This window comes from Phascolarctos cinereus, unplaced genomic scaffold, assembly GCF_003287225.1.
Source record: "Phascolarctos cinereus isolate Bilbo 61053 unplaced genomic scaffold, phaCin_HiC Scaffold_4;HRSCAF=312, whole genome shotgun sequence".
NCBI classification, from domain to species: Eukaryota; Metazoa; Chordata; class Mammalia; order Diprotodontia; family Phascolarctidae; genus Phascolarctos; species Phascolarctos cinereus.
This window is the reverse complement of record NW_027555847.1, coordinates 65,601,211-65,889,568: the sequence shown is the minus strand read 5'-3', so window position 1 is coordinate 65,889,568 and position 288,358 is coordinate 65,601,211. Positions and strand designations below refer to the sequence as shown.

The window sequence follows — 288,358 nt, the reverse complement described above, 5'->3', positions numbered from 1 at the left end:
CTTGAGTTTGAAATGTTCAGTAGGCAATTGATTCTGGACCAAAGTAGATACCGAGACTGAATATCTAGATTTGAGAATCACCTGCATAGATATAACAGTTAAACCCACGGAAGCTGGTTAAGGTTACCCATCCAGAGAGTGTGGAGCAACGATTATTAACCTTTTTAGTATCATGGGCCCCTCTGGCACCTTGGACCTTTTCTCAGAATATTTTCAAATGCAGAAAACAAAATACTAAGTATTTCAAGGGAAATCAACTATACTAAATTAGTTATCCAAATATTATTTTTAGAAGTTCACAAACTCCAGATTAAGATCTGCTGATGTAGAAGGAGGAGAGAAAAGAGCCTAAGGCAGAACCTTGGGGAATTTTAGGGGGGAAGATATGAAGAGCCAGAAAGGGGAGTATGAGAAGATGCAGTCAGACAGGAAGTCATCGGGGAGGGAAACCCTGGGAGAATGAGGAGGCAACGGTGGTCTGGTAAATGTTTAACAACTGGCTTTCTAGGTCAGCTAGGTGGTGCAGTGGATAGAGCACAGGCCCTAGATTCAAATCCGGCCTCAGCCACATAACACTAGCTGTGTGGCCCTGGGCAAGTCACTTATCCCCATTGCCTAGCCAAAAAAAAAAAAAACAACAAAGAACTGGCTTTCTGGGGAGGAGAGATGGGATGTACCCATGACCCACTTTTAAGTTAAAGCTGCCTTACTAAGATTTTCTCCATCACTTTTTGAAGTCTAGGCAATCAAAAACGATAAATCAAGTTCTAATCTGCAGCGGTTGGATTTCCCAGGTGTAAATGCTCACACTGAAAATTTAACAATCAGTTAAAATCCGGCCTCAGGCACATGACACTAACTGTGTGATTCTGGGCAAGTCACATAACCCCAATCGCCTCACACAAAAAAAAGAAAAAGAAAATATAACAATCCTCCATGATTCTGGTACAGCCCTGCCAGAAGCTGGTCAACACTGTCAAGTGATGCGGACAGGTCCAGTAGGACCAGACTGAGAAAAGGCCAGATTAGAGATTCAAAAACCACTGATTACTTGAGACAGCAGTTTCAGTTTAGGGACGAAGTTGTAAGGTAGGCTGCAAAAGGCGGGAGAAGAAATGGAGGCAGCTAATATACACAGCCTTTTCAAGGAATTTGGCTAAGAGAAGAGATATTTCGGATAGATAGAGGTGCCAGCGGGGTCACGTGAAGGTTTGTGCTCAGTACTTTCTAAAACTAAAAACCGTCTCCAGAGAGCAAAGGGCCAGCTTGGCCGACTGCGTAGCTTTCCGATCCCCGATTTCCCTCTACCAGGGCAAGCACAGACAGTGCCTACGCCGATCCTCTCCACCTTCCAGGATATGGAGTCATGGCTCGGCGCTGCCCACGATCGGCAGCGTCGGCGGCTTTCAGCGCAGGCTGCTGGGGTGCGGAGCCACACCCACTTTTGGTTTTCTTTTAGGAAATCCCCGACCGGGATCCCGGGCTCAAGTGTGTGTTTGTGTGTGTGTGCGCGTGTGTGTGTGCTGGGGGGTGGGAGGTGAGGGCGTGACGACAGCCAGAAAGCCCCTCACTCTGCAAAGGGGGGGGCGGGGGAGAAAGAAGGGACGGCGGGGGAAACCTCAGGCCGGAGGAGAGCAAGAAGGGAAAGGCTTTAGGAGGAATCAGTAATTAATGAAGCACCTATCACGTGCAGGGCAGGAAACAGCCCAAACAGAGGTAGAGCCCGGGGGAGGGAGAGGAGCAGAGGAGGCGGCTTCGACCGGAGCCCGCCGCGGTCGCTCCTCCTTCGCCCGGGCCTTCCAACGCAGGCTGCCGGGAGAGGAGGAAGCCGTGCCCCGTCTCGCAGTGCGCGGCCCGCTCCCACACACGCAAGCCCACGCAGAAGGACGCACATTCACTGCCACTCGGTCCCTCGCGGGCGGGCGCGACTCCGAGGCCCCGCCCAGGACGTGATCCCTCCCCTCCCGCCCCCGGCCCCCGAGCTGACGGAGGCCGCCTGCGCCGGGCTGGTGACGTCAGTGATGGAAGGGGCGGCGCAGGCCGTGGCTGCCCGGCCCTGGAGGGTCTGCGCTAGAGGAAAGAGGCCGCCGCCGAGAGCTCCCTCCTCGAACTGACATTTGTCCGATTCCCAGTTTCCTGATGGGAAGAATTAGTCTCCGCCCCTGTCCGAATTCCACGATTCCTGTGACGTCGAGTCTCCCCGGGGCCATGTTGGGGTCCCCCGCCCCGGCCCCGGCCCCGGCCCATCCAGCCAGGAGCTAGAAGTATCTCGACTCTGCCGCATCTCTCCAGTCCCCGGGTCCAGGCCTCCCTTCTCGGATCAATCCTTCCCACCGCGGCCGACGCGACTCCCCCTGCCCCCCATTAGCGTCGTTCTGACCGGTCACTGCCTCGATCCAGCGGCTCCCCGCTGGCCCTAGGATCAAGCGCAAGCTCCTGTCCGCCACATAAAACCCCTGCACACCCTATTTCCACCTGCCCTTCCACGTTTGGGGTAGATCTTCCCCTTTTATGCGTGTCTTGGTCCGGTCAGACCGGCCTTCTGGCTAACTCCGTGCTGAAGAAACAGGGTAAATCATGCTAGTTATAGCCCGACTAAGGAAAAGCTGTTGGGGGCGGGGGAGATCCTCAATATCTTAAGAGTGAAAAGGGTCCTGAGACCAAACACGTTGAGACCCATTATAAGGCCCTTTCTAGCTCTAACTCGCCGTGCCCGAGGAGCACCGGGAGGGCATTCTCTGTTCTCCCCTTCTCTCAACCGACCGCCCCAGCCTGGACCCGGCGCCACTGCCCTGGACCAACCCTTAGGTCCTCATCCCAAGTTCTTCAAGACTCTCTTCTTTGCGCCCCACACCCCCAAAGGATCATAGAGTCTCAAGGTTGGGGGGCTCCTTACGTGTCACCGAGTCCAACATCTTGACCTATGCAGCTTCGGACAAGTGGTCGTCCGTCCATGAATGAACATGTCCAATGATGTTATTTACCCATCAGTTCACAGGGCAACCGTTTACATGGTTAGACTACTTTAACTATTATTTGGCTGGTACCCCCCCCCCCCACCTCCCCAGGCCTCCTGAACCTTGCTGCTAAAGTTTCCCAGCATGGCCTAGATGTGTACCTGCAAATACTCAGAACCAAACTAACAAACCCCCATTAATATGTTTTGTTGTTGCTGTTTATACCATATCAGAGTACGTGTTGGTTTATAGGAGAATACATTGGTTAAATAGCATGTTAAGTGGCCAAAAAAAAAAGAAAGTTTCCCCCTACACACGATGGTAAATTTTCCCCCAAGTTACCACTCCTGTAATTGGAGAAGGGACAAATGAAAGAAACATTGATGTTTAGAAAGGATGCCTGTTGGGCCACATTTTTCTTTTAAAATACCTTCCTATTGATATTATCTGTTTCTTATATCTTCATAGTATCCCATGTATCCCTTCCCCTTCCTTTCCCTGATAGCCATCCCATATAACAAATGTTATTTTTTAGAGAGGGGAAAAAAAGTCAGTACAACTGATCCACACATTGAAGAAGTCCAAAAATGAGCAACATGTAACTGCTGTGGACCTTCCACTTCCACAAATGGGTAGGTTAGAGATGTTCTCTCATATCTATTTAAGTTCTATTTTATCTTAATAATTTTGTTTCATTTACTTTTGATTTATTCGTGTGGTGTTCTTTCCATTTACATTGTTGTAATTGCTGTGTATAGTTTTTTTTACTCTGCTTATTTCATTCTGCATCAATTCAATAATCTTTATATGCTTCTCTGTATTTATTACACACATCATTTATTACAATATAGTAGTATTCCATTACATTTATGTACTACAATTTGTTTTGCCATTCCCCAATTGATCACAATCTATTTTGTTTCCAATTCTTAGCTATCACAAAAAAAATGCTGCTACATTAGAGTATATGGGGACCTTTTTCCTTATTGATGACTTTCTTGGGGCTGAAGCACAGTAATGAAGTCTCTGGTTCGGAGAGTGTGGACTTTTTAGTTACTTTACCTACATCATTACAAATTGCTTTCCAAAATGGTTACATCACTTCACAGCTCCACCAACAATGTATTAGTGTACCTGTCTTCCCACAACCCCTTCAACCTTGACTGTTGCCATTATTTTGACATTTTTGTCAATTTGCAGGGAGTGAGGTAAAACCTCAGAGTGTTTTGATTAGCACTTCTTTTATTTTTAGTGATTTGGAATATTTTTTCATGTGGTTGTAAATACTTTGCAATTCTTTTGAGAAATGTTTGTTCATATTCTTTGACAATTGGGGAGTGGTTATGTGTGTGCATCTATACACACATATTACATGTGTACATATATATAATTTATATATCTTGGATACCAAACCCTCATCAGGGAAATACAAAGATTGGTGCCCCTTCAATTACTTCCCTTATTATCCTAGAGATGCGTTAATATGTTTTAGGTAGAGCTTTTCAGTTTCAAGTAATCAAAGTTGTTTATTTCATCTTTTGTAATTGTCTTTATCTCTTGTTTGGCCAAGACTACATCTCTTACTCATAGCTGTGAAAGATACACGATCTGCTTCTCTTCTAATTTTTTTGCAACATGATTTTTATTAGTAAGGTCACATATCCATTTAGAATGTATTATAAAATGTGGTATAAGGTGTAGGTCTATTCCTAATTTGGGCTAGTCTGCTTTCCAGTTTTCCCAGAAGTTTTTTATCAAATAGGGATTTTTTCCTTAGGTGACTTATGTTTTCCACTTTATCAAACACTGGTTTATTGAGGTTTATTATTTCTGAATCTCCCTTGTCTAGTCTGTTCCGTTGATCCATCTCTCTATTCTTTAACCAATACCAGATGGTTTTGAGGACTTCCGCTTTATAAATGTAGTTTGAGTGTTATTCTTCCTTTGTCCATCCTTCTTTCCATAATTTCCCTTGATTTTCTAGATCTTTTGTTTTTCCAAATGAATTTTTGTTATTACTTTGTCAAGCTCTTTAAAGTATCCCCTTGTTAATTTAACAAACACTTAATTTCATCAACAACGCTCTGTAAGCACTAAATATTCCTTCCGCTATTTAGGCTGTACTTTATTTCTTTAAGCAATACTTTGTAATTGAATCTATAAAAGTCCTTTGTGTGTTTCAGGAAGTTGAGCCCCAGATATTTTGTAGTTATTTAGAATGGGATTTCACTTTCTATTATTGTTTCTTATGTTTTGTTATTATGATATTGAAATATTATTGATTTTTGAGGATTTATTTTGTAGCCTGAAAATTTGCCAAAGCTAATAGTCTCAATTTATATCTGCTGATTCCTCAAAGTGTTCCAAGTAAACTGTCATATCATCAGCAAATAGGGATACTTTTATTTCCTCATCACTTATATTTATGCCTTTAATTCCTTTCTCTTATCTTATTCCTATTGCTAGCATTTCCAGAACTATATCAAATAATAGTGGGGAGAGTGGGCATTCTTGCTTCATTCCTTTATTTATTGGAAAAGATTCTAGAGTACCTCTGCATATGATGTTTGCTTTTTTGTTTTAGATACATGCTTTTTATGATATTAAAAAAATGCCTATACTTTGTAAGGTTGGTTTTTTAAAAGCATAATAAAAGTGTTGTACTTTGCCTTTTCTGCATCTATTGAGGCAATCATATGATTTTGGAGATTTTAGTTTTTAATATGATTAATTATGTTGATTGATTGCCTAATGTTAAACTATGCTTGCATCCCTGGTGTAAATCTCACTTGACCATAATGAATATTTCTTGGACAGATCTCTGTAGTCTGTTTGATGGGACTTTGTTTAAAATGTTTGAGTCAATGTTCATTAATAATATTGGCCTATAGTTTCCTTTCTGTGTTTTGTCTTTCCCTGGGCTAGGTATTTGAACTGTATTTGTCTCATAAAAGGATTCTGGTAGGGTGCTTTCATTTAAATTCTCTGAGAATCATTTGTTAAGTAGGGATAATAATTGATCTTTAGAAGTTTGATAGGGCTCTCCTGTCCAAGAGTTTGGGTTTTTTTCACAGGTAAATCTATTTCCTTTTCCATGATTGGATTATTTAGGATCTCTATCTGGCCTCCTGATAGTTTGGCTATTTTGTATTTTTGAAGGCATTTTTCTATTTCTTTTGTGTTTTCAGTTTTATTAGCATGTAACTGGGCAATAGCTTCTGATTATTCTTTTTATTTCTTCTGGTTTTACTGTGATTTCACTTAGCTCATTTGCTGTTTTATTGATTTGATTTTCTACTTTCTTTAATCAGATAAGCTAAGGGTTTATCAATTTGATGAGTCTTTTCAAAGAATCTGCTTTTAGTTTGATTTATCATTTCTATGTTTTTTATTTCCAATCTATTTCCCTCTAATTTTAATATCTCTTGTTTTGTGTCCATTTTAGGTTTGCCTATTGATTTTCTAATTTTTTAAAGCCACATTCAGTTCACTGATCTTTTATTTTTTTTTTGATATGTATGATTGTAAAGGTATGATTTCCCCCCTGAGAACCACTTTAGTTGCATCTCAGAAATTTTGGTATATTGTTTCATGATTATCTTTTCTTTTACATAATTATTGTTTCTATGATTTGTTCTTTGACCCACCCATTATTTCATTATTATATCTGTATTTGGGTCTGTATCTTTTGTTCATGTTCGTTGAGCCAATTTTTATTCTTCTCACATTATGGTCTGTAATCAATCAATCTATCAGTAAATATTTATTAAGCACCTACTATGTGCCAGGTACTATGCTAAGTACTAGAGTTACAAAAGGAGGCAAGAGATAGTCCCTATCCTCAGGGAGCTTACAATCTAATGTAAATGACATATTGGCTATTTCTGCCTTTTTCCATTTGTTGGCAATATCTCCCTGTCCCAAGTTCCATGTGGTGCAGAGAAATATGTATATTCTTTTGCTGTCTCATTTGGAAAACACCATAGGTCTTCTTCACTCTAGGTTCTCTAGAAAATTTCTTCAATTTTGTATTTTCCCATTTGCTTATATTTCTTTTAGACTTACCCAGAGCTCATAGAGTAATATTGAAGTCCCTGTCATTATTGAAGTTCAGATAATGTTTTCTTTATGAATTTGGACGCTAAAGCATTTGGAGCATATATATTTATTACTGATACTGATTTTTAATCTGGTTCTTTTCAGCATCACAGTTTCCTTGTTTATCCCTTTTTATTTTTGAATGTTTGTTTTTGCTTTGTCTGATAGCATGATGACAACTCCTGCTTTTTTGAATTTACTTGATGAATAGCAAATTTTTTCCATCCCCTCAGTTTTATTTGGGGAAAGTCTTTGTTTTTTTAAAATGTGTTGTAAGCAACAGATTGTAGGGTGTTGTTTTTTCATCCATTCTGTCACTCTTTTTCATTTTATGGGATTGTTTAATCCATTCAGATTTAAATTTATAAAATTTAGGTTTTTATTTTCTTCCATCTGTCTCTAAAATTGTTTTTTCCCCCAAGTAATGATTTCCCCCCTTCTGCAATAAACACAGTTTTATGTTCCTTCAAAACCCCTGATCCCTTCTTCTCGTTTGTAACAGCTTTAAGGTTTTTTTAAAAAAAATTAGTTCCAACTAAAAGCCTACCTTTTACAGGAAGCCTTCCTAGCCCTCCTGATTCCGGTGCAAATTGCTCATTAATTTATGGAAATATTAAATGGGGGCAAGCACTCCTGGTTCTTTGCTTACTTACCAAGAAAGGCCACAGTGATAGTGGGGAGTAATGCTTCAATAACACTTTAATAAGGCACAGAGGGTACAGGGGCAAATGGCACAGAAAGTACAGAGACAAACTGTGTATGTGGGAGGGTATATGGTACAGAGGCAGATGGCGTGAGGACAGGGAGGGGTTGAGGAAGGAAGGGAGGCAGCAAGGGAGAGAGAATGGGGAGGAAGAGAAGCTCATTTGCATGATCATGGTTTGGAGTTGGGAACACTTGGCAGCACGTACCCAGACGGAGATGGAAAAGTCCTCAGGAGGCAGGAGTTTGGGGTATCATTTTTATAGAGTTTTTGTGGGGGACAGACTATTCTCTATCCTGCCTTTCATTAACATAGTCGCATCATCTCAAAGTTGTCAGCAACATTTGGTATTCTGCTGGTCTTCCTGCAGATGTCTGGAGCTTATCTGAGGCTTGTGGGCAGTTAGCAGAACCAAAGGGCCTTTTACAGCAAAGCCTAGCTGGATCCCCTAATTTAGTGTATAGTCTGGGGATATGATTTTTAGTTAATTTATGATACAGATTGCAACAGTAACTGTTATACTCCTTTGATCTATGGGACAGTCTGAGTTACTTCTAGGTCCCCACTTTGCAATCTTACTTCCTGCTATTGTTACTTTATATCGACTACTTATAAACTTACTTTCTATACTAATTGGAAGAGGGAAGGATAGTCAGGGGGAACAGAACAAGATATAATTGTGACCTACAAGTGTTTTCCCTCTGTTAATTATTTCCTTTTTATCCTGTCTGCAGCTTGTTTTGTATATACTTGTTTGCATGTTATCTCTCTCGTTAGATTGTAAGGTCCTTGAAGGTAGGTGTCTGTTGCCTTTTTTTTTGTATGGGTAGAGCTTAACATAGTGCCTGGAACATAGTAGGTGCTTAATAAATGTTTATTGACAGTTGCTTATTATTTTTGCTGCATAGGACATAAAATTCTGCTCTCGTAATTCTCATCTCTCTTTTAAATCACTCAGAAACAGTGTGTTGTGGTTCCACGTTCTCTTCAAATAGCACAAAGTCCTCTATCTTGAATGGTGGATCATTTTCATTCATTTTGCAGTATATATTCATAGATGCCTGAATTCATTTACTGGATCTGGAGGCCATATTTCCTTCTATCGTTTCTGGTTTTCCCATCAATTTATCTGTTTACATTCAAGGTCTTTGAGATTTCTTCTTCCTAAAATCTTTGGTACTTTCCCCTTTTTATTTCCCTTATTACTCACTTCTTCACTCTCTCCCTGATGATTCTGGTTTCCTTGGGGGTTAGATCGCAAAACATCTCACCCTTCCCCCATTCTGGGTTATTCATGGTCCATCAGCTTAGGTGTCTGCCCCAAATGACTTTTAGATGTTCAGAAACTGGCCTCAGTTAAATGATATGCTCTTTCCTGCATGCTTGGTGGAATGCTGTATAGTTCCCCCAAACACAGTGTCCTGTCCTGGTGATCTATCCCACTCCCTCTGTTCCTTAGTTCTCTGGGCCTGGTACCAGCAGTTCAGAACCTATTTTCCCCAGCACCAGCAGTTCTGAACTTTGCAGCACTAGTGCTTCTGGGTTATAGCCCTTGGCAGGTTTTTGCTCCTCGAGGGTGTGGCCAAGCAGGCTGGTGAAGCCTGAGAGACCTTCTACAGCCTGGAGCCAGGGTCTCTATTGCGCTAGAAAAGGTGGAGGGCAGGAATAGGGTGCAGGGATAGGTGTTAATGTAAACCTACACCATGTCCTTGGGTCTCCTAGTGTGTCCTTGCTGCTAGTAATGTGGAAAGTGAGACAGTGGTGCTGAGTGAGCTCAGTGTCAGTTTCTGGGGTTTTTTTTAAACCTTCTTTTGGATTCTGAGTGTTTTAGACTATGGAAATAGCTGAAGTTGTTTTATCTTTTGTACATAATTTCTCTTTTGTAGAGGTTTGAGAGGTTGTAGTGATAAGAAAAAAAATCTAGTCCATCATTCTGTTGCTCACATGACCCAGAAGTTTCTATTGGGGCTCATTTGGAGCCACCATTGCCTCCCGTGCCGATGAGTAATGTCCTGTCGTGATATCGTTGGTTAAGATGCCTTCTCCACTGAATTAGGGTCCTTCGCTGCTTGTTCTCTCTGACACACTGCTCTCAGATGGATATCTCTGCTTCTGTGGTCATGGTTTTCTGCTACCAGCTTCTGGTTTTCTACTCTGCAACTTCTTTCTATAAAGTATTAGGAGAAGCCTCCCAGATCTTCAGTTTGAGAGCTTCAGGGGAATATTTAGCTCTTTTGTTATGTAGATCCCAGCTAGCTACACCTAGACAGTTAGCATAGATACTTTTAGGCAGCTTTAAGTCTGTCTTTTAAATTCCTCCGGTTACTCGGTGTACCTCAGATTATGTTCTTATCTGAGCTATAGTCTAATGATTCTTTTAATTCTAACCACATCATTGGATCATGAGCCTGGGTCCCCTTCAAATCACACAAAGGACTCCATTTAGTAAAACTACAAAGGAACTGCCTGGGTGTATGGTGAAGGGACTCCTTTCAACCCCATTGTGCCTCTAGTTGCCATGTAAATCAACTTGATAGCAAGACTGAAATGACTTGGTAAACTTTGCCCTTTATTCCTACCATCAACAAAATACTAGGTCGCCCTGCATTAAAGTTATCCCTTAACCATTAAGTATCATTGCTAGTTACTAATGTGATCTTTTTCACCAACTGACCGGCATTTTACCATACTGAGTGGGAGAGCTACAGATGCTTTCTGTGATTCTCAAGAAGAAAACCTATTCCCAAGATTTGCCTTTCCATGAGACTATAAGCTCCATGAGTGCAGAGACAACGTCTTATTTAAACATTGTGCCTTGCACAGTGCTTCACAAATAGTAGGTGCTTAATAAATGTATGTTGTAAAACACCCACAGAATTGTATATTTGGAAGGGACTTCAGTAGCCATTTAGTTTTTTAAAAAGAATCTAGTCTACAACACACCCAATTAGTGATCATCCAGCCTTTGCTTGAATTCCTCTGTTGAAGGGCAACTCACTTTTATGTTGTGTTTGGAGAGTATTCAGCAGGCCACAGAGAGCCAGAAAAGGTTTTAAACAGGGAAGTGACATGATATAAAGTGTTTTAGGAAAAGTAAACTAGCTATATGTGCAGGATGGCTTGGAAGGGCTAGGGCAGGTGCAGCAGGAAAGAGGTAGGAAGGAAACTGGAGGAAGAGAGATCAGTTAGAAAAATACTGTAGTAGTTGAGGAAGAGATGTGAACTAGGATGGTGAGAGTTGAAGTGAAAAAGGTAAAGGTGGGGGGCAGTTAGGGGCAGCACTGGCCCTGGATTCAGGAGGACCTGAGTTCAAATCTGGCCTCAGACACATAATACTCATTAGCTGTGTGACTCTAGGCAAGTCACTTAACCCCAATTGCCTCACCAAAAAAAAAAAAAGTGAATGTGGATAAAAGTGATGAAGAACATTCAGGACTAGGACATGTTGATGTGGAGACGGGGTGGATTAGGGCAGAGGAAACAGTGAGGTGATTCTGAAGTTTCCAGCTTGAAAAAGCATATGTGCATATATGAGAACAATTTTTATGCCAACTCATTGTATTTTGACCACTCTAAGACTGTAAAAATGCAGTATTTCCTTTACACAGGTGCTACTTACCTATTATTCTGTGCACCATTTTACCATGGTAGAATGTAAGCTCCTTGAGGGCAAGGACTATATTTTTCCCTTTCTTTGTATTCCGGTGCTTAACACAGAGCCTAGTACACTTTGAACACTTAATCAGTACTAGTTGACTGGCAGACAGGTAATAAAGACAAATAGGGAAGTCATGAGGATGAATGAGTGTGGAGGGTGGAAGAGGAAAAAATGACAAGTTAAGTTTTAGACATGTTGAGTTTGAAGTGCAGGGAGGACATCCAGGTGTAAATGTTCAACAGACAGATGGAGATACAGGAGTGGAGTTATGGGAATAAGAGAGTTGAAGCAGTTAGGCTCTCATACAGACCCTCGGGCTGCCTTTAACTGTCTTTGGCTTTCAGTGGCTTCAAAAGGGAGGCAAAGTGAGACAAGCCTTGCTGTTGAGATTTTGTTGAGCCTTGGTTCCCATCTGGCTGCTGATCCACTGATATTCAGGCCTGTGCCTAGATTCTGATCCATCCTTGTCCTTTCTTAGTGCTGCTTTTCACCCTACTTGAAAAACATTGGTTGTTGCCTTGACTTTAGATAGAATATTCTTGAAAATTTTGCTTAACCTGTCTGGTTCCTTGTTACTTACCTTGCCCATCTCTAGAGCTCTAGTTCCTGCTTACTAACCAGCACATATCATTCTGTATTCTGTCTTTGGGTTGTCCTCTGGTTTAGACTAATTGCCCTAAAACATACACCACACCACCATTCTACTCCTGTCAAACTGGTACTACTACAACCCCTGCCACCAACTATCCCCACACCCCATACCACCCCCCCCAACAAGGATTTACATGTTTGAATGTTCTACACTTGTCCCTACCTCTGGGCTGCACCCTCCCCCAGCACTTGCCCACCTAAACCTCATGTTTACTCTTAATGGCTCAGAATCGACAGACAGCACATGAGTCCTGGGGAGAGAGGTGCAGAAACTGAAGGTAAGAGGAGTAAAATGAATAGGTCAAAATCAGAAAAGGAAGGCAGAGCCAAGACAGTCAAGTGTTTAAGGAAGACAAGGAAGGAGAGAATATGGAGGAAGGGTCAGTCGCTAAGGATGCTGCAGAGAAATTGAGAGTAATGAGGTCTGAGAAGAGGCTACTGAATTTAGTGAGTTGGGGCTTAGCTCACACCCTATGAGTGCTAATTGTCTAAAATCCATTGTTACAGGCCTCCTGGCATCAAGCTTTGTGTGGTTCTCACTGGAGTCAGGTGACAGCTGACTGGCTAGGGGAGGGTGCTGCCTCATTCGTTTTACATCCATCACTTTAGACAGTGATTGGGTATGAAACCAACAAAGCAGTTCTCTGCCCTTTCCCCTTTCTCCCCCAATAGTTCCTTCTACCACCAGCTGTAACAGCTCATGAAATTCTATCATTAAGGAATGATTCTTAGGGCTGTCTTTTCCTTTCCAAGTACCCCCTTTCAAATAGAAAAAAACAAACAAGCCTGGTTCCAAAGGGTAACACAATCAGCTGTTTGCACCTTAGTGTGAATGAATTTATGAGGCTGGGTAGGACTGGACTGGTGAGCTTTAAAGGGCAAAGAAGAAGGTAAAAGTTTGGCCAAACTTTCTAGATAGTAAACAACTGGAAAAAAAGTGGAGGCCTATCCATTGGAGAATGGCTGAACAACCTGTGGCATGTGAATGTAATGGAATATTATTGTACCTTAAATATGATGAATATGAAGAATTCATATAAGCATGAGAAGAATTTTAAGAACTGATGCAGATTGAAATAAGTGGAACCAAGAAAACAAATTACACAATGACTAAAAACAAAGGAAAACAATATTGTAGGACCTTAAAAGTCTGATCAATATAGTGGCCACTGCAGTCTTCCGAAGACTAATGGTGAAACATGCCTGTATTTAGGAAGAAAGCTGGCAAACTAGAGGTGTGGAATGAGGTATACATTTTCAGACATGTCCAATGTGTTGATTTGATTACATATATTTGTTAAAAGGAAGGATTCTATTGGGGGACAGGGAGTGAATGGGAAGTCAGAGTGATGTTGAAGAAAAAAGCTTAAATGAAATATTTTTTAAAAGTCTGGTTTAAGGGCTAGGGAGATTATTAGTTTGGGTAGGTGCTGCAGTAGGAGGTTCTAGGCAGATGGGAGGAGGAAGATGATGCTGCTGAAAATAGGAGAGGAAGAGGGCATTGAAGGATGAACTGGAAGGAGAAGGGCAAGAAAGAAATTAAAAACATTTGCAAGAATGTTAATAACAAGCTTTTTACCACCGAGGATAGTGGTATCATCATGTTTGGACTTCATCATCATAGTCCTAGATGTTCTGTTTAAGGAAAAGGAAATGGCACTAAAGAAAACAAAGATAGGAAAAACAGTTAGACTAGATCAAGTATACACAGAGGAGAACTGTGCTGGAAGCAACTCAGTTTTGAGGGAGTTGAGGGACTGATTCTTAAGTTGCCTGGACATGGGAAAGATACCAAAGTGCAAAAATCTAGACCCTTATTATTACCCCCAGAAAGTAATTAAGAAAATGTCAATAACTACCAAACAATTAAAACATTTTATAAATGCATTAGGGGCAAATAGGTGTTGCAGTGGATAGAGTGCTGGACCTGGAGTCAGGAAGACTCATCTTTCTGAGTTCAAATCTGGCCTCAGACACTTACTAGCTATGTGACCCTGGGCAACTCCCTTACCCTGTTTGCCTCAATTCCTCATCTGTAAAATGAGCTGGATAAGGAAATGGCAAACCACTCCACTATCCCAAATGGAATCACAAAGAGTTAGACACAACTGAAAATGACTAGACAAGGATACATGCGTCTACACACGCATCAAGGGCATGCTAAGTGAAGGTAAAGAAGGGAAGAGAAAGGGAATAAGCATTTATTAAGCACCTCCTTTGTGCTAGGCACTATGCTAAGTGCTTTACAACTATTCCGTCCTTTGCGAAGGGAGCAGGCAGACTTTGACAGCCACGCTGTTAACTGAAAGGTGTAAAGAATATGAGATCCCATTGAGTTTATTGTTTGATGAGCACAGAAAAGTATTTGATTTGGTAAAATAAAACATTGCCTTCAAGCTTCTCCTCCACCATGTCTCCCATGCATGTGTCAAAATCACGAGATTCCTTGATATATGGAACAAGAGAGATGACTTTATTTGATGTCCTTCTGATTATTGATATCAAATGAGACACACAACAGGAAAATGCACACTGGCCCGAGGTGTTTACTATCGTCATAGACGATGACTAATGCAGAGTCCAGGTCCTCTAAATACTTCTGTTTGTAGATGTGATAGGCTAATTGCAACAAGCCCTGGAGCTCTGCAGAACTATCCTCTTAAATGAGATCCATAATTATTCAAAATATTTGGACTCAGTATCGAAACAGGAGAAGCCAAGTGGATGAAGAATACTTATTGTTTAACTATGATATGCAATTGGATGAACAACCCATAGAATTTGTTCATCGGTATGTTTCCTGAAGCCCAGGGGACTCTAATAAGGTCAGGGATTCTGTTCTGGACTCATTTAGATCTATATTCATCCTGTGAAAACCTGATCCTCCTGGGGAAGGGGCAGTGAGGATGTGGCACTATTTATCTCTCTAGCTCATCCCAGAAGTATAAATACCAGGGAAACCTTAGGCTTGTTTAAGTATAGCTCATGTCTAACATTTCCTGAAATATGGGGAATGAGATCCCTTCTGGGAAAACTACTCAGTGTGCAATATGGATATCAGGAATAGGACAGCTATGTATTTTCTTTACCACAAAAAATTTATAGGATGCAAAGACTCACATACATTATCCCAAATAGCTCATTATAGTCATCCTTAAAGGTGAATGTATGTAGTAAGACTGTAAGGAAGATAATTCACATTCCCCTCAGACTTCTCTTATCTCAACAGCTTAGGAGATCTAGATCTCTAGGCCAGTCAGAGCATAGCTTTGGATTTTTTTAGTTCTGCAGGATGATGTGGGCAATGAGCATCTTATCCTCTGAGGCCTGAATCCCAAACATTAGAACTCTTGACTCATGAAAGAGTCATCAAGGCTGGACATGTCCATTTCTCACCAGTCACTGACCTGTGCTCAGAAAAGGAAATAGAAGACAAAAGAAGGACAGAGAGACAGACCTAGCAAACTTATGTTCTCACAGCTATGATCTTGGGCTCCAAGCTGCAGCTGCTGCTGCTGCTGCTGCTGCTGAGCAGAGGAGGTGAGAAAACTACTCTCCCACCCTCTGCCCCACTTTCTGGAAGGCCAAAGTAAAGAAAGTTCTGCAAAGAGTCCCAAAATAGAAAGAGTCCTCAAATGGTGAAACTATTTCCCATCTCATTTCATAGCAATTCCTGACTCTTAGTTGCTGGTCGTCTTTGATGCCACACCCCAGTTTCAAGGCCCAATCAGGAGCTGCTGTGTCATCTCAGCAAAGTGCATGTCCCTAAGCCAAAGGCCAAGTGCAAATGCCCAGATGCCTTGGAGGTGCCTTAGGCTGGCAAATCAGTGGTTCTCTTATCATTGTATTACAAGTACATACATCCCAGACCCTGCAAATGGACAATTAGGTGGGCCTATGAATTGAAAAAAGAGGAGGAAAAGGGTCTGGATCATCTTTGGGAAATTTCCCACTTATTTCAATGACTCTGAAGCTTTCTCCTGAAATCAAAGTCCATTTTGTAAAATTTCTTTTTTCAGCCTGCACCTGTGATCTCATTGGTCTAGGAAACTATTAATGAGGAAGCACCCAGACCAGTGATGATAAGTAACTATTCCATAACTTAAAGTCTTAGAGCATTGCTGGGACACTCATAGGTTAAGTGACTTGCCTAGGGGTAGATAGCTAATTTGTGTCACATGTGGAACTTGAATCCAGGTCTTCCTGATTCTAAAATTGGCTCTTTATCTATTATTCCATATTACTTTTCATCATTCTGCTGGTACTCTTGCACAGCGGCAAATCATTGAAATCTCTGATATACTTCTGAAAAACAGAAGTTGAGGCAGATAGGGAGTACAGTGGATAGAATACTGAACCTGAAGGCAGGAAGACCTGAGTTCAAATCCAGCTTCTAGTACTAGCTGTTTGATCTCTGTCTGCCTTAGTTTCCTCATGTTAAATGGAGATAGTAACAGCATCTACCTCCCAGGGTTGTTGTAAGGATGAAATGAGATATTATTTGTAAAGTACTTTGCAAACCGTAGCTATCATCATCATCTTCATTAACACCCAAAGGGTAATGAAGAGAAACATAGTAAATGTAAGCAGACTGCAACACAATATAAAATGAGGAATTGCACAGAAATGTGTCATCATAGAAATGTATGACTGGAAAAAAAAAGACAAGCCGGTCATGTAGCCAGAGGAAAAGATAGACAATGAATAGCTCAAATGCTCCACTGGCATTTCTGAAATGTCCAGAGAATTAGATCAAGGCCACCCAACATGTCCCAATATCCTCTTGTAGTAGATTTATTAAAGGAAAAATACAAGAGTCACACAGCATGAATAGGTTTGGATGGGTTGTGATTCCATCATCGGAAAGTTCATTCAGGTGAACAAAATCACAAATGCATTTTAGTATTGGAACATTAATTGTCTCAATTTCTTCACTTACTATCTTGGGTTTTCTAAGTAAACCATACTTGTCTGCAAATAAGGATACTTTCCTATCTTTTTTGCTAAATCTTTTAATTACTTTCTTTTGTATTATTGCTATGGCTAGCACTTCTAGTATTCTAGAAAATAATAGATAACTTACCCTTGTACTTTCTGGGAAAAATTCCAGTATTTCTCCACTGCAATGAATACTAGCTCTTGGTTTTAGATATGTGCCTGTGATTATATTAAAGAAAGGCCCTTCCATGCCTATAATTTTTAACATAAATAAGTTCTGTGTTTTATCAAAGACTTTTTCTGGATCTGTTGATCCAGGGTTTTTATTATTTTATAAATGATGCTAATTGTTTGTCTCATATTGGAAAATCTTTGCATCTCTGATATAAATTCAATATGGTCATAATAAATTTGTTTTTAGACATATTACTATAGTCCATTTTCTAAAATTTTTATTTTAAAAGCATACCAATATTTATCTCTAATATTGGTTTACAACTCTCTTTCTCTGCTTTATCAATCCTTCACTTGCGTATCAGCATAATAGTTGCCTTATAAAAGGCATTTGGTAGAGTGCTTCTTTTCTCTAATTATTGAGAACTTTTTTGTGGCATGGTTATTAATTGCTCTTTAAACATTTCATAGAATAATTCCCTTGTAAATCCACTAGATCATGTTATTTTTTTCCATTTGGTAGTTAATTTATGTTTTTGAATTTTCTCTTTCTGACATTACTTTGTAAATTTGAATATTATACATTTTTGTTAATAATTAATTGCTTTTAAATTCCCAATTTTGATGCCATAAAAAGATATATATTTGTTTTTGGTAATTCTCTTTATTTCCTCTCATTTGGTGTTAATGCAACTTGTGCATTTTTTTAAAAAATTAGACTTGTTTAACTTTAGAAACATGAAATAATGATGTCATGGTTTAATCTCACTTGCTTCTTTGTTAACCTTTCTTATGTACTTGTTTACCTTTCTTAAATGTCTTTTGTTTGATCACTTTGTATACCAAATGCACTACTATACACATCTAGTTTCTTTCTTGGAATAACCCCAAAACTTCCTTTTTTCTGAAAGTCTATTTTTTTTTTATTGATAATTAAGTTTAACTTAATAAGATATGTTATTTTGGTGAGCAAACTAATCCCCAATGCTTTTTTTTTTCAATATCTTATTCCAAATGTTCTTTTGATTTCTCATAAAGAATTAGTCTTGAGTTACTTGAAGCAAGTTTACATGCCATAGGCATGGCATATAAAATACTTTCTCATAGATAGCTGCAATATTTGTTATTTGATGTTGGAGCTCTGAAGATTGACTACAACATTCCATAGTGAATTAAACTTTGGGTTAATTTATAGCATTCTGTTATGTTTTTAATATCTTTTTTGAGAGTTCTAATTTCTCCTCTTTCATCTTTGTTCTCAGTGCTTCTTTTAATTGCTCTTCTGAAACATTTTGTAAATTCTTGTGATTGTTTGATTATAATTTTGGAGAGTATCCCACTAATTCTGTGGTTCTTTACTTTGTGTGTGTGTGTGTGATGAATCCCTCTGGCATTTTAGTGAAGTTTATGGACCTTTTCTCAGAATAATATTTTAAAGTGAATAAAATGAAACACAGTTTTACAAAGGAAGCCAATTATATTGAAAGAAAGATGTAATTTTCCCCCCATCTAAGTTTATGGATCCCTTGAAATCAATGCCAGCTTAAGAACCTTTGTGTTAGTTGCTTTATTGCTTTCCCTTGTTAGGAGTTTTGCAGTCAATTTCTTTCATTCTATAGTAATTTCATTCATTGTGTTAGATCCTTTTTGATTGTTCATTTTTCTTTTGTTGTCAGGTTTTTTTTTGCTATTTTAAATGCAAGGTTTTTCTTATAGTAGCTCTTTCCAATCTTCTCTTTGTATCTTACTCCACTTGGTGAATTCTTGGCTCGGAGAAGGCAGAGGAGGTTTGATGTTTAACTGTGACTTCTCTCTTACACCGTCATCTTGCTGGAAATTCCTCAGTCTTGTCTCTCTTTCCTGCTGCCTACAAACATTACCAGTTGTCTCTCATCCTTAAAGAGTCATTGCTGGACATTGTCTTTCAAGCCATCATAGGCTCTCTATCTTTCCTTTCTTTCATAGACTAACCCCCCAAAAATCCATCTGCACTGAATGTTTCTACTAGTTCATTGCTCATTTACTCAGTTATCAACCCCTTGCAATCTGGCTTCCAATCACATGACTCATCCAAAACTTTACTCTCCAAGATTGCCAATGATCTCTTAATTATTAAATCTGATGCCCTTTTTTGGGTCTGCATCCTTCTTTTTTTTTTTTTTACTAATCCCTCTGCATAATTTGACACAGTTAACCAGTCTTTTTGTTGGATACCCTCTTCTTTGACAGAGCGTGGAACAGTGAATATTGGACTTAGAGTCAGGAACACATGGGTTCAAATCCTTCCGCAACACTTACTAGTTGTGTGATCCTGGGCAAGTCACCTGATATCTCCATGACTCAGTTCCCTCATCTATAAAATGATGAGGTTATAATCTATGGCCTCTATGGTCCTTTCCAGCTCCAAACCTTGGATCCTGTGATCATTCTCTGACTTAAACGTCCCTGTTCCCTACTGATTCTCTTATATGTTTGACTATTCTTTCTCAGGTTATTTCTTTTTTATTATTATTATTTTATTGCGAATTTAACAATCACCAACAAACATAATCATTTCAGTATGCCAATAAGAACAAGAAGACATATGTTCTCAGACACGACCAATGGGTTGATTTGTTTTTCCTTCTTGCATCATGATCCATTTCAGTATTTAGAATTTTTACTTAGAATAAAATCAAAAGACAAAAGAAAGACTCTATTAAGTAGAAAGTTATCCTAGGAGAGACAAATTAAGGAGTTTGTCTAGATCTCATAAATATTTTCATAAAGAACAGAGCTGAAAGGTGGCAAGGAAGGAAATATCACAAAAATGAAACAGCGATTTTAACAGACAGAAATCACTGGCTCCTGAAGGCATTTCTGAATCCGTTTTCTCTGTACAGTTAGCAGAGCCATATCTAGGAATTCTTGCACCTGGGCAAATTCATTTGCAGGGTAGGAAGATTGGGGGATCACACTGAGGGGCAGGTTTTCAGCCCATTGCTCACCTGGGGCTATATGGGGGTCTCATTACCCTTCTCCCTAGAGTGAATATGATGTGCAGAAGAACCATACATCTCGCCATAGCCTGATGCTTGGCCTCTGAAGGACTAGGCCCTTGAAGTTTTCCTTTGTCCTGAGGATTGGCGGTACTAAGTAAGGAGTGGGGCTGCCCAGAAAGAACTTCTGTGCCTAGGGAAGCACTTTCCTTACTCCAGAGCAGCCCTGTCCCTTCTTTTGAGGACTAGGACCTTTGAAGTACCCTCTCTCTGTGTCCATAGAATTATATTCCTTCCTCAGGGAAGCAAGTCTCCTGAAGGGCCCTGTATCTATGGGCTGAAATTATCTGAATTAGCAGAATCCCACCTTCCAATTTCCTTCTCATTCCTGGTCTATCAGGAGGCTCTGCTGTCTCTTTGCTCTAGGACATATGTAGTTTGAAAGAGCAGTATATTTTCAGCAAATTCTATTCATGTCTGCTCCTAATCCCAGGACTGACCTGCTGGGAATATGGATTATCCTTTCCCTCTGCTACCCTGGGCAAAGGGCAGTATCAGGGAGCAAGTAGGCCCCCTGGAATGGCAGTTCCGGGAGCAAAGCCTTAATGGCCTTGCCCTAGTTATGGCTCTGGTAGTCAGTCATTAGGGCTAAAGTCAAAACCAATATAAAAGTAGAAGAAAAGATAAAGATGAGAATAAGATGCATTATAACACTTCCAGCCTTCCCTTTTTAAACAAGCTGTAGATGAGGGACTTTTTTTAGGTCTTGTCCAAAAATTTTTTAACATTTTTATTTAAAGTTTTGAGTCCCTCCCTCCCTCCTTCCCTATGTGCCACCCCTCCAAGACAGTAAGCAGAGACGTTATACACATGCAATTATGTAAAACATTTCCATATTAGTCATTTTATACAAGAAGACTCAAATAGAAGAAAAAAAATGAAAGAAAGTGAAAAACAGCATGCTTCAGCCTGTATCCAAACAATATCAGTTCTTTCTCTGGGGGTGGACAGTATGCTTCATAATTAGTCCTTGGGATTGTCTTAGATCGTTGTATTGCTGAGAAGAACTAAGTCATTCATAGTTCATGAAACAATATTGCTGTTACTGTGTACAAAGTTTTCCTGGTTCTGTTCACTTCACTATGCATCAGTTCATGTAAGTCTTTCCAGGTTTTTCTGAAATCATCCTGCTTGTCATTTCTTGTAGCACAATGATATTCCATTACAATAATATACCACAACTTGTTTAGCCATATCCCAATTGATAGACATCCCTTTGATGTCCAATTCTTAGGCACCACAAAAAAAGCTGCTATAAATATTTTTGTACAAATAGGTCCATTTCAGGAGCAGTTAGATGGTGTAGTGGATAGAGCCTCAGCCCTGGAGTCAGGAGGAACTGAGTTCAAATCTGGCCTCCGACACTTACTAGCTGTGTGACCCTGGGCAAGTCACTTAACTCCAAATGCCTAAAACAAACAAACAAATAGGTCCTTTTTTTGAATGTCTTTGGGATATACACCTAGCAGTAGTATTGCTGAATCAAAGCGTATGCACAGTTTTATAGTGGGCATACTTCCAAATTGCTTTCCAGAATGGTTGGATCAGTTCACAACTCCATCAACAATGCCTTAGTGTCCCAGTTTTCCCACATCCCCTCCAATATCCAACATTTTCCTTTTTTGTCATATTAGCCAATCTAATAAGTGTGAAGTAGTACCTCAGAGTTGTTTTAATTTGCATTTTCCTAATCAATAGTGATTTAGAGAATGTTTTCATATGACTATAGGCAGCTTTAATTTCTTTGTCTGAAAACTGCCTGTTTATATCTTTTGACCACTTATCATTTGGGGAATGACTTGTATTTTTATAAATTAGACTCAATTCTTTATATATTTGAGAAACGAGGCCTTTATCAGAGATGCTTGTTGCAAAAAATTGTCCCCTGTTTTCTGCTTTCCTTATAATTTTAGTTGCCTTGGTTTTGTTTGTGCAAAAACTTTTTAATTTTATCTAATCAAAATTATCTGTTTTACATTTTGTAATGTTTTTTATCTCTTGTTGGATCCTAAATTCTTCCCTTATCCATAGATCTGACAGACAAACTATTCCATTCTCTCTTAATTTGCTTATGGTATCACCCTTTATATGTAAATCATGTACCCATTTTGACTTTATCTTGGTATACACTGTGAGATGTTGGTCTATACCTAGTTTCTGCCATACTGTTTTCCAGTTTCCTGGCAGTTTTTGTCAAATAATGAGTTTTAGTTCCAAAAGCTTGGATCTTTGGGTTTATCATAAAATAGATTACTGTGGTCATTTACTATAATGTAATTTGTATCTAATCTATTCCACTGATCCACCACTTTATTTCTTTTTTTAAGTTTTTAGGTAATTGGGGTTAAGTGACTTGCCCAGAATCACACAGCTAGTGAGTGTTATGGGTCTGAGGCTAGATTTGAACTCAGGTCCTCCTGACTCCAGGGCCAGTGCTCTATCCACTGTACTACCTAAGTGCCCCTATCACTGTGTTGATCTGAGTTCTTAAATCTTTCAGAATTGTTCATAATTGCAGTGTTGATATCATGCTATAAATTATTCTCCTAATTCTGTAGAGCAGGGATTCTTAATCTGGGGTTTATTTATTTACATTATTTATGTATGTACATATATTGTATATATATAATATGTACAATATTTATACATTTAGTCGAAGAAGTATTGCTATCTGCATTTGTAAAGAGAGTTCCCACACTGTGAGAATTCTGTACCGTGATGAAATATTATCTCTTTTGCATAGTTGAGTTTTGTTCCCCCAGAAAGTGAAATGGATGAAAAAAAAAAGATATTGATTCTAGTCATCACCATTTTTTATTTTTGGTGAGGCAGTAGGGGTTAAGTGACTTGCACAGGATCACACAGCTAGTAAGTATCAAGTGTCTGAGGCCAGATTTGAACTCAGGTCCTCCCAATTCCAAGGCCAGAGCTCTATCCACTGTGCCACCTAGCTGCCCCCATCACCATTTTCTACAAAATGTTATATAAAACTTATTTAAGTTATAAGAAAAAGATCCCAAAAGTCAATTCTTCCCCCCCCCCCAGCCATAAAAGACAACTGTTAGCTGGCAAATACTAAATCTCTCAAATAGCATGACATGCCAGCCAAAAGCAACAGCACTGATTTAGAATATGAAACTAATTTGTAAAACACTAAAGAGCAAGATTGTGGGAAAATATGAGCCATATCACTTAATGAAACATCAAAGACCAATAGATGGGAAAGTGAGTCTGTCAGAAGCTTGGCCAGTTAAACCAAAGAGCTCATCCTGAGAACATTTTTAGATGGAACCAATAGGGAGACAACAAAGAAACAAAAAATGGAACGAATCTGTCAGCCTTTCTATAACAAACTTTTCATCATTAACAAGACTAAAACCTTCACATTTGTATTCTAATACCTCAGCCCCATGATGTGCTAGGTGAGGATAGAAACAGCATTAAAGACCATGAGGACAGGAAAAGCAGCTAGAATAGACCCGATAGGAACAGAGAAAAACTATGCTGGAGATGGCATAATTTTGAAAGCAGTGGGAGATTGGTATTTGAAGGTGGAAGAAGATATCAAGACATCAAAAAATTGGAATTGTGGATAATATCATTACCACGTTTACTCCCTTTCCCTCCCCTAAAGCAAACATGAGGCTATCCTAGTGATTTATCTGTATTCCTACTTTTTCCGTCGCTTTGAAATATTTATGAGAATGCTCTACACATGTATTGAAGGAATATTTGTTTGAAGTATAACTGAAATGGACTTTAGCAAATAATTTTTTAAAATCTTTTTTCTCAAATTTTCTTTTATATTATGAATTTGATGAGCATTGACAAACAGGAATATTTCTGTATAAAAAGGACAAAAAAGACAGATGTGTATGAAGCTGTGAACCTCTATTATTAATCCTTATTATTTCTTTGTGAAGCATATATTAAATTTAACATGTTAGTACTGTTTAACATGTTTGTCTGTGTCCCCTTCTGAACTTCTCTCTTCTGTGAATTCTAAAAAATATTTCCCTGACACTTTTCTTTCTTTTCTTTCATCTCTTTCACTCACCCCTTTCAATTCTCTCCTATAATTTCCTCCATTATCCAAAATAAAAGCCCTCCCTTGTAGCAAAATATGTATGATTTGGCAAAACAAATTCACACATTGATCAACCCTAAAAATATATGCTTCACTCTATATCTCTAGTACATCACTTCTCTATCAAGAGGTGAGAAACATGCTTAACCATTAGTATTCTGGAGTTGTGATTGGTTATTGCATTAGTCACGGTTTTAAACTATTCAAAGTTATTTGTTTTCCTTTATGATGTTGTTGTAATTGTATAAAATTGTTCTGGTTTCTGCTCACTTCACTCTGCATCAGTTCATAAAAATTTTCCCAGGTTTCTCTGAATCCATTTGATTCATCATTTCTTATGGCACAATAATCTTCAATTAAATTCGTAAACCATATTTTATTCAGTTGTTCTCCAATTGATAAATACCCAGTTTGTTTCCAGTTCTTTGTTACAACAAAAAATGTCAAATGATTTTCTGTAGCAGACCATATCTTCACTGTCATAAAATTGATTAAAAGGTATAGAGCAGTAGCAAAAAACTCCAGTAGAAACTATTCCTAAGGATTCCTGAAGGCCACATATTGCCTTAGAAAACAGCTTGTTAACATTATATTCTATTACATTTTAATTTATTCTGTCAAGTATTTCCTACCTACATTGACATCTGATTTTGCCCTCACTCCAGAGTGTTGAGGCCACTATGTAATTGACACTTCTGTGTAGAGCATACAGGACCCCACAGTGTTTATTATTTGTTAATAATTTTAAAAGCATATGACTTAGTAGAGCAAAGAACACATAAAATCTATCCTCCAATGAGCTGTCTTCCGTATGTATGCTAAAATCATATACACTTCCATGAAAGGTGCAAGAAGAGAGAAAACTTTGTTCAGTGGTCTTCTATCAATATCAGGTAAGATATACAGGAGAGTGATGTGTGTTCCCCAAAGGTGTTTACCTTTGTCATGGAGAATAACACTGTGCAAGTTTAAAGGGAAGAGGGATGCTAGAGTCCTCCAGATGTTCTTGTTGGAATGACGTTTTATTGATTGCGCCATCACCTTCAATGAGATTCATGCCTGAGTGGTGAATAGGCTAACAATACTGGGTCTGGTCACATAAGCCCATAGATGGGAATGTGCTGGAGTCCTCTCATACCAGCTCATGAGAACTGATGGTTCACTTTTCAGTGTAATCATTTACACCTTGGAAATTGGCAAGTGTTATAAATCAGGCCTTGATTTATTGTTTTATTGTCTAGAGAGGCTTTAGAAAGTGCTGGAGGAAATGTTAATAATGCAGATTAAACTTAGAAGTGTGTCATGTGTACATTTTCTTTTGGAGACCTGGTGGTTAAACACTTACCAACATACCCCTGATCATAGACTTTGCTGTTTGAGAGGCTGAGGCTGAAGGATATCTTGAGTCCAGGACTCATCAGCTTCAATATGCCATGCAAACAGGGTATCTATACTAAATTTGGGATCAATATGGTGAACCACTGTTGAATGGGAGAACACCAGATTGCTTAAGAAGGGATGAACTGTCTCAGGTTGGAAACAGAACAGGCCAAAACTCCCGTGCAAGTCAGAAGTGGGATTCTGCCTGTGAATGGTCACTGTACTCCTGGCCTGGGCAAAATAGTGACATGGGGTTGAGAAGGGAGGTGCCTATATTTTTTAGTAACCGTGTGATGTAGTGGGAAGACCACTGGATTTGAAGTCAAGAAGACCTGGTTTCAAATGTGATTTTACATATTTAACCAACTGTGTGACCTTGGACAAGATGCATGTTTCCTCATGTGTAGAATGAAGGAAGTGGGATTTGTTAGTTTTTAAGGTCCCTTCCAGTTCTAAACCTAAGATCTTAGGATTCTATGAAAGAACTGCAGGACAAACCAAATGGCAGAAGAATGCCCACCTCCCATATTACGATATGAAGTTGAATGAGCAGCCCACTGAGTTCCTGTGAAAGTACTTTTATCTTGGATAGGTCTTTCATATGTACAATATGGTAGGTCCAGAACTGAATAGAAGGAAGAGTTAAGCCTAGATTTTATATGGGAAATTGTACAGTGCTTTCATTCATCCCATGCTGTGCCCTGAATAACAAAAAAAAACACACCATTTTTAAAGCCTCAATCTTCTTTTGATTATGCTATATGACTAAGAATCCTAGAACACTTTAGTCTGCAAAGAATCAAAATTGCAAAAGATCCAAAGGGTAGCAAAGAGATTCAAGGTAGGTGTAAGTAGTTTGTAACTTTTTTTTTTTAGCCAGAAATGTGAGCTAATGCTCACAAAAAATAGAGTAAAAGATATCTTAAAGGAAATGTATGTTTGGAAAAAAGCACATAGACTTATGATGTAATAAGAGCCAGGAAAAAGCCATCCTGAGTACTGTCCTGGTACACAGAGAATGCAAAAAGATCTAAAGACTAGCTGATTGGGATAGATGATTTTTGGAAGATTATGGAAGATATGGACAAGGATGTGAAAGAATGAATGGGTTTGCATCTGAAGTGGTGTATAAGTATAAACCAATTGTTGGATAAATTAAATATAGTTATTATCAGCATAAATTTATCTCACATTTTATGGCTTGCAAAGCTGGGTCAAGTTCATTATCTCATTTTTTTCTTACAACAGCTCTGTAGTGAGGTGGTTAGTATAACTGAAGGCTGAAGAAGCTGATGACAAAAATGTGCTTTCTTATGCGAGCCTATTTCCTGTTCTTTTTTGTGTTTATTACAATTATTTGCATTGTTGATTAAGTTTACAGTAAAAAAAGAAAGAAAGAAAAAAAATTTAGCAGAAAAAATAGTGACTTGTCAGTGTCCAATTCCCAGGCTGGGTCTATTGATACTCCAAGGCAGGACTTTTTCATGTGTATATACGTAAAATAATCTCATTTATATTACACTTTCTGGCCTAGACTTGAACCTGCATCTCCTGAATCCTGGTGTGTTTTTTACCTTGCTGCCTGTTTTTATTCTTCCTATAAAATAATTGCATCGTGAGTCTTTGAACCCCTAGTTTTGGCTTTTGTGTCTCCTTTTGGGTTTTCCTAGGTCTACTTCAGGGTTGGATCACATCCTATTTTCTTTCTTTCTTTTTCTCTTTCTTTCACTATGCATTCTTCACTTTTTTCCAGTCTCTTCCCTTTCTCTCTCTCATTCTCCTTTTCACTAACTCAGTCCTTCCCCCCTCCTCTTCTCCTGAGTTCCCATTACCTTTCACATCATTTTCCTCCATTTTGTTTATCTTTCCCAGGCCTTGGGATTTGCAGCCAGATGGTCTGGAAATAGCCTTGACCTAGGAATCAGGGGATTGGATTTTAGTCCCAGCTCTTTCACTAAATCACTTTGTGACTTTGGTTAACTCATGTCTTCTTTCTGAGCCTCACTTTCTTCCCTTGTAAAATGAGGGTATTGGACCAGAGCAGAGGTTTTTAAGGTCTTCGTATAAATTTCTAGGGATCCACAAATGTAGATGGGGAAAAAAATTACAGCTATTTTCACTAACGTGAGTTTTAATTTATATTTTATTTTATATATTTAAGGACATTATTTTGAAAAGTGGTCCATAAGTTTCACCAGACTGTTCATTACCCTGTGCAACAACAACAAAATTTAAGGTAGGAAGCAAAGGGGAATAGATGATTTTTAATGTTTTTCATTACTCTATGCTGTGTGATTACTTGATTTGGGGTGGCATTATTCCCCTACCCCTCCCAAATACTTGCAGATCCACTGGCTAATTAATATGTGAAACTCCTCTCTAATAACTTCACTCATTATTTTATAATGTTTTTATTTCTTTTTAAAATTTTTAAAAAATGTTTTTATTTCTTGAAAAATGAAAATTAGAGTAACATTTTAATCTGTTATCAGCTACCTCATACTTTAGCGTGTAGGAGATTGAGGACCTTTTCTTTTTTTTTTAATATAAATTTATTTATTTTTAGTTTTCAACATTCCCTTCCACAAGTTTTTGAGTTCCAAATTTTCACCCCATCTCCCCCTTGCCCCCCACCCCAAGATGTCATGCATTCTGAATATCCCTTCCCCTACTCTGTCCTCTCTTCTATCTCTCTCCCCTTCTCTTATCCCCTTCCCCTTCTAATTTCCTGTAGGGCAGGATAGACTTCTATACCCCATTTCCTATATTTATTTCCCAGTAGCATGTGAAAACATTTCTTTTAAACATATGTTTTTAAAACTTTAGGTTTAAAATTTTCTCTTTTCCTCCCTCCCCACCCACCCTCATTGAAAAGGCAAGCAACTCAATATAAGTTGTACATGTGCAGTTATGCAAAACACATCCATAGTAGACATGTTGTGAAAAACTAACTCTATTTCCCTTAATCCTATCCTGCCCTCCCATTTATTCTATTCTTTCTTTTGACCCTGTCCCTCCTCAGAAGTATTTACTTCTGATTAACCCCTTTCCCAATCTGCCCTCCTCTCTATCATCCCCCTGCTCTCTTGTCCCCTTCTCCCCCTATTTTCCTGTAGGGTAAGACAGATTTCCATACCCAATTGACTGTGTATGTTATTCCCTCCTTAAGCCAAATCCTATGAGAATAAGATTCACTCATTCCCTCTCACCTTCCCCTGTAAGAGACTTTTCTGTTGTTTTTTTTTTGTGAGATAATTTACCCCATTCTACCTCTCCCTTTCTTCTTCTCCGAATATAATCCTCTCTCATCCCTTAATTTTATTCTCCAGATATGACCCCTTAATCTTCAGCTCACCCTGTGCCCTCTATCTATCTATCTACATATACATACATATAATTTTTTTCCTCCAACTACCCTGATACTGACAAAGGTCTCATGAGTTATAAATATCATCTTTCCATGCAGGAATGTAAACAGTTCAATCTTAATAAGTCTCTTATGATTTCTCTTTCCTGTTTACCTCTTCATGTTCCACTTGAGTCCTGTATTTGAAAGTCAAATTTTCTATTCAGCTCTGGTCTTTTCATCAAATGCTTGAAAGTCCTCTATTTCACTGAATGACCATTTTTCCCTGAAGGATTATACTCAGTTTTGCTGGGTAGGTGATTCTTGGTTGTAATCCTATCTCCTTTGCCCTCCGGAATATTATATTCCATGCCCTGGTCCTTTAATGTAGAAGCTGCTAAATCTTGTGTTATCCTGATTGTGTTCCCACAGTACTTGAACTGTTTCCTTCTGGCAGCTTGTAATATTTTCTCCTTGACCTGGGAACTCTGGAATTTGGCTACAATATTCCTAGGAGTTTTCCTTTGGGGATCTCTTTCAGGAGGAGATCTGTGGATTCTTTCAATTTCTATTTTGCCCTCTGGTTCTACTATATCAGGGCAGTTTTCCTTGATAATTTCTTGAAAGATGATGTCTAGGCTCTTTTTTTGATCATGGCTTTCAGATAGTCCAATAATTTTTAAATTCTCTCTCCTGGATCTATTTTCCAGGTCAGTTGTTTTTCCAATGAGATATTTCACACTGTTTTCTAATTTTTCATTCTTTTGGATTTGTTCTACTGTGTCGTGATTTCTCATAAAGTCACTATCTTCCAATTGCTCTATTCTAATTTTTAAGGAAGTATTTTCTTCAGTAAGCTTTTGGACTTCCTTTTCCATCTGGCCAATTTTGCTTTTTAGGGCATTTTTCTCCTCATTGGCTTTTTGGACCTCTTTTGCCATTTGGGTTAGGCTATTTTTTAAGGTGTTATTTTCTTCAGTATTTTTTTGGGTCTCCTTTAGCATCACTCTCAGTTTTTCCTCTACTTCTCTAACTTGCTTCTCAAAATCGTTTTTGGCCTGGGACCAATTCATATTTTTCTTGGAGGCTTTGGATGTAGGGGCTTTGACTTTGTTGTCTTCTTCTGGTTGTATATTTTGGTCTTCTTTTTCACCAAAGTAAGATAATATAGTCTGACTCTTTTTGCCCTGCTTGCTCATGATCCCGGCCAATTACTTGAGTTTTAAACTCTTTGTTAAGGTACGAATCTGCTTCCAATGTGGAGAATGTACTGTCCCAAGCTTCGGGGGTTTGTACAGCTGTTTTCAGAGATACTTGTAGGGACCTGTAAATTTTCAGTTCTTCCAAGGTGGTATGATAAGGGGCAAGGTGTTTACTCCTTTCCTGGCCTGCCACTACAAGTACTCCTTTCTGTCCTGTAACTGTGAGGAGGGGCTCCTCTCCACAATCACTACAAGCTCCACCAAGCCAGCGCTCCTCCTCCCCCCAGCACCGCTGCCCAGAACTGTGGCCCAGAATCAAACACGGGCAAAGGAAGAGATTCCTGCCTCAGCACTGGCAAAGAGATCCCTGCAATCCCTCTCTGATCAGCCACTGGATTCCCCCTCAGTCTGTGGGCCGGAAGCTCGGGAAGCAGCTGCCCCCCACAGGGCCAGGCTCTTGGGGAATGGAGCTGAAACCCCGCCTTCCTTTCTCAGGCACCGACAGAAACAGACTTTTCCCACTGATCTTCTAATTTGTCTTTGGCATTGTGGATTGAGGAATCTGGAAACCTCCACAGCTGCCCAATATTCAGTCCTCTGAGGCCTGCTCCAGGTTTGCTGCAGCCTGTGCGCCCACGCTGCGGTGCGCTCCCAGCCCTGAGCCACACACCTTTCTGATCAATCATCCACCTTGTCTTGGGCTGGAAATTTGTTTCACTCTGTCTTTTGTGGGTTCTGCTGCTTCAGAATTTGTTTAGAGCCATTTTTATGAGTATTTGGAGGGGTTTGGAGGACAGCTCAAGCAAGTCACTGCTTTCACTCCGCCATCTTGGCTCCGCCCCCCTTGAGGACCTTTTCTAAAAAGTCAGGGTCATTCCTTCTTTATTGCATCTGGGTTACTTACTATGACAAAGGTGCACTAAGTTGTGCTATAAACTTAAATCTAAATAATTGCCTTGATTTTATTAACTCGTCAAGTAGCTCTGATCTAATATGTATAAATTTAAAATTGTTAATATAGTTGAGAATTTCTGTAAAAGTCTCCACCCTTAAAAAGTTTATTTTAGCTTATCACCAAACAACTGTAAAAAGCTAGTAGAAGTATGCACTTGATTCTGACAGAATATTCCTGTGGGCCCACAATTTTTGATCTTCTAAGATAATGCTTATATCACAGAACAGTCCATGGTCTCTTTGCTCCTTCCAGGAATTTGATAGATTATTAAAGTACTAAGTATTGATGGCAGAAATCAGTTTCCTGCTCTCTTTAGGCTTTGAGAGAAGGATTAGAAGGTCCTTGGAGACCCAGGGTGGAATGGGGGCTATCACTGAGGAAAGAAAAAGAAAGAGTCTGGAGGTTAGATAGAGAAAAGATAAGACTGGTTGATTTCATCATTTTTATCTCCCTGTGCTTCCCTTTCTCTCCTCTGATACTGCCACTACAACAGTGTAAGGCCCTCATCACCTCATGCCAGTCCCCTTTCCAGTATATCCTATAGCAATCAGTGACCTTCCTAAAGCACAGGTTTGACCATGTTATTCCTCTATTAAATAAATTACAGTAGCTCCCTAGTATTTCCAAGATCAATGATAAAATCCTTGGTTTCTCTCTGGAAGTATTTCAGAACTGGACACAGTCCTCTTACTTCCTACCTACCCCGTCTTCTTACACCTTACTTCCCCTCATGTGCTTTGCAATCTACTGACACTGACCGTTTTGCTGTTTCTTTCCATCTCTCCACCCTGCTCATTTGCATTGGCTTCCCTGTGTCTGGAATAATCTCTCTCCTCATCCCTGCCTCCTGACTTCCCTGACTTGTTTCAGGTCTCTACTAAAGTCCCATCTTTTGCAAGAGGTCTGTGTTCGTGCCTCTTTCTGAGGTGACTTACAAGTTCTCATGTACTCATCTTGTTTGTACATAGTAGTGCACGTGCTGTTTCCCCCATTAAACTGAGCTCTTTGAAGACTTGAGATGCATTGAGACAAGACAATTGAGACTCACACATTTATAAGAATACAAGTCATTCCACAATTGATAAATAGTCAAAGGATATGAACAAGCAGTTTTCAGATGAAGAAATTAAAGCTATCTATAATCATATAAAAATGTTCTAAATCACTATTGATTAGAGAAATGCAAATTAAAACAACTCTGAGGTACCACATCACACCTATCAGATTGTCTAATATGACAAAAAAGGAAAATGATAAATGTTGGAGATGTGGGAAAATTGGGACACTAATACACTGTTGGTGGAGTTGTGAACTGACCTAATTTGGAACTATGAGCAATTTGGAAGTGTGCCCAAAGGGCAATCAAACTGTGTATCCCTCTGATTCAGTGATACTACTACTAGGTCTGTGTCCTAAAGATATCATAAAAAAGGGAAAAGGGCCTACATGTACAAAAATATTTATAGCAGCTCTTTTTATGGTCACAAAGAATTGGAAATTTAGAGAATGCCCATCTATTGGTAAATGGCTGAAAAAGTTGTGATATATGAATGTAATGGAATACTATTGTGCTTTAAGAAATGACGAGCAGGCAGATTTCAGAAGAACATGGAAATATAAACTGATGCTGAGTGAAGTGAGAAGAACCAGGAGAACATTGTATACAGTAACAGCAACATTGTGCGATGATCAACTATGATAGACTTAGCTCTTCTCAGCAATGCAAGGATCCAAGACAATTCCAAAAGATTCATGGCAGAAAATACTAACCACATCCAGAGAAAAGTTCAGAGTCTGAATGCAGATCGAAGCATACTATTTTCACTTTCTTTTCCTTGGTTTTTCCCTTTTGTTCTATTTCTCTTACAACATGACTACTGCGGAAATATGTTGAACATGATTGCACATGTATAACCTATATCAGATTGCTTGTTGTCTTAGGGAGAGGGGAGGGGAGGGAAAGAGGGAGAAAAAATTGGAACTCAAAATCTTAAAAAAATGAAATTTGAAAACTATCTTTATACGTAAATGGAAAAAATAAAGTACTATTTGCAAAAAAAGAAAAAAAAAGAAAAGAAAAATCTGAGACTCAATTTTCTTTGTATCTCAAGTGCTTAGCACAGAGTCTGATATATAGCAAGCACTTAATAAATGCTTGTTAACTTGACTTGCTAAGGTCCGGATAGCACTCCACCACTTCATTGGCATATTGCTATGAAGATTACAATGGAGTTACATTGTTGGAAGTTCTACAGACTTTTGGGCCTAGGCAAGGTCTGAAATAAATTAGGCCATGAACAGTGTGTATCAATAATAACAATAATGGCTTATTTTAATAAAAAATAATTTTGTACTGATACATCTTGTTTTTATATCACCTACATTTGTCTGTCTCTCTTTTTCTTTCCATTCTTGTCCCAGAAAGCTATCCCATATAGCAAAAAATTAAAAAGAGGAAAAATATCCAATTCAGAAAAACTAACCAATATATAGAAAAGGCTGATGTTATATGCAGCTTTCCATACCCATGGTCCTCTACTTCTTCAAAGAGGGGACAAGAAATATATCTCATGTTTCTTTTTCAATCAGTTAGCAAGTTGTGTTACACACATACATACACACACATACATGTGTGTGTTTATATGTATCTATATGTGTATATGGAGGGGCTACGTTGATTATATCATCTACTTAAAAGTAATTACCTTTGTTAGATAAGAATATTTTTTTACATTTAATTTTTATTTTCTTTTTTCTCAATTACAGGTGAATAAAAATTTTAAACTCTTTTTAAAATTTTGAGTTCCAAATTCTCTCTCTCCCTCCCTCCCTCCCTTTCCCTTTAAGGCAAGCAATTTGATATAGATTATACATGTGCAGTCATGCAAAATATTTCCACATTAGTCATGTTGCAAAAGAAAACACAGACCAAAAAAACCAAAACAATTCAAGAATAATAAAGTAAAAAAAAAGTATGCTTCAATCTGCATTTAGTTTTTTCTCTGATGGTGAATAGTATTTTTCATCATAAGTCCTTTGGAATTTTCTTGGATCATTGTATTGCTGAGAATAGGTAAGTCATTTGTAGTTGATCATCATACAATATTGCACTGTGTACAATGTTCTGGTTCTGTTTATTTCACTTTAAAAAATTTTCCCCCTCAATTACATGTAAACATAAATTTTTAACATGTGTTTAAAAAAATTTTCAATTTCAAATTCTTTCTCCCTTCCTCCTCCCCTCCTTGAGAAGGCAAGCAATTTGATGTATAGATTGTACATGTGCAGTCATGCAAATCATGGCAAAAAGAAAATGCAGACCAAAAAAACCCAAGAATAATAAAGAAAAAAAAGAATGCTTCAATCTGCATTCAGACTCCATCAGTTCTTTCTCTGAAGGTCAATATCGTTTTTCTTTTCTTTTGTTATTTATTTATTTTTAGTTTTTGACGTTCACTTTTATAAGGTTTTGAGTTCCAAAATTTTTTCCCTTCCTTTCCCAAACCCTCCCCAATATGGCATGCAATCTGATAAAGGCTATACATATACAGTCATATTAAACCTATTTCCACATTACTCATATTGTGAAAGAAGAATCAGAACAAAAGGGAAAAGCCATGAGAAAGAAAAGCAAAAGAAAGAAAATAATATGCTTTGATCTGCATTCAGACTCCATAGTTCTTTCTTTGGATGTGGATAGGATTTTCTATCATGAGTCTTGGAAATTGTCTTAGATGATGGTATTGCTGAGAAGAGCTAAGTCTGTCAAAGTTGGTCATCACACAGTGTTGCTGTTACTGTGTACAACATTCTCCTGATTCCACTCATTTCACTTTGCATCAGTTCATAGTCTTTCTAGGTTTTTCTGAAACCATCTCCCTCATTATTTCTTATATCAGAAGAGTATTCCATCACAATCATATACCACAGTTTGTTCAGTCATTCCCCAACTGATGGGCATCGCCTCAATTTCCAATTCTTTGCCACCACAAAAAGAGCTGCTGTTAATATTTTTCTTCATATAAGTCTTTCCCCCTTTTCTTTGATCTCTTTGGGGTACAGACCTGGTAGTGGTATTACTGGATCAAAGGGTATGCATAGTTTTATAGCCCTTTGGGCATAGTTCTAAATTATTTTCCAGAATGGTTGGATTAGTTCATAACTCCACCAACAGTGTGTTTGTGTCCCTATTTTTTCCACATCACTTGCAAATATTGTCATTTTCCTTTTCTGTCATCCTAGCCAATCTGATAGGTGTGAGGTGGTACTTCAGAGTTGTTTTAATTTTCATTTCTCTAATGAATAGTTATTTAGAACACTTTTTTCATATGGCTATAGTTACTTTTGATTTCTTTTTCTGAAAACTGCCTGTTTATATCCTTTGAACACTCATCAATTGGGGAATGACTCATATTCTTGTAAATTTGACTTAGTTCTCTGTATATATGGAGATATGAGACTTGCTATAAAAATTTTTTCCCTAGTTTTCTGCTTTCTGATAAGAATACTTTTTGATGAAGTTGAACAACTAGAACAGTATGAATAAGGCCTGTGTACCTCTTAGAATCAATCAAAACCATTGTATGACTAGGCCAAACCATAAGGCAAAGGTTCCCAAACTCACTTGGCCTACTGCCCCCTTTAAAAAAAAAAAGAATTACTCAGTGTCGCCCTGGAAATCTACTACTTTCTTTAACCCTTTAACAGTTTTTTAAAAATTTGTGTAATTTAAAAAATATATAATTTTTTTAAAAAATTACACATCTTCAATTTAATAATTTATTGTAATATGTGGGGTTTTTTCCTGTGTTGAAATTTTGATGATACAATATTGTCATCCGTATAGTATCATATTGTAAACAAGTCATTACACACACATATTCCTGCCAATGCATGCTGGACTTCCCAACAATGTGCAGCACACTCACCTGCCAGCACTTGCTTGTTAAGACCTGTCAGTGGATTTGACCACTGTTAGGTCGTAACTTGCATTTTGTGTGTTTATTTGGAAAATAATATAATCACTCTGACTTTAACTCTGTTGCACAACAAATGAAACATGTATGAATGATTTTTCAAAATTTTCTCATCTTCTTTCCTTATGCTTCCACCATCCCCTTATTTTTATTAAATGCCCCATAATTGCACCCTAATCTACTACTGCCCCCACCCTGGAGCTGTCCAGCACTCCCCAGGGGGTGGTATTGCCCACTTTGGGAACCTATGCCGTAAGGAATAAAAAAATTTCTTTCTCATTTTTCTTTTCTTTCACTGACCTGTCCCAACAAAAATGCATACTGCAGCAAAACAAATTATGTCACTGGTCACATCCAAAAACATGAGTTTCATTGTGTTTATCACCTCTTAGAAGGTGGGTAGCATTCTTCATCATCAGTTCTCTGGAATTGTAGCTGGTAATTGCACTGATCAGTGTTCTTAAGTTTCAAAGTTGTCTTTACCATCTTGGTTTTATTGTATAAATTGCTTTCCTGGTTCTACTCACTTCACTCTGTCTCAGCCCAGAGAGGTACTCCCAGACTTCTCCCAAATTTCGTCTTCATTTCTTACAGAACAATAAATAGTATCCTATTGCACTTAGATAACATAATTGGTTCAGCCATTCCCCAACGGATGGAACTTCCCCTTCGTTTCCAGTTCTTTTCCACAATAAAAAAAATACTGCTATAAATATTTTTGTGTATTTAGAAACTTTCCCTCTTGCTTGTTTCTCTTTGGGTGTGTAGGGCCCGGAAGGTGATGTTGCTAGGACAAAGGGTATGCACACTGTATTATCTTTTGGGGTATGGTTCCAGATTATATTCCAGATTGACTGAACTAGTACAGCTTCAAATGCATTAATGTGTCTGTTTTCCCATAATCCTTTCAACAATTGTTATTTTCCATATTTGTCAATCTGATGGGTATGAGATGAACCTCACAGTTGCTTTAATTTGCACTTTTCCTAATTATTAGTTATTTGGAACATTTTTAAAAAATGAATTACTTCCCCTGAGAATTGCCTGTTCACATCCTTAGACCACTTATCAATTAGAGAATGCTTCTTATTCTTATACATTTGAATCAATTTCTTATATATCTTGGAAATGAGACCTTTTTCAGTGAAACTGGCTTCAAATTCCCCCTTCTCCAGTTAACTGTTTCCCCTTTTAATCTGAGCTACATTGGATTGTTCATGCAAAAACTTTTTTTTGTTAATTAATTATTTTTAGTTTTCAACATTCACTTCCACAAGCTTATGAGTTTTAAATTTTCTTCCCCTCCCTTCTCACACCACTCCCCAACATGGCATGCAATCTGATATAGGCTCTACATATACATTCCTATTAAACATATTTTCACATTAGTCATGTTGTAAAGAAGAATTAGAACCAATAGGAGGAAGCACAAGAAAGAAGAATCAAAACAAAACAGAATAAAAAGAGAGCAAATAGCATACTTTGATCTGCATTCAAACTCCATCATGAAACATTCATGTGAAAACGTTTAAATTTAATTTTATTTATTTATTTAATCAGAATTGTCCATTATCTCTTTCATGAGCATTCAGTCTCTTATTTTGTCATGAACTCTTCCCCTATCTATAGATTTGAAGTGGATTTTTTTTTGTTCTTCTAACTTGTTTATGATGTAACTTTTTACTTCTAGGTCATCTATTCATTTGGAATTTATTTTGGTGTTTGGTGTGATGTGTTGGTCTAAACCTAATTTCTGCCAGAATCTTATACAATTTTCCCAATTTTTTTTTTGTTAAAGAGAGTCATAGGGCCTTTGGGTTTATCAAACATGAGGTTACTGTATTTGTTTGCTTCTATAGATTGTGTACCTCTTTGTTCTAATGATTAATCTCTCTATTTTTAAACCAGATCTAATTTTTTTTATGATACTGATTTGTCGTATAGTTTGAGATTTGTTACTGCTAGATCTCCTATCTTCCCACTTTTTTCCTTTGAGATCTATGACATTTTATTCCTCCAAATATATTTCATTATTTTTTTTCTAGTTCTACAAAGTAATCTTTTGGTAGTTTGATAGGGATAACACTAAATAAGTAAATTAATTTAGGTAGTATTGTAATTTTTACTTATATTGGCTCTGCCTACCGATGAACAATTACAATTTCTCCATTCATTTAGGTCTGTCTTTATTTCTGTAAAGAATGTTTCATAGTTGTTGTCATATATTTCATATGTGTATCTTGATAAATAGACTGCCAAGTATTTTATACTATCTATTGTTATTTTAAATGGAATTTATCTGTCTATATCTTCCTTTTAGGCTTTGGGATAGTGTACAGATATCCTGATAATTAACAAAGATTGATTTTATATCTTGCAACTTTGCTGAAGTTATTTTAATTGCATTTTAGTTGACTAGCATGCTCTAAGTAGTCATCATATCACCTATAAAAAGTTATGCTTTTGTTTCTTCTTTACCTATGTTTATTCCCTCAATTTATTTTTCTTATCTTATGGCTGTAGATAGCACTATATCAAATAGTCATCAATGGTCATCATTACTTTACCTCTTATGTTATTAAAAAGGACTCTAGTTTATTCCTGTTATATATAAAGCTAACTCTTGGTTTTAGATACATCTTCAGCATATTAAGAAAAGATCCAGTTATTCCTATTTTTTCTAGTGAAGATTATATATTTTATTATTTATTTATTTTTATTTTGTATCTTTTATTTTTCATCACCAAAATGTCTCCTAATATCCTTTCCCCTCTCCATTTTAGAGAGCTATCTCATGGAACAAATAATATTTTTAAAGAAAAAAAAACAGAAAAAGGAGAAAAAAGTCAACCAAACAGATCAATTGATAGAAAATACATGTAATGTACCATTCTCATGGACTTCCCATCTCTTCTAAGAAACAGGATGGGGATGTCTTCTCATATCTCTTCTTTGGAATCATCCTTCCTTTTTGTAATTTTTACAACATTCTCTTTTGACTGTTTTGTGTATGTTTGTTCCATTTATATTATTATAATACTTGTGTATGATATTTTCTTGGCTCTGGTTACTTCAGTCTGCATTAAATTGTGTAAATCTTTCTCTGTATTAATAATATGTATCACTTCTTACAGCACAATAGCATTCCATTACATTTATATAACCACATTTTGTTGAGCTCTTACCCAGTCAATGGGCATCTGTTTTGTTTCTAAGACTTTGCTATCACAATAAGTGCTGCTATAAATATTTTGTTATACAAGGGGACTTTCTTCTTAAAAATGACCTCCTTGAAATATAAGCCTAGTATTGGAATCCCTGGATCAAAATGTAGAGATGTTTTAGTCACTTAATTTTCTTAATTCCAAATTGCTTTCCAGAATGGTTATATTGATTCTCAACAACATGAATGAAGTATCAGTGTGGTTATCTTCCCACAACCCCTCCCATATTGACTATTTCCATCTTTTGTAATCTTGGCCAATTTCTAGTTTCTTAGTTTTTTTTTTTAACGAGTGTTGTGTTTTGTCAAAAGTCTTTTCTGTATCTATTGTTATAATCATGTTTTCTTTATTCTTGTTATTGACATGCCTCAATCAAACTGAGACCTGTTAAAGACATTAGCATAAAAAGGCCAAGGCCTCCCTCTACATCCAGGGCCATCTCCAGTCGTCTTGATCTATATCTTGCCACTGGACTCAGCCCTGCCTCTCTTGCATGTCATGGCATCACCTCCCTGATGTCATGGTCCTCTTTGAGAATGAAGGCCAAGCAATAATAACAACAACAATATTAACATGGTTACATTAATTGTTCCTCTAATACTGAACCAATTCTGTATTTCTGGCATAAAACCAATGTGGACGCAGTGTATAATCTTTGTTGTACATTACTGTAGCCTTTTTTATTTTATCAAAAATGTTTGTATCAGTGTTTATTAGGCATTTCAGTTCATGGTTTTCTTTTTTTTTTTGATCCTTCTTGGTTTAGATATCAAGACCATATTTATATCATGGAAGGAATTTGGTAGGACCCCCCTTTTGCTAATTTTGCAAACAGGCCATTTACTTATTTATTTATTTAGGCAGTTGGGGTTAAGTGACTTGCCCAGGGTCACACAGCTAGTAAGTGTCAAGTGTTTGGTCTGAGGCCAGATTTGAACTCAGGTCCTCCTGATGTCAGGGCCCGCGCTTTATCCACTGCACCACCTACCTGCCCCCAAACAGTTTGTATAATGTTGAAATTGTTATTTGAATATTTGACAGAATTCACTTCTGAATTTGCCTGGTCCCCAGATTTTGTTCTTTGGTATTTCATCCATGACTTATTAAATGTCTTTTCCTGAGATAGAATCATTTAAATTCTCCATTTATTGTTTTGTTGATCTGCATATTTTATATCTTTGTGAATATTAATCTATTTCATTTAAGCTATTATTTTTATTGGTATATATATCTGGACCAAAATAGGTTCTAACAATATCCTTTATTTCTTTTTCATTTTTTCACGCATCATTAAAATTTTTTTTAACATTGCCAGTTTGGTTTTCTTCTCTCTTTTTCTATCAAATTATCTAGTGGTTTGTCTATTTTTTAAAAAGCTTCTATTCTTCTTTATTATTTCAAAAAATTTTAAACTTTCAATTTTATTATTTTCCTCTGCAATTTTCAAGAATTTTATATTGGCATTCAAATGATTTTTTACATTAAAAATTTTTTTTCTAGGTTTTTTTGGTTGAATGTGCAATTCATGGATTTGTTCTTTCTGTTTTTGTTAATGAAAATGTTTAGCAATACAAGTTTTCCCCTAAATATTTTTGTTGTATCATTATTGTTACTATGATTAATAAAATTACCTATATAATTTATTCTTTGATCCACAAATGATTTAAGATTGTTATTTAGCTTCCAGATGACTAATCATTTCTTTGATAGCCCTTTATTGAATTTTTCTTATTTCATAAAGGATGTGGGGTTTTATTTTGTTTGTTTGTTTGTTTAGGCAATGGAGTTAAGTGACTTGCCCAGGGTCATGCCCCTAGTAAGTGTTATATGTCTGAGGTTGGATTTGAACTCAGGTTCTCCTGAATCCAGGGGTGGTACTCTATCCACTGCGCCACCTAGCTGCCCCAAGATGTGTTTAATATTTCTCCTTTTCTACATTCATTTGTGATGTTTTTATGCCCTAAAATATGGTCAGTTATTACAAAGGTGCCATAATTGGATGACAACTATGTGTACTCCTTTGTATTCCCATTTAATAATTGCCTGGGATCTAGCATATCTAAGTTTTCTAAAATTCTGTTTAGGTACCAAGTCCTTTATGTTGTTTGGGGATTTTTCTAAGTTTGGAAGAGTGTACATTGAGAGTACCTGACTATTTTTATCTATTTCTCACTGTAGTTCATTTAGCTTTTCCTTTAAGTATTTAGATGCTATGCCATTGGGTTCATATGTGTAAACTATTGAAATTAATTAATTACTATGTTACCCTTTAGCAAAATATTGTTTCCCTCATTATCTCTTTTAATCAAGTCTTTCTCTTTCCTTTTTCTTTTTCTTTTTTTTGATGTTGCCTTGTCTGAGGTCTTGATTGCTACCCTTGCTTTATTGAGTTCAACTGAAGTATAGTAGATTTTGCTTCAGTCTGTTATTTTAACTTTGTGTGAGTATGTTTCAAATATGTTTCTTGAAAACAACAAATGATTGGAATCTGCTTTCTAATTCATTCTGCTAGGCTCTTCCTTTTTATGGATGAATTCATCACATTTACAGCTATGATTGTTAATTGCTTATTTCCCTCCATCCTATTCTATTATGCTTTTTTTTTTTGCCTCTTTGCCCCCTGCCCCCTCTTTACAAAGAAGAACAGTGTCATGGAATAAGAGTATGTTCACTACCTATACTCTATGCTTTACGGAATCATCTTCTGCTCCCTCGACCCTTTTCTGTTCCCTTCACCCAGGCCCCAGTCATAGGTTCTTATCCTGTCTTTCTCTCCTTTTAGACCTTTCTTAATGATTCTCCTCTCCACTCCATTCTGAACTTAGGGCTTATTTCATGACAATTCCTCCCCAAATCTACTTTCTCTCTTCTTGACCCTTTTCCTTCTTCCCGTTCCCTCTTGTTTCCCTGTTGAGTTGAATGTATATCCATACCAAACTCTTTATATGTTTGTGTTACCTTCTTTTGACCACTTCAGATGAAAATGAGGTTCTAATAATACCTGCTCCACCCATCCTTCCTTATCTGTACAGACTTCTACCTTCATACCTTGATTATGTGATATGCTCGCCTTTCCTCAACTGCAAAGCGAGGATAATAATAGCACTGACCCCAGGGTTGTTGTGTGGATCAAATGAGACGCTATTTGTAGAGCATTTAGTACAGGGCCCGGCACACAGTAGGTGCTATATAAAGGCTAGCTAGTATTGTTACTGTACATACACGTATCTGTAGATTAAAGTGCTCTGTGTATATGTATACGCATCAAGATTTATAAGCACTTTCCCCACAATAAACCTGTGGGCTAGGTGGTTCAACTCTCTTTATCCCTTTACCTCTTTTCTTGGAAGATCACTTCCTAATGAACTCTGCACCCTGAATTCCGTGGCTCCGATAGGTAGGTCAGCTTTTGCTTATCTTGGAGGGTCAAGGCCTCCTGGGCTTTTTCAGGCCTGCTCCAGGCCAGTGCTGTGAGCTTATTAGCTACTCCTGTGGCTGTGCCTCCCCTCCCTGCTCCTCTTGCTTTCTTTTCTTGTGTTTTTTTTTTATCTCCAGCACTTAACTCAGTGCTAGGCACATAGTCATAATTATAATAGCTAACAGTTTTATAGCACTTTCAGTACTGTACCTAGGCTATCTCATTTGATCTTCAAAACAACCTCATGAGGTAGGGGCTATGATTATGACCATTTTACAGATGAGGAAACTGAGACTGAGGAGGTAACTAGCCCTAGGTCACACAGCTAGTAAGAATCTGAGACAGGATTTGCTTTTTTTTTTGGCTAGGCAGTGGCGTTAAGTGACTTGCCCGGGGTCACACAGCTAGTAAGTAGCAAGTGTCTGAGGCTGGATTTGAACTCAGGTCCTCCTGACTCCATGATACAAATTTCTTTTGACTCCTAATCTGGTACTATTTCCACTTAACTAAACAAAACACTACAGTAGAGCAAGCATAATATAACCTAACAAGCAGTTAACAAGCAGCTACTAAAAGTCCCTAGGGAAGATTAAACAGTAAATATACAGGGCCATCTAGGTGTCTGCAGTGGATAGAGCTCTGGCCTTGGAGTCAGGAGGTCTTGAGTTCAAATCTGGCCTCAGACACTTGACATTTAATAGCTGTGTGACTCTGGGCAAGTCACTTAACCCCCATTGCTTCACCAAAAAGCAAAAAAAAAAAAAGACATATATACTCAAGGAGTTTCCAATTTAGTTAACTCTATACCCACCTATGTGGCTAGGAATATACACCAGTTATGTTCTTTTTTTTCTTTTGCTGCTAAGTGGGTTAAGTGACTTGCCCAGGGTCACCCAGCTAGTGTCAAGTGTGAGGCTGGATTTGAACTCAGGACCTCCTGACTCCAGGGCCAGAGCTCTATCCACTATGCCACCTAGCTGCCCCTCCAGTGATCTCTTAATCACCAAATCTATTGGCCTCTTCTTTTCATTTATTTATTTATTTATTTATTCATTTATTTATTTACTTATTCATTCATTCATTCATTCATTTATTTATTCATTCATTCATTTATTTATTTATTTATTCATTTATTTATTTATTTTTGCTTGTTGGTGAGGCAATCGGGATTAAGTGACTTGCCCAAGGTCACACAGCTAAGTAAGTGTCAGTTGTCTGAGGCCAAATTTGAATTCAGGTTCTCATGACTCCAAGGCCTGAGCTCTATCTACTACTCCACCTAGCTGCCCTTGTTGGCCTCTTTTTAATCCTCCTCTTGTACTCTCTGCAGCCTGTGACTCTGCCAATTACCTTCTCCTGAATGCTCTCTCCTCTCTAGGTTTTTTCGGTACTGCTCCCTCCTGGTTCTGTTCCCTCTGGCTCTTTTACTCTGTGGTTCAGCCACACTGGCCTACTTCTGCACAGCTCTCCAGCTCTTGTTTCTTTGCCTCTGCCCGTGCCTGTGGTGCTTTTCCTCTTTCCCTGTGACTCTTAGAATCCCTGGTTGCCTTCAAGTCTCATAACAAATGCTTATTTCTTCCAAAGGACTTTCCTCTAGGGCTATCTTGTATCTCTATTTGTATGTACCTTGTATATACCTTTATACATTTCTGTCTTCCCCTTATAGAATGTAAGCTCCATTAGGACAGAGACTTTTTTGGGGGGAGGGTGTCTTCAGAGCCTAGCACAGTGACTGGCACCTAGTACACACTTAGTAAATATATGTTAATTAATTGAGTGGGTAAAATACAAATTCTTTTGCTTGACATTTAAAGTCTGTCACTATCAGGCTCCAACTTATATTTCTTTTAAAATTTTATTTACTTAAATTTTTTTTTTCTAAATTACATGCAAAAACAATGGTGGTTTTTTTTTGGGGGGGGAGGTTAGGCAATGGGGTTAAGTGACTTGCCCAGGGTCACACATCTAGTAAGTGTTATGTATCTGAGGCCGAATTTGAACTCCGGTCCTCTTGAATCCAGGGCTGGTGCTCTATCCACTGTGCTACCTAGCTGCCCCCATGTAAAAACAATGTTAAGAGTTTTTTAAAAATTTGAGTTCCATATTCTCTTCCTCCCTGTCCCCTGCTTGAGAAGGCAAGCAATTTGATATAGATTATACATATTCAGTCATGCAAAACATTTCCATATTAACCATATTACAAATGGGCAGCTAGATAGTACAGTGGATAGAGTAGCAGGCCTAGAGTCAGGAAGACTCATCTTCCTGAGTTCAAATGTGGCCTCAGATACTTACTAGCTGTGTGACCTCAGACAAGTCACTTAACTTTGTTTGCCTTTAGTTCTTCATTTGTAAAATCATCTAGAAAAGGAAGTGGCAAACCACTACAATATCTTTGCCAAGAAAACCCCAAATGGGGTTACAAAGAATTGAACGTGACTCAACAACATCAATAATAAACAACACATTACAAAACAAAACAAAAACCCAAAACACAGATCCCCCCCCCCAAAAAAAAATCCCAACAAAAATAAAGTTAAAAAAAAAGAAGTATGCTTCAGTCTGCATTCAGAATCCATCACTTCTTTCTCTGGAGGCTATTAATGTTTTTCATCATAAATACTTCAGATTGTCTTAGATAGCTAAGTCATTCACAGTTGATCATTGTACAGTATTGCTGTTCCTGTGAACAAATGTTTTCCTGCACATTTCACTTTGCATCAATTCATGCAAGTCTTTCCAGGTTTTTTTGAAACTATCCCTCCTCATCATTTCTTATAGCACAATAGTATTCTATAACAATTACATACCACAACTTTGTTCAGCTATTTCCCAATTGATGGGCATTGCCTTAATTTCCAATTCTTTGCCACCAAAAAGAGTTGCTATAAATATATATATTTTTACATATAGGTCCTCTCCCCTTTTCTTTTATCTCCTTGGAATACAGACCTAATAGTTCCCTAGTAGGGTATGCTCAGTTTTATAGCTCTTTGGGCATAGCTCTAAATTGTTCTCCAGAATGGTTGGATGAGTTCACAGCTGCAACTTTTGTGTCCCAGTTTTCCCACACCCCCTCCAACATTTGTCATTTTCCTTTTCTGTCATATTAGCCCATCTGATAAATGTGAGGTGGTAACTCAGATCCAATTTATATTTCTTGGCTAATTACCCATTACTTCTCTTTATTCACACTCTAAGCTGGCCCACCAGCACCTTATTCTGTTTCCTATGCCTTTGGGCATACTACTCCCCTGCATGGCATACTTTTCCTTCTTATTTGGATCTGTTAGAGCCCTTAGTTCAGGGGTGGGGAACCTGTAACCTTGAGGCCACAGGTTCCCCACCCCTGCCTTAGTTCCCTTCAAAGCTCAACTCAATTATCACTCCTCTTTCCAGATTACCCCAATTATAAATGCTTTCCCTTCTCAAATTACTTGGTGTTTGTTTTACTTGTGTTCCCTTCCCATCCCCCATAATAGAATGTAAGATGCTTGAAGGCAGGAGATAGTTTACTTTTGTCTTGTACTACTTTGTCTTGTACTGTATTAGGCAGTCAGTAAACACACTTAAGAAATACTTATTGAGCTTAATGTAATCAAAAATCATCCCCCAGTAAATTTCAAGTCCCAAACAAAGGTTTCCTACCCTGTGAGCTAATTAATTCCTAATCCGGGCATTGTGGTTTAAGGCACAGTTATTCTCAGAGAACATTTCTATACTGGGGCCCTATCAATGGCCTGCCCCTAGACAGTGAATAATGTAGAGATTTTAGTGGAAGTGACATTTTAGGGAGCAAGGGAAAAGTTTACTGCATTCCTCCCTCTCTCCTCAATCCTAGAAAAAAAAGGGAAACTTGAATCTGAATTTACCAAAGTTAGGCTGGTGATTCTGTGGGAACTTTAGATAAAGATCACAGGATCATAGGATATAGAGCTGAAAGAGAATTTAGAGAGCATCGAGTCCAGGGGTGGCCACATGTGGCCTCCAGGCTGAAGGTTCCCCATCCCTGATCTTGTCTATTTCCCTGTTGCAAAACCTGAGGACCAGAGAAACCAAATGATTTGCCCGAGGTGGCTAGGTGGTACAGTGAATAGAGCTCTTCCCCTTGGAGCCAGGAAGTTCTGAGTTCAAACCCAGCCTCAGAGACTTACTCCTTGTATTACCTTAGGCAAGGTACGAAATTTCTCTGCCTCAGTTTCCTCATCTGTAAAATGGTGATAAAAATAGTACCTCTTTCCCAGGGTTGTTATGAAGATGTTAGATAATACGTGAAACCTTCAGGTGCTATTATTATTAAGATCACAAGTACACTAAGAGATTCAAACCTGGATTTCCTGCCTCCAAATTTTATGCTCTTCTGGGAGCTGCTCCCTGCACTTCAAGCATGGAATGTCCATTCTTGTCCATCTACCCGGCTCTCTTCTCAGTCCAACCAGCATTCAGTTCCTCACCATATTTTTCCTGTTGGGCCTCCATTTTGGTAAGACTGGGATTTGAAGGCAACCATTGAAGTGCTTCTCAGAGCCATTCAAATCGGTTTGTTGCAGGGGTGGGTTGCTGCCCACATCTCTTAATAGTTCCAGAGAGTCTCCTACCCTGAGGGTTTCAGAGAACAGATCAGCTTTCACTGAACTTGATAATCACTGGTCCTGGAGCATCTGGGAGAGAGTGCTGAGCCTGGACTCAGGCCCAACTCATCTTCCCAAGTTCTGGCTTCAGACATTGACTAGCTGTGTGACCCTGGGTAAGTCATTTAACCATTTGCTTCAGTATCCTCACCTGTAAAAATGAGCTGGAGAAGGAAATAGCATCTCTGCCAAGAAAAACCCAATGAGAATGACCAGAAAGGTCAGCTTCTCAACTGATGACACTGTGAACTAGTTACAGGCCTAGGACTGAAACCCTCCTGACTCCCCTTTCCACATTCTGGCTACTGTTTAGCAACCTTATAGGAGGCAAATGTAGTGTTGTGGAAAAGGGGTTAGTTTTGGAGTCAGGGACCTCTGTTCAAATGCTAGTTTTGCCACTTACCAGTTTTGTGACCTTTGGCAAATGACTTCTTTTCTGTAAACCTCAGTTTGGAAACTGAGGTTTTTGGAGTTAATGATCTTCCACCTTCCATCTTCCAGTCTGTGATTCACTGCTTTCCCCCCCCCCCCGGGGCAATTAGGGTTAAGTGACTTGCCCAGGATCACACAGCTAGTAAGTGTCAAGACGGATTTGAACTCATGACTTCAGGGCCAGTGCTCTCCCCACTGTGCCACCTAGCTGCCCCGATTCACCGATCTTCTAAAGGAAAACCAGTAGCATGAAGATTTCCAGACACTGAGAGTTATGGTTACAGAATCAGAGCTGGAAGGAATCATAGAGATCATGTATTCTTGCCTACTTCCCACTTTACAGGGGAGGAAACTGAGGCTCAGAAAAGAGAAGCAATATGCCCAGGGTCAAAGGTTTACTAAGAAGCAGTTCTTCAATTGGAACTTACCTTTTCTTTGCCTCCAAACTGTGCTCAGCCCCACCCACAGCCTCCAGCAATAACCAAATCAATTGAAACAATGCCTTCAGATGATTTCTTTTCTGCCGCCTTTATTTACATGATAAGTTTAGGTTGTGTTTGTTTTTCACGGGGGTGGGGTGGGGGTGGGGGGGATTTGGTATAGTGGGAAGATTTCTGGACTTGAAGTCAGAAGCTCTGGGTTTATTTACTGTGTCACCTTGGACAAGTCAGTCATTGCATTAATTTTGAGTCATTCTGAACCTCTTTCCTTATCTGTAAAATGGGGAGAGTAGTTTCAAAAGATCTGTTGTGACAAGTGAGCTACTGTGAAAGCAAAAATAAATTATTATTATTATTAGTAGTAGTAGTACTTAGAGAAAGAAATGTGATCCAAGCTAATGGGCTAAAAGCTGCGTAGGATTATAGATAAACACATGGAAGGGAACTTGGAGGCCTTCTATGGTTCAACCCCCCCAGTTTGATTGATGAGGAAACTAAGGCTCAGAGAGCTTAAATGATTTAACCAGGGTCACCTAATTAATAAATATCCATGGTAAATCTTTATGGTTCTGCTCTATCCACCTTCACTTCATAGATTCATAGATTCAGAGCTGGCAGGGACCTTAGAAATTCCAATCTCCTAATTTTTCAGATGAGAAAACTGATGCTCAGAGAGGTGATGAGATTTTCTCAAAGTTACAAAGGCAAAAAGTAGCAAAGGTAGGATTCCAACCACAGGTATTCCAACTTGAAATCCTTTGGTCTTTCCCAGGTACCATGGAACCTCCCTCAGATTACAGAGAATCTTTTGTTGTGATTTTACTTATATTTTAAAAATACAATTTATTGATTTATATTTTTTTAAAAAACATCAACCACATTTCTCATTGTATTCCTTCCTCACTTCCTCCCAGAAAGCCATTTTATAATAAAGAAAAAGAGAAAAAAAATTGTTCAGCAAAAAATAATTAACACACGGAAAAAGTATCGGCAGTGTTCCCCACCCATAGTCTTTCACCTCTGCAAATAAGAGAAAAAAGTGAGAATCTTTTTAAGATAGAGGTACAAGGATGCAGAAAGATGCAGTTAGGTTACAGTGGCCTTTGAGGGTTTTATTTATTGTTCCCTATTTAATAGCCTGAGGTTCAGGGTTGATAGCTGCTTGTCTGAAGCTCTTCTGGTCCAGCTCTTTTTAGGTAGGTTGAATTGAAAAGAATAATGAATGTTGAATTGAATAGATAGTGAGTTCCCCTAAGGAAGGGATCAGGTCTTAGTTATGTCATCTTTCACAGATAATGATCCCCATAGTAGCTACATATTCAATGGGTTTGGGATAAACTGATCATACAGCAAACAAGGCCTGCTAAATAGAAGGCACAGGGCTAGGTCTTTGGTGATACAGTGATAACTAATATGATCCCTCCTATGAGGGAGGCTGTATTCTAGACTTAACCAGATAAGTAAATAAAAAGTAACTGGACAGGGAAGGGAACTCTCTGGAATAAGGATGAGGGGAAATCAAGGAAGGCTTGGTAGAAGAGGTAGCATCTGATTTGAGCCTGGAAGTCTAGGATTCTGAGAGATAATGAGGGTCCTAGGCAGATAGAAACTGGGTCTCTGAGTAGACCCCAGCTTATAGAGCAGTAGACTGTTAAAGACTTAGGCGGGGCCTTTGAGGTGATTTAGTTCAACTTCCTTCATTTGTGAATGAGGAAACTGAAGCCCAGAGTAGTTAGGTGACTTCTCCATCACACAATTAGTAAGTAGTGGCGTTGATTCTGGGTCATCCCATTCGGAATCTATTTCGTAATGTATGTTGTCTTCCGTTAATCTGTGAGCTTCTCGAGGGCAGAGACTGTTCTGCTCAACCTTGGTATCCTGAGCGTCTAGCATGGTGCCTGGCACATAGTAAGCACTTGATAGATACTTGCTGATCCATTGAAATCCAGGAGAGAGTCTGGTCTCATGAAGCTAAGATGCCAGCGGCATCCAGGATCATGCTCTCTGGGGCCCATGTGTATAGGTTGTGCCGGGGCACTCCTTCCAGGTCCTTTAAGAATAGCTTTTTCTCATCCCCATCTATTAGGTTGCGATGGGGGGCTCTGTTATGTTAGGGTTTCTCGGGAATAGGGAGTAGAGCTAGAAGGAAAGAAAGTTTTACGAGAATCTAAAAGAAAAAAACAATCTTTTCTAGGGGAGGAGGTGGGGAAGAAGGGGGGGGAGGAGAAGGCCAGGCTGTGGGTGAAGAGGAGGAATTTCCCTAACTCTGCCCACTCTCCGCTGCCTGGTAGGAAAGCCAGCCCATTTAAAAAAAAAAGTTGGGACGAAGTACTTTTCTGTCTTCCGAAGAACGGACTCTCTTCCTTCGGTTCGAGGGTCTGTCTCTCTTCTCTCCCGCGTTATTCCGGGGCTGCTGCCCGCCTAGGTTTCTTAGCTTCCCGCCACTCACTCGCTCCCTCCCTTCTTCCCTCTTTTCCTCTCTCTCCCTTTCTCACTCCCTCCCCCACTCCCCTTTTGGTAGGGAGAGGAGCAGCTTCAGTTCCGAAAACAGAGAGGTGGGGAAGGAAGGAGAGGAGGGCTGACAGATACAACCAGAGATAGCCAAAGGCAGTCGTGCCGCCGGACCTGACCCTTGCCGGGCCCTCCCAAGGGCTTTGCGTGGGGCTGTAGAAGGGGTCGCCCCGTGGGAGTTTCCATCTGCCTGCCCCCCCCTCCAGGACCCGGCGCGTCCAGCCTCTACAGAGGAAACGCTACAATGTTGCAAGCTGACGTAAGGAACTGAGCGGCGGCGGCCGAAGGGGGCTCCCTTCGGTGGGGTTGGGAGACGAGGGCTCCAGGCTCCGCTCCTTCCTTTCCTTGCTCCTCTGCCCGCCAGCCCGCCAGCTCAGTCTCGGCGTGACAGCAGCGCTCCGCGGAACCCGAGCGGACAGACCGCAGGCGCCGGCCCTGCACCGCGCCGCGTCGCCGGGGCCCCTGTCTGCTCCCCGAGCCCCGGCACCCCGGCCGGGAAAACTTTGCAGTCTAGCCGCCCACCTCTGCCCGCGCGCTGCAGATCCATTTTTCCTTTTGTGTACCCATACGCCGCCAGCCCTCCTGCAGCCCGGACCCCACGCTCCCCCCCACCCCCACCCCCCTGGTGCCCGCGCGGGCTCGGGGGGAGGGCTCCAGCCGCGGCAATTTGACAAAATCTGGGCATGGACTCCTCGCGGAAGCCGCCGCACGGATCGATTCCCTCGGATCCTCCTCGCATTGTATAGACACAGCCCCCTCCACTGCCGCCGGGGGCTGGCGTGTGCACGGGAGGGGGGAGCCTGTTTGTGGATTTTTTCCCTTTGCCCTCCCCCCTTTCAGAGGCGAAGAGGAGGAGGAGTAGGAGGAGAAGGAGGAGTAGGAGAAGGAGGAGGTGGAGAAGGAGGAGGAGGAGAAGCGGCGGCGGCGGCGGCGGCGGCAGGAGCAGCCGGCCTGACCGGCGGCAGCGGCGGCTGCAGCAGCGGGGGCAGCCCCGGCCCCGGCCCCTGGCCCGCCGCTGCCTGGACACTGGGGCTGTGGTTTTTGCCAACGGGAGCCGGCGCGGGAGGTGGAGGAGAAGAAGAAGGCGGAGGAGAAGGAGGAGGAGAAGGAGGAGGAGGAGAAGAAGAAGAAGGGGGACTAGCGGCGGCGGCTGTCGGAGGAGCGAGGAGCGGCGGCGGCTGCAGGAACAGCGGCAGCTAACATGGCGACGGTGCCTGTCTATTGCATCTGCCGGCTGCCCTACGACGTTACCCGCTTCATGATCGAGTGCGATGCCTGTAAGGACTGGTTCCACGGCAGGTAAGCGCGCCCGGCGGGGTCGGGCCTCGGAAAGGCTGGGGACAGCGGGCCGAGGCTGCGGGGTCGGCGCGGGCGCAGGGACGCGGGGCGCGCAGTGAGGGGCGCCCACCCTCCTTCTCCTCCCAGCCTGAGGTTCCCCTCGCCTCCCCTCGCCTCGGCTCCGCTCCCCCGAGCCGCGACGGGGGATGACGGATTTTCCAGCTACATGTATTGTCTGTCCCCGGGCTGTCTCCCTTCCCTCCCCGCTCCATAGCCCCGGATCCTGCCCGAGCCCGGGCCCCCTGCTCCCGCCGCCCCCGTGCCCAGGATAAAAATAAATAAATCCGGAATTCGCCTGGTGTGGCGCTCGCTCCGAAGCAGTGTTTTCCCCCTTTCCTCCGTGGCCGCCACAGGCCCTTCCTTCCCGGGGAGAGAGGAGGAGTTAGTCGCCAGGCTGTCCCCAGACTCCGGCCTCGGGCCCCTGCGCCTAGGCTAGTGTATTTTTGGCCGCGGAGAGGACCAGAGGGTCGGCGGCAGTTCCTACCCACGCTGGGGGCCCCCGGGCGGGGCTCCCCTTTGTGCCAGGGCCGGGGGGTGAGGGCGGCTGGGAGGCTGGCTGTCCTCGGCCCTGCCCGCCCGCCGCGCTCCCGGCGAGCCGCCCTGGCCGGGAGACAGCTGCCGGGCTGGCTCCCGGGAGGAAGAGAGAGGGAGGGCAGGCCGCGCACAAAGCCTGGGGAAGCAGCGGGCGGGCAGGCGGGTAGCAGCAGCGGCCGCGGCGGCGGAAACAGCGCGGCTGCCCTGCTCCGTGCTGGGCACTGAGGTCCAGTCTGGCCCGGTCCGGCCCGATCCGGCCGACTGCTCCCCGGCAACCGCGCAGCTCGCCTGCCCTAGCACAGCCCGGTCGCGGTTTGGGCTGCAGGCGGAGCCTCCTGGCAGGACCCTGCTCGCCGGGCGCCCCGTGGGGAAAGTTCGGTGGGTTTGCTGGGCCTGGAACTCGCGCCCCTTCTTCTCCCTCCTCCCCCAACCTGAGTCTGGGGCGAGCCTGATCCTCGTGCAACTGACAGCTAGGGATGGGGGATTGCCCCCTGGAGGCCAGGGCCTGGGCCAGGGAGGGAGCTGGGGCTAGGAAGGTGGCAAGGAGAGAGGCCCAGGGCCTGAGCTTCCTTCCCGCTTTCCCTCCGGTCTCCTCCCCCTATGAAGTTGCCTTAACTTTCCCCGCGCGGGACAGTGATCACGCCAGGGTTGGGGGCCCAACCGGGCTGGGGGCTTGGGAGAGGCGGGAGCTGAGTCTGGCCCAGGGCAGAGTCCCCAGGGAGGACAGAGTGGCGGGCTCCCAGCGCTGGCGAGGATAGGGCGGGGAGAGTAGGGAGGGAGGGAGGGAAGGTGGGGGAGGGACAGACAGGGGGGCAGACCCGTGTGTGGAGTGGAGAGGAGAGGGGCGAGTAGGGCTTAAAGTGGGAGCCCACGTAGTGTGCCCCTACTGGGAATGAGCCGCGTTCTCCACTCCTCTCCTCCCTCCTCCTTCTACCCTTGTACCGCACCATTCGGGCCCACTCTACTCACGACAGAAAGAATCAACAACACAAACCCTTTCCCCCACCTCTCTCTTCGCTTTCCTTAATGGAGGTGAGGCGTTCGCGTGAACCCCTGTCTGTGTCTGTGTTTGCCCAGGGCTATGATTTACTTAGGTTTTGAGGGGAATATTGCGGATGGGGTGGGGGTGGGGGGTGGACAGGGACTTGCCGGGTGCTGGAGGCTAAGTAGGCTTCTTTCGGTTTGTAAGGTTGTGTTGTCATTCGACTTACTTCCCCCACCCTGCTGCTCTGCCAGGCAAGGAGTGGTGCTTTGGTTTTGAAGTTGCCTTTGGGCTTTCTAGGTTGGTATGGAGGTGTAAGCAGGGCTCCCGGGGCTCCTGTCCTGGGAATTTGGCAAGCTTAAGTAACTAGCCTAACCCAAGTCTAGCCTGGCCATGCAGGTGTGCTGTTTCTCACCCTACCTGCTTCGGCCCCTCCACTTTGTGCCCCCTTTGCCAAATTCTGGCCTCCTTCTCAGGAGAGGAGCGAGTGTCAGTAATAGGAGGAGGGGGAGGAGGTGACAGCCTCAATGCCCAAACCGCCCCAACTGGTTCTGGTTGCATCTCATTTTGCCAGTGGGAAGTGCTGGGAGTGGGGGTGAAGGGGAGGAGGGGAAAGGAGAGGAAAGCTGGCGGGCTGGCTTCCTGCCCAAGGACCTAAACTCATCCTCAGCACGGGGGTGTTCTGAAGGAGGTGGCAGTTTCAGGAGGATGGAGCGCCCTTCTATCTCTCCCCTCCCCCAACCTTGAACCTCTGCCTGGGAGCTAGTGTTTGTCAAGAAACAGGGACTGTTCTCTAAAACTTATGGGAACAATTTCAACTTCTTGTTTTGGGGATATTTTCAACTTCTTTCTTATTCCCTCCAAATTCTCCTGTTGTCTTACAGACCCAGCTGGGAGAATTGCATCCAAGGATAGACTTTCGTGCAGCTCAGAAAAAAATCACCTCTTCACCTAGGGGGATATAGATTGACAGAGATGAAAGGGACGTTAGAAATTATCTAGTTCAATCCTCTCATTTTACAGGCAGGGAAAGTGAGGCCCAGAAAAGTCACAAGTTATGTAAGACCTCACCACAAATCAAGTACTTTGGGTAAAGCCAGCATTAGAACCCATCCCCCCCGACTACCCAGGGCAGGCCTCTCTTCTTTACAAGATGCCTGCCTGGCATCTTTACTATGTGAAATAATGTTTCATTGCATATTGAAAGATTCTAGTTACTCTGGTACATTTAGGAATGCCAAGGCTCCCTGTTTGCCACCCAGGGCTAGATTGAAAAACTGGAGATGGTCATGTTGTGCCCTGAATTACATTGGGATATCCCAATTCAGCAAACTGAAGTGACTACTGTGGACAGGCCCCATGCTAGATAGAAAGATTAAAAAAAAAAAGACAGTTTCTTCCCTAAAAGAGCTTAGAAATGAATGGTAGGGGTGAGAATGAGATCTGTTCATGTATCAGTAGCACCCAAGTTAGAATATGGTAAGTACTAAGGAGAAAGGAAACAGTGACCCAACTGACCCTGTTCAGTCCAGCCCTGTCACTGTACAAGAATCTCATCTACATCTACAAAAAGTGATTGTCCAGTTTTTACTTAAAGATCTACTGTGCTCAGGATTCCTTCTACTCTCTCCCAAGGGAGCCTATTCACTATGGGATGCTCCTGATGGTAAGGAAGTTTTTCCTGACAGCCAGCCTCCAGGTGCCTCTTGATAACTTCCCATCTCTCCTGGTTCTGCTGTCTGGGGCTTAGCAGAGAATTCGAATCGCTTTTCCACACGAAAGCTTTTCAGATATTCCTAAGATATTCTTCAGATATTCCTAGAGCCTTCCTACATTGGCCCTTATTGCTTCTTGTTTTTTTAAAATATTTATTTGTGTATGGGTCATATATGTTATGAGTAGAAATGTTAGCTTCTTGAGGGTAGAGACTACTTTTTTTTCTTTGTATCTTCAGCAGCTGGCTATAAGCACATAGTAGGTATTAATACTTTTTTTGGGGAGGGGTGGTGGTGAATTGAATTAGAGGGGACACTGAAGCCGGGTTACTAGGGAGCCTTTGTGGAGAAGGTGGTCCTTGAGCTGCGCTTTGAAGAAGGAAATCATTTAAGTAGGTTTGGATGGGGGTGGGGGATAGGGTTTACTGTGTTTATAGACAAATTGGGGAAGAGATGGTGAACTCTACAAGAAAAATGGACCAGAGAGATTTTGCTTTTCTCTTTTCTATAACTTTAGATCTTTGCCTGGTTATAGAAAGGGGTTATCCCTCCCCCCTATCTCCTCCAACTAGAGGTTGATCAGATGTAGGTTCAGAAATTTGTGGGGCCAAAGTGGATAGAACACTGGCCCTGGAGTCAGGAGGACCTGAGTTCAAATCCAGCCTCAGACACATAACATTCACTAACTGTGTGGCTCTGGGCAAGTAACTTTTTTTTAAAAATTAATTTATTTTGATTTGTCAACAATTACTTCCATAAGCTTTTGAGTTTTAAATTTTTCTCCCCCTACCTCTCCACCTCCTTCCCCAAGACAGCTTGCAGTGGGCAAGTCACTTAACCCCAATTGCCTCACAAAAAAAAATAGTAGAGTACAAAGAAATTTGTGGGGTACTAGTTACCATTAAGGGGCATTTTTTTCCCTTATTTTGGGCCAAGCCTCAATATTCTAGGAACATATATGTTAAATATTTAATCTATATTTATTTCTTGAAATTCATTCTGAAGATAGAGCCAGATATTCTGCCCTGTTCTTGCATTCAAAGGATATGGATTATACCTCCCCATGTACTGGTCCTTCCAGGGGCCTAATGTTTGGCTTGCCCCCCTCCCCATTCTTGTTGTGGGCTCAACTAGGGCAGTGTCCCAGGTGAGGGTTACTTCTTGACTAGAGGTTCCAAGGCCTCTGTCCTGAGGCAGTGGAGCCCAAAACTCATACTTTTTCACTTGCTGTAAAGGAGAGGGAGAAAAACCTTGTGGAAAGGGGGAAGGAGTCAGAAGACCTTCCTTACTGTGTTTGGAGAAGTGTGGTATGGTAGAAAAGAGCACTAGATTTGTCTTGGGCAAGTAACTTAACTTCTCTGGGCCTCAATTTCCTCATCTGCAAAAAGGAATTGAACTAGGTCTCTGTGGTCCTTCTGTGCTCTGATCACCAGCCAGATCCTATATGGTCTTGAGGTAGAGGTGGATTGGGTCATGAGGTAAACTGGGAATGGTGGTTTTCCATGGGGTTAGGGCTGTACTAGATACTCACAGGTGGCTTAGGCTCCATATGAAGGTGTATTATAATAGCTCATCAGCTGCATCACCGCTGAGCTGTCATGGCATTCCAATAAAACCATTATGAGCTTGGCCATTCATTATATTGCTGCCGGAGGAACAGAGACCATTACCATTCCAGACTGACCTTTGAGTGACATGAGCTATAAGGTAATTAATTGACTTTGGAAAACCAGTATTTTGCATAAACAAGTTTTCTTTCTTTTCTTCCTTCCTTCCTTCCTTCCTTCCTTCCTTCCTTCCTTCCTTCCTTCCTTCCTTCCTTCCTTCCTTCCTTCCTTCCTTCCCAAGGCCTTCAAGGAGGAAACCAGTAGTTCTTCTTTTCTTCTTGCTCACAGTAGTAGAACACTTTATCCACAACAATTCTTTGAGACTGGTGGTTCAAGTATTATTATTCACATTTTACAAGTGAGGAAACCCGAGGCTTTCAGAGAGCTTAAGTCACTTGGATCATGTCAGCTATTGTGTTAGAGTCAGGACTTGAACCCAGATCATTGTGCCACCCAAGTCTGGGATTTTTCCTCTATGCCACACTGCCTCCCTTGGTGTTGAAGAGGTCCTTCTGATGGGTGAGTTACATCTAGAGCTGCTGATTTCCTATGCATTTTTAAAAACCTAACTGATATGAGTGAAACTTCCTCTAACACTCTCTTGGTAGGACTCCTCAGACCTCACATAGTTCTTATTTTTTAATAAAAAAAACCCCTTTTCTAATATGGTCATCATGTAATATTGTATATTAAAGCTGTCGTTATTGTTCAGTCATTTTAGTCATGTCCAACTTCTCATGACCCCATTTGGGGTTCTCTTGGCAAAGATGCTAGAGTGGTTTCCTCCTTCTACAGCTCATTTGACAGATGAGGAAACTGAGGCAGACAGGATTATGTTATATAGCTAGTCAGTGTTTGAGGCCAGATTTGAACTCAGGAAGATGAGTCTGACTTTGGCACACTATCCCTTTTACCACCTAGCTGCCCACATAGCTCTCTGAAGCTCCCGCTTATCCACATACTAGATGATAAACTTTTGATTGGGTTATTGCAGTGGCCTCCTAATTGGCGTCCTCCTCACTTCTCTCCCCACCTAATACATCTTCCAAACAGCTACCAAAGGGATTTTCCTAAACTCCTGGCCTGACTATGTCTCCCCAGTACTGGGTAAACCCTGGTGGTTCCTTCTTGCCTCCAGGATCAAATGTAAACAAGCCTTTGGCATTCACTTGGTCCCTTCCTGCCTCTCCAGCCCGATTGGCCTCTATGCTCTCCTTCCTCGCACAGAACATTCCGTGGCCTGTCTCAGTGCCTTACACGGACAGTTCTCCATGCCCCAAATGCCCTTCCTTCTCACCTCTTCCTCTCTGAATCCCTGTTTCCTTCCAAGCTTACATCAAGCACCTTGTCCTTGTTGAGGCTTTTCCAGTTCTCCCCAGCTGCTAGTTAAGTTAATTGTGTGTCTGCTTGGTGTGCTTTGTAGAGTACTTGTTACCTCTCCTGTTAGATTGTAAGCTCAGGAGGGCAGGACTGTTTGGCTTTTGTCTTTGCCTCTCCATTGTCTGCGCTTTGCTCGGCATCTAGTTGGTGCCTAATAAATGCTTGTTGACTGACTGAAGGGACTGTGTGCTTTATCTAAACTTTGTTTCTCTACCTCTGTGCTCAGCCTATTGTCCTCCTTTAGGTAACTGCTAAGTGTTGTTCAAGGTGAGGGCTCCGAATAGGTTTGTCATTTATATTCCAATACCCTCAGGTCCCAAATCCCAGTGACTTCTCCTGCCTTGTTTCTTAACCTCAAGATGGCTACCTACCTTTCTGCCTCTACTTTTTAGGAGGTTCTAATGATTAGTTTGGCTCTGGGAGTTAAAGCAATAACTTGAGACTCTCACTTTATATTCAGTTCAATTAAAAAAAAAAATTAAGCACCTGAGGCACTGTGCTAGGCCTAGGATACAGAGGCCAAAAAAAACCCCAAAATGAACAACAAACCCCCGACAACAACAACAAAACATGCCCTGCCTTCAAGGCGCTGATATTCTAGTGTGAGGCTATACAAAGCCACACAAAATAACTTCTGGAGGCCCAGAGTACAAACCTGGGGTGGGGGATCAGAAGAGGTCTTGTGGAGTCGGGGGTCCTGGGAGGAGGCAAGGCAGAGATGGAGAATGCATTCCTACAGTTAAGGGGCTAACAGGGGTGGGCAATCTGCAGCCTTGAGGCAACATGTGGCCCTCTAGGTCCTCAAGTGAGGCCCTTTGACTGAATCCAAACTTCACAGAACAAATCCCCCTAATAAAAGGATTCATTCTGTAAAACTTGGTCTCAGTCAAAAGGCTGCACCCAAGGATCTAGAAGGCCACATGTGGCCTTAAGGCTGCAGGTTTCCTACTCCTACTAGCCTGTATGGAAGGCAGGAGGTGGGAGAAGTCAGTCAAGAAGCAATTATTAACTACTACTTTATGCCAGGTGTCGTTCTGGGGCTGGGGATACAACTAGGAGTGAATAGATTCCTACTTACAAAAAGCTTACATTCTAATGAAGGAGGCAAGGAGATATATACCTATAAGCAGAAAAGAGAATAAAAACAAATATTTTATTTTATTTTTTGGTTAGGCAATAGGGTTAAGTGACTTGCCCAGGGTCACACAGTTATTATGTGTTATGTGTCTGGGGCCGAATTTGAACTCGGGTCCTCCTGAATCCAAGGCCAATACTTTATCCACTGTGCCACCTAGCTGTCCCAATAAATACAAATAAGTACAAAATAGTAGTATGAGATCTGAGAAGGAGGCTGCTACAAGTTGAGGGGATCAGGGAAGGCTTCATATGGATGGTTATATAAGTACATCTTAAAGACTGGGATGTGTTCCTACTATATGCCAGGTATTGCACTTTACAAATGTTACCTCATCCTAGTACTCCTGTGAAGTACATTGTGTTATTATCTCCATTGTACCGTTGAGGAAACTGAGGCAGACAGAACTTAAGTGACTTGCCCAGGGTCCCATAGGTAATAAGTGTGAGAGGTTGGATTTGAACTCAGGTTCCTCTGACTGGAGACCCAGTACTCTACCCACTGTACCACCTAGCATGGAGTGGGGGTGGTGATGGGGGAAAGCATCAGCATTAGTGTTTTTGCTTTTGTTGTCTCTGTGAAGTAATGATAATAAAGTTGGGCATCCAAAGCCCAAATGCCACTGCTTTCTAGCCTGCACCCCTGCTATTGCTCTTGCTGGCCCAACTTTATTTGGTGGAGTAATCAATATTTGATGGTGGAGTATCAAAACATATTTAGTGGAGTAATCACTAAAATCATAAAATATTCGAAAATGGGAAGATGCTGGGCAAAAGATGATGATGTGCTGTGAATTCCTAAGAGTCAAGTGCAGTACTGTTCCCATCTTCAACCCTAGGAATGTCTTTCCTCTTCCTGTTCACGTCCTCCATCATGTAAGGCTCAGCTCAAGTCCTCACCCCCTGTAGGAAGCCTTCTCACATGACTTCAGGCTGGACTGTTTCCCTCTGCTGAATTCAGTTTGCACTTGATAGCACCACTTCATCTCTCCATCTAATTATGCCTTGCCTTTTAGTTGGGTCTCTCTAGCTGGCTTTCCTGTTTCTTTGGTTAAGGAACAGTGTCTTTTGCTGGCTTCTTTGTTTCTCCCACAGTGATGCTGGGCACATTTTATGGGTTGGTACCTTCAGAGGGCTTCCCTTTGCCTAAATTATTAAACACACACATATAAAATACTCCTTGGCCTAGTATTTAAGACTCCCCCACAGAAAGGTGTGACCCTTTTTTCCATCCTTTCTTCCTCATGCTACTCCCTTTCAGCTTCAGTTGGTTGTGGGCAGCTGTTCCCAGGCTCACCATGCCATCTTCTGCCTCCATGCATTTTCAAAGATTGTCCTCAACATCTAGACTGAGTTCCTTCTCCACAGGTGCCGTCCACATAGGAAGCTTTAGCCCAGAAAAGAAATGCTTTAGTTCCTGCAGGGATCATTTGAGGTGGCACTTTCTCTGCAAGGATGATGCACCTCAAGATGAAAAACTATCTCCCTGCTCACATTCCTTTTGACCGCTTTGTAGATCTCCTTGACCTCTATTACACTTCACCTTGTATCGTACTTTTCTGTATGCCTGACATATTCCCACCCTCTCAGACCTTAGGAGAATATAACCTCCCTGTGGACAGGTAATACTTCATTTTTTCTTCCAATCTCCAACAACAATGACTTGTATATTGCAAAAGAATAATAAATGTTTGTGGAATTCAAGTCGTATCCACTAATACATAATTATGTTTAGATTGACAGTGTCATAGAACCAAACTAGAACCAACCACACTAATGTGTGTTTAAAATGGGATGGGGAGGTGGGGTGGGTGGGCAATTAATTAGGAATCACTGAGGGAAAAATTTTGAAAATTGAAATCTGTGGGACCAAACCTGACTATTCTAAAAGACCTTATAAAATTCATAGAACCTCAAACTCCTGAACAACTGAAATAAGATCAAAGATGCTTAGCAATCTAGAATAGTGGTGAACTGAAGTGTGGGGATTGATTAGGACTCAGATACAACCTCTTTAAAATGAAGAATTGTAACCAGACCTTTAGGAAAGTATAAACTGAGTTTTGATGATTAGAAGATCCAGTAGGAAGCAGGGGAAACTTGCAAATCAGTAGCCAAAATGACAGAACAGTCTTCAACTATATATCCATTCCAAATGACAATTTCTGTCTTTCTTCCTTCCTTCCTTTTTCCTTCCTTTCCTTCCTTTTTCCTCTCTCTCTCTCTCTCTCTCTCCCTCCTTCTTTTGTTCCTTCCTTCCTCTTCCCTTCCTTTCTCCCTTCCTTCCTTCCTTCCTTCCTTCCTTCCTTCCTTCCTTCCTTCCTTCCTTCCTTCCTTCCTTCCTTCCTCTCCCCTCTCTCCCTTCCTCCCTTCCTCCCTTCCTTCTTTTCTTCTTCCTTCCCTCCCTCCTGGTAAAACTATTTGATTGGGTGCATATCTTCACAGCTGAAATATTTGTTTCAATTGAAAATGTTTCTTTCACCAGAGATTGTCCAGTGTGGAAATATTTGTAACCTTTCAGTTGTAGCAAACATTTGTTTTGTGGCTGTTTAGGGCAGCACATTGCTGAAAAAATGTTTCCACTTCCAAGTAGGAAATGCATAAAAAAGACTTGTGTAATTAGCATGGCCTGGATAGTGCCGTTTTTGAGAAGGCATATACATTCCAGACTTGGGATCCCTTTTAGGAAGTAATTGAAATCATTTAAAAAAAATTTATGGATGTTTTTTATTTGGGTGGGCTTAAGCAAACACTTCAAACTAGTAATAAAAATGTCATTTATTAGTTTTTTGGAGTTAATGATGTTGAAAGACTAGAGCAAGAGTGGGGAACCTATCATCCATGGGCCAGTTTTAGCTCATGGCTTAACTGCTTCCAGTCTGTGGGACAGGTATGAAGACACAACACCCCAATTTGTGCCTACAGTTGTGAAAACAGAACGTAGTTTAAAAAAATTGTTAGCATCAGTCCCCTAATAGGCCTAATGTAATAAAGTGTTCTGGATCTGGAATTAGATGAACTAGGTTCAAATCCTGGCTCTGTTGTTTATACTAGCTTGGTGACTGTGGATTAGTCACTTACCCTCTCTGGTCTTCATTTTCCACTTCTGTAAAATGAAAGGGCTGGACTTGGGATGGCCTCCAATGACCCTTCCTAAAGCTGTGATCCTAAAAGGCTCAAGATGAGCATCTATCACCCTGAAGGTCTAGTTTCTTTCTAAATATGTATACAGTCTGTTCTACTAGAACACTTGTTTTTAAAATGTGAGTTTGTTCTCATGCAATTGATATATTAGGGAACAATTTGAATGTAACATTAATTTAGTATTTGCTTATGTATGAGTTTGCTCAATAGAAACACAGAAAACGGTATCACTTTACAGGAACTCACAAGCTGTGGCCCTTCTAACGCCCACTTCCAGAAGCAAACTGCAGGCTTGTTCAGGATGATGGGCCATATTTGTTATGCAGCTTCAGTCGCAGACTGAGCAGCAATCTGAGGTCAGGATGCTGCCACTATGTACTGTAGCTTTTATGGATTTCTTAACCATTTAAAATGTACAAAACTGTGCCATTTTTATTAGGTTCCTTTCCTTTTTCTTATGTGTCACAGAAGTTTTTGAGTGTTGTACCCTTAACCCCATTTCCCCTGTAATAAGGCTTTTATTGCATGATTTTGCATATAAGGAGAATTTCTGTATGCCTGTCTACATCTTTGCCTTTCTGTATGCGGTATACTTTGGGCCAAAAGTATCTTGAGTTTGTCTAGATGGTGTGTTTACTTTTTATATAAGGCACTTTCACATTCATTTTTTCATTTGATCCTCACAAAACCCCCCAATGTAAGAAGTATAAAGAAGTATTATCATCCTCAGGTTATACTTAAGGAGAACTGAAGTGACTCACTTTGCTGGGTCACATAGCAAATAAGTGGTGTTAGAGTCGAATCCAGGTCTTGAGACTTTAAGGACAGTGCTCTTTCCATGGCATCACCTTATCGTCTTTTTGTAGTTGTTTTTTCAAATGATTCTTTTTCTTTTTTCTGTGTATATGGTAGCCTCTGCATGGCTCATTTTGTCTTTGTATATAGTTCTTGTGTTCTCTGTCCTGCTTTCTTTCTCTCTCTCTCCATTTCCCCATCTTTCAGGCTTTCTGAATCCTTCCTCTGTCTTCATTCTTATACTTTCCCTATCCTCTCTTTGCCTCATTTACCTGGCCATAATGTAGAACTGGGCAGCTAGGTGGCTCAGTGGATAGATCTTCCCGAGCTGTGTGACCCTGGGCAAGTCACTGAACCCTGTTTGCCTCTGTTTCCTCACCTGTAAAATGAGCTGGAGAAGGAAATGACAAACCACTCCAGTATCTCTGCCAATAAAACCCCAAATGGGGTCATGGAGAGTTGGATACAGACTGAATGACTGAACAACAACAAATGTAGAACTGAAGTCTGTTTTAATTATTTCTTGTATTTACTGAATAGACTTTTATGTTCTCTATCTCACTTAATTTAAAAAACAGATGAGTGAAACATTTTCTCTTTTTCCCCCCTCTAAATCAAACATAAGACCTTGAACTGTTGCTTTTTCACTTATAAGACTTGATAGATTTTTGCCCTCTCCTTCCCCAACTCCTCTCAGTGATCCTTAAGTGAACTAAGATTCTCTACCTCTGTCAGAAAGGTTGACCCATCTTGTCAGATATTTTGGGAAGAAGGATAAGAGTGGTTTGGGAGCCTCTGCCTGTGGGATGGCCTTTTGGAGGGAAATGGCTCTTCTGTGATTTCCAGATTGCCGAGTGTCCTTGGGCTCAGTGCCTGAGCAGAGCACACAGCTGGTGGCCTAAGCAGGGACCAAACCAAACTGAACCCTGGAAACACCATGTTTTTCCATGGAGAAAGACATTCCTAATCCTATTCAGTGATTGGATTTGACCTGGGAGCATGAGAATGAAATATCTTTATCCAAAGAAATGGAGAAACCAGCTTTTTTTAATCTGGAAAAAAGATTTTACCTCTTAAGTGATGGAGCAGAGAATTCCTAAAACAACACACACACAGCACACACACCCACAGAGCATGGATATATAAATATATTTACACCATGGAGTCAGAGATTCTTAAAAAAAAACAACTTTACATGAGATTTAGTGACTATTTTAAAGTTCTTGGGAATACAGAAGATATTGCTGTATTTAGCTGGCAAGTTCTTGGACTTTTTTTAGACTGTTCATTACTAATCTGGAGTCTATGGAAAACCACCCCAGACTTGGAAAGATGATGATAGTAATTCACAGTTGATAGTGTCTTCTGGCAGTGTGTTAGTAGTGACTCAAGAGCTGTCCCAAGAGCCAGGGAGATCTGCATTCAAGTCCTATTCCTGACACATACTGGATGTGTGACCTTGGGCAAGTCACTTAAACTCTTAGTGCTCTAAGCCAGTGATGTTAGATTCAGAACTGTATGTTGTTTTAGAAAAGCACAAACTAACATTATCTATGTAATATTATATTTTTGTTTCTTTTCTTAAACATTTCCCAACTATATTTTAATCTGATTCAGCCTGAGTTTGCTCATCTGAATCCCAAGTTCAGTTACAACCCTAGCGGGCTTAAGAAGCACTTTCTAGTGAGATAGGCTGTATATCCTCATTTTACAGATGAAGAAATTCAGGCTTCTTTGCAGTGGTAGGATTCAAACCCAGGACTTGTTAAAAAAAATCAAGTGCTTTTCTCACTGTAGCAAAATAAAAGCAGGTACTGGTTAGCATCTGTTCTCTGCATGGGTAGAGAGTATGCCCACTCTGGATTGATTCCCTGGTTGACTCACTTGACTAAGGCAACGAGTTGAGTCCTCATCACTTCACATCCCATGGTGCTAGGCTTCACCTTCTTGGTCTGGGTGCCCTTGCATCCTCTGAATGAAGCCGTGAAACCATCAAGTAACTTTTTGATTTCCCACCAATATGAGGCCCTAGGAAACAGGGACCATCTGTCAGGGTCCCTGTGATCAGAACTGCTCCTCAGAGCAGTGATGAGTGTCCCATCTGTTGAAGAGAGCTTTCTCTACCAGAAAATGACTGATAGTATGGTAGCCTGGTTCCTTTGAATACTGGGGAATTAGCCAGGTGGGACAGAACTGAGCAAGAAGGCCTGAGCTGCTCTAAAAGGCAGCAAAGTCCCTGGAGCAGCTGTTTGACCAACTTTAGCCATGGCATTTCTGCTATGACCATTTGTTCCTCAGATTCAGAATTGTAGTCCTTTCCTATTTGCCCCTTACCTGGCTCCATGATGAAAGGCTGAGTCTGTCTGATTATAATCTTCCCCTGCCCTATGATCTTAACTCCTTATGACGTGGGCCAAGAATGTGACAATGGCAGGTATTATCATTGCCCAGCCTGCTCAGGCACAGTGACGTGCCTCTTCCTTAAGGGTCAGTGAGTCTACGGCAGGGCAGACCAAACAGGATAGAGCACTCCAAACATTTCTACCCTCCTACTTTCAGACTCAGTTTTGGAGCGATGGCCAAAGTAGTTTTTCATCTGTCGGTGGGAATCATTTATATTTCACTTTTAGTGCAAATTTTTGTGTTCACTCAGTAAACATTTGTCTCTACTGTGTGCATGGCACTCTGCTAGGATTTAGGGGAACCAATAAAGGTTCCTAACTAAGAGAGGAACCAAAAACCAAAAAGAAAAGAAATCATTAAAAACCTAAACCAAACCGTTTAGATCATAGATCACAGGCTCATGGCTGGAAAGGACCTTGCAGGCCATCTAGGCCATTTCCCTTTATTTCATAATGTTTTTTCCTCCAGTCATGATTTAAAATTTTTAAAAATTTAATTAAAAAATTAACATTTCTTTTTTCTCTTTTTTCTCTTATAACTCCCCATTGGGGGAAAAAAATAAAAAGAAAAACAACATCCTTGTAACATATAATGCATAGTCAAGCAAGAGACATTCCTGCATTGGCCATATCCAAGAAATATATGTCTCAGTGTACACCCTGAGCCCATCACCAGTTTGTCAGGAGGTGGGTAGACATATACTTCGTCATCAGTCCTCTGGAATTGGATGTCAACCCTTTTATTTTATTGCTGAGGTAACTGAGAGGCCCAAGGGGGTTAAGTGATTTGCTCAAGATCCCACAGTTAGTAAGCATCAGAGGTAGATTTTGAACCTTGGACCTCTAGAACCAGAGTTCTTTTAATTGTATTGTGCTCTCTCCCCGAGAGAATGTGTTCTATGGTCTCATGCAATTTCTAGTCCAGAAGGGGAATAAAACACAGAAACACATGATTGTAACATATGTTCTGATGAATGCTTTGTTGTTTGCCCTTGTGACATCTTGACTTGTGTATGAGCTGGATTTAAGTAGAGGCTTTGTGAGGTAGAGTTGCACAAAGTTGTAGCCTCATTTTCTTTTCCATAGTCATCGAAGTCCAATGGGAAGACAAAAGTCAAGATGACTGGGAATGGCCCAGGATGACCTTGGTATCTTCAATGTCTGACCAAGTTCTAAGTACTCCACAGCCTCTGCTTTAGATGCCTTCATGGCTATTGAAACAAATTGTTCTCATCAGCCCATTTCACCAGGGGAAATCTTTTACATGCTTGGGGCAGACATCCCCCTAACTCACCAATAGGTTTGAGGCTCATCAGTTACCCTCAGCCTGGTTTAGCCTGTCTGCCAAGATGGTTTTGTTAGGGTGTGGTTGCTGGACATGCTACAGCTTCTTGGAGCCACAGGTAAGAGTTGAGTGACAGGTGGACACTGAAGCAAAGTGACAGGTTGATGAGCAGCCCTGAAAACGACTTGGTGAGCCCTCACACCAGAGGTGCTAGTCCTCTTGGAACACCCTGTGAGGTAGAAAAGAAAGGGCTTTGTGAGTTTTGATGAAGAATCAAAGAAGAGGTGACGTTCAGCAGTTGAAAGGGGTTGGGAAGGACATTGCACATCTAGCAAAGATGCATTGTCCAATGTAACAGGATGCTTCTTAAAAATTCCCTGAAGTTCTAAGCAGGCAAACTGTATGGTTCACATTTTGGGGGAGCTCTCTCTGTGCCTAGTGGACATAAGTGGGGGAACGGGAGCCAGGACTCTACATTTTTTGCTTTTGATTGAGAGCTGTAGTCAACTGTGAGAAAAGTCAGGGTCAGGCACAGAACTGACATAAGGCATTTGTGCATCTTAGGCAAGGTTTGAAATTTTTGTCTCTGTAGTGTTACTGTCTATGATATATATCACTTGATTTATCACAAAATGACTATCTTGGCTCCTCATAGGCTGAATGTTGGGAGCACTAAAATATGTACATTTTAATAAAAAGTTAAATTTTGAAAGCCCCTCATTGTGCTACTTTGTGTCTACTTTGCCTAATCCTCACCAGCGGACAGGAGAAGGAATTAAGATTCAGGGACTAAGAGGGAACTGGAAGGAGAGTCTTTCTCCTGGTGTGTGAGATGTGCAGAGACCATGTGGGAGAACTATAATTTTTGCTAATTCTATGGGCAGTGTCATTTTTAGGAATAGAAAAGTCAAGAGAAGGTCATTTTGAGGATAAAACATGGAAGAAGAAGGTGTTTGATTTTGGACATATTGTTTTTGAGATGCTAGTGTGTTATCCTGGTGATGACTAATAGTGGGACATTAGGTCAGACAAGAGTTTGGGTTGGAGATATGTATTTGGGGGGCATATGAGTAATTGATGAAGCTAAGAAATTAACTGAAATTGCCTACAGAGAGTACAGAGAGATTGGAGAGGAGAGGGGCAAGAACAGAATGCTTATATGTTAGCATTTAGATGGAAGGGGGAAGAAAAGGAGGAGGGAGAAGGAGGAAATAATCATTTATATAGTGCCTACTATGTGTCAAACAATGTGGTAAATGGTTTTTTAAAAATATTATCTCATTTTATCTTTACAACAAACCTGAGCCATAGGTATTTTCCCATTTTACAGTTGAGTAAATGGAGGCTTACTATTTGTCCTTCATTCTCAAAAAGGACCATGACATCAGGAGGATGCCATGACATGCAAGTGAATTGGATTTAAGTGAGGGAGGGCTGTGCAAAGTCACCAGCCTCACATTCTCCTTCAGGGCCATTTAGGTTCAGGGTCACATAGCTAGTAAGTATCTGAGGTTGGATTTGAACTTGGACTTCCTGACTCCAGGCCTAGTTCTCTATCCACTCTGCCACCATCTACTGCAAAAAGGAAATTTCAAAGGTGATAGAGTAGTCTGAGGGATAAGAACGTGGTGTCTTTAAAGCCCTTAGAAGAGAGAATATCAAGGAGGATAGGCTGGTCAGTAGTGACCATCCAAAGAGGATGATGGCTGAAAAGGGGGCACAGGATATGATGATTAGGAAGCCCACGGTCAACTTGTGTAGAGCAGTGGAGAACAAGCCAGGGAAAGGAAGAGAATAAGCATTTATTATGTATCTACTCTGTGCCAGATGCTATACCAAGCTCTTTATATGTACATTTTGTTTGATTTGAATAAATGAATTGTAAGGAAATAGGGGACCTGAATATACATTTTATGTCAATTTTTTAAAAAGTATGGACTGAACAAACTTCAAGCATGAATATGTAGAGTTCTCTTAAGATCTAGGTAGTGGAGAAACAAAATGATGATTACTCCCTTAACTGTGGAGATGCTTAAGAGACCTAAGGTCCAGGTGGCAGAAAACAGTAGGATCTACCCTGATCCTGAATGCACAAGGCAGTTTTCTTTTCTTGAATCAAGGCGAAAATAGACAGAGTTAATAATGGGATTTCTTGAGTGCAGGAACCAGAGGGGAATCAATCTCATGAGTGGCAGAGGCACCAACTTTCGTGGAAATCACCTTGGGGCCCAAATAGAAAATTCTTCTACTAGTTCTGATAACCAGACTGTGACCCAGGAGGGTAGAGAGACTAGGAGTGTAGTGTGTCCTGAACGAAAAAGGCAAAATCAAGGGCTCCCAAGCATTGCAGCCTCTCTGAGATGGAAGGCTCTTGGGAGGCCTTCTAGACCAGATCAGCATTCAGCCAGGAGTAGCTTCTACCACTCTCTGACAAACCATTTGAAGATCTGTGCGGTAGAACCCACTATCTCCTGGGGTGGAGACTTTCAGTTTTGAATAGCTTTAATTATTAGGATGTTCTTTTTTTCTTCCATTAAAGCTAACCTTTCCTCTCTATGTCTTCTACCCTTTGGGGCCAGGGGAAACAGGTTGGATTCCTTTTGCACACAGGAGCTCTGTAGACACTCCAAGAGAACTGCCATATGCTATCTGAGTTTTCTCTTCTCTGGGTTAGATAGGCCCAGATTTTTTCAACAAACCCTCATGTGGTAGGATCTTAAAACCCTTCACCATCCCACTTGTCCTTCTCTGGACTCCTCTTACTTGTCAATGTCATTGTTAACCTATGGGGAGCAGAGGGGAATACAGCTCTCTAGGTGGGGTCTGTCCAGGGCGGTGTAGCAAGACTAACTGTCCTAAGCACCAGTCCTCCTCTTAAAGCAGTCTAAGGTCGTATTAGGTTTTTTTCTTTTTCATTCTGCTCTGTCATGCTGTTGACTCGGCTTACACTTGTAGTCCGTGAAAGCTCCCGGATCTTTTCCTGACAAAGTTGCTATCTATCCAGGCCTACCCCCAATTTGTATTTGTGAAACTGAGTTTTTGAGCCCAATTCAAAGGATAAGACCTCTCTCATGAGAGCCAGAACTTAGAGAAATTAACACTGTCAGGGTCTAGGTGGAAAATAATAGCTCATACCTTTCTGTTCCTAATGATTTACAAAGCAGATTCTTTACTTCCATGCTGTGAGATAGGTATTGTAATGATTTCTCTTCCCATTTTACAGATGAGACAGAGACGCAGAAAGGGCTAGTGATTTTCCCAGGACCAAACAGCTAGGAAGTGGTAGAGTTTGGACTTGCATTGCAGCCTTCTTACCACGGTGGTGTCAAACTCAAATAGAAATGGGGCCACTAATCTGGACATAAGGATCCCTGTGGGCCACATTTTGACTTAGCTTTAAAATGTAATATTATCTGTGTTTTGCTAATTGCTTCCCAAGTACAGTTGTGCTGTGGCCTGCAGGCCGCCTCTGCGTGTTTGACACCTCTTTCTCCAGGACCAACACTCTTTTCATTAGATCATTTTGATCTCTCCCCCCCCCCCGAGGTGCCCTCTGGATCCAGGTTTCAAACCCCAGTGATGGGGGCGAGGAGGGGAGGAGACTGCTGTTTCATTCCTATAGCAATAGGACCTGCCATAGAAAAGACCAGATAGACATTCACACACCACTTTTAGATAATCAGGTACAGGATTTAGTACTACTTGTAACTAGGAGATAGTAAACTCTGATACTTTTAAGATCTTTGTAACTATAACTTTGCCCCTTGAATTCCAGTCCTGTTCCCTAAGTCAGTAATAACTGTTTCTAGACCTCCTCCCATCCTATTCCACCTCCTTTTTCTAAGGGCTAATTTGGAGTGGCAGAAATAAGATTAGGGGCTCTGGAGCCAAGCAATAGGGAACTGGGCAATTTCTTGCTGGGGTACTTAGCAAGGTACAAGAACCCAGAGGGAATGAGTAAATTCAGGCACAACATGGACATTAGTACCTCTGCCCTGTCCAGGGCTCAGTTCTCAGAGCCCTGAAGGTAAAGAACCCCTTTGCTCAAGAATTTCTAGGTCCACAGACATGTTTTTGGGTGTGTATCTTTGTGTGTCTCGAGGTGAGTGAGGATGGGGCATGTCTGTTTTCCAGTGGAGAGACTGGAATCCCAGAGCCATTGTAGCAAATCAAATGTTTTTTGTTTTTTTGGGGGTGAGGCAATTGGGGTTAAGTGACTTGCCCAGGGTCACACAGTTAGTCAGTGTTGTGTGTCTGAGGCTGGATTTGAACTCAGGTCCTCTTGACTCCAAGGCCAAAGCTCTATCCACTACACCACTTGGCTGCCCCAAATGTTTTTCTTAGTGCTTTGAAATAGCATGCTACTGTGTAGCAGCAGATAGAAGGCTGAACTGAGAGTCACAGGAAATGAATTTAAGTCCTACTTGTACTGCTTTCTACCTTTAAAACCTGAGGCAGATTGTCTTGCCTCTTTAGGCCTCAGTTTCCTTAAGTGCAAAATAAGGGAATTGAAATAGATGCCCTCTAAAATACCTTCCAGCTGTAGATGTGTGGCTCTCCTCCTCATCCTCCTCTTTTTCCTCCATTCCATGCCCACTTGGTACCAAGTATCAGAAAGGTCCCAGAATTAGCGTAAGGGAAAGAGAACCCTTTGGACTTGGCTCTCAGAGCAGAGCTAGCAAATGATATGAAGGCTGGAAACAGAGAGCAGACTTAGTCTTTATAAAAGATTGGTCATCCTTTCCTCTACACTTTCCCCTCCATCAGACTTCCTCACTTTTGTTGTTGGTGCTGCCAGCCTCTTGGTTACAGGTCTAGAACCCTGGAATTACTCTATGTTCATTCTCTATCTCATTCTTCTGTCTCATCCCTCATTCAGACAATGGTTAAATCTGGTCATTATGCCTCCACAGTATTGGGGAAGGGAATAAACATTTATATAGTACGTACTATGTGCCTGGCACTGCGCCAAGCATCCCCCCCAAATATTATCTCATTTGATTCTCACAACAATCGTGCCAGTTAAGTTCTATTGTTACCGCCATTTTACAGGTGAAGAAACAGAGGCAAACAGGGTAAGTAACTTGCCCAGGGTCACATACCTAGTAAGGGTCTATGCCTAGTGGCACTGTACCCAGCACTGTGCCTCCAGCTGCCTCTCCATTATTTCTGACATCAGTCTGTGCTCTCCATTCGGGGGGCATTGAGAGGTTAAGTGACTTGCTCATGGACACATTGCAGCTCTAAAATAGTACTTCTTCCAAGTCCATCATTATTTCTCCAAGGTTACACTGCCTTTAGGCCTAAGGTATGGACTTTGTTACTGGGATTCTCTTAACTGTAATCTACTGGAACATCTTGGAATGAAAAGGCGGGTTCATGGGGTCAGTCTAGAAGCACAGTGTACTGGAAAGAGCAATGAATTTGTAGTCAGCTGACACCTGGGTTCAAGTTTTGGCTCCAAGACTTGTTAGCTGCATAACACTGGGCAAAGCATTTAACTTCTCTGTATCAGTTTCCCCCTCTGTAAAACAGGAACGATAATACTTGCACAACCTACCATGTAGGGTTGTTACGAGGAAAGTGCTTTGTAAGCTTGAAGTTGTCATTGAAATGTGACTTATCAGCTTTATGAATAAACGTACATTGCTTTTCCTAAGGTACTGCACCCTTTCTGGGACATTAGTTACCTTGATACCTAGGGCTAGAAAATGAGAGTGTTCTTGTGCACAGTGTCTGGGTCTTTGTTTTGGAGGACCAGGTCTGAAGGTGCTGCTGAGCCCTAGATGGCGTCTTTGCCAAGGCCAGTGGGCAATAGTGGTATCTCCGATGAGCTCCCACATGAGGAGTCTAAGGCCTAAAGGGTTCAGAGGCTTATCAGAACTCACACAGTGGCTGAACTGGGTAAAGAATCTGACTCCTGGCTCTAGGCACTTACTCTTAGATGATGATGACCTGACCAGGGGATGTAATGATTATTAAATATTGTACCTGTCCTCCTTCTCAGAGTTTTTACCCTCCACTGGAAGGTTTCCAGTTACCTGGAGTGACTGAGCTAAACAAACATAGACTGGTATGGGGGAGCTTTGACTCTTTTCCAAAGGACTTGGATTAACACCTGCCTGTTTGCTTTTTATTCTTTGGTTCAAAGATAGACTTGTAGAGTATGTTTTGAGGTCCTAGTTTGGGGGAACATTCTGACATCCTCTCTGAGCCTCGGTCAGTCAATCAGCAAACATTTATTAAGGGCCTACTATGTGTCAATGCGTCAGGCACCATGTTAGATTCTGAGGATACAAATGTAATGATTAAAACTGCCCCTTCTTCCAAGTACCTTCCATTCTAACCTCAGCCAAGGGTTCCAAACACATCTCTTTTAACAAGCTTTTAAGTTAGAATCACAGAATCACAGAACATTGGAGCAAAAGGAGACCTTAGTGGTCAACTAGTTCTTTCCCTCATTTTACAGTGGAGGAAATTAAGGCTCAGAGAAATTAATATTTTCCTTCTACTTTTTAGAAAATAGATTCTATTTCTATCTTTTGTTTTCATATAACCTAGATTTCCCCATTTACACCTTCCTTCTTCTTCCCAGAGATTTATCTCTTAAAATGAATTTAAAAAATAAAAATAAGAAGAGGGAGGAGAGAAAAAAAATCAGCAAAACTGACCAATACTCTATTTAGCTCTACACAAGAGTGGAGGAGAGGAGGAATGTTTCCTCTCTTACCTCTTGTTGGAAGCTAAACTTGTTCTTTGGGGTTTTTCAAAATTCATTCTGTAATGTTTTGTGGTGGTGGTGTTTTCCATTTACACTGAAACAGTCATTATGGATATTGTTTCTAGTCTTTCTTTACTTCGCTTTACATCAGTTCATGTAAATCCATGCTTTTTTGTATTTATCATATTCATCATTGCTTAGAGCACAGTAGTATTCCATTACATTCATGCATTCTGATTTCTTTAGCCATTCCCCAATTGCTGAGCATCTACTTTGTTTCTAGTTCTTTGCCACCACGAGAAGTGCCATTATAAATATTTGGGTGTATATGAAGCCTAACAGTGGAATCCCTTGATCAGAGGGTATGAACATCTTAGCTATTCCATTTGCATGGTTCTGAATTTATTTCCAGCATGGTTGTACTAATTCACAGCTTCACTCACAATGGATTAGGGTGCCTGGCTTTCTGTAGCCCCTCTAACATTCACTATTCCCCATATTTTGTCATCTTTCCACTCTGCTTGCTTTGAGGTAAAACCTCAGGGTTATTTATTTACATTCTTACTCCAAAGGACACATTGACCTTTCAAACAGTACTTATATTTTTTTGAAATGTGGAATATTTAACCTGGTTCTTTTTTCCCTTGAGCCATAATGTATAATACAGTTTATTAAGCACCTCTTGTTTGCAGAGTTCTATGCTAGATCCTGGGGAGATAGGGTTTAGATAAAACAAGTTTAGATAAAACATGGTCCTTACTCTCTAGGGGCAGTGGACCTAGTAGAAGGATAAAACATCAATGCAGATAGCTTTAATATAGAATATTCCCTGATGAATGTATTGAAGTGTGTAAAAGTGGAGGGGGAAGGTTATTACCCACTTGGGGTTAGGTGGTATAGGGAAGACTTCCTGGAGGAGGTGTCCTTTTTGAGTTGGGCTTTAGTGGCAGGGAGTTGGACCTTTCCTCTTTGTGGAACAAGAAAGGCTTTCCTTGCTGAGTTTTCATTTCTAGCTAGTGATCTCCTGAATCACTTCCCAGTGAAATGTTCACAATGCCTTTAAGAGGTAATGTATAAACAAAGCACTACATAAAAATGCAAGAGAAAAAGAATGACCTCAGTGCTCTCATAAATCAGAAGAAATTTAAGAAATAAAATAAGTTGGCAACATCTCACTGGAAAGGGTCAAGAATAACCAAACTTCCATTTTTTCCTACTGGTCTGCTTTGTGGGTGGCCAGAACACCCATGGTGAATCCCAGCAAATGTCACTGGAGTGGTGGTAGCTACCTTTGTGGCTCTGGACCCTTGAGTTTGGCAAACAAATTAGGATTGATTGCTGTTGCCCTCCACCTTTACCAAAATGTTTATTTTTCAGAATTCAGGTTTTTTTTCCCCTCACCCTTATTGCCTTTTGGAAATACACAGACAAACATTATTTCTTAAGTGATTTTTAGGGCAGAGATGTGTTGGTTCCATAAAATAATGTCTATAAAGAATCACAGAATCCAAGAAACGAAAAGGACCACTGAGGTTATTTGATCTGGTTTTTTCCCCTATGGCATTGTCTCAGATCGTTGTCCAGTCTCTCTGCTTGAAGACTTCCAGGGACAGGGAACTCATCACTGCTCAAAGCATTCCATTCCATTGGTGGGAAAGCTCTGATTATTAATATAGAATATGCAGGTATACTCATTATTTGATATAACATTTAAAAAGTGAAAATTAGTGGTTTAACTGAATTACATCTTCTTGTTTTAAAACTGAAATTAGTCAAACCAGTTTGTGTGTGAATTCAGTTAACCTCACAGCAAGGAACAAAACATAAGGCTCTTTTGTGCTGTTGTTTAAATGTTATTTTAATCTCGAACAAAAGTAAAGTCAAGAAATTAAAATTCTATAGCGTAGCCTTCCCTAATGGAGGGACCATCGAGTGCTGAGTTCCCCACTAACCTTCCTCTCCTGGGAAATGTGTCCTGCAAATTCTCTTAATGGGGATGGAGCCACTTTCTGAGTTCTGACAAACAATCCAGCTGGCCTCCCCAAAAAGACCTCTTTATGCCCAGGACTGGAAAGATTGATGGTGTGAAACGGCACCTTGGGCCAGTGTTCTCACCGTAGACATGGCTAATTCTTGACCAGATGTAACAATGATATTGCACAGACTTTTCAGGAATAGTTTTTGGCTAAAGACCTTCTATTGCAAAAACACAGAAAGCATCACAAGATTATTCATTTCCAGCTCGTTTCAAGCATCACAAAACCATTTTGAAAGTCCAGGCAATATTGGTTTCTTTTTGGAAAGAGAGACTCTTGTATTAAGGTTTTGTGGAATAACATGGTGAAGGAGTATACTACTAGTGCTACTGATGCTGCTACTACTACTGGTATTACTACTACTGCTACCACCACCACCACCACCACCACCACCACTACTGCTATTGCTGCTGTTGCTACTACTGCTATTACTACTACTACTGCCACCAGTAGCACTACTCCTGCTCTTACTACCTCTACTACTACTGCTTGTGATAGTGCTACTACAATTGCTATTACTTCTAACAAAATGGACAAAGAAGCATTAAAGCTGAGATTTGTTTGTGGAGTTAGAGGAGTCTGTAATAGCAATTCAAGGCTAAGTTAATACCATCAGCAATTGAAGAAAGGTTTTCCTTAAAGAGAGGGGATTTAGTGATCAATGTAGATTATGTAGGGGAAATGGCAGAAACTGTGCAATGCATCATTGCAGGCTGCAAAAATTTAGGATGTATCACACACCTAGCCAGACATGACCTGGTGGTTAGAATTTTATACATGAGAAGCTTGATGTCTCCCTTGGACTGACAGATGACAAATCCTCATACCACAAATACAGAACTCAAAATATCTGAGAGAACGCAATCAGTAAACTCCACTGGATGACTTTTTCACATTTGCCTACAAATGCCTGGACATCACAATAAGCCAAAAAGTCCTAACGGTAATTTTCAAAATAGAATAATCTCCATGCTACATGGAACAAAGATCTTTCAAAACACAGAGCTCTATCAGAGGAGATCAATATTATACATGGATAGAAAGAAGTGCCAATCATCCCTGTAGCCTCATCCAATATGGAATTGTACTTAGGATGCTTCCAATGAGCCTCACTGAATAAACTTACATCCAAGTACCTTTATTTAACTAGAAGAGCAGTGATTTTATCCACCTGTGCAACAGCCTGTAGTACATTAAAAATAAAAGAATAATAGCAGGATAGGAACTTGTTCCAAGACCATTTCTATCTGGACTCCATAAAAAAAAAAAAGGTGAAAAAAATGAGATAATGTTAACAGCGACTGCTTTCTGTATGTGCTCCGCAGGGTTGAATTCAGTCCATGTAATTCCAGACCTTGAGGACCTGAGCTATGATTTACAGAATCATGGATTTATACACATTTTTTATGAATATGGGCTTACACATTCTGTCTCTCACCCAACACACACATACACCCTCACTCTTGGTACATGTAGGTATGTACATTTTTATTGTTGAGAACATATTTATCCATTGCATAGCCAAAGATATTTGGCTTTATCAGTTGTGAATTTGAATTTCCCATGATAGTTAGTGAAAAGAGTGATGGACTTGGATTGAAGAAGATCTAGGTTCATATCCCAGCTCTGATGTTTTAACAGCTTTAATAGTAAGTATGAAAGAAAAGGATAGATAAATTAATAGCTCTTTCTTGATATTGTAAATCAGTGGTGAATGGCCATTTTAGTTAGTGGAAGGATTCATATAGTTGATTCCTCAAAGAGAGTCTATCACACCAATTGATTGAGTCCATTGAGTGGTGGTGGCCTAAAGTCTTAAAGGGATATGGCATTCAGCCATTGGAGATTGAACAATAATGAGTCTGAGATGTCTTTAGATATCTAAGACATACATGCTACACTTACCAACCCAGAATCCCATTGTGTGGGACATAAGTTGGCATTGTTTATATCTCTGTGCTTTGTATGTAGTGCCTAGTACATAATCTTTCTGAGCCTGGTTTTTTTCCTTAAATCTCTAAAATTGGGAGAGTAAAAGCTATAGCAGCTCCTTCAGAGGCGTTTTGTGAGATGCAAATGAAATAGTGTAGATAAAGTACTTTGCAGATTTTTAAGGCTATATTAATGCCAGTTGTTATTTTAAAAAAATCAACTTCCTTTTATTAACCCCATTTCAGAAGTTCATTTACATGATTAACAGGGGGGCCATATTTTGGCTCCTGGCTCTAGGTAGACCTAGCTCTTGTCTGATGAGATCATTGTTACATTGGGTGTGCCTGTAGCCATATTCTGGGGCATCCTAGTCATTGAGAAGCTGCCAATGAAAGGGGAAGAGAGTGCTCTCAAGTGTTTATTACAGAATCACTTGAAAAGGAAAAGGTAGCATCATTACATTGATGTGTATTTTACTTCTCAGGTCCTCTCTCATAATCCAAGCAAAGGACGTTATGAAGGAAAAACTCAGTTGCATTTAGCGTTCTGGTGAAGGCCTAGCTTTTTTTTTCTTTTTAAAAGCTAATATCTTCTTGGGTAACCTCATTGGGGTTCATTATAAGCATCTGCTTCTTAGAGAAATAGTTCTTTTGTGGAGAATTCTGAAATGGAATCCTGTAAGATTTTTACTTGGGTACTTTTCACCTGACAGCTGGATTCACCCCCAGCTTGGATGAATCCAGATGCCTTGTTCTATGTAGTCTGCCAGGGTCTGAGTAGAGAAAGCTTTGGGGGCATCCTGGCCACTTGGCAGCATTTCCAGAAGCTTTAAGCTCCTTGAATCTCCCTTTTTGCTTTGGGAGAGCTGTAAAAAGAGTAGGCTGTCCTTGGGTGCACTGGGGAAGAGGAGGCTGCCTCGATGCTTCTCCAAAGGCAGAGGGCTAAGCAGGCCGTGCAGTCATGGCCAAGCGTTCCTGGACTCGTGAAGCCTGTTCTTTCTCTTGTCCTTTCCTTGTACGCATATGTAATCTTGTAGGGAGGAAAGTAATAATAATCCAAGGAATAATGGAGACTTACATAGTCTCTATAGAGAGTTATGTATGTATGTATGTATGTATGTATGTATATACAGTCTCTCAGGACCCCCATAACAACCCCATAAAAGAGGCAGAGCAAATACTGCTCTTCACTTCATATTCATTCTTCTTAATTTAGTAGAGGAAAAAAATTGAATCTCAGAGAAGTTAAGGGATTTGCCCATGATCACCTAACTAGCAGGTGACTAGAACCTGGTGCGTTTGACTCAAAATCCAGAATCCGTTACAAATGAGATAGTGGGGAGCTGCTCTTCCCAGTGGAATTTGGACTTTGGATGAGCGGGGCATGTGGTATGGGTGGAGGGTTTCTCTAGAAAAGAGGTTTCTTACCTTTTTTTTTTTTTAAGTCGTGGTTCCCTTTGGTGAAACCTATGTACCCTTTCTCAGAATCATATTGTTAAATGTGTAAAATAAAATGCATCAAATTACAAACTTAACCATTTAAGTTGTTAAAATAATTTTTTTAAAAACCAAATTCATGGACTCCAGGCTAAGAACTCCTGCCTTAGAAAGATGAGTTATTTCTCTGTTTCTCAGGGAAGGCTGATGCTTAGGGATATCCGCTGAAGTGGAGCCTTAGGAGCTGGTGGATAAAGTGAAAGGTTATATGGCCCCTGTTCACCATTCCCCTAATAGTAAATCTCTGGCCAGAATGATGCTTCATCAGGTGGAGTATGGGTGAGTGGAAGGTTTGCTTTCACTTATTTCTGACATTGTGTCTTTTGTTGCTGTGTGGAACTGCTTATCAGGACTGGCCTTCCACTGCCTGGGCAACATGAAAGACAACCATTTGTTTTATAATCTATTTGCATAAGTTTTAAATTGCTCTTGCTGCTGATAATCAGCATTTTGTATATTTGCACGTGTGAAATCATTGTCCTTTTATGTGGTTAGGTTTGCAGAGTAAGTCCTCTAGAGGTTGATTATGGTCACATGGATACCTGGTCTCCATGAAGACCTGGGGCTTGAACAAAGTGCTAAGTGCTCCGAGGCTTCTGAGCTCCTGTGGCCTGCTTCTAGCCGGTCAGCAGCAGGAATGGAGCCTGAGAGAGGGATTAGCTGTTCCATGAAAAACAACTGCAGTGACAAAATGGAATTTATTAAAAGAGCTAAGCATAAAGCTAACGAGCAGAATACAAAGTTCCATAGGATTTGTCTTAAAGAATATAGAACCATAGCATTTAGTGCCTTTCTCATTAGGCCTTGACTTTTTTTATTCTTGGTAGTTTTCCATTGTCACCTACTTGTCAAAGGGATAAAGTTCTTGTTTCTCTCACTTGATTGACTTGTCTCCTTGGAGTTCAGAATTTCCCTTAGAGCTGCTGCCTGTGTTTCCCAGCAAATATTTTGATTATTTTGTATAAGTGATCAGTGCTCATCACTTTCAAGAGTTAACTTTCTATTCTTTTTCTATCCCAATTAGCAAAAGAAGAAAAAGATTAACTTGTCTCCTTAGCAGCCAGCTGTGATCTTTCCTGTCACTCCATCCACAGAAAAGAAACAAAGATAAATTAAAGTCACATCATATTTGTCTATGTGAAACCCCGTAACTGTCTTTTGCAGGCAGAGAGAAGTTTCTTAGTCATTTTATTTCTTCTGAAGTCTTCATGACTGTTCCCTTCCATCAAGAGGGACCATTGAATGATCCCTTGAGCCACCAGCAACTTTAACTATATGTCTCTGACACAGAGCTTAGAGTTACAGAAATCTCGGTTTATAATGAAAAAGGTCAATATTTCTTGTAGAACAAATCATTTTGAAAGTTTTATTGATGTTTTTTGTTTTTAACACCAGGCATTTCCCACTAAATCTGCGTGCCACTCCTCACCCGTGCCACTCCTCACCCGCCTGACCATGGACCTCTCCTTTATAACAAAATAAAACTGTGAATCAAAAGTAACAGAGTAACTATCTCGTAGCATCTGTAGCTTGAACATAATCTATTCATGCACCATGGTCTCTCACCTCTTTTCCGAGAAGAAGAAAATATGTCATCTTCTAGAAAAAAATTTAAGTAAAATTTAAATAGCAAATTAAACAAGCTTTTAAAGATATTTATCAAGTTTCTTTCACATCCCTGTAGTATTGGAATCTGAGATTGGAATAGCCCACTTGTAGTCAGTAGGGTCAAGAGCTAGGGGGTGAGCAGGGAAGCTTGGAGAGGTTGGTTGCTTTTCTCCCTTCTAGGGTGAATGCAGGTTTGATTTTAATAACCCTCTTTAGACTTGTGTTGAAATGAAAAGCGAACATTAAATAAATATAAGAGCGAAAGGCAGCTTCTTTGCCTGTTTCTTGAAAAGAGTTCTTGGGAGGCAATGGTATGTATCCTCTACCAAAACGTGAAGCTTATTTCATACGTGTATATAAGTGGTTGATTTCTATGGAGTTCAACCATGATGTCTTTGACTTCCAGCAGTCTCTTGTCTGCTCCATACAGCCAACACGGAAATATCTGGGTAATTCAGATTCTCTGCTTTCCAGATTTTCTTTTCTCCACTACTGTTACACACACACACACACACACACACACACACACACGCACGTGAGCGCATTTTTGCCTGAAGTAAATGAACAGTAGACAAATGCTGTAGAACCAGTTCCTGACCAGAGTCCTTCTGGACATCCTGAAATCTCCAAAGCCATCTGGGTTGCTACACTCCCTTGTAGGGGAGAAAAAAGAAATAGAGCCAAAATCTGAGGTCACCTCTCTATCGAGAATGAACCCCACCTAACTTGTTCCTTATTGTCCATTTCTCTGAAGGCTTAAACCAGATTATCTTTCTAATAGATCATTTAATATCCTCCCCCTCATGACGATGTTGGTTGCTATGCTTGACTGAATTGAAATTAAATAAGACTTCGTTCCTGCAGGGCAAGGCTTCTCCGCTCTCGAGTCAGAGACATGACCGATTAGACTTCTCTTATCTCCCCCACAGCAGAGGCTAGTGCTGGGCTGGACAGGCTGACATGGATATTTGAGAGGCACTCAGGAGAGAATGGATTGATTCACTGAATGATTGATTGACAATGTCTGGACTCTTATGGCAGAGAATCTTTTAGGTAGACATCAGATTTCCATTTCTCTTCTGTTGAAAAGTGTGGCACTTTTAGCCAGTGCTGGTAATAATAGTTGTAGCAATAGTAAGAAAAGCTTACATTTATGTAGCACTTTAGGGTTGCAGTGCATTTCAAAATTCATTATCTCATGAGTACAAGTTTAAAAAGTCAGGGAACGTGGGAATGATGTGGGGGCCTTTATCTTCTTTTTTTTTTCTCGGGAGTGTGACAATAGGGACTTCCTTTCTGCTTATTGGCTAAGGACTTGAGAAAGAGGGCAGAGAATGTTTCTGCTTTTTCTTTGTATCAATAGTGCCTAGAACACTACTTGGCACAGACTAGGTGCTTAATAAATGCTTGTTGATTGTTAAATTCCCGCTTCTTTCCTATTTTCTTTAGACTCAGTGAGGGAGAGTTTGTGGGGGGGTGGGGTGTGTGATGTGGGGCTGGTGATGATTCTCACAAATTTTCTACCCTCAAGGAACTTACATTTAGATGGGGAAAAACACAGTGAAGGTGTGGTGGTCAGTGGCTGGTGGCCAGGGAAGGACAGAACAGAGAATAGAAATTTTGTAGAAGGGACTCAGGCTTCAGGTAAGAATTTGGAGGAGTGAGTAGATGTGGTTGGCTTGGAATCAAGACCAGAATTAATATCCTACTCAGACTTACTTCTGACTCCTGGTCTTTTCCCATTTTGCCATCTTATTGCTGATTAGGTGGAAGATCCTCACTAGGTGCTGATCAAGGAGGGTGGAGCTTGCCCATGGTGATTTCAATTTGAAATGAACCACCCACCGAGATCAGTTCAGTGGCCCAGCTTGGGGTGCACTGGACTGTGAGGGACTTCCCCATGCCTTATCACAGAGATTGCATTTCATTCATGAGCAAATGAACCTTGGCACTCCAGAGGCCAAGGCCCAGTCATCCCAGGCCTGGCAAACTTCCCAGCAAACTCTGAAATAAGCCACTTCATGATCGTTCTGGGTGTGTGAGGTTTGCCATCCTACTTGGTAAAAGCTAACCAGTGGAATCCGCTTTGCAGATGGCTGAATTGCTTTAAAGAAGAGGAAGAAAAAAGGGGATGAAAGTCCTGGGTACTATAGCATACTGTGTGCCTCGTTTGTTTATTTTGAGAAGAGCAATTTAGTTTTAATGTTTAATTATGATAATGTTTAATATCAATCTGTAAATGTGCCTAAGTGTATTTTGCAAGAGCAATAAAACTTTCATAAAACATGCTACTATCAGACTTTGGTCCTCCCCAAAGAGGACAAGTGAGTGGAAAGGGACAGTTGTGGTACTTGGGAAGAGCTTTGCAAGTTGCAGATTATCGTCTGACTGCATTTGAACTTCTGGATGTTGGGGTAAAACATACAAACAAACAAAAACAACAACAGTAGCAAAAAGCCTTAAACAAATCCCAATTAACCATGGCTGCAGCCTTGATTTTGTGAGGCACAGTGGTTGCCATGACGAGCTGGTGCCTCTTGTTGTCCAAGAAATACCATTACCTCTTTGGGGACTGACGTCGTTGGCATTTGATGACCTGTCTGTCCTAAAGGTTCCTGTCTGCACAGACATCTTCCAGTCTTAAGCAGCAATAGCTAGCATCTATATTTCACTTGAAGGTTTGCAAAACATTTTACAAATATTATCTCCTTTTATCCTCACAGCAACCTTGAGAGCTAGGTTCTATTATTATTATTTCTATTTCACATGTGAGGAGACTGAGCAGAGGTTGAGTCTTGGCTGGGGTCACACAGTGTATGTGTGTGAGAGTCTCTCTATATCCCTCCTCCTTCCTCCCCCTGCCCCACCCTTAGTCAAGATATGCATCTTCATTGGGCCTCTTCTGACATTGTCAAGCCTCAAAGATGGCAGAGGAAATTCCTAGGTTGGAGAAGAATAATACTACAACTGCAGGGATTTTCTGGGAGATAGAACCCATTGACAGGTGAAATCACCTGCACGTTGAGGATTTCTGGAGAGAATCACGTGCCTGCCAACGCTCATCTGCCTATGCTAGAAGAGATACTCCAGAGCAAGGCTGTGGGTGGGCATTGAGCCCCTATCCTGGGATCACTATTTGAATCTCAGTAGTGCCGTAGTGTGGAGATTATGAGAGGCAGTTTCCCGCTTCCTTGTCCCAGCTACCAGTTCTCTCTCTTATGCCCTGCTTGATCCCACTGCTTTGATCTGGGCTGGAACATTTGGATTTCACATCTTTCCAGCTTTGACCCCCAGCCCACTCACTCATTCATAGTTTATAACTTGCCGGCATCCCCTGGTTCGGTTGCACACTCTAGACTCTGTCTAACCTTGGCTTACTTCACAGTAATCACCTGCTCCCTGTCTGTAAGAGATATTCTTTCAGTTGCAATCCTCAGATGCTCAGTTTGCTCATCCAGCCTTGCTTTCAATGCTACCACTTCCTGCCCAAGCTCTTCATGGTGGCCCATGGCCTGACTGACCCACTTTCTAAGCTCTCATTATGAACCATCTCTTTTTCTTCAGATGCTTGTCTCCACTGATTTCTGAGAACCGAAGGTGTTCTTGGGTTGAGATACGTTCCACTGCCCAGACTAATAAACACATGAGGTCATTCGTTCATTTGGTGGGAGGATTTGGAACACAGAAAGATCTTTTTTTCACATGAAGAAAAAACACAGCAGTGAGGTCAGTGAGGGAACATTGAAGTCGCTGAGGAGTCAGAAATCAGGCCTCACTGCTGTGTTGCGGGAGAGATCTGCTTGGCAGAATCCCAGACCACAATCTTGGACCCAGCACCTGAAAATTTTCAGTGTTATACAACATTTGAAATTTCTTTTCCAACATCAGGTATGTTGCTTGTTTTGTGATCTGGTCCAATGTAGTAACAATGTTATGCTTTTTTTTTTCTGCCTTCGACTTCCAGTTCTAAAACATTTCCGACCAACAGATTAGAACTGGAGAGGACCTTAGAAATCATTGAGGCCAGCCTTGTCATTTTACAAATGAGGAAAATTGAGGCACAGAGAGGGTAAGTGACTTGCTTAGGGTCACACAGCAAATCTGAAGTAGGACAATATTACTCCTGATCTTCTTTGTTTGGATTCAGACTACATGCAGATGGAGAGGAGAACTACAATTTTGACCTAGGAAAGAAAAAATCAAGAGAGGTTGTTGGTAAAAGGGGGCTTGAGGCTACCTCTCCCCTTTCAGACGGGAAGGCTGATGAATTTCAGGAGGAAATTCTCATGCTAGGCATTGGTGTGAGGAAACTGTCAACTCTTTGCTATCCAGACTGTTAAGTCATTTGATGGGAGGATATTGACAGGCCCAGGGGCTTCTTGGTACTTGAAAGCTCTACAGATTAGAGAAAGATTGTGGAGAGGCAGATTTTGCCTTGAGGTAATGCCCTGATAGGTAGAGCTGATCCAAAATGGACCCAGCTGTCACAGGAGGTGGGGAGTTTCTGGTGAGCGGAGGTTCTCAAGTGGGAGCTGAACGGACACCTGTCAGTGATGCCACAAAAGAGATTCTTCTTGGCCACCACCAGCCTCATTGTAAAGTGAGCAAGGGGCTAATCTTATATCTAAATTTTTTAAAATTTATTTCATTGTTGTTCTATTTCATGTCTTGATTAAAGCTCCAAATAGAGGCTGTCATTTAAAATGGGCCAGAATCTTACTGAAGAATCAAGAACCCCTCCTCCCCCACTCCCAGGGCTAGCTGAAGACCTGAAGAGCTTAAATTTGACACCATTTGAAGTCTTTCCAAAAGGCAAAAAACTAACAAAACCTCTCCAGAAAACTTTCTATTTTTTAATTACAACTCCTGTGAGATTTTACACTTTTCTGAGTTTCTCCAGATGTACCGTAGACTTAAATTTAACTGCCATTTTGGCGGAAAAGTGAGAAACCAAATTACAACAATAGGGGCTTCCTCCTGCTGGAATTGGAGTCTGGAGGCCAACTGGATGACGGAGGTGTACCACAATTCCTTAGAATCTCTGTTTCCTTCTCCTGTAAGATGACATTTACAAACTTTAAAAGGCTATAGAAATGCTAGTTATTATCATCATCCTCATCATTATTTTTATTATCTGTAAAATGTACTGGTACTACTGATCTCAGTGTTGTTGTGAAAAACACCTTTGTCAATTTAAAAGTGCTACAGGGGGCAGCAAGGTGGCGCTGTGGATAGAGTTCCTGCCTTGGAGTCAGTTCAAATCCAGCCCCAGACACTTACTAGTTGTGTGACCCTGGGCAAGTCACTTAACCCCGATTGCCAAAGCAAAAAAAAAAAAAAAAATAAAAAAATTAAAGTGCTAGAGAAATATGAGTTGTTTGAATTGGTCCCATGAGCCTGTGTATCTTTCATGGCGATGGACTGACGACTATTTTCTGAGCCCTAAGTGTTTGCCAGAGTGTGTATTAGGGCTCTGTTGGTGAGATTGAGATCCCTTGGGTTGGTGCTACTTCACTGGTGTCTAAAAGATGATTCCCTTTCTCATATGATGGGATTTGTTTGCTTAAGGGAAGAGCTGTCTCCTTTTTCCTCTGTGACGCTTCTGTCCGGGTTCCAAGATGAACTTAAGAGCAGAAAAATCTTAGAAAAAGGCAGGGGAAATGTATTGAAAAGGGTACATAGACTTCGATAAATTAGAAGCCACAGGGATGCTGTAGGATAAAATCAGACTTTTTTTTTGCATATCTAGAGGTCATAGATTTAGAGATAGAAGTGAGTTTAAAGCTCGTTTGATTCTGCAGAGGAGGAAACTGAGACCCAGAGAGATTAAATGACTTTCTCTCAACGGCCTGCAGGTAGCAAGAGGCAGTATTTGAATCCAAGTCTTCTGACCTCAAATCCATTGTTTTTACCCCTCCACCAGACTTACTTGTTTTGGCCTTATATGATTTTATGTAAGAGGTTCTGTGTAAAGACCAAGGATTGTTACCACATTGTACGTCCTGAGATTGCAACAGAAAGAAGAGAGGAAGGATTACAAGGCACATGCACAGCCTTAGATGGGCTTTTTGTGCTTGTCAATACTGCAGCGGTCTGGATCGGATTCCCATTGCTCAGGGACAGACCCGCCAGTAATTCTTTACATCTTTGTGGCCTTGGACAAGGCGCTGAGAAGCTATCTCAGGTCTGGCATCTCAGGAGATGCAATGAGTGTCTGACTTTAGCAGGCAGAGACTTTGCATTCTATGGGAAAGTCTCTGGCATTCCCTTATTCGGTGTGTTTCTCCAAAATGACGTCCCTAATTTCAGTGGCTGTTAGCTGTTCAGGCATTCTTGGGTGTATTCATATGGGAGCTTACCTGAATCCTGAAAAGCCACCACACTCTAGGTAGGTGGGCCTCTGTGGGGCTTTTCTTTGGGGAAGAGGGAACTCTGCATTGAGAAACAGAGCCCAACCCAACTGCCCGGACGAAGAGGTGGAACCCATAACCTCAGCCGGCTTACAGGAAGTATTTTGTTAAGAAGTTGAGACCAGTGATTGATTTGCTGTTTCTGGTTACATATTCTTGTTGGCAGTCCTAGTCCTAAACCCTTTTATGAAAGGTGGTGCAGGGCTTTGAGATGAAAGTTCTAACAGAGCTGTCAATCTTCTTGATATATAGTGAAATTTGCCAGATCAAAGCAAGAGGGTTTGGAGTTTCAGTAGATGTTTCTGTGGGCTGAGTGTTTTGATTATGAAGCTTTATTTAAGGCAACTTGTGGAACATCTGGGCTTGTGGGGTGAGGAAAATAATTTCCGGAATGGAAGAGATGGAGTGAAGATACGTCGTGTATTGAAGAATGACTTTGTAGTGGAGAGAGCACAGGCTCTACTTGCTGTGGACCTGTGTGACCCCCTGGCAAATGGCTCTCTTTCCTCTTCTGTAAAAGGAGAAAGTTGGATTCAATGATCTCAAACATCCCTTCCAGCTCAAAATCTCTGATCCCATGGGGTCGTAGCCCCAGGAAGTTGATATGATGTGTTTACCTGAGATGTACAGGAGGAAAATGACTGAATGCTTTGACAGAGAGAGCATATGACTTAATAAAAGGCAGATGCCTCTGGGTGTTAATAACCTCAGGGTGGTAGATGGTGAAACCCAAAGGGATTTTCTGTCTTTGGTTCTTGGTTCTCTCTTTGGTACAAAGAGGTTGTATGCATTATTACCCCATAGAAAATCCTTTCTTCATATGCCTCAATAGAACGTAAGACTCTTGAGAACAGAGACCATTCAGTTTTTGTCCTTGTGTCCAGAGTGGATAGTACAGTGATTTTCATGTTATAAATATATAGAAGTACACAAGCACACACACACATCTCCAACAGATTTATTTTTAAAAGAGGAATGGGGTGGTTTTTTTTGGTAGGGGAGGGAAGAAAGATGGAGTATGTAATAGAAAATAAATACAGATGTAAGCTGTTTTGCTAATTGTTTTATAACTACAGCAAACTAGTACATAGAATGAACAAAAACAAACTAACAAAGGCTTAATGTTCCTATGGCAAGAGTAAAGAAGGCAGGTTTGTAGTATTTGGAATTTCGGCTGTGTCCTTGTTTTTCGGATGTATGGCTGAATCATTAGCATGCTTGAACAGAAGAATGTCAACCTGGACCTGGTGGAAGGGGAGGAAGCGCTGACGAAGAGCCTGACTTCTGACGTTCTCCACCACACAGCATCAGGTTTGATTGTGCTTCTTGTCAGACTGCTTGGCTCAGGCTGCTCTGTGCTTCTCTATGTTGTCCAACGTTTCCTGGGCCTCAGTGGCAGATTCACGGAATCCTGCTTCATCTCCTCTAACATGCCCCACTTTCCATCCTGCACGGCGATGGGTAGCAGTTGTGGGCTGTGGGGCTAGTGTGTGAGTTGCTGCAGGGGTTGTGCGGATCGGGGAAAAGGAGCTGCAGTACTGGACACTCCACCCATGCATTGCAGAGCTCGCTGTACATCTAACATTAATGTTTCATAGATTCTTGGTGAGTTTAATTAAATCGCATTGTTCCACAAGGCCATCCTGAAGATAGACCGATGTACATCTGCCATATCTCATTTGTTGGCCCCTCTACCAGAATGTCTGCGTTGTACATCTATTCTACTTTCTTTTGAGAGGCGAGGAAGGGAGTTGACTGTGATGTGGGAGAGATGTGAGAAGAACAGGGCAGTTCCTGACCTCGGAGAACTTCCCCTAAATTGTGATGCCTTATGTGAAATAAGTAATAACGCAAGACACTAAATGTAATCCTCCTGTGATGCCTCTTCTTGGCATGTAGTTGACTTGGCCTCTTGAAGAATATGTCAGAGGAGGACACACTGTACTGTGCCTGTTGCTGTCAGGACAAACCAAGTGAGATTCATAAAAGCCCATCACTAATCTGGGTGGAAGGTTGTGGCATTTTTGTCCGAAGTAGCTTTCAGAGATCCCCTGCTAAGTCAGAGAGAGATGACTGCAGTATCTATGTTGATGAAATGACAGATCCTTGAAGTGAATAGCAGATAACCTGTAATCAAGTGCCCTGTGATGTGTTACTGACTTTTAGCACTGAACGATTCAGAGAAGAGACAGATGAGTGTGACAGTGAAGTGGTGAGGGGAAGGTCTTCTGAAGGGGAGCTGACTTTGAAGGGTGGGTAGGACATGCGCAGGTAAGAAAACAGGGAAGTGGGCATGCCAGGTAGAGCAGACGCTAAGAATTAGGCCTGTGAGCTGTAAAACCTTGGTCTTGGTGTGCTAAAGTACCCTAGTATCTTCCCTTTGCTCTACATTCTCTTCTGTTGGGCTTTGAAAGGGATTTGAGGGGTCATCTTGTCCAACCCTCTCGCTGTATGGATGAGGGAATTGAGGTCTGGAGAATTGAAGTGGCTTGCCCACCATCACCCAGGTGACGGCAGCAGTCGGGACCCAAACCCAGTTCCTCTGTACTGACTGCACCGTGCACGTCTTTCCCCTTAGAGCAGGGTCCATGTTTCATCTTTGTGCTCCCATCACCAGGGATGGCGTCTCGCACACAGCAGATGCTTAGTGAATATTTGTTAAACAAATGAGTGAAGTCGATGGGGTCATTTTGTCTCAGATCTTTTGTAAGATGGAGAAATCAGGAAACAATTCAGTCTCTTGCCATCTAAGTCTGGTAATAATCATTGAAATGATTCTTACCTGAATTGAGAGAGGGGCTTAGAAAAAGCAAATTCAAATTCTCATCCCCAGATGCTGCCTTTAGTTTCATTTTTGTGTTGGAGGGGCCACAACATCTGGCCAGAGGGAGTCCATGGAATGTGTGTGGATTTTAACTACTTATGCACCAGTAAAAGTCCAGTGCTTTTCTTTCCCTGTTCCCGTAGCTTGAGAGGTAAAGCCAGACTGGATATTTGAAATTTCTTGTTTTGTACCATTTAAAAGTATTATGCTGCTTTCTTGTGTGTTCCAGCTTAGTATTAGATATGTGCTTCTTGTAATCCTTTCTAGGTATTTTTTATTATTCATTAAAATTTTTAAAGCTATCTCCTGTTTTTGTATCACCTTCACATCCCAAAATGCCCCCATCCCTGCCACCCAAAGAGCCATTCCTTATAACAAAGAATAAAGAAGAAGGGGGTAAAAGCTTTTAGCAAAATTAATATACCAGTCAAATCTAATAGTATATGCAATTTTCCACATCCATAGCCCCCCACCTCTGCAAAGAAGAGAGGGAGGGGAATCTCTTCATGGTGGGCAAGCTTGGCCATTCAGTTCTATTTTTGTTGCTATTCTTTCTGTTTGCGTTGTTGTAGCTGTCGATGTTGTTTTCCAAGCTTCCCTTCCTAGCTTCCTAGCTCTGTGAAGTTCTACTTCCCCAATATTCTTAATACGGCTGTTTTAGCTGCCTTTCATCCTTTGGAGCCCGTTCAGTCTGTCACACCACCTTTTTGAGCTGAGGATTGGGAAGCAAGTTGGTTACATATGACATATGTAGCTGACTCAAGTCCCTTGAGTTAAGTCCATTGGAAAATACAGTATGTGTGCTTGGGAATGTATGCGAGATTAGGGCAGGATCTCGAATTCATTGAATGCAGGTGGATGGCTGTGTTTGCTCAAAAAAACAACTAGACTGGAGCTTTTTTGATGTAGCTGTACAGTTCTTTGCATGAGACAAAATTAACTTTTAATTCTATATTCCAAGATTTATGAGAATGTATGAAAAGTGGCCAGAGAGATATGACAATTTATAGCTTCCCCTGTGATAACTTCATAACTTTGTAAATGTGGTGTCCTTGTTGAAAGAGCCTTCTTCCTGTGATTTTTGTTAATTGGAGCAAGTAACTTTGCCCTCTATCTAAGCAATCGTAGTTTTAAAGATAGAAGTGTGATGACCTTATATTGAAAACAAACAAATAATAACAACAAAAACCCCTCCATATCTGTATTATGATGGAGAGCATACTAACATTACCATCAACAGAAATAATCAGGAGTGTATGTTTTTGCAATTTGAGTGAGATTCTAGGCTTTGAAGGATTGGAATCATGCGATGCATTTATTATGACATTTAATCACTATTTCAGAATGTAGCATGATTCTGTTTTTGTGACAATTTTGCAAGTGGAAATCTTCCCCATAAGGTAATGGTAGTGAGGGTCCATATGCAGACATATGAATCAGTGAGAGCAATAGCATGTTAACACCAAGGGGACCAACATTCTTACTGTGGGGAATTGCACAGACACATGATTCAGTTGCCTGTGATTCCACATGACAATTGTCGTGATGTTGTCTGTCTTAGTACTTGAAAATATTTCTCTGGAAGTTGAAACACCTTCTCTTTTGGAAATATTTAGGTCTTTGTGTTCTTGCTTGAGGGAAAAGGAGTTCAGGGACCCAGCAAAGGCAATAAAAAATCCCCAGTGGCATTAACAATATTTCAAAGTAGGTTAAGATTTGTGGACTGAATGTAGACTCTAAATAGTGAACAAATTTGGTTTTCTTTGCAGTGTTTGGATTAGGCATGGAAAAAAGGGAGAAATAAATGTGCCAGGAGTTTAGAAGGTCAATGTTGTTTTAATTAACCCTAATAAACAAATAAACATTCATCCCCTCCACCCCAATTTTCCAAGAAGATTTTTATTTCAAATCCATGGCTTGTAGAAGACCTGTCCCTTGGGATATTAGATATGCATTTTTGGAGTTGGAAGAGGTAATTAATTAGCTAATTAATTAAATGCCTAATTCTAACATTTATTGAGTACCTACTACATGCAGAACACTGCACTAGGTTCAGGGGAAATATAAATGAAAAATAATTAAGACAGTAATCTTTTCTCAATGAGTTTATACTCAATCCAATTCAAACCACGAGGCATTTATTCAATAAACATTGGGCCAGGCAGGGTATACAAAGACAAATCAGAAAATCAGTTCTTGACTTCAGTGAGTTTTCATTTTACTCAAATTATCTAATACTGCCAGCTAACCAGATGTCCTGGAGGTGGGTGAATTGTCCTATTCCTATTTCACAGAGGATTTGGCCATACGGGAATGTTTCTCATTTACTCTAGGAGTGCATAGTTAATGATGAGAGGTTAGAGTCCTCATTTTCTGGCTTGAAGTGATATGCTGATATTATGAGATTTCATTACCTACCCCTTGAGCCATTTATAATTTAAGGCAATGCAGTTCAATCCTGTGTGAAACCCAATGGAAACTAGGCATTTAAGAGTGTTTCTCCTATGATCATCAGTACTTCATTTTGTGTTCCTTTAGCACCTGTAACCTATAAACCAGGGATTTCTTAATCTAAGGTTGATGGGTAGATTTCAAGGGCCATGAACCTAGATGAGAAAAAAATACATCTTTATTTTCACTGTCCTCTAACTGAAATTTAGTATTTCCTTCAATCATGAAATAAAAGAAAAACACACTATTCTTAGAAGGGTTCCATAGGGTTCACTAGGCTGCGAAAGGGGTCCTTGACATAGAAAAGGTCAAGAACCCTGCTTTAAACCATTTTACTCCTGCATGTATGATAGATTAGAGGTCAGGCTGGTCTGAGTTCAAGTTCCATTACAAATGTTATGTATCAGGCAGTTAGGTGATGCAGTTGATAGAGCTCTGGATCTCCACTCAGGAAGACGAGTTCAAATCTGGCTCCAGACACTTATTAGCAGTATGGCCTTGGGCAAGTTATATAACTTCTGTTTGCCTCAGTTTCCTCAACTATAAAATAGAGATAATAATAGCACCTTCCTCTCAGGATTGTTGTACCAAATTAGTTAATATTTGAAAAGTATAATACAGTACCCAGCATATAGTAGGTGCTATGTAAATGTTGTTACTACTACTACTACAACCACCACTGCTATTAAGTATATAGCCCAGTGCCATTTACTTAATCTTTTAGGGCTCTAGACAACTATCCTAAGAGTATGAATTACTAAGGAAATGCTGATCTGCATTGATGGAGGGAGTTTTTACACCAGGAGTCCCCCACCCCATTTTATGTCTGGACAAAAAAAATGAAAAAATGTTATGGGGAGAGGGCAGAGGAACTTAGAGCTGAAAGGAAATTCAAACATCTTCTATTCTTATCCCCCTAATTTATACATGGGAAACAAAGGTTCAGAATGTTAAAAGAGCCTTGCCTGAGGTCAGAAGTAAGTGAGTGACCCATTTAGCAGGAGAACATATATATTACAATACTCTTTCGTTGAACTATACAAGGCCAGGTGCCTTGCCTTGGATTTGCCTTTTGAGGCTGCATATTGTAGTGGAAAGAACATACTTTAAGTCACAGAGTCTGCATTCAAATCCCACATCTCTCACATATAACCTGTATAACCTTGGGCAAATCATTTAAGCACCGTGAGGCCTCAGTTTCTTCATCTGCAAAATGAGGGAGTTGGGCTAGCTAGTGTCTAAGATCTTTCCAATTCTACATCTATGACCCTGTGATTCTCCCCCCCACCCCAATCAAACCTTAATTTATTCTGTGTCTTCTACCCTCAGGAGCCTGCTGTAACCACCAGAGCTAACCCAATCACATAATCTGTGCCTCATTATTAATGGTCAATGATAATATGATATCTAATGTATCATTTCTTCGAGGTGATGAATTTGGAACATAATTAGGTCCTTCAATGCCTCAATCAAAGAAACAATTGACTGAAATGGTGGAAGTCCCTTCATCAGGCCTGTGGAAGAAAGCTCTCTTGACAGCTGGGGAGACTTCCATGGCCTCTCAAATCTCCACTCAAACATGACAAATGGTTTCTATAATGTATAAGGCATACTTTTTGCACTGGTTTCTGTTCCTTGGCCACTGGTAGACAAGCTGCCTCTTGGAGGAGACGAGCTGTGGGTTCCTACAGAATAAAACAGTAGAAACAATAGAATAAAAAGTTAGAGGCTTCAAGGAAAGTAACCAGAGCTTATAGAGGGGACAGAAAGTACATTTTTTAATATAATTTCATAATTTGGCAGAGAACTCAGCTGATATCTAGTCCAACCCACACTGCAGAGTTATTCAGCTAGCATTTATTGAGCGTCCACTATGTTCTAGGCAATGTGCTGAGTAATGGAGATACAAAGAGAGGTAAAAAGCAGGTCCTGGCCTCAATGAGCTCACAGTCTAACGAGGAGACAACATGTAAACAACTATGTATGAACAAGACATAGACGGGTTAATTTGGGGGTGAAGATGGGTCTCCGAGGGAAGGCAGGAAGATTTAGGAGCATTGGGATCACCAGCATAACTACCCAATTAGTGGTTGGGCAGTGTCTGCTTGGAGCTCTCCAGGAAGATGATCTCACCACTCTAGAGGAGGCCCATTGCACTTTTGGACAGCTCTAAGTTGAGCAAGTTTTTCTTGACACCAAACCTGAATTGTCTCTTTGCCACTTTCATTGCTCTCTCTCATTCTTCCCTTTGAGGCCAAATAGAATAAATCTAATCCTTGCTCTATATGACAGCCCTTCAAATACTTGAAGGTCACTCTTATGGCCTCTTTTGAGTCTTCCCTTCTCTAGGCACACTTTTAACCAATCTTCTTATGACTTGGACTTAGGGCCCTTCACCATCCTGGCTGCCCTTTTCAATATACTTTACAGCTTGTGAATGTTCTTCTTTTTAACAATTTTTTGTTTCATTTTCAAAGAACCACCTTTTCCCCACTCCCCCACCTCCCATCACCCATATCGAGAGATCAAGGAAAACAAAACCCCCATTACAAAGATGTATAGTCAAGCAAAACAAATTCTGATATTGGCCACGTCCAAAATAAAATTCTCAATCTACACTCTGAGTCCTTACCTCTCAGTCAGAAAGTGGGCAGACTGTTTCAGCATGTATCTTCTGGACTCATGGATAGTCATTGTATTGGTCAGAATGCCCAAACCTTTCCAAGTTGTTTGTCTTCACAATGTGGCAGTTGTTGTATAACTTGTTCTTCTTTGGTTTATCTTACCTTAGTTTGTACAAGTGGTCTCAGGTTTTTTGAAATTGTCCTTTTCATCATTTGTTACAGCATGACAGTTACTATCCATGAGGGTCTCTCTTAAACTGTGGCACCCAGAATGGAACACAGCACCTTAACTGAGGTCTCAAGAAGGCAGAGTCCACTTCCCCATATCTCTACCTATAGTATTTGCTGGAAAATGGAGAGAGAGAGAGAGAGAGAGAGAGAGAGAGAGAGAGAGAGAGAGAGAGAGAGAGAGAAAGAAAGAGAGAGAAGAGAGAATTGAACAGACCCAGGCTGTCAGTGTCCTGTACCTAGGCTCAGTCTGTTTACCCATTTCTGAAGTAGGGCAATAAGTCTAGGTTTTTGCTCATTGGAATATACAGGTAACTCAAGCTCAATCTGGATTCCCACTGCTGCTGGTCAGCTTCTCAATTTTGGTTTAAAGGTAACATTATGTAGTGTTTTATGGTTTATAAAACTTTTCTTATCATAACCCCATGAGGTGTTGGTGCAAATTTTATTATCCTTATTTTTCAGATGAAGGCAACTGAGGTTTAGAGAAGTTATGTAACTTTCCTAAGGTCATACAGCCCAGACCTGAACTTCAAAACCAGAGGTTTTTCCATTACTTACCTCTTTCTCTACTACAATATCACATCCATTATGGAGCCAGCCTGCCTGCCTGCTCCTTGCCGTGCCCACCAGGGATTGGAAACTTGCAAGTTTTAAAAATACAGCTGCTATTTACATGTCTTGAAGACAAATTTTCTCTTTCCTATTACTGAGATACTTGGCCTATTCACTAGTTGCTCCTAATTCTGAGCTCCCTATTGTCAAAGCCTGGGATGCTACTGGCTGTGCAGAAATTATGGAGGTTGGGGCAGCTAGGTGGCGTAGTGGATAGAGCTCTGGCCTTGGAGTCAGGAGGACCTGAGTTCAAATCCATTCTCAGACACATGACGACTTACTAGCTTTGTGACCCTGGGCAAGTCACTTAACCCTGATTACCTCATCAAAAAGAAAAAAAAAAGAAACAGTAGAGGTTATAATGGATCATCTGGAGATCCTGGGAGAGTAGGACCAGTGGACTCTCATAGACTTGCAGAATTTGTAACTGCAGCAATTGTACCTTAGTGGGTGGTTTTCCCTAAGGATTTGGTAAAGACCTCCGAAGTACCAAGCATTGCGTAAGGTACTGGGAATGCAAAGCCAAAACCAGAATGCCCTCTTTCCTCCAGGAGGTTCATTCCACCAGGAGATACAAAGTACACACGCTAAGTAGATACAAAGAAATTTCATGGGGCAGAGAACATGAAACCCCTGTAGGAACAAGGAAAGGCCTGATTGGGATAGACCAGACCAAGCACGACGGGGATCCAGAATTCAGGTATTCTCTCAAGGGTGATGGCAGAGGCTGAGTGTCAGACATGGGGAGCAAGGCCAGAGGACGGACTGCTGTCTGAAAAATGGCAGGCATTTGAATGTAAATCGGAAATTGGCAGAGAAGTCAAGGAATGGGAAATAGGCGTGGAGCTTGAGTGCTACTCACTACTGCGCAGTCTGAGTCCAGGATCCAAAGGTCTTTCCACCTGTGAAGAGGGCAGGTGATCAGGAGAGGTCCAAGTGGAGGGCAGCCTCGAGACCAGCAGGCTTTCCGTGTTAAAGAGGTCTGCTATCAGGTGCTGTGGGAAATGAGGGCTCAGGCAGCAAATCTGATGACTGAATCATGCTGGCATTACGGAATTTCAGGCTCCACAGCCTGAGCCGTACTTGCCTGAGAATCCCTTTGGTAGAACTGCTCTAATAAGTGGCCTGGAAGACCCCCAGTAAAGGAGCACTTCCCCTACAGAGTGAGCCCACTGCAGTTTTACATCATTCTCATTCTTAGGAAGTTTTCCCTTCCGTTGAGCCTAAATCTGTCTCTCAGCAGCTTTTACCCTTAGCTCCTAGTACTGCCCTCGGGCTCAAGCAGAACCAACCTAATGCCTCTTTCACATGACAGATCTTCCCATGCTTGAAGACTGTTCTCTTCTCTTTTCAGGCTGAACATCTCCAGTTCAGTCAGCCTGCCCTTGTGTGGGATGATCTCTAGCAAGGCCTTTCGCCATCCTGTTTGTCAGCAAGTGTGTAGTAAGCCCTCGTTATTTGCCAGGCGTTGGCTGTCCTGAGGAGTCTTAGCATGGTCCTTTTACAATGTGGTGTCTAGGATTGAACATGGTACTCCTGCTGTGGTCTGACCAGGGCGGGGGGGGGCGAGGGACCATCACCTCCCACCTCCTCTCTTCCTCTCTTAGTACAGCCTAAGATGGCATTATGTTTTTGAGTGCAATATCACCAAGATCATTGACTCAGTGGGCTGGCATTCCCCTAAAACCCCCAGGTCTTGTGCTGTGGGCCTGTTCCTTTAGCCCCCACCTCCCACATCTGCTAGTTGATTTTTTTGAACCCGGCGTAAGACTTAGGAAATGGTATGTTAGGAGATTTGACTCAGGAGCCCAACTCTGATATCCTGTGTGCTCATCATCCCTGCTAGCTTGGTGCCAATTGATTAAACAAATCCTGAGCACCTTCCAGGTCCTGCTTGACTCTGGGGGATGGGAGGTCACCTGCACACTCAGACCTATGTTTCTATCAGTCAGTCACCAGGCATTTACTTCCTCTGTGCCAGAGACTGTGCTGGGCACTGAGATTCAAAGGCCAAAATGAAATATTCCCTGCTTTCAAATTGCTGACCTTCTATACCAACAAGGTGATTGGAGAAGAGGATCGGCATTGACGACTAGCAGGGTCAGGAAGAGTTTGGTGATACCTGGGCTGAACCTTGGAGGAAAGTGTGTGAGATGTGAGATGTCATCCTCACATGTCCTAAGCTTGCCATCTACGCCGATATCAAGTTGTTGATACAAATGTTCAACAGCACAGGGCCAAGGACAGATCCTTGGGACATTACAGGGATAGGAGAACAGGGCAGGAACCTGGTTACTAAGAAACTGCAATACCAAGGTCAGAGAAATATCAGCAGAAGAACACAGTGCTGAGCAGGGAAGATGCTGGCATGCTTCCCTGGCCCCAGACGTGAAATTGGTTCCAGGGCTGGAGGGAGGATGGAACCTACAGTGTTTTGTGTGTGTGTGTGTGTGTGTGTGTGTGTGTGTGTGTCGGGGGGGCAGGGGAGGGGAGGGTTTCCCTGGGCCCATCTTGGATGTTTAGAAGGATGCAGATGTAGGGAGCCCAGAAGAACGATGTGTTTGGGAGGGAGGACTGAATTGTTATGTATGACGCCAGCCTATATAAAGTCTGTGTGCAAATCCTAGTCCTGTGCCCAGGGACTGACTCTATCTTTCAAACTAGAAATTAGGACACGTGGCCAATCAGTTTTGCTTTGTTACTCTGATCGTGTGGGCTTTCATGTTAGCACACAGCAAAGCATCGGCAGATTTGAGAAATGATGGGTTTCAGTTGATGCCTGTGCCTGGCCACTGGCTCTGGGCAGACTTGCACTGCATTTGCTGTGTCCTGCATACATAGTCATGGACAGCCACAATGTAGACCTGCACACACAAGGTATTTGGAGTTTTTGAGTAATCATGATGTTTTTTCATCCTGTGATTCTCTACCTTTTGTGCCTTTCAGTCTTTTGTGATAGATATGTTTTTGTAAATGATGCCTCCCCCCATAAGTGGTACCATATTTTTTAATGCTGTGATGTGCTTATCATATGATAGTGATTTAGGTGGAGAGAACTAGAGAGATAGGCAGGTAGGGGGCTGAGGGAATGGAATGCTAAACTTGGAGTCAGTAGGCCCTGAGTTTGAATCCTGCTCCTGACTCTTTCTTCCTTTGTGATGTGGGAAATGGCTTGGAATGGTGGAGAGTGCCCCAGCTCTGGAATGAGAGGATCTGGGTTCAGATACTTCCTCTGACATTTACTACTTGGGTGACCTTGGGCAAGTCATTGACTTTCTTAGGCCTTATTTTCTTCCTGTCCGAAGTGAGAGGGCTGTTCTAGATGGCTTCTGAGGTCTCCTCCCAGCTCTCGATATATGATCATATGATCTTAAATCACCTCTCTGAATCTCAGTTTCCTCATCTGTAAAATGAAGCTTAGAATACCCATAGCCCTGACCTTGCTGGAGGTCACTGAGGTTCAGATGAGATAATATAAAGAACTTTGCAAACTTCACAGTGTTATAATATACCTGTCATAAAAAGAAAAAAAAGACACTAGCGCGTAAGCTTCAAGGGAGCTGAGACTGATTGCTGTCTAAACTTTGCATTTCCCTTAGCACCTGGCTTGGCATTCTACACACATTAGGTACCTACTGATGTTGGTTGAATGTTTTTTACAATAAGGGTTGCTGACTTAATTTGCCCAAAAGATTGGAATTTCCAGGACATGTGGATAATTTATGAGGACAGTGGGACAGCTGTCTCATGTGGTTGTCTACTCACTCTGCCATCTAGTCAGCTGTATTGCCATCAGGATTCCCCTGCCAGGCTGGGGGGGCAGCAGTGGTCTTTAGACACAGGTTTGGATTTGCCAGTTGGCTAGATTCCTTCATTCATTCCATCTGGTTTTGTGGGGGGGGGCAGGGAACAAACCCACGGCATATTAAGATCCAGGTTCCATTCTTCCAGGGTTTTCCAAGATGGATGGATGAAGATCAGAAATTGAGAACTAGAAGATCAGAGGTCACCTAGGGTCCATCTTCCAGATGGGGCCACTGCTATTTGGGGTGGTATCGCCACAGCCCATGCTGCATCTTGTGCGGGTTTTACTTTTCATATAGGTTAGTGTTCCAAGTGTTTGCAAAAGCATCATCAGCGGGAATGGGAGAAGTTTTCTATTTGGAGTCTGTGGTCTTGCTTGAGCCACTTACTAACTGCATGAACCATTAGGCACTGACTGTGGGTAAGGCACTATGTTCAACTTTGGTGAGCCTCACTTTCCTCATCTGTAAGATGGACCATAAGCCCTGCCTTACCTCCCTGAACATGCACTGGCTCTGACTATGAAGGGCTTGGCTTCAGATCTCTCCTCTTGGAATTTATGAACTTTGTGACCTTGGTCAAGTCAGTTAATCTTTTTGGGCCTCAGTTCCCCTTTGCAAAATGAAGAATTGGGAATAGCTGGCCTCTGGGGCCCCTACTAGCTGTAGATCTCTGAGCCTTATAAAATCTCATGAGAGGGAGCGCAGTGGTTAGAGTGCTTCCCCTGGAGTCAGGAAGACCTGAGTTCAAATTTGGGTTCACTGTGTGTTTTTGTTATTTGGTCATTTCAGTTGTGGCTGACTCTCGGTGACCTCATTTGGAGTTTTCTTGGCAAAGATATTGGAGTGCTTTGTTATTTCCTTCTCCAGCTCAGTCTTTTTTTTTTTTAACAGATGAAGAAACTGTGGCAAACAGGGTTAAGTGACTTGCCCAGGGTCACACCGCTAGTAAGTTCCTGAGGCCAGATTTGGACTCAGGAAGATAAGTCTTCCTGACTCCGGGCCTGGTGCTCTTTGCACTATGGCCACCAGCTGCCTTTCATTAGCCGTGTAGCCCTGGGTAAATCACTTAACCCTCCTCTGCCTTAGTTTCCACAGTCATAAAGTCAGGATAATAATAGCATCTACTTCACAGGGTTGTTGGAGGATCAAGTGAAATATTTGTGAAGGGCTTAGCATATTATTGTGCTAAGTACTGTGGTAAATGCTTGTTTTCTTCCTTCCCTTCAATTCTTTCCTTGCCACCTCAAAAAGAGAGCTGTAAATATTTTTGGACATGCTTAAGACTTTCCCTTAATCTGCCCTTTGTCTAATTCTTCCTGTTTCCTTGTTGACTGCAATGTGTTTCTCTACGTGTGTGTGTGTGTGTGTGTGTGTGTGTGTGTGTGTGTGTGTGTTTCTTTTCCCTCTTTTAACCAGTTCAGATGCTAGGGAGGTTCTAGCTTCTTCCTTGTTTTTGACTAAGAGTGTTGCTGGCATGTCTGTCACCTCAAAATCCTATAAAAGTGTGTCCAAACCCTATGCGGGAAATCTAGTCATGGCAGCAACAGCAAAAAGCAGAAGGGACTTTCCCATGGAAGAGCAGCTCGCTGGCGTGCAGCACTGACTGCTGTATCTGGAAGTGGAGCTGGGCAGCTGACCTGCCTAAGGCTATTTTTGGTGATTATTGTCTTCTCATACCCTGAATAAGAGATGCTGAGGCACCAGGCTCGAGTGAATGGTCACTACTTTCACTTGTGGCCATAGGTCAGTTGGCCTGTCTCCCTTCATCCACGTTGGATTGCAAAGCCACTTTTACCCTCCACTCCTTTGCTCTTAGATAGGCCATAACAACCCTCCTACCCTCTCTAAAAATGAGTAGAGCTCCCTTAGACTTTCTGAGTTGGCTTCTTAGAGCCTAGTGTCCTGATCTGGGGGAACAAGCAGGTTATGCTTTAAGAAAACCTGCTCTTCCGAAATCCAGCTTTGAGGAGGTAGGAGAAAACATTTGTCTTACTGGTGAATTCTTTACATTCAAAAAAGGATTAGTTAGAGGGTTCTTTGAAATGTGGGATGCTTCTTGCACAGTCCATTGCTTATTGGAGGGAGAAAGGACACATTTGATTCTTTTGTGTGATTGGAATTAGTAAGGAATGAAGATACAACATCCCCCCAAAACATAGAAGTTAAATAGGAAAATAGGATCTGATGTACACACACCTTGTGACCTCCTTGTATTATTGAAGAGTCCTCACTTGGTATTCAATTCATTCATTCATTTGACAAGCTTGTCATTTATTAAGGGGGGGGCAGGGATGGAGGCAGGGGAGACAGACAAAATTAAATAGTTCTTTCCCTCAAAGGGCTTACTTGGGGGAAAGCTGAGCAGAGGTAGAAAACCCAACCCATACGTAGAATAGAATTTCAGGGGTAGGAATTAGAAAAGGCCTCAGCATAGGAGGTACTGCTTGAGCCGAACTTTGAAGGAAGCTCCCAGGCCCTTGGAATCAGAACCAGAAAATACCTTGACAATCACCCAGTTTAATCCATGTATTTTACAGAGGAGGAGCCCAAGACCTGGGGAGGAGACATTCCTCAGGTCTGACGGGTGGAAAGCTGCCAAGTCAGGGCTGAGATTCACACCTTCCTATTCCAAATCTGGTTTGGTTATTCTGTGGATTAGAGGTAACCAGGACACCAGACACTCCTAATTCTCGGTGAATTGGGGGCTGTTGCTTGCAGATAGATGTAATTGTGCTCTCCACCAGGCCCTTATGTTGGCTGATCCCAGAGGGAACCAATATTGTGACTAGGTGCCCGGGACCCCATCATTCTGTCCTGGGCTCTGATAAAATCTTCTGTGTACTTAGGCAGCCTCTTCTCATCTTCTTTTTCTTTTTAGCGTCAAGGACTGGATCAGAGGTTATTAACCTGGGGTTCACAAACCATGAGGGTCTGTGGATTGTGTGTGTGTATGTGTTTATGTGGGATATTTTCCTAAAATTGGTTTGTATTGTAATCCTATGTACTTTTATGCACTTAAAAATATACTGAAAAGGGGTCTATAGACTTCCCTAGACTCCCAGAGGGGTTCGTGACACAAAAAAGGTTAAGGGTTCCTGTATGTGTTGATCTCTAACATTGCTTCCAATTTTAAATTTTATGATCAAAAAATCCTAGCCGGTTCCCTGGGGCCCAAGGGCGCTTGCTCCACTGACAGTCCCTTCATGCTGCTCTGGCCCCAGTTATGTCTTGGTTGTCTTAAGCTGGCAGAGTAGTTTATATTTGTGCCTTCTTTTATTTTACTTCTGGTTCCAATGTCCTGGTGGACTTGTCCCAGATATTATTGGCATTACTGTTCCAAACCTAGACCATATCAAATCTATTAAAAAAAATACCCAAACTACTACATGTTAACATAAATAGCATATTTTAATGGAAATAACTATATTTTCCAAAACAAAAAATTTCCTGCATCATTTTACATATTTTATTGGAAATATGAGGTCTATGTAAATAGGTAGGAAAAACTGGGGTTCCAGAGAAGATGCGTGTGAGCTCACCAGCTGCCATCCACTGTATTTTTTCCCCTCTTCAGAATCATCATATATCCTTTTACATTCCCATTTTCAACTTTGAGATCTCAGTATTCCATTCTCTCCAGGCTTAGGTTCTACATCAGGAATTGGTCAGTCAGCCATTGACCAGCTAGCACTTAGTATCTTTTCTGTGCCAGAGACTGTGATAGGTACTAGAAATTTAAAGAACAAAGTAGAAATGTGTCTGCCTTTGAAGAGCTTATAGCCCAGCTGGGAGAGAATACGTGAGCCTATACAGCTATGTACAAAATAGACACAAGATAATTAGGGGGCGGGTGGAGGGAGGCTTCTTGTAGAAGGTGGTGTGTATGCTTAGAACTGAAGAGAGCCAGACATTCTTAGAGGAGGAAGGAGTACATTCCAGGCGTTGGGGATGGCCAGTGCAAAGATTGGGAGATGGGAGATTGAATGCATCTATGACACTAAGCTGGTCAGTTTGGCTGAACCATAATATATATGAAGGGGAGGAATATGTGATAAGACCAGAGGGGTAGGACAAGGGAGGTTGTGGGTGGTGAGCTCTAAGTACTAAACAGAAGAATTCATATTTTTATCCTAAGCTGTAGGGAGCCATTGAAGTCTTTCAGACCCGTGTTTTAGGGAAATCACCTCGGCAGTTGTGTGGAAGACGATTGGAGTTGGGAGAGATTTGAGGCAGGTAGACCCATTAGGAGGCTATTGCAGTAGTCTAGGCAAAAGATGATGAAATCCTGGTGGTTGTGTGAATGCAGAGAAGGGGAAAAATAGGAGAGATATTGATACAAAAAAGACAAGATTTGGCAACTGAGTAGATAATGTGGGGTGAATGAGAGGGAGGCCTTGACACCATGGCTTAAACCCAGAAGACTTGAAGGATGGTTGTGCTTTTTATAGATATATGGAAGTTTAGAAGAGGGTTGGGTTTTTGGAGAAAGAGAATGATTTCTGCTTTGTACATGTAGAGTTGGAAATGCTTCTAGGATATCTAGTTTAGAATAGTCAGGTTTATGATGTGTGATTGGAGCTCAGGAGAAAAACTAGGGCTGGATATGTGAAGCTGGGAGGGATCAGCATAGAGATGATAACTGAATCCATGGGAGTTGATGAGGTCACAGAGAGAGAAAGGTTAGAGAGGAAAGAGCCTTGAGGTATGCACAATTAGGGGCATATGTGGAAGATGAACCAGCAAAGGAGACTGAAAAGGAATTGTCAGCATATAGGAGGAGAGAAGGATACACAGAAAGAGAAAAACATATAATTGGCAGTTGTGTGGAAGGACAGATACACACACATGTGTACACACACACACACACACACACACACACACACACACACACACACCCCTCTCTGTCCTAGTCCAAACCCTGTATTTCTGAGGTCCCAACACAAAGAATAACTGTAGATTTGTTCATTCAGTAGTCTTTCATCTACTATGGGACCTGTGATTTCATCACCATAAGGAATTCACAGGTGAGGAGGCTCCATTTACCAATACAGGGTAAGCACATGTTCTGCAACTTAATGTGTTATGCTTCCTGTCTTATGACTAATAATTCCCTTTAAGACTGAAAAATTTACAAGTTTAAGCAAAGTAGCAGAGTAATGATGGAAACCTAAGTAGGTGAGAATGGGTACTTGAGTTTCCTGGAATCTCAGAGTTAGAAGAGATCATGTAAGTTCCTCATATACCCCAGGGTATGCTGGAGCCAGTTCTAACCAGCTTGCAATTGTTAAATTGTCATTTTGAGCATGCACATCGCAGAAATACAGTGCTACAGATCAAGGCTTGATGTATTGTTTTGTTGATTATCTAGGTTTAATAAAGTGTTACTAATTCAGATTACACTGAAGTATGTGTTCATCCATCTTTTTCCCCTCAGCTCCCCCCTCCCCCCACCCCATTGTTAAACGTTTACCAGCATACTACCTGAATAAGTCTTCTCTTAGACTGTATCTGACAAGTGGTCAACCAATCCCTGAGTTAAGACTTCCACTTCCAGCAGGAGAACCCAGTACATTTGGAGGCAGCCCATTTTATTTTGGGAGCAAGACTAATCATTAAGGTTATGGTATTTCTGGCCATTTCAATGGCTCAGTGGAGGGACTAGGAGAAGGGAGAGAATTTGTAACTGAAAATAAAATAAAACAAAGACTAATCATTGAAATTTTTTCTTACATCACGTCTACTTCTGCCTCTCTGCCACTTTTGCCCATCATTCCTGTCTTGACCTTGGGGCAGGAGGGATGGACACTAAGTCTGTTCCCTCTTCCACAAGACGTTGCTTCAAATACTTGAAAGCTGCTATCTTATCTCCCTCCCCTCTTTATCCTTACTCTTTTTTTTTCTAGGCCAGTCGTTCTTTTTCTTTCTTTCTTTCTTTTTTTTTGCTTTTTGACTAGGCAATGGGTTTACTTATGACTTGCCCAAGTCACACAGCTAGTAAGTATCAAGTATCTGAGGTCACATTTGAACTCAGGTCCTCCTGATTCCAAGGCTGGGGTTCTATCCACTGTGCCACCTAGCTGCCCCCATTGTTTTTCTTGTCTAGACCTCTTTACAGTCTTAAAAGGGACCCCAAGAGCTTTGGTTTATGTGGGTTACTGACATTGACCATATTTGAGATTAGAACTAATAAAATTTAAAAATATTAATTCATTGAAAAATAATGTGAACGATCTACATGTTAACATAAATGGTATGTTTTTATGAAAATAACTATATTTTCTAAAGCAAAAATAATTTCCTGATACGTGGAATCATTTTACATATTTTTTTTCCAAATCCTCTTTAATTCCTTTTGATAGACGACAGCTTAATCGTCATCTGATTTTTCATTCACTCTCTTGTGACAATGTTGTTTTGGTTAACTATAGGAAGAAAGTCTGGCCTCAGACAGACAGGTAGCTGGAAAAGGGAGGAGTATTTTTAATAAGCTTATAACACCTAAATTTCCTTGTAAAAGCATTTTTGATCTTGGGAACTCTCTAAAAGGATCTCAAATGTGGTGGACCACATTTTGAGAACCAGTGCTGTAGGCAGACCATCTTCAAGTCTTTTATCTGAGCCTTACGTGTAGGAGTGTGCTTGAATTTTAGAGGTCTTATGTTTCACAGAATTAGTCAACTTTTCACATACTGACACTTGCAATGAAGACACAAAGTCTTACTTTAGCTAAAAAATAGTGAACTTTCACAATAGAGCTATAAACAGAACCTTGAGTCATGGATTTGCTTCATTGTTGCTGTTGTCAGTACAATTTAATCTTTAGCTACAAACTAGTTATTCTTGGCTTACTAGCCAGGAGACCTTGATCAAGTCACTTAACTCTCCTTATCTGGGGATAATAATTTAAAAAAATAAAAGATAAGAATGAGATAATACTGTAAATGGAAATAACAATAATAGTTAATATCTGCCTTGCTTACCTCATAGGTTAAATCTCAAATAAGGTGGGCTATATGATGAAATCACCTTGTAACCATAAAATATTACATAAATGAAAGCTCTTAGTTTTATTATAATTATACACTATATTAATCTTCAGAGCTGATGCTGCCAATGGGGCATCTTCCATGAAACGGAATTCTTTGTGTGGGAGGTATCCTAAGCTATTCTGACTGACAGGCCTTTATCTTTCCCTCCTCCTCATTCTGCATGACCCAGGGAGTCTGGCTGGTGCTGACAGTTTTAGGGCTAATCCTGACTCAAGGAAGGGCATTCTTATGGTCTCAATGTAACAGGTCAGATTATTCTTTGTCCACCATAGACACTACTGACACAATAGACACTCAGCTGCTTGCAGGGATCCTTGCAAACAAATATGGACACTTACCAGCCCACTACACAACCCTACCCAATGTATCAAGCAAATGAAATAAATGGTTCTTAGACTTCTCCTTTGTCTCCTGTGCAGTAAGTAGGAAGTGGTGATTGGCTAGGCTGTTTGTAGGGTAAGCTCATTGGCTCCCACACAAAGTATTTCAAGGAGCTTCCCTGTGCAGATAATAACTGATATTTCTAGTTAAATACTTAAATGGATCTTTCATCTCATAGATATGGGCATTCCCCCCAATGATGGGCATTGCAACCCATCTAACATGGCTCTTATCCATGCCCTCCCATAGATTTGCCATCCAAAGTATTGGGGGCTATCTCTGTAATATTTTGCAAAGTGATTGGCAAATCTTAAAGCATTAATATTAATGGGAGGGTACCCAAATGACACTTATGTGTGCTTTAAAATTTGCAAGGCACTTTATATATACAAGATTTCATGTGAGCCTCACAATAACATTGTGAGAGAGGTAGTTATAGATATCATCTCCCATTTTATAGATGAAGAGACTAAGGCTCAGAGATGTTAAATCACTTGCTCATGTCTCACAGCCAATAAGTATCAGAGGTAACATTTGAACCTAGGTCTTCCTGGCTCTAAGTTCAGCACTTTCTCCACTTTACCCTGCCTCTTCGGTATCAATCACTTGGCCTGCCTGGCCTCATCCAGTCATTACGATCATGTCACTTTTCTTGGGTTCTATCCGGTGGAACTTGAACCTAGTTCTTCCTGACTCTGAGGCCTGCTTCTCTACCCACTATTCTAGGATGCCTCTGATTGAAATGACAGTCCTTTTGTATCATGATAGCGACAACAGTTGGCAGTTCAACACAATATAACAAAGTTATTAAATATATAGTATGTGAAGAACACAGTGCTAGGCACTGGGGATACAAAAATAAAACCATCCCCTGCCTTCTAGGAGCTTATAATTTAGTAGGGGAGGTGAGATATACTATACATTATATCAATGACTACAATTTGAGTGAGAAAAATTAATATGGGGGAGAGGTTCATACAACATGCCCTGAAAGATTTTGAAGAGGGAGAGATTACTTTTAGTTGGAGGGAAATCAGAGAAGATTTCATGTTGAAGTTGAAATGAGTTTAGTCTTGAAAGAAGGGGAAAGGATTTCAATGAATGGAAATGGGAGTGTCATGAATGGAGAGTTCACTTTAAACATGGGGGATGGCACAGAGATCAAAGGGGGCACTACAACAAAGAATAAATAAAATAAAAGATGGTCCAGTTTGACTGGAATAGAATGTGCATGTAGGGGACTAGTGTGACACAAGGCTGGAAAGGTAGATAAGAATTGGGTTATGTAGGGCTTTCAAAGAGAAGTTAAGGAGTTTGCATACTTTGGTAGGAAAGAAGCCAGAGCATTGCTTCCCTTCGCATTTAGTGATGGGAGACATTTAGGAAAGCTTGTTTGCTACCCAAGGAATTGCTGGAGCTTTCTAGGGTCTTCAGATGAGTCCTGGACACTTAACCCTGGCTTGGGATGATAGATTTAGAGCCGGAAAGGCCCTTAGAGGCCACATAATTCAAGTACCTCATTTTACAGGGGTACAAACTGAAGCTCGGAGAGGTTAAGTGATTTGCCCAGTGCACCTGGCGTAGAGTAGCTCGGAGCAGGGCTGGGATCTGAATTGAGATTTCCTGACTGTGAAGTAATAGGAGGAATTTAAATAAAGCTAGTCTTTGCTTTCCATATTGTTTGCCTTAACTTAACATTTTTAGAATTTTACATCAGTACAGTGTGAGAGAATACCGAATAGTCACTGTTAGTGATGTTGTAGGGCAGTGTTTCCCAGGTTTATTCACCTCTTCTGGTTTTCAAATAATTTTCCTTCCCTTAGGCCCATTGGGGGAGGGTCCTCCTCTCCTGGGAGATGGGGAAATGGGAAGCCAACCCTGAAAACATTGGAGAAGCAAAGGCTCATCATGGAAATACCCGCATGTGTCAGTGAAAAGGACACTGCATCTCCAGTCAGAGGTGCTGGGCTTGAAGTCCAACTGGGCCATTCACCTCCGACATATTGGAAAAATCACTTCATTCCTCCTGGTCTGTTTCCTCATCCATAAAAAATGAGAGGATTGGACTAGATGACCTCAAACGTTCCTTCCAGTGTGGATCCTACAGACCCTGGGCCCCCGCCATCACAGTCTCTGGGGACAGGCCAGCTTTGGGGGTATGACTGGTCCTCAACCAGGTTAATCAAAGGAGAGAGACTTCAGCCTGCTTCAGGCCACTAGGGCAGCAGGCTTTGTTTATTTGCACAAGAAACTCCCCTCCTCAAACTCCTTTTTCCTTTCCCCCTTCCATTTAATTCTGCCTTCTGGAGTTTTCTAGCTCTTTGAGAGTAGAGATCGTTTCATTTCTCATATTTGTGCTTTATATTGAATTTCTTGTAGCATAGTACACTGCCTGGCATACAGCAGGCCCTTAATAAATGCTCTTCCTCTGCCAGGTGAGGGGCTCAGAACTCTGGAAAGGAGATTGCCTTTTCACCTTTGCCCAGATGATTACTGTTAGCTGCCGAGGTCTGAGAGCCTGGTCATTTACCAGGAAGCAAGCATCCTTATTAAGAAGAGGGGTGTGTGCTTGAGGAGGGGAGGGTAAGTCTGAGGAAGATCTAATCAATAGTGACCTTGGTGAGCCCTGCCTTGCTTGTTAATCAGCCTCTTGGTGCTAAAAGTCCTCTGGATCTCCCTCTGGGCTGTGGGTGGGTCTGGGGGGAAAAAAAGGTCAAGCTCAAAAAAGCCTTTTTGACTGCAGATAAAATGAGCTTCTATTTTTGTGGGCTTTAGTCAGGGACATGTCGCCCCTACTTCAGGTATAAATAACTAGCCTAAAGATATCCCGAAAGGGATGGGGAAGCATTTGTTACAATATGATCTACAAGTCTACAGGCACTTAAGACACACTGCTTCCTCCAGAAACATCTGATAATGGCCTTCACAAAGGAAGTGAGTGGTCATCTCTTCTTCCTTCACTGAGAACCCAGGGAGCCATTAGCCCATTAGGGGGCTTTTCTTAAAAAAAAGAAAACTTTTAAGGATTTGAGGTTGGAGTTGAAACTGGCGTGGGGAATGAGTCCAGATCTCTGCCCTGACCCCACACATGACATAATGGTTTTGTTGCCTTCTGCACACTCTTCTCCCAGCCCAAGGCTTGTCCTTCCCCCACCCTCACTCTCACTTTTTAATTGCTTTTTGTTGATCTACCTTTCAACCGAGACTGAATAGTGTAGAGAATAGAAGACTGACTAAAATTTACTGGCTCAGTGACCTTGGGCAGCTTACTTAACCACTCACAGCCTCAGTTTCCTTGTTTATAAAATGGGTCTCATAGAATTCCAGAGGTGGAGGGGACCTTAGCAGGCTCTCTAGTCCAGTGTGTACCACGAGAGAATTGCCTCCATGACATAACCTGGACTCTGCTTGAAGACATCAGTGTAGGGGAGCTCACTCCCTCTAGGGAAGCTTGTTCCACTTTTGCCTATTTCTGATTTTGAGGATAATGATGTCAATACTACTTACCTCACCAGGTTGTTGTATAAAACACACACACACACACACACACACACACACACACACACACCACCCATCCCAAAATGAACCATGTGTAGACCTCTAAATGTAAGTTATTGATGGGCTCAAATCCCATCTTCTCCTTAAAGCCCTCCTAGATTACTGGAGCCCACTAGAGATGAATAGATGAATGAAAAAACCTTCATTGAGCACTTAGTATGTGCCAAGTACCATGCTGCCTGCTGGGTATACAAGAAGTCTAGCCAGTCCCTGCCCTCCAGAAGCTTATGTTCTAATGGGTGAGACTACACCCACAGGGGAGGGGTAGCCAAGGAGGGGCTTTGGTTCTTCTGGTTTCCTGTAGCACTAATTGCATTATTGCAGAAAATTCTTCCTCGGTGCTTTCTGTTCTCATTGCTATCTCTCTCATTCAGGCCCCTATTTTGTCTCACCCAGCCTTTTCTGATAGCCTCCTAGCTGGTGATTAGCTCCTTGCTCTACTCTTACTTCTTTCTGACAAAGTAATTAAATTCCTTAATGCTCAGATCTGATTTGCTTACTCCTTTTCTTAAAAACATTCTACTCACTCCCTGTTGTTTACAAATTCATTACCTGGCAATCAAGGCTGTACTACTTAAATTGTAACCTATCTTTCCAGCCTTACCTCACCCCACTGATCTTTCCCCTACTCTTTGTCCTAGGGCAGCTAGACTGCTTACTAGACATGCCTACTTACTCTGTGCTCCATGCTTGGAATGGTTTTCCTCCACGTTTCATTCTAGTGAAATCTTTCCCTCCCTTCACTACCAACCTGTGTAGTCCATGGAGTCTTCTCTGATTCCCTATTTCCTCGCATTCCTTCCTTGACTTGGGACTAGTTTAAGAGTGTTTTTGGTGTATATATTATTTGATTGCAAGCTCCCTGGAGGCGGTGGTGGAAGCCTTGTTTATTTCTCTTCCCAGCACCTAGAACAATGGCTAGCATATCTTTGTTAAATTGACTTATTTTATCTGATTTTATTAGGTAATTAATATCACATCAAATTTTGATTAATGTTAAAGTAATTTGGACAACACCAAGATTTTTTATTCTGTTTTATTTTCTTTTTGATCAAGACCTTAGATTTCATTGGCATAAGAAAGTCGTAGTAAGTAGGCTACTCCTACCAACACAGCTGTTGTGTACTTTGTGGTCTTAGAGAGCTGCCTGGGGGCCGGAGACAAGGGTTAAAGGCTGTGTCAGAGGTGGGATGTGAACCCAGCCTGACTCAGAGACCAGACAGATCTGGCTGTATCCTTTGGGGCACCTCCGCACCTCTGTCCACTTGTGCTGGGAAGCCAGTGGAGCTGCAGGGGTCAGAATGTAGGAATGTCAGCCAAGAAAATCCAAGTTCAAATGCAGCTTCAGATGCTTCCTTACCCCAGCTGAGGCAGTCATACTCTTTGTGCCTTGATTTCTCATCTGTAAAATGGGAGTAATAATAATAGTACCTATCTCACAGGGTTATTGTGATCATCAGACAAGATGACATGTCTGCACTTTGCAAAATATTAACCTTTTTTTTAGTGATTGAAGTAGTGTAAAAATTATCTTTTTTTAGATCTCATGTGTCTTAATAATTAAGTTTTCCCACCCTATATCTGTTTTGTTGCCCAAAAGTATAGTGTAGTGGAAAGAGGGTTGGATTTGTAGCTGGAAGACCTGGCTTTGAACCCTTGTGCTGCCTCTTTCCACCTCTTGAAGCTTGGCCAGGTTCTTTTGCCTGCCTGGGTCTCAATTTCTTCACCTGTGAAATGAGTGTGAGGCTTTTCTTGCTCTAAAGTCAGAGGAGGAATTGTTTCCCATGTTTTATCTATTGACATAATTAAAAGGCCAAGGTCAGTCTGAGGGTAGAATTCTGGATGCCAGATCAGGATTCCTTGCACATGGACCTCTGGGCAGCCACTGATGGGGAAAAAACAAGGAATGTAGCACGCTGGGAGACACACACAGGTTTGAATCTGAGGTCTTCTACTCACCACCTGGGTGATATGGCATTTGTCATTTCACCTCTTTAAAAAAGCCTCAGTTTCCTCATTTACCTTTGGTTTCCAAGGTTTGGTTGTATATATGTATGTATACATTTACATATATATATATGTGTGTATTAATGTCTGTATCTATATGACAGACTCTATATACCTGTTTTATCTTTATAACAGGCTCTATATATGTATATGTGTGTATATATGTGGATCTATATATCTATATCTGTGTGACAGACTCTCTCTTTCTATATATATGTGTGTGTATATATGTCTCTCTCTTTCTCTCTCTCTCTGACAGACTCTTGGAAACCTAATGAGAAAAGGACATTCTGTGCCTGAGAAGTCCAGCAGGGTCTCTTCTGGCCTCCAAGGGTTCATAGAGTCTCCCCAAAAGAATTTAGATGTCATCCATTCCAGTTCACTCTTTCCTCAGCAGTTTGTAGATGAGGAAACTGAGGTCAAAAGAAGTGAAATATGTGTGTATATATCTATATCTTTATATCTGTGGAGGATGGGTAGTCAGTGACTGATGACAGAGTATTTTTAATAGCACCAGACAAGTTTTCCATTGTCTACATTTCATTATTTCAATGGTAATTTAAAAAAATTACTATTGGGTAAGACAAGTAAAAGCTTGTGGTCTAAGGTTCGTTGGAACAGAACTACATTTACAAAACAACATTATGGATTGAACTGAAGTCTCTGTTTTAACATTGGGCATTTCCTGTTTGTTGATTTCATGATAACCTTTGAACTCACTGAATGATTTCATTGAGGCTTAAGATGCCATTAACGGCTAGTTAAGTTAGACAGTAAATGGTTAATACACATTTGTTGATATTTGCTGGTCAGTGTATCATTTTGATGCAAAATGTCAAGTGAAAAGGTTTTAGTTTAGGACTGTGGAGACACAAGGTAGATCTGGAAGGGCCCTTAGGGATACTCTAATCTAACCTATTCCACAGAAGAAGAAACAGAGGCCCAAAGTGGAATGATTTCCCCAAAGTAACATGGAGAATTGGTGACTGAGCTGGGATTAGAATGGAGGTCTTAGATTTTTCCAGTGCAGTGGGCTGCATTTCAGTGAAATTGGGTAGGTGGGAAGAGGCCTCGCAGTGAGGTACTTTAGGAGGAAATTCAGTGGTGCAATTTGTCATGGATAAAGAAATGATCTTCCCTGAGGAGATTGAGCTGGAAGGAACCCTAGAGGTCATCTAGTCCAACCCCTGGATTTTAGATGAAGGAAGTGAGCAGACCCAGAGGGATTAAGTGACTGTGGTTCTACATGTAGTAAGTGGCTCATAGTTGGGAGTCTCCTATACCATGTTGCCTTGCAGAAGTTTTGTTCTTGGGAAGGAAGATCTGTCCCTAGCCAACAGAGAGTTGAGTTGAATGATGTGACTGTATGCTAGGGCTGGGGGTGGGGCTGTAGTTCTCTGACTCTTGTATGGGGGGAACCTTAGAGATCATTTCACCCAACCATCTTATTTTATAAATGAGGAAACCCAGGATCCAGAGGAGGGGAGATGACTTGCCCCAGACCACATGGTGTCTGTGGCATCTTTTGGTCTTCAAGTCAAGACTAGAACCCAGTCCTGGGCTCTTAGAGCTACACCCCACTGCTCTGGGTTGTTAGTAACAAGGGAGGAGGAGAAATGTGGGAGATTAGACAATAGAGCTGGCAGAATCCCAGGAGGCTGATCATCCTCTCAGTTGCTAGAAGGGTGGCAAGATGTCTTAAAATAACCAACCTGACCCCACCCTGACTCAGTCATTTTTAGGGCAACAGAAGGAGCAGTGGGCAAATTTGAGAGCTCACAGATGTAAGGCCATTTCATCCATCCTGCCCAAATCACAGAGGACATAAGTAGCAGAGCTGAGATCTGAGGTTTCTAAATCCAGCCCTCTTTCCACTAAATCTTGCTGTTTCCCTCTGCCTTTAGTGACTTTTATACATAGACTGGTTCAATTAAGTTCAACAAAGATCTGTTAAAGCACACCTACATATCCTGCTCCAGTCTCTCTGCTGACTTCCAATCTTGTTTTTCTGACATCTCTAAGTGGATGCCCAGTAGACATCCTAAACTCAATACGTCCAAAACAGAACTCACTATCTTTCCCCCTTGTCTCCCCCACCCTTACCCCTTTCTCCATTACTACTATTCTCTCAGACTCCCAGGCTTGCAACTTAGAAGCCATCCTGGACTCCTCACTATCTCTCAACTCCCTTCCCCTGCAAATATCCAAGCTCTTGGTAAGGTCTGTTTCACCTTTGCAGCATCTTTTCAATTCACCCCCCTTCTCTTCTTTGATACTGCCTGGACCCTGGTGCAGGCCCATATCACCCCATGCCTGTATTACTGCAATAGCTGCTGGTGGGTCTGCCTGCCTCAAGTCTCTCCCCATCCTAATCCATCCTAAAGTGATTTTCTTAAAGCACAGGTTTGATCATAACATCCCCTTACTCAAGAAACTCCAATGGCTCCCTATTGCCTCCAGGAACAAATACAGAATGCTGTGTTTGTCATTCAAAGCCCCTCATAACCTAGCCCCCTCCTACCTTTCCAGCCTTTTGACAACTTACTCACTGACATATATTCTTCGATTCAGTGACACTGGCCTCCTGACTGTTCCATGAACAGTTCATATCAAATGTTCAACATCTCAGTTCTCCCTAGCTATCCCCTCATGCCTGGAATGCTCCCCCTTCTCTGCTCCAACTACTGATCTCCTTGGCTTCCTTAAGTCCCAACTAAAATCTTACCTCTTATAGGAAGCCTTCCCTAACCTCTTAATTCCAGTGCCTTCCCTCTGTTTAATTATTTCCTATTTATGCTATCTGTAGCTTGCTTTGTATATATTTTTCTGCATTTCCAATATCTTTTCCAAGAAAACACCAGATGGGGTCATGAAGAGTCAGACATGGCTGAAAATGATCGAACAATAACAACCCCTAGATATTACAGTTTAGAAAGGACAGTGGTTATCTGGAGAATGTACAGAGGAAAAAGCTCAGAATGGCAAAGGGACCTCAGTATGATGAGGATTGGCAGAAGGTCCCAGGGATTGGGACCCACCCCATTAGAATGTAAGCCCCAACTCTAAGATGTGGGGATCAACACAGGAATCCGGGTGACCCAGGGCAAGACCAAGTTGGGATAAGCACCCAACCTAGGAACTTGGAAGGAGAACAAATAACTTAGACCTTGGTCCACAACCAAGAGTAACTTACTGTGCAGAGCTGAATATGATCTTGGAGGGGATAAGGGGAGATGAACCTTTCATGGAATAGAGGACTCTCAAGTTTTTCTAATGAAAAGACTAGAGCTGAGTAAGATCTTTGAGATGCAAACACAGGGGTCCAGAGAAACTGTTGGAAGGGGCTGAGGGCAGGGACTATTTTTTGCCTCTTTTTGTATACCCAATGCTTAGTACAGTGCCTGGCACACAGTAGGTTTTTAATAATTTTTTATTGATTAATTGGCATTGATATTGACACTAATCCTGCTATCCAAAGAGTTTACATTATAAAAGGGGCTAAGACAAATGTTCAAATAAACATGATTTAAGGTGGTGTGAGGGGAGATGAGTACTTAAAGTACTATTGGAAATTTTGGGAGGAAAGAGATCTCTTTTACTCCAGGTGGCTGGCAGAGTTGTTTTTCTTTGCAATGTTTTTGTCCTTGTATAAATTGTTTCTCCTGGTCATGTTGACTTCACTCTGCATCAGTTCATATTAGCCAGTATTCTTTGAAATCGTCTTTTGTCTTTTTTTTTTTTATGGTGCAGTAATATTCCATTACATTCATATATGTATGAATAGTTTGTCTAGCCATTCCCAAAGTGATGGGCACCCATAGTCCTTTGCTTTTCTTTCTTTTGCTTTCAATCATTTCTTCAGGATCAGGATGTTTGGTTTGCTCATGAAAACTCGCTTTCTGGTATTATTCTTATTCTTAAATCTGTCCCTCTATACCCATTTCTTTTCATGCTGAGTTTAAACTACTCATAAACCAAACTCTCTCTCTCTCTCTCTCTCTCTCTCTCTCTCTCTCTCTCTCTCTCTCTCTCTCTCTCTCTCTCTCTCTCTCTCTGTAGTATGCATTCAGCTCTCCTTTATCTTTTCTGGGCAAGAGTGTTTCATCTGATGCCCGCACTTCCGCCTCCGTTTCCATGTTTATATACTCTCCTTTTGATGCACCCTGATTATGGGAAATAGCAAGTCCCACTATCTTTTTTTCTCTTTCCTACATGAATCTTTTCCTCTTTTTCTCCTTCCTTCTCTTACTTTTTTTTAGAACCCACAGAAGAGAACCATTCCACCCCCAGGTTCTTGATTTTTCTCATCTCACCATTTGAAGACATTAAAGTTCTGAAGGGACACTCGTCTTTTCTCCTTAATTAAAATGTTAGAATTACATCATCCTATGGCTCCTCCCGATAGTTTCTCTGGACCCCCGTGTTTGCATTTCAGAGGTCTTACTCAGCTCTAGTCTTTTCATCAGAAAAACTTGCAAGTCCTCTGTTCCATGAAAGGTTCATCTCCTCCTGTCCCCTCCAAGATCACATTCAGCTCTGCACAGTAAGTTACTCTTGGTTGTGGACCAAGGTCTAAGTTATTTGTTCTCCTTCTGAGGTTCTAGGTTGGGTGCTTATCCCAACTTGGTCTTGCCCTGGGTCGCCTGGATTCCTGTGTTGATCTCCACATCTTAGAATTGGGCCCTTCTTGGATGTTTGAGGTTCAGAGTGCTAGATTTTTAGAACCCTTTACATCATCTCAGGACAGAGTACTAGGGACCTCGATGCTGCTGGGCTCCTCTGCCCTTGCACTATCCTAGAGATGAGTATTGCATAGGTAGTTACTCTCTGGGGCTTCTGAAGTCCCTGCTATAGATTCCAAACAACTCTGGGGATTTCTGCCCACTCTGGGCCTTTTATCTCTGAAGGCTACATATGTCTTTGACCTCTCTCTGACTGTACTGAGAGGCTGCCTGCTTATTTTATTTTTTAAAATAAAGCAGGACCTTGGCCTTGCTGGAGGGGCCCTTTCCTCTTCTGTGTGGGGCTTCTGTATGACTTTTGGTATAGTTCTAGGGTGAAAGAAGTTATAAACTATATTTTTTCATTGGATTTCTTAATCATTACTTGTCTGGTATGAATTAAATCATTTTGGTAGGAAGTCTTCTATTTGTACTTTACATGGCCAGATGCCTGGCAGAGTTGAGATTTGGTTGAAGGAAGACAATTCCTAACTTCACTTTGTTGCATTTTCAGAGATTTTCGTTTATTTTATTTTACCCATATTCTATCTTGTTCTCAATTTTTTTCTACCTTATTTCCATTATCCGGCATTTAGTTATCTTATCTATGTTGTATGAATTTGATAAACATGCCACCTATAGCTTATCTATAATTGATACCCGACATTGATACAATGTTCGAAAGCCCAAACTAAAAACTTGGTCCGCACCAACCATTAATGAATCTTTGGGTATCATGCAGCCAGTTCCAAATCCACCTAACTCTGCTGTCATGTAGATTGCATCTTTCCATTTTATCCACAAGGCTAGCACAGAGAGACTTTGCCAGCTGGTTTGCTGAAATTTAGGTAATGTATGTGTACAGCATCCCCCTATCTATTAACCTGGTGAAAAAAAGGAATGGGGTTAGTGTGGTATGCCTTACTCTTGTTTAAACCGTGCTAGTTCTTAGTGACCACTGCTTTTGTTTTTAAATACTCACAAAACACTGAATATTTCAATAATTCATTCTAGAGTTTTTCCAAGAATAGAAGTCAAGTTCACTGGCCTATAGTTCGCAGGTTTTACCCTTCTTTTCCTTTGGAAAATCGTGACATTTTCCATCCTCTGCTCTTATGAAACCTTTTTCATTCTCCATAGTTTTTCAGAGAATACTGACAGTGTTCTTTCAAAGAGTACCGACAGCAATCATAACCACTATTTTTTTCCAGGATGCTTTCAAGCCTGGTGACATGAACTCATTGAGGGCAGCTAGGCATTCTCTTATTTCCTCACTTTGTGTCTCAACTCCCTTGTTAACCATTTCTTCCTAGTCTGAATATTATCTTCCTTGTTAGAGAGAATAATAGCAAAAAAAGAGTTAGGTGTTTCTGCTTTCTTTCCATCTGTCTGCTGTTATCATTCTGTCCATCCTTAGTTGCATTGCTGTCATTCCTTTGATCTTCTGCTGGCATCCAGCAATGAAAAGATCTCTTTTCATTGTTCTTAGCATTCATCCCCAGATGAAGTAATACCTGACCCTGCTATCACCCAGTGGGGCTACCTGTTCTCTTGTTTTGCTAGCTTCCTGGCTCCAGGGTGGGCTTGGGGACAGAATTTATACATTGAGTCCTTTAGAGCTATTGAAAGCCAATGTCATTGTGGATGTTCAGAGTTATTTCTTCTATCTCCACAGGCAGGAATTGGGGGGATGTGGGTCTTTATAGCCTGGGGTGTTTTCATATGGAAAAGTGAAAAGTACCAAATAAAGTTCTCTGAACATAAGAACAATACAGCGCCAGACTCTTTCTAGTTCACATATGGTTCCTACTCTCTGTGCATGAGATGGAGGTGGGTTGAGGAGCACATGTGCGTGCTTAGTGCTTATCCTGGCAGAGTGGTGTGGTGGTGAAGTATGGCTTACTTGTTCTGCCCCTTTCCCTATGTATCTCTGTTGACATTCTCTTGTGTTGAACATGTCCCTGGGGAAGTGTTGTATGCTTGGCCAGAGTGCTGAGCTGTCCAAGGTTTTGGACACAGAGAATGGCCAGAGGTTGTTGCTGTGATAAATTTGTGTCCCAGGGGCCAAGAGGGCTGGGAGCCATTCATTTCTGAGCCATTTGCCACTTATCCATGAATTTGTCAGTTTGGGGACAGCCTGCAGGTATTGGGCTGGTTCTTCTGAAAGGACTTGTTCTTGGGGTGTATCACTTGCACTCATGGCATTCCTAGGGGGTGTAAAGCTTCTGTGTCCCTGGGCTCAGATCTTGTGGCCGCATCTGTCTTCTCTCTCTCTATGTGGGCTTTGAGGTTTCCCTTCTGTCCTTTGAGAAACATGGTGTGCATCAGCAGGGCCCCAAGGTGAAGGTCTGTGCCTCATGACCCAGCCTTGGGCTCCAGGGACCAATGCTGCCCTGGCTCCTTCAGCAGAATTTTGCCATGGGAAGCATGCACCAGAAATGTAGGTTCTTGTTAACAGAGGGACTGTCTCATACATGAGAATGCCTTCACTCTAAGTCACAGCTGGCTTTTGTGATTTCATTTTGGCATTCATACCTGCAGAAATTCTCTCTTGTGGGCACAGTGATTACTGATCCAAATGGCATTCCATGCTGCAGAAAAATCCATTGCCCCTAGGAACCAGATGATGGATGGTGCCCAGCAATGGCATTGTATCACCAGGGTGAGCGAATTAGCTCACAGAGCTTGCTTCCATGGAGCTTATCAATCTAATGGGTGGAGAGACGTACACAAAGGGTAATGAGATACAGAAAAATAAGTTAATTCAAAGGGGAAGGGAAGATCCCAGTAAGTGCCAGGAGAAACATGAAGAGGAGGAAATCATTTTTGCTTGGGGGGGAGGGGGCCCTAAAAGATAAAAGACCTTGAACTAGCAAGCCATAGTATTAGGTGGCTAAAGGAGAGATTTGATGTGATACCCGATTTTTAATAACTGAGAAACTAATAATGAGACCTTCTAGCAGGAATAGAAGAGGAGGAGGAGGAGGAGGAGGAGGAAGAGAGAGAGAGAGAGAGGGAGAGAGGGAGAGAGAGAGATTTTTGGTTAAGAGCCTTCCATCATATAGCATGTTCCTTGATGATGGGAAGGATTTTTTATTCATGTAGGAGATGGCCTCAGAGAGCTTTTCCAATGGGTGCCATGTTATGTGAGTCTGGCAAGGTTTCAAGCCAATGAACATTATGGCATAGGTGCTATGAAGCTATTGGCATACTGCATACAGTTAGGGGTTAGAAGTCCCAAATTCAAGTTCCGGGTCCCCACTTGTTGGACATCAGGCAAGTCACCTAACTTCCCTGAAACTCAGTTTCCTTTTCTGTAAAAAGGTGCTTATATCTACTCTGACAGTTTCACTGGACCTTGTAATGAACTTATAGGTTAAGGTGATTATATATACATGTCAGCAATTTTTATCACAGCCATTTCCACATTATCTTCACTCTTAAAATACTGAAGAGGGGGAATTAAGCAGGAATACATTGTTCGAGTCACTCTCTGGCAGTGTCTATAGTGTCCCTAGTCCTCCATCTTAAATAACTGTTTCTAAATAAAGGCCTAGGGAGTGAGTGGTAGGTACTCCTCTTTCTACCCACTCCCACTTTTTTCAAAGGAAAGGGAAAAAGGAAAACTACTATAATGGGAATTAGAAGCCCTAGGGCTTACTTTGCCACTGACTTGTCATGTGACCCTGGGCAAATCACTCCTCTGATCTCTGCCTCAGTTTCTTTTTCTGTAAAGTGAGAAGGAAAGACTAGATAGTAATTAAGGACCATTCTAGCATGGCATTGATTCTGAGAGGGGGGAAAATCTTTCCAGGAAGCACTCACTTTTTACTGAAAGTGTATATTGGATCTTTATGTTCTCTGGAATTTTTTTTCTTCTTTAAATTTCTCTCTTTCATCCCTTCTTCCCCTCAACTTTTTTGGTCAGTGTCTGGAATCCTATTAACATTCTACATACAACACACAAAGGTGTGTGCTGTTGTTTTGGTTTGATTAGATTTTGCATCCTGGATGGTTATTTGCAGGTGATTCATAAAACATATGCTACTTTGAGTTTGCATGTAGACTCAAATGGCACAGATTACACTTAAATTGAGCCAGTGGACAACTTTTTGCTGCTCTCCCTGAATCCTGAGCAGTTAGAAGGTAGTTTGGACTTTGTGGAAGGATCCCACTACCATTGCAAATCATGTGGGGAAACTAAGTTATAAAATGCACCCCTAACATATAACCTTCAACTCACCCATTCACCCACTGCCTCTTTAGTGACATTATTGGTTGGCAGTAATCCTAGTACTTGCTGGGACCTCCCCATCCCCCTTGAATTACCTTACTTTTCTGCATATCATACTCGTTTGTGTATAGGTCTACTCACACATTAGATTTAGAAGCTCCATGAAAGCAAGGTCTGAATTTTTTCTTCAAGGTGAACCACCCCCATTCTTTCACCTGATCCTTGAAGGTAAGGATGGTGAGTTCTCTCACTAGCTTCCTTGACCTCCTTTGGACATACACTGGCTCATACACTTTTCCCTTGCAGTATAATGCCCAGAACCGAACAGAGCCCTCCAGATGTGGTCTGAGCAGGACAACACACAGTGTTGTGGACTGTGGACACACAGGGACTTCCATTTCCTTCATTGCAGGGCACCCCTGCCAGTGTTCAACATGCCAATGTTTTGGGCCACTAATAGTGAAAATGTGAAGAGATGCATGTTTGTATACACACATATGTGCACGCGCACACACACACACACGCACCACTCCCTACATCCCTCTCCCTCCCATCTGTCCTCTTTAATTTGAGTTCTGTAGTTTGAGGAGATTATGAATATGTGACAGGAAGGACGAAAGTCTGAGGCAGGAGCAGCAGGGCGGGTTTTAGCTGTAATACCAGGGGGCTGGATGCAGCCATTTATTCAGAAGGAAAATGCTAAACTTTTTACTCAATTATCTGTGTCTTAGAAGTTTTGGGAAAAAATGCCATATCCTTCTTGGTTTCTATTGTCCACTCTTGAAAGGAAGGGGAAAAAAAACCCATTTCTGTAGCACTCACTGTGTGCCAGGCTGTGCTAAATACTTTACAAATATTACCTCAGTTAATCTTCACAGCAGCTCCGAGAGGTAAGGGATCTTATTATCCCCACTTTATAACAGGGTTAAGTGACTTACCTAGGGTCACACAGCCCATGTGTAGATTTGAACTCAGGTCTTCCCGACTCCAGGCCCAGCACTCTATCCAGTGAACCACTGAGCTGCTCTAAATGTCCTCACATAGAGTCTGCTTGTATTAGTCAATCAGTAAGTGGCTGTTATGTGCCAGGCACTATGTTCAGTGCCACAGATACAAAAACAAAAGCAAAACATCCCTGGCCTCAAGGAGCTTACATTCTATTGGGAAGAAAATAGCTACACGATAAATATATATAGAAAAAGTACAAAGTAACTATGAACAGAAGCTACTGACCTGACCTTTTTCTTCACCAAAAGTAGAAAAATATCGGGGCAGCTAGGTGGCGCAGTGGTTAGAGCAACGGCCCTGGAGTAAGGAGCACCTGAGTTCAAATCTGGCCTCAGACCAAGCACTTGTCACTTACTAGCTGTGTGACCCTGGGCAAGCCATTTAGCCCCAATTGCCTAAAAAAAAATTTTTTTAAAGTAGAAAAATATCTAGAGGAACATATTTATGTGGGTTGGGGGTGAGAGAAGGAGAAGAAATTGAAAAAGGAGCAATTATCTTGATTGCATGAGAAGAGAAGAGGCCTGGACTCACGGCAGCTGCCCTGGCATTTGGAGTCGGGGTGGAGCCAGTTAGTAGGGTTGGGGAGGATGATAACGTGAAAGTGGACAAGACCCCACAGATGGGCTCCTGTCATACCCATGTTCTCTCCTCCTGCCTGACTCCCCAGAAGGGCTGTCAGGGCCAGACAGGATCACATGATACATTTCCCATTAACTTCTGTCCTGGCCCCTGTGCCCTCTCCCGTTGTCTTCTGCATCTCCCGTTGTCAGCTCTAAACATCTCCTGGCTTCAATTTCGAGCAGGCAGGAAGATGAGGCCTTTTCTTCACGTGCAGTGATGTTGGCTAATTGCCAGGGGGAACAGTTTGTATTGATGCAGAGTTTTAAGTGGTGATGGTTCCCATGGTCCCATTTGATTGTGGTGGTATGTGCGCTGCTGTGTTACTTCTCCCGGTGGCTCTTCATGGTAGGGTCTGGGGTCTTGGTGGCCTGGCCTTGACTAACAGCCTAGGGTGCTTGTGGGATATAAAACAGCTTGGCATAGCGGATAGAGTGCTATACCTGGAGTCAGAAATGCCTGAGTTCGAGTCCTGTCTTTGACACCTGATTGCTGTGTGATTCTCACTTAGCTTGTCTGAAAGGCTGGGATGATTCCATAGGACCAAGGATGAAGGATGCTCCCACCTTGCCCCAGAGAGGTGACGCACTCTTAATGTAGAATGATGCACGCATCTTTTGGACATGGCTAGTGTGGGAACTTGTTTGCTTGGCTATGCATATTTATTAAAAGGACTTTTTCTTTTCCTTTTAATAAGGGGATGGGTGATGGTACGGAGATAAAATAGATTTTTGTTAATTGAAGTAATAAATTCTTCTAAAAAATTAAATAGGGATAATGATAGCTGTAGTAACTGCTCAAGCAAGATAACGTGTGAAACCCTTTGCGAACCTTATAGTGCTATATAAACATGAGTTGTTATTGTCTGAGCCACACACGGCTTTCCCTGCCCTTTGCCCGTCTGACCGTCACACAGTGCTTGCTTCTTTAGGTGCCAATACTGGCTTTGCAGTTAGCGACTGACTTAGAGGATAAAATACTATGAAAATGGAAAAAGAAAGGAAGCTAATTCACCTTAAAAGCTCCATTCAGTGAGCAGATTGGCCCCAGTTGCTCAGTCTTAAAAGGAGCCAGGATGTCAGGATTCATTTTCCTGGCAGTGAGAGACACCTCCTTTGCCTGGGTGGCACCAGCAGTCACCAGGTAACCTTGTTTTTCTCTGCATGAATGCACCACTGGCTGCTTCCTGCACCTGGATGGCTTCTCGCTTAGGCTGGGTTTTCTCTGAATGGAAAAAAGAAAGAAATAACTGTGGCTGTACACACGTGCACACAAAAACACCAACCCTAGTCACGGCCCAGTGCTTTGTGCGTTCAGACTGCCAGCTGTGGGATGTGATGAGAGGCTTTGGAGCCAAGCAAGCCCCCTGGGAAAAGTGGGACATGAAGGGGCCGGGGTCGTGAATGCAGAACTAGAAGGGACCTTAGAGACCCTCAAATCTAACTCCCTCGTTTTAAAAGAAATCTCATTTTTGTTGATACCTTTCATTTCTGAACTTTACAAGCCATCTCTTGTAACACATATTTAAAAAGAAAGATGGGGAAAACCAGTTCAATAAATCCAACCAAAATCACTAGCTATGTATGACAACACATGTAACATTTTATGCCCACAATCCCCTGTCTCTTCACTGTGAGGAAGGAGTGAATTTTCTCAACTCTTCTGCAGAGTCAAGATTCTTGGTCTGTCTGTCTTTCTTTCTTTCTTTCTTTCTTTCTTTCTTTCTTTCTTTCTTTCTTTCTTTCTTTCTTTCTTTCTTTCTTTCTTTCTTTCTTTCTTTCTTTCTTTCTTTCTTTCTTTCTTTCTTTCTTTCTCTCTCTCTCCTTCTCCCTCTCTTTCTTTTTCTCTCTCCTTGCCCTCTCCTTTCCCTCTTCCCATTTATATTGAAGTGGTCACAGTGTCTATTTTCTTAGTTCTATTTGCTTCACTTCGCATCAGTTCATAGAAGTCTTCCCATGCTTCTCAACTTTTCACAGTCATTATTTCTTCTAGTGCAGTAATGTGGCATTACATTAACGTACTACAATTCAACCCCCTCATTTTATAGATAAGGAAACTGAGGCCCAGAGGCAATGCCATTGGCTTTTTCTTAATTGCCAAAATTATATGAAATATCACAGTGACTTTTTTGGTATGTGTGGTAAAGTTTTAAATCAGTAGACTTCTGACAGAAGCTGTTATTCAAATGCAGTGATTATTGAGGAAATTCATTCTTTGGATCATAGGTCTAAGCTGGAAGGGACCTTAGAAGTCTTCTTGCACCAATTCTTTATTTCACAGTTGAGGAGAGTGAATCTCGGAGAAGCGTCTCCTCCAAGAGCTTGCTGGCAGCAAGGAGCATCTCTAGAATTTGAACCCAGGTCCTCTTACTCTAAGTCCAATGGCTTTTCATTCATTCAACAAACATGCCTACTGTACTTAACTTTTCAGAGCACCATGTTAAGCACTGAGGAAAATGCAAAATTGAAATATGACATGCTGTCATACTTCTTTTATTTTAGAAGGGGGGTGATTGAAAGACACATTGATAAAATACGCAACTTGATGGCATAAGTGACACTCAGAAGTTAGCTTTAGCATCTTCAATGCAGTTGAACCCAGAAGATAGCCTAATCAAAGAAAATGTTTAAAAACTTTAATGTTCTCAGGTATATCTTTTCCAGATTTAAAAAAAAGGTTTTTAGACATTTCAGAATACCTCTAATTTTCTGCACTCTCTCTCTCTCTCTCTCTCTCTCTCTCTCTCCTCTCCCCACCCCCCTAGGTAAGCAAAACCAACAGACAAAGTGACCACATCTGATAGGATAGACAACATTTGACACCTGTCATCTTCCACTGCTCTACTCAGAAGAGGAATATGCTTCTTTTAAAAATCTTTTTATGTCACCCTTATTTCTGAATATATACCTCTCCTACTCTAGCAAGTCATCTCCTATAACAAAAATCTGGGAGGAGGGGGGAGAGAAGAGGAAAACAGCTGTCAGCAAAATCAATCAACACATTTGCTGTGTCTGATAGTATATACAATATTCCACACTTATAATTTCCGGAGCCTTGGGTACCTCTTATATGAAGAGCTTATTATTATGATCACTTTTACTAATCTCTCACAGAGCATTGCCTTTCCCTTTTTAAATTTTGTACAGGGTTCCGATGCTATCACTTTCTCCTTTCCATTCTTTTCTTCCTTCTTCCCTCCATCGTAAGTAGCTTCTTCATGTCTTCTAACATCTCTTGCTTGTCAGTGGATATTCTGGAGGCCATCCAACCTTCTGAGGTCACTGAGAAGCAAGCATAGGCCATGCATTGCTGATCCTATTGCAGCACTGTGTGGCTGTCCAGCAGTCAAGAGCTCCTCTGGTACTTAGATTGTCAACAAACAGACGATTCACCACTCCCTGTCTTCTGTGGGACTGCACCTGTTTGCAGTTTATGCGCTCTACTGTGTGTCTATTCTCTCCTACTTCAGTGCCTTTGTAAAATAAAGGGTTGAAGTGTTGTGATCCCAAAGTCTATGATTCCCTCTGCTTACCCATTTCTCCACCCACCTGTAAGTCTAGGAAGAGCCAGAGCTTCTTACTTCTTCCTTGCACGCTTTCAATTACCCATTCATAGTCTGCCTCTAAAAGTAGCTTTGCTGGGCAAATAGTATGGTGCTCACAACCTCCCTGCCTAAGAGTATCTTTTAGACAATGACAGAATGGGTCTAGAAGAATGGATTGTCTTCATAAGAGCTTGGTTGAATTTTTCATAATCATCAGGTTGTTTGCAAGGCGAGCCAATGAAGGCCCTAGCACCCCCATTGATTATGGCATGAGACTGTCTGTGGATGTTGGTTGGGAGCCTTTTATAACAACAGCAGCAGCAGCAGCAGCGGCAGCAGAAGGACGGCTTCTGAATGAGGACTCCCAGAAAGAGCTGCTTGTGTTCTTGTCTTTATGGTTCTCCTTAAAGACACCTCGATGTTTGCAGGACCCTTCTTTCATTCATTGATGGAGAAAGTTGACTTTATAATTTTTTCAGAGTATGTTACTGTGTAGAAATGCCTTCATATCCTAAGAAATATAATTCAATAAACATGTATTAATATTTGGTACGTGCAAGGCGTACTGCCAAACATTAGGGGTATGAAGATGGATTAAGACATAATCCCCTGTTCTCAAGGAACTAATAGGTAAAATAAGATGAGTGAACAATCCTGATATAGACCACTATAGACCACTTTGCCTCAGTTTTCTCATCTGTAAAATTTGGGCATTGAACTATATGATCCTCAAGCAACAAACATTTATTAAGCACCTACTATGTGCCAAAGCACTATGTTACTGTGAAAACAAAGATGAAATGAAATTATTCCTGCCCTAAGGAGTTTATCTTCTAGTTAATGGGAAGATGAGTGCAAAGGATAGGCTCAAACTGCTATCAGAAATTTGAGGTGGGGGGGGAGAGATCAATTTCAGCTGGAGGAATTAGGGAAGGCACTGAGATTCACAATGATTAAATGACTTGCTCAGCTTCACATAGCTAGATAATAATGGAGTTTAGCCTAGAACCCAGGCTAGCCCTGTTCTCTTTTCATTATGTCAAATCATCTTCCCCTCTGATGTTATAATCTTAATGACCCTAAGCTTCTCCTTGAAATAAAAACCTCATTAATCAGTAACATCAATTTTCTGCCACCAATGCTATGTGGCTGTGAATCATGGAATAATATAATACCCAAAGAGCCAAAATTATGGGCCACCCAAAGGATGGGGAGATGTATGGTGAGTTTAAACCGGTTGTAGACTGTAACTATTGATGAATTGCATGTAAAAAGCCATAAAATAGATACCATCAAAGAGATATATGACTAGAAAAAGGGGAAGGTTGATCATATACTTAGAGAGATGGATAACAGATGGATGTCCCAGGGATTTATAGAAGGACATAGACAAGAAGATAGGAAGACATGGATGGTTTGCGACCTGCCCCATTGCAATGAGTGCCCACATGAATAAGATCACACACCTGTTGAAGGTTTGAAGTATCAACTTAGTGAACAAGTTATCTGACTAGATGTAGATGATAATTAAAATGATGATGATGATGATGATGATGTGAGGTAGCTTCATGTTGTGGATAGAAGATCATTCTTGGGGTCAGGAATACCTGGGTTCAAGTTCTGTCTCTGGGACCCACTTGAGTGCGTGCACACGTGTGTGTGTACACACACACACACACACACACACACACACACACAAACACACTAGCTGTGTGATCACAGACAAGTCACTGACCCTCTCAGTGCCCTAGCCAGTTGTCTTTTACTGTGAGTTATGAGTTGCTGACCTTCATGAAGGAGGGAGTTTCCCACACCACTGAGTCACAGGTCTAGAAATAATAAAGACAATAAAAACTTTAATGACAAAAATAGAATCACAGAGTCATCAAATCATAGAGTTAGATAGAGACTTTCAAGGACATCTAGTTCAATCCAAAACTCTACGCAATGGAGGAATCTCCTCTGACATCCTTATCAATGACATTTGGTGCCTCCTTAAACACCTTGAGTTTTAGCATCCCACATCGTGGGTCCTCCAAAGCACAGATGATTAAAAGCAATCAGGAAGGGCAGCCCTGAATCTAGCTTTTCTATAGCTATAGCTCATGGGTCCAATGGATTTCTAATTATCCTTGCTTTCCCATTTCATTCAAATATTTGGTAATAACAAGGGGAGGTGCTGTTATAAAGGAATTATTCCCTTCTTTTTTGTAAGTAAACTATTTAGATGTAATAATTAAATCAGATGTCTTAGTTATAGCTGACCATACTAGGTGCTCTGTGATATTGTTTGATTCTCACAACCCTGTGAAGTTGGCAGTGCAAGCAGTATGAAACATTTTATAGGTAAAGAAACTGGGGTTCATAGAGGTGACTGGACTTCCCTAAGGTCATAGGAGTAGTGAGTAGAGGAATGGGATCTTCCAGACTAGGCCTTCTAACTCTATAACTGATGCTTTTTCCATTCCATCACAAAGAACTGCCCTCATGCCAAATGACTGAAGGTTGCATTTGCAGCACCTGCTGTTAGATAAGGAGCCCCTCCTGTGTGCTTTATCTAGCTACTCAGGATTTCCCCTAATAATCATCACCAGCCATCTTTAGATGGGGAAGGATTCCCATCGAGGTAGGATCCTTGCTTAGAATCCGGTGTTTCTGGTAGAAATGGAGTCCCTTGAATCTTTCTGGAATCTTCCTGCTGGCCCCCATTGAATGAGTGGTCCAGGAAAGGCTGAGACTTGAAATAACACTGGTTGATGAAAGGAGAAAACTTTAACCTGATTTGCAGTACAGTTGGTTTTTCCCTGGGGCAGCACTCTCTTACTCTGCCTAGCCTCATTCAGCCAGACCAGGTGGTAATGATTTACCATGGGCGAGGGTGAAAGGAAGCAGGTTCTGAGATGGTGGGGAGAGTTTGTTGTGCTTAAAGTGAAAGTTGTTAAATCACCGTTTCCCCCAGAGCTTTTTCTGAGGGAGCTTTGTCAGCTTCCAATAACTTCCTGATGGGCAGCCTCCAGGAAGCTCCGAGCCTAGAGGACTGGAAGGGGCCTTAGAATCATCTAGCTCCACTCCCACCATTCTGTAGATGAAAAAAAGTAAGGACCAGAGGTGGGAGATGACGTGCCCAAGGTCACCCAAGTAGTATTTGAACCCAGGGCCCCTGATGCCAAACGCCTGGATTGGAGCTGGCCTCTTGACTGGAACCTCCATGCTCATAAGGCACTTAGAGAAACTGTTGCCTGAACACCACAAAGTGTCCATTGTTATTCTCAGCTTCTATTTGCCTCCACAGCCTTCCCAGTTCTGTGGTGAGAACTGCCTCTTGGTGGTGTTGGTAGGAAAAATCTGGCCTTCTCTGAAAGTTTCTATTCAGGTGCTTGGATGGTGCTTTTCTGCTCTTATCTCAAGGCAACAAAGGTTGGAGAGGGGCTGGGGATGAGCAGGGAGGAATTTGGAAGAAAATGAGACCGATTCTGCTAAGAATTACTCCTTACAGATTTCTGCCAAGGACATGACTTCTAGGGGGCTACAGTAGTTGGGTTGAATTTTCTGCTAAAGACTCCTTTTGCCGTAATTCTAAAGGATCTTTATAGGAAAGGGCTTAGACCACAGCCTGGTGTCTCTGGTTCAAAGCAAGAAGTATCAGCAATTCTTCCAATCCTTGCCTCGTTTTCCTGTTTCCCAAGGGGAGGGATGTTTGCTTTCCATTGTACATGATCACAGGGAGCCTCTTGATTTGATCATGAATTTTTCCACCTTCTGCCATCCCGAATGGATCCTTTGTCTATGGCTATCCCAGGAGAGAAGCTGAATCCTGTAGTTATCTCTAATCTGAACCAAAATGGTGGCACAGTTAACAGGCTGTTGTTTCTACTAAAACGTTGGTGGATTATAGAGTTTTCAGCGCTGAGCTGGCATTCTCGGGTTTGACTTGTTCCTGGGAAGGCCGTTTGTGAACCCAGAGTTACCCTAGTTCTAAGTATTACTCTGTACTCTAGAGTCAGCAGATGTTTTTAATGGTAGAATAACTTGTCACTTGGTATGATTCGGGCAGCTTAAATTTCAGGTGGCTAAGGACAGATTTTCAGGTTATTTCCCTTATGAAACAACTATACTCTTGTTTGAAGTGAAGAAAGGAAAAATATTTGCAGCAGTTTCTCATACTGGCTAACTGGTGAGTCAGATCATTATAATATGATGACCTTCAGACCTTGGTTGCTCTCTCTTGAGTTACCTAGACTAGAGCATATTTAGGGAGTAAGGGGAAGCAATTTTAATGTTTTTGAATTCGAATTTTGCCACTAGATTGGTCTCTGAATTTAGCTGGGGACCCTGGGCTGCTAGGGATATCACGAGGCCACTTGCCCAAGGCAAATGGCTCACTTTGCAGCTTTGCCTCAGGGGGGCTTTGGCTGTGGGGCTTAGTGAGCTGCCTAGTCCATGCCCTTTCTTTTGTTCTTGGTGTTTCTCTTCTATTCTGGAGGACCTGGATGTCGGAGAGTCATGCCTTGCAAGTGAATTGGATTCAAGTGAGGAAGGGCCGTGCAAAGTCACCAGCCTCCCTTTTCTGCTATGGAACCATCTGGGTCCAGTGGCAAGATATAGATCAGGACAACTTTTATAGAAAAGGAGAAAGGTTCAGAAAGTCTTATAACTTGACCCAGGTTACACAGCCCAGGTTTTTCTGACTTCAGGTTGGTTATGTCATATAGCATCCCTTCTCACCCCCAACCCCCACCCCTCACTATCTAATTGAACTTTGGCTTGTTGGCACTGATCCTGTACACATTTTATTCAATATAAGTCCAGCACAGTTTCTTTCTATTCTGGATTTGATAAAATGCCGCTTCTTCCCTCCAGGGAAACTTTCCTTGGTCTTCCTGGTGGGCTATGATATTCTCTCTCTGTCCTTGTGTAGAACCTTATGTTGTAGCTCCCTACTTATTGGGTGGCAGCTTGACGTGGTAGATAACAGAGCCAATCACCTGGAGTCAGGATGTCCTGGATTCAAGTCCTCTCTCTGACATACTGACAGTGTGACCCTGGAGACATTACTTCTCAGTGTCTCTCGTAAGACTCTTAAGTTGCAGAGCTTATGCTGAATTGCATTGGTAGAAGGAATTTCCTCACTGGGGATTCCCTGCCTAGATGAAATCATGGCTCTGGACAAAAAAAAAGAATGGATTTACTGTGTCACTTGTTTTGTGGGTACCTGAATTGGTATCTTAGCCTCTCCCTGATCATCCTTGCTGCAATGTAGACCATTAGCTTCTTGATGACAGGGGGCATGTCATAACAAGAAGAAGCAGCATTTATAAAGTACACCAGGCAGAGACAGCTAGATGGCTCAGTGGATAGAGCTGGGCCTGGAGTCAGGAAGTTGAGTTAAAATTCAGCCTCAGACACTCACTAGCCGTGTGACCTTGGGCAAGTCACTTAACTTCTTTGCTTTAATGCACTGGAGAAGGAGAGGGCTAACCACACTAGCATCTTTGCCAAGAAAACCCATACAAGGTCATGAAGAGTCAGACGTGACTGAATGACTCAACAACAGATGTGCCAGGCACTTTTCTAAGAGAATATTAAGGAGGACAAAAACAGAGCCTTTGCCCTCTGGGAGCTCACATTCTAATGAAGGAGAATGTGTGAATAGCTATGTACATACAAGGTACAAATGGAAAGTAACCTCTGAGATGAAGCCTTAGCTGTGGGTAGGATGGGAAGGACTAGGAAGGAGTAGGATTTGAACTGAGTCCAGAAGGAAGCCAAGGAAGTAGGCATGCATCTTGGTATCTGTCTCTTCCTGTGCCTAACTCAGTGCTTTGCATATAGTAAGTGCTTAATAAGTGTTGACAGGTTGAGTGACTGCTCAACCCCTCTTTAATTCCATTGCCTTCCCTCTTTTAAGTATTTCCTAGTCTTCGTGTACATTGCGTTTGCATGTATTTGTTTGCTTCTTGTCTTTTGCCTCATTTTGTGCCCCCAGCACTTAACGCAGAGTGGCTGGCACACAGTGGGGACCTAATCGATGTTGGCTGAGTGCTGTGTTCCGTAGGGATCCCTGTTCTGATACATGCATGTTGGATGACCTCTGGGGACTCTTCCAACTCTGATTCTCGGAGAGTCGAACAATTGTTGGCAGGATAGTTCAGCCTGCAGTGGGGCTCGGGCCTGTGCAAGCTGGCAGGGCCTGTTGTTATGTTGTGTGTGGAGAGGTCTCAGTGAAGTATAGATTGGAGTGAGAACAGATGTAGAAGGAACGGAGGAGAGAAGACATACTTGGAGAGACAAGGAAAGGACAGAGGGTGTGGGCTCACCGCTGGGACTGGCTTGGGAACCTCCAGAACTGAGGGGCTACCGAGGTAGACTCACTTTTTAGAAGCTGGATTCTGCAACTGCTCAGCGTACCAGGCTTGCTTACCTGTATATGATTTCTATTTTAGAAACCCCCACCCCTGCAGCACTTCAATGGCCAGCCTGAGTGTGTTGCTGCTGAATACTACTTAATCATTTAATTACCCCTAATGCTCACAGGATTTAGAGCTGAAAAGAACCTGAAGTCATCTAATCTAAACTTCTCATTTTACAAATGAGGAAACTGAGGCCCAAAGTGTTCAGTGATTTGTCCAAGGTCATGCAGTTAATGAGCGGATGAACTGTGAATGCCATATTTTTTCTGCCGTAACCCATTTGTCTGGTGCTTTATGTTTTTTGAAGTGCTTTCCTGTCCTGTTCTGTCATATGATGGATGTCTGATCAGGACTGGCAGAAAATCACTCACCTTCATTCTCAGTTCTGACTGGTGACATGAACAGGGAGCTTAGGCTTCATCCATCACAAGAGCAGCTTGCTTTTGGCACTTTGTCACTTGTTAAATGAGCTCCATGTATACATGATTGAAAGTGGTTTAAAGGATTAATCATTTTAAAGTAAAGACTCTTTCCATGTCAGGATACCACTAGAAACACAGTCAAAGGAATACATTTCTAATGATGGAATTTTAGTTTAAAGGGCTGATGGAGAAGACTTTGGGACTGGCATGGGGGGTATTTTCCTGGTGCCAGTTTAATCAGACCATTTAATAGCTACCTGTTTTGATTATGCCTACAGCTGACTGACATTTGATATGACATTTTTCTTAAGCCAAAAAATTCAACTTACTTTAAAGGAAACTGAAACTGTGAGAGGTTTGGGGTTAAGTGACTTGCCCAGAGTCATACATCTAGTGAGTTAGTGAGTGGTATGTGTCTGAGGCCGGACATGAACTTAGATCCTTGTAACTCCAGGGCTGGTGCTCTATCCACTGCACCACCTAGCTGCCCTGAGAGATTTTAATGTCATCTCTATTGTTTGTAAGCAAGTAATGCTTAATCTTCAGTTGTTTTGTTTGTAATTTTTTTAAGGGAAAAGAAAATTTGTACTTGTTAATTGATATAAAAATTACATTTTAGCCTTTTGGAAGGTTTAATATTTCTGTTAATTTCATTTCTGTTGGTTTTAGTGACCACGTGAGCCTCCTTTTTTGAAGGGAGGGCCTCAAAGAATTCTACATTTCCAGAATCACTTCTTCATTCACTACTTTTAGAAAAATGGTCTATTTACTAGGAAATTTTGACTTGCTTTGCTCTGTCTATTCTAGGGTCTTACTGAAATTGAAGGCAAGATTTGCTTTTGCTGCAGCTATTTCTTAGATCTCATGAAACCCAGAGAAAGGGGAAGAGTGGGGAAGGGAACCATTAGAGGGTTTGGGGATATTCCACCATCAAAGCTATTGAACTTTCCTTGAAGATTAGGTCTGATCTATTTGTCATTGTGATGGAGTCGTTTTTTGGCCATAAGCAAATCACCTATCTTCAGGGTCTCTCTGTTTCACTAAAATGGTGTTTGTAGTATCTCCCTAACTGCTCTTGTGGAAAAATCTCTTTGTCAACCATAAAGAACTACGTCAGTGTAAGCTAGTAATGTTAATATTACATGAACATCCTCAACTATATGTGCTGTCTTCAAGGTCAGCACTGATGCTGCCCCTCCGGGTCTGAGGATGAAGACATCATCCTATGTAATACTTGCCAACCCTTAGTTAGAGACTCTCCCCCTCCCACACACCTGCTTTCTGTCTGGTGGCAAACTACTTCAGAGAATGGAGCTTATGAGCAAAGCCATGTGCGAGAGAAAATGCAGTCAGGTGGCCAGAGTTCTCCCTTTGAAGTATGTGGGCCATTGTTTGAGTCCCTCGCTCCATCATGTATTAGGTGTGGGACCTTGAGCACCGTTAATCTCCCTGTGCCCTGTTGACAAGTGGGGGACTTAGAATAGGTAAGCTGTGTAACTCTCTGAGGGTATTGTAAGATCAAAAGAGGAAGCCCTTTGAAAAGGCAGGAAATGTGTGCCTGCCCCATGGATGTGTCTGATACAGGGAGTCACTTAATGATGCCTCCCACTAGTCTATGCTCCTGCTTAGAATACTTCTATTTCTCTTGGTGAATAAAGCAGGGGAGTGACAGCCCAAGTATGATTAGACTCATCTGGGAGTACGCGGTAGATTCCAGGCTCCTTTCTCCTGTTTGTGAAGAATGGAATTTTCTGGTACTTAGATTATCTAGCTTCTTGGCTTCTCCTCTTTCTCCTTCCTTCGCCTTCTTGATGGCTGTTTCTCAGCCTGTTAGCTCCATCCCACCTTGGAGAGGGATGAGTGAAGGCCAAGAGAGGGTAGGAAACCTGCATGTTTGGCGAGGCACCCTATCAGCAGGCCAGGGAGTGAGTGAGTCAGTTTCACCCCTGCTACTCAGCATGCTAGGAAGGATCCAGAGCCAGCCGCTTCATTTTCCCGAGGAGCCTCTGCTTTGTCCTGCTGCAGCAGAGGGAGAGCTGCCTCCTATTTCTGGTGTGTATCAGAGGTGGTGGTTTTTTGTTTTTTTTGGGGGGGGAAGGGGTAGTTGATCTATTTTTTCTTACTGGCTTCCTGTAGTGCTTGGCACCCCCGCTGTAGCTGCCTTGCTGTATTCAGTTGGAGAGGAAAAGAAAAGTACAGGCTAGTGGGGGATATCTCTATTGACTCCCAGGCTCTGATGGGCCTCAATATTGGCATCAATGAAGCCTTGAATCTGGTTGCTAACTCTCTAGGGTATGAGTTTCTCTGGCTCCCTGAATGGTGACTGAGAGACGTAACTTTTGAGAAGAGAATGTTTGGGCCCCACTCTGGGGCCCATGATGAAGCTTGCAAATCTGGTGGCCTCCAGGTGCCTTCCACCTGCAGACCAGCAGAGTCAACGGGTTGGTTTTTGTTGAAGAAGGTCATCTTCATCATTACAGATGGGCCATTATAATCATGTTGGTGACATCTGGGCCCCGGACCAAAGAGAGGGAGGAATGTGTAGAAACAGGGCCTCCTTTATGTAGCCAAGTGCTGCTGGGCCTCCTGGCAGTCTCGGGCTGCTCGCCCGAACGGGGCGCATTCCAGCTCTCCGCACATTGCTGAGCACAGTGTGTCTTAACGTGCAGCTTCTCTCCTGCCTTTGTTTAGTCAGTTAGCCAGCTTGTTAGTTTTTGTAGCCTAGGAAACATGTCAGCGGCTCCAATTCGAACAGTTAGAAACAAGATGGAATGGCCAATTCAGTTGTCCTTCGGGGGCATGGGTGACATGGGGCAGGAGGGGCCAGCTCTAAGAAGAATCCAGCTGACTGGGAGGTACTTTGGGTCTGGGCAGGCAGGAGGTAAAGGAAGGCTGGGGCGGGGGGTCAGCAAGATGTTGCTGAGAGGCAGGTAGGTGGCGCCATGGATAGAACACTGGTGCTGGAGTCACGAGGAACTGAGTTCAAATGTGGCCTCAGACACTTGACACTTTGTGACCCTGGGCAAGTCACACCTAACCCCGATTACCTTGCCAAAAAAAAAAAAAAGAAAAAGAAAAAAAAATAAAAAAGAAAGATGTTGCTGAGCCAGGTTGGTGGGCTCATGTCCTAGGATAGAGGCTGTTCCACCATGTTTTATACCTTTGCTGGAAGTAGGCAACCTTTCCCCCTCTTCCCACCACATTTCTTCTTTCTTTCTCTTTTCCTTCTACTTTTGTTTTTAGATCACCTACATTTCACAATAAGTCTCATTCCTTTTCCCTTTTAACAAAGAGAAAAAAAAGAAAAGAAAAACAACTCACCCAAACTAACCAAGATGTCAGCTGTGTTCCATATCCGTAGTGCCCCCAACTTGTGCAAGGAAGGGGGAGCATTCTCCTGGAGCTTCTCTGGGGCTCTGTCCCTATAATTATGTAGCGTTCAGTTGTGATGGTTTCATTGCTGTTCTTTCCATTTGGATTATTTTGTTCTTTTTCTGGTCCTGCTCGCTGTACTTTGCATCAGTTCATGCATCTTCTTACATTTGTCACATTCATTTTTTGTTTTAATGCAGTGTCATGGAATTTGTGAGTTGGAAGGCACCTCCGGGGCCAGGTAACCCGACTCATGCTGAAAGGGAATCCTCACTCTAACATGTACCGCACGTCCTCAGCCTCTGCTTGAAGACTTTTCCAAAGGGTGAAGCCAGGACCTTTGCAGGCCACCTGTCTGGCTTTTGAATAGCTCTAGTCATCAGGCAGTAATAATCCATTATGTTAATGCAGCACAAAATGCTGAGCTACTATCCAACTGATGGGTAGCTTTTTTTTGTGTCAAGTTCTTTGCTGCTACTAAGAATGCTTCTATAAATGCTTTGGTGTACAGGGGATTTTTCTTTTTAGTAATAACCTCCTTGGTTGTATTAGCTCCCCAATGACTTAATAATGACTCCTTAAAATATGTGCCTAGGAGTGGGCACAACATCTCACGATAACCTTGTGAGAAAGCTGCTAATATCACCTCCTTTTTGCAGATGAAGAAACTGTCATAAAGAGGTGAAATGACTTCCCCAGGGTCAAGTGGTGAGTAAGTGTCTGAGGCCAGATTTGAATTGGGGTATTTCTGCTTCCAGACCCAGCGCTCTATTCACTTTGACAGCAGAAGAGCAGTTGGGAGACAGGATTAGGAAAGGTCTCTTGTAGAAAGTGATGCTTGAGCTAAGCCTTGAAGAGAGCTAAGTGAGGAGGGAAATTCTTCTTGCACATGAGCTGATCTGGGAAGCAAGTCATGTTGAGGAGGGGGCAGCTAACATCCTCAGTAACGGAGCCAGGATCCCAAAAGATGCCAATGGGCTAAAAAACCCAACAACCCCAAAACCAAAAAACAGGCAGATGAAGCCGATAAGGTGATATTTCATAGGAATACACCCAAGTCTTGCACTTTGGTTCCAGAAATCCACTCTCCAAATGTAAGATGGAGGAAGCATTCATCTGAAAGACATGTAGAACTTTTAGTAGACTGTATGCTCTATTTCAAGACGGACACGGGAGCTAAAGAAAACTCATCTTAGGCTGCATGAGTGCCTGCCACGATAGGGAGGCAGCCACCCTTCTGTACTACACCCTAGTTAGATTGCATCTGGAGAATGGGGTTCAGCATCACCTTGATAAGATGAAGGCCTTCAGAAAAATGACTAACCAGGGTGATGAAGGGTCTCAAGAGAATAGTGATGTAGTTGAAATCATGGATCCTTTAGGTATTGAAATAAGGAATCGAATTGGTCCGGATGTGAGGGAGTATTCCAGGCATAGGGAACAGGGTAAGCAAATACAGGGAAAGGGAAAAGCCCAGAGTGGTTTCTGTTGTTGTTTGTTTTCACTTTTTAGTAGTCCAGTTTGACTGCTGCATGGGGTGTGTGGGCAGGAGGTGTATGGCATAGAGGAATAGAAAGATAGTGTGATGCCAGATTGTGGAGGGGGCTAAATACCAGGCAAGTTTCTTGACCTCATTACAGCATTAGAAAGGGTAAACCTTTGGCAGAAAATGCAGACTCCTTTATCTCCAGTTTACATCATATCCAGAAGGTAATTGGCTGGGGGCAGCTTCAGACTGAAGCTTCCTGGAATTTCTATTAACAATTCCATATCTCTTAGCGAGAATATTCAAACACCACAATTTTCGCTAATAGTGTTATTCGGAATGTGAACTATTATTATGGAAGAGTCATCATGAGAAAGTTGATCCATCATGCAGGCACTCTACAGGACTTTCAGCCTCATTATAGCATTAGAGATGCATTTTGTAATGTTGCCTGTGCCTGGCATTCTGTTCAGTGTCAACCATTATGGGGAGCTTGGGGAACAGATGTGGTCTGGTACGGTTTTCTGAAAGTTTTCCCAATGGTAGTGGTGCTGGTGGAGGAGGAGTTTGTAGACTTTGGAGAAGGGCTCAAGTAAAATTCTTGAAATGGGGTGGGAGAGTTCTCTACAACCCCAAAGCAAACTAGCCAGAAGAGTGATTTGAGTGAATTTGACCATGTAGATTTTGTTAGTAATACGGAAGTAATAGTGTTTCAAATCTCGTGGTTAAGACAGAGGACCCTGATCATGGCAGTGAAGATTTTCCAGAGGACATGAAAAGGCTGCTTTGATCTTTTTTTCAATAATTAATTTTGCAAAGAGACAGCTCTCTTTCATGACTAGTCAGGGTGGTTATTCTGTCACAATTTCAATTAGAAAGATGGCTGAGCCTCTGCCTGCCCCCACTCCATAATAATAACAAAATTCCCTAAACTTTTCTGGGCCCATAGAATGGAAGCATAAGAAGGGGTTTTAGAGCCTTAATTCAGCTCCCTTGATTTACAGGTGAAGAAAATGAAGTCAAGAAGTGAAGGGACTGTTCACATCCCTCTAACTAGTTAGTTGCAGAATGAGGCCTCGAACCCGTGTCCTTTGAGAGATCAGCACTCCTTCCTTTGGATCAGACTAAAGCAATTCCCCTTTCAGAAACAGCTGCACTCCCTGAAGCCCCCCCTGAACAACAGCAGTAGCCCCATCTACAGCCACAACAACAGAACATTCAAGGCGTGAAGCCAAGGCTCTTTCCCGCTCTTCATAATTATGCACACTCACTCCCTGTAAAGCCCCTTCCAGCCCCACAGCTGTGATCTGTAAGACTCGCCTGACCTGCTTGTTAAGCTGTGTGATCATTGGCAAGTTACTGCCCCTCAGTGTCCTCATCTGTAAAGTGGGCTGTTGAGAGCCAAGTGCTTTATGAACCTTAGGGTCATGAAGAAATGTGAGTTCTTAGTCTGAGAGCCCTACATCTGGTGGGAGCATGACTCCAGAGCTGGGAGGCCGTGTCACCTAGCCCGATTTACACTTGAGGAAATGGACGCCCAGGGAGATGGACTTGCCCAAAAGTAACACAGAGACAGTAAATGGACCAGGTAGGATTTGAATCCAGGTCTTCTGCCTCCACATGCAGCAGCCTCCCCTTCTTATTAATTTGACCATGTGAAGCTCCACATATTAAGGAATCCCCATATGGTCCTGTCAAGAGTCATCCTGTCATAGAAATTTAGATCTGGGAGTGGGTGCTAGAGTTAGACATGCCCCTCCCATCTTCCCACCTGCCAATGCCATCTCTCTGTGTCTTGTGTCTGAGGATGCAGGTTTTTCTGCCAGTGTTCTTCTAAAAGTGTAGTAGGCTTGTTTGGTCCCTCTTGACATCTCTCAGGACCTTAGTGGCCATCTGGTCCAACCTTCTCATTTTACAGATGGCGAAACTGAGACCCAGAGCAGGTAAGTGACTCGCTTGAGCTCACCCAGCAAATAAATAGCAGTGATTTGGGGCATTCTTACACCAAATCCAGGATTCCTGACATTCATTGCACCTACTGTCCCCCTTCCCCAATCTAGCTGTAACTAGCCCTGCGTACTCATGCTATTCCAGAAACTGAACCTGATGTGATTGATTCCACTTCTCTGCCATGCTTCTGACTATTGTACCATCTTAACCCCGTGTAAAAAAGAAGAGGGACAAGTTTGAGAGTAGACAACTCGTAATCATCAGATCTTACATCATTTAAGGTCAGTTTGTGCCTTGGTCGAGGCTGGCTGACTTGGGCTAATGTGGAACTGGGAACGTTTGGCTCTGAGTTTGGCGTGTGGGAGCCTCCTGTCCTCAGGCGCTGTTCAGGTGCCTACCTCTGCATCTCAGATGTAGATTAAAGGTAGGGAGGAGGAGAGGGAAGAGCAGAAAGAGGAAGGGACTGGAAGAGCCTGGCCACCTTGGAGGCCACTGAAAGGTTTTTCCAAAGAACTGCTTCCTGTGAGTTATGGGAACGTTGTTCAAAACAAAGTTGGTTAACCATCTTCCTCATTCACAACCATACGGCAGGGTGGTTCCCATGAGCTGCCAAGGCAAGAAGTCAGGTGGACCTCAACTGCTTTGTGGTGGAAGGTGTCACACAGTCTACATGGATCTATCAAATTTGCTTCCTGAACCAGATCGAAATGTAATGGGAAGAGTTTAACAAAATAAATAAAAATACAGTCTAACATAGATAATGCTAATTTGTAGTTTTCTAAGTCAATATGTGACAGGCAGGGATCTGTTTCTCTGAATTTACTACACTGGCCTGTAGGCTCATGGCCTTTACTTAGAAACCTGGTTCCAAACAGAAAGTGGAAGCGGTCTTTCTTTGATTCTTATGTAGTCCTGTGAAGTAGGAAATTCAGATGTTATCCCCACTTTACAGATGTAGGAAAATGTAACTCCAGCATTATATCCCCATTTTATAGCTGAGCAAACTGATTAAGGAATCACCTTCCTAGCAATTAGAGCTGTCCCTAAGTAAAATGAGTCCTCGGGTAGCAGGTTTCTTTTCAGAGGCTTTCAGGCAAATGCTGGATGACCACTCATTGGATGTTATGCAGAGAGAATTCTTCTTTTTAGGTATGCATTGGACTAGATGACCTCTGAGTTTCCTTCCAAATCCAAAATCCTATGAGCCTCAGAACTGTGACTTTGCTGGGTTCAGGATCACATCATTCTTAACAGTTGGAAACAGAAGCCTAATTAGAAGTTGAGAATTATAGACTCAGGATTTTAGAGCTGCTAGGGATGTTAGGAATCATCTAGGGCTAATCCCCTTACTTTAGAGATAAGGAAACTGACTCAGCAAGGGGATTTGATTTGGCCAGGGTCATCAGTTGGGAAAGTCGCTTCACTCGGACCTCAGATTTCTCATGGGTAAAACGAGGGAATTGGACTACATGTATTCCTCCCAGTTCTAAATTCCTGTGATCTTCTGATCTGTTTGGGACTTACAACCCCCTAGGGATTTGGTGACCTCTAGACATGGTGAATAAAAGGAGAGTCGAGTATGACTTTGAGGCTACTATCCTTTGAGTCTGTAAGAACAGTGATGGCACTACCTGACACCAGACAGTTGGATAGTGAAGTCAGGTTTTGGGAAATGTGAATCAGTTCAGTTTTGAGTATGTTGAGTCTGAGAGGATAGTGGGACATCCTAGTGTATGTGTTCTGGAGAATGGAAATAAAGGACTGGAGCTTGGGGGAGAAGTAAAGGCTTATTGTACGAACTGACCACAGCAGCCACCTGGTTCAACCTCTGAAACATCTGTCCAAAACACACCCAGCTAGTCCAGCCTTGACTTGAAGGGGAAACCCACTATTGCAGGAAGCAGTTCTGTGTTGATAGGGCTCTATAGATAGCTTAAATTGTCTGGGAATTTCTTTCTTTTTTAGAAGCCTTAATTTGCTTCTTGGCAATTTCTTCCCACTGTCCCTAGTTCTAACCCTCTGGGGCCAAGCCAAACAAACAAACAAAAAATGCTATAAATATGATAGTGAAAATTCTCTAAGGGAATTAGTAAAGATGAGAGGAGAGATTGAGTCTATAATCCTGAAATTTATCACTAGGGTGAACATATTAATAACAACTGACATTTTTAGAGTTTGTAAAGCACTGTACATGCATTAACTCATTTGAGCTTTACAACAACCCCCTGAATTAGGCACTCTGGTTATTATGCCCATTTTACAGATGAGGGAGCCGAGGCTTGAAATAAGGAGTTGCCCATAGTCACACAGCCAGGAAGTATTAGAGGCAGTATTTAATTGAGGCCTTCTCGATGCCATGTCCAGAATATGAACCATGCCATCACACTGCCTCTCATGTGGCATAAACTTGTTGACATTTTGGTACTTCAGCGAGCTGTGGTTTTGTGGGACTGGCAGAGATGATAGCAGAGGGTCTTGGAGAGTTGCTATTGCTAAAAAATTCATCACTTTCTGGGCATCCAGATGATGAGTTCCTCTTGACTTTGGTTGTCTGTTAGGTTTGGGTCACAAACAAAATTCTGGAATCTCATACATAGTCAAGAGACCTGAATGGCTGTCTAGTGCGACCCATGCCTGACCAAAGATCTCCTTTACGCTTTCCCTAAGAATAAATCAACTAATACTCACTTGACTTCTAGTAAGAGGGAACTTGTGAATCAGTCAGTCAGAAAGCAATTATTCATTAAGCACCTCAGTATGCTAGGAACAAGGCTAAGTGAAGGGGATACAGAGAGGCAAAAACATGTCCTCTACCCTAAAGGATCTCAAATTCTTTCTTTCTTTTCCTTTTTTTAGGCCACTGGGGTTAAGTGACTTGTCCAGAGTCACACAGCTAATAAGTGTCAAGTGTTTGGTCTGAGGCCAGATTTGAACTCAGGTCCTCCTGACTTCAGGGCCAGTGCTTTATCCACTGCACCACCTAGCTGCCCCGTGGATCTTGAATTCTAATGAGAGACAAAAATGAAAATCACTAGGTACATTCTATATATTTGCAGACTAGATGAAAAGTCACCTGAGAGAGGGAGAGACCAGCATCTCAGGAGACCATGAGAGGCAGGCCTTGAGCTGAGTCTGGAAGGAAGTTCTGACCTTCCAGAACAGTCCATTCCACTTTGGAATGCTTCCAATTCTTAGGCAGTTCTTCTTTAGCTTGGGCCCAAGTCTTCCTCTGTAACTTCTGCCCACATCTTCTCATTATGTACCGTGGGGCCAAACTCAACGAGTCAAATTCCTGTCTGACACTGGGCCCATGCTCCGAGTTTCTACAGCTTGGTAGGCCTTGCTGGAGCTGTGCTTGCTGGCAAAGAACCTGAGGTCTTTTCTGTATCGTGATGAGTCAGCAGAGCAGGATAGTAGAGGGGAGACTTGATTATAATAGCTGATACTTAGGTAATACTTGATAAAAATTCTCATTTGATCTCCAGTACAATCTTATGAAGGGGAAAGGAAATAAACAATTCTATAGAACCCACTACATGCCAGGTACCTTCTTTACCAATATTATCTCATTTAATCCTTACAACAACTTTGAGAGGTAGATGCTATTACCACTGCTACTTTATAGTTGAAGCAACTGAGGCAGAAAGAGGTTAAACAACTGGCCCAGGGTCCCATGGCTAGGAAGTGTTTGAATGAAGTTCTTCCTGACACCAGGCCCGGTGCTCTATCCACTGCCCCACCAGCTGCCTCTGAGACAGGTTGTATTTGAGTTAGCATTATCCTTTATTTTATAGATCTGGAAATAGGAAGTGACTTAATCAAGGTTATGTAGAAAGAGCAGTAGCAGGGCTGGGAGCTTTTCCTGAGGCCCCCCTTCTCTTAAAGTCCAGGGCTTTTCCTATTGCATGGCTCTGGTGCTGGTGAGCCCCTGGGGACCTTGTTCACTGCTGGGCACCCAGGAACAGAGAGCATTCCCAGAATGTTAGCAGAAAATACTTGAGGGGGTGTGCTGGTCTGAGTGTGTATATATCATGTGTTCCTGTGCATGTGTGTATGTATGAACTTGTCTGTATGTGTATGTGTGCATTTTGTGGGAGTAGATGTACATATATGTGTATGAGTGCATGTGTGTATGTGTGCATGGGCTGAGTGTATGTCAGTATATGTGTGTATGTGTGTGTGTGTGTGTGTGTGAGAGAGAGAGAGAGAGAGAGAGAGAGAGAGAGAGAGAGAGAGAGAGAGAGAGAGAGAGAGAGAGAAGGAGGGAGGGAAAGAGAAAGACAGAGAGACAAAGTGTTAGGAGATTAATCAGCAATAGAAAAGCTCTCCAAATGCATGGCATTGGAGATGGGATTGTGCAGAACTGCTGCCCTGGAGTCAGCCAGGCCAGTTCAGCCTACAGAATCCAACACTTGGGAGGCTTTCAGGGAGATGTGGGAGAGGAGGGGAAGGTATGAAGAAAACAGGTCAGTTCAAATTTCTTCTCATCTCCATCAAGCCCAGTCACTTGACTGATGGTAGGGGTGGAGGGATTCTGATGGGCACAGAAAATTTTAGTCCAAATTCCTTCCAATGAACCTGTTATATGAACTTGCCTTGTGATTTCTAGCAGAAGCAGGTCATCTACTCTCTTTTCCCTCCCTCTCTCTTGCCTTTTCCAGCTCTTCCTCTCCTCCCCTTCCCCCTCCTCCTCTCCCTCCCCTTCTTCTCTCTTCCTTTCCCTTTCCCTTTCCTTTTCTTTCTTCCTCTCCCTCTCTTTCTCCTTTCTTTCCTCATGTATAAAATAAGGGGGTTGGCCTGGATGTTTTCTAAGATCCTACTATATTATGTTCTAAGGTTCCTTCCAGCTCTAGGATTCACTGAGTTTTTGATCTTCCTGTACATTTAAACGAGGATCTGCATCTCATCTTACCTCCTAGTCAGACCCTAGCCCTCCCCTCTGAGCTCTGATCTTCAGTTTCAGGTCTTCCCCCCCCCTTAAGGGAAATGGGCCCCTTTCCTTGGTTCAAGATAGAGTCGTTTTCATGAATTGGAACCAGATGCCCAACTAGTACCTGAGAAACATAAGATTTTAGGCTTTAAAGATGTAATAAGGGATCTTTGAGATTGCCTAGTGCTCATTTTACAGGCAAGGCAATAGAAGTGAAGTGACCGTCTTGAGGTCGCAGAGGTAGAGTAAATAGAAGAGTCAGTTTGAACCCAGGTCTTCTGAACTCTAACCCAGTGCTGTATCCCTGTGTGGTTGATTCCACAGGACAGCTACCCCCAGTGCAAAAAATCTTCGCCCTGCAGAGGCCACAACCAGTAGTTCCCCAAGATTCCCCACCTCCCAAGATTCTTTCTATCTGATTGCAAAGGGAAGAAAAGAGGGAGGGGGGAGGGGGAAGAGAGAGAGAGACAGACAGACTGACTGACTGACTGACTGACTGACTGACTGGGGTCATCAGAGTTTGAAAGAAAAAGACCAGGTTTCTTTCTCTGTTACTTTCAGAGCAGGTAGGTAAGATCCTTTCCGGCAAAAGCTTCTATGGTGATTCCACAAAACGCCCCCCAGCTACCCTCTCCTGTCCCCTCTCTTCCCCCTTTTCCGTTGTCTCTGTATATAGATACTACCAGAGAACAAGATCTGAAGCATAACCCATATGGTGTCCCCAGCACCAAACTCAGAAATAACCAGTAGCTGAGCCACTAAATCCTGCCTTAGGCAGCCTCTCCCCAGTCAAAAATAAACTTATTGTAAACTCAGAACATGAAGAGAGGACGAAGAGGAAGAAATTATTGTCAAACTAATCTGCTTTCATAAAATCCCAGAGATGGGAAGGACCTCAGAGGCTGTTTAATCCAACCTTCTCTAGGTGGGGGATTCCCCTCAGCAGCTGCCCGGAATGATGTTTAAGCACTTGAATAGTAAGTACTGACTACATCCCGAGGCGTTGTTGGACAGCTCCGCACTTAGAAATTTCTCTCCTCAATTGAGGCTTATTATCTGTTTCCCTGTAACTTCTACCCCGTAGGCTTAGGTCCTGGCTCTACAATCCACCCAGAAAAAAACTGTCTTCCTCTGCCTTTCATGGTAGCTCTTCCAGTACTGGCAGACCAAGATGGGCGCAACATCCCCATTCTCTCATATCCTTTTACAAAATGGCTTTTAGAACTTCATTGTTCTGGTTCCTCCTTAGAACGTTCTTTTGTTTGTTGTTCTTCATAAAGTGGGGCACAGACCCCCTTCCCCCCATTATGCTTTAGATCACCCTCTGAGTGGTTTGGAGTATGGTCCTTTGGTCATCTCTCTCAGTCTGAGCTCAGTCCTTCTGTTGCTACAACCCGTGTTCATGAGCTTTAAAAAAACAGTAGTAGCTGTATTACACCATGGGGTCCTGGTCCATGGAACGTCAAGAGTGGGAAAGGACCTTGGAGAACACTTAGTTTGATCCCCTTATCTTTAGATGAGAAAAACTGAAACTCAGAAAGGTTCATTGAGTTGCCCAAGGCTACATAGGTGAGTTTTAGAGGATAATTACCAGAAACATCCATATGCAGAAAATTAGATACCAAATATACAATTGGAAGCAGGCCATATATTATCAACTTACAGAACAATGCTGGTATCCTTTGCTATGGAGCTGATCAGTCAGTAAGCATTTATTAAACACCTTCTATATGCCAGGCACTGTGTTAAGCATTGGAGATGCCAAGAAAGGCAGCAGATAGTCCCTGTCCCTAAGGAGTTTACAGTCTTGTGGGGAGGGCAACAAGTAAACAAATATATACAAACAAGCCATATTCAAGATTAAATGGGAAATAATAGGAAGGCAGTAGATTTAAGAGGGAGTGGAAAAGGCTTCCTGCAGAAGGAAGGATTTTAGCTAATACTTGAAGGAAGCCAGGAAAGCCAGGAGGCAGAAATGAGAAGGGAGAGCATTCTAGGTATGAGGGACAGATAGTGAAAATGCCCAGAGCCAAGAAGTGGAGTGTCTTGTATGTAGAACAGCAAGAACAGCAATGTCACTGGATTGGAAAGTACAGTGGGGGAGGGGAGTGTAAGGTATAAGAAGACTAGAAAGATGGGTGGGAGGCAGGTTATGAAGGGCTTTGAATGCTAAACAGAGGGCTTTGTTCTTGATCCTGGAGGCAATAGGGAACATCTGGAATTTATTGAGCAGGTGATGACATGGTTGCACCTATGCTTCAGGAAAATCTTTGATAGCTGATTGGAGAATGGAGGGGAGTAGTGGGAGACTTGAGGCAAGCGAATGAACCAGCAGTCTGCTGCAATGGTCCAAATGTGAGGTGATGAGGGCCTGCACCAGAGAGGTGGCAGCATCAGTGGAGAGAAGGGAGCCTATTTGAGAGATCTGGCAAAGGTGAAATTGGTAGGCTTCGGCAACAGACTGGATGTAGGAAGTGAGAGAGACTGAGAAGTTGAGGATGACCCCTAGGTTGCAAGCCTAGGGGACCAGGAGGATGGTGCAAATTCTCAGCAGGTAGAATTCCAGAACATAAGGGTTGGGAGGCATCAGAAGATGTCTAGTCCAATCGCTACCTTAATTGGAATATCCTTTACAGCATTCCAGATCAGTGACCACCCAGCCTTTGCTTTTCTTGGTCTTCCTGACACAGCACATTCTGCCTTTGGATGACTGTTATTAGAAGTTTTTCCTTACATGGAGTTTAAGTCTACCTTGAAACTTTTGCTCATTTGTCCCCGTTTTTCCCTCTGGTGCTAAACATTGGCCAAGCAGCTTGTGGAATTGATCAAGGAAGGGACAATACTAATTGCTTCTATTTAAATAGCATTTCAAGCGTGCCAGGTGCTTTCCTCAACTGTGAGCCAGGGAATGTAGGGAACATTCTTCTCCTTTTAAAAAGGAGGCCAGAGAAGCAAAATGAATTGCCCACATTGTCACAGCTAGTTAGTGGCAGAGCTGAGAACAAATTTGGTCTCCATTCTACAAAGATTACAACTTGAGAATATCTTCAAGATGCAGCCTTTCCTGTTCTTCCCCCTTCCCCAATTATTAGTGACTTCTCTTTCAAACAGCTTCATATTTAACTGTTTTGTATTTGTTCTCTATCTATGCTGTATATACCTATGTAAGGTTGCAATTAGGGATTGTTTCTTTCTTTGGATTTTCTTCCATAACTCCTAACATAGTGCTCGGCACATAGTAGGTACTTGATAACTACTTCTTTTGATTCAAGTCTTGTGATAGTTTCTTTCTTTCTTTTTTTTTGGTTAGGCAATGGGGTTAAGTGACTTGCTCAGGGTCACACAGCTAGTAAGTGTCAAGTGTCTGAGGCCGGATTTGAACTCAGGTCCTCCTGACTCCAGGGGTCGGTGCTCTATCCACTGCTCCACCTAGCTGCTCCTGTGATAGTTTCTAAGGGACATAATGATGTGCTAGAACACCTGATTCTTTAGGAGTCAAGAGACCCCAGCTCTGCTGCTCATCAGCTGAATGACCTTCTAAGAGTCTACCACCTTCACTTGCGGGTGGGCCAGGGAGTGGACCCCAACCTCCTCATGTGTAAAATGTGGAAGTTGAACGAGGTGAGCTACAAGGTCCCTTCTGTTATGATAGTTATGATAGTTGGTGATTAATACCACCAGCATGCGATTCAGGATCCCTAAACAGCTGTTCCCTCAGCCTCATTTGGTCAGTCCTGCCCTGGCTAAAAATAGACTTTGATAGGCTTTGGTCATATCCCCTCACAGTCCTTACTCTCCTGAGTCCTCTCAGAGTTATGGTGCAGTTTGTGTTGGGTCAGGGAAGAGCACAGTTTCTGAAAGGCTTGTCCTTTGGATTTGGGGGCAGGGCAGAGGGTAATGGGCTGCCATGGTCCATGAAGGTATAGTCCTGAAGTGATTCTCCAGGGCTGGTCTCACCATTCTTGCCTCCCTCTTGGGCTGAGAGAAACAATATAGGGCCAAACCCCGTGTCCATATGTTTGGGGTAATGATATTTGCCTTTGAGTCAGTCCATGACAGCTGCTGTGAGGGGATGGTCAAGCCATGAGAGCTTCAGCTGCTCCTCACCATGTGGTTTGATTGTGGGTCATATGGCAGCCCCATGGAGGAGGTAGATCCTGTATTCAAACAGTTTTAAAGATTCTTGCTCTCACCCTAACATTTCTGGAAAGTCAGTGGGGTGTAGCTCAAAGCAGCCAGAGACTTACCTTTGGCTCCCAACTCAGACACACTTACATGCAATTCACTTTACTGTGAGCTCTAGTTTCCTCAGTTGTAAAATGGGGCAATCATTTTTGCATGACTTAATTCACAGGGTTGTGAAGAAAGTGACTTGTCAACTTAATGTGATACAGCGATGTGAGCTATTGGTCCTTTTAATTGATCTATAAAGGTCTGTACTGTGTTCTGTGTTCTTTGACATAGTCCCTGACCTCAGGGACCTTACCTTAGGCTCTGGGAATACTACATATACCCAAATGAGTAGATGCAAACTCCATACAATATACAGCAGGATGATTGAGGGGAAGCAGAGAGGAATATGGAAGGTCTACTTAAAGTTGGTGACATTTGAGCTGAGCCTTGAATGAAACTAGGGTCCAAGAGGCATAGATAAGGAGGAAGAGGGCACTCCAGCCATAGGAGAAAACCTATACAGAGTTGTGGAGGGGGGCAGTGGATTGTTACAAGTAGGTCACGAGAGTGGGAGGAGGAATCATGTACAGCTTCTTTTAAATGCTGTTGAAGCTTAAAATTGCCCTAAAACTTTGGGGACACCATGGATAATCAACCTGGAAAGGCATGTTGGAGCCATATTGTGAAGAACTTTAAATACTAAACAGGAGATCCGTGTCTTCCTTTAGAGTTAATTGGGAACCAACAAAGCTTCTTAAATAAGAAAATAACCCGTGTGTCAGGTATATCATCTTGGCAGATATGTGGAGCATAGATTGGGGGAGGGGGATTGGGCAGTGGGGCAGAGGCTTGGATAAGCATTTACTGAGCAATTACTGACAAGTAACCGGTAAACAATGAAGGCCCTTGTGAGTTGCATGGAAGGGAATACAAAGTTGAATGATACAGAGTTCCTGTCCTTATAGAATTGAGAGTTTGGTGGAGGAGATGACATATCAGGACATAAGAGTGACTACAGCTCAAAGAAAATGTGGTCAGGTCCAAGGGAGAAACACAATGCAGTGGAGTTCAGAGGGTGGTGTTGAGGTGTGAATCCTTCTGAGCAGATGGGTGGGAAGGCTATCTCCTGCAGTTGCAGGATCCTCTGGGTGTAGCCTGGCTTCCTACCTCTGTCAGATTCAGGAAGAGCATGTTTCTCTGATCTGCTGTACGATCTGGGAAGCTTGGACTGAAGGAGGAGGAGGAGGAGGAGGAGCAGAAAGTGAAGAACCATTTGGCAAGCCCGATGGGTTGGTGGTTGTGACTGGAAGAAACTGACATGGTGTGAAACAGACAAGATCAGTTTGGGTGGCAAGTCTGATTTGTTGTCTTGGTGCCATGTGGGGAGGATCTGGATTTCCACAGAGCTCTCTCTATAAGGAGGAAGGATTCAGACTGCTGCTGTGTTTGGCTGGTAAGATTCTGCTCTTTCCTTCCACCAGCCTACTAAACGGGTCTGAAGCCTTCCTCAGGGCGGTTCTCTAAAGAACAATCTTGGTCCGGGGAAGAGATCTGAGAAGATACCTCCCCTTCCCCATTCCTTTGCAGATGTGAGCCACAAGTGTTGAATAGGGCATATAAGGCCAGATTTTTCAATGTATTAATTAGTTTTGCTGAATCTTTTTCAGTCATAAAAGATGGTTGTGAGGGTGGAGAGGGGATGTAGGCAATGTGAAAACAAAATGTCAATAAAAATCTATTACATTTTTAAAAATAGAGATTTTAGTGAAAGTACATGGCCATTTAAAAAACCAAAAGGTAAGAAGGGTAATTAGATTGCCTGATCAGTTCATAAAAGCCTTTTTAACCCATGATGTGCCAGCAGGATAGCTATTAGGCTAATATTATTCTCTTCATAGTGTAGGAGAAGTGTTCAGATCTTAGAGCCAGAAGGCCCAGTTTTTAATGGCTGTTTCCAAGGTTTGCTAGCTGTGTGACCCTGGGCAAGTCACCATATTTCTTTGAGACTCAGTGTCCTCATCTGCAGAATGGGATAAAACACCCTTACTAAGTACTTAGTAGAGTTGTTGTCATCTATATAGCTTGTTAATTCCATAAGTATTTGCTGGTATCAGTTATGTACAAGGCACTGTGCCAGTTACTGAGTATACAAGAACTTAAATTTTACTGTGGGGATGACAGGCAAATATAAGAATTTAGGGAGGGAGGGAAAGAACACTAAGCACTGGGGGATGTAAGGAAAAACTTCCTGTAGGAGGTGATAGTTGATCTTAGCCTGAATAAAAGCTAAGAATTTTAAGAGGCAGAGGGGATGAGGGAATGCATTCAAAGCATACAGGGCAGCCCAGAAAGGCACAGAGGTGGGAAATTGTATGCTGTTTGGGGGAGCAGCAAGTAGGTAATTTTTTTAAATATAAGAGTTCATAAAGGGAAGTAATGTTTAATAAACTTGGAAAAGTAGGTTAGAAACAGACTATTAAGGGCTTTAAATGCCAAGTTGAGGTTGTAACCTTTTAAAGTGCTATTGAAATGTGAACTTTTAATATTATTGCAAAAGCTAACCATCATGTTGTTCTGTGGGAAAAGTGTTCAGAGTTCTAGCCTGGGATGGCCAGGGCATGTACCTCTGCTCTTTATGTCAGGGTCTCTTTACCTAGTAGGTACCCGTTCACCTCAGTCCTCACTGCCTATGCGACTTTGGGTAACCCACTTAACTTCTAGGGGCCCCAGTTTCTTCATCTGTAAAACAAAAGGGTCAATTCAATATAAAATGAAAATGTTAATTCAATAGCCTCAGAGGCTCCCAGCATCATAGAATCTATGATTCTGTGACCTGCCAGGCAATAAAAATGGAGAATCCTTGAACCCCATCCCACACTGGCCACATCCAAAGGTGTGTGTCTCATTGTACATCCCTATTCCATCGCCTCTCTGTCAGGAGGTAGGTGCCATTTTTCTTTAGCCTTCTGCCATCATAGTTGACCATCGCGTTGATCAGTGTTCTTGTCTTTCAAAATAATTCTTTTTTAGCATGTTGGTGTTTATGGTATAAATGGTTCCCTTGCTTCTGCTCCCTTTACTCTGGATCAGTTCATAGAAGTCTAGAAAATAATTTTCTAACCATAAAATCTATTCAACCATGGAGTGAGTGACTTATGAAGTAGTGAGTTCCTGATTAATAGAAGAATTTAAGAGAATGAATTACTACTAGTCTAGAGGTATTTTAAATGGGATTCTTGAGTTGGGTAAGATTTGTTGAAGGAGATAATTTCTAAGGTGCTTTTCATTTCTGAGATTCTATGATCTTATGTTCTAATGTGGGGGTTTTTTTGGCTTTTTTTGTGAGGCAGTTGGGGTTAAGTGACTTGCCCAGGGTCACACAGCTAGTAAGCATCAAGTGTCTGAGGCCGGATTCGAACTCAGGCCCTCCTGACTCCAAGGCTGGAGCTCTATCCACTGCACCACCTAGCTGCCCCCTGTAGTTTTTTTGTTTTGTTTTGTTTTTTTTTAAAATAACTGCCTTTGGGTCCAGTGCAAGCTGGGTACACCAGTGCTCAGTCTAGTTGGAGTATCACATGATATCACAACTGGAGGGGACCTTGGAATAGAGAACAAAGACTATTAGGACGAGAACCTAGGCTACTCAAATACAGAATCTAATGGTACAGCACACCATATTAGAGCTGGTAGGAACCATCAAGATTTTCTAGACTAAACCACTTCCTTCACAGAAAGCAAAAACTGAGGCCTGAGGAGACAAATGACTCACTCAGCCTCTCATAGCTGTTTTTGATGATGCCAAGAGTTGGAAATTTTCCCCCATCTCAGCAGGGCATTTCTCCAATCAAATCTCCCTGTTCCTTATTTTGCGTGTCAGTTAATCAAAAAGCATTTATTCACTTACAGTCCATTGGATTGTAAGTTCCTTGAAGTCAGGGTCTTCCTCTCTTTTGTATACATGGTAGGTGCTTAATAAATGTCTACTGAGCAAGAAAACTGGGGAAAGAGGAGGGTTGGGTTTGTTTTTTTGAAGGTGGGGCAAGATAATGAGCTCTGTCTGGTTGAGAGACAAATTCTATTCCTTTGCTTCCTTACAGCCCACACTGGATCTTGTAACTGGGATCCCACTCTCTGCCTCTGTGTTGAGGGAAATAATAGGAACAATCACATGAGCAATTGCTTTTAAAAATGTGTCTCGAGTGTTATGTCCCTCCCTGTCTCACCTCCCCCAGTTCTCATGGCTAGCTACTACCTGCCTATTATCATGACCCGTATTTGGATTGTTTCCCCCTTCTGTTCAGCTCTTGTCACTAGACAGCTCATTCTAATAAAATAATAACCCAAGAGTGGCCGCTGTGTTTAGTACAAAGACAATGGAATCTTTTTCGTCAAGAACATCTATTTAGGGAGAATGGCTTGCCCACAAGAAGAATGCCTCTCTGGGGCAGCTAGGTGGCGAAGTGGATAGAGCACTGGCCCTGAATTCAGGAGGACCTGAGTTCAAATCCAGCCTCAGACAAGTAACACTTACTAGCTGTGTGACCCTGGGCAAGTGACTTAACCCCATTGCCTAGCAAAAAACAAACAAACAAAAAATGCTTCTCTGCAGTGTCTTTGCATCAAGAAAAGTTTCTAGTCCTAATGATAAGTCTAAGTTGTAGCACATAAGTTTCTGCTGCTAGATTCATTGTGTCGTCCCATGTTGCTGTTTATAATGGTGACCCACATTTGGTGTCACACACTGATAGTTATCCAGGAGGAGCAGCACTTCCTGTTTCCTGTGCTTCCGGGTTCTCCACTGGAGTCGTCACGGTGGCTCAGATGTTTCAGGGACTGGCTTATGTGTGTTGTTGTTACAGTTACTGGGGGTCTTTGGATTTTCTTCTCTTTGTTAATGTGGTTCAGCACATGGTAGACCCATTTATCTTCCAAGTTCAATTCAACTTAAACTTTACAAACATTCACTACCCAGTAGATGATAAAACAACAATATAATACCCCTACACATTTATTAAGTATCTATCATGCAGAGCACCTATTGTGCTATGGCATTAGGGATGTTGGGGAGAGGGGAGAGAAGCGTTGTTTAGTAACCCTTGCTTTCATGGAACTGATAGTCACTCTAGATGGAAGGTGGTCGTAAAACAGAGTGGTAATATTTAGAGTAGGAAGCAGAGCAGCTGGACAGCAGGGCTGCCTTGTTTTTCGGGAGAGGGAGCCCCACCTGTCCTCTACCTGAACCAGTCCTTCAGCTCCTGTGGAAATCCTCATTCCCAAGGGACTCAACGGTTGTTGGCTTCCTTCCTCTTTGCAAGGTGCCCACTTCTGCTTTTGAAACTGAAAGAGTTGGAGGCAATGAGTTACTGTCTAGTACTCTCAGTGTGTCGTCTCCCCCCCCCCACCTCCCCCAGCCCTCCATCAATTCCCTTTGGCTATCTGTGGAACTGATTCTTAATGATACTTTGAGATTCCTTTGGTAGGACTCTGGGGGTGGGCATGAAGGAAGAAGACTTTTGCCCCAGATCGGATTTAAATGCTACTTTCCAGATTTAGATTGTAAAGGAAAAGAAAAGTAATGGATCCAGGGACACTCTTGTTAATATTCTTTTTTAAAATAGCAATAGCTAACATTTATTTAGCACTTTAACAGACTGACAAAACAAAGTTTTTGATATCTTTTGTTTTTATTTTGCTAAAATTTTCCCTATACCTTTCCCCTTCTCCCACCCAAAGAGCTATCCCATATAACAAAGAATTAAAAAAAAAGTGGGAGAAAAAACCCTACAAAAACAATTGGCACCTGTATTATCTTAATTGATTCTTAAAACGACTTTTAGAGGTAAGCTGTGCAAGTATTAAAAACAAATTCACTTTAATTATTGTTGATTATTTAATTTTAAAGCAAATTTATTTTCATATTTTTAAGTATTTACAAATGTATTTTAACCTCTTGAGAAGTACACATATTCAAATGCATGAATAGGAGCATATGAGAAAATAATGTAGCAAGGGCTTTACCCCCACATGGGACATGAGGATGTCCTTGAGTGGCTGAGTGGGAGGCAAGATAGACATCTCTAGCCTTTTCTCCCCCCACCCTTTTCTTCAAGGGAGACTTTAATTCTGCCAGGAGTAAAGCAAGAGGTTAGGTTCACAAGCTTGGCTGCTCTGCTCTCTTCAGAGAGAGGGGTTACTGGACTAGAATTATATCTGTCTTCTCCCTTAAATATGATTTGCTATAAGTCTAAGGGATATGGCTTTCAGGTTCTAGCTAATTGGGTTCTGATTGTTGTCTCTTAATGGGGGGAGGAGGACCTCAATCTAAATATACAAGGCTTGACCCCTTTCCCACCAAATACCAGTTCCACAATGAACATACAGTAATTAGCAAAGAAATTTGTTTACCCGAGTTGAAAGCAAAACAGAAATCTGGCAAAGTGCATATAGGAGAATATATACCAGACAATATAGGGTTAAGAAGCTCTCCCATTGGAAGTGAGGTAACTCAGCTTTTGAAGATGGAAACCAGAAGTACCCAAAGCAATGCAGAACACTGAGACTTGAAGTGTCTCAAAGAAAGTCTAGGGGGCAGCTAGGTGGCAGGTAGTTGGCGCAGTGGATAAGCTTCAGCCTTGGAGTCAGAAGGACTCGAGTTCAAATCCAGCCTCAGACACATGACACTTAATAGCTATGTGACCCTGGGCAAGTCATTTAACTGGATTGACTCACCAAAAGGCAAAAAAGAAAAAGTCCAAAGACAGCGGACCTCTCCTCTCTCCTTCTCTGCCCCACTCCTCATATAGGCATGGGACATTACTCTCCACCAAAAAGGAGTTCTATGCCAATGCGCTTTGGCACTTGGGTTTCATTTGAAATGAAGAGTATTAAAGTCAAACAAGCAAACAAAAAGATAGTAAATGATTGTATATGTGTCTCTAAGCTTCTGATTATTAACCCTACCCCCAAATAGGTATACATGTACTTCAATTTTAACCTGTCCCATATTGGTCCTGTCATTGTCTTTGTTTTCTTGATAATGTTGACTTTTCCTGTGTGAATATGATGTGGCTTTGTTTCGTTATTATTATCCTTAACTGTAAGCCCATGGCCAGTGTCTATATTGTCCTCTTGGTCCTGCTTTCTTTACTTTGTACCATTTCATAAAGGTCTTTTCATATTTCCTTGAATATATTGAAATGTTATTGCATCATAAGAAATGACAAATTTGAAGAACTCAAGGAATTATGGGAGTCTTGTTAAAATGCCTCACATAGTGGGATGACCCTATTTTGGTTGCAGAATCTTACCAGTTGGTGGAACCTTAGGGATCATCTAGTTTAATCTCCTGTTCAGTGTGGGTATTTGCCCTGTATTGTCCCCAATAAAAGACCATTCGTTCATTCAACAGATATTTGAATGCCTGTGTCATAAGATAATTTTTCTTTATTAATTTTAATACCATCATTTCCTTAAGCCAGCAAGTCACATCACTAGCTAGAGACTGCAGAATATAGCTGACATCAAACTTTAGCTCTGATGATTAACTGGTTAGTGATAGAGGTGCCTATTGATGAGCACGTCAAGTATGAGACATAGCTCCAGTGTTAATGGATAGGCTGCAAATTCCAGCTGTTTTCTTGGTGTTTACTAGGCACTTTATTAGTTTAGTGAGCTTTTAGGTTGAATTGAAATCTGCCTTTAGGTGAGATGTAGATCTTCTTCTGCTGTCTGTTTTTTGATAGGTAAATCTTTACTTTCCCTCCTTCCCTCTATAAAATTTCGTTGTATCTGTCCTACCTATGTAACTAAGACCTATATAAGGTTGTTGAAATTGCTGCCTGTGTGATCTTTTTTTTTTTTTTTTTGGTGAGGCAATTGGGGTTAAGTGACTTGCTCAGGGTCATACAACTAGTGTCAAGTGTCTGGTCTGAGATGGGAATTGAGCTCGGGTCTTCCTGAGTCCAGGGCTAGTGCTCTGACCACTATTCACCTAGCTGTCCTTGCCTGTGTGATCTTGAGTGATGTTTGCTTCACTATTTCACCAGACAGCCTCTTTCCTTACAAAGTGAGTTTTTAGGTTGAATTGAGATCTGCCTTTTGGTAACTTTTACCCTTTAAGCTTGGTTCTGCACAGAATGTCTGCGCCCTCTTTTACACAATTGCATTCCAAATATGTGAAGGTGGCTATTATGTACTCTCCCTGCCACTTCCTCCAGCTCCCACCTCACTGTCATATCTTCAGGACAAATATGTCCATTTTGTAGAGAATTATAGACTCTTCACCTTGGAAGGTGCCTTAGAGATCACCCCTGACCTTTAACATAAATCTTCTCTACCTGAAGCATCCTCTAGCTTCTTCCTGAGCAATTGTAGTGGCTTTAGAACCAGCACCTTGCCTTGAGAACATGTCAGGGGGCCCACATATGCATTGATTCAATTCTAGATTGTGGGCCAAATGGAAATGTTACTAGACCCTAGTGTGTACAGGTGTTAGGATCTAACTTCAAAGAGATGCTTTGTATGAGGTCACATCCAAAGCACACTAAAGCCCAGGCACTTTGTTCCCAGTGGACAGGGTGCTGAATTTGGAGTCCGGAGTCAAATCCCAGGTGGAATGTGTATTTATTACCTGTAGGATCCCGGCCAGGGTATAGCCTCTTCATACCCGGGATTCCTCATTTGTAAAGAGGATTTGGACTAAATAGCCTCTGAGGTAACTTCGATTTCTGAATCTGTGATCCTTTGACGTCAACCCTTAGCCCTTAAGCTCGCACTTAACAACTCATTGTTATGTTATCTTTTCTGGCTTCCTGCTCCTAATAGCAGCATGTTGCTTGAGGTATTGAAGCCACACTGAGAGTAGTAAAAAAGCAATGCTGACAATCTGATAGCAAAGAAAGAGGTAGAAAAATGAGAAAAAACTCGGCAGTCTGGGGACATTTAGTGAGGGTGTCACTGATTTGAAATGTGCTCTAATCTGGATGTCTGTAGGAATAACAAGAAGGCATTTTGAAAAAAAGTTGAATTATATCCAAAATTTTTTGTAAGGCATGCAGTATGTTCTGTTTTTAAGGAAGCTTTCCATTAAGCCCTGTCGTCTTCTGTTATGTGGAAAACCTTAGAGTTGAGATGTCTCTGTTAGTCCCTGTTTGAATCACTGGAGAGATGAATGTTGAGTTGGCTAATAAGGTAGCTATACCTGCATTGGACCAAAATGTATGGCGTCCGATAGCAGCAGGGGCTAGAGCAGAGAGGCAGGTTTCAGCACCGGTGTCTGAAACATGGACCTGTAGGGATGGCTTCACTTCAGCTACTTTGAGTGGAGAGGAGGAAGAGCTCTTTTGAGAGAGAACATACCTATGTTAAATTTCTCATGTCAAGGGAAAGGGTTACTTTTATAGAACTTGATTTAATCAGCTAGGTGAGTGCTGAGCCTGGAGTCAGGAAGACTTAAGTTCAGATCCAGTGTCAGATACTTACTGTGCAACCCTGGGCAAGTCACTTAATCTCTGTTTGCCTCAGTTTCCTCAAATTTAAAATGGGGATAATAACAGAACCTACGTCAAAGGTTTGTTGTGAAGATCAAATGAGGTAATTGTAAAGCAGTTAGTACAGTGCCTGGCACATAGTAGGCATTTTGTAAATGCTTATTCCCTTCCTTTTCCTTTTCCCCTTCTGGTAGAGCTAAAGGTAGAGGGCCCTCCTTACCCAGAACATATGCTTAAATATAATTTGTGTAATGAATGAGATAACAACTGACTGACTGAATGAATGAAAATTCCAGGGGCTGAAAGGAATGTTTTGGCTGAAAGTTCAGAAAAGCTTTAAATAGTTTAAAAGAGAAGACTGCCATGGTAGGGGAAGGTGGATTTAGAACCTTTCATCTTAGTGGTTTCCTTCCCCTGACTTGATCAAGGGCTAATGTATCAGTGAGCTCAGCTTCTGTCTGCTGAAGAAAAGAGGCAACTCTTGAAGACTTGGGAGGCAATACGCCATTGTATTTCATCCAACAAACATTTACAGAGAATGTGCTATGGCTCTGGTTTAGGTGTTGTGGTTGCAAATATACTTAGAACTGATTTAGGGATGATGATGATGATGATCCAGGCTAGCCAAGTAAAACACTTCACAATTTAGGACTCATAGTTCCTAGAAATAACAGGATTTAGTGTTGGAAAGGACTTTAGAGATCTGTTCTTCCAGGCCAGCCCCACTAATTTTGCAAATGAAATTGAGGAGGGAATGTGACCTGCCTAAAATTATGAAGCTAGTAAGAATCTTCTAGATAGCAAGAGTTCTTAACCTAGGGTCCAGTGGGTCCTTAGCTAGATTTCATTAGGTCTGGAAAGTTGGATGGGAAAAACAGTGCATATCTGTCTGTCTGTCTATCTATCTATCATCTATCTGTCTATTGCTAACCTTTGGTTTCCTTGGTAGTCCTGTGTATTTTATTTCATGCATTTAAAAACATTTGGAGAATGGGTTTATTGGATTCATCAGACTGTCCAAGGGGGATATGACATAAAAATTAAGTTCTAAGTGCCTTGTCACCCTTGAACATACCTGTGGCCTTCTCACCTTGGAATATCCTGACTCCCTTCTCTCAATGCTCAGTACCTCCTGTAGGTTCTGTTTTGGGAAGGAAGCCACACTGGCCTGCCTTCATTCCCCTCCCAACACTATTCCTCACTTTCTGGACTTCAAAATCATGCCCCCAAATGCTGGGTCCCTTCATTCTACCCTCCCCCCACCCTTTAAGCTCCTTTTTTTTCTGTGTTGTCTTCTATTAGAATGTAAGCTCCTTAAGGGCAGAGGCTGTCTTTCTTATTGCTTCTGTTTATATTCCCAGCATTTAGTCCAGTGCCTGGAACCTAGAAAGCATTTAATAGTTCCTTCCTTCCTCCCTCCCTCCCTTCCTCCACCTCTCTCTCCTTTCCTCCCTTACTCTCTCCTTTCTTTCCTTTCTTCCTTCCTCTTTAAAACCAGTACTGTTTCTCTTGTATCACACTGCCTCCCCTGAAAGATATAAGACCAGATCTCTGTGCTCATGGAAATCATATGTTAATAGAAGAAAGAAGAGATACAAATTAAAGTAAGATTCTATGCCCCAACATTTGGCACAGGAGTGTGAATCCTGTAGTAGGTGAGAGAAAGGAGAGAGGAATCTCTGTGGTCTGTAGTGGTGAGGGATGATTTTGGAGATAGGTGGTCCTAAAAGATGGTAGGCAGGAGGTAGATTGAAAAGAGAGAAGAAGCCAGGAGTGGAGGTATGTGGAATGCCATGAGCAAAGGCTCAGTATGGAATAGCGAGCAGACTGGCTTGGTTGGAGCAGAAGGTTCATGCTGGGGAGTATGGCAGTATATAGTTGAATGGGTAGATTGGAACAGGTTTGTGGAGAGCTTTGAATATGAAGCTATAGATTTTAGACTTGATCCTGTAGGCATATAGGAGTCATTGAATGCATTTTAATGGTGGTGGGGAGAATGTTTGGAGCTTATAGGATTGATATTGACTGTCTTGGTGAGAAGGGCCTGGACCAGGGTCATGGTAGTGAGAATTAAGGTGAAGTCCTGGGTGATCAGTTTAGTGGGATAACTTTGCCTTGCAAGCAGCTCTCTGATGGCCATCATTGCTTGATTGTAATTTTTATACAGGAATATTTTAGACTATCTTAGAGAGACAGAATGTTTCTGTTTTCTCAGCCTTCTTAGAGACTCCCCAAAACTCTTCATTACCTTGTACAAAGACAAATATCAATGGCTCAATATAAGCCCATTATGCAACTGGATCTGGTGCCAGGAGGTCCCCTGTGCTTCCCCATGAAGGTGTGATCAAATGCCACACGTCCTGGTGACCTTTGCTATGAAGACTGTACCTCTCTAGTCACTGTGTGCTCTGCAGTACTTTGACTGGTTCTCACTGTGGAGCCAACTGGCTGCTTGTCCCCGAGTTTCCTTCCCATGTAGTAACTAATACTATTCCCATATGGCCCCTTTGAGCTCCTAAAGGGCTCTCAGAGGTGATTAATAATGATAGGAAGTGAAATATCCAATGGAAAGCAATCCTCAAAGCTGTTACTAGTGCCCTGAAAGCGACAATTTTTTATTTTTGGTTTAATTCTTAAACTTTGGGGTGGTGGGGGTGTGACTGTGGTTGGATTAAGCTCCATGCAAATTACCCATCTGGTCAGCATCTCTTTTCCATGGGGAAGAATTCCTGAAGTCTCCTTAGGGACAGAATTACTTCACTTTCAGCCATATTTGTGGTATGTTGATGGAGAGATGGGAAGAAAGACAACAGACCTAGTGTGTGATGAAACTTCCTTCAGTGAGGCTTTCCATGTTTTTCTTTGCCTCTGTTTCTTTTTCATATTTTTTTGTTTTCAATGCAATAATCACTTCTCAATAAACGTCTTTCCTCATACTGCCTTCTCATTTAAAAAAACAAAATGAACATATCCAAAACAATTAAGCCAAACCATCTAATGGGGTAATGGTGATTGACAGAGGAAGTGTAACATACTCTGTTATTTATTACAAAAAAAGAAGGAAGTGTGTTTTATTTTCAGCCTGCTGATTTTAAATGAGTGAGGATAGGGATAGTATTTGATTCTAATGCTGTTGCATTTCAGTGTTGATTGCAATCACTGTATCTGTTCTTCTGGCTCTAAGTTTGCACACACGTTTCCATTTTCTTTGAATTATTCATATTAATCATTCTTTATGGTGGAATAATATTCATACACACACACACACACACACACATACACACACACTTCAGTTTCTTCAGCCCATTTGGTAGCTCCATCATTTGTTTGCAGATCCCCTTCCCCTCCCCCACTCCGGCAAGTACTGTTTTAAATGTTTCCTTAAATAGGAACTCTTTCTTTTACCATTGACCTTTTCAGGGTATAAGCCTCATAGTAAATCTCAGAATCTAAGGATCAGAAGAGGTGTGTAGCTTTTTGAGCGTAGTTCCACATATTTTCCACCACAGTTGGACCAAGTCATGGCTCTTCTGATGGAGAATTAGTATTCCTGCCTTTCTGTGGCTTCTTCAACATTGGTTATTTATGTCTTTCATCATTTTTTTCCAATTTGGTAGGTGTGAAGGGAAATGTAAGAGTTGCTTTGATTTTCATTTCTCTTATTAATGATCAACATCTTTTTTCATATGGTTATTGATAGCTTGCTTTCTTCTGGAAACTCTTCGTGTTCCTTAACCACTCACCTATTGGGGAATGACTCTTAACCTTAAAATTTGTGTCAGTTCCCTATAAATTTTGTATACCAGGCTTTGTATCAGAGGAATTTGATTTAATTCTCATACTCCATAACTGCTTATTTAGTTGCATTAATTTTAGTTTATTCAAAAGCTTTTAAATTTCATATAATTGAAAATGGTTTTTTTGTTTTTCTCCCTTGATAATGAATCTTATGTCCCTTGATATGACTCCCATGAATGTTATGTCTTCTCCTTATCTATGCAAGGTATAACTTTCCTTTTTATTTATTTATTTTTTTTAATGATGTGACCCTTTAGTCTGTCTTTCTTTCTTTCTTTCTTTCTTTCTTTCTTTCTTTCTTTCTTTCTTTCTTTCTTCTTTCTTTTCTTTCTTTCTTTTCTTTTCTTTTCTTTCTTTCGTAAGGTAATTGGGGTTAAGTGACTTGCCCAGAGTCACACAGCTAGTGAGTGTTACGTGTCTGAGGCTGTATTTGAACTCAGGTCCTCCTGACTCCAGGGCTGGTGCTCTTTCTACTGCACCACATACTTGCCCCTGCCCCTTTAGTTTTAGTGGAGATAATTTATCCACTTGGAATTGACTGTGATATATGGTTTAAAGTGCTGCTCTAAATTTATTTTCTCCTCAAATTGCTTTCCAGCTTTCCCAATGTATCTTGATGTAAAGGGAATCCTTTCCCCAGTAATTTGTATCCTTGGGTTTATCAAACAGTGCTTTGCCCCATCTCTTCCTTCTGCCTCCTTTTTAACAGTTTTCCTGGCACTGGATGGTCCAACGTTAAGAAGTTATGAGTGTTACTGATCTTCTTATTTGTTATTCCAGCTGACAGAAGAAATGGAGGAAGGGAAGGGAATAGTTATTTATTAAGTACCTACTGTGTACCAGGCACTGTGCTGAGCTAACTTTACAAATATTATCCCATTTGATCCTCACAACAACCCTGGGTGGTGGGTACTATTATGATTTTACAGTAAAAGAAACTGAGGCAGACAGAGATGAAGTACCTTGCTCAGGGTCATACGTCTAGTAAGTGTCTGAGGCCAGATTTGAACTCAGGTCTTCCTGACTCCAGGCCCAGCTCTGTATCCACTGTGTTGAATTTCCTTGACTTTGGTGGCTTGGCTGAGCCTTGAAGGAAGCAAGGGATTTGGGGAGGTGAGGATGAGGTAGAACATCCCAGTCCAAGGGGACAGTCTGTAGAAGCACGGAAATAGGAGAGGGAATGTCACATTCAGGAAGGTCAGGTGGGCTTACTTTGTCTGGAAGGCATAGAAGTAATGTGGAATAAATCTGGAAAGGTAGACCAGAGCCAGCCAGTGGGTAGCTTTACAGGTTAAACAGAAGTCTCTTCTTTTGCCCCGTCTTGAGGATATAAGGAGCCACTGACATTTCTTATGATTATTTTGGCAGCTGTGTGGATGATGGGTTAGAGATGAGAAAGGCCGAGAGGGATAACAATCAGGAGGCTACTGCAACAACCTGATGGAGAAATGATGAGGGCCTGCAATAAGGTGATAGTTGGGTGAGCAGAGGGAAGAGGATGAGTGTGAGAAACTGGTTGTGGGTAGTGCTGATGTGGCTTGGCGGCGGATTGACCTTGCCAGTAAAGAGGCAGGGAACAGTTGAGGATGAATTGGAGGTTGTGAATTTTGGAAGGACTGTGGTATCCTCAACAGAAACAGAATAGCCTGATTAAATAGGTTGGGTTGGAGCTGCTTTGATCTCAGATTGTATCTTCATTTTAATCCTTTCTTCCAACTCAGGATTTGTTTTAACCTCTGCTCTGACCAGTCTATGACCTGACTACACCAGTAGCTGATCCTGGAATTACTTTCACACAATGAAAGCATAGATTTTGAGCTCAATGGGGTCTTAGAGATCATTTACCCCAACGTCCCCTCATTTATAAATGTGGAAACCAAGGCCTGGAAAAGTTAAATGATTTAATCAAAGTCACACAGATAATACCAAATGGTATGGAAGGAACTGGAACCCCCAAGTCATCCAGGTTTAAATCTCATGTACCACACAGTCTCCTCCGACCGATATATTCAGTCGAATTCTTTCTTTTAGTGCTGACCTTGTCCAGCATCTTCCCACTGTATTTTTGAAGAAAGCATTTAAATTGTGTGAGTGTAAGATTTACAAGTAGTCTACAAGCTTTTGGTTGCTTTCATTTCTTAACTCCCATATTTTCCAACATCATTTTCACCATCTTCCTGTGCTCATTTTGGCAATGAAGCGGCCGAGCGTGAAGGCATATGTTGATTTTGTTTGGAGGATTTTGTCAAATTCTTCAAAGAATTTTTCTTCTTCATCCCCTGCAATAAGTGTCAGTGCATAAACTGCAATTATCTTCACATCGGTCTATTTGCTACCAGTCCTCCTGAGCAGTGTGAGGAGAGAGGAATAAGCATCCCATCAAATGATGTTTCTTGTTACCTTTCGGTCCATGATGAAACACACTCCAGTGAGGCTTTGATTCACCCCTCCCAGGAAGACTCGTGAACGGCCTTTTTCTTTCTTTATGTCCTCTGGCTTCAGTTATAACGAAAATGTCAGTGTGGTTGTGGTTTAATTCCTTCAGCAGCATGTCAGCTTGTTGGTCATTGAACAAAGTCTGCACATTCAGAGCACCGGCATTTAGATCGGCTTCTGTAGATCATCTAAGAGCTGTGTGATCCTTAGCACATTCTGCTCCCTCTCTGCTGTTCTTCTCCCATTGCTATGGAAGGGGGCTGAACAGGACTGAGCACCACTTTGAATTTTTGTTCATTTTGGGGGTGGTCTTGACCAAAAAAAAAAATGAACCCTTGGTGGCCATTTCTTAGATGATCAGCCTCTCTGAACTTCTCTGTGTTTGTCCTTGGATAGTAGGCACTCGGTCTGTTACCGGGTCTGTACTTTCCAGTCAACAAATATTTATTAAGCCCTCACTATGTGGCAAACATTGGTAATATGAAGAAAGGCAAAAATGTGGTCCCCAGCCCCAAGGAGCTCACATTCTGACAGGGAGGCAACATGCAAATACCTATACATGTAAGATGTATAGAGCATAAATAGAAGGCGATCTCAGAGGCCCTGGGTGGGTGTTGTAATGCAGGAATGGGACAAAGCCTATTGCAGAAGGTTGGAGTGGAGCTGAAGGAAGCTATGGAAATAGGAAGAGAAAGCATTCCAGGTATGGGGGACAGCCATTGAGAAGGCATGAATTTGGGGGATAGAGTGCCTTTGTGAGGAGCAGCAGGGAGGCTGGTATAGCTGGACCCTAGAGTGTACAGAAGGGAGTCAAGTGTGAGAAGACTGGAAAGACAGAAAGGGACTGAATTGTGAAGGGGTTTAAGTGCCAGATAGAAGATTTTATGTTTGGTCCTAGAGGTGATAGGTGTTTATTGAATACAGGGGTGATAGTCAGATCTGCATTTCAGGAAAATTATTTTGGTCACTCAGTGGAGCCTAGATTACAGTAGGGAGGGACATGAGGCAGGGAGACCAATTACTACTGTGGCAGGAGTCCTTGGCATAAGGTGATGAGGGCCTGTACATATTTGTGTGTGTGTGTGTGTGTGATCACTGGATCATAGATCTAGAGTTGGAAGCATCCTCAAAAGTTCCTTGCTTTTACAGAGTTGTCCCAGGGATGCTTAAATGACTTGTCCAAAATCACAGATAGGAAGTATCAGAGGTAGAATTTGAATGCAGGTCCTGTGATACCAGGGTCTGTGATCTCCCCACTGAACTGTGCCAACTTCTCTTTGATATCTGAGAGACCAAGTCACCTGACAAATGGGCAGCTCTCTTAGATGAATGACCCCACGGAAAAGCCCTGAGGTAGCTCTCAGTTCCCTTCTCCTTCCCCAGCTTGTTATGAACAGGTCCAGGGCTGGGTGTGATCAGCGTCTGTTTTTCTCTGTTCCAGCTGTGTTGGTGTGGAAGAGGAGGAGGCACCAGATATCGACATATACCATTGTCCAAACTGCGAGAAAACTCACGGAAAGTCTACCTGTAAGTACCTCAGCCTTTGGGAACGTGGCCTGTCCAGAGCCGATTACTTCTTTGCCCACCGTGTCCTGGTATTTCATAGGATTATAGTGGGTCCAGGCGTGCCTCTCTCCCAGGGACCTGAGAGATTAAATTGCTTGTTCAGGGTCACATGTGTCAGAGAGGGGTCTTCTTAATTCCGAGGCAAGCTCTTGATATGCTATGCCAGGCTGCCTCAGCCTTATTGCTTCTGTGCTCTCACACATGTGACATGGACCTGCCCCCCAGCCCCTCTCCACTTCCCAATACAATGTGTGCCACTGTTGTGTCCATCTTGTCTACTGTCTGGCTCTGGGTTCATCCACAGGGCTGAAGGCTTTCACACCTGTTGTTCAATGACCTGCTCTTCGGTTTTCTGGGCTGGCCCATAGATAGACTCTGGGAAGCTTCCGACTTTCCAGCTGGTAAAAGTTCTTTGAATTCTTTAATTACCTTAATACCCTGACCCCCTAGTTTGGACTTTTAAGAGTGTGGAATGTTTCTACTCTTGGTGAACTAATTAACAGATTGTTTTCATTGTGCTTTTAAGTAGATAAAGCAGGGAAAGATTGTTGCCCATGGCTTAAAAGGGGCCATTTTCCATAGCTTATTAGCACGTATCCAGAAAGCTCAACGTGCTGGTTGACTTTAAAAGACATGGGAATAAAACAAAAACAAAAAACCAAACCTTATAAACCCCCTTTCAAGAATTTGAGCCTGGACTGCTGTCTGACAATTTTTTCATATCTTTGAGGTGACTCAAGGCTCCTGCAGGCTGGCCTATGGAGCAGGTGGCTGGCTGTCTAAGGCTTAACTGCTGCCTGTGAGAGCGGTTCGGGTGGAAAATCTGGGTGGGGTGACTGGGGACATCCGGAATTAGGAGCTGCAGGAGACAGGTTTGGGAATACAGAAGAAAGTGGGAATTTTTACTTGTTTGTTTTCCTCACCTGCTGAGGGCTTAAATAAATAGAAAAGCACAGGCTCTTTGGGGAAAGTTCAGATTAGGGGGCATATGGGGTTACAAACCATGTGACCTCTGAGCCCTGGTCTTTGAGGCAGGAGACCGGGGTTCCATTCCTGGTTTTGCTACTGATTATCAAACTTCTTCTTTCAGGTCCTCAGTTTCCCCATATGAAAACAAGTTATCATTGTACAATGACTTTAGTTCCCCCATCTTTAAAATGGTTGGACTAGATGATCCCTGAGAGCCCCTTCCACCTCTAAAAACGTGCGATCCTATTAGCAGGTGGTTTCCAAGGTCTCTATTACAGCTTGCATGGATTGTAATTTGGAGATTCTCCCTTCTCTGGAAACTGAAAGGGGGGATAGCCTAACTATCCTGACTAAGAAAGACCCATCTCCCTAATACTTGAGAGTGTGACTTCTCTTCAAGGCCAAATCCATGTGTCATGATAGCAACACCTTACAGATATTTCACGTCCTTCAAACGCTTGGGGTCAGAGTCAACAGGACAGAGGGAAAAGAACACTTAGTTTAAATTCAGAAGACCTTGGTTCAAGTCATGGCCCCGCTTCTTTCTGTGAGACCTCTTTGTGGCCAAGTTTTCTCCTCTTTACAGAAGAGAATCATTTTATAATGAAGTTTTGGGGCTAGGTGATCCTCAAAGTCCCATCTAACACTAGAGCATTGTGAGTCTACAGGTCTTTATTTCCATAAGGTCTGATTCTCAATAATAAATTGCTACTCTGGCTAAGTAGGAATAGAAGTGATTCACCATTCTATGAGCAGATCATTGGCTGTTCATAATAATAGTTAGATAGCACTTTAAGGTTTGAAAAGCACATTACAAATCTTATTTCATTTGATCCTCTTAACAGCCCTGGGAGGTGGATGCTCTTATTTTATTTTATAATTGAGGAAACTGAGGCAAACAGAGGTTAAATAACTTGCCCAGGGTCACTCAGCCTGTAAGTGTCTGAAGCTGGATTTGAACTGGGGTCTTCCTGACTGTAGGCCCAGTGCTTCATCCATTGTACCACCAGCATCATTTTGCACATTCAATGACAGTGGGGACATGTGGCACCATCCTTGTTAGAGCAGAGAAGGGACATTGTTAGCCCAGCCTAGCCCCAGCCTCTGAGACACCTTTGCTCCCTTAGAACCTGGCTGTGGCAGCCTTGAGGAGAACGGAGTGCCTGCTTGTCTTGCTTTCTGATTCTAGATTTTATTGAGTTCATTTACCATGACCCTCAGGCCTCCAGAACGCCTTTTCACCCATAGTCATGCTTCTGAAACCTTAGGCATTCTATAACAGGTTAATTTCCCAATCGTAATTTCTTTCTTTTTCTTTTCTTTTTTCTTTTTTGGTGAGGCAGTTGGGGTTAAGTGACTTGCCTAGGGTCACATAGCCAGTAAGTATCAAGTGTCTGGTCTGAGATCAGATTTGAACTCAGGTCCTCCTGACTCCAGGGCCAGCGCTCTATCTACCTGCGCCAGCTACCTGTATGCCACCTAGCTGCCTGCCTCCCTTCCCCTGTCATAATTTCTTTAAGTGTGTTAGCTTTTACAATATGTCCCTTTAAAAAAAAAAGAAATAATAATATAGTATATTATGGTAAGTCTGAAGACTTAAAGCTGACTGTAGCCTCAAAAGCACAGGTAATATATTGGACCCTGGGCAAGTCACTTAGCCCTGTTTGCCTCAGTTTCCTCATTTGTAAAATGAACCAAAGTAGGAAACAGCAAACCGTTCTCTGCCAAGAAAACCCCAAATGGAAGCAGGAATGACTGAGCAATGATAATGTATTGGAACCTCCTCCTCATAATAACTGACATTCACATAGTGATTTCAGGATTGCAAAGTACTTTAGGTACATTGTGTTATCTGAACCACCTGATAACCCTGTGAGGTAAATAGTACAAGTACAGTTATCACCATCATTCCCATTTTACACATATGATAAATGAGGCTTTGAGAAGTAATGTGACCCACGTTTCCTCATCCTGAGTCCCTCTCTGTGATCCACTGTGCTATCCTGTGCGAGGGAAGGGAGAGGCACCCCCAGGGTGGGGGTGGAGGAGGGCAGCAACTCATGGCCAACTAGACAGTGTCTTCAAAATTGCATTGCTCCTAGTACAGATGCCTTCTGGGTGTCTTTGGTCTGATCCAGTTAAGACGTTATTGTCGTAATTGTTGTCTCCACTTTGTCATTAGCCTCAAAGAGGTGCAAACTTGGGTGAGGTCAGAGAGGAGGGAAATCAGAGAGGTGAGAAGATCTTAGCCATGGGTGTTCCCACCTGCCCATCCATCCAACCACTCTTGGAGGGAAACCCTTCTTTCAATAGAGTCTTTTCTTGAGGCATCATCCAATCTTCCTTATTTTACAGGTAATGAAACTGAGGCCCAGGAGGTTATGTGATTTATTTAAGTTCACACAGGTAGTAAACGCTAGAGTCTACAGGCACCTTTTATCACAGTGCTGTGGTGCCTTTGCTGAGCCTAGAACTGGTGACCTGAATTCTAGTCCAGTGATCTCCAGCCTTCTGAAAGGATTCACACACAGTAGGATCCCTCTTATCTAAATAGCAAGCTCCTTGAGTGCATCTAAAATGTAATTTTAATTGCTTTTTGCAGTCTTTTCAGGAATACAACCCTAGAATGAGATTTGGAGTGAGGATGGTTGAGCTTACGTCTCTTCAGGTGCCCACAGACCCAGGTTGAAAGGCAGCCTTCCCACCAGGACCCTAAGAATAGCACTGGGGCAAGGATCCAGCAGGCACTTTTTTTCCAGCTGTCCCAGCCAGAACACATTTGGGGAACTATGCCCCATGTGCTCCATTTCCTGTATCCTGGGCTCTGCAGGGACTGGAGACACTGTTCTGCATGGTTTGTTAATCAGCTATTATTCAAACATGTGTTTGCACAAGTTAAGTTATCAAACAGTATCAATTGTGTATGAAAATGAATAGGTACAGCTCTAGAGCCCTTCGTTTACAGCCAAGATTTAATTGCAAGGTTAGTGAAGAGAGGCCCACACTGATTCTTTCGTTATGCAATGTGTGTGGATTTCTAAAATATACTTTTGGCTCATGCTTCCTCTGATGTATGTTTCCCAGATGCCTAATGAGAAAAGCGTTTTCCACTTTCTTACTCTTTGAAAAAAAAAAACAAAAAACAAAACACAACAAAAAACCAAAAGAAACCCAACAGTAGGCCCCCTCCCCAACTTTCTCTCTGTGGCTTGGTTTTGAATTCCATGCACCCATTTCCTGGGATATGAAATCTAGAATCTCTTTGCTTTGTTCCAAACCTGGGAAGGCTTCTCTGTGGCAATAACAGTAGACTGGAACACCCTCTGAAGTCTTAGCCTATGGAGACTAAAGGAAATTTGTACTTTCCCTTTGGGTGAATTTTAAATCAAGTTGATTTACATCAATTTAAATTACTAGCCTGGCAGACCAGCTATAAATAGTGCCTTCCTGCTGTGAAGGAACAGAGAACGCATCAAGTCTCCGGTCCCCTTTTGTCTGTCTGTGAGATAGATCCCCGTGAAATGGACAGCTTTTGCCTCTGAACACCTACATAGGAAGCCACGTTGGAAATAACCTTAATATAGCACCTCCGAGTTGGAAAGGATCTCAGTAGCGCATCTAGTACCATCCCCTGCTCAGTGGGGGAAATGCTTTCTAACATCCCCAACAGGTGGTCAGCCAGCCTCTGCTTGGACCCTTCCAGTGATGGGCTGGGTCCAAGGCAATTTTTTTTTTCGTAACTCAGATGTGGCTTCCATTTTTAGAAAGGCGACATGATACATTTTGAAGTTGTGATTTATTTTAGTGTTTTATGCCTTCTTCAGATTACTGAGCCATGATAGGGTTATTATGTTTAACCAAGCTGATAGAAGTAGATACTTGTCCGGTGGTTCCCAATTCTCAACTGTTTAAACCTTTGATCTTTGATACAGAAGGAAGGGGATAGCGGAGGAGAGGGAGGTATTTTTGCTGGCTTATGTGGTGAGAATAACTATCACACCAAGAGAAAGAAATTCAGTTCTTTTTTTAAAGTAAAGCAACATGCTTATCTTTTGATTACAGGGAATATATACTATTTTTAGAAAAAAATCTTGTATTTTCCTGTAAAAGTGAAATGAGTTTGTAAAAGCAAAAATTGGACTTTCAGCCAGATTGATAGACAGAATTTTAAAAAAATGTGTTGTGTTAACTCAGTGGTTACTTTCTTCTGGTTTATTCAAAGATTACAAAAAATACATTTTCCTGATTTTTTTTTTTAGTCCCAAATGATCTGTTATTTTAGGATATTGAATTAGTCCAAAGAGAGAACACTTTCTTGCTACATTTATAGAAGATACTATGTCTATTAGGGACCAGATCGCTATTTCAATAACCTTTGTTGAATCCAAGTGCTTAAAAAGAACCACTAAGCTTGCTGGGGTTATTTTCTTTTACATTAGCAGTTCTTCCTCCCCTTCCCTCCCCTCTCCTCTTCTCTCTGCCCTTCTCTTCTCCTCCTCTTCTCTCCTTTCCTCTCTGCCCCTCTCTCCTCCCTTCTCCTCTCCTCCCCTCCTCTTCTCTCCTTTCCTTCCTTCCTTCCCCTCCCTTCCCTTCCCTTCCCTTCTCTTCTCCTCTCCTCTCCTTTCCCCTCCTTTCCTGTTCTTTCCCCTCCCCTCCTCTCCTCTCCACCCTGCCCCTCCCCTCTTTCTCCTCCCCTCTCCTGTCCTTTCTGCCTCTGCTCTCCACTCTTCTCTCCCCTCCTCTTGTCTCTTCTCCTCCTCTCCCTTCCCATCCCCATCCTCTCTGCCCCTCTTTCTTTTCCTCCCCCTTCCCTTCTCTTCTCCTCTCCTCTCCCCTCCTTTCCTCTCCTCTACCCTCTTCTCCTCTCTGCCCTGCCGCTCTCCTCTCTCTCCTTTCCTCCCCTCCCCTCGTTGCCCCTCCTCTCTCTTGCTAGCTGCCAGTATCAAAGCCAGCTCCTTGGTACTTAAGGCTGTAGCCTGGTATTGATTAGTACGAATATTCCAAGAAAATGAACTGGAAATAATGTATGTCCCATTGTGATTCTTTTAAAACATTGATATATTAAAAAAAAGACCTCTTCTTCTTCCTCCTGCTCCTAATACCACCACCCACAGCCACAGCTGCAACATCTGCTCACATTTATATAGCACTCTGTATGCTTTACAAAGCACTTTCCTCACATAACCTTGTGAGGTTATGCAGTCGAGGTATTTCTGTCCTCAATTATGAGATTCCCAGGCAAACCAGAAAAGACACCCTTCCTTGGGAGTCTAAATGTAGAACCTAAATGTAGAATTCATCAGGATACCCACTTTTGAAGAGAGGACCTCCAAGTGGCTGCTATCAGAAGTCAGGAAGGAGAGGTGGCTGAGGAGAGGAGAGGAGAGTCGAGTCGAGTCAATCCCTCCTTGGGCTACAGCTTGCCCAAATTGCGTTGGTTTGAGACTCTTCTTTCCTACCTCCTTTTTCCAGACCTGCCCAGCAAAATGGGAGAGAAAATGGAGTTTCTATTCAATTGACACTGACTTTAGACCACCCCAATTGTAGTTTCAGAGGCAGAGCAGCAAAGGTTGACATATTAAAGGTAACAAATGGTGGAAAAAACCCCAGCTTTAGTTAGAGGACCTAGGTTCAACGTGCAAAGACAGAAGGCCCCCCACCAGCAAGTAGCATTGTATATTCTAATTTTGACTGTTCTTTCGCAGTCTTCTTCCCTGATTGCCTTTCTACCCCAAACCTCTCATGTCTTCTTCCCCTAATACCCTGGACTCAGTCCTCCTCTTTCTTCTCTATGTTATCAGCTGTGAAAATCTCCTTCATTCCTTTGGCTTCAGACATTACATTTCTGCAGATGACTACGTCACTCCTCTGCTCATGAAGCTTCAGTGGCTCTCTACTGCCTCCAGGATCAACATAACTCCTAGTTTTGACATTTAAAGCTGTTCACAGTTTGGCTTCCACCTGTCTCCATGGATTTCACATGGCTACCCTTTCTCACTCAGTGTTCCACCACCCACATGATATCCAGTCCCCTCCTCTCTGCTTTTGCCCAGGCTGTCCTGTATGCCTACAATGTTCTTTCTCCTCATTCCTGTCTTAGAATCTCTAGCTTCCATTCTCAGCTCAAGAGTTATCTCCTCCAGGACTCCTTTCCTGATCCCCTCTTGCTCCTGGTCATTAATCCCCCTTTCCCAAATTAATTTGTACACATTGTATTTGGACTTATCTCTGTACATGTTGTTGTAAGCTTCTTGGAGGTAGGGATTGTTTTGTTTCTGACTTAGTGACTTAGACAAAGTAGGCCCCTAATAAATGCTTGCTGATTCGGTGAATCTCTCTTCTGAGCTCCACTCTTTCTCTCTCATATTTCCTAATACCTTTTGAATCTCTTTACCTGGATGTCCTACCAATGCCTGAAGATCAGCATGTTCAAACCTAAATATATTTTGCTAAAAAAATCTCCAGTTCATTTAATGATACCAATATTCTTGCCGAGACTCAGGCTCATAATCTTGGACTGCTCTGTCCTATACCCTTTTCTTGATTTCTGGATTCTCTCAGTGATCTCGTCGATCCCCATTAGTTCAGTTATTACCTATGTAGAGGAACCCCAGATCTAGTCTCTGTTTGGCATTCCAATCCTGGATTAACTACCAATTGGACATTTCCAACTGGATAGCCTGTGGCCATGTCAAAGTCAACACCCAAGGTTGTCCTGCACCTGCTTTTGTGTATTGTGTGTTTCTATATACATGTCCACATTGTCTGCCCCCTTTAGAAGTTAGCAACTCGAGATCAAGGATTGTTTCACCAAATGTTTCACCTTTGTCTTTGAAGCCACAGGGCTTTGTACGGTGTCTGATATATATTGGATGTTTAATAAATGCTTTTTGATAGATTAATGGTTTAAAATAATACTGCATATCTCCCTTGAAGCCCCCACCCTTTCCCCAAGTTTCTCAATTTCTGTTAAAGGTGTCACCATCCTTTCAGTCGCTCAAGTCCTCTCGACCCCTTTTCATTTCTCTATCTCCATTGATCCTTTTGAAGATCTCAATTCTTATGTAGAAAACTCCCAAATCTATACTCTTTTTTTTTTCTTTTTTCTTTTTGGTGAGGCAATCGAGGTTAAGTGACTTGCCCAGGGTCACACAGCTAGTAAGTGGCAAGTATTTGGTCTGACGCTGGATTTGAACTCAGGTCATCCTGACCCCAGGGCCTGTGCTCTATTCACTGCACCACCTAACTGCCTCAATCTATAATCTTTCTCAGGAGCTCTAGTCCAATGTCACCAATTGCTTGGACATCAACATGTGGATGGATGTTTCATAGGCTCAACATGTCTGAAATACTCTCTCCCTCTCCCTCTTCCCAACTATCCAGCCCACTCCTTTTCTATAATTGCCTATTTCTGTTAAAAGCAACATAACCCTTCCAGTCAATCGGGTTCACAAAGTTGGAGTCATCTTTTATTCCTCATCCCTGAACCCCGCCCCAATCCAATCAGTTGTCAAGTTTTATCTGTTCCTCCCATACAATACTTCTTGATTCCATCCCTTTCTCTTATCACCTTCCTTGGACTATTAGAATAGTTTCCGAATTTTTTTCCCTGCCTTAAATCTCTTCCCTTTCCAATCCATCTTTCATATACTTGCCAAAGTGATTTTCCTTTTTTAAAAAAATCTTAACATTTTTATTTTCTCTTTCTCTCTCATCCCTTCCCCCTCACCTGTATTGAACAAGAACAAAAGAAAACCCATGTAACTACTATGCATCGTCAAATGAAGCAAATCTTTCTTCTCATCTCTGCCTTCTAGCTTCCCTCCTGTCCCAGTTAACATCCCATTTTTTACAAGAAGGCTTTCCAGATCCTTTTAAATCTCAGCACCGTCCTCCAGTTGAGCTATGTCTTATGTGTACATAGTTGTTTGCTTGTTATTTCTTCCTTTACACTTTGAGATCCTTGAGGGTAGGGCCTGTCTTTTGCCTGTTTTTGTATTTCCAGTGCTTAGCACAATGTCGGCATGTAGTAAATGCCTATTGATTATTGACTGACTTAGGTTTCTGATTAGTTTCATGCCTTTGCTGTTGTAAGTATTCTAGCACAAGTGTCATCATATTATTCTCCTGCCCCAAAACCTTTAATGGTGACCTGACCTGACTTTTGAATAGAAATACAAAAACCTTATCCTGGCATTTCAAGGCTCTACATAATCTGGCCTCAATCTCCCTTTTCAGAATAATTTCACACTAGTCACCTACATTCTTTCTGAATTTGAACCAGATCACCTGGTCTTATTCTCCACCCCTCTAACCTACCCTTCACTCCTGTCTGCAAACTTATGTTGGCTGTGTCCAATCTTTGTAACAGGCTCCCTCCATCTCCCCATCTGCTGATATCCTCCCCTTCTTTTTTTTTTTTAACTTTTAATTAATTTATTTTGAATTATCAACAATCACTTCCATAGGTTTTAAATTTTTCTCCCCCTCCACCCCACCTGCCTCCACAAGATGGCACGCAATCTGATATAGGCTATACATATATATTCCTATTAAATGTATTTTCACATTAGTGATGTTGTAGGTAAGAATTAGAACCAGTAGGAGGAACCACCAGAAAAAGGAAACAAAACACAACAGAAGAAAAACAAAATAGCAAATGGTATGCTTCAACCTGCATTTAAACTCCATAGTTCTTTCTTTGGATGTAGATAGCATTTTCCATCTTGAAGCCTTTGAAAATGTCTTAGATCCTTGTATTGCTGAGAAGGGTTAAGTCTATCAATATTAGTCATCACAAAATGTGGCTATTACTAGGTACAGTGTTCTCCTGGTTCTGCTCATTTCACTCAACATCAGACCATACAAGTCTTTCCAGGTTTTTCTGAAGTCTCCTCCCCTTCTTTCAAGGCTCAGCTTAGGTGCTACCCTCTACACGAAGCCCTCTCTGAACCATTCCAGCTAGACAAGATGGATGTCGAGATTTAGTTTTGCTGCACTGTTCCTGGAATGGAAACATGAAGCCCTGAACCTTGGACTCTGTAAAGACCATTATAAAAGATGAAATAATTGAGCAAGATGTGGTCAGAGCAAGCAAAGGCATGCCGCCGAAGTAGAAATCCGCCTGAGCACACAGGTTCCATGTAGCCTCGCCAATGGCCATCTTTCATATGGGCTTCCCATATCTGTTTTATTACTGATGTTAAGATTAAGGTAGGGAGTTGTGACTCTGCGTGTTCCATGAAGCGAGCTCCTCCTCCCCTCTCCATTTTTCTCTGTCACTCAATTCTCCAAGCTTTTTTATATCTTAGAGAACAAGGCAGACTCCACAATGAGCCATTTCCTTTAAAAGAGATTCCTTGAGGGGGTTTACAGTAGAGATAATGCATGTTGTCTGCTAGCCCCAGAGTCACCTGTGACCAAGGCCCACATAAAATGCCGCAACAGCTGCAGCGCCAGCCAGCAGCAGGTATTAGGTTACAAACCCAAGTGCGCCCAGAGAGGAGACCTGATCTTCTGCCTCTGGTGTCACCCTCTAATGGTTATCCCAAGTCAGATAGGGAATAATGAGCCCTTTACCTCTGCTGGCTAAACTTTTCTCTTCTAGACTGGATGGTTTTTTGTGATTCTTATGCACACCAACCTCCTTGTGTGACATGGGTGGAATGTTCCTTCCTGGTGTCTGACTTTCAGGCAAGAGAGGAGTGTGTGCGTGTGTGTGTGTGTGTGTGTGTGTGTGTGTGTGTATTGGTGGGCACATTCTCCAAATTTTAGGAACCCCCAAAATAGTCATATCAAAATTTCGAACTTGTTTTGCTTTGGCCTAGAGAGTAGAGTACGGGAGGAGTTGGAGAGAGGCACATCTCATCTCAGTGTAAAGAAAAATTTCCAAACAATTAGACTTGTCCAGAAGTGGAATGGGCTGCCTTAAGTAATGACTTTCTCTTTACTAGAGGACTTTAATGACAATTATGATAATAATAATGATAATATAACTAGCATTTAGAGAGTGCTTTAAGATCTTCATAGCACTTGGCAAATATTATCTCATCTTATCCTTATAATAACCCCAAGAGATAGATGCTATTGTTACCCCCATATTATGTATGAGGAAACTGAGGCAGGAGAGGTAAAGTGACTTGCCCAGCATCACACAACTAGTTTCTAAAGCAGGATGTGAACTGAGGTCTTCCTGACTCCAAGCCTGGTGCTCTGCCCATCATGGCACCTGGCTGCCTGGAGCAAGCTGGATGACCACTTCCTGAGGATATCATAGAAGGGACTCTTGTTCAGGTTAGAGTTGGCCTGGGGTCACTGAGGTCCCTTCCAACTCTAAACTATTTGTGATTCTGTGGATACCTGTTCTTCCCGTAGATTTTCTGAATAGTTCTTCACCCTTGGTTTGGGGCTTCTTCTGGGAAGTCTTTGTCCAGAGAGTTTGTGCCAATAATTAGTATCTTAGCATCTCAGCCTGGTTAGTCCTTCTGCATAGCTGTCACAGAGCCCTGAAGGGTGGTGGAGGAAGTAGTTGGGAAGTCTTCATTCTTTGCAGGATTATAATGTGTGGAGCAAGATGAAGTGTGCTGAATGGTCAGGGCAGAGAGATGGAACCCCAAGGACAAGGGAGAGTGAGGGGGAAGGGCCTGAAAGAGGTCACCATCTCAGTCTTTCCCCTGCCTCCAGCAGGACTGAACAGAAACGGTCTCAGATTGTTATCTCCCCTAATTTTGAATATCTCCAGGGAAAGAAATTAGATTAATGTTCCCAGTGTTCTCTCTTAATGTCTTTACTGTCAGGATTTCTCTTGTTTTTCCCACAATGGATATAGAGCACAGTTGGTTACCATCTTCTATGTAATAACTCTCAGTATTCTGAAAGCAATTATTACATCACCCCTCAATCTGCTGTTCTCTCAGCTTAATTATTGCAGTTCTTTGAACCTTTCAAATCCTTTGGAGACTATGAACGCCTTATTCTGAGTTCCAACCCTTGGAGACATCCTTTTTAAAACTTTAGTGTTTTGTTAATCAGCAAATCAGTCAGTCAATCAACAAATGTTTATTAAGCATCTACTGCACTGTGCTTAGTATTTTTGCGGAGAAAGATATTGTCATTTTGGATTTTTCTGGAATCTCCTAAAGGAGATTACCTTACCCTCGCAGCTTTACTGAGAAAAGTCACTGGCAAACTGCACAAGACTGTATAAATGTGAGCTGGTCATGTTTTAATAAAAGCCTGGCTGGTAATAGGGTGTCGATGATGGAAAGATTGTTTTTAGTTCCCACAGCCTGCACATCCCAGCATCAGTTCCTCATTGGAAGTTGCTTTTTTTTTCTTTTTAAAATAATGTTCAGCCAACTTCTCAGATCTGAAATTTAGGGCTTACACCGTCATGAACTAATGAAAGATTTCTATGCATTCATATGGGGCTTAGAGAATTCATTTTCCTATGCCTAATAAGGATATCTCCTATCTGCTCTCTGACTCTTTAAAATTCATTTTGCTCTGTGAGATTAGAATCAGAACAATCCATTTGCTTGTGGACCACTAAAGCCAGTGGAAACTTCTGCACATAACACCCATTGCCCATCATGTATTGTATAGTTCTTGTTTGCCAGATAAAAAGTGGTACCAAAGAATGCTTCTTATGCTCCGGTGACATCTCATGGGAGATATTAGCCTTGACTCTGTGGTCCCATTCCCACAGAATGTCCTCTGAATTCCTTGCTAGAGGATGGGAGGCTTGAAAGAACACCTCCTCTGGGGGCAGGTTACATAGTTCCCATCTTGCCTCTCATGAGGTACTACCTGGAGGACTCGAGACTCCATGGCCCTGAGTTTCCTCATCTGTAAAATGGCAGAGTTTGACTAGATCAGAGGTGTCAGACTCTCAGATTATGGTCCAGCGACACTTCCAAGTGCAGCCAGAACCAGATTAAAATGTAGTTGGGAATAGATAACAAAATAAATAAAAATACAGTAGAGCATAGATAATGTTAGTATGTGGTTTCTTAAATCAATAGATGGCCATGCAGGGATCCTTCTGTATGGTTTAGCACTTCCTGTTTCTGTTCTGAGTTTGACACCAATGGACTGAATGGTCACCAAGACTCCTTCCAGCTCTAAATCTGTGGTCCTCTCACCCATGAATGTTAAAGCAGCTGTGTACATCTTCTGGGGAGCCAGGAGGCTGGAAGCTGGGGCATGCAGAGGGCTTGGGGGGCCAGGGGTTATTTCCTGGGTGTGTTCCTGGGGGCTTTGGATTGCCCTCCTAGGGGCTGCAGTAACTCCTTGTTACTGACCCTATCTCCTCTCTTTTTCAGTGAAAAAAAAAAGAAATTGGCATAAACATGACACCGGGCAGACAACAGATGTCAAACCTGTCCAGAATGGGAGTCAAGTGTTCATCAAAGAGCTGAGGAGCCGAACCTTCCCCAGGTGGGTACACAGGCCAATGGGGGCAGGTGGCTGTGAGACCATGGCCCTCTGTAGGAAGACTCTGGATTGGGAGTCTGGGGAACATAGCTCTCTAGGGGCCGTTTGCCATTGGGATGCTAGATAGTGAAATCTTCTAGTGGAGTTTGTGAGTTTGCTGGCAACCAGATTAACTAACTAAAGTAAGGTTTTTTTTAAATTTATTTTTACTTTTTTTGGTAAGGCAATTGGAATTAAGTGACTTGCCCAGAGTCACACAGCTAGTGAGTGCTATGTGTCTGAGGCCGAATTTGAGTGCAGGTCCTCCTGACTCCAGGTCTGGTGCTCTATTCACTGCACCACCTAGCTGCCCCACCAGTTTTGAATCTTATGAAGCCACAGTCCTGTGCTTAAAATGTGCAGGTCTAGTTATCTAGCTATAAACAGGTCAGTTTAAAGAACAGTTAATTCCATCGCCAATGGAGCTGTGCGACCTTGGGTAAATCATTTAATCTCTTTGGGCTTGGATTGCCTAAGAAGTAGGATGGGTCTTTACTTTTGAAAAGGAAGGGAGCCAGGCAGGATATCATCTTGAGATCCCTTCTATTGATAGGTCTGTGGTTCTGTGATTAAGAAAACTTGGTTGCCTCTGATAGGAAAAGTGGAATCTGGACGTCTGTAGAGGGGGATGGAGATGGGTGGGCTTGTGGAAAGATGCTATCTGTGGGCAAGGCAGAGAGCGATTTCTGTGAAGAACAATAACTTCATTTAAGCCCCATACGAAGGCTTCCTCTTTCCAACCCCCCCGCCATGGAATTGGGGGAATAAGGATGTTCCTCTTCTGGATAGTTTGAAAGACTTGGATGGGAAACAGAGGTTTAGGGAGGGTGTACGCTCACCCTGGAGGACCATGAGAAACAATTGAATCATGAGTAAATAAAGCTGTTAAGACAGAATTAGATCTTCCCTTTCATGCCAGGCCTGGCCTGAGGGCACCCTTCTAGTCACTGGTTAGCTTTATTTTGACTCGGTAATAACTGGAATTTATATAGCCCTTTAAAATACCCACTGAGCTTAAATCACATTATTTCTTTTGAATCTTACAACAAACCCTGTGAGAGGAAAGTACTGTGATGTTACCACCCCCCCAGTTTACTGATGGGGAAACTGAAGCCCAGTGAGGTTATATGACTTGCCCGTGGTCGTAGGTGGGGCACTTTCTTTTTATTCTTTTAGTCTGTTGTGCCTTAAAGCCTATTCTCTTGGGAAGAAGCACCAACATCAGACATTGGGTCCTGGCATTTTCCTGAACCAGAGGCTAAGGAAAACTCAATCCTGCCAGTGTATTTTGTCAAACCCAGGACTTCTTTCCTCCAAGTTCACTCACCTTTCTTTTCTTTGCACCAGCAGGGTCTCTCTTACTTTCCCCCTCTGCTCTCTATAGCATGGTGCTCTGTTAGTGACAGTCCATTCATCAAATATCATTTTAAAGATTAAAGGGCACCTGTCTTTTACAAATTCTTGCTGAGCTGACTGTGGGGTCTGGGAGGCTCAGGAGGATGCTAAGAAGTTACAAGGGAGCTACCAGGATGGAGGTCAGGAGCTGATGTCCTGAATGAATCAACAGGCTTTTTTTGGGAAGCTGTCTTCTCATTCTCTTAATTGTTTGTCCCAGAGCTTATTCTTTTGGGAAGAAGAACCAATAAGAGACAGCTGGCTCATTGGGTCCTGGCATCTGCCTGAACCAGAGGTCAAGGAAAATTCAGTCTTGCCAACATCTTTTGTACAGGGCTGATCCTCTCCCAGGAGGCCCCATCTGGCACCTGAGAGGCTAATTATGGATATCAAGGGATATGATCAGGGAATCATAGATCTAGAATTAAATGTAACTACTTCGTTTTATAAGGAAAGAAACTGAGGGCTACAGGGGTAAAATGACTTGTCCAAGGTCACATAGCTAATAAGTAGCAGAACCAGAATTTGAACCTTGTTTCTATGACTCCAGATTTGGATTCTTCCCATGTGCCCTTCCCCTCCATTTTCCGTCACTTCCTATTGATCTGCTTCCAAGCCACCGAAAAGAAACCTTTCTTATTAAAATAATAATAATAATAATAACAACAACAACAACAACAATAATAAATAGCTAGAATTTATAAAGTGCTTTAAGGTTTGCAAAGTACTTTACAGCTATTCCCTCATGTTATCTTCACAGTAATTCTGAGAGGTGGGTGCTATTATCCCCATCTTATAGATGAAGAAATCCAGGCGGGCAGATGTGAAGTGATGAACCCAGGGTCACATGACTAGTAAGTGTCTGAGGCAGGATTTGAACTCGGGCTTTTCTAACTCCACATCCTGTGCTGTGTACACTGTGGAGCCACCTAGCTGCCTCTCGTGTTACAAATGAATGCAGTTAAGCAAAACAAATCAACATGGCCATGCCCCAAAATGCACGCCTCGTTCTTCCCCTCTTGTACACCATCTCTTTGCTGATTGGCGTAGACATGCTTCTATGTCTCTTGACTCTGAAAATCGTGATTGAATACTGCATGAAGCAGAATTCTGATGTTGTTTTCCTTTATATTATTGTGGCCTTGGTGTAAATTATTCTGGTTATGCTGATTTTGCTCTAAATCAATTCCTACAGATCTTCCAAAGTTCCTCTGAATTCTTTCTTCATCATGATTTCTTACAGTACAATCATATTCTATTAAGGATCAGCCTTGGAGTCAGGAGGACCTGAGTTCAAATCTGGCCTCAGACGCTTATTGGCTGTGTGACTCTGGACAAGTCACTTAACTCTGATTGCCTAAAAAAAAATGATTCCATTACATTCACATATCACAGTTTGTTTAGTCATTCCTGGATTAATAGGCACCCATATTCCCTCCAGTTCTTTGCTATTAAAAAGAGTGCTGCTGTATGTGGGATCTCAACACCCTTTCCTCATTGCACTCATACCTCTATGTATCCTTGCACACTCAGGAGAAAGAGAGTCCTTAGCTATCTCTGAGGTGAGAGGGCCAGGACAGCCAGGGCTTTATATAGTCCCTGTCCTTTTTTGTGACCTGTGGTCATGTCATTGTGTTTCAGGCATTTTGCTGGCAGTATGTATCCATCAGAGCATATCTGGAAAAACTTTTTAGTTGACCATCTGGAACCAGGGATCATTTTAGCAGTGGGTAGTTATCATTGTGGTAGTTCCCTTAATACCTGGTATCCCATCGGTTTTAAAAGGTGCTCAGCAGTTACAGTGTCTGCCTTGCTGAATGCCTACATGATTCTCCTGTGGGAGTAAGGACCTTGGCTCCACTGCCATTGAAAATGGGAACCTGGGAAAGTTGTCTGCAGGGTAGAAGGTGCTGATAGGGAGACCTGCAGTTGAATGGGGGGGGGGGAGATAAGGCTGCATGAGCTACTTCTTCTGCTCAGAACTATTGGTGAAATGACAGGTTATCAAGAATATGAAAGGGACCTTGAAATCATGTAGCCCCACCCCCTCATTGTACAGAGAAGTAAATTTCCCTGGAGAAGGGAAATGATTTGTCCAAGGTCACTCAGCTAATACATAGCAGATCTCAGGCCACAACACAGATATTTTATCTCCGAATCCAGTGCTCTTTCTTTAAAAGTAAATTTTCGATGAATAATGCCTCATGCTGCATGTTTAGTCCATCACCTCTCAGCAGGTAGGTATATTCCTCATCACTGGTCTCTGTAATGGTTTTTGGTCATTGCATTGATTAGGATTTTTAAGTCTTTCAGAGTGATTTGTTTTCACAATGTGGTTGTTATAATAAGCATAGTTCTCCTGGTTCTGTTCACTCTGTCACCTCAGACAGTCTTCCTACGTTTTTCGGCAACCATCATTCCATTGTTCTTCCAGCACATTAGTATTTGGTTACATTCATATTCCATAATTTGTTGAGTACCACCTGCATTTTCAGTTTGGCCACCACAAAAAAGAGTGGCTACCAATATTTTTGTACATGTGGGTCCTCTTCCTCTTTCTTTGATCTCTTTGGGATATAGACTTAGTGACAGTATTGCCGGGCCAAGAGGTATACACAGCTTAGTAAACTTTTGGGCATAGTTCCAAATTGCTTTCCAGAACCACATACTGGTTCAGAACTCTGCCAATAGCACCATTAGTTTGCCTGTTTTTCCAAAGACCCTCCAGCATTTGCCATTTTCCTTCTTTGTCAACTTTGCCAGTCTGATTGGTGTGAGATCGCACCTCCAAATTGCTTAAAATATGCATTTCTCTAATTATTAATGATTTGAAGCATTTTTCTGTATGACTCAGTGCTGTTTCCATAATTCCACAGTTCCTGAATTATTAGTGATTAATCACTGCCCCTACAGGAGTTGACCCTTGCACAGAGTGAGCAATGGTTCTGTCCTTGACTCCTGGTCTCATCTGGAGCATGGGATTGTTAAAACCTCTGTGTGTCTTGAAAGGTGGGGAAACTCTTCTTTCCTTGGTCTTTCACATTGCCCATGTGTTTCTGACTGCATGAGTGTCTCCTTTGATTCTAGTCACCAAAGAGAATTTCACCCTCCAGCTGTCTCCCTATGTGGCATGGGGGAAGGTTAAGTGAGATGCTTCCTTTAGCTCTCAGGGGCTTCCACCCTCTGACCTCTGAAGCCACCTGGGGTGGCAAGGATGTGATGCCATGAGTCTGGACCAGCTTTGGTTTTGGTCCCTTTCCAATCTTTGACTAGCAAGGTGGCTTTGATCAAGTGCCTTAAACTTCTCCAGACCTCAGTTTCCTCACATGTAAAATTAGGCTATAGTACCACCTCTCCTGCTTATCTCACTCCTGTTTTGTCCCTCTTGAGAACATTCTTTGTTTTCCCAGAGCCTCACCCCATGCCCAGCTTATCATAGGCATTTAATGAAGGATTATGGATTGATTGATTGATCTGACAGGGGTACTCTGGTGATTAAATAAGATAATTGATGGGAAAGTGCTTTGCACCCTGGAAAAGCACCATGCGAAGGGATGGGACTATTGTTCTACTCAAGCAGCCTTTCCAGCGTACCTTTCAGTGCCATTAACATATATCAATACCACACTTTGCTCAGTGGAAAACCAACAAAAATAACATGACTCCCAGAATCCATAATCTGGTTTCTCTTTGTTCATTCAGTAACTGACCATAGATGATGGCTAGGATTCCTTTCTCAATCTTTTACCTCACTCTCTCTTCAGTTCAGCCTTTATAGGCAGCAAATCAATAGTGGAAAGATTTGGAGTCTGAAGACTTGGTTTCACTCCTTGGTGCTGCCACTAATCACACGTGTGACCTTTAACAAATCATTTGGGGCAGCTAGGTGGCGCAGTGGATAGAGCACCAGTCCTGAAGTCAGGAGGACCTGAGTTCAAATCCAGATTCAGACCAAACACTTGACACTTACTAGCTGTGTGACCCTGGGCAAGTCACTTAACCCCAATTGCCTAAAAAGTAAAAAACGAACAAACAAACCAAAAACCAAATCACTTAACCTCTGTGGGCCTCAGTTTCCTCATCTGTAAAATGAAGGCATTGGACCAGATGAAGGTTTCTTGGCCTCTTTTTTGTTACGTACCCCTTGGGCAAGTGAAACCCTTCTTGGAATAATATTTTAAATATTTTAAATAAAATATGTAATATTACAAAGGAAACCATCGTGCTGAGATATAATTATCAAAATATTAAAATTTCCAAGTTAAGGGGTACCAGGTTAAGAACCCCTTGACCAAATGATCTCTAAGTTTCCCTTGCACTCTAATTCCTGTGGATCCTTCTCTGACTCTTTAGGGGGAAGGGGGGTAGGAAACAAGCATTTTTAAACACCTGTTATGTTCCAGGCATGGCTAAGCGCTCTACAAATATTATATCATTTGATATAGGGAGACTCTGCCAGCCTTGGGAAGTGGTCAGGCAACACAACCCTTTCCTGCTCTTTTCCCTTGCCAAGCCAACTCATCCTGAGGGGAACCTCAGAGCCCCTTCCTTTAATCACTTTCCCCAGCAGGGAAAATACTAGAGATGGATCTGTTCCTAGGTTCCAAGTCAAAAGGCACTGTCCGTCCCCCCTCCACTCACTCAGCCTGATGAGAGTCAGTGTCTTATAGTGGAAAGGGCATGGGAGACAGAGTGAAAGGTCCTTTGTTCATTTCCCAGCATCCCCACCTACACCACTCACTATGTAGGGGACCGTGGCAAGTCGTACAAGTCTTTTTGGGTTCCTCATCTGTAAAAAGGGGAGGGGGAGGATATACTAGATCACATTTAACATTCCTACTAAATATAAATCTATGACCCCAGGAGCCATGGTGGACTGACTGCTGAGTTATTGGTGAGGTTGTGGGAAGTTACTGCAATGAGCCATTGGAGGCCAAATGGAATGAATACTGGTTCTGGAGTCAAGCCTTGAGTTCTAATCTTGCCTTTGATGCCTCTTCCCCTTGTGACCTTCACAGGCCACTTTTTTTCCTCTTCCTCCTCCTCCTCCTCCTCCCTCTTCTTCTTCCTCCCTCACTCCCCTTCTGACTTAGAGCTGGGAGCATCTCTCTACTTCTAGGCAGATGGTGTCCTCCACTGGCCCTCTGTAGTTTGGGGAATGCACAGTAGAGGGCAGAAGAGGATTAGTCACCGCTGGGCCTTTCCCAAACAAATCTGGTCCCTACAGACTAACACTGGGGTTCTCAGGAGTCCTGTCACAGCTGGGGTGAAGAGCAGTAAGCCCCTGCTGGGTTGACCCACTTTGTTCAGTGCCTAGACTCTGGAGCCGAGCAAGGGAGTCTCAAGCCTTCCTGTTTCTTCTTCCATCTGTTTCAGAAGCCACTACAAAGGGTTCAGGGGCTGGGAAGGGTATTTCTCATGGTGATGTTTAATGAGCAGTGTCCTGGCTGATGGAAGGGGAAGGCGTTTTCTGAGTAACAGTGCTGTAGAACTGCTGGCCACCCTCATTTCCCCAGTAACTCCATGTTTTAGAGTCTTCTCTAAAGGGAGTCTTCGAGCCTTGGGCAGCCAGTGGGAAGAGGCAGGAACTGAAAGCTTAATGACTCAGATTTAAATTCTGTTTAATTCTGTCCCTCTGCTCTTAGCATTCTCACCAGTTCAAGGTAGCATGATGGAAGTTGGGGTTCTTAATCTGAGTTCTAAGGCTTAAAAAAATTGTTTATAGCTGCATTTCAATATAATTGGCTATCTCAGTATTCTTATATATTTTATTTTATTCAATTAGCGACAGGACTCAAATGAGTCTATAGATTTCACTTGAGGGGCAGCTAGGTGGCGCAGTGGATAGAGCACCTGGCCCTGGAGTCAGGAGGACCTGAGTTCAAATCCAGACTTGATACTCACTACCTGTGTGACCCTGGGCAAGTCACTTAACCTCACCACCTAGCCAAAAAAGAAAAAAGAAAAACAAACAAACAGATAAACAAAGTGATATAGATTTCACCTGAGTGGCAAAGGGGGCTATGACACACAAAAGTTAGGAAAAGGAGATCTGAGTTGATAGCTGGAGGATAAGAGTTCTAGTCTCTGTCCTACTACTGTTAACTGTATGGCCTTGGTTAAGTCATATAATGATGATAATAATATAAATATTAATGATAATAAACAATGATGATGATAATAGCTAGTGTTTATATAACTCTTTCAGATTTGCAAATAAAAAGATTTGCAAATCACTTTGATCCTCATAACAACCTGATAAAATAGGTGCTATTTTTTATTCCCATTTATAGATGAGGAGACTGAGGTTTCTGCAGATAGGCAGAAGAGGTTAAGTGACTTGCTCAGGGCCACACAGCTAGGAAATGTCTGAAGCGTGATTTGAACTTGAGTCTTCCTGGCTCCGTGTCCTGATGTTCCTTCAGCTCCACCACCTAGCTGCCCTAAACCTCTTTGGGCCTCAGTTTCCTCATCTGTATAGTGAGAATGTTGGAGTAGATGATCTTTGAAGTCCCTTTTGCTCTAAATCCCGTACTGGCAGCCTTAATCTTTCATGGACCACAAGTGATTTGTGCTGGGTCTCATTGCTAATCTGTGGTAGAGATGTCAGTACAGCCATGTTTGTGGTAAATCATGGGACCTAACCATTGTGATGCATTGACAGAGAAGTTTTCTGCTACTGATAAAGCCCCAAAACACTTTGAGCTTTGGACTATACAATCAAATCCTCAGGAAAGTGGTGTGTGGTGGTGATATGGAATCAGGAGATCTGAGTTTGAAGCTTGACTCCAATACTTACTATGTAATAGTGAGCCATTTGCTTAACTTTTCTGAGCCTCAGTTTCCTCACAAGTAAAGTGGGAATAACAATAGTTAACACTACTGACCTGAGAATGCTACATATACGTAGCCTCAGGAATTCCAGAGGCTTGGTTCTTACCAATTGTGCCACCATTGTGTGGAAAGTCTCAACCAGGGAGGTACTGGGTGCTCATGGTGGGACATTTGGGAATGAGTGGGTGTAAGCCTGGTGTTTCCCTCCTCCATTTCAGTGCGGATGATGTTGTTGTCAAAGTGCCCGGCAGCCAGCTGACCCTGGACTACCTGGAGGACCGTGGCTTCACAGAGCCCATCCTCGTCCCCAAGAAGGATGGCTTAGGGCTGGCTGTCCCAGCTCCAACGTTTTACGTTAGTGATGTTGAGAACTATGTGGGTAGGTACTGTGTTCGTCAGTCCTGGGAGGCTCCTGGTTGGGCTGGGCTGCAGCTTCAGGGAGAGCCAGGGGGACCCATCCCTGCTTGTGTCCTGTTTGATTTGTGAAGATCCCACATGTTTGACATAGGGAAGAGGGTGTTTCAGGGGGGTGGATATAACTGGCCCTTTACTAAGCACCTCTTAGGCTCTGGGTAGGAAAAAGTACTCTGTTGTAGTGATAGATAGCTGGCCTTCAAGGCAGGAAGATCTGGGTTCAGGTCTTGTCTCTGACCCATACTTGTGGGCATGGGCTAGCTGCTTGACCTCTCAGTGATCTGTGCAGCTCTGTAAGACTGTACATTCCAGAAGAAGAAGATTCTCAAAGGGAACTAGGGATGTCAAGCCCTGGAGGTGAAGAGGGAGAGCATTCCAAGCACAGGGAATGCAAAAGTATGGAGGTAGGGAATGCAATATTGTGTAAGGGGAAGAGCAAGTAGGCAAGTATGGCTACAATAGAGAATGAATGAAAGGGAGGAATGGGAAATCAGCTAGAGGAGAGGATGGAGATAGATTGTAGTTTTCTCTTTTGAAAAAGATTTTTCTCACTGAAGGTGTAATTCATTATAGAATTCCTTGTAAGTTATTCTGAAGCATTTAAAATTTGATTCAATTTGACAAACTTCCTTTTACATATAATAATTTTTATTATGAACTTAATAAACAAAAACAATATTTTAGCATACATAGGACAGGAAAAGAGGATTATATATAAAACCATGAATTTTTATCAGATATAATTTTTAAGTGACAATTTATTACAGTGGTAACAAAGCTGTCCTGCTTGTTTTTGTTCCTTAGGATTTTCCTTATGTTTTTTCCCATGTATTTTTAAAATGTTTCAAGTTTTCAGTGATGAAAGATGTTTTTAATGATGTCCCTCCTTCCCTTTTTCCCTTTCTCTCTCCTTTCCTTCCTTCCTCTCTCCCTCCCTCCCTCTCTCTCTCCCTCCCTCCCTCTCTCATTCCCTTTCTTCTCCCCAACAATTCCACACACAACTTCTCAGGAGCACAATTAGTATACAAAGTATCATGTACTCATATTTCTCCAGTTCTTCAGTTTGTCTGTTTTGTGATGCCCTTGTTGATAGGTCCTAGACCCAGCATAACTTCTTGACCCAAAGCACAAAGCTTTCACTTTCTCCCCTTCTGGGTGCTTCCTGATTCAACTGAGGGGAGCCAGTTCGCCTGAATGTAGGGCACCTTTCCCCTATTGCTTGTACCAAGCAAGTGTCTGAAGCTCTTAGAGCTCTCCTGTCCCTGCAGTCCCCTAAGCCCTCCCAGGACCTCTCTGGGCTGCTGATCCCTAGTGTGAGAAACACTTAAAAGAATAAAGAAACAATAGAAAAAGGTGAGAGTTATGTGAAAGCCTATTTCCGGTGTAAAAATCCATCTCAGCTCTTCTTTTCTATGTAGTCAGTGAATCCTGTAGACCAGTGGTGTCAAACTCAAATAGACATGCACTAAAAGTATGTTATCTATATTTTATTGTATTTTTGTTTTGCTAAATATTTCCCAATTACATAATGCTCCAAATTACAGTTGAATCTGGCTAAGCCTTACTGAGAAGCATTGCTGCCTTGTGTTTGTGTAGAGCTGCCTTTCTAGTGTCATGGTCTTCTTTGGCCATCTGGTGAAGCCTTCCTTCCTTCCTTTCCATCCTTCCTTCCTTCCTTCCTTCCTTCCTTCCTTCCTTCCTTCCTTTCCTTCCTTCCTTCCTTCCTTCCTTCCTTCCTTCCTTCCTTCCTTCCTTCCTTCCTTCCTTCCTTCCTTCCTTCCTTCCTTCCTTCCTTCCTTCCTTCCTCCTTCCTTCCTTCCTTCCTTCCTTCCTTCCTTCCTTCCTTCCTTCCTTCCTTCCTTCCTTCCTTCCTTCCTTCCTTCTTCCTTCCTTCCTTCTTCCTTCGTCTCTATCCTCTCCCCACTTTCCCTCCCCCCCTCTTTTCTCTGCCTCTCCCTCTTTTCCCCTCCCTATCTCCTTTTGTATTTACTTACTTGCACACGTACTGCTTACCCCCAGTAGAAGATAAGCTCCTTTGAGGGCAGTTTCATTTTTGTCTTTTTATTTCTATGGTGCCATGTACATAGAAGGTACTTAACAAATGTATGCAGAATTGAACTGAAGCAGCACAATAGAAGCTGGAGTAAAGTTGTCTTGGGACTGGATGATTGATCCCCCATGGTTTCCATTTTGTCCTTCACAGCTGTCATATGCTATTCCTAATGTCTTATCACTCTGTGCTCAGAGACAGAGAAATAGAAAGAGAGAGAGAGACACCCAGAAAGACAGAGACACATACAGACAGAGAGAGACAAAGAAACAGAGAGAGAGAGAAGGAGAGGGAGGAGAGAGAATGAGAATATATATACCTGGGGGAATAATGTCACTCCTGTGCTTGAGTCCCTGTGGTTCCCTATTGCTTCTAAGATGAAATACAAATTTCTCTGGTATGTAAAGTCCTTCCCCATCTGACTCCACCTTCCTTTTCCTTTCTGATTCCACATTACTCACTCTCATGCACTGTTATGTTCCAGCTAATCTGGCTTACTTGGTATTCATTTTCTGCCTGTGTGCCTTTGCATGGACAGTCTCTCATTCTTGAAATATCCTTCTAAATGAATGAATGGATGGATGTATTGATGAATAAATGGATGGATAGATGTATTGATGAATTGATGAATGAATGGATGGGTGGATGAATACATGGATGGATGGATGTTTGGATGATTATGTGGATGGATGGATGGATGAATGAAAAGATATTTATTAGGTACTTAGTATGTGCCAAGCACTGTGCTAAGTGCTGAGAGTGCAAAACAAAATACAAAAGCAAAGATTCTACAATTCAGGTATGAAAGTAGTGGCCAGGGAGGGACCCTTTGGTCTAGAAAGTCAGAGGGATGGTAAGTGGGGCCATAAGTGAGTAGACTGACACACTCGTAAAGTATTGGCGGTTGATTTACTGCCAATTTCTTTATTGTCTTCGATGCCTTTCTGAGAGTTTGTCACATGATTTGTATTCCAAAACTGTGCGGGGTGGTTGCACTTGGTTAGTGAGAAGACTAGAAGAGGTGGTTGGAGAAGAGAGAGGGAAGTGAAGCGTGAATAGTTTTTTTTTTCCCTGAAAAATGGTCCAAAGGGCAGCCGCCAGTCAGGAGAATGGGGTCCCAGGGCAGAAGTTCCTCAGGGCGAGGTCTCTGGTGCGAGTGGTTGTTGTTGTTTGTTGTTTGTCCTTTGATCTCAGAGGTGATGCCATGCCATGTGTTGACCTGAAAGTTGGTTAAAGAGACAACAAGCTAGGTTATAAGTAAATCCGTATTGTTTATTCCCTTAAGTTAGTGACATGTTACATGGAGCCAGAGCTTTAACTCTGGCTGAATCAAGCAATTTTAGAAGGACATTTAAACCCTGACTCAGGATGTCTGTGTTACCCAGTTTATGATCTCCATATAGTTAACCAGAATATGGGAAAGGAATTGAACAAGATCGGCAAATGTTGGATCCAGGATGCTTGTGTTTCCTTTGCCACCAAGATGAGGAAAATTCCCATTATTGAAGGTGGTGTCTGGGTTAAAGGCGCCTTAGCGATCAAAAACATAAGAATGCTCTCGATTAGCTCTAGCTGTGGACGCAGGAAGGGGCAGGAAGAAAAGATTAATTCAGGTTTTTGGCCCTTGTTGGGGCTCAATTGATCTTAAATGATTATCACATGCAAGTGAATTGGATTTAAGTGAGGCAGGGCTGTGCAAAGTCACCAGCCTCACTTTGTCCTCTGGAGCCATCTGAGTCCAGTAGTGAGATATAGATCAGGATGACTGGAGATGGTCCTCAAGGCACTCTGCCGAGGTTTATGGGGATTAGGCCCAATTAGTCTGTTAGGGGTGGTTGGGAAGGAGACTGCTAAGGAAAGGAAGGAGTGAATGCTTTTTCTTTTTACCTCTTGTTCTAGGCATATCCCCAGTATCCAATAATATGTAATAAACATTTACTAAGTACCTACTGTGTGTCAGGTGCTGTGCATCAGCTCCCTTGAGGAGCTTCCATGCCCAGGAGGGAAGGCAGCAGGTAAAAGTAAGCTGAAACGGGAGGGGTGAGGTAGAAAGAAGGTACCTGGTGAGGGGGTGTGATGGAGAAGACCATAGGAAATGAGGAGGTGGCTGACCTGGGTACCCTTCTCAGGGGCAGTTTCTGGAAGGAGCCCTCTACCCTCCAGTCAGAGGGAGGCCCCCAGGATGGAATTGCTGGTGACTTATTATGTTTGTATTTCTTATCTGGGTACATGTTGTTCCCCCCGGTAGGAGGAAGTTTCCTGAGGGCAGGGCTAGTTTCTTTTTTGTCTTCCATGCCTTTCTTAGTGTTTGTCACATGGTAGGAATTCAGGAAACACTTGTTGTGTTGCGTTGGATTGAATTTCCTCTGACCCCATTTCTCAAAGGGGAATAATTTTTGGACCCCATCACTTTGCTACTTGCTAGTTTTCATCATAACCCTGAAAGGAGGGTAAATGTTATTGTCTAGACTCTAGACTGTAGTAGAACCTGAGCAGAGAGTGCCGTTCAGTGTGACTAGTTGTCCAGCCTCGCAAAGAGCTCCCGGCTCAGGGCAGTCCTCTCTGGTCAGCATAGCCTGAGGTTACTGAAGCCCTTAGAAGGTGAGGCAGCCCTCTGGGTTTTATCTTATTTTACAAAGTTGACTGAGGGTAGAATTAGAATCCAGAGCCCTAGAACTCTGTCAGACAGTCAAGTCTCGGTGCTTCTCCTCCTGATATCTGTATTGTGCATGTGTGGGCCCCATGTTTGTCTGTTACTTGTTGGCAGTCACGTAGATGAGTGTACCCCCATTTAAAGCAGCAGCCTGATGACAAGAGTCGGGTAGGTTGTAGAGTACAGTTTTCTTCAGGTATAGGTTGGACTAGATAGTCTCATCCAGCGGTCCCATCCCCCTGTGAAATCCAGAGATTCTCTGGCTAGATCTAATGACTCTGGGCTCCTGACTTCAGAGGCGTGGGGCTCATCTGTCTCTTGTTCAAATTCCTCAGGCCCAGAGAGGAGTGTGGATGTGACCGATGTCACCAAACAGAAAGACTGCAAGATGAAACTGAAGGAGTTTGTGGATTACTACTATAGTACCAACCGGAAACGGGTCCTCAACGTCACTAACCTGGAGTTTTCTGACACGAGGTGAGGCAGCCTTGCCCAGAGAGCCTTTGTGGAGTACTGGAAGTGTCTCTGTCCCCTCTGCAGACCGTGGGTCCCTTTGTTAACGAGTAGCCAATTGACACTGGATTTCAGGAAATTGTTTCCCCAATGCTTAGAAATGGCTTAATTTCTTGTTCTTCTCTGTTACCTCAAACACCTGAAACATCTTGAGTGAGATAAGAGACAGTTGACGTAGAAGACAGAGTGCTGGAAGCTGCCTGGGTTCAGATCCCATCTTAGAAACTTAATTAGCTGTATGACCTAGAATAAGACCATTAACCTCTTTGATCCTCCATTCCTTCTCTGTAAAATGAGGATGTTGGAGTAGATGATCTTTAAATTATTTTCCAGCTCGGTCTATGATCCTGTGATCTCAGTAGTCTGGAAAATTTGCCCTTCCCTTTTCATGCCTTTTCCTTCTCAGTCAGACAGGCTTTGAAGGAAAACCAGCAGACACCTGTGAATGCTTGGTGCTAGGAACAGGGGAGGGAAGTTTTAAAAAGGGGCGTTTTGGTTTGGCCTATAGAAAAACTTCCTAAGATTTAGATCTGTCTCAATTGATAGTGGATTCCCTCATTGTAGACCTTCAGAAAGAGACTGGATGATTTGTCTTTGACATGAATGCTTTAGAGGCAATTCCTGTTTGGATGATAGATTTAGAGGCAATACCAGTTGGATGATAAGACCTCAGATGTTCCTTCCAATTCTGTGATTAATTATTGAGTAGGAACCTTCAGATTCTGGGGGCTGCCTTAGGTGTGGAACAGTAGCCATGGTAGATAGCCTTGTTATTTTGATTTTGTAATGTGGGCTGCTCAGTAATTCACAGAGAGATGAGTGGGATTGTCTCCGTTTCCTCCTTGTGATAAAGAATGGCAAAATTAGGAAGTGGCCCAGATTTGTGCTTGGCACCACTACATAACCTCCTCTTGCCATTCCTTTGTATCATTGTAGCCCAGAAAGTCCCCACGGATCCATGCTTCCCTATTCTACCTAGAATGGCCCACTGTGCCCTTAGGCTGGTGTCCCACTGGAAATTCTCTGTGATAGAGACGTCTTTTCCTTCCCCAGACCAGAACTTGCCCTTTATTAATAAGATTCTAATAAAATAATTTATTAAGGTAAGGTACCCATGAGTGATAACAGCTTAATATGCTATCCCTTCCAAGAGAATTGGCATCTCAACTAGATTCAAGTGATTAGAACTAAATTGATTTGGTAGAAGTTAGAGAGACAGATTGATTTAAATCAGAGCTTCTTAACCCAAGATCCATGTCTGTTGATAGATTTCATGGACATCCATGAACTTGGATGATAAAACAAATTATATCTTTATTTCAGTGTAATTGGGTTCTTTTATGATCCTATGCATTATATTTTTTTGCATTTAAAAATGTTATTTATTCTGAAGGTACATGACCCCAAAATGGTTAAGAATACTTGGTTTAAGTTGAAAGGGAGCTGTGGTGTGATTCCAGGTTTTGCTTAAATTTTGATGTTACACAATGCAAATATCTTCAAACCACAATCAATCTATCAACAATTATTTATCAGGTACCCACTGTGTGCTCAGTCCCATAGGTAAAATAGGAGTAGCAGAGGATGGGAGGCAACATGATATTTGGGCAAGAGATGCAGACAGAAGACTTGGGGTCTAGTCGTGGGCTGAGGTCTAGTTAGTGTGTGACCTTGGGCCTCTCTCTGGCCCTCAGTTTCCTCCTTTTTAAAATAAGCCAGTTAGGGCAACTAGGTGGCACAGTGAATAGAGTACTAGCCCTGGAGTCAGGAAGACCTGAGGTCAAATCCAGCCTCAGGTATTTAATACTTACTAGCTGTGTGACCCTGGGCAAGTCACTTAACCCTGATTACCTCCAAAAAAAGAAAGAAAGAAAAAAAATAAGCCACTGAGACTAGATGATCTTTAAAGTCCCTTTCCTGCTCCAAGTCCTGTTCACTATCCTTGGGAGTTTATTCTTCAGTTGAGGAAATCATACTTAACCTGTGTGGACCACCTGCAATACAGGGCATAGGGGAAACACTGCATATGTGTAAGATAGGTGCACCAGCAGATTGAGAAAGAGCCAGTTCTCCAAATAGAGTACAGATTCAGTCAGAGGATCTGGGTTCTCAGTCTAATTGCATAAATCTTTGGCAAAGCCCTCTAGCTCCCTGGGGTAATCTACGTGTTGCTGGAGAGGAAAGTCCTAGGGAAACTGCCTCAGTAGACATGTTGTATGTCTGCAGCTCAGCTAGCATAGAAAAAAGGCAATGCCTTGGACGTGTTCTTTCCAGAAAGAAAAGGGAATCCAATAAGAGAGGGGCTGTAAGATGGGCAGAGGGTAACGGTAGCTGACTCCACTTTTTCTTCACAGGCGTTACTTCTCGCCTGGCTTAGCTTTCGCCTCTCACTGGTGTGGGCTGGATTTCTCATCAAGTGTTCAGTGATTAGAAATTTTTTCAGAGAGGAATTTCGTAGTTTCCATTTTTTTTGCAGAGGCTGCAGTAGAACACAATCTTTATTCCTTGAGCCAGGTGGAACTGTTCTGGATGGGATGCGGTGGTAGGCACCTCCTCTGACGCATTTGGTGTCTTGCCCAAGATGATGAAGTTTGAACCGAATGAAAGTTTCCATCCTTTCTTGCTCGTATTTGAATCAAGAGATAGAGTAACCGGATTTGACATGAAGCAGAAACAACAGGGTAGAGCTGGGAGCTTGAAGAACAGATGCTGTCGTTTAAAAGACACCGAAAGTGCCCCATGTTGTGTGTGTGGGGAAAACAACAATCTTTCTCTTCAGTGCTACAGTGGTCAAAACAAAACACATATTTAGGCCAAGATGGAAACTGTTGCCTTACAAGGCTCCAAGAGAACAGACTCTCGGGGGGGAAAGACCCCCCCTAATGAGAATAGCTCATACTAAGTAGCGCTTTACGGTTGGCAGAACACTTTATACGTACATTATTGAAGCCTTATGAGGAACTGGGTCTTAGATTCATATTCCAGATGAACTTTGAACCTTAGAGAAGGGATATGACTTGTCCAGGGTCACACAGCAGGTATGTGTCCAAGGCAGGATTCTTTACCCAGACCCTCTCGACTCTAAAGTCTGGTGCTCTTGTAGATATGCCAGACTTGCTTTGTCAATGAGATAAGAGACTCCCTGGGAACAAGCTTTCCAGTGCTGTCCTCTTCCTCCTCCTCCTTCCCCATGTTTACTGCATCTTTTTTTTTTTTTAAACTGAATCATCTTTTTACTCTTCTGCCTTCAGAATGTCCAGCTTTGTAGAACCTCCGGAGATTGTGAAAAAGCTATCCTGGGTAGAAAACTATTGGCCCGATGATGCCTTACTGGCCAAACCCAAAGTGACCAAGTATTGCCTGATTTGTGTGAAGGACAGTTACACTGACTTCCACATAGACTCTGGAGGGGCCTCAGCCTGGTACCATGTGCTCAAGGTAAGCCTTACTGTCAGTGGCTCTCCAAAGAGCCTACTTAAGTTAACCTGTAAGCAAGAACTAGAGGAGAGGTGGTAAGATAGGAAGAGTTGTTGAATTGTGCTGATATGTGAAACAGAAGCTCAAATAATGGAGACATCGGTGTGGGAAGGCTTCTCAGAAAAGCTGGGCCTCACATTGGGTCTTGAGGAATTGCTGGACGTGGCCAGGTGGAAGGGCAGAGGGGGCATCCTAGGTAGGACCATTCTGGGAGGTCAGTGCTGCTTGAAGGCAGGTGATTACTGAATGTGAAGAGTGTAGGTGTCAGATGGAAACTCACCTGGCTTGAGGTTATTGAAGACCATTCTGAGCTTTAAGGCCTGACTCAGATGCTAGCTCCTTGGCAAAGCTGCCTCTGACATTCCTCAGTCCTTCTCTCTCTTCGCACCCATCTCCCTCCTTAGATTTCTCATGACACTTTCCTGGGCCTCTCCTTTGCATGCATCATGGCTATTTGTGGGTTTGTCCTTCCCCCCGTTAGACTCTAAACTTCCTGAGAGCATGGCTTGTGTGTTTTATCTGTGTATCCCCAGTCCTTACCACAGAGCCCTGCACGTAGTAGGCATTCATAAAAAGCCTGTTTGGTGCCACAGGCGATAGAATGCTGGACTTGGAGTCAGGAAGACCTGAGTTCAGATACCATCTCAGACACTGGCAGTGTGGTCCTGGGCAGGTCACTTAACTGCCCTGAGTCCTATAATGATAGCACCCATCTCACAGGGTAGTTGTGAGGATCAAGTAAGATAACGTGTTGGAAGTGCTTTGCAGACCTGAAAGCAATCTATAATGAGAGCTATTATTATTATAATTATAATTATTATTGTTAGTTCAGACTTCTGGGAAAGCTACATGAAAACAAGGAGAGAATTTTATTTTCTTTCAATTAAAAAGGAACCCCTGAGTCCCTTCCTGTCCAATCTCAGGAGCATATGATACCCCAAGCTGGGCTGCTCTTGCCCTCATATATGTTTTTCCCATTGCACGTGTGGTCTCCTTCCCAGTTTTGCTAAGAGGGATTTCTTCAAATCCAAGAACGTTTGGAGTTCAATTTATCACATCCAGTAACCTGGAAGATGGTCAGTTCTCCCTAATGATGCCCTTTCTTGTTCAGGGGGAGAAGATCTTTTATCTCATCAAACCAGCCTCGGCAAATCTCTCTCTGTATGAGCGATGGCAATCGGCAGCCAATCACAGTGAGATGTTCTTTGCTGACCAAGTGGACAAATGCTACAAATGTACAGTAAAGCAAGGCCAGACGCTCTTCATTCCTTCAGGTACGTCTGCTGTTAGAGTGGAGCTGCTGGTTTGAAAAGGAAGAAGGTCTCCTCTTGGCCTTCATCCTCTTCCTCCTCCTCCTCTCTGCTCCCTCCCTCTTAAAGATCCCTGCAACACACACTCCTCCTTCCCTATTCCCATATTAGGCTGACTCCCCACCCCCACCTCCCAATCTTGTGGTATTCCATGAAGCCTGCTTCACAGTCACTCCCATGCTCTGTCCATGTCACCTGCATGCAGGATCCATGCTACATATAGTCTCTCACCAGATGTGGGTGCATTTGGACAGTATAGGCAAAAAGCCAAGACTGAGGTGTCCCTATTTCATGGGTTTCTGAGTAGAGAGAACAGCCATAGTTTACCAGGGGAGCTGCAGTTCTCCCTTCATTTAAAAAAAAATAGCCATTAAGACCGCTGGCCCTTCCTGCCACAGTCGACCCAGTGTAACTCTCCTTGCCAACAGGTAACTGAGCCTTTCCCTCAGGGGTTAAGCTAAACCAAGCTATGGCTGGGAGGGCTGTGTCTACACCATATTAGAACAGCTGCTTAAACAGCTGGCACTTCCCTCAAAGCCCCTGGGTGTTGTCAGTGGCACCGAACAATGTGCCTGACTGATTCCCCCTACCCCCACCCCCAGGCAGTGAGTTATTCCTGCCCAGCCTGTACACAGCCTGAGGAAGGGCCCCAGGGAAGCTGCCTGCCCAGGGCTCCCGTCTTCCTGTGCATTTACTGAGGCGGGTGGCAGTGTACGTTGTGAAAAGAGCATTAGGGGTCAGAAGACGGGGTGTCTAGCCTGGCTCTGTTACTAGCTCACTGTGTGCCCTGGACAGGTGACTTCCCCTCTCACCTCTGAAATGGGGGTGGGGTGGGGAGTTGGACAGGATGATGTCTGGGCTCCTCTTGGTTTTAAAGTTCTGTGATTCCCATCCCTCCTCAGGCTTGGTCCTCTATACTTGTTCTCCAGGTAGGGAGGTGCTCAGGCTTGGAGACAACTGTTTAATCTTGGACTCCTCAGTGCACCCAGGGCTTTCAGAGATGCACAATAGTCCCTGTTACCTAGGCACAGAGAAATCTTGCAGACGTGCCCCTGTGATAAGTAGCTGACAGTAGGGACTTGGAAGAGGAGGTGAGCGAGGCTTTTCTCGTGCCCAGGCCTGGAGAAAGGACTCTGTCTCTCCAGGCCTTGGCCTCACCCCACCTTGCCTCTTGGGGGGAAGCAGTTGAGGGTGTTTCTGGGAGGCCCCCTGCCCTGCTGCCTCGGAGGTGGGAGGGCCTACAGACACCTGCGTTTCTTCCTCTCTTGTAGGTTGGATATATGCAACACTAACCCCTGTAGACTGCCTGGCATTTTCAGGACATTTCCTTCACAGCCTGAGTATTGAAATGCAGATGAGGTATTGTGCTTCAAGTGTTTATTAATAATGTGCTACCCCTCCTTCTCCTCTCCCCACCTCTCTCCTCCCCCAATGCCCTGTTTCTAACTCTCCCTGGAAACTGTTGCTATGCATTTTGAAAACTGTGGAGTTTGGTCACTCAGGGTTTTTCCCTTTTGCCACAAACTGAGCAGGAAGGCACGTGCCACTCTCAGTTCCTTGAAGTAATAATGGGATTTCCTCTTCAATCTGACCTTCCCATGCCCCCCACAAGGGAAAACCTACTCTTAGGATTTATAGGGGTCTTAAGGGGACAATCCCCTTAGGGGTGTATCCAGCTGACCCACCAGGAAGGAAGGAAGGAAGGCAGGCAGGAAGGCTGCTCTCCGAGGTTCCTGCTCAGATCTCCGAGGGGCTAGAAGACACTCCCTTCCCTGACAGTTAGCATCAGTGTCTCATAACTCTGCCACTCCACATTTTGTCTGCCAGCCCAGCATGCATGCCCTCTGGAACTGATGGCCACCAAAGCAACTTAATCCCTAGCATTCATTACATGTTGTTTCAATGCTGGACTGAGGTGCCAGCCCAGCCAACCAGAAATCAGTCCTAAGCCTGACCCGTGAAGCCATACAGCATTTGCATTTCTCTGTCTCCTGGCTGTTGTTTTAGTGAGGCCTCCCTGGCTCAGGCCTGACCTAGCTGTTAGTCACTGACCTTGCCTGTGACTCATTACACTGAAGTACATTTTGCTTTGGATCGCAGAGCGTACGAAGTGGAAAGAAGATTGAAAGTTGGCAGTCTAACCCAGTTTCCGAACTTTGAAACTGCCTGCTGGTATATGGGGAAGCATCTGCTAGAGACATTCAAAGGTAGAGAACTATTCCTTGATTTCTTTGTGAAACTGAGCTACTGCTGGTATGCAGGATCAGTGGAAAACGTGGCCTTCCCCTCTGCTGGCCAAATCCTTGAGCTTCCCAGTCGGGCTTTGCAAAATCCAGTCCCTCCCACCATCTTCCTAGTTCTGCAGCTAGATAAAAAAAAAAATAATAATAATAATAATGATGATGATGATGATGATGATGATACCTAACATTTCTGTAGTGGTTACTATGTGCCAGGCACATATAATTATTATTATTATCTCATTTGATTGTCAGATGACCTTGGGAGGAGGGGGTGCTATTATGATCCCCATTTTACAGATGGGGAAACTGAGGCAGACAACTGTTAAGTGACTTCTTGCCCAGAGTCACCTGTCTAGTAGGTGTCGGAAGGCTGAATGTAAACTCACATCTTCCTGATTCCAGGTCCTGCAATTTATGTGCTGAACTGCCTGGCACTGTTTTCATGGGAGAACTCAGAGTCAGGTGATCTAGGTTTTCTGCTTGATGACCTGAGGCAAGTCACTTATCCTCTTCAGGCCTTTGTTGCCTCACCTGTAAAACGGGAATAAAAATATTGTTCCCAGGTACCCTTTTGTATCTACCTTACTGACCACTTTTCAGGAGCAAATAATAAACTATGTGGGAAAGCCCTGAGAATTGAGTTTAAAGTGCTATCCATGGAGGGGAGAGGGATTTTCATTGAATTTGGAGGGATACATTTGTTTCTCAATTGGTATCTTAGAGAATTCACTGACTTGGATAACTTTTACACAGAACCTGGAATCTAGATTTTAATTTATGGCATCTCCCAATGTTTACTTTTTTTTTTAATGTTAAAAACATGTAACTCTCCCTATTGCTAAGGTATTTCAGCTTCCTGAGGTTGACTGGAATTGTGCCTTGAGTGCGGGGTACACCCCCCCCACCCCCCCATACACACCAGGCCCAATGTTACTCAGATAAGAGGACCAGGTTTTTATTCATGAATTCTCTTCTCAGTGATGGCCTTTCTAGGAAGTGGACATCAGGACGATATGCAAGGAGCATGAAAAGGACAGAAATTGAGGGAGCATTTTGGTAGAACTCTTGAGTCCCCCACTCACAACTGGAGTACAGTTTGAGATGTGTTGGCTGATGGGAATAATACTACTATCTTATATAGAGACAACATGGTGATGGAGTGGAATCCAATGATACTGCTCTGGAGCAAGTCTTCTTAAATGTTTTCCACTGTAGACCCTTTTTCCTGTTTCAGAGGTGTTCTTTGGTGTCATGTGGCCTGAGGGCATGCTCAGTGCAAAGTGCACATGCTTTGTGTTCAGAACTGAGGCTGCAGTGAAGTTGCACGATACGACTTGGGCAAGCGCTACAGAAAGACCTCAGATTGATTACACCTTTGATTTTGAATTGATTTTTGGTCATTGCACAGTCCTGGCCCTGCCACCAACTCACTGTGTGACTTTCGACATGCAATTTTCCCTTTCTGCCCCTAAGTTTGTCTTATCTGTAAAATGGGGACATCACAGCTTTCTTTAATACTTGAATGCTTTCCTCAAAACAACTCAGGAACAGAGGTAGAGCAAATCTTATCTCCATTTTACAGTTAAAGATCGCAAGGCTCAGGCACTTACTCGCCATCCTAGAGGGTCTCAGGGCCAAGTCAGATTCCATTTCTAAGTTCAACTCTGCCTCGTGATGCCAGAGCTGTTCCTCCAGCCCTGATGAGCAACAGATTTGCTTAGTGCCTCTGGCCCAGGGAGAAGGAACACTTTTTAGATTTCAAAGAAAATGTAAAGGTAACTTTATTTTACAGTTAGGTTCCTCTTGGACCTCTTGGGCCTCTTCAGTGCAACTTTTTGTCTGTGGTGTTTGGCTAGGCACTGTACAGACCCTGGCCCTGCCCTTCACGTGCAGAATTCTGTCCATAGCAAAGACTCAAAACATGGACAGATGGTCACATGAGGCCAAGACAGCATAAATGAATGAGAAGAAAGTAGCATTCATAGTGTTTATGCCTATACTGGAAGAAGGCTGTGTTAGGTGGCACAGTGGATAGAATACCTGACCTGGAGTCAGGAGGACCTGAGTTCAAATCCTGTCTCAGACATTTACTAACTAGCAAGTTATTTAACCTATGTCCATTTCCTTCTATAAAATAGAGATAATAATAACACCTATCTCTCAGAGTCTACAAGACTGTGAGGGTAAATCAAGATAATATTGTAAAGTGCTTTGCAAATCTTTTTTTTAAGCAAATATATAACATTTAACATTTACATAAAAATAGAAAGCAATTTAGTTTACAAGATCATTTACATTATAATTACTTTAGATAATAAAGTCACTAGTCACCCTCTCCTCCCCTTCAAGTAATTTGAAATACACCTTATGCTTTGGTGAGCTGGAGCTGGGATTGCCAGGGCAGTGACATTCTATCATAGCTTCTGATGTCCTCAGCCTCTGTATGCCCTCATGCCAAGCGCTGCGAATCCCTGAAGTCCAGTAGAGCAAATTAAGTGCTTTGCAATTCTTAAAACGCTATATAAATATTAGAGTTGTGTGGTTTAAATAGTGAGACCTGGGGGAAGAAAACACCCTCCCTTATGCCATTTAGTCAGGGAATGCTCCCTGGAGGAGGTGGAATTTTACTGGCTGTTTCAATAATGAAAAACAAAGGATTTAGCAAGGTGAGGGCAGTGTGTGCCAGGGATCCCAAATTCCCTGGGACCTGAGAAGCTCTCTCTGTCAGGTCTTGCCCTTTTCTTATGGTGAGGAGAGTCTGTGGGTCTGGGGCGGGGGGGGGGGTGGGGGTGGGTGGGAGCCAGGGGTGGGGGGCGGTGTAGGAAATAGTGCTATGCTGGAGCTGTGTCTACAGGAGCTAATCCAATCATTCCTTTCCGTAGGGTCCCACAAATCTGGTAAGCAGCCACCTCCCCATATAGTCCAAGGAGCTAAAATACTGAATGGTGCGTTCAGGTCATGGACGAAAAAGCAGGTAAGGCAGCATCTTTGTTCCCATGGTATGCAGATGGGAGCGGGGGAGCAAATAGGGAAGTATACCAGGTCGGGGCAGGGGGTGGGGGGTGGGGGGTGGGGGTGGTTTAGGGTGTTGAGCCTGGAGGTGGGCATTTGCAGCAGGGATTTGTGCTCCCTTCAGGTATCTTTAAGTATCTTTAAGGCTTGTCCCGCAGAGGGATTCCACTAATTCTGCTTGTGCCCAATGGGTAGAATTAGGAGGAATGGGGGGAAAGTTTCAAAGCAGATTTCTACTCAGTGGAAGGAAGAACTGGTCCAGAAATGGAAAAGGGACTGGATTCCCTGTCACAAGAAGGATTTCAGCAGAGCCTGGGTACCCATTATTGGGAATACCGTAGAGGGAATTGGGCTTTTGGGGGTGCTGGAAGATAGTTTAACTTCTTTAGACTACATATGACTTCAGAGGTTGCTTACAAATCTGGGATTCTAATTCCTGAAGTGGTCTTAGGACCTGTAGGAGCAGAGCATGGGATCTGTAGTCAGATGATTTGGGTTCATCTTATGGTTCTTTTTCTTACTGCCTAGTGTGACCATGGACAATCCAGTGTAGCAGAGCCTCAGTTTCCCCATCTGTAAAATGAGGTAGTTGGACTAGATAATTGCTTGACATCCCCTCCAAAGCTAAGTTTGTGATCTAATGACCTTTTTTCCACATATAGCAAAATACCATTCAGCAGTGAGTCTGTCCAGGCAAATGTCACTGAGGGAAACATTATAACACTGTCACAGGGTGTTGAGAAATACCATGTCACGGTCCTGCCCCGCTTGATAGAGTTCATTATAGCCATCTCTATACTCTTCCTAATCTCCAGGTCTGAGATACAGTGTGGCTCTATGGAAAGAGCACTGCTCTTGGTTCTGAGAGACCTAAATTCAAATCCTGTTGCAAAATCTTGCTCTGACATTTATTTAGTTGCATGACCCAGGCCAAATCACTTTTCTCTGAACCTCAGTTTCCTCATCTATCAAATGGGGATAATAATACCTGTGTTACCTTCCTCCTTGGGCTGTTATGAGGAACGTGCTTTGTAAACCTTGAAATGTCACGGAAACTTGTTATATTATTATGATGGTGCCACTTCTCTGTTGAATATCCGTCAGTTCCCAGTTTCCTGTAGGGTCCCTGGCCGGGCATTTCTAGTTCTCCATAATCTTGCTCCAGCCTTCTTTCCCACCTTTGCTAAGATAGAATTATGGATTTCTAATAGAAGGGATTATTGGCTGGTCTGCTGTCTCATCTTTCTTTCTTCCATCTCTGAGTCTGAGTAGACTGTCTCCTCTCTCCATCTGGGCCTGAGACTGAAGGCTTTTTTTCCCTTCATGCAGGTCCCAATCTGTGAAGCTTTCCTTTATTTCTCCCCCCCCAGCCTCCCTGCCCTTCCTTGCTCCACTCTCCTCCACTTTCTTGGAGGTATTTTCTCTCCTTCCTAAAATTTGCCTTGAACACTCTTTCTGGAGTTCTCCTTTACCCGTGTCTCCTTTTGCCTTAGGTCATTCATTGATTCAGCAAACATTTATCGGGGGACTACACACAGAGCACTGGGCTAGGCCGTGGAGGGAGGGAGAAGGTCCCTGCCCTCATGGAGACTGTGGTCTAAAGGGGGATGATGATGAGATTAATGACGCAGTTATAATAATACTAATAAAAGTACGAGCAGGTAGGTTTTATATGGCGGCTTTAAGGTTTACAAAGTACTTTACAATTCCCTTAAATCCCAACTAAAATCTCATCTTCTATAAGAAGCCTTTCCCAAGAAGCTTCTTAATTCTAGAGCCTTCCTTCTTTTAATGATTTCCTTTTTATACTGTATATAGTTTGTTTGGACGTACTTGTTTGCATATCGTCTCCTCCGTTAGACTGGGAGTTCTTTGAGAATAGAGACTGTCTTTTGCCTCTTTTTTGTATCCTAGCACTTAGCAGAGTGCTATATAGTAGTATATAGTAGATGCTTATAGTAGATATAGTAAATGCTTAATAATTGCTTATAGTAGCATATAGTAGATGCTTAATAATTATTTATTGACTTACTACATGCATTGTCTCATTTGATCCTCACAACAACCCTGTGAGTTAGGAATTATTATTATTATCCCCACTTTACTGATGAGGAAACTGAGGCTGAGGGTCCCCCAGCAGGTGTCAGAAGCAGGCTCTGAACTGACTCCAACTACAAAACTCTATCCTCACTCGTACAAATAATTATAATATATAACATTATATGAGATGCTCGTCGGGAAGGTGAAAGACAATGTGAGCTCAGAACATGGACCCTAGTTGCTTACTTTTCCTCTTCATACACTATGTGTGTGGTTTGGTACAATGGAAAGACCTCTGCATTTCAGAAGGCCTGGGTTCCAATCCTGGCTCGGCTATTTACTGACTATGTAATAATGAGAAAGTTACTTAACCTCTGTTGGTCTCAGCACCCTCATCTGTAAAATGAGAGGAGTTGATCCAGATGTCCTTTCCACCTCAAAGTCTCTGATTTTATTCTGGCCAGATTGGAATACTAGTGGTTCCCCAATGTCATCCTGCTGTATCCAACCTCCATGCGTTTACTCAGGCTGAACCCCCATGCCAAGAACACACCTGTACTCCTTCCTTAGATGGAGCTCTCTTTTGCCCCTAAAATCTTCAACCTTGTGGTATACTTATTTTTGCATATGTCATATTCTTGCATCTCTCTCACCTCCAGCCCACCTGCCTAGACTAGAAACTCTTTGTATTATAGTTTATCGTTGTATTCCTAGTGCACAGCACAATGTTTTATGATGATTCTTTCTGGTTGAATTAAAGGTTAGTTTGGTCGGCAGGAGGGATGTACAGTGAATCTGTCTGGCAGAAGAGAACCTTAGGGGAAAAGCATTCCTGAATTCTCTTACATTGTAAAATTTGAGTTAATTTTTAAGTGCAAAAAGATGCTGTGCCAACAAAGGGACTTGGGGAGCAGCAGGCATCTGTATTTTCCTGGTAGTCAGTCCTCAAGTTGGAATCCAGGACAGGGGACGAGGGGGAGGAGATCGTACATACGGTGCTGGTATACATCACCAGAAGGAACCTTGGAGGCTAGGGAGGATGCTGCTCCATCTTTCAAGGTGAAGAGGCAAGTTTTCTTGGGTTTAGCTTCACATTCATAATCTCTACTTTCCTATAAGTGACGTAATAATCATCAGTCCACTGTGGAGCATTGATTAAGCACCTGCTATTTGCTAGACACTGATGGGCACAAATATGAAAGTGGAATAATTCTTGTTCTTAAGGAGCTGGGGGGACCTGGGGGGGGACAGTCTCTGCCTGAGGCAACATCTCCCCGGAACCAGTGGATGCACATCTGGAGTCTAGCTCTCTCCTGGCCAGCTTTCCCTACTTCTTTCATGTCATACACTCTGTTCTACCCCAACTGGTCTCCTTTCTTTTCCCTATTTACACACTAGCTCTGTGACCTTGAGCCAAAGTACCTCTCTGGGCCCCAATTTCCTCCTTTGTAAAATGAGAGGGTTGGTCTAGGCCAGGGGTGGGGAACCTGCAGCCTTTTGACTGAATCCAAATTTTACAGAATAAAGGATTTAGAAGGCCACATGTGGCCTTAAGGCGGCAGGTTCCCCACCCCTGGTCTATAAGGCCCTGGACTTTCCAGTCCTAGGTCTAGTGTCCTGTGATAGTATGGCATTCTGTCTCCTGTTTCCACATCCTTGCATAGGCTCATTTCCACTCCTCACTGCAGTCTCTTGGAATTCCTACTTCCTCTAACCTGAAGCCCTCCTTACCTGATTCACTCATCTATTAGTGTTCTTCCTAGATAAGTGAAGTAACAATAACAACAACAATAATGATGCTTATATGACTGCTGTTACTTAATAATATAATTAGTTGTTATTAATTAGAGAATAAGACTAAGTAATATATATATGTATGTAGTAAGCAAGGGCCAAGATTTGTGTTCTAGATTGGTGGTGTCAGATTCAAATAGAAATGCATCCCTGGAGGCCGCGTACTGACTTCGAAAACCATGAATTAACAATATCTGTGTTGTAGTGTATTTTCATATGTTTTGTTAAACATTTTCCAGTTACAGTTTAATCTGGTGCTGGTGGCAGTTGGAGGTTTTGTGGCCCATTTGTAGCTTGGGCCAAGAGTTTGATACCTCTGTTCTAGACAGTCTTTGACTGGAAATGAAAAGAGGGGTGCATTTGGGTTAGCTTAGTCTTAGCTGGCTTCATGGAGGAGGTGGTCCCTGAGCTGAGCTTTAAAAGATGAAGACTGGCATAGGAACAGTGTGAATGTGGTATGTGTAGGGGACAGTGAGGAGATTGGTTTGGAGATTGGAGTAGAAGAGTTCACAATGGGGGACGAAGAGGGGGAAAACTGGGGAAGAGCTGGACTCTGGAGGGCCTTGTGTGATAGGCCTTCAACCTCTTGACAAATGGGGAGCCCCTGCAGGTTCTGAAGCTAGGGAAGAAGTGCAAGTGTTATTTCTAATGCCCCCCAAATGAGTTCAGAAGCTGGCAGGATATCCTGTTCCATGGTTCTGCCACGCTCCACCAAGTAGCCCGTTCATTTTGCAGGAAGTTAATAAAATGTGAGTGCAATAAAGTACCTGATCATTCTTGATGGTGGGCAGAAGAACGGTAGTCTCGGGAGCCTGGTACAGGGGAAGATCCCTTGATTATTTCTAGGTTAAATACAGAGCAAGAAAATAATCCTCTAATACCTTGTGTTTCAGGCCTTAGCAGAACATGAAGATGAACTTCCGGAGCATTTCAAACCATCCCAGCTTATCAAAGACCTTGCCAAAGAGATACGACTCAGCGAGGTGTGTCGTCTCTCCTGACCGGGAGCAGGGCCTGGTGCCTGGGAGGGATCCCCCTTTGTGGGCTGAGGAGCAGCAAGAGATGGGTGCTCCAGGACTTGGCTGGTTCTGGGATCAGTATCTCCAGGGTCAGAAATGTCCGCAGGAGGGAGTTAGCTGGTTCCTCAAAGTGCTGAGCCCTGGGTTCCCTGAGCCAGCTGCAGCAGTGATTTGAAGACGTTCCTGACAAGTGATCACTTCCTCCTTTATGCCCCAAGCATCCTTACTCATCTCTAACTGCTTCCTTCCTGGTGGTGGGGGCAAGGGCAGGCTATATTTCTCTTATCTGTAAAAATGAGAAGTCAGGAAGACTCATCTTCCTGATTTCAAATCTGGCCTCTGACGCTTACTAGCTATGTGACCCTGGGCAAGTCACTTAATCCTATTTGCTTCAGTTCCTCAACTGTAAAATGAGCTGGAGAAGGAAATGGCAAACCTCTCTACTCTCTTTGCCAATAAAACCCCGACTGAGGTCACAAAGACTTGGACGTGACTGAAAAACAATAACAAATGAGAGGCTTGGATTAGATAGCCCCTGAGGCCCCTTTCAGCTCTGAATCTATGATATTATGAGCCTAAGTAGTCATCTGCTTACTTGGAAGCCTTGTCCAGGTTTCTTATATAATACTGTCCCCAGATCCAGGGGAACCAGAAAGGGGCCTAGGAGGTAGAGGAGGTTGTTATTTCCTAATCAGATGGCTGTCAGCCACTAGCCTCTGTAACCTCCTTGGATTTTGTTGGCTTTTCTTATCCCTGTAAGACTCAAGTATTAAGAGAAACCATGCCAGTATAGAGAGTGTCTGTGGGGGGGGTGTTTGGTGTGACTGTGACTGGCCCTGAGGCAGCTCTTGGCCATTCCAACACAAACATCTAGCTCTTCTCAATCTCATTTGATTCCGGAACCTTTGTGTATTCTGAGACCAACAGCCCTCTGCTCAGAGCAGTAGGCACCAATGTCCTCGGCACCACCATGGTCAGACAGGTAGGCCTAGTCCCTGAAGGGGAACCTAGCTCACAGGAGCCATGGTCCAGCCAGTAGGAAGTGACTGAGTGATCAGAATTAGGGGAGAACCCATTATTCTTAGCCTGCTGGGAAGTGGTCAGGTGACAGGTGTGTTTCTAAGGAAACCAATCACCGTCAGAGCTGTTTCTGGCCCAAGCCATCACCACACTTGTTTGCTAAATCAGGCAAATCACCAAGGACTTCAGCTCCTATGTCCCTGGCTCTGGTTAGGCTTTCTGGAATATATGACTCCATTCTGGCCACCATATTTTAGAATTCACACTGGCAGACTGGAGCATATTGAGGGGTGGGGGGGAAGTCAAGATGGCCAAGGGTCTGGGCACCATTTCATATGTGGAAGTCTATGTAAATAGCATCTGAATCTTGAATTCTCAGCCAAAACCTGTCAAGCATTGCAACAACTCCTTTGCTGTGCCTTAATTTTCAATAACTGCTACATCTTTTTGTGTTTTCTAATAAATCAGTCATGCTACAGTTGTAGTAGCTTGGTTATAGAAGATTCTCTATTCCAAGGTATCAGGGTCCTCCTCTTCCTTCTTATTCCCCCTCCATTCTTCCTTGTCTTCTCCTCATTCCTCTTCCTCTTGCTACCCCTGTCCTCTTCCCCAACTCTCTCCCACACCTTCTTCCTCTCTCCCTTTCCTCCTCTTCTCCCCCTCCCCACCACCTCCAAAAAGAAAACACATATCAATGTGGTGGTGGGGATAGATCTGGATTACCAAAAGAGGAGGACCAGAACAGATTCCATCTGTGAGAAGGAGATTCAACTTCTCTGTATCTGAGAGTTGAATGTCTTTAGAAAGAGTTATTTCTAATTTCTAGTTTGGGAGGGGAACCAGTGGTTGTCATTTCTTTCACATGACTTCCTTTGAACTGAGTGATCTCATTGTGATGATGTTACTTGGATTTGTTAGGGCAATGTAGAGTCTTTCTAGGGTAGATGACGGAGCAAGGAATGATACAGTTGTAGGAAATGTGATAGTAAACCTGTCTTCTGCTCTTTTCTTCCAGAACGCATTGAAAGTCACTAAACCTGAAGTCGGTGCCAATGTCTCCCCCAAGGAAGTCTGCCCTGTGGAGAAGGAGAAGGAGGAGCCCCCATCCCCTGTACAGGTCACGCCACCTCCTTCCCTGGTGGAAAAATCCGCTAAAAAAAAGACTCCCAAAACTATGAAACCACCCAAACCATCCAAGATCCCCAAGATCCCCAAACTCCCCAAACCACCAAAGCCTCCGAAGCCCCCCAAACCTCCCAAAACTCCGAAGATCAAGGAAGGAGGCAAGAAGAAAGGGAAGAAGTCCAAGGAGTCAGCTTCCCCCACCATCCCCAACTTGGACTTGCTAGAGGCCCACACGAAGGAGGCGCTGACCAAGATAGAAACGCCAAAGAAAAGCAAGGTGGGTGCTTCTCCTCAGTGCCCTAGGCCTCTGGCACTCTTTTCTGCGTCCCTGGCTTCTTGGTGAGGGTGGTGTGGAGTTGAGTGATGTGGAGGTTAGGGCTTGGAGAAGAATTTAGGTTTCTCTTCTTCTCAGTGGGACTTGTGTATGATAAATACCTACTTATCAATCTTGGGGGACTGGGCTCTTAGCTGCTGCCATCACCTTTCCTAGGAGCCTCATCTGGAAGCAAAGTGAAAACAAGCAGAAACAGATATGGAGTTAACTGGATAAGGAGATACCTTTGGGGTTCTTTGATTCCGTTTTCAAAAAGATTGCTTGTTATAGGCACACCTTGCCACATGGCCATATTCCACGAAGGTCCTGAGTTCGGCCAAACCAACCAATGAATCGATAAATATTTATTAGGCACCTACTATGTGCTAAGTAAACACTGGGGATACAAAAAGAGGCAAAAGACAGTCCCCTTCTTCAAAGAGCTTGCAGTTTAATGGAGGAGACAAGCAAACAAATATATACAAAGCAAGCCATTACAGGATAAATAGGACATAATTGACTGGGGGAAAGCAATGGGATTAAGAGGGCTGGGGAAGGTGGGATTTTAGAAGGGGGACATTAGTTTGGGAAGTAAAGGAAGCCAGGGAAGTCAGTAATCCGAGTGGAGGAGGGAGAGCATTATAGGCATAGGGGACAGCTAAGGAAAGCTTGTTCCTGGAATAGCCAGGGGGCCAGCGTCTCTGGATCAAAGAGTACATGTGGGGCAGTGTGGTGTAAGAAGACTGGAAAGGTAGGAAGGAGCCTGGTTATGAAGGGCTTTAAATGCCAAACAGCGTTTAGTATTTGACCCTGGAGGCAATGGGAAGCCACTAGAGTTTATTGAGTAGGTGGGGGACATGGTTGGGTCTGCATTTTGGGAAAATCCCCTTAATGGCTGAATGGAGGCTGGACTGGAGTGGGGAGAGACTTGAGGCAGGCAGACCCACCAGCAGCTACTGTAATAGTCCAGGTGTGAGGTGATGAGGGTCTGCACCAGGGGGGTGGCAATGTCAGAGTATTCAAGAAATATTGCCAAGGTGAAATCAACAGGCCTTGGCAACACAGTGGATGTTGGGGAGGAGGGGAGGGATGAGAGATCTTGAGGAATCCAAGATGAATCCAGGTTGTTGGCCTGAGGGACTAGGAGGATGGTGCTGCCTTCTTCAGTAATAGGGAACGTAGGAGGTGGGGAGGGTTTAGGGAGAAAGATGATGAATTTTGTTTTGGACATAACTAAGTTTAAGATGTCTACTGGGCATCCAGTTTGAAGTGTTTGAAAGGCAGATGGAGTCTGTTCTGGTCCTCCTCTTTTGGTAATCCAGATCCAGTCCCACCACCATATTGGAATGTGTTTTCTTTTTGGAGGTGGTGGGGAGGGGAGAAGAGGAGGAAAAGGAGAGAGGAAGAGATGAAGAGATTGGAGGTCAGCCAGGAGATTGGGGCAAGAAAGGTAACATTGAGAATCATCAGCATGGCCATTGTAATTAAATCTGTGGGAGCTGATAAAGTAGTATAGAGAGAGAAGAGAAGAGGGCCCAGGATAGAACCTTGAGGCCGTGATGTGGAGGAGGATCCAGCAAAGGAGAAGACAGCCAAGGACTGGTTAGATAGGTGGGAGGAAAGTCAATAGAGAGTGGGGCCCTGAAATTCAAGCCTTGCAATTAGGCTTAAATTGACTTCTACCCGTTGACCTCAGGGTTCCATCCTCAGATTAAGTGTGATTCCATTTCTACATGACAGCCTTTCAATGCTTGAAGACATACTCCCTGTTGCTCTTCCCTTTCTCTCCTCCTTCCCCTTCCCAATAGAGCAAAAACCCACGAACTTGAGATTTTAGTAATTTGTTGTTCATGATATCAGCCTTCTGCTTGGCACCTGAGGGCAGAACCTAGGACCAGTGGATGGTGGTTGCCGAGAAGATTTAGGTCTGATGTAAGAAAAACTTCCTAACAGAGCTATTCAAAATTATGCCAATCATGACTAGTATGGTACCTTGTGAAAAGTAGATACCTTAAAAATGCTTGTTGAACGTGACGAAATCAAAGGAAAGCTTTTTAAGACATGCTGTGAAGAATGTGAGGTGGAAGAAGATCAAAGAAGGCTTCATTGAAAAAGTGGCATCCGAACTGTCGGGCCTTAGAGGGAGGGGGAGGACTTCAGTGGATGGGCGTGGCAGATTGGGAGGGTGGGTGAGTTTGGGGAGTTAGGTTCAAGATGGGGAGGCATTGAATGGTTTCCCAGGATGTGCTGACTGTGTTGAGGGCAGAGAAAAGATAACTTACTTTTTAAAGCAAAGCAATGAATTTGGATGAGGTGATGACTGATGAAAACTGTATCTTATAAATCTTTCACAGTTCCTTGTAATCTTAGTAGGCGGTGAATATTTGTGTATTCACCTGAGGAGGTATTGCACCATCCTTTTCCTGTCTTACATGATATGTGACTGCTTCCCCTGCCCCCCCACTTTTTTTTATAGGTTTCAAAGAATGTTTTAAGTGTCCCCAGCAAAGAAGTCACTAATAAGCAAAATGACGTGGAGAGGTTTGAAATCCGAGAACAGAATAAGACCAAAACAGAAGCCAAGTGGAAGTATAAGGTAAGGCTGGAGGCGTCAAGGTGTGATGAGGACAGTTGAGTCACGTGAGACCTGGGTTTGAATCCTGACTGACACGCTGGGAGACTTCATGGGCATGTCCTGTAGCTCTTCTGAGCCCCAGATTTCTTCACTGTAAAATGAGGAGAATGATACCTAAAGTCCTTGTCACACTTGGAGGATCGAGTGGCATGATGCATGTAAAACCTCGGATCAATGTTAGCTCTTCTTGTGAGCTAGCAAAGAGCAGGGGGGCCTTCCCAAATCAAGGGTGCATTCGTTTCCTCTCTACCAGGCCCTCCCTGGCACCTCTGGAAAAGATCCTTCCTTTAATCCCTTCTGCTGTCAAAGGAAGACAGAAAGGATTTGGGCGGCTTGTCTGCCAAGGAGGTAGATTGAAACATGGTAGTCATGGGGAAGCCATTGCAACTTCCTTAGAGTTTGGAAGGCTCTTAGAGATTGACTAGTCATACTTCTCTTTGCATGCAGAAATCTCTGCAACCTTTTGCCCATAGTCAAGTACTTCCTGCAGCAACCCATTGCATTTCTAGATAACTCTCATTATTCTGAAATTCTTCCTTCTGTTGATTAAAATTTGGTTCTGAATAACTTCCATTCACTGGTCCTCACTTTTCTGCCCTGTGGGGCCAACAGGAGAAGTTTGTTCTTTTCCATCTTTTCAAGTATTTGAAGCTGGTGATCGTGTTTCTCCAACCTAATTGGTAGGATTGTAGCTCTAGATCTGGAAGGGACCACAGGGGCCATCCATGTAGCCCAACCCCCCTCATTTTGCAGATGAGGAAACCGAGGCCCAGGGGGGTTAAGTGACTTGTCTGAGGTCTCACAAGTGCTAAGCATGAGAAATGAGATTTGAATCTAGGTCCTTTGACCCACAACCATTGCTTTTTCTACCATACTGCACAGCCTCCCTTTTCTTCCACAGTAAGTATGATATAAGTGAGTCAGGAAGACCAAAGTTTTAAGTGTGTCTCTCTTTTTTTATCTTTTTTGATGAGGCAGTTGGGTTTAAGTGACTTGCCCAGGGTCACACAGCTAAAAGTATCAAGTGTCTGAGGCTGGTTTTGAACTCAGGTCCTCGTGACTCTAAGTCCGGAGCTCTATCTACTGCTCTACCTGTCTCATCTACTTTCTAGCTGTGTGACCATGTGCAAGGCACGAAACCTTTCTGGTCCTCAGTTTCTTTCATCTGAAGAATGAAGAGACTAGTGCCTTTAATATTCAGGATTTTCTGACATTCAGTTGAGATAATTTTTGTCAAGTGCTTTGCACACTGTAAACGTGGTTATTGTATCATTATAAATCTCCTTTTTTAATGCCTTGTACTAATAACATCCTCAAAAGCATGGACTGTTTCTAAGTGGGAGACATGTAGTTTGGTTGTGTCTGCTTATCTGGACGTAAGAGCCATTTACCTCTTTGTGATGAAGGTCGTAGCACTCCACAGAGGCCATGTTGTTTCCTAGGGATTCACGCTTCACATATTTAGAGTTGGACCTTCTTTCTTCTGAATCCTCACCTACCCCTCTGGTTCCCAGTTCCCTTGGACCAGAGGATTTCTAATGTGCCTTCCAGCTCTGACAGTCTATGATTATCAATAGATAAGTGGGGTACATTCAAAAGAGGCCTGTACCTGGAGTCAGAGCTTGAGTTCAAATCCTGCCTCTGAAGCATGCTGTCTCTGTGGTCTTGCCTACTGTTCAGGGATGCTGGGAGACTCAAATAAGACCAAAATCTACAAATATAAGAAATTTATAAATGAAGTCTCATTTCTTGAATGAAAAACAGATTCAGGGTGAGCATTGTTGAAATGTTGTGGGCCTGATACAAGCTGAAAGAATTTAGGTCACGGCCAATGGGCCATCTTACTCCAACCCATATCTGCCCAACAACTTCTCCAGCACACTTGTCAAGGGATCATCCCTGCCATCTAATGAGTGTCTAGTCCAGTCCCTTTATCATTTTTTTTCAATTTCTGTATTCTACACATGAGGAAGCTGGGTCACAAAGCAAGGGCAGTGACTTATCTAAGGTCATACAGCTGCTACGTGGCAGACAGGACTTAGACAAAGGAATCCAAATTCTCAGTCCTATCCTTAACTCACCATTTCCTTCTCTTGGCTTCTCCTGACCACTTATCCCTTACTAGCCCCACCAGCCAGGAAAATGGAGCATGAAGACAGCCCTGGGCTTGGGAGAGGACATTGGACTGAGCTCATCTCCCCCACCTTTCTATGCAGTTCTACTTGTCATCAAGCAGTAGATCTGAGCTGAGATGCTGAACTGTTCAGCTTAAAGTCCCGTGGGGATTTGTGTTTCCTCCCTTCTGATATGCTTCCCTCTTGCCTTCTCCATCACCTGATGACCTCACTCCAGCACTGTTCTCAGTGCTTGTGCTGTTCATTATCAGGAACACGTGCTCATGTTCTTTTCCCAAGGCACACCTGAGCTCAGGTCAGCTCAGGCCTGAGCTGCCATGTTGGGCCTGCACATCTTTCATGTCTGCTTTCTTCTTCCTGGATCATAGTGACTGAGTGATGGCTATGCTATCGGATAAGTTCTTCCTCTTCTAAGTTCCCATTCTATAGGTTTTAGTTGTTTTTAGAGTGTATCTTGAAGGTCCTTCTTTCATCACTTGGTACAAATCCCCATGATGACCATTATGGGCATCTGGTAGCTCTCTTGCTGACCGGGTGTTGGTTGCCAATCCAAGTGAACGCATGCCAGTGAGATGGTGGGCCCAGGAAGCACTTGTGACACTTATGAACACGTGTGTATCCAATGGGACGGGCGTTTATGATGTGCACAGGGAAGAGCTGGCCAATGTGGCCTCCTTCCCAGAGCAGGGAAGTTTTTTGTAGATGCTGGTGACTTCCAAAAAAAGCCTCAGGCCTCCCGGGAGCCACACTCCCAAACTTTTAACATTTATTGAGATGACAAATAGTGGCCTTACAGCTATCTTATTTATTTAATAATCTTGTGGGTTTTTTCGTGCAAGAAAATGTTTTTCTTAAAATTAGTTTCATTGAGAAAATTCACTTTTTGCATTAACTGTTTGTTTTTTTAATTCATTGATTTGATTTTTAAGCCCTTAGTAGATCATTTCTCTTTGTATCTCCCATGGTATCATGCTCTGCGTATAGTAGGTGCTTGGTGGATGTTTATTGAAATGAATGCTATCTGCCAATTTGCAAATAGGCCAGTATCTGCAACGAACAGGAGGCATGTAAACCTCAGCTCATTGAAAGAGTTCCTGTCCATGTGGGAGCATAATCGTGTGGCCCTTGCTCAGATAATTTTATTTTTTTCCTTATGTGCTATTAGAGAGATGTTTTCTCAGCAGAGGAAAATTTTGCTCTTTTAAATGGTTTAGATAATATCTATACATGTTTTTGGGGTTTTTTTGGCCTTTCGGTGAGGCATTTGGGTTAAGTGATTTGCCCAGGGTCACACAGCTAGTGTCATGTGTCTGAGGTCACATTTGAACTCAGGTCCTCTTGCCTCCAAGGCTGGAGCTTATCCACTGCGCCACCTAGCTGCCCCTCTCTTTTTCCCTCTTTTGTAAAAAAGGTTTCATTGGTGTTCTTAAAAAAAATTCTCACTTCCCAACGACATCCTCCGCACTGCATGTTCACAGACTGGTCATTTTGGGCAGCATCTGCCTCATCCGCTGTCTGGAGCCCACAACTTTTCTGCTAGAGGAGAGAGGCCTGTTTCCCAATCAGTCATCTGAAATCCCATTTGGCTAATGTGGCTGGAGCTCCGAAGCCTTTCAGTGCTGTCTTCATTCACATCGTTGTGGTCTCCATGTACACTGGCCTTCTGGTTCCTCTTCTTTCTTTCTGTGTCAATTCAAACAAGTCCTGACCATGTTTCTTCTGTTAACTGATTTCACGGGTGGGGAAAGGGAGGTGGCTTTGGTGGGGGGGAGCATTTTAGACACATCCATGTGAAAATGCTCATTTCCTGCCCATTGAGAGGTTTAGCAATTATATTTCTGTTTATTCATGGGTTTTCAAATACCCTTCTTTTGTGTATCTTTGTAAATGTTTCTTTTAAAAAAATTTTTTTTTCAGAATAGCAAACCCGATTCCTTATTGAAAATGGAAGAAGAACAGAAATTGGAGAAAACTCCTTTATCAGGAAATAAGGACAATAAGTTTATGTTTTCCTTCTCTAACAAGAAACTTCTAAGGTAGGTAGCAAGATGGGTGAACAGAGCAGATAGAGCTGATAGTGACCTCCTTGAAGGCTTCATCCTTGGCGTCCCAGAGGCTATGGCAGTGAGCTGTAAGGTCTGGCCAATATGACTGAACTGGAAGGGATTCAGGTGTGAACCCAGAAATTGTCTGAGGACCTACCTGTGGTTTTCAGGCCTTGCACCCCCTCTGGAGCTGACTTATCAGCATAAGGTTGGTCACTAGGTGGTGGGTTTTTTTGACTGTCAACTCACTGAATTGTTCACTGATGCACAGAGATATTGGGAAATGCATTGTTAAAGGGAGTATCTGTCCATATTAGAAATTTACAATTACAGTTTTATTTACAATTAAATTTACAAATTTACAACTACAATTTTACATTTATATTACATTACAAATTTATAATTACAATTAAATTTATAAATTTACAATTTACAGAAATTATAAATCCTTGAGATATTGAAATAAAGAAGCAGGAGGGGAGTAGGAAGAGGTGGCACTATGTCATTGGAAAGAAGACAACATTGGGATTCAGTAGACTTGTTTTTAAGCCTTGGTTTGGGCATTTAGTAGCTGGGCAAATCACTTCGCCATTTTTAAAATGGGTATCATAATACTACCTAGCTCATAGGGTTGTTATGAGAAAGTAACCCTAAGTGTGTAAACCACAAGTTCTATATAAGTGTGGGCTGTTATTCTGCAGGTAATATCGGCACATACCCTTACTCTACGCCTTCTTATGTAACAATGGCTAGATCTTTAGCCATATTAATAAATAAAAGTGGGAACTATGCTTGCTTTTCAAATCAAAGAATCTGTTTTACAATCTGTTTAAAAACATTATATTATTTTAATTAGTCTTATTATTTTTAGTCAATTTACAACTTACTCTAATTTAGCTATTATCATTGTTCTTGTTCTCATCTTCTTTGTTGGAGTTCAGACAGAATAATCTGAGGACAAGTCGCTAGCATGTTCTTTTTCTTTTTCTTTTTTTTTTGATGTTTAATATTCTGTAGGGAATGATGAGGCAGCTAGGTGGCATCGTGGATAGAGCACTGACCTGGAGTCAAGAAGACCTGAGATCAAATCTAGCCCCAGACACTTACTAGCTGTGTGACCCTAGAGAATTAACTTAATGCTGTTTGCCTCAGTTTCCTCATCTGTAAAAGATGTAGGAAAAGGCAAACCACTCCAGTATCTCTGCCAAGAAAACCACAAATGGGGTCATGAAGAGTCAGATACGACTGAACACAACAAGATGACATTGATTAATGTTTTTCTTGTTTTGGTCTGGACCTGTGACTTTCATTGGTGAGGTATAGAAACTGATCTGTAAGTTAGCTCCAGAGAGTTTCCCCTGGCACTCACAAGTGAAGCGACTTGTCTATACTGACATGTGCTAGAGATGGGACTCGTCGCCAGCCCTTTCTGACTCCAACGAAGGCCCTCTCTCCCTTGCTCTCCCTGTTTTGGTTATACCATGCCCCAAACAGCTTCTGCCTTTACAGAGTAAAGGTTGAGGGCGCCAGGAGTACCTTCGACTGGGAGTTTACAAATCAGCGGCCAGCATTTCCTCCTTGAGAACTTTGACCAAAGGTCTTTGGCCCCTCTCCTACTGAGAGTGAAATTGCTCCTTCTGAGACAAATGAAAGATATGGAGATACAGAGATTTATCCACTCCTTCTCTCACTCCCCTACTAACTGTTCTTGAAGACCCAGCCACCATGCCACCATGTGTAAGGCACTGGGCACTCCTGCCTGTTCTCGTCCTAGTTCAAATTAGCCTTATTAGACACATGAAGCGAATTACTCAAATGGAGAATTTAGAGCAGTCACTTTCCATAGCCAACCCATCTCGAGATTTTGTTTGCCAAAAGAGCTTAATGATAAAAACGTGTTGATTTGCTGCTGTTCCCGTGAAGTGAGTCTTAGTAATGCTGTCAGCACCTGTCAGGGTTCACACAACAATTGTTTTATGGTCTGGCACTCATTTGATGTGGTTCAAATCAAAGTGCCCTGGGACAATTCCAGTGCCATACCAGTCAGCCGCATCAATGACAGAGGAAGTATCCACTCTTGGGGTAATGGTTCTTTCACATGGTAGACACATGTGTGCATCCATTCATGTAGAGTCCATGCAGATGTGGTATGCACATATATGAACATGTGTTGATAGAGCCCAGTTACCAAGGGTTACATCCAAATCCGATATTGTAGTCATTGAACTCATCATAATCCAAGTTCTTTAAAGAACAGAATTCTGATTTCTTGCTTTACTATTTGGCCTTAAGCTAGTCCCAGATTTTTCAAATGCTGAGTCCTTCTTGCTTACCTTCTAGTGTCTCAGCACTTTAAAGAGTCAACCTAATTTAGTGGAACAAAACACTGAATTAGGAGTTGGAAAGCCCTGAGTTCAAATCCTACCTACCACACTAATGAAGGGTGTTACCTTGGACAAGCAATTCAACCTCTCTGACCCTCAGTTTCATTATCTCACAGGTTGTTGTGAGGCTCAAATATACAATATACTGTATTTAAAGGGCCTTGAAAGCCTCAAAGTGACTACAGATTTCAGTTCATATTTTTCAGACAGAGACATAGTTGATCAACAAGTGTTTGTTAAGCCCCTACTATGTTTTAGGCAACCTACTAGGTGCTGGAAACACCAAAAACAGTACACTCACATTACTACCATGGTTCCATATGGGAACAGGTAAAAATCCATACCCTCCTATGATGAGTTCTAATAAAATGTCTTGAAAATATAAAGTAATTTATGGCATAAATGTCAAAATTAGTAACCTGCATATATAGCATGCCTTTAGACTGTATTGGATCTTTTTTTATAGTATCAGTGCGTATAATATCAGTGTTTTTTTAAAATAGTATCAGTGTATCTGTTGTTAATAATAGTATCTATTTTCAAGAGCTGTCCCATTTCTATAGCCCTGTATTATTTGGACTTCACTCTACCACCTTTTTTGCTGTTAGGGAGTCAAAAAAAATTCCTGACAATTCCCTATATGGACCATGCATTGTGAGGGTTTTCAATGGGGACATGTCCATGAGAAGGCAGGGGGATATAGAGAAGATTTGGCAAGATTGAAAAGGAGGCATTAATGTGGACCTCATCTATAAGTGGGGAGTATGGAAACTCCAGCTGTTCTTTCAGAACATGCTAAATTGTTTGGGGCTAATAATAGCTCATATTGATCTAACACTTTACAGTATGTGAAAAGCTTAACCTATATTATCTCAATTGATCACAGCCCTAGAAGATCAGGGTTGTTATTATCATCAGCATTTTATAGATGAGGAAACTGAGGTCATGAGAGGCTAAGTACCTTACTCAGGATCACATAGTAATAAGTATCAGAAGCAGGATTAAAACTCAGGTCTCCCTGACTTTGGCCTCTATACCATAAGCTCTGTGCTATCCTCCTCCTCTTGAGGGTGTGAAGTCCTTTGGAGGAGCTGAACAGTGTGGTTACCTGCTTGGGAGTGAGGAAGAGGCTCGTGGAAGTTGACAGTTCCATTTTTAAAGAGAAATAGTTGTTTGATTGCATGAACCTGACCAATGATTTCTAATTTTTGTTGCAATAGCTCCAAAGGCATTAAAACCCAGACGAGTCCCGGGGTGTTTGGGTCCTTACAGAACTTCAAGGAAGACAAAACCAAACCAGTTCGGGATGAATATGAATACGTGTCTGATGATGGAGAACTCAAAATTGATGAATTTCCAATCAGACGGAAGAAAAACACAACAAAAAGAGATTTGTCTTGTAAGTCATGTTTTCTCTGTGTTCAATTATGGCATCGACCTTAAGTTCTTTGGTTGAAGAATTCCTCAGGCTAGCACGAGGAAACGTTTCTAATAAGCAACATGTACTCAACTTGCCTTGTAGACCTAGTCAGGAGGTGCATATCATTGTCCAGTTGTGTGAAACGTGCCATTTTCTTCCAGAAAATCCTATCATTCCAATTTCACTTTTTCTTTTAGTTTTGTCAGATAAAAAGGAAACCATCCAGCACACACCTGTGAAGAAGCCAAAGGTTGAATCAGTATTATACAAGGTGAGTTGTACTTCTTCAAATGTGTGTTATCTGTTTGGTGACATGGTTCATTGACATGTCTGTGTTCCGACTGAGGTCATGAGCCCAGTAATGTTGAGATAAGCTCTAGCATTTTGCCATGAAACCAGAACACTAGTGATGGATTGTCCTTTCCAGAAAGAACTGTTACAGTGCCAGATTGCCACCATTGGTAGGGCCTTAGCACTATTTTTCTAGTGACACTTTTTTTTTCTTTTTACTAGCTTCATCTGTACTACTTCTCCTAACCTCCCTTATGTCTTTAGGAAGACAGCAGATTGGGGTTAAAGATACAGTCTTTGGCTAAGGAACAGAACAAGTGGGCCTGACCAGCCACTGACAACGTCACAAACAAGTAAATATTGGTTGGTTTTTAACCCCAATCTTCAATATAGGCTCAGCCTGCTGAAGTTGTGCCTTCACCAGCACACACCAGGCTTCAGGCAGAGGTTGTGACCAGTGTCAATACTGCTCTGCTACTCATAATGTCATCTCAGTGGCTGCCTCTCTTCCAGGAAACTTGCCCTGATCTGCTTTGCTGGATGGAAATAATCCCTCCTGCCTTGGGAATCTTGTACCTCTCTATTGTCTTTACTTAGTATGTTCTCATTTATGTAATTCAGGTCCTCCTTCTGTGACTCACTCTGGTGTAGAGGTGACCTTGAGTTCTCAAAGGCCGTGCTAGGTGATGTAGTGGATAAAATGCTGGATTTAGAATTGGGAGAACTTGAGTTTAAAGCCATTCTCAGACGAGCAGTATTACCCTGGGAAAGTCACTTTACCTCTCTCAGTCTCAGTTTCCTCATCTGTAAAATTGGAATGATAATAGCACCTATCTCACAGGGTTGTTATGAAGATAAAATGCAAACCTTAAAGCACTATATCAGTGCTAGCTCTGATGATGATGATGATGATGATGATGATGATGTTGATGCCAGTAAAGTCTTAGCTTGTTTGGTCCTAAGAAACAGGAAAGGCTTTCATGTATGGGCATGGCAATGATCTCCCTCTCTGTCTGTCTCTGACTCTCTCTCTCTCTCAATGTGTGTGTGTGTGTGTGTGTGTGTGTGTGTGTGTGTGTCTGATGTCCAGACACAAAAGTGACGAATTCTTTTAGTCATTGTGACATTGAAGACCATTTATCTCCTAAGTCAGGGTGGAATCTCTATCTGCATTCATTTATAGAATGAGGATCCACACAAAGGGAATTACAAATTGTGGATGTATTCAAATAGTGCTTGGGGCACATTACTTCTATTTCCTACCAGACCGTTGGCTTGAGTGCATGTTCCGTGTCTTCCTAATCTAGGCATCTAGGGGGTGCAGTGGATAGAGTGTTGGACCTGGGCACAGGAAGACCTAAATTCACATCCTCTTAGACACTCACTAGCTCCTGGGCAAGTCACTTAACTGCTGTCTGCCTCAGTTTCCTCTTGTAAAGAATGAGGATAATAATAGCACCTACATCCCAAGGTTGTTTAGGGGGGAGGATAAAATGATGATTTTTGTAATATTTGTAGTAGTGATTTATAATATTTGCAAAGTTTTTTGCAAGTCTTAATGTTCTGTGTACATGCTAGCTATTATTTTCATGCTAACTATTAATCTTTGTGTTCTCTGTGATATCAACTACAACCAACAGTCATTGGTCTGTACTGAATATTTATTGAACATTATGCCATGTATTGCACTTTATCTGTAGCTGACCCATCCCAAAACGAATGGTCATTTGCCACTATTCTGAAGGGAAAACTGCTTTCTCTGCCCATTGTGCTCTTCCATCCTTATTGGCCATGTGGACAGTTTTCTGCAGATTCGTAATGCTCTTTTGCTGCGTTATTAGATCCGGTGACTGCTCCCCAGTGTCCAGTCGGTTCTGCTCAGAAATGGGAATGAAGGCAAGGCTTGCTGGGTGGGCAGCTAGGTGTGCTCCATAGTAGCTTGTGTTGGCCATCGTTACCAGCAGGACGGAGGGCAAAGAGCTGTTAGTGTGCAAAGGCTCCTAGAATTTAGAGCTGGAAGAAATCACTTAGATCAACCCCTTCGCATGTAACAGTAGCTTCTCCCCTTTCATTCTAAGGACATTGAGTCTTCCTCCCTTCTTTCCCCTTCTGACAGTGCTCACCCAAGGACAGTTCCCTTCTGACCTAGGTAAGATTCCTAAGAAAGAGAGAAACAAGCTTGTTGGCATTGGGTCTGGAGGGCAGTGATCCTTTCTGAAAGCTGGCTAGAAGGAGAGGGGAGCTTGCTAGGGCTCTGACGCTTTGACCACATGCCTTCTGGTTTCCCCAGGTACATGAATGGGGCCCAGGCACCCAGGTTTGGATCTCACCATACATATATTATTTTCAGAGCTCACTGCAGGCTGTGACAGCTAAAGTTTCTTTAACTGGCCATTTCCCCCCACCAAAGGGGAATTTATAAATTTATGACATTATATATTTATTATGTTATAAAAATCCATCCCCCAGCAGATGGCTGTTACTCAGCACCACAGATCTTTTGTTCACTTTGACTCACCTGTGGTTTTTGCCTTGTCTCAACAGAGTGATGATTCATCAGATGAGGATTCTCTCCATATTGATACGGAAGCCAAGCCAGGCCGCAATTCCAAAGTAAAGAAGGAAAGTGGGAGTTCAGCAGGAATTCTGGATCTTTTGCAGGCCAGCAAAGAAGTTGGAGGCTTGGAGTATAACACCAACAGGTAGGCTCTTCTCAGCAATCCTGACCTGGGACACTGGGAAGCCTTCCAACAGCCCAGTGTTGTCAGTGTGTGTCACTAAATACAACATGTCTGTAATTGGGCAAGTCACTTCTATCTACCTGCAAACTACCTGCATGTCTGGGAGGGAGGAGCCCTAGCCAGTGGAAGGTGTCATGCTCTGGGGGATGATGACAAAGTGGGTCCATATTTTCATACCACAATAATACATGGGATGCCTCACTTTAAAAAATTTTATTCATAGGTTTTTTAAAATTTTTGTATCATCTTTAATTTCAAATATTCTTCCTCCCCCTCCCCTACCTAGTCATCCCTCATAAGAGAATAAAATAGAAGGTACCAAAAAAAAAGTACTTCAGCAAAACCAAACATGTCGGCTGAGTCTGACAGCACATTTGATGTTTGACTCCTATAGTCCACAGCCTCTGCATCTTCTCATCTTTGCTTTGGGGCTGAGATTTTTCATTGTGATTACATTGTTCAGTTTACTTTTCTTCTTTGTCCTTTACCTTATTGTCATTGCATATATCGTTTTCTTGATTCTGCTAGCTTAGCTTTGCATCAGTTAGTAGAAGTCTTGCTTCTCTGCATTCTACATTTTCGCCATTTTTGTGTGTGTACTATTTCTTTACGTTCATGTACCAAGATTTGATTAGCCATCCCCAAACAGTGGGCATCAACTCCGTTTCTACTTCCTTACTATAACCACTTCTGGAGAGATTTGGGTAGTGAGCCTTATCTTGTGTGCTTCTTTAGGAAGGAGCCAAGGTGGGGAGAGTGGAAGTTTGATACAGCTTCCCTCATTCCTAGGGCACTGCTAGTACATCAGCATCTCTGAATGGAGAAGTAGAAAAAGGGTTGGAGGTGTGGGCATTGCCTTCAGTTCCAAGAAGATAAAAGGTTGAGGGAGAATTGACATAGAAAGTTTGTAGTCTTGAAAATCGTTGGGGTGAGAATGTCTGATATGCATGTGTTGGACATGGGAGAGCCTGTGTCCCAGGGGCCTTGCCTTCAGAAGTTGGGAGCCATCATAGCCTGAGCTGTGTTTTTCAAAGTGTAGATGGCTGCAGATAGGAAACAACTCCTAGGGAAATTGTATCTTCCTTTAATCTAATGAAGCCATGCTCCCAGATCTTTGCATAACTTGAGAACTTATACAGTTAAACTTGAAACCAAATGGAAGCAGCTTTTGCAATAGACTCACAGCTACCAAAAGCCTCTAACCGTCAGCCAGCCCTCATGGGCTCCCCAGTGAGCTCCTCCCTATAGGACATCATCAAAAAACTCCAACCAAAGATGGGAAGGCAACAAAAGAAGACCCTCCTCTGTGCCCCACATTCCACTCATTGACATTTTAGTAGGCTGAATCCCTGGAGTTTTATGGGTGTGGAACTTTGCGTCTGCTACCTTGAGAGTCGGGGCTAATTCCTGACCCTGAGGGCATCTGGCCAGGAGGAAGGTGGGCATAGAAGGTCTGGCAGCACCTTGTTGAATCAGAGACCTGGCTGTATTGAATGGGCAGTGAGGGAGAGCCTGCCCAGTGTAGTACAGATGTGCATGGTGATGTTTGCAGATATCTGGACCACTCTGGTTAGAGTGGGCTTATCCCTTAACGTGATAAGAGCATCAGAGTTTGGGGAGACCTTAGATTGCATCTATTCCAACCCCATCATTTTATAGATGAAAAAGATCAAGGCCCAGAGAAGGCTTGTCCAAAGCCAAGTGGGTCATTAGCAGGGCTAGGGTTTGAATCCAAGAACCCTCAGTCCAGTTGCAGTGCTCTTTGTACTATGTCATACTGTCTCACAGCAGTATCTCATTTTTCCAGAATGCAATAAGCAGAAAACTTGTATAACTGGGAGACTTTTCTGTAGTCCTTTTTTGGGCAGTCATTGCAAAGACCTTTCAGACACGGCCCCCTTCTCAGGGCCCCTTCTGAATCCCCCAGGAAACATTCAGTCACTTCCAGGACACTATATGTGCCAAGTGAACTTCATCGTGTTTGAATATTGTCCTTGAGTGAATAGGGTCCTCTGTGTATGATTCCAGGTACTTTTCTGGGCTCGATTGACCCCCTCACTCTCATTCTTTGACTACACTGGAACTAAGTAGGAGCTGATTTTGCATGTGAGCACCAGGCCCTGAGATCATAGAATCAGACGTTTAGAGTCAGAAGGGACCTTAGAGGTCATCTCTTCCCATCATCTCATTTTACAGATGATGAAAGTGAGGCCCAGAGCACACCCAGAAGGATGGAGGGCTGACACTCATTTCCACCCTGTGACAGTCAGTTCAGGAGGGCCACTTCCTTAAGGACCCAACTTTCATATCGTTCAGATTCTTGACCCTTGGAAAAGGCAGTAGGGTACAGTTGGAAGAGTGGGTGGCCTGGCTTAGATGAAGTCTGGTTAAGCCATTTGCCCCAGGTGGGTCGAGGGTGTGGGCACTTGTAAGTCAGAAATGAATAAAAGCCGGGCTTTCGTGCAAAGGCACCAGAGACTCCAAGGCCTTGCCTCCCCATTCTGTCCAATCCCCATCTCAGCCTTCTGAGCCTCTGTGGTTTCTGAAATCAAAGCTGAAGCATCAGTAAGAGTGTGGCCTGAAATCCAGCCCCGCGTGTGGTTGGCAGTTCGGCAGGAATCGGCCATATCAGTCCTTGTTCTTAAATAAACACTGGGGTTCTGGTGGTGTGGGCTAAGGTCTTGATTGGAAATAGCTCTTGCTAAATCAAATGACTGTATTTTATTTCATAAATTACTATTTTGTATGCAGGATTCTCTTCACAGACAGCCATGACATGCTTTATTCTAATGGGAAAGAAACAGGACCCGAGCTCTTTATGGGGTTTTGGACGACAGATGTGGGAAAGGTTTTCTGCTAGGTATCCTGCATTTCCCTTTCTGTTTTGTTTGCTTAACAAAAAACCCACAAAGCGAACAAACTTGAAATCTTTATCTTGGACATTACACATGTCATTACATGGTAATGCTCTGTAGTTATGTTTATGGTGAATTTGGAGTTTTGCTATTGTAACTTGGAGTCATAAAATATGAGCTGTCAGGAACATCAGATGTCAGGAGTTGGGAGGACCTGGGCTGCTGGAGCTAGAAGGACATGGAAAGTTAAAAATTAGAAGGGTCCTGAGAATGTAGACTGTCAAAGTTGGCTGGAAGGGACCTTGGAACACAGAATGTTAGGACTTGGGGGGGACCGTAGAGAGACTGTCTGAGCTGGAAGGAGGATTGGAACATGGAATTTTCAAGTTGGGAACAAGAATCACAAAGCACAGATTATTAGAACCAAAAGATCATAGAACATGGAATTGCTAAAGCTGGAAGAGAGGCTTCCAAGGCTATTGAATTCAACTCTTATTTTCAGAGGCTCAAACCAAGTCCTAGAGAGGGGAAGCTCAGGGTTTCACACAACACAGCTAGTTAGTGACATAGGTGGATTGTGTCTCTGGCTCTTGACCTCGTGGGCTCTTCCCTACACCAAGCTATCTCCTTGTAAAAGTTCCCTCCTCCAACCACTGGTCACAATAGTTTCACTTTCCTTGTACCAGGGGCACAGTGCAGGCTCTCTGTGCACCGTGACATCCCATGTCAGCACTCTTAGCTTATGAATTTTGCATTGGTCACACTTCTCCATTAAATGGTCATGTACCTTCCAGATCAAGCCTCCCCGTGGGTGCTAGCAGTTCTCATGGTTCTGCATCCTTAGGATGCTGAAGATGTCTACCACCCAGCCAATAGCACATCAGAGAGCTTAAGCCCCCAGCAGTCCTGGGAACTCTGGCTTCTCATAAAATCCCACAAGTCCCCTGAACAGCAATGGACCTCGGTAGCAGAGAGCCTTTGGGGCTAGGTACCTAACTGAGGGATGTGGCACTTTCTTCCTCTTGCTGAGCTTTCTCATGTATCAGAGGGTCTCTAGAAACCCAGACAGCAGTGGCTCAGAAGTGTTGGGGGGCAAGGGAGCCCAGCTTACCCTGCTGTTTCCATTCGAGCTGAGGGGCAGAGCCTGGGAGGTCCTCTTTGGAACCAGTACACTGGAGTTAATAAAAAAAAAGTCTTGTTCACAGTCTTAACCAAGAGAAAGTAAAGACACAAGCAGAAAAGGAAAGAAGTCATTTATGGACCCTGTAATAAGTCACAGCAGCTTTCAAACGCCTAATGATGGTTTCCTGTTTCATGTTCTATATTATGTACATTTGAGAGCACAGGGCCAGAAATGAAGGGAGGCTGATCTGTAGATAAATACCCTAATGAGAAACACTTTGCATTCAGTCTCTTTAAAACGGTTTTACACACATGCATGCACGTGGATGGACACACACACACACACACACACACACACACACACACACACACACACACACACACACACAGCCTTGCTCTCGCTCTTACTGTGGTTTGACTTGGGTTTGATCAGCTTCTATCCCTTTATTTGCTAGGGCCTGGTTTGCCCTAGGCAGTTCCTCTCCTAATGCTCCTATTTGGTGTGTAGGGTCAGTTTTTGATGGTCCATTTCCACTGTTTTGAGGATTCACTGTTTGGGAAAAGAGTTGAAGAAAATGGGGTAAAATATGTTAATTTCTTCTAGATGATTTGCTCTGTGTTTATCACTCGGGGGGAAATAAGTTAAGGATTTTGGTATGATAATTGGAGGATTAAAGTATTATTTTCCTCACTAAGCGTCTGTGTCCTGCTCATTGATTCACCAGCTGCTAGCATGGATTGGTTTTTATCCTCAAACATACATGTGCCTATGACTGACGTCTATACCATACACTTATGATGCAAATTCTTACCACCATTAGATGCTGAAACAATTCAATAGTGGCTAAAGTTGGTATTGGGCAATGTTAACGAATAAGTCTAGAAAATGTTGCATGCAATCAACTCTCTCCAAGTAGTTATTTTGGACGGGGATCAGCTCAGAGAACTAAACTCCACAGATAGTCCCCAAATATGGTTTTAGCAAAGACTTTCCATCTTCTCCCTTGTTCAGGGGCTACTAACACAGCTCAGGCTAGACTGGGTTGAGCCTCCATTGAAGTATTGGGGAGTAGAAGCACAAGTCATTAAAACAGAAAGAGAAGAGAAATAAAGAAGTGAAGATTTTTAATAATTCTGTTTCACTCCATTATTATGTGCTGACTATGTTCAAGCCATTATGGAGATACAAATGCAAAAATAAAACAATCCATGTGCTCAGGGGGAATTCTTTCTACTAGCAGGGGGGATGCGGAAGATACATAGGAAAGAATTTTTGTATGTTAGCATGGTGGCCCTTTTCAGTTGAATTAAGAGCTTTCAGATGAAAGTGGGCATAGGATTGTTCTGTTTGGCCTATAAGGGCGGAGCCAGGGCGTACACCGGTGGGTGTATGTTTCAGAGGTAGATTTCTGTTTGACATAAAGAAAACCTTCTTCCTAGAGCTGTCTGGCAGGAGTGGTTTAGGAGGGAGTGACTTTCCCATCCCTGGAGTGTTTCAAGCCCAGGCTGGATGATCACTTGGCAGGGATGTTATAAAAGATGGGCTGAGCAAAAGAACATTGAATGCCTTTCTCATTCCTGTCCCCACTAAGCCAGCTACCAGAACATATTCTCCTAGTGATCTAGGGTCTTTCTGAGTTCTAAAATGTGTTAAATTGTGACCCAGGTTGGATTCCTGATTCTTTTTGCTCTCTCCAGTTTGACTATGGGCCAGTGACCTTGGAGACTCAGTTTCCTTCTCTGTAAAATGGGGGCAATAATTCCTTCACTGCGTTGCAAAGATCAAATCCTTTGGATGACCAGATTGCGAAACCATAGAATACAGAACTGGAAGATGCCTCGGAGGTAACCTAGCCCACCCCCTCATTTTACAGATGAGGAAATGGACGCTTGTAGAGATGATGTCGCTTGCCAGACACTAAGTAGCAGGAATGACTCAAACCAACGCCTTCTGACTTCAAATCCAGTGCTCTTACCAGAAGGCGGCAAGAGAACTGAGAGGATAATAACATCTCTGCTGTATTCAGTGACTTTAAGAGCTTTTGGGGCCGCTAGGTGGCGCAGTGGATAGAGCACCGGCCCTGAAGGCAGGAGGACCTGAGTTCAAATTTGTCCTCATACCAAACACTTGACACTTACTAGCTGTGTGACCTTGGGCGAGTCACTTAACCCCAATTGCCTTAAAAAAAAAAAAAGAGAGAGATTTCATGGGAAAGAGACTTGTTCTGTTTGGTGTGTGAGGGCATAACTAGACATGCTTAGTGGGCATCATAGAGGCGCACCATGGCAAATTTGAGAAAAAGTATTTCTAACTTTATGAATGGGAAATTATCATATAAATGTTATTTATTGTTGTTGTTGAACTTATACAATTTGAAGAGGGTTCTTGGAATACTTAAATCTGGCTTGGCACCAAGAACAGAGACATGGGAAACATAAGGTCACCATTTTAAAGGGTTGGCAGTGATAGGGTCAGATATTTCCTAACTTGAGGCAGTAGAGACCACTGGTAGCTGGGTTTAGGGGTGGTAAGAGAAGGTGGCACCAGAGAGCTGAGCCCTTGCAGGAGGTAGAACGGAGGAGGGAATGCATTCTAAGCATGGAGGATGGCCATGAGTGACCACTCAAAAATCCACAAAATGGATAATCAGTCCCAGGTTGGTGGAGATTTGACTGTATTAGCTACCAATTACTTAGTTAAGGGGAACAAACCACTTTGCTTACTCCCTTGTTTTGGGTGAGATGTTGAAGGACCAAGTTTTAGGGAGTCAGAAAGAAGCTCTCTGGGGAGGATTTGCATTAGGATGGAATCGTGAAAAGAAGATTGTGTCAAGCTTCTAATCTCCAGTTCTGTATTGGGGCAGGGAACCTTCAGGAAAAGGCCAGAATAGGACGGTAGTCCATGAAGAGTCCTGTAGCTTGCATCCTTCCAGGGCCAGCCTCTCAGGAGCAGACTTGGGAAGCCAGCTAAATTTGGGCCCTCCCCAAGCATTGAATTTCTTCGTATTCTTAGAGGCCAAGTCTGAGACAACGCAAATGCTGCAGTTCACTGAGGGGAAGATTTGAAAAGTTTAGTTCTTTGGGAAAGAAAGTCTTTCTAATCAAAAAAGCAGTTAGGGAAAGCCTGTTTCATTCAAGACCTTGACTTACACTCTACCAGAGAGGCAGAGATGAAGACCTCTGACCTCAAGGAGCCTGGTCTCTTAAATCTTGTCTTGAGATAGTGGCATTATGACATCCACAAAACTCTGGAACTCCTGCAGAAATCTGTTTTCTGCCGAGGACCCCCGAGAGTGTTGTGCCTGGGAGCAGCTCTGTGAGCAAGGGGATTCTCTCTCCACAAGCCTGCAGAGCTGGAGCTGGCAACTTGTCTGTCTGCCGTCGGTTTTGACCTAGACACTGCCTGGGGCAGCTGCCTCTAGGAAGATTTCCCAGAGCTGTGATGGATATGAGATAAGGGGGGTTGCCAAGGCTGTCCAGAGGCAGTGAAGGAGGTGAGGGATTGTACATTTCTCAGATGTAAGTAGGTTATGTTGGTCTGGCCTTGGCCAAGGCTCTCCTTGGGTGGGGTCAGTGAGGAAGCCTAATGCCTTTGGGTATGGTGGGAACATCTGGGCTTCCCAGAGGGAAAGCTACAAATCTGCTTGGGCCAAAGAGGGAAAACAAGATTGCTTCCTCCTTTCCTCCTCTCAGCCAAGCTAGAGATTGTCTGTTGCTAGAGGCATGAGACAATGAGATGGTATTTGTAAAGTACTTTGTACAGTTCCTGGCACCTGTAGGTTATTTTCTTCCCCTTACCCATGACAAGTGTTTAATCCCTGATCTTTCCATTAGGGTCGAGCAGGAGCCCACACTGACAAAGACAGAGGAGGGGCCCCTTTGCCCCTTTGTCTCACTTCATCTCAGAAAGTCTGTCTGTCTGTCTTTCTTACTCTTTGTATTGCTTTCTTAAGTGGAAGTGAGATTAGCTTTGTTCTACCTGGCCACAGAGGGCAGGACCAGGAGTCATGGGTAGAAATTGAAAATGGGCAGATTTAAGCTTGATGTCAAGAAAAACTCGTAAACATTTAGAGCCACCCAAACTGGGATGGGCTCCCTCAGGAGGGAGTGGGTGGCTCCTCACTGAAAACCTTCAGGTGGGGACTCTTACTATTTGTCAGGGGCGTCTTGGAGAGGGGATTCTTGTTTAGGTATTGGTTGGACTAGGTCTTCTCATATTTTTTCCATGTTTCTTTCTCTCTCTCTCCCCCCTTCCCTCCCTCCTTTCTTTCTCTGTCTCCCCATATTTCTCTTTCCTTCTCTATTACTCTCTAAATTCATCTCTCCAAGACTCTTTCTCCTCATGTGCCTGCCTCCGTCCCCGTTTGTTGCTCTCTGTCTCTGTCTCTTCCTCCCTCCTTTGTTTCTCTCTTAGCTGCCAACTTTGTTGGGCTCCAGGCTGTCCCTTTGTGAGGCCCAACACTCTTGCCTTCACAGAAGTTTGGGGGTGGCTCTTGCCTGGCTGTCTGGCCTCCTGAGCCTGGGGGGGGGTATGATGTCATGAGAGGTAGGGGAGGGGATTAATCATGAAACTAAAGCATTTGAGGCTTTCTAATTTGTAGCACTGAGCCTTTGATTTCATAATTGCAAACCACTGATTTCATGTAGGGTACACCAGTCTTGTCACCAGGAATCCAAGCCTCAGGCCTTCTCCTGTCTGCCTGCCGCCCCGACGGCTGCTGCCCGCCAGCCGCCGGCCCGCCTGGGGTACCCAAGGGGCTATTTATTTTTGCAATATTATTTTTGCAATTAGCTGAGAGTGCCTTATCTCTTCCTGTGCCCCCCCTCAGTCAGCCACCTGCCTCCCCCAGCACACAGGAAGCTATTCAGGGAATGTTGTCCATGGCAAACCTCCAGTCTTCGGACTCCTGCCTGCAGACGGCGTGGGGCACCAGCCAAGCAAAGAGCAATTCCATCTCGGCCCAGAACTCGAAGAAGAACGGGGGAGGGGGCAGCAAGAGTGCCAGCAAGCGGCTCCTGAAGAAAAGCACAAAGAACAGCCTTGACATTGAGGACTACGAGGAGGATCAGGACCACCTGGACGCCTGCTTCAAAGACTCCGACTATGGTGAGTAGCTTCTCTTCCTCTGCCTTCCCCTGCGCCCTGGTCGGCGGCCCTCTTAACCTAGGGTTGGAGGTAGGAGATGCAAGGGGTGCCTTTTATTTGCTCCCACTGCGCCTAGGCCCTTGTGGTCTTGGGGGGGAGGCTCAGGAGGAGGGCAGGGTCAAAGTCCTGGATTTGGAGCCCGCCTCAGTCCTGCTCCTCCTTCCTCAGCCCTGAGCTAAAGGAACAGAAGAGCAGGAGCCGAAGCTGAAGCCCTCACCGAGACTCTTCACTAGGCAGGGGAGAGTTGCTGGTCCCTCCCAGGGAAATGTCAGTTTTTACACGCATTTTCTTAGGGAAGGATTCTAGTTCTGGGCTGTCCTGTGGACCCACCACACACCTACCTTAGGGAGGTTTTCAATCATAGATTGTTAGGGCCAGGAGGGGATCTCAGAGATCACCTAGGCTGTGCTGGGTGGAGGCAGGTCTGGGATGAGTCCCCAGGTCTTCTCCTTCCCCGGCTTCATTCGCCTGCGTCGTGCCCCCTCCGACACGCCTTTGCTTCTCTGGCGTGCTGTTCCTCCGAGGTAGTGTGTACCTCAAGGGGAGTGGTCACTGGGCTGCTCGCTAAGGGAGAAGAGTGGGCTTGGCCCCCCACAGAGCCAGTGGGGCTCAAGAGCTCTCTCCTCTTCCTTAAATTCATCAGCGATTCACCAGGACCCTGGGATGACTGGGGTGCACTGGGTCAAGAGTCCTGGACTTTAATCTTGCCCTGTTACTGCCTGTGTGACTTAGGCAAGTCACTTGACTTTCCTGGGCCTCAGTTTCCTCTTCTGTAAAATGGTGGTGGGTTGGGGGAGTGGTCAGACTAGTTGGCTTCTTCCAATTCTAAATCTATCATCTCTAAACTTCTAGGATCCTTAGTGTAGGAAATTATAGGATCTTGAACTGGAAGTAGCCTGAGAGATTAGAGTATCGTAGATTTGGAGCAGAAAGGGATAAGGAAACTGAAGCACAGACTGGTGGGATGAATTCCACAGGGTCACATTGGTAGTCATTTGAACCCAGGATCTGAACCTAGGCCTTTCTAATGCCAAGTCCAGGGTCCTTTCCTCTGTCTCCTCCTTTTGTAGGTGAGAGAGTTGGGCTGGGATAATCTCTGGAATGCTAGGATTCCTGTGACCAGTTCACAGAATAATATTTCTCCATCGCTTTTAAGTGTTACAAAGCATCTTCCTTACAAGCCTATGAGATACCATGATGATTAGCTATTACTTGGTCTGGACTGGCGTGGGGAGCTCCCTCTCCCAATTCAGAGCTTAGAATCTTAGAGAGCTGCACAGGGCGCTTAGAGGGGAAGTCATCTGGCTAGGGTCACACAGCCAGTGGGCATCAGAGGTGGAGTCTGAACCCAGGTCTTCCTGCCTTTTGGGCCGATTCTCCATTTACATAAGGTTTGCAAAGCACTTTACACGGACTGTCTCATTTGATCCTCAACAATCCTGTGAAGTAGATGGCATTCTTATCTACCTCTAACTGAGGCACTAAAAAGTTAAGTGACGGGCAGCTAGGTGGCACAGTGGATAGAGCACCGGCCCTGAAGTCAGGAGTACCTGAGTTCAAATCTGGCCTCAGACCAAACACTTGGCACTTACTAGCTGTGTGACCCTGGGCAAGTCACTTAACCCCAATTGCTCCCCCCTCCCCCCAAAAAAGTTAAGTGACTTTCCCAGGGTCACACAGCTCTGTCTGAGGCTAGATTTGAACTCAGATCTTCCTGACTCCAGACCTGGTGCTCTATTCACTGTGCCACATGGCTGCCCCTCTGTGGTATCAGTTCTGTGCTCTAGTCCACTAGAGCACAGAGTGTTTGACTCTGAAGCTGGAATGTCCCTTAAAGGCCATCTAGTCCCGATATCTCATTTTACAAGTGAGAAAAATTGAGTCCTAGAGGGAGAAGCAACCTGCCCATTGTGAAGAGTCTGGGGCTTTCATTCCCGATGGACCGAGCAACAAGCACCTATTAGTCAGTCAGTAAAACATTAAGTACTCGCTTTGTGCCAGGTACTGTGCTAAACTCTAGGGTACAAAGCTTTTCCTGGGGGAGTCAACATGCAAACGGTTCAGTGCCAACAATCAGCACACAGACCCTCAGTGGGCCTGTGTTTGACAAAGGGCGTTTCTGAGTTAGTAACAACATTAATAACCGTGCTGTGCCGGAGGATTTTGGCCTCACCACTGGAGCCGGTGGGGCCCAGAGCACTGTCAAAGAGAGCTGGGAGATCCCCGGCTCCTCTGTTCATACCCCAACCAGAGACCTGCTTCTTTCCCACCCCCTCCGGCAATCTCTGTTAAACACCTGAGGGCCCCTTCAGGCAGCATAAAGACAGGTCAGGCTCCTAAGGGGAGGAAGGGGAGCGAGTGAGGGGCATTCACCTTTTGCTCCAGAGCACAGTATACATTCCTGAGCCATGTAATAAAAACCCCACGTCCCAGATTATGGCTGCCGGCCACCCCATGCTCGAAATACATCGTGACCGTCTGGAGTTAATATCTGATTTCACTGCTTGCTGCATAGAAATACGTTAATGTGAAAATTAGAATCCTCTGAAGGTTAATGCAAACAAGACATGTTTCCATTTTAGAAACTGTGTATATTCCAGAGATGATTTTTTGGAGAGTTTGTGGCGACTTGGCAATTACAGCACCTGTAGGCCCATCAGACCAGCTAATTACATTAAAACTCTCCTGAAAGCATTACACAGAGACCAGCTTTGCAGATGACACTTTGGAAATGGATCAGGGTGGGCTTTAGTCATAGAAATTCATGTTAATGGCATATTTATACCACCGATTTTAATGCTCTTCCTTTCCTGTGTGCAGGCTTGGTTAACAAAGGCTGGATTTATTGCCCAGGTGGTCAGCAGATTTGGGTTCAGTTGCTCTAGGACCATATTATTGGTTTGACAGAAACTGAAAACAAAATGAATTGCACATTTTTCAAGATGTATCAAGTAGACCGGGGCTAGGGCCTTTGAAAAAGACACAAGAACTTGGGTTTCCACTGGGCCATGAGTGGGGGGGGGCGCTGAGCCCATAGCTTCTACTCCCCTCCGTGTAGTTTCCTGAAAGCGCAGGCATCTGTCCTTGCTCTTTCCCCCCTGGGCACTCAGAGGACCACAGAATTTCAGAGTTGGAAGAGCCCTTATTGGCCATCAGATGCAACCTGTGCTTGAAACGTAGTGTCCACGACAGCATATCTGAAATATGGCCAGCCTGCCTGTGCTTAACAGACCACAATTGATTTACCTTCTTTGTTCTAGCAGTGCATCTGCCAGTGACTCTTAGAACATTAGACCGTGACAGTGACGCTTCCATCCCCTCCTTCAGTCTTTTTGGGACCCTCCTTTGAAGGCTCTTTTCTTCATGGATAGGTTTTCTTCTAAGACATTACAATGAGACAAAAAGGGAACATGTTGACCTATGGTTTCTCATGAGAGAGCTAGAGGCAGAAAGAGAGGCTTATGTAAACTTGGAAGGACCCTTACAGGTTATCTGTCTAAGCCATTCAGCAGACGTGCATTTATTAAGCACTAACAATGCTATAGGCTGCGAGGGATGGCAAACACACAGAAAAGAACACCTACCTTCAAGGATGCAGTCATGGTTGTAAACTTGCTTATAGCCTGGAAAGAGAATGGGGAGACTGTGAAATAAAGTCAAGGACCAGGAGTTAGGCAACACAGATTCTAGTCAAAGGTCTGTCACTAACTATCTATGACACCTTAGACACATTGCTTGAATTCTATGCCTCTGTTTCCTTCTGCCTTAAGAGACTTGGCAACCCAGGAGTCATCCTGGACTTCTCACTGTTTCTCACCTCCCATATCCAGTGTGCTGTTGCCTAATATCTTTACAGCATCTCTCAAATACTCCTCCTTTTCTCCTTTGGCACGGCCACAACAGCGATGCAAGCCCTCATCACCTCACACCTGGGTTACTGTAATAGGTGGTGGATCTGCCTGCCTCAAGTTTCTCCCCACTCCAGCTCATCCTCCATTCAGCCACTAAAGGGATTTTCTGAAAACACAAGTCTGATCTTGTCACCCTGCTACTCAGTTAACTCTGGTGGCCTTCTGTTGCCTCCAGGATCAAATACGGCTGTCTGGCATTCAAAGCCCTTTATAACCTAGCCCCCTCCTACCTTTCCAGTCTTCTTACACCTTGCTCCATGACGTATTATATTCTTCCATCCAATGACGCTGGTGTCTTGGCTGTCCCATGAACAAGACGCTCCATCTTTCAGCTCTGGTCATTTTTTCTGGCCTTCCCTCATGCCTGGAGTGCTCTCCGCCTACTGGCTTCCGTTAAGTGCCAACTAAAATCTCATTTTCTAGCGGAAACCTTTCTCAACCCCTTTTTAATTCTAGTGCCTTCTTTTTAAAAATTATTTCCTATTTTTCCTGGGTACAGCTTGCTTGTACTATTTGCTTGTCGTCTCCCTCAATAGATTGTGAGCTCTTTGAGGGCAGGGCCTGTCTTTTGCCTTTTTTTTTTTTTTGGTATCACCAGTCCCTAGTATAGTGCCTGGCACATAATTGGAGCTTAATACATATTTATTGACTGGCTGACTGAAATGAGGATATTACCTTCTCTAAATTGCTGATGGGGTGATGTTGTCAGAAGCAAGTGAAACAAGTGTCAGTGCTTTAGAAATGTGTGAGTACATTTTTAATGAGCTATTAATTTTAAGAACTAACCTCTTCTTCTGTGACCAATGGAACCTCCTCATTGGACAGATAGTCCCCTCCTTAGTGGAAGTGTCAAGCACTCATCACTAAAGAAGTTGCTAAGCATTCGTGTGGGTTTAAAAACAATTGGCAGTCCTCATCTCACAGTAAATAGGGGTGGTTACCGAGCATTTCCGAGAAATCAGTGCCAATGGTGATGAGAACTCAGTGCGTTAGCCCCACATGGAATTGGAAAAGAAATGGCTCTAGGAAAGAAGGATATGGATATACACACACATTGTGGGAATATGTAAATGGGGATGGCATAAATAAATGACGTACTACTGTACTATGCTGCTGGGAACATAATTCATATTTATGTAATGCTATCTGGTTGCCTGCCATGACTCCGGGAAGGTTGGACCTTCATTCCCGAGTTCCCAAGGGAGGAAACTGGCCCAGAGCACAAGCCCTTAGCTCTAGAGAGAGGTGCTCTCCAGCCAGCCCTGGGAGGGCTAGGCCTTGCTCCTGGCAGGGAAGGATGTGCAGGTTTCCACTGAGGTTTTGTTTCTTTTGCTTTCATTTAGTCTACCCCTCCCTGGAGTCAGATGAAGATAATCCTATATTCAAGTCTCGATCGAAAAAGAGAAAAAGCTCAGATGATGCTCCATATAGCCCGACAGGTAACCTTGGACATTTGGCCTCCTGAGTCATTAGAAATGGGATGCTTGACTTATTTTTTTTTCTTTTCCTTCACCCCCATCTTCTTTCCTGTCTGTCCACTTTCCCAGAGTTCATTTGGAACAGCTTTACCCAACTGGCCTTTCTGACGGGGATTGGGATGGAAATTCACCCTTAACTAGGGCTCTTAGCCTGTGTGGCAGCCTCGGCTTTGGTCTGTGGGGTGGCTGCATGGGCTGTCCTGTCTGATCTTTCTTGACACGTTTTGAGCTAAGAATAGGGGGCTCAGGTGGGGGCAAGGACAGATATCTGTTAAGCGAGAACTGATTGCAGTGGGGATGGGGGAATGGGCTTCTCCTTTTTGGATAGCGGAGGGAGACCACTGAGACTGAGGCATGAACAAGGATTTGAAGGCCAGGAGCTACTCTATCAATTAGTTTTATGGCTATGGAGCTACATCGTTTTCGCATTAAGGATGTCAGAGCTCTCCTCTGTGAAAGCATTTGGGCATGGGGATGCCAAAGCACAGAGGGGATGGGGGATTTCCTGCTCTGTTCTCTGCAGTGTGGGCTTAACCCGCTTGGGACCCAGTGAATAGCTGGGACATTGACAAATTCTTTTCTCTTTAGCAAGGGTTGGGCCTTCAGTGCCTCGGCAAGATAGACCGGTTCGAGAAGGGACGAGGGTGGCTTCCATTGAGACTGGGTTGGCAGCGGCCGCAGCCAAACTCTCCCAACAGGTGAGGTATTTGAGTCGCTGCCCTGACCAGGGCCATCCTGAGATAGGGTGTGTGTGTGTGTGTGTGTGTGTGTGTGTGTGTGTGTGTGTGTGTGTGTGTGTGTGTGTGTGTGTGTGTGTGCGCGTGCGCGCACGTACGTGCACGCGCATGTGTGTGTGTGTTGGTGGGAGTGATATGACTTAGCACTCATGAAGGGTTTGGCAATTCCTCCTCTCCCTCCTCCCACCACTACGGTGTAGATGTGCTGCTAAAGGTGGCTAAAGCCCATGGACTATTCACTGTAGACTCAGATGGTGCTTGGCTTCACTCTATTAGGAAATGGAAAGTAAGGGACTTTCTGAAGCAGGGACGTGTTAGGCAAAATGTCAATATGTTTGGGCAATTGTTTACTGCCGTGTATGAAAGATGGAGCAATCTTTCAGGACCCCAACTGCAAACATGTCATCTCTCATAAGGAAGCACTTGGATATCATTACTCGAGTCATTTTGAATGGCCACTGGTGATGTCTGGTTTACAGTTTACAGTTTGAGAGAGAACTTGGGCTGTGCTCAGCAAGGAGCTTGCCTTCTGGCTCTCTCAGTCACTGCATCCTGTTACTGTCATTTCCTGGTGGATTTTGAGATCCATGGAATGACCAGAAACCCAACTCTTCATAGCCACACTTTTTGACCAAGGTTTGATCCAGCCTTCTGTACCCCTAGAGTTGCAATGGGTTTCTGTTAGTCACCTCAACAAGAAAAGAGATAGGACAGAAGAAGGGAGCTGTTGGATCCCAACAGTGAATACTGTCGAAGGTCTCATCTTATGACTACTGGTATTTCAAGAGTCATTGGTCTTCTTGACCTGAAATGAAGTACAGCCACTTCAAGCTGGAGAGCCTGGATTTTAGGTGGAGTAGTGGGGGAAATGCACACACACACACACACACACACACACACACACACACACACACACACACACACACACACACACACAGATATGCTAGATTTAGAATTTGAAGATTTGGGTTTGACTCCTGACTCTGATACTCGTTATTTATGTGAACATGATCAAGTCCTGTGATGGGAGATTGGCTGGAATGGGTCTATTTATTATTTCCCCCAAAGCGGAAGTCTCCCCTCCCTTTGAAGATGAAATAGCCTAGTGGCAAATGAGAGAGAAATGCTTGGCTTCTTCAAATCTGGGGGGGGGAAAGAACAGGGTCTCTTCCCACTTTGAATTCACTCATCAATTCAAGCAATCCATTCCCACTGTTCATTCCCAGCATCATCTCCACAATGTCTAAATTTCAGTTTCAGGGTCATTTTTCAATACTGACACTCTGTGTCCCAAGGCTGGAACCACAATGCATAGGAAGCCTTGATAATTGTCCCATCATTGCCAAGTAGAGTGGTCTCTCTACTGAGTCCCAAGGGTCCTATCCTAGTACTGCTGGTCCTATTCCCCATCAACAAGCCACCCTCTTCAGGACGACTTTAGCCTTACTGTGTTACACATCACTGGGGGAGTGGAACTTCTTTTCACTTGGCCCGGGGAGTGGGTTACAATGACCGTGTGCTTTCTTCAAAGGAGGAGCAAAAGGGCAGAAAGAAGAAAAATACCAAAAAGAAATTGTCACCGAACAACACTAATAAGGTCTCCCAGGAAAGCAGCTCACCTGAGCCCAAGCTGGAGTCCCATAGCAGCAGCCTCACTGACCATGAGTATACCGCAGGAGCTAGCACCTTTGGCGGGGCTCAAGTCACTCGAGGCTCCCAGCCCATGGCACCTGGAGTCTTCCTCACCCAGAGGAGGCCGTCCTCATCATCCCAGAATAATGCAGCTGCCAAAGGTACGGTCTCTTATGGGCTGCTGCTACCTTGAGGGGTTTCTTTCTCTGTATCTCTACACAGGTAACAGAGTAGATTTCCTAGAGACGATGGGGAGCTTGGCGCTGCAGTCTGTGCCCTCTTAGGGCAGGCCATTTCCCTTGTGACTTATTCCCTTTTTTTCTGTACTAGAGAACAAGTCAGTTTCCTTAGGTGGTCCAGTGCTAACCCCTGCCCGAAATATGCTTCTGCTCCAGCAGCTGAGCTTTCTCTACATAGCTGCCACAATTAGGGCTGTAGATAGTAGATGATGGAGCAGCTTGACCAGGTTTCTCCTGAGGTTTTCAATTGTCTTCAGCAAAGCCACCATTCTGGCTTCAGATCCTGAAGTGGGCCAAAGGGCAATACCCCGGGGGCAAGAGAAGAGGGGGGAGGAGAGAACTGAATCAAGATCCATCAGGCTTTGTCTCATCAGCTTCGGGAGCCCATGGTGTGGAAAGAGATGCTCTTGGTTTCTACCTCAAGGGAAAAGCTTCCAGCTCACCATGTCTGGTTAACTCAGCATCCTACTTGGGACCTTTTTCTTTCCCCTGCCATGTTCCCCATTTAGGAGCTGATATTTATATTTGTTTGCTATTGAAGGATTTCATATTGTCAAGGATTTTGTACTTGACCTGAAGTAGGAATTTCAATGTTTGTTCATTCACACAACAAATTCATTTATTTTTAAATACCTAACAGTGCAGGACACTGTTGGAGATGCTAGAAGGAGATATATGGGAATAGGGCATGATATCCTTTCCCTTAAGGAACTGATATTCTAGCTGGGGGAGAGATAAGATAAGTAAATAACTAAGACTGGTAGGGTAGGAGAGTGTTTCCAGCTGGGGGAATCTGGAAAGTCTTCTAATTGCTAAATTACAAAGCACTTCAAGGTTTGCGAAGTACTTTGCATATGTTATCTTACTGGTCCTCAAAACAACTTTGTGAGGTGGGTTCTATTTTACAGATGAGGAAACTGAGGCTGAGAACAGTTACGTGACTTTGTTCAGGGTTAGAGGTGGGATTCTAAATTAAACTCCATGAGAGCAGAGACTATGTCTCGTCCAAAAATATCTCCTTGGTGCTGAGCAAAATGCTCTGCTTCCAGTAGGTGTGTAACAAATGCTTGCAGAGTTGATTTGGGAATTTTTTTATTTGTAGCCCAAATCATAGTACTTGGAGCTTGGACTTTTTAAACACCATGCATCAAAGTGGCAGAAAGCACAATGCCTCAGGCTTCTGACCAGCTGTCCTCATCCTCCAACCATTTTATGCTGGTTTTCACCCAGGACCTTTGTAAGGGTAAAACTTCAATGAGAATAGACATTAGGAAAGGTGAGAGAATAAGGTGGCAGAATGGGGAAAGTGGAGGACAGGAGAGGAGGAGGCTTAGAGAAGGCTCTGCTAATTTCTGATGCTTTTGGGAGAAAGAGGTAAATGATAAGTAGCTCAGAAGAGGGATTTGATTTTAAAAAATACCCCTGCCCTTAGCTTCCGGGCCATTTGGGGTTCAGTTCGCATCTGACCCAAGCTCCTTCACCTTCTCATTTCCTTACCTCTAGAGTAAGGGACCATTTGACATGAAAGGTTGCTTTCAGCCCTAACATTCAGTGGCTTTATGTTAAAAAAAAAAGTTGTATTGATACCTTTTGTTTTTATATCAATCATTTTTGGACATACACCATCCCATAAACTTCTTGATAAATAAACCTTTCCTGGCTGCAAAAAAAAAAATTAAGCCAAAACCATCAATACAGTGACCCAGTGCCTAGCACAATGCCCAGCATGTAGTAGGTACTTAATTTGAGAAAATCTCTGAGAAAATATGTGACATTCTATCCCCACAGTCCTTACCTTGCTGCATTGGCTTTATGTTTCCCCTCCAGATCTAAACAAGGCTCACTGAAGCCTCTGAGAACCTACTGTATCCTCAGCTGTTCCCCACCCCTACCCCCACCCTCAATATAGGGGGTGCAATGTCAGGAAAACAGGAGAACAGGCAAACACATTTTAGCCCAAAGGGTTAAGACATAAAGGATTTGCCTGTTAGCCAGCCCTGAATTCCATCATTGTATCTGTGAGCGTATATTGTTTACTGCATGTTAGGCACTGTGGCTTTGATTACCAAGCATTCAAGTGATCTGAGGTGATCATTCCTCTCCTTTTGGCAATCTGTAAAATTGAGGGGGTTAGACTGGATGCCTTCTAAAGTTCCTGCCAGCGCTGAGTTTTTGCGCCTACATTCCTCGGGGCAGTGGAGGAGTACCTCCACGCTAAATGCTCTTTAATGATGATCATGAGAACAGATAGTACTCTCTGTTGGCCTATTTAGAAACAAGCCTGGATCCACTTAAAAAATGGGGGAGAGGGGGAGGTGTACAGGGCCCAAGGGACATTCAGACTAGTGGACCTGTGTGTGGAGGGAGTCTCTGGACTTGACTGCAAAGTCAGGAAAGGCCGAGGGTGCCCTCTCACTCTTCAGCCAGTGGGGTTGTTTACTCTCAGTTGACTTGGCAAGCCACAGCATAAACAAACGGCACCTGCAGCTTTCTCTGAGAGTCCTTCTCAGCTGCTGCCTTTTTTGCTTGGCTTGCTGGGAGGAGAGAAAGGGGGAGCCAAGGGGATTATTTCCTTTGTTGTTTTTTCAGGTGCCCCGGGTGGGTAGGTTGTCTTAGATGGACTGCTGCCAGGCCAGCAGCGCCTAAGGCTAAATTCATCCGGTGCCATGGAGCCAGCCCTCTTTATGGAAGTCCCCCTGTTGAGACAGGCCACAGGAGACATACAAAGTAAGGAGTGTACCCAGAGGTGAAGGTATACTAGGGAGACAGCCCATCACAGGCACCACTGGGCCTAGCCTGTCAGAAAGCCCTCAGGGATTGATATTAAAGATGGAATATTCATCTGTAGTAAAAATCCACGCGCCCAGATGGATCTCAGACTGCGGTATGCTGGTAAATGTTTAACAACTCACTCACCATTTAAAAAAAAATGTGTACAACACCCTTTTAAGTTTAATTGCATTATTAAGATAAGCTGGGTGGTGTAATGAATAGAACACCAGGCCTGGGGTCAGGAAAATCTGAGTTTAAATCCGGCCTTAGACACTTCCTAAGTCACCTAACCTCTAATTGCCTCAGTTCCTCATCTGTGTAATAGGGACCCAAGAGAGAAGGAAATGGTCAGCCTCTCTGGTATCATTGTCAAGACCATGGAGTGGGGCGCTACTGAAAGTATAACAGCTACTCTCACTTTCTGAAGTCTAGGCAGTCAACAGTCAATCCACGAAGCCCTGACTTGTGGCCGGGGCTGATTTCTGAGGCGCCTGTGCTCCTGCTGAATATTGAGCAGCCAGCTGCACTCTGCTGGGGCCACACACCTCCAGGCACTTCCCGAGTCTCTGACAGTTGCAGCACAGAAGACCCCCCAGAGATCATCTGGTCCCCCCTCTCATCTTACCCATCAGGATAAAGGCCCTGAAGTGAAGTGATTTGCCCCAGGCCCTGTCAGACTTGGCCCGAGGCAATGATGTAGTGTTTAGTGCACTAGATTTGCAGTCTGGAAGACTGCATGGGAATCCCACTTCTGGGGGATTCTGTGGCCCCAGGCAAGTCTCTTAGTGTCTTTGGGCTTCAGTTTCCTCATCTATAAAATCAGAGCTTTGGATGTGACCTCTGTTGTCTCTAACAGCTCTGAACCTGTGATCCTGTGCGTCTCCAATCATTCAATCAATTGGCAGACAGTCAAAAGGGGGGCTGGATTTGGCATCAGAGGGCTTGGGTGCCCGTTTATGATCACTGTGATGCTGAACAAGCCTCTGGAGTTCTCTGGATCACGGTTTTCTCATTTTTAAATGTAGATCTATGAACCCATATTCCTTTTCAGCCTTTGCAGCCTGAAGGGGATCTCCTCATCTTTATCAGGTCTCCTGTGGTAGCCTTGACTCTGGCCCTGGGAGCACTCGTCCTGCTCTGGGTCTCCTGTAGCCCTGACATATCTCCCCCAAGCCTCTTCTAACCCCTCTTCTTCCTACATGGTGATCTCTGGCTGCTGTTGCCCATTGCTGGCTAAAACAGTATAATGAACTCTTGATCATTGCTGGGGTATCGACTATCACCTTGGGCCCTTATCCTGGCAGATCTTGCTTTAGAACTCTTGTCGACATTATCTCCTACTTTGCTTAATTGAAGTCCTTATTTAACACCGACCGTATCTCTGCTTCTCTGTAGTGTTGTGAAATTCCTGAACTGCAGAAGGCCGTACCCAAATTCAATGACAAAAGCCCATTCCAAAGCTAAACTCAAATCCAAAGCTGGGCATCAGTGCCTCTGGACAATGGAGAGTGGGCTGTAAGTGCATTTGAACATCCAGAGTGCCTCTGTCCAGGGTACCCATGAAGCAACAGGCAGGCCTGGCCCTTATGTGGACAAGCAGAATTCCATCTCTAACCTCCCTCTTGGAAGGTGGCTTTTTCAGGAGAGCCTTCCAGACAGCAACTCGGTTGGCTCCGTGGTCCTGAAACGTGGGACAGGCTGACCATCTTTATTGCATCTTTTTCTTTCCCCAGGAAAACGCACGAAAAAAGGCATGGCGACAGCCAAACAGAGGCTGGGGAAGATTTTGAAAATACACCGGAATGGGAAGCTCCTCCTTTAATATTGGAGAAGCCAGGACTTTTCTCCCCAGCCCAGGACTTCTTCCTGAGCCAACACTAAATCTTCAACTCTTGGAGGACTGCCGTAGTATTGCGCTTCATCCTAGGGAGGACCCCAGTTAACTTTTTGTCACCACTCAAAATAGTTGTTTTTAACTTTCAGCAGTCAGAGTGTACAGAGCACTGCTATAAATATTTTTTAATATAGACGTCCGTTCTCAAGTTGCTGAGAGTGACCATTTCGCAAAAAGTTAACCCAAGAATTTGAGGACCATTCCAGTCTTAGGAGAGTATCCCTTGAACTTGTTCCCAAGTGCAAGGTTGTTTTTGCTTGAAGAGATGCTCATCAGTCTGGGGCACACTCCCTTTGAAAAAGGAAGTGTGGACCAACGCCAGAGGCATCTGGGTACGGGAGCATGAAAAGAGGTCGGAGTTGGTAAAATTCTGGTGCTTGCCAGAGGTTAACAAAAGAAAAAACACACACACACACACACACACACACACACACACACACACAAACAGAAAAAGAGAGAAGGGACGCTCCGTTCTTTTTTTTTCTCCCCAAGTCATTTTCAGACAAATGCCGAAAGCACTCAACTTGATTTCTGAGTTAAGTTCTTTTCTTCCCTGTTAGGAGGGAGGAGCGAAGGGTATTAACTGCACAGGAGCACTTGGAATTAGGAGACCACCTTGGAGTCCAGAGCAATGTCTGTTTATGCACAGGCATGGGGACAGGGTTGGGGGCTCTGGGGAGGCCCTTGGTGCGCTGGTGGTACTCAGCCCAGCTGTAGCTTCGGGATGGAGACTGGGCTGGGCAAATGGTGAAGGGGGTATGTGGGTACGGGGGTGGGGATCCCCGAGGAGCATAGGTTCTTACCTAAGGCTTGGAGTTCTCCTGAGCTTGGAAGACAAGCTCCCTAGAAACTGAGGCCATGCAAGGTACAAGGACAAGCTGGGGAGGAACCCTCAGGTGAGCCTCCCCGGGCTCTGTGGGTGTGGCTGGCAGCCCAGAGATGGCCCCTCCAGCCACTCCTCCTCACTGGCCACTCCTCCCCACTGCAGAGGTTGATTCATTCAAAGCACTTACCGTAGCAGGGGGCTTCAGCTCTAGGAAGCCTGAGGAGGGGCTGCACGTGCAGGCCAGAGAGGGTCTGGTGGCCCGACCTGGTCCAGTTGGGCCGGTCAGGTCCAGTTTGGTCTGACATTGGGCTGAGTGACAATTTGACTGGATACTTTTGTCTTTTTAACTCTTAGCGTTTGGTGTAGAGTGCTTTTATCTTCCATTAAGCGGCTTGTCTGCACATAAACACTGAGGGGGGTGGGGTGGAATTTGTTTCTCAGGCAATCCCATCTTTTAATTTTAGATGTGTTTTCCTAAGGCATATTTTTCATAGAATGTAGCTTGTAAATAGCTTTTTGAAATAACTTCTTTTTATAAGAGTAAAAGTATCTTTAGAAATTCCTTTCTATAGAATACTTCATTAACATTTATACGAGTTTTTTGCCCAGTATGATAAACTGTTGTTATTTTTGTTTGATTCTTTAAAGTTTTTTTCTTTTTTTTGTTTTTGTTTTTGTTTTTCGGTTTTTTTCTTTTCTTTTCTTTTTTTTTTTACTTTGGGAATTAGGTATTGCCTGAAAAACAAGTCACGTTGGTGCAGTCTTATACAGAATCAAATAGTACAAAAAGAAATCTATTTAAGACACATTTTGAAGATGATTCTTCAACTTTAATACCAGCTCTTTGTTTTCATTCTTGTATGACGAGGGGAGGGGGGATACAGTTATTTTACTAGCACCTTGTGAAGTGTTTCTGTGTTTTGTGATGATGTAATTTATTAATGTTTGTAGCTTTTTATATTTGTATATTTCTTATGAGCTTTGTTTATATACCCATTACCTGGATGAAATGTCCATGAGAAAACAGCTACAGGAAACAACTGAGGCCTTATTAACTAACCCACATCCTGTTCGAGTGGGACATGGGCTAGGAAGACTGGGAGGATAGAAGAGTTAGTCTAATGAGGCCCCAGACTTAATCAAAACAGGTGTTTTTAAAGCTTCCTTTGACACTGTTCTTGTCCAGCATTTATATTAATCTAATCCAGGCATCAAGCTATTTTTTTTTTTAATTATTTTTTTTCCGCAACATGTACATTTCTAACAAAGTTTATTGTGGCTATTACAGTGTTTTATTTACTGATTCATATCAAATGCTCTTGTATCAAGTCCATGGAATCTAAGTAAACTTAGATCAAAGTTTAAAAAAGTAAAATATTTCAGGTTTTGTACAGAACGGTGTTTCTGCAGTTTTCTGCCTCATTGATCTGGGGGTTGCTGAAGTAGCAGTAGCAGGAATGGTCATAGTATTTGTACTAATAGCAATCATAACTGACATTTGACCGTATACTTGAAAGGTTGAAAAAGTGTTTTTTCACCCATAATCTCCTATAGTAAACACATGTGGGCTCGCTCCAACCTTAACAATCGCACCCATCCTGGATTTAACAGGGAGCCTTCAGGAGAATGAGGGGAATGGTCACTTCCCCTCCTTTAGGCCTGTTTCCTCCTCTGTAAAGTGAAATGGTTGAGTTAGGTAGTCTCTTAAATTCTTTTCCAGCTTTAAGGGCCTGAGCTGACCCTAGAGAATGATCAAGTTGAAAAGTTCATCTAGTCTTAACCCTTGAATGTTAGAGGTGATCCTGTAAAACCACAGTGTGGCCGTCTGTAGCTCCCTGGACAATCTCAGGAGGCTAGAGATGCAGCCTCAGGATGGTTGGGACTATCAAAGGGCTGGGGCCTCCACAGACTTTAGTGCTATTGGTTTAGGATTAGCAAGGTGCAAACTACGGAGCGGTTAAAAAAGGATGGTCAAGGAGTGCCGCGCGCGTGTGTGTGTGTGTGTGTGTGTGACTTGAGGGAAATAAAAACAGCTGTACAGAATACAACACCCATGCTTCCTCATCTTGGCAAACAAGGTGAGTTTTTTTAAATGCCATTCTAAAACCTAGTGAGATTGGGGCTAAGGAAAGGGGTTATATCATCAAGGGTTCACATCCTGGGGTAGGAATGGTTGACTATCTCACAGGTGATGAGGTTGGAGCATTTCCTGAACTGACACCAGTTTACATCTCATTAAAAAGTCAAATTTTGGGGAGCTTGCTAAAGCAAGCTGACTTTGTTGCATAAGCCTGAACAAATAGTCCCTGCTTTGCAATCTGCCCTGCCACAGAGGCAAGAGAAGGAATGTTAACTGTTCTGCACCCATTGTTGCCTGCAAGAGGGTTAGGCTTTTGGTAACCATTAACTGAATGTGGGTGGGACCATTGACCTCACCTGGTTTCTAGGTTTAGCTCTTCTGGCCGTTGTCTAAGGAATAGATATGTTGAAAAAGGAGCAGCACTTGTTTGTCAAAGGGCAGCATGGGGTAGTGGGTGGGCCATTGTGTCCCTGAGTCCAAAAGACCTGGCTTGCTGTGTGGCCCTGAGCAAGTAACTAAACCTTCCTGAAGCTGTTTTCTTATCGGTAAAGCGGGAGCTAAGAACACAGGTAGTCTAACTCAGGGTGGTAATTGAAAGCCCAAAGAGCTGCTTTATGTAATGGGCTACATCAATGGCAGCTATGACTGGGTACAGGAAACCCCTGGCTATAAAGACATAGAAAACCTTCAGTTTACCAACCCTGCCTTTCCAAGGTGGTCTTTGTTGTTGGAAACTTGGACCTTTGGACTTCTCCAAGGATCCCAGGATTAAGAGGTACAAGGGACTTTCTTTAGATGGAGATTACCTAGTCCAACCCTTTTATAGATGGAGAAACTGAGGCCAAGAGAGAGGATGTGACTCTCAAATTCATCTGGGTAGGAAGTGGAGCCAGGATTCATCTGACTTGGAATCTGTTGCTTTTTCTACTATGCTGATGTGGGAACTACCAGTAAACAAGTGACTGGCAGCAGGATTGTACACCTGTACCAAGTTTGCCTGCCTCAGCCAATGGCCAGCACTGTGGACTTCTGGGCCTTGGAAAGGAGGCATCTGGTATCCCAAAGTCAACGATTCCCAGGAGCTGAATAGATTTCTACAGCTCTTTGGGTTTATAAAGTGCTTTTCTCATAATATCCCTGTGGGAGTGGGTAGTACAAGTACTATTCCCATTTCATAGATGAGGAAACTAAGGTTTTCAAAGGTGAGATGTCTAGAAAGTAACAGCCCAAATTCTTGGTCTCCCAGTTCTAAGGCCAATGCATTTTCCTTAACACTCACCCTGCTTGAAGCGGAATTTTCATCTGGAGGAGCCAGGGCCACTCGAGTCTACTTCCTTAGGAGATGCCAAGGAGGTTGGGTTGATGGGGAGAAAGTAGATTAGGGGCTGTTGAAAACAGCTTGTGAGACTTTATTAGGTCTGAGGAGATCCTGAAGAATCTCAGCTATAAAGATGCAAGCAGAAGGGGGTGTGGGGGGAGAGTAGAGCGCAGTGGGAATCCTACCTGGAGTATGGAAGCTCTGAATGCAGATGTGACACATCTAATCTGTCCTTCTGAGCCTGCTTTTGTAAAGCTTGGGGCCTGAGACAGGAGCAAAAGCACCAGATGTGGGAGACAGAAGACCTTGTTTTGAATCTAGGCCTTCCTACTTGCTAGTCATGCCACTTTAGGGAAATTCCCTCATTTCCTCAGTTTTCCCACATGAAAGAAAGGTTTCGATCCTCAAGGTCACTTCCCACCTGTGTTGATGTTCTGCGAATCTCGAGTTACTGGGATTTCCACAGAGGATTGGAGAACAGCTGAGCTACGCTAGGGTGGGCGCTAAGGCTGAAAAAAGAGCCAAGAGAAGAACTTTGCCCTGGGATCTGTGCACCCTGTGACAGGCACTTTGTGGTCTCCCGACCCCAAGTTGGATACTCTGTCTGGCAAGAAAACCTTCTGTCATGATGATCTTAAAGGGACCTTTAAATTTGCTTGACTTGCAAATTCATCCCATTGGGTTCTTCCACATTTTTCCTCAGGCTGCCTCCACCCCTCATTCCACTGCTCACTCCCCCCCCCCCAATATGATACATATTGGCTGTGGGACTCTGGATGAATGGGTCTAGGCATTCATTTCTGGAATCTGATCAGTGTCTCTGAGGCTATAGTACTATACAATATTAATATTTAGCAGGGTGGTCCAGCAGAATGCCTTTCAGCTTAGGAGTCAGAGATCTGGTTTCTCATGCCATCTTGACCATTAACTAGCTGTGTGACCTTGGGCTTTTTGATCTTAAAGGCCTCTAGAACATCCCCTTAATTTAACTACTCTGGGCCTCGTTTCCTCATATGTGATTTTTTTTTTTGGGAGGGGGGCACTGGGGTTTAAGTGACTTCCCCAGGGTCACACAGCTAGTAAGTGTTATGTGTCTGAGGTCAAATCTGAACTCAGGTCCTCCTGGATCCAGGGCCGGTTTTCTATCCACTGTGCCACCTCACTGCCCTGTTTCCTCACATGTGAGATGGGGAAGTTGGATTAGAATGATCTCTAAGGTTTCTAAATTCTAAATTAGTTGTAAAATTCTCCATATGCTTAAATTCTGCCTGGAGAGAGGGTAGGACCTTCGGGACTGAGCCCTGATGTCTATGAATAGTCTGGTCTGAGGGGTAAATGCTGTTCATGAAACAGGGTTGACACCAAATAGGAAAAATCAGGTGGTATCTTATGCCTTCTCGCCCCCTGCTTGCCTGACACTGTGAAGAAATGCCACTAGGAAGTTAGGAACAGCTTCCATCCAAATTACTGTACCCAGTGGGCTTCCTATATGTTCTCTTTCTGCCTACCAGCAACCAGAAGTATACAGCCCTGGGGAAACTGGACTGACTCCTGTTGTAGGGAACCCTTTGCAGTGCGCTTGGCCCCTCCACTGCCACATGGCAGCACCATGTTACTCTCAAGGACAACCCTTCTCATACATTGCTTTGCATTTCTCAGAACTGGCTATCCATCTTCCATATTGGAATGGCCCTACCTTCTGGTATTTGCCTTTCGAGGTCTGGCTGCAAAGGACTTTGGCTAGGTCTAACCAGCAAGACCAACACGAACTGGTCCAATAGCATTTCTGACCTGTCTAGGCCCAGCTCTGACTTCCAACCATTTCCCACTTACTCATTCTCATTCGGGATCCTCTCCCTCTTGGCTTTCCCTAGAAACCCATATTATAGGTGTAAAATACTAACAGATTAGGATACAGAATTTAGAACTGGATGTTATCTGGTCTGGCACCCTCATTTTATGGATGGGGAGCTAAATAATTTGCCCAAGATCATAGGGCACTAATTAGCAGAGGGACTTCTAACACTTTTTGTAGAATAATAATATAGACGGGGGAACTTACTGGAAAGAGTACAGGATCTGGAATCCGAGGACCTGTGTTCAAATCCAGCTCTGCTGCTTTCTATGTAGGTGACCCTAGACAAATCAGTCCCCTTCTTTGGGCCTAGCTTTCTTCTCTTTAAAATGGAGCAGCTAGCTGAATTGGATGTCCTTGAAGGTCTCTCCCAACGAAAGCCATTGATCCTAAGAAATTTCCACCTATGATAGTAAAAGCATCTTTTCAACTTTATTCTCACCTGTAAACTGAGGATGAGAAAGGATGGACCGAAAGCTGATATCTTCCAAGTCTCAAGTGCTTATAGGGAGGCCATTCTTTTTGTTTTGTTTTGCTAGGCAGTGGGGTTAAGTGACTTGCCCAGGGTCACACAGCTAGTAAGTGGCAAGTGTCTGAGGTCAGATTTGAACTCAGGTCGTCCTGACTCCAGGGCCTGTGCTCTATTCACTGCACCACCTACCTGCCCGTGCCCCTTCAGTTTTAATAGAGATAATTTACCCACTTGGAATTGACTGTGATATACGGTATAAAGTGCTGCTCTAAACTTATTTTTCCCCCAGACTCTAGCATCCTTCCCTCTCCTTACTATTTTTACACAAAAAGCTGGAAATGGGAAAGAGATTTGCCCAGGGTCATACTAATGATAAGTAGCAGAATGAAGATTTGAATCCATCTCCCAGTTTGAAGTCCAGCTAGGTGTTGCAGTGGATAAAGAGCTGGAGACCTAAGTTCAAATCCAGCCTCAGATGCTTACTAGCTGTGTGACTCTGGGTGAGTCACTTAACCTCTGCCTGCCTCAGTTTCCTCATCTGTAAAATGAGGATAATAATAACCCCTACCCCTCAGGGTTGTTATGAGAATAAAATGAGATAATATTTGTAGAGTGCTTTGCAAAACTTTTTGAGTTCTATATAAATATTCTGCACTATGCCATGCTGTCTCTCAAAAAGTGTCCATCTAGAATATACCACACTGTTGCCATCTTAGTGAGAATCATAGGATTTAGGGCTCTGAAGGACCTTTAGTTCAATCTAGTTCACCCTCCTCTGCCTTATTTTGTATGATGATTTTATAGTATTTGTATCATATTTATATAATTACATTGATATATAATTTATATATTTATATATAATTTATATATTTATATATAAATGTAATATATATTATAATATGTAATATATAATGTAATTATATATTATATTTATATATGATTTTATATTATTTATGTGATTCTGTGTTATATGAGGGAACAGGCTCAAAGAACAGAAATGACAAAATTTAAGATTGTAAAGCAAAATTGGGATTAAGAACTCAGGTCTCTTGGCTCCTCATTTTGGCTATATCAGCTGTCCTCCATTAGAGAGCCTCTATAGGGAAATTTCTGGCCCCTGTTGGCAGAACCCGGTGATCTGGCTAGCTGTACCTTACTCCCCGAGCGGAGCAGATTATTTCACCTAGACACTGGTAATAAGCTGGTTTAGTGCCTATCCCTGGAGTCTCCTAAATTGTCCCCCAAGCACTGCAAATGAGTCTTCTAGAAAGAGTGGTGCCATCAGAGTCAGATAACTTGACACTGAATTTTGGCTCTGCTAATTACTCTCTGTGTGATCTTGGGGAAGCTCGGTTTCCTTTACGGCAAAGCAGAGGCTATCTCTTCCATCTCTTAAAAGGCTTTGATCATTTTGAGGAGGTTGCAGAGGCCGCTGAGGGGATGACTGGCCACTAGGTGGTGCCCTGTTCCTTCCAAAGACCCATCCAGAGGTTTTTTTGGTGCAAACCACAAACAAAGGCTCAGAAGGGGAAATTGACTTGTTTTTGTTTTTCATTTTCAAAAAGTAATTGTCCTTTTCCCATTAGGCTGGACTCCCCCGATCCCATCCCCATTAGAAGGGGGTGGAAAAGTTCAGAGCATTGAAAACTTGACTAATTCAAGGACGCTGGCCGCGCTCAATGTTTCAAAAGACAGAGCCGGAAACCTTCATTTTCTGTTGAACTAGAATATTAGTGCTAGAAGTAACTTTCAAAATTCTCTTGTAAACATGTCAGGCTGAATCCTCACATTAAAAAAAAATTAGTGACAAACTTTGGTGACTTGCTTTTCAGCCCCTAAGTTTCCTCTTCCCCACAAAAGTTTTGAAGGGAAGGTCACACATTTTCCCAATGAAGCTCAAATTAATTTTATCTTGAGATTTATAGCGGAAACGGAAATAGCCTAGGTTTATGGGTTTTGATTCTGTCTCTGCCTCTATGTGAGTGGACGAGTTGAAACCTTCCTGGACCTTAGCTCTCCGTGTAAAAAATCACTCGGTCTGGATGAATGAATGAATGAATGAATGAATGAATGGATGGATGGATGGATGGAGTGAATTTTCTATAAAAATGTTTATTAAGTGCCAAACACTATGGTAAGTGCTGGGAGTACAAATATAAAAGTGAGATGGTCCTTCCCTTCGAGGTGCTCACATTCTATTATGGGGAGATCCTGCGTACACCCTGAAGAGTATGTTGGAGTGAGAAGTCAAGGTCAACAGCTACTAAGTCACAGAAGTATAGGGGAAAGAACATTATGACACATCCAAGTCTGGGGCAGGCCCTTCCTGGGGGTGATTTTAGATGGGAAATGACAAAACCTTCAAGAAGTTCCAGAATGACCTTCCTGCCTAGGACCTCTGCCTCTCCATCCAGGCTCACACACGTTGATGCATTAATGTCTTAGCAGGGGTGGGGAACCTATGGCCTCGAGGCTGTTCTAGGGACCCAGAAATTCCTCAAAGCATTCTGAGAAGACCAAATAATTCCTGATGAAAGTCAGGAAAAGGCAAGAATGGGGATTGGGTTCAGCCATCCTTCCCCCCAACAATAACATTTAAATATTGAGATTGACGTCTTTTGTTTTTACATCACATTCATCTTCTAAGACTCTCCCATTTCTCCTACCCGGGGAGGGATTCTTTGTAACAAAGATTTTTTTTTACAAGGTTCAACAAAATCCATCAATCAAGTCTGATACTATGTGCAATATTTCATACTTTGTCCCCCACCTCTCCAAAGGAGGGAAGAAACTGTGTTTTATCTTAAGAGTTTTCAACTGCGGGGATTTCAATCAAGATTTCTCTCACTGTGAGGCCTCCAGGGTCTACATGTCCCGGGTGTTTATGGCTTTGGAAATGTGGGATAAAACATTGTTAGTGTGAGCTGTTGGAGTGGTCCGAGGCGGGTTTAGAACCTGGTTCAGGTACCCCGGACAGCCTAGTAGGACCCAACAAATATGAGAGGCGGGGGAAGGTGAGTTAACAAGAGATACTTTTGAGCGTTCCTTTTAAAATGCACATTTTAATTTATTCTTAAAAATATTTTATATTTATTTTAAAATGCACAAGTTTTTAAAGAGGCAGCATGACATAGCAAGGCAGCCATAAAGCCAAGAAAATCATAGTTCAAGACCTGATTCTGGTACATAACGGCTGTGTGACCCTGGGGAAGTCACTGAACTCTTAAAAGGCTCCACACTCCTCTCAGTTAAAAAGAAAATTGAGCCTGAACTCCTAATATTGCATATTTGTTTATTATATACATGTGCTGCTGTCCAACCCAATACAAAAATGGACCAGAGAAGTGGGGCTTGGGTTTTTACTGCCTGATCACTGCCCCAGAGATCAGAAGGTCTCCTTCCAATGGGCACCCCCTGGAGCCTCAAGGTGATATTGCAGGTAGGAGGTGGGTATTTCTGAATGGCACCTACCAGCTGCTCTGGATGGCCAGGTAGAAGTTGGGTTATAATTGACCTGAAAGACTGATGGCTGGGAGAGAAAGTGAGAAGGAGGTTAGGGTTTTCTATGTCAACAGGAAAGAGGAGTGGGGTAATATCTGGGACAATGGGCAAAGGGTGGGTGCAGTTGTGTTGGGTACGGGCCCCAGGTTTGCAGAGGGGGTGAGGTTTGACCCATCTTCCTGCCTCTTGGTTGATCACCTGGCTTGTGGAGTCACACCACGGATGCCAGCCATCCCCGCACCCCTCCTCTAAACAGATCTAAAAATTGGTAGAGGGAGTTTCCTGACCAGGAGTTCCTTATAACAATGAAATCACAGATCCAATCAATATCTCTATAATATTCTTCTATGTCAGAAAATTCAACTTTCAATGAAATGAAAGTATTTTGGAATACAACAAGTCACATACAATGAAATAGAAGCTCAAGTCCTCTGGTCTATAGAGCACACCTGTTCTTTTAAAAAGTGAGGATTATATTCAATCCCTTCATTGGGATGGTACAATTAAGATGTTGGAAGGGCTTTTAGAAAGAGCCTGGCCTCATTCGGCAGATGGGAAATCCGAGGTTTAGAGACAGGAGATGTTTATCTGAGCTCACAAGAAATAGAACTGGGGTTTGAGCTCCAGTCAAGGGATCATAAATCTTGTGCTGGAAGGGACCTTAGGGGTCATCTAATCCAACATCCTCATTTTATAAATGGGTAAACTGAGGCTTAGAGACATAAAGTGACCTGACTGGGTTTGGAGAAGTGGCTTTTGAACTCACGTTCTATGACTCCAGGTCTAGTGTTCTTTCCACTGCACCGCAATGCCTTAGCCTCTTGAGCGCTCTGTGTCAGCCGACAGACTTCAAGGTTCCTTTTCAAAATAAGACCTGGTGGCTTACACACAGACCCAGCAGAGGGGGTCTCCTTTACTATCTTTTCAGTTGATTTCAGCTTTCTGTTTTGGGAGAGGGGCAGGGGATCCAGGTGGTTTTGGAAACAGCAAATTGTGATAGACTTCAGAGGCCAAGCAAAACCTTCGGGGTGGGGGTGGTGCTCCACTCCTCCACCCTCTCTCCCACTAGAGCCCGACAGACAGACTCCAAGGCCTGGAGCCAGAAGGGAGAACAGCCCCCTTTGGGCTGTAAGCTTTCACAGCCATGTCCAGGAGGGATGCCCATCCCGGGGCCCTGCCCAGAATGGAGGGAATTTATTTTTACAAACGTTACGAGTTGGCTTCGTTTATGTAGTGCCAGGAGACTTGGCTTGTGATCTGAGCTTTTATTCAAGACTTTCATTGTCTTAGATTAGCCTAAATGAGAGATCTTCATCTCCTCCTGGGATGCCTGCTCCACTGTCTCCCCGTCAGGAGGAATTACCGATTGTACGGTGAAGACTATAATGTCTTCCTGTTGCAAAAATGATACCAAACTCTGCATTACTTGCAGCTCGGGTGACTCATTGGAGTCGACTGTTGGAAAAGGTTCAAAAGAAAGAGAGACAGCAACTGTACATGGCAGTTTGGTACTGAGTTACCATATTAGCATTAGCATAGGGGGAAGGGAAGGGGATGGGACCTGAGCAGATAAAGCTTGACAGTTGCCCCACTCTGCCCGAGCTGAGGCCAAATGAGAAACTCTGCACACTGCTGGGTGGATGTGGGATGTTGAGACAGGATGTTGAGGATTGGGATGGCGATGGTCTTTTGCCTTGGCCTATGGTTGACAAAGTTCCATGACCGTTACTTAGCTTCCCCAAATTTAACATTGTAGAGCTTCTATTTGGGTATTGTAAAGCATCATGGCCCAAACTGAATGTGTTCTATTTCTTTCCCCTTCTCTAAGTTTACTGATGGTATTAGCACTGTTATCCTGGCTCAAAACTCCAATCTCTTTGATTTCTATGGTTCCTTTACTCTTTTTTAATTTTAATTTAAAAAATTTTTCCCTTATCCTTTTCCTCCTCCCCCTAATTCTTTACAGAAACCTGTTAAATCCCATTTGTTCTCACACTGTATTCCCACTGCCAGCTATCTAGCTCAAGCTCTCAATCGGTGCTCATGTGAATTACGGTAATAGCTTCCCAACTGGTCTCCCTGCCTCTAGTCTCTACCATGTCCTTAAGTCATCCTTCATACAACTGTCATATTAATCTTCCTAAGTCAACACCCCTACCTTCTCCTATTTACCTCTATCCAAAAAACCTCCTTGCCTACAGAAAATAATATAAATGGCTTGACATTCAAGACCTTATGCAATCTTGCTCCAAATTCATTTCCCCTTGCTTTTCTATCACTTTCCCTTGTATCATCATAATTCTTTACTTGTCCCTCTCTACTATTAGATTGTAAGCTCCTTGGAAGCAAAATCTTTGTTTTATCTTTGTATCTTCAGTGTCCAGCATGGTGTCTTTGCATGGAGTAGATGCTTTCAAGAGTTTGTTCAACTTAATTGAATTAATAGGAGTCGTCAACACCTTAAGTCATTTGCCTTGAGAACATCAAGGTCTGACGCAGAGCCTGTTGGAGAGAATTTGGGGGGGCAAGAGAAAGAAAGAAATAGACTTTTGGCCAGTCTTCAATCATAGGACCAGTTCTAGTCTGGAATGCTATTAACTGTTGTTTAAGTATTATTTTTTCCATTTTAATTAGGTAGAGACTTTGAGAACCAGCCACCTGTGTGTGTAGCTCTAAGTTCTTATAGCCCTGTGAGATTTTGTATGAGTACTGAGTTTTGTGTCACTAGAAATGTTTAAACAAAGACTAGATGTCCGCTTCTCGGGGGTGTTGTAGAGAAGCTTTCTTCATTAGTTTGGAAGATTAGGAACTAGCTGCAGGATAGTATGATGTTGAGAAACTGGTCCCAAAAGGTTTGAGCTCCTTCTAGACTTAGGAACTAAGTGAGTTTTAGAAACATGGGTAATTTAATCCTGCCGAGTTTCATCAAATTTGTTTAACTTCCCAATACATGTGTAACCTGACTTGAAAGCTATACCAGTAAATTAAAATGTAGGTATCGGATTACACTCTCTACTGATGTTCATTATGAAATTAGAGATGCATTCCTTTGTAAAAAGGCAAGCGAGTCAACAAATATTAATAAGTGCTTACTATATATCAGATACTGTGTCAAATGCTGGAGATGAAAATACAGGCAAAAAGAGAGTTATTACCCTCAAGGAGCTTACAATCTAATGGGAAGAAAGAAAACATAAAAAAGGGCACTGGGAAAGGGATAGTGTGTGTGTGTGTGTGTGTGTGTAAGAAGGTACCCAGTGTGGGACCATGGTTTTGAGCACAGACGAGAAAGGAATGAAAGGTTGGCCAGCTTGGGCCCTTCCCCAAAATGGAGGTATTGGAGGAACTCACCAATGGGAGAAGGGGGATGGTATGGCATATGGCTATTCCAAGGTGAATGTATGTTCCAGGGCTGAAACTGAACCTGAGGTGTGGTGTTGAGATCCAGGGAGTCAAAAGCACAGCTATAAAGGTAAAGTACAAAGTATTGGCCTTAAAAATGAAATTACAAGTAAGACTACAGGACAACTTTTAAAATCACATCTTTAAAGGGAAAACTTTTAGGAAAAAACATTAACAATCATAAAGTAGGATAAAAAATAGGAACATAGGGTGCTGGTGCAACAGCTTAAAGCAACATAAAAAACATAAGCATAAATTTGAACCAAACATAATGTGCCAAATAGTCCGCTAAACTATATGTCAAGATGGGCTACCTACACATTGACTTAGGAAGCCACGTCTTTACATTATCTAAGTTCTATTGTATTCTTGGTCATTTTGTTAAATCTTTCCCAACTACATTGTAATTGTTGGAGTGTTGCAGGCCACTTATCTCATGTTTGACACTTCTGTTCTAAGACACTGATAAAAATGTTGAAAACGGACCATGTGGGGGCAGCTAGGTGGCCCTGAAGTCAGGAGGACCTGAGTTCAAATCTGGCCTCAGACCGAACTCTTGACACTTACTAGATGTGTGACCCTGGGCAAGTCACAACCTTGTCTGCCTCAGTTTCCTCATCTGTAAAATGAGCTGGAGAAGGAAATGGCAAACCATTCCAGTATCTTTACCAAGAAAACTCCAAATGGAGTCACAGAGTTGGACATGACTTAAAACGATTGGACAACAACATCAATTTTTTTCACATCCAAGTTTAAATCCAGAAATGTATCCACAGACATTGGAGACCCTTCAAAGTTAAGAACCCCTTGTGTAGAGGACGTAGAAGAAATTTATAATATGGTCCTTGCCCTCAAGGACAATGGAGTTGGGGGGAGGCAAAACGAACACACGTGGAAGCGTTAGAGGACAGTTCTTTGCTGAGCTAGTCAGTCCTGACTCTAATCAATTAGATAAGAAGCATTTATTAAGCTCTAGGTGACTGGCGTTGTGTTACATGCTGGAGATTCAAATACAGAAATGAGTCAGGCACTGCCTTCGAGAAGCTCACATTCTTTTAAAGGGTATAACACTCACAGATAAGTAGATACAGGATCCATAGAAAGTATGGTAGCATCATGGGTAGACCTGGATGGGTAGAAAAGGCTTTGTAGAAGAGGTGAGTTTTAGGTTAGTCTTTGAAGGATATAAAGAGATGGAGAAAAAGGGACTTCCACACCACCTTTATAGAAAAAGTAATGGCCAAATGAGAACATCATTTCTTGCATTCATGTCCAGGGGAAAAAGATCTCTAAATGGGAAAAGGTGGGCCGGGCATGGTTAAGAAGGAACTGAAGGGTACAGGAAAAGAGCAGATAGTCGGCACTGCTTTAAATGAATTCTGATCTACAGCACCAGATGACTTTCAACAGAGGCTACTGAAAGAATTCAGGTGTGATTCAATCATTATTTACAGATTTCAAGCTGGAGGGAACCTTTTAGGTTTTACAAATGAGCAAACTGAGGCCTGGGGGGGTAGCTTGTGGAATATCTCACAGGTAGTAAGTGGCAGAGTTGGGATTTGAATTCAGGTCCTGTGACTCCATGTTCAGCCTTCTTTCTCCTTCATCACACTACTTTCCTCTTGGAAACTTTGGGGCTGTATGGAGAAAAGGCATTATGGCAAGAGTAATAAGATGAACAGATGTCATTCTGTTTTCCAAAAAAGGTGGATTTCATAAATCTCAGATCAATGAGGATGATCTCAATTCCTGATAAATTTGTAGAACTGACATTTTGATAATGGTTTATGGGTACTTAGAAAAACAAAGGGGCAGCTAGGTGGCACAGTGAATAGAGCACTAGCCCTGAAGTCAGGAGGACCTGAGTTCAAATTTGGCCTCAGACCAAACACTTCACACTTACTAGCTGTGTGACTCTGGGCAACTCACTTAACCCCAATTGTCTAAAAATTTAAAAACAAAACAAAACAAAAAAAGCAGGGATCTCTAGGTTAATTAAAAACAAGTCATGTTAAACCAAAATTTTTTGTGAAGGTTAGACCAGTATATCAGGGCAATGCCATAGACATATTATATTTGGGTTTTAGCAAAGATTTGGCAAAGAATTCTATATTTAGACAAGATAGAGCAAAGAGGGCTAGATGATGGTATACTTGGTGGATTCATATTGATTGAATAATCATACCCAAAAAATCTTTATTAATGGGTTAATGTCAACATAAAGGGAGGCTTCTAGTGATATGCTATAGCAAATAGGTAGAACATGGCCACAACATTCCCAAATGCAGCCAAACCAGATTAAAATGTAATTGGGAAATTTAAAAAAAATGTATTTTATATATATATGATAGAAGATAGATGATGTTAATATGTGGCTTTCTAAGTTAATATGTGGCCAGCAGGGACCTTCTTGTATGGTTTAGTGGACCCCATTTCTATTTGAGTTCGATATCGCTGTGCCTCAGGGTTCTGTACTTAGCTCTGTCCCATCCAAAACTTATCATTTACTTGGATAAAGGTGTAGTGGGCATGCTTACCAGTTTTGCAGATTACACAGAGATATGAGGAATAGCCAATGTGTTGGGTGACAATCAAGGTTCAGAATGATCTTGGCAGGCTGGAAATAATGAATCCAAACTGCAAGCCAAAATTTAATAGCAGTGGCTGTAAAAGCTCACATGTGTGTTTGAGAAAACACAAGCAGAAGATAGACGGGACCTATCTTACCAACAATAGTCAACAAGCATTTATTAAGTGCTTACTATGTGCCAAGTAGTGTGTTAAGCTCTGGGAAGACAAATACAAAAAAAAAAGAAATACAGTCCCTTCCATTGAGGAGGAAGACACAAAAGGAAGCTGCAGTGATGGAGGGGAGTGGGTGGCGGCAGAAGAAAGGAGAAGGTTTTTTAGCAGGGGCCATGTGGAGAAAGTCTGGAGGGTCAAGAATGGAGCCCAGAGAAGAATGAAGACATGGCTAGCCTGGTTACTTTCCCTAAAACGGATGTTCTGGGAGGAATCAACCAATCAAAGGAAAGGACCATGGAGGAAAAGTGAACTGTTAGGGTGAGAAGGACAGGGTCAGAGTGAACTTCCAGGGTGAGAAGGCTCCTGTAGTACAGTAGAAAAGTCCAGAGAGTCAGAAATGAAGCCTAGAGAGGGAAACAGCTAAGAGCTAGGAATTTCAGCTGACTTTAAGCTGAATAGAGCCAGTGGTATGACGTTATCTGCCAAAAGAGCTAATGAAATCTTGAGTTATGTTAATGGAAGTATGGGGTTTGTAACAAGGGACAATTGTCCCATAGTACTGGTCAGACCACAGCTGGAAGAGTAAATTAAGTTCTAGCCAACACATTTTAAGAGGAAAATTGACAAACCGTAGTATATCCAAAAGAGAGAATATAGGAAAGTTAGTTAAAGTACAAGGGATTTTTTTTTAGCCCAGAGAAGAAAAGGCTTATTGGGAATGGGATAGCCATCTGTCTTGAGATATTTGAGGGACTGACACATGGAAGAAGCAGACTCAGGAGGCTAGAACTAAAACCAAAGGGTGGAAATTTCAGAGCAACAGAGATCTGGTCGATGAAGGGGAGAACTTTTTAAAAACAAGAGCTATCTAACAATGGAATAGGATGCCTTGTGAGATAGAGAGTGACAATCAAGGTTCAAAATTATCTTGGATCTTTGTCTTCTTCACAGGAAATGGAGGCTGGCTTACCATCTGTCTATGAAGCTGTCATGGGAGATCCCGAGTTGGACAGTACCTTGGACTAGATGATGTTTGAAGCACCTTCCAGTTTTGAAATTTTATGATTTCATGAGAAGGGAATGAGTGGGGTCTGTGAGAGGAGCCATGATGGGATTTCTTCGAATGCAGTAGCAGTAGCAATAGTGAACAATGGTGAGCAGTAAGTTTTGTGAGGGTGAGATAAAATTAGGGAGGATCTTAGAAGACCAGGCAGAAGTTTGGCTTCAGTGGGGTAGGTGGTGGAAAGCCATTATCAACCCTTAAATACAGGAGTAACTTGAGGAAAGTGAACACAGCCTGACAGGGTGTTTGTCCATTGGACAGGAGGCCAGACTAGATAATCTTTACAAACCCTTCAAACGCTATAATTTTATTAGTGGATATAACACGTGGTTTCATCAATATAAGAAACTCCCAGCTAGGAAAATTCCTCCACCAATGCAATCGGAAACAGTCCTACAATTTATAATCTTGAGTTTTCTGGGATACTGAGTAGTGACATGCCCAAGGTCACAAAGGCAGTAGGTATCAGAGGCAGCACTTGAACCCAGGTCTTCCTGACTCTGGCCCTTGCCTCTTTAATTCTACTTAAATCACTTTTTGGTGGTAGCGTGAATGGGAAGAGACAAGAAGCATGGAAGTCAGATATGATATTCATGCAATGGTCCAAGCATAGAGTGATAAGTGCCTAAATTAAGATGGTAGCAGGGGGAATAGTAAAGAAGAGATTGAATTAAGAGGAAGTTGTGAAGGAAGGATAGCCATGAATGTGGAGAAAGGAAGAAAGGAATAAAAGATGATGACAAGCTTACTAGGATGGGAGATTGGAAGATGGAAACTTCCTCTCCCCCCTCCTTGAAACAGAAAAATGTGCAATATTTTCTGGGCCTCAGTTTCCTCATCTGTAAATGAGTAGATTGGACTGATGGACACAATCGTTAAGGACCTTTCTATCTCTAAATATATGATCCTATTGTCATAGGTCAAACTCTGCCATGTGACCTTGGGTAAGTCCATCCCTGTCTTCTGAGCTCTGGGTTCTTCTTTTATAATAAAGACATTTAATTAGATGAGCTCTGAGATACTTTCTAAGCCTATTTATCTTAATGTTCTAGGATTCTACTTAAAAAAAAGGAAGGGAAAGCTAGAGAGAGCCCAAAAAGAGAGGTAGGTAGAGGGATATAGGAGAATGCTGAGCGTCCTGCATATGCTACAACTGCTCATGCCACAGAGGAAGGATAGCTTTCTTTATTGCCAAGGATGAATCTGGTTTCCAGATGGAATCAATTGAGCAAGTGTCAGAGCCGCTGATTTTGCTAAGTGTCTTTACAATTGTAAATGACTTTCTTATCTCCTGAGCCCCAGTGCTGCCTGACCAGTGTCAGCACTGATGCTGGCCAGGCCCATTGCAAAGGGCTGGGTTAGGGCATGGCAGTGGTTGGCTGACCCCCACCCTGTGGGATATCGTGGTGACTGCCCTGATGGATTGGCCTTATCTTTCCTCAGCTCTTCCCCAACTTGTGCCCCAGGATGAGGTGAGGCAATAATAATAACAGCTTACATTTATGTCATGCTTTATCCATCCAATCCATCCATCCATCCGTTCATTCATATATTGAGCCTCTCTCTGTCTCTAGCTACTTTCAAAAGCAGTATGACACCAGGAAAATCACTTCCCATCTCTGAGGCTCAGTTTCCTCATTTGTAAAATGAGAGGGTGGGGTGGATAATAGGATCTTTAAGGTCCCTTTCAACACTGAATTCCAAGAATCCTAGTCAAATCCAAGTATCTCTTGGAGGAGAACAAATCAGCCATGATCAGCCATTAACACTTTAGGGTGAATTAATTTATTAGATTAGCCCTAGAGGATAGAATTCACTGAAGAATAGAATGCAGAATGAGGAAATATTAGTGAAGGAACTAGGAAAGGTTCAAGTTATCTGATGATGCCTAAAGACCAGAGGCCAGGGATGGAAGGGACAGGGTGGCAATCACTAGAGGGATTTGATTTAATTTGAAGACAGAATTAGGAGTGATGGTGGAAGTCACTGTGCAGCAGATTTAGACTTTATGTAAGGAAAAGAATCCAAAATCTCCCTAATAATTAGGGCTGTCAAAAGTGGAAGGGGCTGCCTATGCAGGAAGTCCCTCCTGGGAGGTCCTCAAGGCTTTGACAAGTAGAAGCAAGAAAAGCATGCCCTCCTCCTTGCACTTCAGTGAGATGACCAGTTGTTTGACTGACCAGGCCCTGACCTTGTCCTCCCTCCACATCTTTTCCATCAAGGGGTGGGGAAATGGCTGTAAGATTATAGGAGATAGAACAGTAAGGGATCTTCATTGGAGAGCAGGGGGTTGATATAGTCAGACCTGGGCCTGAGTGAGGAAGATGATTCTGGTAGCTACATGGAGGATGGATTGGAGAGGGGAAATGGGGGAAGCCATGAGGTTGATTAGGAGGCTATTACAATAGTCCAGGCAAGTTGTAATGGAGGCTTAAACAAGAGTGAGTGCAAAGAAGGGAGCAGATATGAGAGAAGTAAATAGGGGTAGAATTGGTTAAAAAAACAAACTACTTGGACACAGGAAATGGGAGGGGATAGAAGACTCAAGTTGGCTCTTAGTTAAGAGAATAGGTGATTAGAAGGATGGTGGTTTTCTCAAGAAAACATAGAAGTTTAGGACAGGGGGCAGGTTTCAGAGGAATGATAATGAACTCTCTCTTCAACATGTTGAATTTGAGGTACCAGTGGGGCATCCAGGTGCAAATTATATGGCAGAGAGTTGGGGATTCAGGACTGGAGATGAAGAGCAAGACCTTTGCAGTCAATGTGAATTCCTGTATGTGGATACAAACAAGTATACATTGGGAGATACCTACCTTGAAGCAGTTCTTGTGAAAAAGGTACAAGTGCAGCAGTGTGATGTTGCCCAAATAACCGATGCAATTTTAGATTGCATTCATAAAACTAGAGTGTCCAGAACCACACCTGGAGAGGCTCATCGTGGGCTATATAGGTGCCACATTTTAGAATGAATGTTGACAAATTGAAGCATGTTCTGAGGAGGGAGACCAGCATGAGGGCTGGGGGAGCAAGAATCAGAGCCAGTATGAGTGCTTCACGCTGGCGGTCGGCCTTAAGGATCCTGGTGGCAGAAGTGAGAAGACATTGTTGACAGGGATTTGGCTCAGCAACTTTGTGCAAGTCACTTTGGGGGTTGTTGGCCCCTGAGACAGGCTTGGGCACTGAGGTGAAGAGCTAGATGACGAAAGCTTTGACTAGTGATTATGCTTATGGGGAGGGCAGGACAAGGTCAGGCCAGAGAGAGCACGGAAGTGGGGTCTCCTTCAAGTCTACAGCAAACATCATTTACATCCAGACACTGTATAAGGGGGCAGCTGGGTGGCAAAGCGGGTAGAGTGCTGGGCCTGGAGTGAGAAGACTTATCTTTGTGAGTTCGAATCTGGCCTCAGACATTTACTAGCCATGTGACCCTAGGCGAGTAAGTCACTTAACTCTGCCTTGGTTTCCTTATCTGTCAAATGAGCCAGAGAAGGAAATGGCAAACTACTCCAGTGTCTCTGCCAAGAAACCCCCAAATAGGGTCACAGAGAGTCAGGCATGACTGAAAAAAGGATTAAAACTGAACCATGTAAGGCCTGGTACTCAGCGCTAGGAATACAAATATGAGTAAGACACTGGGAGCTTACAGTTTAGTTGGAGGATGAGACCTGTATACAAACAATAATAATAGCTACATTTAAAACTCTTTGCAAATGTTATCTCATTTGAGACTCACAACCCCATGAGTTAAATGCTATTATTGTCCTCATCAATCAATCAATCAATCAAACATCTGTTAAGTGCCTGCTGTGTGCCAGGCACTGTGCTAAGTATTGGGGATACAAAAAAGCAGCAAAAGCCAGTGTCTGCCCTCAAGGAGCTCACAGTCTAATAGGGAGGCAACAGATAAAGAAACTGAGACTGAGAGGGGTTGGGACCCACCTGAAATTACCCAACTAGTAAGTGTCTGAACTCAGGTCTTCATGATACCAATGTAGTGGTCTACCCACTATATTACCTAGCTGCCCAAGCAGCAATACTATGAATTAGAGATGAGACAGATACAAAGGCGATGTCAAAGAGGAATAAGAGATTGGAAAAGAAGGGCTCTCCTTAGCTGGGAGGAATGAGAGGAGCATCATGGAGGAGGTGGCCTTGAAGAAAGGAAATTATTTCAAGAGATGAAGATGTGGAAAGAGTGCCTTACAGAGATGGGGAAAGCCTGTACATAGTCAGGGAGATAGGATAGGGTAAATTAAAATTTATAAATGCCTAGTCATGTGATTTTGTTGGACTGTAAAGTGTGGAGAGGGAAATAATACCAAAGGAGGCTGGAAAGGGAAATTGGCACCTGACCATATAATGCCTTTAATGTCAGTTGCTGTAAGGAGTTTATAGTCTATCCTGTAGGGAATGGGGAGCCATTGAAGGTTTTTAGGGGAGAGATGTGATCAGATTTGTTTGTTAGGAAAGGCTACTTTGGCAGTGGTGCAAAGTAAAATTCACAGGGAGGGGAGGGAATGGAGGCAGGAAAATCACTTAGGAGGCTATTCAAATAAAATTAAGAATTAGGCCAGCTGCAATGAGGGCCTGAACTAGGATGGTGGCAATAGGACTAGAATAAAATGGACACATGTAAAAAATATCTTGTAGGGAGAATGGGCAACTTGAAAGGTTAATTGGAGCTGAGAAAGAAGGCTGACTCATGCATGAGTCCAAGGTTGTTTTTTTTCTAATTTAATATTTTATTTTCCCCAACTACATGTAAAAATAATTTTAACATTCTTTTTTCAAATTTTGAGTTCCAAATTCTCTCCCTCCCTCCCCTCCTCCATTCATTGAAAAGGCAAGCAATTTTTTTTGTAATTAATTAATTTATTTTTAGTTTTCAACATTCACTTCCAAAGATTTTGAGTTTTAAATTTTCTCCCTCTTCTTCTTCTCCCCCTTCCCAAGATGGCATGCAATCTGATATAGGCTCTACTTATGCATTCATAATAAACACATTTTCACATTAGTCATGATGTAAAGAAGAATTAGAACTAATGGGAGGAACCACAAGAGAGAAGAAACAAAACAAAACATTAAAAGAAAAGGAAAGCAAATAGTATACTTCCATCTGCATTCAGATTCCAAAGTTCTTTCTCTGAATGTGGATACCATTTTCCATTTTGAGTCTTTTGGAGTAGTCTTAGATCCTTACATTGCTGAGAAGAGCTAAGGCTGTTAAAGTCAGTCATCTCACAATGCGGTTCTTACCATGTACAATGTTCTCCTGGTTCTGCTCACTTCACTCGGCACAGACCACACAAGTCTTTCCAGGGTTTTCTGAAGTCAGCCTGTTCATCATTTCTTATAGCACAATAGAATTCCATTACATTTATATACCACAACTTGTTCAGCCATTCCCCAATTGATGGTCATCCCCTTGATTGCCAATTCTTTGCCACCACAAAAAGAGCTGCTATAAATATTTTTGTACATGTGGGTCCTTTTCCTGTTTTTATGATCTCTTTGGGATATAGAACTAGAAGTGGTATTGCTGGGTCAAAGAGTATGCACATTTTTATAGCCCTTTGGGCATAGTTCCAAATTGCTCTCTAGAATGGATGGATCAGTGCACAACTCTGCAAACAAGGCATTAGTGTTCCAATTTTCCCACATCTTCTCCAACATTTATCATTTTCCTGTTTTATCATGTTGGCCAATCTGATAGGTGTGTTGTGGTACCTCAGACTTGTTTTGATTTGCATTTCTCTAATCAATAGTGATTTAGAGCTTTTTTTTCATATGACTATAGATAGCTTTAATTTCTTCCTCTGAAAATTGCCTGTTCATATCCTTTGACCATTTATCAATTGGGTAATGACTTGTATTCCTATAAATTCGACTCAGCTCTCTCTATATTTTAGAAATGAGGCCTTTATCAGAGACATTGACTGTAAAATTATTTCCTAGCTTTCTGCATCACTTCTACTCTTCGTCACATTGGCTTTGTTTATGCAAAACCTTTTTAATTTAATGTAATCAAAACCATCCATTTTGCATTTCATAATGTTTTCTATCCCTTGTTCTGTCATAAATTCTTCCCTTTTCCATAGATCTGACAGGTAAACTATTCCTTGCCCTCCTAGTTTGCTTATGGTATCAGCCTTTATATCTAAATTATGTACCCATTTTGACTTTATCTTGGTATAGGGTGTAAGAGGTTGGTCTATGCATAGTTTCTGCTATACTGTTTTCTAGTGTCCCAGCAGTTTTTGTTAAATAGTGAGTTCTTATCACAGAAGCTGGAGTCTTTGGATATATCAAATAGTAGATTGCAATAGTCATTGACTATTGTGTCTTGCATACCTAACCTCTTCCACTGATCCACCACTCTATTTCTCAGCCAGTACCAAGTAGTTTTGATGATGGCTGCTTTGTAATACAATTTAAGATCTAGTAAAGCTAGGCCATCTTCCCTTGCATTTCTTTTCATTAATTCCCTTGATATTCTGGACCTTTTGTTCTTCTATTTTGTTGTTTTTTCTAGGTCTATAAAATAATTTTTGGTAGTTTAATTGGTGTGACACTGAATAAGTAATTTAATTTAGGTAAAATTGTCATTTTTATTATATTAGTTCAGCCTACCCATGAACAACTGATATTTTTCCAATTATTCGTACCTGACTTTATTTGTATGAAAAGTGTTTTGTTATTGTGTTCATATAGTTCCTGGATTTGTTTTATCGGGTGGACTCCCAAATATTTTATAATGTCTACAGTAACTTTAAATGGAATTTCTCTTTCTATTTCTTGGGCTTTGATAGTAATATATAGAAATTCCAATGATTTATGTGGGTTTCTTTTATATCCTGCAACTTTGCTAGATGTGTTTATTATTTCAAGTAATTTTTCACTTGATTCTCTAAGTATACCATCATATCATCTGCAAAGAGTGATAGCTTTATTTCTACTTTGTCTATTCTAATTCCTTCTATTTCTTTTTCAAGAAGGCAAGCAAATTCATGCAGGTTATACATGTGTAGTCATGTAAAATGCATTTCCGTGTGAGCCATGCTGTGAAAGAAACACAGACAAAAAAACCCCAAGAAAAATAAAGAAAAAATATCTTTGATTTGTATTCAGGCTCCACCAGTTATTTCTCTGGAGATGGATAGCATTTTTCATCATACATCCAGAATTGTCTTGGGTCATTGCATTGCTGGGAATAGCTAAGTTATTCATGGTAGATCATCATACAATATTGCTGTTACTGTGCACAATCTTCTGGTTCTGTTCATTTCACTTTGCATCAGTTCATGTAAGTGTTTTCAGGTTTTTCTGAGAACATCCTGCTTGTCATTTCTTATAGTACAATAGTATTCCATCCCAATCATATACAACAACTTTTTCAGCCATTCCCCAATTGGTGGCATCTGAGGTTTTTAGCTTGTGAATCTGGAAAAATAGTGTCACAAGAGAAGTGGGAATAAAAGGACAGGTTTTAGAGGGAAGGTGATACATTTGTCTTTGCCTGTATTACCTATAAGATGGTGATTGGACATTCAAATGAAGACATCCAGCAGAGAGTTGGATATCTGAGACTGGTACTTTTAGAGCAGATTCAAGAATTATTTGAATAGAGCTGGTAATAGAAGTCCCAAGAGTGAATGAAACCCCTCAGAGGGAAAGGGGAATGAGAAAAGAGAAGAAGGCCAAGGTCAGGGAAAGGAGGTGAAGAGAGGAGAATGAAGAGTGAGCAGTATCATAAAAGCCAACAGAGGACAGAGTATCAAAAACTAAGAGATGGCCAACAGTGTTGAATGCTATAGAAAAGTCAAGGTGGATGAAAATGGAAAAAAGCTATTTGAATTTGGTAAGATAGTGGTTGCTGGTGACTTTAGAGAGATAGGTTTCAATAGATTGGTGATTTCAGAAGCTGGGTTGCAAAGGAGCATGGGATGATGGGATTTAGAAATGAGAGAGACCATAAAGGAAATGAAACCCAGAGAAAGTGATTTACACAAAGTTGCAAGCATTGGTGCCCAGAGGTCTTCTGCCTCTAAATACAGTCCTCTTTCTACTCTGTCAGAACTGTGCAAATGTGGACAAATCATTGTAACTAAATTTATAGAATTGTAGGATTTTCAAATTGGAAGGCATTTTGAAGGTCATCTACTTACCAAGGTAGCAAGCAGAAGAGGCAGGATTTGATCCAGGTCCTCTGATTTGACATCCCCTGTCCTTTTGTTTCATTGGTCACAACAGACTTTTCTATTCTCCACTGTAGTCTCCACTATAGTCTCCAAGGAGATTTCAGAGAATCTCAGAATTTGAAGGGATGTCAAAGGTTATTCCTGAACAAGACTTTCCTTTACAACATCCCCTACAAATAGTTATCCAGCCTCCACCTGAAGACCTATAATGATCTCACCATCCACGTCATTCTTCTTCGGACCAACTCTGTTAGGAAGTTTTCCTGATAACAAGGCAAAATCTGAACCTATGAAACTCTTAATGATTACTCCTACTTCTGCTGTTTAAGTTCAAACAAAATAGATCTAACCTTTCTTCCTCATGATAGCCCTTCATTTACTTGAAGAGAGCTATTATGTCCCCCTCAAACCTTCTCTTCTGTAGTCAAAAGATTCCAAGTTCCTTCCATTGAAATTTTTTGTATGACAAGGTTTGAGTTCCCTCTTTATACTGGTCATCATCCTCTGCACGCTCTTCAATGGATCAAAGTTGTTCCTAAAACAGGGCACCCAGAACTAAACATACTCAGACCCAGATGTGGTCTGACCAGGGCAGAATGATCACTTCCCACATTCTAGTCCTAGTCATTTTATCCTTTTATTAATGCAGCCCAAGTTTATATTAACTTTGTTGACACTCACATCACACTATTGACTCATAATGGAGTTGCTGTCCATGATCTGCCAAACAGGCATTGGATTCAATTCAATGAACATTTATTAAGCATCTACCACATGCAAGATCCTGGGAACACAAAGCTCCCCCAAGGAGCCCATGATCGTGCCTTACTCTCCTGGCTCTTCTTCTGACTCTGGACTTTTCCACCTCTGCTCCAGCTGTCTTCTTAGCCTGGAGAAACCTTCACCCTTCTGGACTCCTCCTGAAATAGTTGAGTTCCTGCCCAGAACCTCCATTTGAGAAAGTGCCCAGGCAAGCCATGCTGTCTTTTATCTTAGTTCTGTTCTTGACTCTCTGGAATTTTCTACTTTATCTCTTTGTGAGAATATAAGTTTTTTGAGAGCAGGAATTGTCTTTCCTTTTGGTTGTACTTGTATTCCCAAAACTTGGCATAGTACCTGTAATATAATAAGTGCTTAACAAATGCTTTTTCTGTCTGTCTGTCAATCTATCTATCTATTATCTATCTATCTATCTATCTATCTATCTATCTATCTATCTATCTATCTATCGTGTGAATGGATGAGAGACAGAGACAGACATAGTAACTGTCTGTCTGTCTCTCTGTCAACCTATCTACCTGTCTGTCTGTCCATCCATCCATCCATCTATCTATCCATCTATCTATCTATCTATCTATCTATCTATCTATCTATCTATCTATCTATTGTGTGAGTGAGTGAGAGACAGGGGTAGAGACAGACACAGACACTATCTGTCTATCTACCTGTCTGTCTGTCCATCTGTCCATCCATCCATCCATCCATCCATCCATCCATCCATCCATCCATCCATCAATCCACCCATCCGCCTGCCTATCTATCTATCTACCTATCTATCTATCTATCTATCTATCTATCTATCTATCTATCTATCTATCTATCTATCTATCATGTGAGTGGGTAGTGATTAAATGGAGGTGCTTAGTATTGAAGCAAAAACACATTGTAATTGAGCATGAGGAGGTAGCCATTCAGGGAAATTCTTTTTTAGCTTAGCAGAGTCTTGAGCATGTTTATAGATAGAGGGCAAGAAAGAAGTAGAAAGGGAAATATTTCAGAGAGCTGACATTTATTTAGTGCTTTCAAGCTTACAATATGCTTTACCTACATTATCTTGTTTGTTGAGAGATAGAGACAGAGACAGAGATAGAGACAGACCGAGACAGGCAGAGAATGATTGATGGAACAAGATTTGGGAGGAGATAGGATTGAAGGTATAGGTGGAGTGATTAACCTTAGCATGGTTAGTTGTTGTTGTTGGGTCATTCCGGTTATGTCTGACTCTTTGTGACCCCATTTGGGGTTTTCTTGGCAAAGATACTGGATACTGGAGTGGTTTGCCATTTCCTTCTTCAGCTTATTTCACAGAGGAGGAAACTGAGGCAAACAGGAAGTGACTTGCCTGAGGTCATGCGACTGGTCAGTGTCTGAACTCAGTCACAAGTAGAAGGCACCTAATCCTCTGAAACCAGAGGGAAGAAGAGAATGAGTGAAGAGAGTAGAATAGGAGTTGTATCATTTGTTCTCTTTGCATCCCCAGCACTTAAAACAGTGCCTAACACATAGCTGGCGCTTAATGACACATGCTGATTGATTAATTGATTAATGAGACTGCTGGACACCATGCTACAAAAGGATCCATTTAACCGGGAGAATACATAGTTTAATGGGGACATGAGTAGGATCTTGTCAGTCTCATTAAGCTGATAAACCTCTAATATTTAAGGTAAAGGAAGAATGTCCAGACAAGGAAAAGGAAAAGATGTGTGGCCTTGGGCAAGTCACTTAGCCTTCAAAACTTGGGCTTCCGTTTCCTCATCTATAAAATGAGGGGATTGGACTGTGAAGTCTCTTCCAACTCTAAATCTATGCTAACATCATCCTTTTAGAGGTGTTTCTAAGTATTTGAACAGTTTCAAGTGGAAGAAAAATTAGATTTGTTCTGCTTGACCCAGAGGGCAGAACGAGGAGCTGTGGGAGGGAGCTGCCCAGCTGGGCTACTTCAGTGTGAGGTAACCAAAAAAAAAAATCCTAACAATTAGAGAAACTTCAAGATGGAATGGGCTGTCTCAGCAAGAGTGGATTCCCTATCCCTGGAGGTTTCCAAGTGGAGGCTGGATGGCCATTTATTAGGAATCCTGGAGTGAAGATTTCATTGGCATTTGAGATGCCAATTGGTAGGGTGTTCCTACCAATTGTGGGAGGTTTTGATGTGTGTTAGGGGAGAAATGAGGGTCATCACCTTGGATAGACTTGATTTCAGGAAGGTGGGAAGGAGGGCCATTTGCTGAGAGCATGGGGATGTGGTGGGTGGAATTGGGATTGGAGGAGATTCTGTGCTTTATCCCAGGCACCACAAAAGGAGATGTATTCAACCTGTCAATGAACTCATGTTCACTTTTACTCTTACCCAATCTCTCCTTCCCTGTTTGTGGCAGAGCTTAGTGAGGCCTTGTGCCTCCCTTCCCTGGGCCTCATTTTCTTTTTGGGTAGAACTAAGGGCTTGGTCTAGATCAGAGATTCCCAACTTTTCTTGGTCCCTGTACCCTTTGCCTTCCAGTAGGCCTTCCTGTACCTCCTATGTGATATGAATAAACATTAACAACAGCAATGATAATAATAATAAATAATTTCAATAGGATAACATAATTATTTATAAAATGTTCCCCATATTCCCTTAACAAGCTTCTCATACTCTCTGGGGTATCCTTATCCTAGATCAGAAACTCCCTGTTCTAGGCAGTGTCCCAAGGCTCTTCCTACGATGGTCTCTACTTCTCTGCTGCCTTAATCTGGAACAACGGCTCCTCCTCGGTCTTGGTCCCTGAGGACCACCAGGGCAGGGTCCAGGGTGGGAGTAATGGAGACAAACATAGGAGAAAGGTCAGGTTCAGCCTGCTGGAGAGTCAGACCTGGAGGCAGACGTAGGCCCGGACGGTGAGGGGTAGGTGGTTTGGGGAGAGGAGAGCGACACCCTGGAAACGAAAGAACAGTTAGTCCTTGTAACCACAGGCCTTCCTAGGACCCAACTGACTGGTGAAGGAACAGCTGCAAGGAGGAAATTGCCTGTAGGGTTTCTGTCAGTGGGCATTGCCAGCTGGGCACAGAAGGGACCAGGACTGTTGGGAAAAGAAAAAAAAAGCAACAAACCACCCATCCCAGGGAGCGCCTTGGCTAGGAGAAATAATTATTCATTAATTGGTGTTTCACGGGGAGCTGGCTGTATTTGGGAAAATAAGAGTGCTTAGGGATTAACTTTTTATAGTGACCAGCAACTGGGAACACTTCATAAATCTGTGGCTTTATAAACAAAGGATGCCATTACCAAGGAGGTAATTTCTGGGAGGATTATATGAGGGGAGGCTGTCAGCTACTCCTGATAAACGATGGCTAATAAAATTGTTGTTTCTACTGTGTCTCCATTTATACCAATGAGCGCCTGTCCAAGAGTCCCCCAGGCTGGTCCCAGTACACTGATGCGCTCCCATCCAAGGCTGCTTCCCCTCCCCCCTCTCCCCCACGTCGACCCCCCCCATCCCTCTGGCTGGCCGATGAGTCACAGGAGGAATGCGGATTATTCCAAACAATGGCAGGGTGCCATTTTGACATAAAAATGATGTTATTTCCATTAACATTTGACATGGATTTGTAGGCCCCAAACAGCCAAATTCACAGCATTCATGTAAACAGTTTGAAGTTGCTCTTGCTACATTATGAGATAGTCTGCTTCTCCTCAGCTCTTAAAAGCATCATAATTGTAATTAATTATGCTGCCTTCTGGTTTTATCATGCAATGAAGCCATAGTGTTGGGCCAAGCTTCAGAGCAAAGCTGTTTCAAAATGGGAATAACTCGGTCCCTCCCAGCTAACAGTATTTACCAAATCTTGAAATCCATTCAATTCAACTAACATTTATTAAGCATGCACTATGTTCAACATACTGTGCTAGGCACAAAGGATGCAGAGATGAAAGGAAAATATGACGTGCTCCCTGCCCTCAAGGAGCTTACATTCTACCAGAGGGGAATACAGCATCTATGCAAATAAGTGTAATTCAAGGAAGACTGTGATAGGGGAAAAACAGTGATCCAGACAAAAGCATAACAGGAAAATACGAGGAGAGGAACATTGATTATGGCTGTGAGGATCGGGGGTTGCTTCATGGAGGAAGTGGTATTTGACCTGAACCTTAAAACTAAAGATTTTAGAAAGCTGACAGAAAAAAGCTCTCTATTCTAGGCATGGGAGATAGCTGATGCAAAGGACTGGAGGTGGGAGGTGGAATGTTGAATTTAGGGAACAGCAATGGACCAGTTTGACCAGAACATAGAAAAGGTGAAGGGGTCTAATGTAAAGTCAGTCTGGAGAGGTTAGCTGGAGACAGCTTGTGAAATGCTTTAAATGCCAAGCTGAGGAATCTTATTTATCCTGGAGGCATTAGGGAGCCAATGAAGATTTTTGAGCAGGAGAGTGATATGGTCACACTTGTGCTTTATAGGAAGGTGATTTTAACGACTAAGTGGAGAATGAACAAGAGAATATACAATTCGGAGGTCTGTTAGGCACGAACAAAATGGTATTAATGTGAGAGATATTGTAAAGTTAGAATCAACAATGCTTGGAAACTGATTGAATAAGGGGAAAAGGGTGGAGGAATGTGAAGAATTAAGGAACTCCATGCTTGAGGATAGGTGATGAGATGGATGGAGCATTGGGCTTGGCATCAGGAAGACCACTTCTCCCGAGTTCAAATCTGGCCTCAGACACTTACTAGCTGTGTGACCCTGGGCAAGTCACTTAACCCTGCTTGCCTCAGTTTCCTCATCTGTAAAATGAACTGGAGAAGAAAATGGCAAAACATATAGTATTTTTGCCAAGAAAACCCCAAATGGGGTCATGAGGGGTCAGACATGACTAAATGGACAGCAAGCCTATTTCAGAACCTTGCTGATAGGATTGTTTTGTCCTTAACAGAATGAATTCTATCTTGTTGAGTTTTTGATGTCTACAATCCACAGGTGGAGGTGCCTGGCAAGCAGATGATAATGTTGGAATGTAGCTCCAAAGAGATTTGGGCTGGATATATAAATGTGACAGTCATTTGTATGGAAGTGATAATTAAATCCATAGGAATGGATGAAATCAATAAGAGAATTAGTGTATATGGAGATGTAAAGAGCCCCGAGCACAGCTTCAGGAGGGACACCCATAATGAAAAAAATGGACATTTTTTGTTTTATATCAACTTAATTTCCTAATATATCTTTCCCTCTGCTCTACCCAGTAAACAAACTTTTGAAACAAAGAATAAAAGAAAGAGAAAAAAAACAGGTCCACAAAACTAACCAACATGACTGACTATGTGTGTGTATGTGTGTGCGTGTGTGTGTGTGTATACAACACACACACACACGCACAAACACACACACATATAAATATACACACACACATACATATGTACATACACACATAATGTATAGTTTCCCACCTCTGCAAAAAAGGGAAAGAGATACATTTTCTCCCAGGATCATAGCTCTAGACCTTGAAGGTTTCTCAGAGGCCACTAGTCCAACCAACCCTTTATTTTATGGATTAGGAAATTCAAGCCCAGAGAGGTTGTCACTTATCAAAGGTCAAGCAGGCAAGCATGTGTGGCAGGATTTGAAACCTGGTCTTTAGATTCCTGAATCAGTGCAATTTCCTCTGTATTACACTGTCTCCTGCTTCTCAAGACCATTCTTAGATACTACAAAGGCCCAGAGGTCAGTTTCTTTCTTTTCTTTTTTGTACTTTTCATTTACATGGTTTTAATTCATATCTACATATGTGTGTATATGTGTGTGTATGTATGTGCACACACACATATATATCTTTTTTTTCCTGGTCCTTCACTCAATCAGTTCATATAAGTGGAACACTCACTCTTAATAGATAATCATCTTAAATAGATGATCCAGCAAAGGAGCCAGAGAAGGTGTACTCAGACAAGTAAGGGGAGAATCAGGAGAGAAAAGGGTCATGAAGGTCCAGGGAAGAGAGGTTATCGAGGTAGAGGGCATAGCCAATAATGCCAAATGCTTCAGAGAGGTCAAGAAAGATGCCACCTGTGAAAACACCATCAGATTTAGCAATTAAGAAACCACTGGCTGCCTTGGATAGAGCAGTGTCAGTAGAATGGTGGGGCAGGAAGCCAGATTCTAAGAGGCTGAGGAGGAGGGAGGGCTAAGGAAGTGAAGGTGCTGTATACAGATAGCTTTTTTGGCTGTGAAAGAGAGGTGAGATTTAAGGTAATAACTTGAGGGGATGACAGGGTCAAATGTTTTTTAAGGTTGAGGGAGACAAGGACTTGTTTGTAGGCAGCAAGGGAAGTAGCAGTAGATAAGGAAAGATTGAAGATGACAGACAGAGGATGACTGAAGAGGTAAGCACCTCTGAAATGGGAGGGGAGGGGATCAAAGCACAAGTAGAGAGGATGGCTTGGCGAGGAGGTAGGCTACTTCCTTCAGAGGTGAGGGCAAAGGAGGATAGAATAGTGGGGGAGGGGAAATGATGCAGAGGCTTTTGAAGAGTAGAATGTCCAGGGAATGTGAAAGAGATTCAATGAGGGAAGAAGAAAAGGATGTCTATGCCACAGAGAGGGCCAGGTTAATATTAAATTATATGTAAGTATATATATGTATACACACACATACACACAAACATTAATTTGTATATTTATATAAATTTATATTAACATTATATAAAATACATATTTATATAAATATATAAAATATAGGTGTGTATATGTATATGTATGCATGCATGCATATATGGCTACACATGTATGTGTGTCTATATGTGTGTGTGTGTCTATATATATATATGTATGTATGCTCATTTAGCACTCCTGTGTGACTTCATCCAGAGGCAATCAGCAGCTTGCAAACAGGAGCTAAGAAGGAAAATGATAGGTTGGGTTTGGGTGAGGTCTGAGTAGTTGAAATGATAGGTAGCTGATGGCTTGAAGGGTAGCGAATGAAGGATGGTTGAACTCATTTACTGCAAGGTGATGGGACCATAAAGGGAGGAAGATGAGGATAAGGACCATCAGAGCTTTCCCAGGGTAGGAACTGCAGGGATTTGGAATCTGAACCCAAGTACTCCAACCTGAATCCTGTGTCCTGTCCAGAATCACGATGCTCCCTTAGTTTTCTTAGCCTGCTATATATTGAGCACACACACTGACTTCTCTTCAGTAGTGCTTGTTTTAAAATACTTCAAGATTTCTTTGTGTGTCTAGTTCCATTACTAGGGTGTGTCTGACTGTTGTCTCCTCCTCCCATTGCTGGCTGGCTTTCCCTGCATGGGACAAGGCCTTCTAAAGGAGACAGAATCATAGACTCAAAACTGGAAGAGATTTGAGGGCTTAGCTAGCCCAGCCTCCTTATTTTACCAAAGGGAAACCTGAAGGTCAGAATCGTGAATTGCCCTCAGTCACCCAAGCACCGATAATGGTGACAGGATTTACCAAATCTAACTCCCTTTCCCCAATGTAGCCAGCCTGTTCCAGATGTCCTCAGCACAGCTAGCTGCTTTGGTCCACGGATTCTTCTGTGTGATATTCATACAGTGGAATTCTTGAAACACAGGATCAAGTACTGAGATTGATTTTCCTGGTCGCAGGGCCAACTTGGCCCTTGTGTGTAGAGATTGACCATGCCATGACTGCTGTCCCTCTTTTGCTTCTGACGATGACCATGGGTGCTCTAGCTTCACTACCCACTCCATATTTCCCCTTCTGGCCATGCATACCAAACCACAAATGTGTGTGTTTTTTCCCTTGGGATTTATTTACAAGAAAAAAAGTACATAAATTAAAAACTAATATACAAGAGTAAAGGTAATCAGAAATGTATATAAAAGACTCAGCCTAGGCTAGACTGGTTGGCTCCCAAACTTCCTAATCTATCATTTCATGCCAAAAGTTCCCTTGGCCAAATCCTTGGCTGCACCATGATTCTTCTGGGTTTAGAGCTCTGTGCTTAGGCATTCTTTTCCACTGTGTTTCTAAATGAAAAGTCTACATTCTATACTACCATTCGTTATTAAAATTTGTCAGGAAGATTGGCCTTCACCTATTTTGGGGCATATAATATTGTAACCCCACCTTTTTTCTTTTACCTCTTGGAATCTGAAACACAAAAGAACTAAAAGCTACTTATTTATTAATTATTAATTAATAAATTAATTGAGATTAGTTAATTGTTCAATGCTTCACTCTAATGAGAATTCTTAAGTTTAAAGGAGCTGCCTTCCTGGTTCAATAGTGCCTACTAAAATATCCTGAGAGAAAACCTTAGATTTTCTTGTCTTGGTTCTTTACTAGTTAGCAGATCTTATGACTAGATTCCATCATGATCTGAGAAGGTTAGGTCACTATTCTGGCTCGATCTGCACTACCCATGGACATTTAAGACAAAGCAGACCCCTAGTCCACTATCTTGGCTTAACTAAACATTGACAGATAGGACCAGTTCCCTGAGTTTTCAACCCTCCAGGAAAAAAAAAACAACAGGGCAAATAAGAACTATTTCAAGATGATTGTGGGGGCAAGAATTTGCTTCATTATGTAACACTATCCTAAACTACTAGTCCCATCTCCTTCTGGGGTATAATATGCACAATCAGGTTTACCCAGAATGCTCAGAATTAAGCAAGCTGGTCTTAAGCATCAGCCAGCACTTTGATGCTGCCCTATATAGCTCTAGTCTCCATTGGTAGTACCGGGGAGGGATGGGAAGCAGCAAGCAGCTGTCCCTGGTGGCTAGCTGGTCTGTGGCTGTACCTTTGTACTTTTGTTCTGTCTCTTGATGTGATTATGTCATTAAAGGAAATGAGTCCACACAATTTGGTGGAGAAATATATCAAACTCAATAAGGAAACAAGTGAGGTTAAGAGGGAAGATGATAATGGGAAGGGAATAGTCACCAGCAAAACAAATTTCCTGATCCTGAAAGGGAGGGTGGGGTGGGAATTAAAAGGGAAAGAAAAGGACCAAAACTGAAGGGAATGCCTTAGCTCACCTCTTAGACAATTGAAGAATGGCTGAACAAATTGGTAGTATGAACTGATGCAGAGTAAAATGAGCAGGACCAGGTAAATAATTTATTCAAGGACATAGTAAAGAAAAACAACTTGGAGAGCCTTAAGAACTCTGATCAAAGCAATGATCAGCCGTGCTTCTAAAAGACCTATGATAAACCATGCTACTCACCTCCTTTGCTGCCTCCTTGTCCAGGCCATGCCTTGCAGTCATAGGTGTTCCTTTGGGCTTTGTCCTGGACCATCTTCTTTGCTTCCTCTATACTGTTTCTCTTGGTGATCTCATTCGCTCCCATGGGTTTAATTACCATGTGTATGCTGAAAATTCTCACATCTACCTGTTCCGCCCCAGTCTCTCTGCTGATCCAATCTTGTTTCTCCAACTGCCTTTTAGGCATCTTGAACTGAATGTCCAATAGGCATCTCAAACGAAACATGATCCAAGCTATGCTCACTATCTTTCTTCCTAAACCCACCCCCCCATTCCAAATTCCCCATTCCTGTCAGTGGTAGTACCACTGTCCCAGGCCCCAGCCTAGAAAACTAGGTGTGGTCCTCAACCATCTCTCCAACGCCTCCCCCCCCCATATCCAGTCTGTTGCCAAGGATTCCTGATTTCACTTTTGCAAGCCCTCTTGAATATACCCTTGTCTCTCCTCTGCTACTGCCACCATTCTAGTGCAGGCTCTCATCACTTACACCTGGACTACTTTCTAAAAAGGAGCATTCCCTGTCCGTTCCCCCCTCTCCCATTCAAAAACTCCAGTGACTCCCTGTCACCTTCAGGATCAAACATAAAATCTTGTATTTGTAGTTCAAAGACCTGCATAGCCTACTCCCCCAGTCCCACCACCTACGCACCTTTCCATTCTTCTTTCACCTTATTCCTCACCGTGTACTCTTTGATCTAGTGACACTGGTCATTTCTTCTATGAACAAGACACTCCATCTCTCTGAATATCCCCCCTCCCACCCATTCCTGAAATATTCTTCCTCCTGGAATTCTCATCTCTACCTACTGACCTCCTTGGCTTCCTTCAAGTCCCAACTGAAATCTCACCTTCTATAGGAAGCTTTTCCCATCCTTGTCATTATTTCCTACCTATCCTATATAAAGATTGTTTGAATATATTTGCTGGCTTGTTGTTTCGCCTATTAGATAATGAGCTCCTTGAAGGCAGGGAATGTCTTTTGCCTCTTCTTTTAAATTTTTAGTGCTTACCATAATCCCTGGCACATAGCAGGCAATTAATAAGTGCCTATTGACTGACTGACTGATAGAGAAGTGATGATGGTCTTAAGGTGAAGAATGAGGTATATTTTGGATATAGCCAACTAATTTTGTTTGACCATGCTTATTTGTTACAAGGATTTTTCTTTTTTTTTTTTTTCTCATTTTTACAAGTAGGAGTTTGGGAGAGTAATAGAGTGATGCCAAAAAAAGAGGCCATTGTAATGTTTTAAAAATTCATAGAAGAGAACAGAATGAAGTTAAGAAGGAAGCACAGAAAAACAGGACAGTTTTGAAAGTAAGATTTGTAATTTATTTTATACTTTTAAGGAAAGGCAGATAGTATGAAATGAAGGCTCATGATTTCATATAGAATACTGTTTTTTGGTGTTCTGCTGTATGCATGGGAAAAAACTTTTTTTGGTGTTTAAGTCAGAATAAAATATTTTTGAAAAAGGAAAAAAAAGGCATAAATCAACATTATTACTTCTAACATTGACTTATGCCAGGAGTATTTTCTTCTGATGTTTATAAGCTGTATAACCCTGGAAAGTCCTCAAACCTCACTTCATTTATAAAATGGGGATAATAATACTTTCAGTACATACCTCTTAAGGTTATTGTGAGGAAAGAACTATTTAAAGCACTACTCAAATGTGTGTTGATATCATTATTGTTTTTATGTTCAGTTGAGGAAAATTGCTACCATATCTGAGGATACTTCCTTTTTAGTGACCGCCATGTTTTGTCTTACTGCATTTCAGAATTGTTTTGATTTCTATTGTGTCTGTGGTACCCCTGCCTTTTTTTATTTATTCATTCAACAAACATTTAAACAGATATTCAACTTCAAATGGAAGGGGAAGAAGAAAGCTCTCTATACATATCTACCAATAACATAGGAAGTTTCTTCAATAAGGAAAAAAATTAGCAGTAGAAATTCAAGAATTTCACAGAAGACGAAATTCAAGGAATGAGTCAGCAACAAAATTTAGATGTCTACACAAATACTAGATGAGAATGGTAAAGTGGACTAGAGATTTTAATGCAAAGAGGCAATTTTACTTCACCACTGTTACTGAGAGTTTGTGGGATAGGACCTATGACTAGAATATGTCTTGGAAAGGACCCTTATTCAAAAGGATGGTGGAGTATCATCTTATATGAAGAAGATGTACTTAGGTGAGGAAATCCAAGAACCAGTGTAGGAATCATGGTGGAAAGCATTTGGTTGATAACTAAAAAAAAAAAAAGCAGAAACAGAGGTTATTTATAGTGTCATTGTAATATACTACAGACCACCTGGACAGAAGGTAGAAATAGGTGAGGAACTCAGGAAACATATCACAGTCTTGGTGTAGAGGTGTGGTATAGTAGTGATGGGGCTCTTTAATTATCTGGACATCTGTTAGAGTTCTCCCTCCCTCTGTCAAAAGCAAAACAGCTAATGCATTTTTGGTTTGCATGAATGATCATTTTACCCTTCAAAAGGAAGAGGAAGCAATGAGCGCAACTTCTTTTCTGAACCCAGTTCTCCCCAACAAGGAGGAATTGTTTGGATGGAAACCTTGGAGTGAAGTAATAATACATTTTCAGTCAGTCAATATACATTAGTTAAATGCCTACTATGTTCCAGGCACTGAAAATACAAAAAAAAAGGCAAAAGATTCTCCCTACTCTCAAGCAGTTCACAGTCTAAGGGAGGGAGATAACACAAACAACTTGGTCCAAGAAGCAATCAACAATATCTATTAAGTGTCCACTCTGTATAAGGTGGACTGCTAGGTGGTCCAGAGGATAGAGCACTGGTCTTTGAATCAGGAATCCTCATGAGCTACAGACACTTACTAGCTGTGTGACCCTGGACAAGTCACTTAATTGCCCTCAGTTTCCTCATCTGTAAAATGAGCTGGAGAAGGAAATGGCAAACCACTTCAGTATTTTTGTCAAGAAAAGTCCAAATGGGGTCACAAAGAATCAGACATAATTGAAACAACTAAACAACAAATATGTAAGGCACTGTGCTGTGCACTAGGGATAAACAGAAAAAAATATACAGACACTTTCCTTAAGAAGCTTATGTTTTATTGGGGAGACAACATATATACAGTCAGCTCAGCGAAAGCCCACTGCTCAATTTTCAGCATGAGCGTTTATACCTCAAACATTTGCTTTACTGTATTGTTGATTATCTAGGTTTAAGAAATAAAAAATGCAGATTAAACTTAAAGGTGTGTGTGCGCATACATCTTTTCATCCTTTCCTTCCCTCTCAGAGCCAAGTTGTTGAACATTTCCCAGTATGCCCCTGTATTGTTTGACAAATAATGCTTGAGCTCAGCTGGAGTGCAGCAGAAGGCTCAGAGAATGAAGTCATCACCAGACCAGAGCTTTGGTCACTGCAGGCTAATAAGGATAATAACAACAGGAATATTAAATGGCATTTATACAGACCTTTAAGACAAGGTGTTTTATATCTACTAGCTCATTTGAGCCTCACAACACACACACACACACACACACACACATATATAAAATATATTCAAAATATGTACAAAAAAAGGACAAGGTAATCTGGGGGGGCAGATATTAACAACTGGGGGGGCAGAAAAGGTGGCACATGAGTTGAGTTTTTAAAGCAACTAGGGATTCTAAGAAGGAAAAGTGAGGGGGGAGTGCCTTCCACACATGGAGAATAGCCATTGCAAAGATACATAGATGAAAAATATCACGGGAGGGACAGAAAGAAGACCAGGTTGGGTAGACCACAGAATGCCTGAAAAGGAGACATGGATCATTAGATAGGAAAGGGAGGTAAGAGTCAGGCTGTGAGAGGAAGGCAAGGCATAGTCTGATGAGCACTATAGATTTGAGGAGAGTTGATTTCAAAGTATTCAGAGAAAGGGTAGATAGGATCCTGTAATTTAGAATTCTAAATTAGCCCAGGTGGGATGAAAAGCTCTTACGAGTGAATTTCTGAAGGCTCAAAGAAAAATGATTCCAATGAGGAAGAAAAGTGAGAGTTGTCCAAAGAGATATCTATGGATGTTCAGAAAAATCATCTTGACTGAGCCAATGCAAATTTCATTCAAACTTCAAAAAATGACTGATGGGCTGTTTAGATACTCCTCTTCAAAATATGAGAATTAAACAGCCCATGAGTCATCTTTTGAAGTTGAAACAATATCTGTATTTTATCACTCAAAATCTGGCTGGGCATAGTAGATGGATCTGACCTTAGAGCCAGGGACACCTGAGTTCAAGTACCACCCCTGACACAACAATGGATGTGTTACCTTGGACAAGTCTCTTAACCTCTAAGTGCCTTAGATAACTTTCTAACATTACTAATAGCAGAGAAGGTGCCAACCTGCATTGGTTGAGAGTTTTCCCATTCACGAATTCCCTATGCCAAAGAAATCCAGAGCCAGTTTTTATTTCTATCCCTACTGGTTTGGCTGATCCCCTAAGAAGCTGCTGGCTCACATCTGGATGCTCCAGTGGCTATAGGTGGGAAGTAAGAGTTTGAACACAAACGTCTGGGGTGGGACCCTATGTTGACGTTTCAGTCTGAGTGGTTCTGGGATGTTGAGTCTCTCTGAACCTCCCCACCCAATACAGAGCTCAAGAGGAGGAGATTGGAGGGATTTAGACTCTAAACAATAGTAGACTTAAGGACCAATTTGCTCCTGTCAGTTAGAGAGCATGTTTTAATGTTGACATAAGAGGCACAGAACTATTATAATTTGGGAAATGGTGCATATTGTCAAGTTCTCCACCTTAGAACTCTCTGTCACTTCCACCATGGGCCTGGGAGACTCCTAAGGTTTCTCTTGTCAAGAGAAAACCACACTCCCTAGTCAAGGGTCAGATCTCTGTAAAATTGTGCAGTGGGTAGAGGCTGTCTTTGAGTCCACCCCAACTAACTTTCCTTCCTAAGCCTGCCTCTCCATTTATGATACTACATCCCACAGGTTCATGACACCCAGTGCTTCCCAATCATTCTAATTCCCTCCTCCCTGCTCCTCCCCAAAGAAATCCCCTCCAGTGAGGTTCCACCCTAAACTCCAGACTTTTCCTTTCCAAGCATTGTCCACATAACAAGCTTTTCGTTCCTCCCTCATAGGAATTCTCATGTGTCCTCACCTTTGCTCTCTGTTAAGGCTGACTTGGCCAATTAACTCAAATGAATGTATTAATGCTTGACAACTTTTCAGAGTCATTTTAATTGAAGTATTTTCTTTAAAACCCACAGCAGTAACTCAGGTTTCTGCTCTATTAACTAGGACTGCTTATCTTTTTTAATATATCTACTGATAACTCAGGATCAGGGAGCCCTCAGGGACCTCACAGGGTATCTAGCCTAACCCTCTTCTTTTCCAAATGAACAGATTAAAAAAACCAGGGAAGTTAAATGATTTGCCTTGGTCAGGTGGGTGGCATCATCGGCAGGATTAGAACTCAGATCTTCTGACTCAAAAATCAGTGCTCTATCCATTGTCTCACGTACTCTACAGGTGATGTTCTAGACAACTTTTCCTACAATCCTCAATTCCCCAACTCTATCCCTACTGTCCTCCTTCTTGGCAGATGATCTCTGCGGGTCTCATTTCTAGTGAGCACCACTTCCTCTCTCTAAGTGTTCCTGAACCATCTGTTTAATAACTTTCTAGAATTTTTCTATAAGTCAGTTTCAAGTTTAACAGTCTAAAGTTAGGAAAAATGATGATTTTTT

At 42.6% G+C, this 288,358-nt stretch overlaps 1 protein-coding gene across 1 annotated transcript; it reads left to right on the top strand.

Moving 5' to 3' along the window:
• The first annotated feature begins 52,020 nt into the window (after positions 1-52,020).
• On the top strand, positions 52,021-249,351 carry PHF2 (PHD finger protein 2). Its single transcript, XM_020981266.2, has 22 exons — positions 52,021-52,118; positions 166,913-166,998; positions 180,330-180,444; positions 188,928-189,088; positions 194,162-194,303; positions 197,591-197,777; positions 198,928-199,090; positions 200,398-200,485; positions 201,227-201,333; positions 204,252-204,343; positions 209,109-209,198; positions 211,270-211,656; positions 214,169-214,288; positions 218,380-218,498; positions 222,112-222,290; positions 222,509-222,582; positions 225,147-225,304; positions 234,150-234,427; positions 239,721-239,816; positions 240,444-240,553; positions 242,124-242,385; positions 246,969-249,351. Exons 1-22 carry the CDS (start codon positions 52,021-52,023, stop codon positions 247,055-247,057), a joined length of 3,201 nt encoding a protein of 1,066 aa, XP_020836925.1. The 3' UTR covers positions 247,058-249,351.
• The last annotated feature ends 39,007 nt before the right edge of the window (positions 249,352-288,358 follow it).

Bases quoted from the DNA above. Each gene is read 5' to 3' on its own strand.
- PHF2 (XM_020981266.2), top strand. From the start codon at position 52,021: ATGGCGACGGTGCCTGTCTATTGCATCTGCCGGCTGCCCTACGACGTT. The intron at 194,304-197,590 runs GTGAGGCAGCCT...TTCTGCCTTCAG, and splicing joins CTGGAGTTTTCTGACACGAG to AATGTCCAGCTTTGTAGAAC. The intron at 225,305-234,149 runs GTAGGCTCTTCT...GCCCCCCCTCAG, and splicing joins TTGGAGTATAACACCAACAG to TCAGCCACCTGCCTCCCCCA.